The sequence below is a fragment of the Danio aesculapii genome, chromosome 2 (assembly GCF_903798145.1).
Source record: "Danio aesculapii chromosome 2, fDanAes4.1, whole genome shotgun sequence".
NCBI lineage: Eukaryota > Metazoa > Chordata > Actinopteri > Cypriniformes > Danionidae > Danio > Danio aesculapii.
Genome location: NC_079436.1, coordinates 13140991 through 13429348, shown reverse-complemented (window position 1 = coordinate 13429348; position 288358 = coordinate 13140991). Strand labels below are relative to the sequence as shown.

At 36.3% G+C, this 288358-nt stretch overlaps 4 protein-coding genes across 10 annotated transcripts; 2 read left to right on the top strand and 2 right to left on the bottom strand.

Annotated features, from left to right (window-relative positions):
- The first annotated feature begins 50055 nt into the window (after positions 1-50055).
- On the top strand, positions 50056-186535 carry st3gal3b (ST3 beta-galactoside alpha-2,3-sialyltransferase 3b). 6 transcript variants are annotated; one of them, XM_056473184.1, is made up of 13 exons: positions 50056-50187; positions 72836-72984; positions 92769-92840; positions 93218-93265; positions 100943-100985; positions 112379-112471; positions 123558-123652; positions 131751-131814; positions 135846-135941; positions 136041-136227; positions 168145-168291; positions 174683-174829; positions 180860-186535. In XM_056473184.1, the coding sequence occupies exons 2-13, from the start codon at positions 72876-72878 to the stop codon at positions 180947-180949; spliced, it is 1191 nt and encodes a 396-aa protein (XP_056329159.1). In that variant the 5' UTR covers positions 50056-50187; positions 72836-72875; the 3' UTR covers positions 180950-186535. The 6 variants fall into 6 exon arrangements, with proteins under 6 accessions (XP_056329159.1, XP_056329150.1, XP_056329145.1 ...); XM_056473175.1 differs by lacking the exon at positions 50056-50187 and adding an exon at positions 50918-51005; XM_056473170.1 differs by lacking the exon at positions 50056-50187 and adding an exon at positions 51052-51248.
- A 5272-nt stretch (positions 186536-191807) lies between these two features.
- Positions 191808-194028, bottom strand: LOC130234598 (piggyBac transposable element-derived protein 3-like). Its single transcript, XM_056464841.1, has 3 exons — positions 193854-194028; positions 193452-193565; positions 191808-193258 (listed from the first exon to the last, which is right to left on the bottom strand). The coding sequence occupies exons 1-3, from the start codon at positions 193879-193881 to the stop codon at positions 191808-191810; spliced, it is 1593 nt and encodes a 530-aa protein (XP_056320816.1). The 5' UTR covers positions 193882-194028.
- An 18575-nt stretch (positions 194029-212603) lies between these two features.
- Positions 212604-246336, top strand: LOC130235595 (artemin). Of its 2 annotated transcripts, XM_056466120.1 has the most exons (4): positions 212604-212738; positions 244675-244767; positions 244894-245080; positions 245191-246336. In XM_056466120.1, exons 2-4 carry the CDS (start codon positions 244714-244716, stop codon positions 245661-245663), a joined length of 714 nt encoding a protein of 237 aa, XP_056322095.1. In that variant the 5' UTR covers positions 212604-212738; positions 244675-244713; the 3' UTR covers positions 245664-246336. The 2 variants fall into 2 exon arrangements, with proteins under 2 accessions (XP_056322095.1, XP_056322094.1); XM_056466119.1 differs by lacking the exon at positions 212604-212738 and having other exon boundaries at positions 244653-244767.
- A 13473-nt stretch (positions 246337-259809) lies between these two features.
- ptger4c (prostaglandin E receptor 4 (subtype EP4) c) lies at positions 259810-265161 on the bottom strand. The gene is made up of 2 exons (XM_056466118.1): positions 264231-265161; positions 259810-260438 (listed from the first exon to the last, which is right to left on the bottom strand). The coding sequence occupies exons 1-2, from the start codon at positions 265095-265097 to the stop codon at positions 259845-259847; spliced, it is 1461 nt and encodes a 486-aa protein (XP_056322093.1). The 5' UTR covers positions 265098-265161; the 3' UTR covers positions 259810-259844.
- Positions 265162-288358: the final 23197 nt, after the last annotated feature.

The following is a 288358-nucleotide window of genomic DNA, read 5'->3' as shown; positions in this document are numbered from 1 at the left end:
GTCTAGTATATCCAGATGCATCAGAACAATGTAGCTACTACTAGCTACAATGTTTATATATTATACTATATACTATACTACACCTGTCTTATCTGCATCTGAGCTAACTTACCTGAACTCTCTCCATCACTGCTCTTATCAAATGTCCAGTCTGCATCATTGTCATGCTCACTAAAACCCATCTCATCCTCAGTTTCATCTGCAGGAATAGCCATTTCTGTCCTTTTCTTCTTTCACTTACCATAGAACATGGTGGTGTTCGCTAATACACTGTTCCCTGTATTCATAGCTATTCAAAATTAGTATTGCCATTAAAACTAGATTTTATCCATGGTGAAAATGTCATTAACATGACTAATCAACATTATATTACTAGCATTCATGTTGTTATTGTTACAACTTAAATGATCACAGCTGACCTTGCTAGCTAGCTAACCCATTGCAATATTGCATGTTCCACTATTGCACAGTTGCCATTGGGCAGCACATACATTTGATTGATTTACAAAAAACGAATTGGATAAAAAAAAAGAGAGAGAGTTGTGAATATGTGACCATAACTTACTGGAGGTTATGTTTCAGATTTTTTTTGTTGATCTGACATAATTTGATCCTTTGTTTTAATGAAGTTTACATTTGCATTCAGCAACTATTCACAATAAACACCAGTCTGTTAAAAACCGCGCCACAGAAAAACACTGCATATCATGTGACTTAACCAAAGAACATCATTGGATATACTAAGGTCTTCTCTTTAAAAACAAAAAATAAATAAAATCAATGTTGGTCTTAAAGAAAGAGTGGCAGGAAAATGAACATAAAAAATCATGTTTTCATATGGCAACGTCGTGTGGTAGAGAGTTAATTTTAAATAATTAAATAAAATCACACGTACATGAATAGGGGCGTCGTAAGTGGGGTGGTGGGTCCACCCTCCTCCTACCCCCTGCAAAATAAAATTTGCACTATACTGGCCCTCCAGGACTAAGTTTGGACACCCCTGATTTAGAGAAAATGTTAGAAGAAATTTCTCACTTTAAATGTTTGTTTGCATACTCTTCATCTTGAAGAAAATGGATACATCATGAATTAAAGATTTTCCTCATCACTTTGACGCATCTTTCAGATGGACATGCCTTTAATTCGAAAGTGGTGGTGTCTTCTTCTGATGGAACGCTTCAAAATAGAAGGGTATGGCACCTCTGTAACACTTTTGAAAAATTTCATGTGCTGTTTTCCATTTTATATATATATATATATATATATATATATATATATATATATATATATATATATATATATATATATATATATATATATATATATTGGATGTTATCATATGTGTTTTCTGGATAATGTATAATAAAGTATAATGACTATCAGTCATCGTCATCATAAGATAAATAGGAAATATTTGCAATAGTTGTTTCATGCTATATGCAGCTGTAAGGTAATGTAGTGTAGGTAAAAGCTATGCAGTATTTTAGATTAATCTTGTTATTTTTAATCAGCGGTTTGCCTTCTGGACCGATGAGGCCAGAAACTTGCTCCAAGGAAAACTTTAGCCAGTGTACAGGGTGCCAAAAAAGTGTGCTATCTCTGAGGACATCCCACTACACATTCAGGCTGTTGAAGTCCACACAACAGAGGAAAAAAGAATCGTCGACTTTATTGTAAAGGGGTCATTTGATGGTACTTCACCGATCTTCATACTTATCCATCTTTGTCTTTAGTGTAATACGTTTCTCTAAATAATTGTTTTTATACCATTGTTTGCCCATAGGGTGTACTCGACGGGAATCCCTCTAAGTGGTTGCGTAAGCAAGCATCTTTCCAGGTGCCTGTCTACATAGACAGTGAGGAAGAGCAAGATATCCCTTTGCTTATCTTAAAGACGTACTGCACAGGACACCAACAAAACTGAGGTTTACAGATGAAGTGCAGCTTATCTGTGATGTTCTTTTTCCAGAGGTATGCCAGACCAAATAATGCACTTACAAAATCTACTGTATATAAACTGCATGCTGGGTGTTACTCATTTATCGACCCATGTATAATGATATTTGCTTGTTCTCTATTTCAGTGAAGTAGAAGAATTTAATCGAAAAATTGACAAACAATTGAGGAAAGAAGGGAGACCATTCAATAGGTGGGTATTGCTCTTATATAACTAAAATTTTGCAGTTGGCAGTTGGGTGTCCTTTTTGGTTCTCCCAACTGTGCATAAGTTTAAACCAGAAATATATATTACAGTTAAACATGGTAAAATATTTTTTTTTATTACTTATAATAAATATTAATTTAAATTTAATTGCATAACAAATGGTTAAACTTTTGAATTCATATACATGATTTTACATATTCTATAGTATATATATATATATATATATATTGTCTCTCCCTCTCTCATTCACAGGAGCTAAAGGAATGCTGCTTTTTGTGCTGTTGTGGCTGTTGTGTGTGGATGTTTAAATAAATGTACATTCTTGAATAATTCCTCTGTCATATCTCTCCACATCCTTTACAACCTGGTTTTAAATTGCATAACTGCATATGCTGATTACATTTTATTTCAATGTATTTGTCCTGATACTGAGGAATTAGTTGGATCCAAGGGGATTCATCAATATACAGTATTTTTCAAGAAATGTAAGTCTTTAAAGGCACTCAACTTTTTCATTTGTGTAAAGTTAAGAAACATTATTAATTTCTATTTCATCTGTAAATTCATTTGTTTTAATTTAAAGTTGTTACTCACAGCAGGTGTTTCACACTTTAACTTCTGGTACATCAAAAAGCACAATTGGAAAAAAAAAAGTTCCTGAAAGTCTTCGCTATATCATCCAATCAGGTAGGTGAGGCTGGAAATCCAGTCCTGAAAGTGAACTTTTCGCTATATAATCAAATAGACCTTTTTCACAGCGGATTTGAATACCGGAAGCGCCCTCCAAAGCAATGTTTTGCTTATTCTGGTTTCGCTAACAGTCGCAGAAACATGACAGCCTCAGGACATTGGATGACATTTTCATTGTCAACTTTGCCGTTATTTGGACAAGAACACGTTGTTTGCTTGGTTAATGTGTAAAACTGACATAGCCTAAATAAATCAGCATTTAAAAGGAATTTGTGCAGAAAATGTGTCTTACACGAAGCGTTTGCAACGTTAGGTTACAGTAAGGTGCGCAGCCAACAGCATAAGTCATAACTCAAGTCATTCGTTAGCAAAAATAACTACTAAACATCCAGCAGGATTACTTTTATGTTAGTAGTTGTCCGTAAGCTGTGCTAACCCCCTCCTTTCTTTGTATTCAGGGTCAGATACGGGCGAGTTGCTATCGGTCAATGCAAAGAACGAGGAGCCCCATAACGACAGGTTGCTCAATGCTCGTAAGGTTTACTCAAGTCTGGAACCATAATTTAGCTCCAACTCACCGGAAAAAATAAAGATGATTGTTGTTGTGTTCAGTGTTTGAATACGATTCTAATAAAGCACTTCAGTTTTCCACTAATTACTAAATTTTAACATTTTAAAGCAAATATCTTCAAAACAGTCCGTCTGTAGTGTATAGGGTGTGTTTCTGAATCTTCAGGTTAAAGTTAGTTCATGTTTCAGTTCATTTTGTTCATCTGCTTTGAATGTTTTTATTGTGTTATTTGTTTAAAGAACAGCAAATAACATTTTACAACACAAAAAATATACATGCCAGGGGTTAATTATAAATAAAATACAAATATACAAAATGTACATATGTAATAATTAAATAAATACATTATAGAGTTCACAATTTTTAAAGTGGGTAGGCTTCCTTGTTTAAAGAGTCTCTGATGCTGGTAATATACAAGCATATTTCAGTGATCAATACCTTCAAATTTGGTTGCTTATTAGTAAATTAAAGAGTAAAGCCAAAAAGTACATTTTCCCACAATGATGAAAGAGGTTTTGAACACTGAAAATTGTTAATAATTTTTTGCACCTCTTCTTTTTGACTGAGTATGTACAATACCAAAATAAGTGTAAAACCGTCTCCTCGTATTCATTACAAAAATACAATTTTCATCAATTCCACTTTTACATTTCTGTAAATAATGTTTTGCTGGATAAAATCTGTGGAGAACTTTATAGGATATTTCTTTAATTTTGTTTCTAACCTGATATTTCTGTGGTAACAGCGACACTTTTTTCAGCAAATCAAGTCACCCTTTAATAAAGACATCCAATCCAATTGTATATAAGGAACAGTAGTGATTTCTTTTTGGAAAAGAGTTCGAAAAGCTCTGTTATTACTCTTGGTATTTACTGTAAAACAAGTTTTGCCAACATAAGATTTAGTAAAATCAAAAGACGATGGTCTTGAATAATACCACTAAATAACATATGAGTCTCTGAAAAAATTGAACCAATAACAGTTGAAAACTTGCAGGGTTATTGAGATACTGTAAAGAGAAAGGAATTCATTGTAAGAAAAGTATACCAGCTTTATTCTAAAACTAACTAACCTAATTAATTTTGTTGTAAAAAAAATGCATTTGTATTAGTTGTCTATTATTCCAATGTGGGGAAAAATTATGCTTATATATTAATGATCTTGATAGGAGCACTTGTTTGTGGAAGGCAGATGACTGGAGTTTTGTCTATATTATAATTTCACATTAAAATAAAACTAAGACCACCAATACTTGATAAAACATAATGATCTCCACTTTGAAGTGCATACTGCACGTGAGTGTACTCTGGCATATAACTTGAAACGAAGGACATTCATTTCGTCTAAATAATTTCATCCATCAATTGGTGGAAATTGAGGTAAGGATGTCGTTTTTTTTAAGCTGGAGCAGCCGGGAACACTGCAATAAAAGCGACGAGACGACTCTGCTATTCTATCTTACTCCGTTGCATGGGAACCGGATGTTGTGATACGCCATTGCGCTTACCGGAACCAGGAAGTGTGAAAAAGGCCTGTTCGGTAGGTGGTGTTGTTACAAAAATATGGTCCTAGAAATGGAGTTCACTGTGTCATCCAATCCAGTAGGTGGCGCTGCCGAAAAAAAATGCGGTCCTAGAAATGCAGTTCACCGTGTCATCCAATCCAGTAGGTGGCGCTGCTGAAAAAATGCGGTCCTAGAAATGCAGTTTTATAATGTCATCCAATCCAGTAGGCGGCGATGTCACAAAAAACTAGATCCCAAAGATGTGGTCCTAAAAATGCGGTCCTGAAAGTGCAGCCACTCCAGTTGTGCACGATCATACTATTGCCTTCATCAGTCAACGCAGAAAGCCCGCATTGTGAACTTGTCGTGGTCTCATCCAAATGGATTTATCAGTAAGTGTTGAAATGTCTAACTCTGTTAATTAAATGATTGTTATATATTTCTATATAGCATGTGATTCACCAAGTAACGATTGATGACCAACTAAACTTCTCTGACCACATTTCTAGAACTGCTCGATCTTGCAGATTCGCCCTTTATAACATCAGAAAGGTCCGACCCTTCATATCTGAACATGCAGCTCAACTTATTGTTCAAGCTCTTGTTCTCTCCAAACTGGATTATTGTAACTCTCTACTAGCCGGGCTTCCAGCTAATTCTATCAAACCTCTTCAGCTGCTTCAGAACGCAGCAGCACGAGTGGTCTTTGATGAACCCAAAAGAGCACATGTCACTCCGCCACTCACCCGTTTGCACTGGCTGCCAGTTGCTGCTCGCATCAAATTCAAAGCTCTGATGTTTGCTTACAAAGAGACCTCTGGCTTTGCTCCTTCTTATCTGCTCTCACTTCTGCAGATTTATGTGCCCTCCAGAAACTTGCGTTCTGTGAATGAACGTCGCCTCGTAATTCCATCCCTAAGAGGGATGGATAAAAGCGTCTGCTAAATGACTAAATGTAAATGTAAAGTAACTTTAGCTTTTTTTGTCACATTGTTCATTACTAGACGGATTTAGCGCACCATTTTATAAACGAAGTTACCAGAAGGTGTGTGTAAGTTAACGCTAATGCTAATTTTGAGATATTAGAGACTGTTTGTGTTTTTAAAAAGGTAATTTTCTGTTAACTTAGTGTTAACTGTGTTCTATTTCAGCTCAGCATTGAGTTAAAGTGACCACAGAGGTTTAGTGAGCACTGAGGAATAAAGTAAAATTAAGCAAGGTAAGCACTGGCCTTCACTTTATTATGAACCTTATTATCAAACCAAAACAAAAATGATATTGTCTAACACTATTTACTTATTACAACTTATTGGATAGTGTCAAAGAGGCAGAGGAGAAACATCAATCAGCAAGTGTGTATCAGGAAAATGACTGACTATGAATGGATGACTGTCTAGGTTGCAAGTTTTCTAGGTTAAGTATTTCAGCTACAACATACTGTTAAATCACAGTAACCATATTGCCATTAATTGTAACTTCACAGTAAAATATAGTTAATTCTACAAGAGAACACGGTGAAATTACAGAAAGGGGCCTTTCTAGCTACCTTGAAGTCACATATGGCTGTAATTTCACAGTAATTTAGTGTAAAACAAATCACAGTGGCTTACTGTGAAAGTAATACAAATATTATTATTGTTAATTAAGGGTCAAATATTTTAGTGGATAAAAAAAAAAAAAAACTCATGTAAACATTTTGTCTGTCATTTTGTTTTTTAAGGTGAGCGCTGAATTTGAGAGAGAAGCCACTGTGCACCATGGATCTTTACAGCTGCTGAGGAACTTTTGGAGTATGACAGAGAACTGAGACTAAAGGTAGAGTTTCTGACATTTATCATGTTTACAGTTTCTGAGTGTATATCATAACATAATAACAGATTGTTAACATATTTTCTCTTTTATTTATTTATTTTTCTTACTGTTGCTTATTGGTGTTGGACAATGAAGAACCGTCAGGAACCGAACGGCTTGTGATAGCAGTAATGTTGACCTGAATCGGGGCCTTCTTCAAGTGACCGCCTAAAGACACTGGCATCAACATCATCGAAGGTGTTAAAGTTCTTTTAGACCTTATCTTTAACAGACTCAGGCAAACTCTGCTTTCACTCCGCCCAAAGCCCCAGCTGGACTGTTTTGGCCCAAGGTATCCAATCAGGCCCCGGAAGTGACTGTGGAAACGCGACTGGCCCTGGCTCACATTGGCACGCTAACTTAAGGTGCGAGAGTGAAAACGCGGCTCTTGACTACATTCCCAGAGCTTGTGTCCACCTGGGTTTGACCTATGCATATTAACTGTGACAAAGAATGGTGTTTTTACAAGTGACTGTCTAGTGAACACTGGAAGATATTACAGTGTATAGTATTCCCATGAACTGCTGTGTCCTCTTTGGTTCAATGAATTGGCATTATTCTGGCAAATAATACCTTTCATGCATTAAATAACATAAATTTCACTTTAAGTCTATTGTTTTATGTCCAGTTATTTGAAACTGCTGTTTAAAAAAGATCATCAAAGTCCATGTTAAGATGATCAATTTGTTTAAATGTACATGTTTTGTGTATTATATGACATACTGTTTATTATGAGATTGTTGTTAATCTGTTTTGTGGCTCCACACTGCTGAACAGGCTCCACTAATTTGAGCTAAATTGAATAACATTTTTCTCAATCCATTCTTGTTGAATTTAATTAATAATATTGCTTGTAATCCGTTACCTCAATTTTATTATGTAGACATAAAGTATTATTTTATAGAGCTGATGAACAGGCTCCACACATTTTATGTTAAATCTAAATAAAAACATTGAGTAGTTTTCATTAACATTGTGTTGGTTTTTCTGTTCAATTAAATTATTTTTTTTGTTTAAAATTTGCTAATTTCTTTAAGTACGTTTTGTGGTTACTCAATTTAAATGACTAATTTTAAATGAGCTTATTAAATTAATTATTACTCAATCCATATATGTTGAATTTAATTAATAATATATATAAAAGCTTATAGTTTGTCCCTTCTGCATAAGTGGATCAATGTTTTTTTTTTTTTCATGTCACATCATACGTCAGTTTCTTATAAAAATTGTGACCAATCAAATGCTCTCTATCTGACATGTCCCGCCTCCTTCAAGACGCTTCACATTTGATGCGCTTGAGCTCAACCAGTGTCTCTGGTAGAACGATGATAGAGCAAAACCCTATTGGCTGTTTTTTTTTCTCTTCGTTTGAGATTACGCCAAACATCATATAAAAATGCATATTTCAAAACACTTCATGGGACCTTTAGTTCATGTTAGTTACATTTGGCTAAAAATAAAGTGCTTATTTATGCAACAATTATCAAACACATACTAACAAGTAATTAGGGTAGCCATTATTCACACATGTACTCATGTGTACGCATTCATTCATTAATTTTCCTTCGGCTTAATCCCTTTATTCATTAGGGTTCGGCACACTGGAACGAACCCCAGACTTATCCAGCATATGTTTTACACAGCGGATCCAGCTGCAACCCAGTACTGGGAAACATCCATACACACTTATTCACACTCATACACTACGGCCAATTTCAATTCACTTATAGCGCATGTGTTTGGACTGTTGGGTCATTTCAAAGTCACCGAATATCAAGATAACAAGAAACATTGTTTATTTTTTTCTGCTTTTAAAATGGCGCCGGATCATTTGTCTATCAAACACAATGAGTTCTCTCAGAGAAGAAAGCAGCTTGCTGTATTTCTCTGGAAACATTAAATGTGGAAATCCTCTATCATCCCTGATGATTTTGTAAGCATATGCAAAGCAATACATCCAGTGACATTTGGTGGCTATTTGTAAACTAAGCATTACCATCAGGTCTATTGTTGTGTCTTTGCAATACACCAATTCTGTTTTCATTCTTAGTTTTGCTGTCTTTAATCTGCGGGGACTTAAGCAGCTCAGGAGCCTTGTGGCGATCACATGGGGGTCAGAAGACTTAAGCTGCTTTCTCTCTGCATGCCATTAGGACACGTGCAAGGAAACTGATGTGCAGTGCTGGGGTTTAATATAGGAATAATCCGCAGGGCATGATATCATAAACTAAGTCACTTGTAATATGATGCACATTTGTACTACAGTACGTAAAATGTACATGCTGGAGTGCATACTGTTGGACTGTGTTTGGAGTCATTTGGCAAAAATACTATGGTGATTTTAATATTAGAGCACATCCTAAACAAAGTAGAATAATCGTGGATGTCACCAGTGTGTAACAACAGCCCTTGTGGGCTTTAGGCCCTTTGGAATTAACTGAACATGTGACTGACTGGAGTCCTTAGTGCTGTAATTCACCTGCTTACACTGGTGAAGAGTTAGTGGTTATGAGAAGAGGAAACTCCAGATGTGCCCGAGGGACACTTCTCCAAGTTATGTAAGTCTGTTTTGAAACACCTTTTGCTTCTTACGGTGAGATGAAGCTGGATGGAGATTAAGCATTCTCGTGGAAACAAAGTGACTGATGCAATATTTTGGTCGGTGCTGATTGCATATGGACAGTTGACAAATAGGCAGTAAAAATGTTCCCCAAATATCCCCAAATTACTAAATATGTTCATCTGGAATTATTTCACTGAAAAAAAAAAAACAGTTAAACGGGCAATAATATGTTTAGTTACTATTATTTACATAAATTAGCAAACAGTTTTGCTTATTAAAATTGATAGCTATTATAAAGAAATAGAATCAAGTTATCAAATCTCATTAATCTTTTCTTCACTGTATAATTTACACATTCTGATTAAAGAGCAACGTATGAATCTCTCATTCATTTAGATTTTTCATTTGGTTACATTAAAAATGCACACATCTAACATTATAATGAAACATTCCATTGCTATCCTTACTTTTTATGCTCATTTAGGCCAAAATTAGCTGTGTTTAAAAAAAAAAAAACACCAAGATCGACATCTTTAGATGTAATTTTTATTAATTATGTTTACATGTCTGTTCAAACTCGCACTCAAAACCCAGATTTACACTCCGCTTCAAATGGCGTGTACAGAGTTCGTTTGGGAAACAGCATCTATTTATTACCATGGAGCGCGTCAGCTGACAGTCATGCACTGCTAAATGACTGTTTTGAGGATTGCATAGGAGGGGGGATGGCATCTGTAATGTAAAGGAAAGGAATGGCGCCAATTTTATATTTATTTCAAAGTGTTTTCATGCCTAAATAAATTGAAAGCACAGAACAGACTCACATTTAAGAGCAAGGGGTGCCCACTGGTGGTTCAGCTGTATGGGTTGTGTACATTATTGCCACCCTTCATTGAAAGATTGAAAATATGGGAGAAATACCTTTATGAGATGATAGCGGATAGAACTGTAAAATACCGTTTTACCACACCATACCTGCCAACACTCCCATTTTTCCCAGGAGTCTCCCGTATTTCAGACCCATCTCCCTTTTTGTCATTTCTCCTGGAAAACTCCTGTAATTCTATCATGTCCAATACCCTATTGTATATTAGACATGACTCTTTGGACATGTGGGGAAAACAAGAGCACTTTTTTATGTAAGTAAAAGTAAGCATTATTATAAATGTTTAATAAGCAAAAATAAAAAATCTGATTATAACCAAAACTTGTCATGCACCATTAACTGCTACGAATTATGAATAATAATTGTAAATTATTAAAGTTGTATAGGTTATAAATATGCCTTTGGATGAAAAGAACCGTAGTACTGGAGTTCCACAAGGCTGTGTCAGGTGACCTATACTTTTTACAAATGAATGTTCAAGTAAGCATTCACAAAATTTAATTTTGAAATATTCTGATGACACAGTCATACTAAATTTACTTTATGAGCATGACGATATTAGTGGTCTCTACCAGCAGAAATTAGCCGGTTTGTTGATTGGTGTGATAAAAAGAAGTTAAAAATAAATACTTAGAAAACAGAAGAGATGGTATTTAACAAAGTATACTGGTTACCAGTTCTTTTACATGGAAAACACACATGGGTTTGTTCTCATTTACACCAGAGACTGTATTTATTACAGAGGTTATGTCTCTTTGGGGTTAACAAGAAGCTTATTATATTTTAATATTTCTATTTTATAAAGCTGTTCTTGAAAGCATCGTATGGTATCACAGTGTGGTTTGGCAACTTGTACAGTGTAAATCTATGTTGATGCATCTCTTAAAAGACAGGATGGAACATTGCTGGGCACGATAAATATTTCAATCTCCAAGTTTTATGTGAGAATTGTGTCATTTTGTGTTTTCACATTATAAACCGCTTCCCTCTGGTAGGAGATATAGGCCCAATCCCAGTTCTATTTTTGTACCCCTACCCATTCCCCTTCCCCTTAGCCCTTGAAACAGAATGGGAAGGGGAAGGGCTTCAAAATTTATCTCTATGGGACACCACTACAATACTAGCACACGTCATCATGTTGTCACGGATTGGCCAGGCTCTTCCACCAGCATCACGCAACGATCACCTTCACCTGAGTATTAACCACGCACAGCTGCACCCAATCACTCAGACACACTATATAAGCACACACCTTCACTTCACTCATTGTCCGGTCTCGTTCCTACGAAGCGGACTCTGAGTGAACACCTCCTGGTAATCACTAACCCTCGATCTCAGAAATATTGTACTTACCTACTCTCTGTTTCTCCTAGTCTGTCCAGTGTTCCCGGTATCCTGTCTGCCTTGTGTTTATCGTCAGTCTGTCTTCCCCTCAAGCCCTCTGGTGTGTGCATTCGGTCTCCCTCGGTGTCTGTCATCCAATCTGCCTCAAAGGATCCTCAACACAACCAAAATCCAGTCACTTATCATCAGTTCTCCTTGTGTGCTCACTGTTGTAAATAAACACCGTTATTCATCAACTCACCTTGTTTGTCCGTCTGCTTCCCTAACAGAAGACCGGACCAACTACAATCAACAGCATGAGCACTCACGATCCCATTCAGGAGTTGGTGGACTCGCTGAAGAGAGTCTTGTCACCATCTGCTCCACTTCCCGAAGCACCACCAGCACCGAGCACTTCTTCACCGTCCACCCACTCATCCAGTCCCATGGCTCGACCAGCGCCCTACTCTGGCGGGGCGGAGGAGTGCAATGGTTTTCTGTTACAATGTTCTCTGGTATTTACCATGCAACCTGAGTTATATCCCACAGATCGGTCCAAAATTGCGTTCATCATCTCCCTTCTCTCTGGATCGGCTCTTCGGTGGGCAGAAACCATCTGGCAACAGTCTGGGCCGGTAACAAGCTCCATTCAAATGTTCACCAAATATTTTAAGGAGGTTTTTGGTCGCGCAGATGCAGAAGTAGCAGCCGGAGAACAGTTATACCATCTCAAACAGGGAGCCATGTCCACTCAGGATTATGCGCTCCGATTCCGCACTCTGGCTGCTGCTAGTGGATGGAATGAGCGATCTCTCCTCACCACCTACCGGCTCGGATTGGAGCCCAGCCTCCGATTACAACTGGCAGCCCTCGACGATACCATGGGGTTGGAGAAATTCATTCAACATTCTCTCCGCTGTTCTGATCGTCTGAGGGTCTACCAGCATGATCTTCCGCCAGTACCCCAAGCACTCCTCCGTTCGCCAGAGCCAGCCGTCCCTCCAGAACCAGAACCAATGATCGTAGAATCTGGTAGACTCACGATCGCTGAGCGACAGAGGAGGATGACCCGGGGTCTGTGTATGTACTGTGGAGCCGAAGGACATGTCAGACTGGACTGTCCCATTCGTCCAGCACGTCCCTTGGTGAGTGTGTTCAGTTCTCCCATTGAAAAAATGCATCCTCTCACCACCAATGTCCAGTTAACTACCCCTTCTGTATCTGTTTCAGTCACGGCCCTCATCGACTCCGGGTCAGCTGGAAATTTTATCTCATACGCCCTCTGTCGCCACCTCCAGCTTAACACCGAAGCCTCGACGCACGTCTACCAGATTCAACCCATAACCAACAATATCCATTCCCAGGCACGTATCCATCGTAAATGTGAACCTATCAATCTCCAAGTGGGATTGCTCCACAAAGAGGAGATTCAATTTCTGGTTCTGGAGGGTGCATCTATGGATATCATCCTAGGGCGCCCGTGGCTGGTGAAGCACGATCCCATCCTCTCTTGGGGCACAGGAGAAATAAAGAGATGGGGTGAAGACTGCAGATCCAGTTGTTTTCCCGACCTACCCGTTCAACTTCAGAGACCCCTTACCGTCTACGTCACGTCTGTCGAAAGTCCAGTCGATAAACGATCCATCCAGATCCCGAAAATCTACTCCGCATACGAGGACGTATTTTGCCCCAAGAGAGCTTCCCAGCTACCTCCACATCGGCCATGGGACTGCGCAATAGACCTGCTTCCGGATGCTCCTATGCCCAAAGGTAGGATCTACCCGTTGTCCCTTCCGGAAACTAAGGCCATGGAGGAGTATATTCATGAGGCTCTGAGTCAGGGGTATATTCGTCAGTCCACGTCACCCGCGGCCTCAAGTTTCTTCTTCGTGGCCAAGAAGGATGGAGGGTTGCGGCCTTGTATAGACTATCGAGTCCTGAATCAAGGTACAATCAAATTCAGATATCCGCTTCCTCTCGTCCCTGCGGCCCTGGAACAACTCCGATCAGCAAAGATATTCACTAAGTTGGACCTCCGCAGCGCTTACAATCTGGTAAGAATACGCGAGGGGGACGAATGGAAGACGGCGTTTGTGACCCCTACAGGGCACTATGAGTACCTGGTCATGCCCTATGGTCTGGTCAACGCCCCCTCCGTATTCCAAAACTTCATCCATGAAGTCCTCCGGGAGTTCCTCCACCTCTCAGTCATAGTCTACATTGATGATATCTTGATTTACTCCCGGAGTGAGGCTGAACATCGCCACCACGTTGCGGAGGTCCTACAAACCCTCAGAGAGCACCAATTGTACCTCAAGGCAGAGAAATGCTCATTCCACTTACCCTCTGTTCAGTTCCTAGGGTACATCATCGACCAAAATGGGGTTCGCATGGACGAGGGGAAGGTCAAATCCGTTGTTTCCTGGCCAGAACCCACAACCATTAAAGAACTCCAACGATTTCTAGGATTTGCCAATTTCTATCGGCGTTTCATCCACAGGTACAGTCTCATCACCGCTCCGCTGACCAACCTACTCCGAAAACAACCCAAAAAACTCTCCTGGCCTCCCGAAGCCGCCGCAGCCTTCCACAATCTCAAACACTCCTTCACTCAAGCTCCACTCCTGACTCACCCTGATCCTGACCTACCTTTCGTGGTAGAAGTGGATGCGTCGACCACTGGAGTGGGAGCCATTCTGTCTCAATACCACGGTACACCAGCATTACTCCATCCATGCGCCTATTTCTCCAGGAAACTCAGCCCGGCGGAAAGGAACTATGACATCGGGAATCGAGAACTACTAGCGATCAAGCTCGCTCTAGAGGAATGGCGACACTGGCTGGAGGGAGCCAAACATCCATTCCAGGTAATTACTGACCATAAAAATCTACAGTACCTCAAAGAAGCCAAAAGACTCTGTCCTCGTCAGGCCCGGTGGTCTTTGTTCTTCTCCAGATTCCAATTCTCAATCTCTTACCGACCAGGATCAAAGAACGTCCGAGCAGACGCCCTTTCCAGAATTTATGATCAGCCGGAAATCATAGAAACACCAGCCAAGATCCTCCCAGAACAAATTTCTGTTTGTCCCATCACCTGGTCCGCTCCTACAGTCGTCGCCACTCCAGACTCGAGGATTCCGCCGGGCTGTCCCCCCAATCGACGCTTCATCCCTGAAAACCAACGGGTAGATCTTATTCATTCCAGCCATACATCTTTGGGCACAGGGCATCCCGGGGCCAACAACACCCTCTCGCTGCTTTCCCAACGCTTTTGGTGGCCGAACATGGCGAGGGATGTGAGGAGATACGTCCAAGGCTGTAGGGAATGCGCTATGTCAAAGAGTCCTCGCCATCTGCCTGCAGGTAAACTCCATCCCTTGCCCATCCCGAACCGCCCCTGGTCACACCTAGGAGTTGACTTCATGACAGATCTCCCATCATCCGAAGGTAATACTTGTATTTTAGTCATTGTGGATCGATTTTCTAAGTTCTGTCGTTTAATTCCGTTGAAGGGTCTGCCCACAGCCCTAGAGACCGCCGAAAACCTGTTCAACCATGTCTTTCGAAATTTTGGAGTACCAGAAGATATAGTCTCGGACCGAGGACCCCAATTCATCTCCAGACTATGGAAAGCCTTCTTCAGACTCCTAGGTGTGACCGTAAGCCTCTCGTCTGGCTACCACCCACAGACCAACGGCCAGACCGAGAGGAAAATTCAGGAAGTGGGGCGGTTCCTCAGGACCTTCTGTCACGGTCATCAAAACTCCTGGAGCCAGTTTCTGGGCTGGGCGGAATACGCCCAGAATTCACTGCGGCAACCTACCACCAGACTTACGCCATTCCAGTGCGTCCTAGGATTTCAACCTCCACTCTTTCCCTGGGATGGCGAACCATCTGATGTCCCCGCAGTGGATTACTGGTTCCGGGAGAGCGAGAGGGTCTGGGACGACGCTCATCACCATCTCCAGAGGGCAGTACGCAGAGCAAAGGAGGTATCAGATAAAAGGAGGAGTCCAGGTCCCATCTATACTCCAGGGCAGAAAGTCTGGCTCTCCACCCGAGATATCCGCTTGCGACTGCCCTCCCGAAAACTGAGTCCCAGATTTGTTGGTCCCTTCACCATCCTGGAACAGGTCAACCCCGTCACGTTTAAGTTACAGTTACCACCACAATACAGAATCCACCCCACATTCCACGTGTCACTCCTCAAACCCTTTCACGACCCTCTGATTCCCTCCACAGAGCCTGGCCATGAAGAGGAACCTCCTCCCCCACTGATGTTGGAAGAAGGGTCCATCTACAAGGTCAAGGACATCCTGCGGTCCCGACGTCGTGGTGGTCATCTGGAGTACCTTGTCGACTGGGAGGGATATGGTCCAGAGGAAAGGTCTTGGGTCCCCAGATCAGATATATTGGATCCCGCACTTATGGAGGAGTTCCACTCCAATCACCCTGAGTTCCCAGCACCTCGTGGACGTGGTAGACCACCACGGCGTCGGAGGTTTAGGCCCTCAGGAGCGGGCCCTGGGGAGGGGGGTAATGTCACGGATTGGCCAGGCTCTTCCACCAGCATCACGCAACGATCACCTTCACCTGAGTATTAACCACGCACAGCTGCACCCAATCACTCAGACACACTATATAAGCACACACCTTCACTTCACTCATTGTCCGGTCTCGTTCCTACGAAGCGGACTCTGAGTGAACACCTCCTGGTAATCACTAACCCTCGATCTCAGAAATATTGTACTTACCTACTCTCTGTTTCTCCTAGTCTGTCCAGTGTTCCCGGTATCCTGTCTGCCTTGTGTTTATCGTCAGTCTGTCTTCCCCTCAAGCCCTCTGGTGTGTGCATTCGGTCTCCCTCGGTGTCTGTCATCCAATCTGCCTCAAAGGATCCTCAACACAACCAAAATCCAGTCACTTATCATCAGTTCTCCTTGTGTGCTCACTGTTGTAAATAAACACCGTTATTCATCTACTCACCTTGTTTGTCCGTCTGCTTCCCTAACACATGTGTCATCGCGATCTCTTGCTTCATATGAGATCAACATTCATGACTGCTGTAGTTATTTTAGTTGAGTTATTGTTTGGTATTTATCTTCTGGAAATCACTGAAGGCAATGATATCATGTTATCATAATGATATAATGTGGCAATAAGCTTGTAACTGCAGGTTACATGTACTGTGCATTTACACTGACCATATTAATCTATGTAAACACACGAAAACAACATTAACATTATACCAGATACTGTAAAACAGTCATTTCCAGACACTAGACTTTTCTGACAGGGTATTCGAGTGTCATCTAGTGACAGAATATTGTGGGACTGCAATACAGGAGTTATTATTATGGATTATAGATAGTGAAATGAAGTGTTTTTTATTTGATTTGATTTTAGCAGGTTTTTTCATGTCGGTAAAACACAAACGCCGTTATGAATATATTAAAACATATGCTTGTTTGTTGTACAAATATGTAATAATGACAAAATATACTAATTTGTGCATCTCCTGACTTGCATGTGCAGCCGTGTTGCTGTTGTAGCTGGTGTATTCTGGAAAATTGTACCCCTTGGTTTCAAGTGTGGTCCTGAAAAATCTCAGTTTTGAGGGGTATCTAGCCCTTCCCGTTAGCCCTACGCCTTCAAGCTAAAGAGAATTGGGACACCCTACTCCATGTAAAAAATGAGTGGTAGGGGTAAGGAGAAGAGCTAAGGGGAGGCCCAATCACAATTCTATTTTTGTACTCCCCTACACCTTCCCCTTGAAACAGAGTGGAAAGAGGAAGGGCTTCAGATTTTACCCCTAAGAAATGGGCCACCACTACAGCACCTGCACACATGAGATTGACAATTGAGGGCGAGTTATTCCAGTTGTGTTTTTTTTTTGGTATTTATCGTCAGGAAATCACTGAAGGCTAAAGATATCTTGTTATCATAACAATATAATGTAGCAATAAGATCGTAACTGTACTGTGCATTTACACCATGGCCATATTCATCTACGTAAACACATAAAAACATCATTAACATTACAGCAGACACTGTAAAAAGCTCATTCTCAGCCACTAGACTTAGCTAACAGGGTATTCGAGTGTCATCGAGTGACAGATGTGAAAGTATGTCATGGGAATACTATACGGAAGTTATTATTGTGGATTAAACATAGCGAAATTTTGCGATTTTAATTTTAGTGTTTTTTTTTAGCATGGCGGTAAAACATGAACGTGGTTAGGAATGTATAAAACATATACTTGTTTGTTGTAAAAATTCTTAACAGTGACAAAAAAACACTAACTTGTGCATCTACTGACTTCCGTGTGCAGCCAGGTTGCCGTTGTAGCTGGTGTGTTCTGAGATATTTTCTTACTCATTGGTTTTGAGTGTGGTCCTGAAAAATCTCAGTTTCAAGGGATATCTAGCCCTTCCCCTTAGCCCTACGCCTTCAAGTTAAAGAGAATTGGGACACCCCAACCCCTTCACGTGAACAAGCAAAACGAGGAATAGGGGCTATGTGTAGTTTGAACTGATATGAGAAATCCTTTGTACCCGTTTCAGTGGGTTTATACAATAAGAGTTTATTTTAATTATCATTATAACTTTATTATATCATTGTAACGACTGTACTTTGTATTGTTTTTATTGTTTGCTTTTTATGGTATGTCTGCAGCAATATGGTGATGCCCATAACAAATTTCCTGTCAAGTACAATAAAGTTTACTACTGCTACAAATTAAACTGTACAAACAATTGGAAATAACCAAATAAACCATATATTAGTCAATATAAAATATATTTAAAAACATTATGTATGTAAATGTATGCTGACAAATAAAAACAGATGTCAGATAGGACAGAAAGTGTTTTAAGGAAACAGATACATATTGATTGCATATTTTCTCATAGACAACGAGGTAGACACATGGCCACATTCATTTGTGTTATATTAACATTATGTTTCGTTTTTAAATAAAATAGTATTTTCTTTGGGCTCTGGCTGCATTACTCTGAATCCCAATGGAATATGTTTTACTCATCTGTTCACCTTTCTTATTTGCCAGTCCCTAGGCAACGGAAACGAGTTTAAAGATCATGTTCAGATGTGTATTGCTTAGTCATAGTGCTTTGTTACTGTAAGGATGTTCTTAAGCACTGCTGCCTTGTAATGTACACACAAGCATTGCACAGGAACTGAGCTGAAAATAAGGGATTGCTGCAGGCAAGGGTGTATCATTTTTCTTATGTGTCTAAAAACAACTTCTCAACTATAAAGCTCAGATATACAACTTTCATCAATCCTCACACATACGATTTTAAAGGAGACTTTAATAAGGGGTTTAAATACAGCTGTATGTCAACAGTGTGAAAATATAGCCAGCCTCTAATAGTAAAAATTTATTAATTCTATTTTTTTATAATCACAGTTCATAAAAACTGTGACTTTGATTGACGTTCTCCCTTTTTACATGTCATCCAAGTGGAAAAGTCCTTCCTATTATTGACAATCTGTTCCTCATTAGCATAAACAGCCCTGAGTGAGAAGCAGCCATCTGCCGTTAGAGTTTTTGCCCTAATGGGGACACATAAACTGCGTCCCAAACTGCACACTATACACTATCCAATTATGCCCCTACACAATCTTCAGCATAGTATTAGTATGTAGTGTCATCTCAAATGGAACATTAACGTTTTTTTTACTAAGTGGAACAAACCGCTTCCCAGACGATGTTTGACGGTCGCCAAATTAGTGAAATAAATGACCAAACTACCAAATAATACCTGCCATGAGTATAACGGTATTCACCATAGGGAGGTGGTATAATCACTCTCGTACACTGTAAAACCCAAAAAGTTAAGGTAACTCAAACCATTTGAGAAAACCAATTGCAACGAACCATTTAAAGTTCAAAAACTAATCCTAATGAGTTCTGTGAACTTAATCCATTTGAGTAAACTACTGTAAGCAATTTGAGCACAGTAAAACTCAATAAATGAAGAGAACTCAAACCAACCGAGTACTGTAAAACCCAATAAATTAAGGCAAATCAAACCATTTGAGGAAACCGATAGCAACAAACCATTTGAGTTTTAAAAAAAACTAATCTGTATGAGTACTGTGAACTTACTCCATTTAAATTGAAGTAATGAGGAATTTAATTAACTCACTACCTTCAACACCGAGTTCAAAACTATTTTCAAATGAGTAGAATTAACTTTCAGTAAATTTGGAGTTAACTAGACTCATTTCATTTGATAAAGTTGACTGTTGGGTTTTACAGTGTAGGACAATTTTGCTTTCACAATCCAAAATAAATGCAGTAATCCAACATCAGTGCCTGAAAGCTCTGCCTCTTCTGCTACGTGAGCAATGGAGCAGCTGTTGAGTACGTGAAGTGTCCAACATTCCACTTTTGATTTTAAGGGTTAAATAAGTGCATTATCCAGGTATTTAAAGTGCACTTATTCTTTTTAGTTTACTGTTTATACTATTTATACTTCAAAATGGCATGTAATAGTGCATAAGTATGCAATTTGGAATGCACCTCTGAGCGTTTGCAGTACTGGGCAAGCTACTTGAAAAATGTAGAGAGCTATTAGCTACTCTACTTAAAATGTAGCTTTACTACACTAAAAGCTACCCTCTAGGAAATGTAGCAATCTAAGCTAAAAGCTAGTTTGCACAAGTAGCTTAGCTACATCAAAGCTATTTTTGCAATTGTCAGTTTTAAATAGAAGCAACTTAAATCCAAGTCAAGGCTTAGGGTTAGTGTAAGTTGACATGTACTTGCAAAGTTCCTTATAGTCAGTTAAATGTCTGTTTAGCAGCAGTATCAACAGATATTAAGCAGACAGTCTACTAATACTCAAATGGACCATCAAAATAAAGTGTTACTCTATTCATTCATTCATTAATCTTCTTTTCGGCTAAGTATCTTTATTAATCCGGGGTCGTCACAGTGGAATGAACCGCCAACTTGTCCAGCATATCTTTTATGCAGCGGATGCCCTTCCAGCTACAACCCAACACTGGGAAATACCCATACCCACTCTTTCACACTCGTACACTACGGCCAATTTAGCTAATTCAGTTCACCTAGCGCATGTCTTTGGACTGTGGGGGAAACCGGAGCACCCGGAGGAAACCCACTAGAACATGGAAGAACATGCAAACGCCACAGAGAAATGCCAACTGACCCAGCCGGGGCTCGAACCAGTGACCATCTTGCTGTGAGGCAATTGTGCTACCCACTGCACCACCGTGATGCCCACAGTAAACTATATATTGTGACGGTTGGGTTTAGGGTTGGGGTAGACGTTAATAAAATTAAATAAATGGTAAATTTAATTAATAGTATACATAATTCTCGTAATATCCGGCTGCAACCGTATCTGATCTAGCAACAACCCTGTTTCATGACCAAAACAAGACATTTATTCACAAAGTGTTTGTTCGGATGTCAGACTAATGTTAAAACAAAACATGTTACAAAAACTATTATTAATATAAGTACTATTTATTATTAGTGAGAAGAACTCAAAAATTTATTTGAGTACTTCACACTATTGTATATGTTCAAAAACATTATAGTACTTAAAAAAATACTTTAATAATTTATAGTAAGCACAGCATTAAAATTTTACGTTATTGCATCTTAACATGTACTTCTCAAGGTATGTGGAATCCTGCTTCAGAAATAACTCCTCTCCCTCAGTTATCTTTCCATCAAGCAAATTTCTTGTGTAAGCCTAATTAGTTGACGACATCACCGACCGGAGCGAGAGGTGGCAGTAACGCACCAAAAAGTTGTTGACCACTGTAAAACAGGAAGAAGAAGAAATCGTCATTCTCGCCATCATATGGATTTACTTTCATCAGCTAGACACCGGCCTCACAGCTCCGTGAATATCAGTGCCGTCCCCTATTGATTCGAGATCTGTAAATGTAGCTTGTGTGGACCCTACTGCGCTACTTCACTTATAAAATAGCTTCGATGCTGCAAAGCTATTTGATTTAAAAAGTAGCGATGCTACCGTCACACTACTGAAAAATGCAGTTAGGCTACACTGGGTGTTTGTAACTCCACCCTTTTTTGAAAAGAAGGCTGGAAGCTCAATCTCGTCTGAATTTAAAGCAACAGTCACCAAAACAGCACAATTTGGATCAAAGGCTAAAAGGGGCATTTTTAAAGAGTTATTCAACTTCACTTACACACTCTAGAGACATCAAAGACTAATTTTACATCTTGTAGAAAGAGGCATAATAGACCCCCTTTAACTGTTAAACTATCTTAAACTTAAAAAATGGTTAGTAACTGATTTGTTGCATTGGATTTTTTTCAAGACTATCTTCATTCTGAACTGGTGATATATTATTAAAACAAATATTAAAAACAGCAAGCTAAACTGTACCTAGGCTGGTACTGGCAAAGCCCACAGAACATTCTTAAAATCAGTCCAAGAGTGGAGGAATTATTTCCTGGCAATCTGGAAACTATGTGCTGCTCAAAAGCTCATTCAGCAAAGCTTTAGACTGACCACGTTTCTTCAGATTTCATATTAAAATTTCATAATTATATGTCTGAAATAAAGACGTCTGGAAAAATATACAATCTGTAAATCATCTGATTTGTGGAGCTCTGTTTTTACAAACATATTTACGGCATTAAGGATTTCAAATCACAAACCATTCTTTGATGAAGATATAATTATTATTCATTAGAAGTTTGACATGCTAATTTAAGTATATTCATCTATGCAATTTGCATGTTGTTAAATAATTATTGTCTCGTATTAATTCAGGGGGCTAATAATTCTGACTTCAACTGTGTGTGTGTGTGTGTGTGTATATATATATATATATATATATATATATATATATATATATATATATATATATATATTCATTCATTCATTCATTCATTACTTTTTAAGTGAAGTTTTATGAACTATTTTTAAGAGGAGCACATTATTTGACTGATCGTGGTTGTCTCTCATCTGTAGTCATCGATAAACAAATCAGATTAATCTGAGCCTACAATAAATAGCCTGTTATACCTTGCTTCCCTTATCTTCGTTATTGAAGAATTCAGTTTACAGCACCTACATACAGAGAAAGAAATACAGTAAAAAAAAAAATGTATATCTGCATTTTGCTCTGACCACACTGATTGAAAGTGTGGCCAGTGGTGTACACAAACGGAGTACTTAAATTATAATACAGATACACTCTAGATAAATTTTAAAAATGTGTGAAAAATGCATGTGCACACTTTCGAGTAAGACTAATACTTATCAAGGCTCACTTCACTTAATAGTAAAGAATAACATTCAGTACTCCGTTTTCAGTTTTAATTAAGTCAAAGTATTTTTATGTGAGTAAGTCTTAAAAGTAAGAATTATTAAGGAATGTTTATTTAGCATTTTTTTTTAAATAAAACAGATTATTTCCAAATTGGTCATGCACCATTTACATCCACTGCTTATGAATAATAATTAAACTGTGCAAACCATTGAAAATAACCAAAAACACCATATTTTTCGATATCAAATTATACATTAGAAAACATACATACAATTCACACAGGCTCATCAAAATTGAACAATAGAAGATTGAAAAAATGTTGCCTGGTCTGTTGAGTCTCGTTTTCTGCTGCAACATTCAGATGGTAGGGTCAGAATTTGGGGTCAAGAACATGAAAGCATGGATCCATCCTGCCTTGTATCAACGTTTCAGGCTGGTGAGGGCGGTGTAATGATGTGGGGAATATTTTCTTGGCATACTTTGGGCTGATTAGTACCAGTTAAGCATTGTGTCAACGCCACTGCTTACCTTAGTATTGTTGCCATCCCTTTATGACCACAGTGTACCCATCTTCTGATGGCAGATAAAAAAATAAAAAAAACAGTTGATGGAAACGCCAAGATGCGCATAAATTTTGAAAATGCAAATAAAAACATATGCGCATTACTGAGTAGGATAAACTTTGTCGCACATTCAATGTGTGTCAGGATTGCCTTCTGGGGTGCAAGCCATTTATTAAATAAAGAAAAGATTCATGCAGCTTGTCCTAACGCAGCAAATTCCATTATTACTGTTGATATTTGGTGCCAGTTGATCAGGGAGTGATGATTATGTTTTTCTTTTTGACTCGTTGGATGGAAACGCTGCATTATTCGCACATCTTTAATGGGATAATCCAGTTTTCCGTATAAAGTTAATTTGCATTTTTGAATGGAAGCATAGCTAATGAGTTCACTGTGCTCAAAAGTTCTGAAGGCAAAAGGGGGAACTAGTAAGTGTACCTAATAAAGTGGCCGTGTATGTATGTGTATGTATGCATATAGATAGATAGATAGATAGATAGATAGATAGATAGATAGATAGATAGATAGATAGATAGATAGATAGATAGATAGATAGATAGAACATCTTTTAAATAAAATCGTAGAGAGTTAAAAGTTGAAAAGTACTTTCCTTCCACCGATCATTTAATATATTTTTGAATTCATTATTTAACCAGGACTGTGTACAGCATAGGTCTCAAACTCAATTCCTGGAGGGCTGCAGCTCTACATAGTTTTGCTCCAACCCTAACAAAACACAGCTGATCCAACTAATCAAGGTGTTCAAGACTTTTAGAGACTATTAGGCATGTGTCAGTTGGAGCTAAACTATGCAGAGCTGAGGCCCTCCAGGAATTGAGTTTGAGACCATTGGTGTACAGTCAGAGAACTGCCCCAGAATTAGCCACATAGATCAATTTTATCTGCACAATGTTGTTGTAAACAAACACTCCAATCTGTTTGCTTGGATTCTTGGAACGTATGAACTGTTACTCTCCCTTTTGCCTCTCCTCCTGTTTCCTGTGTTATAGATCACTGCCTGTCATCTGCTTTTATTTGCTATCACAGTTGTTTGGTTTATTAGTCTGACTTGTCATTAATTTTCTCTTTGCCTTTATATACTTATTTATTTATTTATCTTCCTCTTTGTGAGTATGTTGTTGCTTGATGCTTTGTTTTGTTGCTTTCTAATGTATCTTGTACTTTTTGTCCAAAAAAAAAAAGCAACAAAGGATTAAGATGGGATTTTCAAGCTATTCAGATTAGCAAATTTTTAGTTTAGTTTGCACTAATTCTGGGTTATCATTAAGGTAGCTCTGCTGCTCCATAATACAAAAGCAACGAATGGCCCGTTTCCACTGAGTGGTATCGTACACTTGGCAATTCGTAACTTTTTGCTTTACTGGTTAATTCGTATGAATTCATACGATCTAATTCGTACAATTTAGTACGATTTGCTCATCCCCCAATGACGGTTGGGTTTAGGGGTGGGGTTAGGTGCCACGCCTCCTTTTTTAAATTGTACAATTTCATACGACTGAACTCGTATGAATTCATACGAATTAGCCACTAAACTGACAAAACCTAAAATACTTACGTTTTCTCATGAGATCAGGCTGGGCATGCGTTTCCACTGCCAAAAGGGTACAATGGTGTGCGTAAAGCTGTACGGGTTGTTCACATATCATATGAGAAGCTCTTCTCACAAAACAGATGCTTTATACACACAAAAACTTTATACAATACAAATGTTCATCACTAACCTTTCTATGAACATGTTTTAATTATAACTGCAGATCAATGGGAAATAGCCTACTGTACAGCCAGCAATTATTTAAAATAAATAAATAAATCAATAAATAAATAAAACATATATGAACACATACAGCCCCTTACAGTCTTTGATACATTTTCATTTACAGAAAAACTGCACACAGTATACATTTAATCCTTATTTGGGTTCATAAACAACATGCAACATGTAACCCAGTCAGTGCAAACCTCTTATCTGTATCTTTAATCTTTACCAGCACATGTTACCTAATGTTAAAAAGTAATTCCGTCATTTCCGTGTTCATAATAGTCCAAAAGGTGATGATAATAGTGAGGCAGTTTGGCAGCTTGTTCATGTTTTAGGTTGCTGAAAGAATCATTTGCTCCTTTGTTTTGGTGCACTTCACTCTCGCACTTGTCTGTTTTTAAAAGGATTGGATTTCAGAAGCACTTCAATAATCACATGCACGTTATTATCATGATCTGATAAAAGGTTCATTATTTAAAATTTAGACACGCAGCGAGTTCATGCGAGAAAGCGATACTGCTTGCACTTTAGACAGCCTGGTAAACAACTATGGGGCATTCTGCTCTTCTTCTTGGCTTCTTGTGGCTGGTCATCAAGACGACGACAAGGTTTGTTTAAGCTCGGGTCGACCATGGTTTGTTATTATATGTATATATTATTACGCTGTAATGTCTCTGCTGTATATATAAAAATGGTGCTTCCTTTGTTTTCATTCTCCTGCTTCCGCGAGTGACGCATCTCTGTAAACCAAAAGCTCTCAGCTGCACGTCTAGCTTCAGTTTTTGGCAGTGCTAGGTACTCTTCCGAAAGGGTACCCAAAAAGTGATACAGTACGGTACCTTTTGACAGTGGAAATGACCATAAAAGCGTACCGTACCGTACCACTCAATGGAAACGGGCCAAAAGATTGATTAAAGTCCAGCTGCCCTACTTAAAACCCAAGATTGGTGCAAATAAACTAAAACTTAAATAGCTAGCCAGCGAATCCAGCTTCATGGTACAGGTTTTTGGTTAAATTTGGAATTTTGACTCAGTATGAAATCAGACTAAATTAAGTTCAATTAGGTGACTACAGAGATTTACTCTTTGCAGGTAAGATAAAAATCCGGCTAAGATTAAGATTTATCAGTTAGTCCCGCTGTCAATACAACTAGTTAATGTGTTTTACGGTCACTCCAACTTGGCACTTTACATTTACTTTCAAACCATTAGAAATATGCCATTTCTAATTAAGTAGATGTACGTTCAAATGTATTAGCAATAATTGTATAAGATAAAATAGATAAGCTATTAGAAAAAATAAAATAATCATATAAATTAAATAAAACGAAAAAGAGAAAAAGTGAAAGCTTAAAGAGTATACAGATTATGATTAGATAGATAAAATACACAAAACAGATCAAATAGAAATATTAAAATATAAAAGGTTAAGTGTTTGCAATTAATCTTCATGATAAATGTCCTGAGTAACGTGAATGTCCACAGGTCACATTTAAGACTAATTAAAACACTGATAATTTGTTAATCATTTCACCTCCTCATTTGTTTCTATTCAGTCTCTGGAGGGAAGAAATTGGAGTTTCCAGATTGGTGGGTGCGAGAGGAGCACTTTAAACTACTTACCTGATTGGCTCGCATCAGGTTTTATCCATATTTGCACAATTTATTCTGTGACTGATCCTGTGGTCTGTTTAAGAATGCCATGAGTATGCACTCATTCCAACTATCTACACACTAGCGGCAGTAATTCACCTACAGCTGACACGTGGGTGACTAATGTTCCTTTTGGAAACTTAATTTTAAAAACTTTGGACATTCTGTACACTAACATTATATGCAGATAGGTGGCTTTTATCTTGATATTGTGGCATGGAGAGGGATGCTATCGAAGTCAGAGCTTTTGTATAAAGTTGTATTGGTAAAGGGGTGGTCCAGAGTGTATTTTAAAGCTTGACACACACACACACACACTCACACAATAAAGTTTTGGTAACGAACATGCACTTGTTTTCCATATTAATTGAAATTTATGTAAATGGCACATATAGGGCCATATAAAGTTTCCTTTAAAAACATAAAACCACTTAGCTAACACGTATTATAATCTCATATATAAATCATATAAATGATGACACTGATGCAGTAGAGACTGTCACAAATACCACTGTAGGACTAAACCAGGAAGTTTACTTGTTATGGAGTTAATTAAACCCTTCTTCAATGATAAATAAGCCACACATAAATGCCGTTACAAAGTTTTCTGTGTACTACTAACACCGACACACACATGAATGATACACTAAACATGTTTTGTTGTTTTTGCAAATCTACTCATGGAAAATGTAACAGGACATATGCTGCTAAATGGAGATCCAGATTTAATGTCCATAAACCTGGACTCTGGTTGCATTTAAAGTATCCTCATTTATAGATGTGTGCTGACACTATGCAACCATATTCCTTATTAAAAACAGCCACTGTTTTAAAAACATTTCATATCTAAATCTCTACTATTTTTGGCAAAGTGCAATTACAGAATGAATAAAATAATGCTAAATTTAGTCCCCTATGCTGTGAAACTGGCACATTGATTTACAATGACAATTAGTTCAAAATGCTATAAAACAAATACAAACCGTACCCTACCATCTACTTCTTCTTGAGGTGCAGCTGGATCACAGATAGGTATAACCAGCATTGCCAGATGTATAATTATTGTATTTGTACATCTACAACGTACGATCATTAATGAAAAAAATCCCATAATGTAGGATAATTTCAGAATTTCATTGTAATCTTAGGGCTTTTATACTTATTGATGTAGCTGCATGTTTTGTCTGCTGTCTATGAGGAGAACATGGAGTTTGGCATGTTGTCTATCTCATCTTACAATTTCTCAGCCAATCAACATGGAGAATGGCTCTCTCACAAGTTAACAGTCCTGCCGTGTGCGGCTGTGCTCAAGTCAGTAGTTTTCAGGTTGAAGACAATGGTTTAGGCAATAAAGTTTAAAAAATTAGTTTGAAAAGGAAGGTGAGAAGAACAGGGAAGTTTGCCCTTTATGTTCTCGTTTCTCCCCATTCAAATGCATCATGTGAACTTGTTTAATCTAATCAAAACATAGCCACGAAATCGGCTCATTAGAGATACTCTGAATTGGCTTGTCCACACCTCAGAGTGTGTTAAAGATTCGGGAGGGTGCACTTCTTTCAAGCCAATCAGCTCTATGTTGAGGTCCATGACGGCATCCAATTTGTACCGCAAAATAAATGCCTCAACATCTGGCAACGCCCAGATATTTGATGACAGCGACTCAGCGGTTTGAATCTTTCCACTAAGGTTATGTATTGTGGTAATTTGCATGGTGTCAAAACGCTATTTGATAGCTCCGTTGGACTCGTTTACAATACTTTTCCTCCAAATGCAATAATTTTGAGGTTCAGGTACGATACTTCGTCATTTCCAATCTGGCAAAACTGGTTGGAACAAATCTTTTTTTCCAGTAAATTCGTTCTCATGGATATGATGTATATGTGCTAATTCTCAGACAATATAATTTACATCTGTCGATCAAAATTGGTGAACACAACCACACTGCTCTGTCCTGGTGCAGTCGGCCTCAAAATCTCTGGAAAAAGATCCTGGATTTCATTTTAGGAAAAAAAACTTGGTGTGAATGGTTTGCATCTGCAGTAAGCACTTATCCAAAAATTACTTTTTAACATGCCTAATACCTCCTCTGACCTAAAATAAACCAGTTTCCCCAAGTTATTCCATTACTAGAACAGTACACCGAGATCAGATTTGAGAACCGGTGAACTGACAACATTACGCATGCATGATTCAGCAGGTGGTAAACAAATCACAAACAGTACATGACAACACATACCATCTGAACCAAACTTGGACAACTGATTAATTTGCAGCGCAAGTTAACCGAGGACTTAAATGAAAGAATCTGCCAAAACTATATTTTATAATAGAAAATTGTAACTGAATTAAAAGAATAAGTGAATCATGCTCATTTGCATTGCAAAACTGAATGGCAAGAAAGTTTGAGATCATGGTTATGTTTTAACTGAATGAAATTATAATTGCTGACTATATATTTTTGATATGTTCATTCCTAACCTGGGAGGATTGTCATTGCAGATAACATCATTATGTTTTAGTGTTAAAGAACCGGTGATCCATTTTTTTTGAGCCGGTTCATTAAAACAAACTATGCGTAAGGTCCCGTTTGTGAAAAACATCAGAACTTCCCATCACTTATTCATACACACATTTCTGTCCAAATTGCTTCCAAAAGTAGATTTTGCATAATAGGTGCCCTTTAACAACTTCTTCTGGAGTTTTAACTGGTGGTTGGTAAATCAACTTAAAGGTGCATTTATGCCACCTACTGGATTGGAGTATGGAACGCAATTTTTTAGATTAGATTAGATTAACTTTATTGTCATTACACATGTACAAGTACAAGGCAACGAAATGCAGTTTTGGTCTAACCAGCGGTGCAGTAGCAGCAAGTGCAGGATATAGGTATAAGTTATAAAGTGCAGTTATAGAAAAACTATGGTAATATTTACAGATGGATGTACTATGAACATTACATACAGATTGTAATAGCTATGAACAGATTTACAATAAATGAATATACTGTATGTACAGGATGCTATTAATAATCAGGAGTGTGCAGATAGATAAACAATTACAAATGTCCATGTGCAGTGGGTATGTACAGTTCAAATAAATGAATCAGTGCAATTATTATGTGCAAACTTTAAATGTGCAAATGTTAAACAGTGCAGTGAGTGTGAGGAGTATAAGTTAGAGGAGTGTGGGGGGTGTATTGGGGGCAAAAGAGTCAGAGAGGGGCAGAGTTCAAAAGGGAGACAGCTCTGGGGGAAAAGCTTTTCCTCAGTCTGCTGGTTTTTGTCCAGGAGAGCCTGAAGCGCCTGCCGGAAGGCAGGAGAGAAAACAGTCTGTGAGCAGGGTGAGAGGTGTCCTTAAGAATACTACGTGCTCGGCACAGACAGTGTTTCTTCTGGATGTCCTCAATGGCTGGCAGTGTAGTCCCTGTGATGGGTTAGGTAGTTTTCACCACCCGCTGCAGTGCCTTACACTCAGCAACAGAGCAGCTTCCATACCAGACTGTGACGCAGTTGGTCAGGATGCTTTCTATTGTGCAACGGTAAAAGTTCACTTGATTGAAATCTAGAGGGATGTAGGAGGGATAGGGAGTGGGACTGGAGGAAGTAGAGGAAAAAACAAAACAAATATCCTATATCCTATCAAACCTATGTCATTCAAATATCTTTAAAAAATCTTTTTATGCCCTATATTCACTGCCAGTGAATATTCACTCTCTTAAATCTCTTTAAGAGAGACGTTAACAATATTCTGCTCTCTTAAGCCTTCAAAAATGTTTTGCGCTCATTACTTGTTTAAACTTGCGTAGATGCTGTCTTTAAGTAGAGCTACCTGGATTGGTTTCAGGTGCTGACGACTGGCAGGTGTGTTGCTGATTGTGGCAGACGTGCCATTTCCATGGCGATGCTGTTCTGGCATCAGGCGGCTCACCACAATATATACTGTAGTAAATATTTGAAGTGACTTCTATAGAAGAAAAAAAAAAACAAATACTGTAGAAGTCAATGTTTAGAGGTTACCAGCTTTCTTTTAAATAATCTTATTTGGTATTTAACAAAAATAATAATAATAGTAATAATAATAATAATAATAATAAAAATAATAATAAATATTTGGAACAATAGGCTACAGCATGATTGTTCATGATTTCTGATTTTTTTTAATGTCTCTCCATTATAATAACCAGTGGGTTTTAATTATGTGTGGTCTATAAAGCAAAAACCTTAAAATTAAAGTTTAAATGTTACAGTATATTGGTCAAGTTCATAACCTTCAGAAGAAACTTTTGACCTGTTGTCCAATGAAATGGATGAATAAAACATCAATTAAAGATGAATGAACCTTTAATTATTTGTATTTGGTCTCATTTATGGAAGCCGTAAGAACAAGGAAAAGTACTTTTACATTGTTAAGAAATTTTTTTCAGCTATTTGGTACTGTGATGAACAACCACTGCTAATACACCAATCTGGATATTCTTAAAAAATTATTAATGGTATTTGAATTGTCCACATTATAAATATTGTGCATGTTCATTAATATATGTAATGATTGAATATCAGCATTTGTCTAGCCTGGAGTAATGATGCTAAAAATGCAGTTGTGAAATCACAAAAATTAATTACATAAAAATTCATTCATAGATTTTCCTTCGGCATAGTCCCTTTATCACGGTTCGCCACAGCAGAATGAACCACCAACTTACCCAGCATATGTTTAATGCAGCGAATGTCCTTTCAGCTACAACCCAGTACTGGGACACATCCATACACACTCATTTACTCTCATACACTGCGGTTAATTTAGTTTATTCAATTCACCCATAACGCATGTCTTTGGACTGTCGGGATATATTCAAATACAAAACAGCAATTTTTAATAGAACAAATATTTTGAAATGTTGCTGTTTTTGCATGTACTTTGGCTCAAATAAGCACAGGCTTGGTGAACAGAAGTAAAAAAAAAACGTAAAAAATCTTACTGTTCTAAATGACCGGTAGTTAGTGTTGTTTTTTTCCACGGTTTATGTTTTGTCTTCCACTGTGCTTCGATTTATTTGTTGTCGTCCGCGCTTTTGTCAACTGTGTTTTTGTTTTCCCTCTTTAACTATATGTATGTCCCACAAAACCAAAAAATAAACAAAATCCCAGCTTAATCCCTTATCTTACTTTTGTGCAATATATTGTCAGATACTTGTATTTCAAATAAGTAAAATGGTAACTCAGTATCACTTTGAGTACTTTTTAACACTTCCAGTAATAAACAAGACTTGCAAAATGCCATCAAAATATCGTATCCAAAATCAATGTTTAGACAACCTATAACCTGAGGCTGAAATGTACAACATGAATGTGGTGGCCTGAATTATTCAGCATACAACAAAAGTGTTTAAATATTTATGGCGGTTTTGTAATGTGGAAGACATTTTTAAGTCACAGCTTCTATATAACGAATTACAGTACAACATTTTAAAAGGTTGACACATTTAGGTTTACTCCTAACATGAATGCTTATTCCACAAATAACAAAGAGTTGAATAACACGTATCGTGTGTCCTTGTTATTCACACTTTTGTTTAAAGAAAAAGGTAACAGATCTCACCACGGTGCAGGCAGTCAAAAGGCCTTTTGGGATCCTCACACTCCACCTCCCAGATCTCAGGAGATTTCCACCATTGCCTGTGTCCTGTCAAACACGCATAAGCTACACAGTATTGCTTTTTATTTATTTAAGGTGCTGTATAAACACTAGATTAATAATTTAAAAAAACATTTAATTAAAAACGTTCATAATCCTCCAGATGTCAAAGACCGGCCAGGTTCTCTCACCTCCCAACACCAACAATCACTTGATTAGTAACTAGACACACCTGTTCCCTGTTTGCATCACTTTCTTCTTTACAGTGTCTGTCTGGTCACGTCTGAGATTCACTTATAGACACAAGGGCTGTTTTCCAATTCCAAGAACGCAGAGAACTCATACAACAAGTTATTGTTTTCCCCTTTTCACAATATATACTATGCATAAAAACATTATAAATATAGGTTGCACAATATTAAAAAAAAAGATTTTAATAGGAATTTCAGCAAATAAACGCCCTTAATGTGTTTATTCCTTTTTAAGATTTTCATGGTAATGTTTATATTCACCGTTTTATTTAGGGAAACTCCTGAGACAAATAAATCTCTGAACTTTAATAATAAACCTATATAAAATGCTGCGCTTCCCACCTCCAGTCGCAATGATTGTTGAGTATTGGAACAGAACTTTGGCAGCTGATGATGACGTTACACGAGAACACAAGACCGCTGAAGAACGTGTATTGAGAAACAGCCAAGGACTACCCTTCTTCCTGAATTCTTTATCTACACTCCATCCATAATCTCCTCACCTACAACACAAAGAACATTGTTTATGTGTCACTGGATATCACTGAATCTTATTTGATTGTATGTATTGCTATACTCTTGAACTGCTCATTTTCACCTTATTCTTTGAGTACGAGCGGATGCAGCCATTTGAATCTCTTTGTCTCGAGACTTCCTGTCTCATTCACTTCCATTCATTTTAAGACGTTAAAAACAGCTTGTTATGCTGCTTGATGTTGCAAACTGATATTTTATTATTCTATTATATTATATACATCCAAACACTTGTTTATAGAGTAAGTAGTTTAACCGTTTTCTGCCATTTATTATTCCTAGTCATTTCTCCCATAGGCAACTGAGTAAGAAGTTCTAAAACAGAGGTGTCCAAACTGTCCTGGAGGGCTAGTGTCCTCCTGAGTTTTGCTCCAACTTCCTTCCACACACCTGCCAGGAAGTTTCTAGTATACCTAATAAGAGTTTGGTTGTCTGGATAAAGCTGCGGTCACATTGGGCTTTGTGTGTGCGAAATTCTGTCGTGCGGCACTGCGAAAAGGGGCGGGATTAAACAAGATGATTAGACATTAAAAAAAGCCAGCGATTGCTCCATGTTTTAAATATCTGTCCAGAGAGGTCCTGTTTTGATCCTCCATTGGTCTCATGCAGTCAAGTGATGCGATGAGTGACTTGACGCATGACCCCGCGTTTCCGGTCTGACGCATTCGCGTGCGTATGAATGGAAGTCTATGGAAGGAAAAGTCAAGTGTGACCGCAATTTTAAGCTACGGTCAAGCTGCGGTCACACTGGGCTTTTCCTCCCATAGACTTCCATTCATACGCATGCGAATGCGTCAGACCGGAAACGCAGGGTCATGCGTCAAGTTTCGCAAGTTGCTGCGGTGCAAAGTTCAAGCTTGGTGAACTCTGACCTGCAAAATCGTATCACTTGACTGCGTGAGACCAATCGAGGATCAAAACAGGACCTCTCTGAACAGAAATTTAAAGCATGGAGCAATTGCTGGCTTTTTTTAATGTCTAATCATCTTGTTTAATCCCGCCCCTTTTCGCAGCGACGTACGACAGAATTTCGGTAGCTCAAACTCTGTTGTGACCGCAGCTTCACACGGGGCTATGTGTGTGCGAAATTCTGTCGTACAGCGCTGCAAAAAGGGGCGGGATTAAACAAGATGATTAGACATTAAAAAAAGCCAGCGATTGCTCCATGTTTTAAATATCTGTCCAGAGAGGTCCTGTTTTGATCCTCGATTGATCTCACACAGTCAAGTGATGCGATTTCGCAGGTTAGAGTTCACCAAGCTTGAACTTTGCACTGCAGCAACATGCGAAACTTGACGCATGACCCCACGTTTCCGGTCTGACGCCTTCGCGTGCGTATGAATGGAAGTCTATGGGAAGAAAAGTCAAGTGTGACCGCAGCTTTAGGTGTGTTTGATTAGGGTTGGATCTCTCCAGGACACTGGCCCTTCAGGACCGAGTTTGGACACTCCTGGTTTAGATTATTAAAGGTGCAATACACTGTAAAAAATGTTGGGTTCCACACAATGCCTTCTTGTTGTCCCAACACAAATAGTTTAACTTAACTCAATAATTTGTACAAATTTAAGTGGACTGAACATAAATCAATTTATTAATTAAATTGTTGTAAAAAAAAAAAACAACTTAAGAATTGTGTTGTTTCAACTCATTTTAAATAAGTAGTTTAAACAAGCAGCAAAAGTCATTTTTCTGAGTGTAGGTCAATGTCTTCAGAAACGTTTATACTGGTTCAAAGTCTCTTCATATCCTGATAGCAATCATTAAATAAAGTGGTCCAAATGTAATTAAATGAGTTTTAATATTCTGTCGAAGGTGTATCATCAAGGAAAGGGTTGCTCCAAATTATAATTCCAATAATCCAACAAACTGTCCTATCTCTAACTATCATCCGTGGCTTTGCATTGCTTGTGCATTTGTGCTTATATATCTGACGGCCATACAGCTCATAACACATGTGCTTATGTTTATTTTTTATTTTATTTTGGAAGGAGTACAATTTACATATGTGGTTTCAACCAATGGTTTCAACAGATGCATTTACTGTAGCCCTGTCAAGTTTTGTGTGGAATGAGTCGCAGAGCATCTCCTGAAGTGGTCTGTGCTATCGGATTTATGTTTGTCTCAAAAGTGTTTCAGAGGGCATTTACTCATATCCTTTTCACACTCAGAAAGCTATACCACCAATAAAAATGCCCCATAGTTTATTCAGTTCATGGCTGTTTCTCAATTCCAAGAACGCAGAGAACGGACTTGCGTTCTTGTGGAGACCGGTCTTGTCACATGACCTTCATGCGTTTTTAATGGAAAATTATTTGAACATTACAGCATTCATGCAATGCAGTCAAGAGATGCGATTTTGCAGGTCAGAATTCCCAAAGCTTGAACTTTGCAACACAGTGAACTGGGAAACTTCATGCACAAACTTGCGTTTCTGGTCTGACTCATTCGCTTACATGAATGGAAGTGTATGGGGAGAAAAGTCCAGTGTGACCACAGGACCTTTAATATGGTGTTGATGGCCATATCACTTCTTTTGCAGCTGACAACTGCTCCAGATAAAATGTCTTGTAAAATATGAGTAACTGCATAAGTCACTCAAATATACTGTAGTAAGAAGTACACATTTAATTTTAAAATACAGCTCAATCATATATTGACAAAATGTTTGATACACCGCCAATTTACAAAGTAGCCTAAAAGATGCTTACAGTGCATCCAGAAAGTATTCATAGTGCTTCACTTTTTCCAGATTTTTTTGTTACAGCCTTATTACAAAATTTATTCAATTCATTTATTTATTTTTTAAATTCTGCACACAATACCACATAATGACAATGTGAATTTTTTATTTTTTTTAATTGTTGCAAATGTATTACAAGTAAAAAACCTGAAAAATCACTTGTACATAATTATTCATAGCTTTTGCTCAATACTTTGTTGATGCACTTTTGGCAGCAATTACAGCTTCAAGTCTTTTTGAATATGATGCCACACAAGCTTGGCACACCTGTCTTCTGGGATTTTTGTCCATTCCTCTTTCCAGTACCTCTTAAGCTCTATCAGGTTGGATGGGAAGCAAGGGTGTACAGCCATTTTCAAATCTCTCCAGAGATGTTCAGTAGGATTTAGATCTGGTCTCTGGCTGAGACATTCATTGTTCTTCTGTAAGGTTCTCCTCTCTCCACAGACGAACACTGGAGCTCAGATAGAGTGACCATCGGGTTATTGATCACCTCCCTGACTAAGGCCCTTCTCCCCCGATCACTCAGCTTAGATGGCCTGCCAGCTCTAGGAAGAGTCCTGGTGGTTCCAAGCATCTTCCACTTACGGATAATGGAGGCCACTGTGCTCGTTGGAGCTTTCAGAGTAGCAGATATTTTTCTGTAACCTTCCCCAGCCTTGTGCTTCGAGACAATCCTGTCTCGGAGATCTACAGACAATTCTTTTGTCTTCATGCTTGGTTTGTGCTTTAACATGCACTGTCAACCCTGGGATCTTATATAGACAGGTGCCTTTTCAAATCATGTCCAATCAACTGAATTTGTCACAGGTGAACTCCAATTAAGCTGCTGAAACATCTCAAGAATGATCAGTGGAAACAGAATGTACCTGAGCTCAATTTAGCGCTTCACGGCAAAGGCTGTGAATACTCATGTACATGTGATTTTTCATTATTTTTTTTTATTTCAAAAAAAATTTTTTTTTACATGGTCATTATGGTGTTATGTGTGTAGAATGAATTTAATCCATTTTGGAATAAGGCTGTAACATAAACATTTTTTGAAAATGTAAAGCGCTATGAATACTTTCCTGATGCGCTTTAAGTACAGTAATTAATTCATATAGGCTACTTCACGACTCTGTTAAGGATTTATTTGTTCACCTCAGGAAAATAAATGTGCAAAAGCAAAGTAAACAGGAGCTTATGAATTACTGTAAAATATTCTTGATTTCTGGATTTAGACTGCTGAATAGACTGTATCTCTGTCTCTTCAAGTTATGCTTGTCATCTGTTTACATCAAATTGAATATAGTATTTTGACTAATGTTTGTTTCATAACACTTTTAGTGCTCAACAATACTGATGCTCATTTGCATAACTGAGAATCTTCAGCATGGATAAAGTGCATGAGTTGTGCATGTTAGATCTATATAATACAATATGATTGGATCAGGTGTGTTGACCTAGAACCTAAACATATCAGATTACATTTGTTTGTTTATTCTTATATGAAGTCATTCTGCAAACACTTTTCTCCAGAACCGTACAGTGTATCTATTACACTGACAATTCCCCTGGATCCACGTTGGTGTAATATGCTGTTCTCAAGGGCAAAATAGTCAACTTGGGATCAAACGAATAACCTGAATTAGTATCCCTGTGTGTGCACTCTCATGAACTCTCATAAAATCTCCTCCACCTAAAAGCCATTTTCCATTGTCATGCCCAATAGTTGTATTTCCACATGAACCTGGTAAGGCATGGCAAATTTTTAGCTATGTGCTGGACTTAAAGAACATTTACAGTATATCCACCCACCGGCCACTTTATTAGGTACACCTGTCCAACTGCTTGTAACACAAATTTCTAATCATCAAATCACATGGCAGCAACTCAATGCATTTAGGCATGTAGACATGGTCAAGACAATCTGCTGCAGGTCAAAATGAGCATCAGAATGGGGAAGAAGGGTGATTTAAGTGACTTCGAACAGGGCATGGTTTTTGGTGCCAAACAGGCTGATCTGAGTATTTCAGAAGAAGACCACATCGGGTGCCACTCCTGTAAGCTAAGACTAGGAAACAGAGGCTACCATTCACACAGGCTCACCAAAATTGGACAATAGAAGACTGGAAAAATGTTGCCTGGTCTGATGAGTCTCGATTTCTGCTGCGACATTTGGATGGTAGGGTCAGAATTTGACATCAACAACATGAAAGCATGGAACCATCCAGCCTTGTTTTCACGATTCAGGCTGGTGGTGGTGGTGGTGGTGTGATGGTGTTGGGGATATTTTCTTGGCCCACTTTGGGCCCATTAGTACCAACTGAACATCGTGTTAACACCACAGCCTATCTGAGTATTGCTGTTGACCATGTCCATCCCTTTATGACCACAGTGTACTCATCTTCTGATGGCTGCTTCCAGCAGCATAATGCGCCATGTCATAATGCACAAATCATCTCAGACTGGTTTCTTGAACATGATAATGAGTACACTGTACTCAAATGGCCTCCACAGTCACCAGAGCTCAATCCAATAAAGCACCTTTGGGATGTGGTGGAACGGGAGATTCGCATCATGGATGTGCAGCTGACAAATCTGGAGCAACTGCGTGATGCTATCATGTCAATAGCCTATGGACCAAAATCCCTGAGGAATATTTCCAGTACTTATTCAGTACTTACAGTATCTATGCCACGAAGGATTAAGGCAGTTCTGAAGGCAAAAGTGGATCCAACTTACTAGTAAGTTGTACCTAATTAAGTGGCCGATGAGTGTATATGCATATTTCTTTCTTTAGTTGGTTGGTTATTTAGTCAACAAAGTCAATATCAGAATAAAGGAGTCCAAAACAGAATTGTCTAATCATCCATATTGCTGTTTTCATTACACTTTCATTACAAAGGCAACAACCGATGCATTACATTCCAGAGAACGCTGTTATCACAAAGTCCCTTTAAGGCAATCATTTCATATGGTCTCTTTGAACGGGGAATTTTCAAGTTCTCCAAAACTGTTTGCCAAGCTTATGATAAAATTTCATATTTGATAGAACTAGTAAAATAGATGTAAAATGGTGATATGATATGTAAAATGGACGCCAAGTGGTTGAACATAGGTAGGTTGCTTCTGTTATGTTTCTTGTTGTTGTTAGGACACTGTGTTACAATGTAACCTGCTCAGCTAATGTTTATGTTTGCAACATTTATATTATTTGGTGGTTAAAAACCACGTAATGCAGATTTTTATAACTTTGGAGTTGGCATTTATTCAGTTGCAGACAAACACATTGAAACAGCCTTCATGAATGAAATGAAATATGACCTGGGATGAATAACTGACTTTAGCATTGTTTTGTTTAAATAATCTGCAAACATATTTAGTATTTTATATTATATATATATATATATATATATATATATATATATATATATATATATATATATATATATATATATATATATATATATATATTTTTTTTTTTTTTTTTAAACATTTAAATCAAACAAAAAACTCCATTTCCTTCAGGTTGCCCAAGCTAATATGCATGTGTACTTGAAGGGAACGTGATCACAACACCTCTTTGTGAAGGCAGCCACTCAAGAAAGTTCTGAGAGGATACCATACCACACCACTTTGATTACGGAGTTTGGTTTAAGTATTTTAGAATGCCAAAATTTTTTTTATGTCCATTAATGCTGTCCCCCTGCACCCATTTTTTTTTTTCAAGCGATCTGACAAAACAAACCAACATTACTTTTTTAATGTGAATGTGTGGATATTTTTTAAACAAAGACAAGATCCACCTTGCTCACTGTGATTTCACTGAAGAAAAGAAACTATCAACATAGCCAAATATATCTACAGTGCATACTGAATATTTCTGTCAGTGAACTTTTGATTAATTTAGCAAATAGCATTTATCATGAACTGCGTTGACTGAATTTATAACACTTAAAAAACTCTGTTAAGTTGTAAAGCAGACACAACTTGAATTAATAATTAACACTGTGATTACACTATGTTATAAAATAATAAAATCTTAAACTGCTTCTTTGATGTCAGTGCAGGTGTTCTTAAATTTTAGCTGTTATGACCACCAGCAGTGTTGCCCTTGCAGGCTGCTGGTGATCATTTCCTGTTATTCACTCAACTACACATCTACTACTGAACTGAACTACAAATCCAGTTATTCCCTGCACTTACACACCTGGCCCAGATACCTCTTGATTTCAAACACACAGCTGACACTTGTGAAGACTGATTACCAGGACTATAAATACACCTCATTCACACACACATTGCTGAGTCTTGTTTGTCTGTAACATTACAAAGCGTACCCTAGTCTAGCCTTGCTGTGGTTTCTGACTATTGTTTTGTTCTATGTTTACATTGTTTTTCCACTTGTATCGAGCTCTTTGCTTGTGACCTTGACTATGCTTTTGGATTACTTTCATGCTACTGTTTGCAAGTGGTGGGCAAAGCGAGGCTTCATGAAACACTGAAAGAATCAAAGCAAATTTGTCGAAGCGTTAAAACGTTTTTAAACATGCCTCTACAGTGAAATCTTGTGGTAATTTTTGTGTATTGTTCAGGAACAGTTTTAACAAAGAAACAGTAAAGCAAATGGAGGTTTTAAAGCCCACATTGTTAAGTAGAAGCTTCAAGTGATTTAGTGAAGTGTCTTGTTTTGGTTGTAAAAAAGTAACATTATTAAAATACATCAAGTCATAATTTCAAAGTATTTGTACAAGTCGGCAGTCAATCGTGGGACAATTGCAGCACAGTTACTCTATGCATATGCATGGTCCACCAGTCTACATGAGCTAGTTAGTCATGTGACCTGGTGTTTCAGAACACTTCAGTCACGTGACCTGGATGTTTCAAATCACCTTAATCATGTGACCCTGGGGTTTTGGATCATGCTTCAGTGCAGTGTTTCGACTTGTGCTTCTGGATCTTGATACTGTGTCAAAACATCAGGTTCACATCAGCCATCCCTACCGGTGACCTTGACTATGCTTTTGGATTACCCTCATGGTACTGTTTGGTCCTGTTTTGACCATTGCCTGCCTGACAAAGTTGTAAATAAACTGCTTTTGGACACTCACCTCTGTTGTACCCCAACTACTTGTTACATTGGCAGAATTGACTCTTCAATGAAAATTAGAATAAATATAAAAGGTATCATATATGAGGGAGAAACATTAACTAAAAAAAATCAAGATATCAAGACAACACATGGGAACATTGATGAACTGGCACAGGCCAACAAACATGAGGAACCTATAAAGGAACCAAATCAAAAAGAAAAACTGGTGAAATTAATTAAGACAAATGGAATAAGAAGATGAGACAAAAGATGGGAAAGCACATGGCACAAAAAGAAACAAACCCATATGTTCACACAGGAGGAGAACACATGGCCAATAAGAACACTTAATAAAGCACATTGACACAAAACATAACATGAAAGCATATGACCATATTTAAACACAAGCCGTGTGCTCACAATATGCACTCAACACCAACAACCAAGATCTTATGCCTGCTACAAAGAAAAGAGAGAATACAAAGACACACGAGATGAGTGCGCGACCTGAGTAAACTAGAGCCAAGCACAACATCCTAGACTTGACAAGAGCAGTGTCTGGACTTTGCACAAAAACAAGACTAAACAAGACCAAAGTTGCTGAGTCCGGACAGAGTTGAAGGAACAATTCTCACTATATTCTATGGCTTATTATCTGACTTTTATTAAGAAATTTGCTACATTTTTGTACATATTCTGTATAGTCTTATTCTAGATACCTAACCTAATACCTAAAACTAACTACTAACTAACAATTAATAAAAATCGTATTGTGAGTTTTAGACAAAAATCATAGTTGATTGTTTGTTAAAACCCATAACTGCACCTTAAAATAAAGTGTTAACAAAATGAAGATATACTGTAAACAGAGTAACTTTAGGTGCTGGTGTTTTTTGTTTTATTTATCTTACATTTTTATTATGAATTATTCACAGACATTTTTGATAGCATCCTCTCCCTGCTCTTGTATGGACCCCCAATGATTCTCTCAACAGCCATGTATGTAGAGTTCCACATCAGAGCTTGTGTCGTGTATAACCAACCAACCACACGTGTTGTCGTGTATAACCAACCTCCACATTGCTTGGCATTTTCCTAAAGATTTCATGTGATAGTCATTTGTATGTATCATTGAGCATCTGTTTCGTCTACCTATAATGTGTCCGGGTAGTCAGAGCTTTTTAGAAGTGTCTTGATCTTTTTCTGACTCTGCTTCTTAAGTCTGGCTTTGCTCATCAAACACATTGAATTATTTGATGAAGTTTGAGCTACAATCTGACAATAAATGTCATCAAAAGGGCCTGCCAGGATATCACAAGTGTGTGACCCTTTTAATCTTTGACAAGAAAGTGTGAGGAATCTCTACTCCAAGGGTTCTGTTTCTTCTTCCAATGATCTGCGTCTTTTAAGTAACTTTGCTGGTGCCTTGTCCAACAATTAGTAGTGGTGGCGACATATCTGACTGTATTGCTGGACTCAAACCAATCAGGCTTCAAAAGTGTCCATTCCACTGTTTCTGCACTACTCTCAGTCACTGAAGCCCTGCGGATTCTAAAATAAATTCCTAAGTTCTGCCTATCCACTCTCTCTTCAATGCTTCCAACTGCTGGTTGGAGTCTTTCAAGGGCTGATTAAAGGGAAGAGGTGTCCAACTCACCTCTGATCACAGACGTACCTCAGGGGTCAATTCTTGGATCTCTTCTCTTCTCAATTTACACCACATTGCTGGAACCCATTATCCAATTACAAGATTTCTCTTATTCCTGTTATGCCCATGACACTCTCATTGCCAAGAGGACATCTTGGCATGGATGAAAAGTCATCACCTGCGCCTTGATCTAGAAAAAAAACAAAGATTGCATTGCAAACACAGCATGGTCATGCAGATTTACAAGAGCTTTTCTTGGATGTACTACTGTAGTGCTCTTGTGGGAGGATCCTTAAACCTATTCAAGTGATTCAGAATCTTCTTATTGCCACTTAACTCCTCAAGTTATTGCTCTTTTGTTTAGGTCTATTCTGAATTGTTTTTCGTTTTGGTTGTGATTTATTTATTTTTCTTTAATAATTTCTTCATTTATATTCTTGTACATTCTCTATGTTGTGGTTTTTGATTTATTTAGTTGTTTTTTTGTTTCGTATTTGTCTTTTTAGGTTTTTTTTGTATACATTTTTTAAATGTATTTGTTTTTTTACGAGCGAGACCCAGCTGGGTGTATTGCATTAGTGTGTGTGTGTATACACTGAGTATTGTGCTACATAGATTTTGCTGTGTATTCATAAGGCTTTTTTGTGTGTGTGTATTCCCTGGTGTGGTGGAAATTTTTTATTTTACTGGATTATTGTTGTGTTTTTTATGTAAATTTTGCATTTAGATGGTGGATAATGAAAAGGATTTTGTACGTTTTTAATTGTTGTATTTCAATAAAGTGTTTTTTTTTTTAAATTTACGTCTCCATGCTCACCCTGCTTTGGTTATGAACCTTGTTGCCTATTTAATATTATTATTCCTGGCGTAACCGGGTGGCGTAGTCGTTTAGGTGTGGACTCCTTTAATAACGTGTACCCCGCCACACATATGTAAAAAATTTCTGTACAGAAACTGTTCATGTTTTGATCTTCGATTGGTCTCACGTGTGTGAGATGTGTGTGATTTCACAGGCCAAAGTTTACAACACTTGAACTTTGCAATGCAGCGAACTGCGAAACTTGTCGCACGAGCTTGTGTTTCCAGTCTGCCACATTCGCGTGCAAATGAATGGAAGTCTATGGGGAGAAAAGTGCAGTGTGACTGCGGTTTATGGGTGTACTTTCCCTAAGCTATCCAAACTATGCCCGGGTGCATTTCCCAGTTCCTAAGTTCCCAAGTGTGAGTGCTCCAAATCACATCCAGGTAGGATTCAGTTGGCCGGCCCTGGCCCGGTTGGAAGAGGTGTGCCAAAGCTCAGTTCACTTGGGCTCTGCAAAGCAGGCCTGAGCTTGAAACTGAAGACACGATGTCACTTATAAGGGACAGTTTCTCATGGATTTATTAATCATTCTAAACTTTTCAATGAATGCAAACTGGCAGTTTATCAAAGATGCAAAATGCTTACTGCATGTCAGCTGCCGCCTTCAGCAAACCTCCTAATGGATGCAGCACGGTGATTTTATGAACATTTTTGAGCGTCAAAAGTGGTGGATCTGTTCAGCAAAAGATTTGACTGTATGTCATTGCATCTCAGATGACTAAAATTAATACTAAACAATATAACTAAAGCAGTCTCCATTGCACTGAGCAAGAGCGCTTCTCTTCAAAACGAAACAGTCACATAATCGATGACATAATCGTGCTCTGGCTCAGAAGATAAAATTGCAATGTGAGTGCAGGTCGAGGGGGAGAGGGGAGGGGGGACAAACGCACCTGGGCACAGTTCAATACAACCGTACCTAGTGTGAGTACACCCTAAGGCACTGTTTACACTCATTTGTGTACTAATAAGTGTTTTGGAAGTGCTGAAGAGGCTGTTTTGGTTTTAAAACTCTGCTGCTCCGTGTCAGTGTGGATGGGTGGAAACAGGATATGGCTGCAGATAGACATCTGATTAGAGCTTTTTCTCAATATTAAGTACACAAGGTTCAGTCTTGCATCCCTTTCTTGTAAGTTCAGACTTCACAAGTTTGATATGGAAAACAAACTCCAGAGGACACGTTAGGTGAATCTTCAAAGGAAAGGGTGTACTTTATAACCTTATTCACATCATCCTGGCTACGCTGTTTCATGTTTTCATTTTATCTCAACAATAAAATGAAACCATGATATAAGGAACTGCCTATCTTCATTTTGATATTAACAACGTAACAGACACCAAAAATGTTCTTGTAGCTACATATTTATATGACCATCATCTTCACTGTATGCAAAATTGAACCTATAACATAACTGCCTCCTTTAATTTTCATTGAAAAATATGAAACATACCCTGTCTCTTTTGCTGAATATCAGTTTTAATAATCAAACACACCATACGTTTATACCAGCCTGATCTCACGAGAAAACGTAAGTATTTTACGTTTTGACAGTTTAGTGGCTAATTCGTACAAATTCGTACGAGTTCAGTTGTACAAAATTGTACGATTTTAAAAAAGAGGCGTGGCACCTAACCCCACCACTAAACCCAACCGTCATTGGCAGATGAGCAAATCGTACTAAATTGTACGAATTAGATCGTACAAATTTGTACGAATTAGCCACTAAATCAAAAAGTTACGAATTGCCGTGAGATTGTGTTGTTTATACAGTATAGGAAATAAAGGTAAGCCATCGCTCAATGTGCAGAATCAGTGTACGTGGTAACATTAATTAATATAACTTACGTTTGCACGCAGCCAAAACACGTTACCTGAGAACAAGTAATAGATTCAAAATACCGAAGAGTCGTTAAATAGAGACAAGAATTAAATATCACGTTTAACAACTATAGTGAGATGAGATCCAGCGAAAGATCCTTCATGAACTGTCTGATGTGTGCTGCTCTCACCTAGGGAGGTGTGCTCGAAGCACCCGCTGACTGCCTGACTGTGTGTCACGTGAAGTGCGTTTTCAGCAGTGTAGTGTGGACGGAGATCTTTTCAGAAACGCTAGTAGGGACGCGGATCATTTTCGTTCTAAAATGCCGTTTTAAAACTAAAACGTATTAGTATAAACAGGGTATATCTAATGATACTCTTAGGCTCTAAATCACTTTGCAGAATCTTTTTCTTCCTCACTGGAGGATTTTCCTCAATCCCACACAAATTACTGATTCACTGGTAACATTCAAAGCACAACTGAATATCTCTTCTGCAAACAATCATCTACATCCAAAAGTAAAAGAAATTTCCTTACTCTCCTTGAACAGTACCTGGTAGCACTTTTTGTGCATATTGCTCCTTTATGATGAGTTGCTTAATGGTCATCTGATTTGTAAGTCACTTTGGACAAAAAGTCCAAAGTTTCTGCTAAATGGAATATACAGTTGAAGTCAGAGTTATTAGCCCGTCTGTTTATTTTTCCCCCAATTTCTGTTTAAAGGAGAAAATATTTTTTAACATAATAAACATAATAACATAATTTAACTAAACATAATAGTTTTAATAACTCATTTCTAATAACGGATTTATTTTTTCTTTACCATGATGACAGTAAATAATATTTGACTAGATATTTTTCAAGACACTTCTATACAGCTTAAAGTGACATTTAAAGGCTTAACTAGGTTAATCAGGTTATTTAGGCAGGTTAGAGTAAATAGGCAAGTTATTGTATAACGATAGTTTGTTCTGTATATATAACTTCAAGGGGCTAATAATTTTGACCTTAAAATGATTTTTAAAAAATTTAAAACTGATTTTATTCTGGCCGAAATAAAACAAAAGTCTTTTTTCAGAAGAAAAAATATTATCAGACATGCTGTGAAAATTTCCTTGGTCTGTTAAACATCCTTTGGTAAATATTTTAAAAAGAAAAAAAATCAAAGGGGGGCTAATAATTCTGACTTCAACTGTAAATGTACTGAGAGTGGGTCTAGAAATTACCTTGCATTGAGGATTCAGTGTAAGTAAAAGTTTATTTAAAGCAGGTTATTCAACCAAGGAAATTGGATGAAGTCCTTCACTTAATCATGAGCTTGTCGACCTTATCTACTGCACATATTCTCACTCATAGTTGCTGGTGGGTTCAGGGTTTGCTTCCATGTTGCCAAAAAAGTAACTGAAGGTCTTCAGCATTTTTGATGAAAGTTTTCTCCATAACCAAATGATTTTCTTCATTTAAATCATTGTCATGTTAATTCAAAACACTGAATCTGGATTATTTACATTCATAGATGCATATATTTTCTCACAGATCACATTTTACAAAATTTTACATTTTACAATGCACAATTTTTTTTGACATAGCTGAAGATATGAGCATGTTTATGAAAAATAGTAGCTTTATTATTTCTAAATTTAGTGTCATGTTCATATTAAGAGGAATAGTTTAAATTGGAGGTTTATATGAGGTATTTATCTCTGCTTCCTGTGTATTACCTGCAGCAGACAGTGCTGCATAGAGATACACTGAGCATGTAGACAGCAGCAGTAGCAGCAAAAAGTATGTATTAATAAATTATTTATATTCCTATTTAGGGTGTTTCCCAGTGATGGGTTGCACCTGGAAGGGCATCTGCTGTGTAAAACATATGCTGGATAAGTTGGCGGTTCATGACCCCTGATTAATAAAAGGACTAAGCTGAAAAGAAAATGAATAAATTTACTATTTACTCTGTTGCTAAGCGTCCTTGTCCACTGCAGTCTTCTATGGGTAACACACTGATTAAACAAGTACCTCATACATCCCTGCTTCAAAACAACTATCACAATAACATTCAAACTGTTTAATTTTACTGTTTAATTTTACTGTTTAATATATGTATATATGATATGGATATGATCAGCTTTATAAACTAGATAAAAATGTCACATTCTGACTAGAAATAATGAACTAAAACCATTTATCATTTTGAAAATAAAAATATTGTTTATTTTAGTAGCAAAGAATGCAATTTAAAAAAGGTCATGACTTGAGTCTAATATGCCTTTGCAAAACTATGAACAACTACGATTTTTTTCCACAGTAACGATTAAATCGTGTTTGATTTGACACTGTATTCTCAAAAAAATATTGTTAATATACTGCGGACATGGTGGCTCAGTGGGTAGCGCTGTCGCCTCACAGCAAGAAGGTCACCGGTTCGAGTCCCAGCTGGACCAGTTGGCATTTCTGTGTGGAGTTTGCATGTTTGCATGAGTCGTGTTGGCATGGGTTTCCTCCAGGTGCTTCAGTTTCCCCCATAGTCCAAAGACATGTGGTGTAGGTGAATTGGGTAAACAAAATTGGCCGTAGTGTATTATTATGGATGTTTCCCAGGTTGCAGGTAGAAAGGCTTGCACTGTGTAAAACATAAGATGGCGGTTGGCGACCCCTGATAAATAAGGGTCTAAGCCAGGAGTGCTTAAACTCGGTCCTGAAGGGCCGGTGTCCTAAATAATTTAGCTCCAACTTCCTTCAGCTTGAGTAGCTGGTTCATGTGTGTTTTATTGGGGTTGGAACTAAAATATGTAGGACACCGGCCCTCCAGGACCGAGTTTGGGCATCCCTAGTCTAAGCTGAAGGAAAATGAATGAATGAATGGATGTTAGTATACTGTAATGGTCAATTGTAATGGAAAATCAGCAGATCTTTCCTAGAATGTAATTCTTTCCATGCATTCGATATGACACTGAAATTGTGACACTAGTAATAAAGCTAAATTAGCTTTAGTCCCTGTTAATTGCCAGCCCTGCCACTAACAAATATTAAAGTACCAATTTGGACATTATAGGTACAACCGGAGCATTCGACAACCAATCATAATCAAGTCAGGTTTTTGGGGGAGGGGGTATTGATCCCTTTAATATATTTGCAATCAACAATTAATCCCAATCAGACAAATGCAAACTCCAGGCCCCACTTTTTACGAATTGTATTGATGTAGTCTAGTCCAGAGTTATCTTTTGGTACACATACTTTGTTGAGGGGCAAAAACATTCCTTCTTTCATTCATTCACAGTGGTGGTTGAATTAATTAAAAACACTAACTGTTTTGTTCTGTTATCTTGGTTATCTCAACATTTATTATACTGTAGGTGATGCATTTGTTTTGCCCCTGTCAACATTAAACTCATTATACCGAAACTTACTGCAATACATTTTTCCTAAAGGGATCATAAATTCTTATCATATTAATATAAATCAGACAACATCTGTTGTCTTGAAAACCAACAGCTGGGTTTAGAGGTATATAATACACAAATTTATGATTTACTCATCATTTACTGACATTGTAAAAGCCAACAGTCAACTTTATCAAATGAAATGAGTGTAGTTAACTCAAAATGTATTGAAAGTTAATTCTCCTCATTTGAAGAGTTTTAAACTGTGTTGAATGAGTTAACTTAACACCTCATTACTTCAACTTAAATGGAGTAAGTTCACAGTAAATATACAGTTCATATATATTAGCTTTTTAACTCAAATGGTTTGTTGCAAACGTTTTTTTCAAGCGGTTTGAGTTGCCTTAATTTATTGGGTTTTACAGTACTCAGTTGGTTTGAGTTCTCTTCATTTATTGGGTTTTACTGTGCTCAAATTGCTTCATTTACTCAAATGGAGTAAGTCCACAGTAATCATGAAGATTAGTTTTTGAACTTAAATGGTTTGTTGCAATCGATTACACTGAACTCACACAAACATTCAGAAGAATGCAGGAGACCGTTAGCCACTGACATCCATAGTAGGAAAACAAATACTATGACTAAGTCTATTGGTTTCTAACATTTTTTTAAAGGTTTCATTTTGTGTTTAAAATAAGAAAGAAAAATTTTGTGAATAAATAATTTTTTATTTTATTTTGGAGTGAAATTTGTGTTTAAAGATAGGAACAAGTTTATAAATACATTACATGTTTTATTTATTTTGCAGTGAATTATCCCTTTAACTGTTAAATGTGTCATGGCCTACTGCTTAAATTAAGAAATAACCAGGGGTGCAGTCATTCTAACACAAATCTGTTATTTAGTCTTCAGATTCAAATTATTCTAACATATCTAAAAATGTCACATTAATGTATTTCTGGATTTATTGTTTCATATTTTAAAAATATATAAATAATACAAATAACATGACCTAATCTATACCACAGTGCAAATAAATTAAAATCAATTAGGTTAAGTAGCCTAAAACTATGGCTGTCTTTCCAGTTAAAAAAAAAAGGTCCAAAACATCTGTAGAGCTGCTCTAAACAAACGTGTAACGAAAACGCTGCCCAATTGCATATATAAAAGACAAACCGAGCTCATCATGAGCACACAATTGCAAAGATATAATGCAATAGCTGACGAGGAGAGACTGCCACGTGGGGAACAGAAAGACGAACCGCCGATGAAAAGATGCATTCATTGGCATGAAACTGCCAGATAACAGTATATATATTCAAAGCACTCATGTGACAAACACTGTTCCAAATATTTGCTGAAGGCACAACAAAAATGAGGTAGGACTATTTCAGTTTGGCGACTTGCTTGACTAAGTTTTTGCGAATCCAGTGATTCTGTTATTATAACCTATAGAAAGGCTATGCACTATTAAAGGTCATATGTCTATTTGTGAATATATATATATATATATATATATATATATATATATATATATATATATATATATATATATATATATATATATATTTTTTTTTTTTTTTTTTTTTTTTTTTTTTTTTTTTTATTCTGGTCTCGCGGCATTAATGTACAATTAGCAACATTAATCTATTATTGAAATATTTTGTTGCATACATGCAGACAAAGAAGAAGAAAAAAGGCCTTTATCTCTATTGGAATCTCTGGTTATGGTATAGTTAAACTATAGTGACCACAAATTAACATTGGTTTTGCTACACTAATCAGATGTTTAATTTTCGTAATGCTGAATGTCAGTACATTTATTAATTAGGTTATTATTATTTTTAAATGTATTAGTAACATTTCTCCTATATAAATGGTCATAAGTAGCCTATTGTATAAGTATTTTGCACTGTAGCATACAATAAGAAAAGTTATTGCTAATATTAAAACCAGGCTCCTCTCTTCTAGCTCGGTTCGGCTTTTCATAGAGAGTTCAATGAGTCGAAAGCTTTGAAAGATTCGGACTGGGTTTGTAAACTTGTTCAGTCGATTCGTTAAAAGGATTCGCTGAGACCTTGAAGCTACATCGCATTTTTGGAATGTGCAGACATCATCAGTGCGTATGATGTCCCCAAAAACGTGTTTAAAATGTCCTCTATGGAGTTTGCTTACTAGAATTTGAGACACGAATGTGGTAAGGAGCATTATTGTACACCTCCCACTTAACACGGCAAGTAGAGGGAGAGAAAGGGAGTTAGAGGAGGGGAGGGTGATTCCCAAATAAACCAACACGCAGCTTCACTCTCGCTGCTTTGAGAAGGTAACAAAGTATCCTCGTAAACTGTATCAAAAAAAGGATGGACGGTAACGGCGGAGGGCAAGAAAAATGTGGTCGATAACACTTTATCCCGAGGGTTTTGACGACTGATGTGGACAGGTAATGTAAAAGCAAACCGGTGGAAATAAGGATTTATCTTTTATGCGTTATACCGGACGGCTGTTTTTACGTTATTTTGTACTGTTCAATCTTAGCGACGAACGAACTCGGTGACGCAAACATCGCATGTTCGATTTTATGAATGTTCTTAAAGGACAATCAAACGCTGTATGCTTGTGAATGAGTTTAGCACGTCTGGACTGTGTTTGTGTGTGGCTGGCTAGCTGAATGAGCGCTTTGCTTTAGGCCCCTGAGCGCATATAATCCCTCATATTTTCCATTATGCATATTTCTGCCATATTTTAAAAACCCAGTTAGCGTTCCAGACTCGGGTTGTGTGGTGTGGTGTGGCTTGTCGAAATGTATCGGTTAGGCTATGTTGTGTTTATCTTGCGAGCAGTCTGCTGGTTTCTGTGTGAAGTAAAGGGGAGGGTAAACCGTTAGCCTGCCTGCGCTCTCAGTCTGAGAAATGCAAACATGAAGTTATCGGGACATCACCTTAACCACAGCCTTGTGTGCATACTAATAGACAGATAAAACATTATCGCACTGTTCTCGTCTGTTGCTGTTGGTGTAAGTCAGTTGTGCTTTGAAGAACGGAATAGATAGATGCAGCGGACGACCGCCATATGGATGTGGAGCATTCCAGTCGGTCAATTTTAAAACCGCCACGTTACATTAAACTAATAGGCTGATTTAAAGATGTACACTGGCTACAAGTGAAAGGAACCGGCAATTAAGTAACATTTGAAACCGTTTAGATGTCTCAGTTTTGGCTAGGTATCAGACCAAGTGAATACTTGTAAATTAATTTGTTCTGCCATGTTAAAGGGATGGTTTACCTCCACATTTGTTGTATTTTCTCTCAGGTCATGAGATTTCGATGTCTTCTTTTTTGTTGAACAATATAAAAGATTTTTAGCCAAACTGGTTTTGGTGAATCATACCAAGCAAGTCAATGTTTATCAGCATCTTGTGAGTCGAAAGACAAACAAACAAACATGCAGTCAAAACAAAATGAATTCGCATGGCATTTTATAAAGCAAAACTATTCGTATGTTCAAGAAACTAAAGACTTTAAAGCATGACTGAAACAAGCGTCCTGTTGTGTTTACCCACTGTAATGGAACAGTCGGCATATATGAGAATTTGAGCCCAAATGTGCTTCATTATGTGACAGGAAGTTCTCAGAGTCCATAGCCTACTGTTTGCCAATGCTGTGGTTTCAAGTCATTCTGCAAGTAATGTTCAATTCCTTGCACAGGGTGGTTGTTATGCTTCATAACACTTCTGTAGTCAGTAACCACAGGTAATAATTTAGTTTATCCTATGTATGGTAAAATATATTTATTTTGACTCTCAAAGTCCTGTTTGCGGCTCACTTGCAGTTTGTGAATCATTAAGGATTACAGTTTCAGCTAAAAATGTTCATTAATGTTCTACTGAAGAAAAAGTCTAAGCTGATAAATGAATGAGTGTTACTATGTGACACTATCTTGTTGTCAGATTTTTGTTGAATATGTTCATGGTTAAATGTGTTAATTTGCCTGTCGTTACTCTGCTGGGACGTCTCGAGGAACTGTCTAATTTGCTGCAATATATTTATTTGTATGCTTTCTTTGTGGTTGTGCATTTTTGTATTATACAGGTAAACATGATCTTTGTATATGTACAGTGCTCAGCATATATAAGTACACCCCTCACAAATCTATCTTTTAAATTCATATTTTTTTTAAATAAGAAGCTATACAATATTATATTTGTGCATATACATTAGATTAGTCACTACTGAAGCCAAATCTGGAGAGTATCTACAAAATAACTTATGATAATGGTCCAAAAACTAGTACACCCAAATTTATATGTGATAGAAAAATATTAAATACAACATTTTAAAAAGAGGAAAAATCAAGAGAAGCAAAAAAAAATGAAAAATGTTGAAATTTTGTAGGTTTTATTTTGCAAAATTTTGTTTGAATTTAATTGTATTATCTTTCAATTTCTAAATATGTTTGGTGACAGAAATATAATTTTAATAAATATATCTGTTTAATAAATATGTTTTGTCTAAATGCACCAAAATACATTGCCTATATTCACTGAGAAATGGATAAAAATATTCATTTTCAAAATGGGTTGTACTCAATTAACTGAGCACTGTACGTGCTTCGTTCACATGACGACAACATTTTTGGTTGCTGCATACCCCCCCCCCCCCCACCCAATTTACGAGTTCACACTTGCATATAATTAGATATATAGTTATGCGTATTTGACATGTTTTCGAAGGATCATGTGAGTGGAGTAATTATGTAAAAAAATCAGCTTTGAAATCACAGGAATAAATCAAATTTAAAATATATTCAAATAGAAATGGCTATTTTAAATGGAGAAAATAGTACTTTGGATCAAACAGATGCAGGCTTGTTCAGCAGAAGAACATTTTTATTATTTCACACTGTTCTAAAACTTTTGACCCGTAGTGTAAATTACCCCCTAGGGTATCCGTGCGGTCTTAAAAAGTCTTAATGTCTTATCTGGCCATTACACTCATACATTCACCAACAATCCATCTCAATTAAACTTTTAACTTTGTATTTAAAAATATAACTTAATTGCTTTCTTTACAGTAACTTTGTTTAAAAGTTCTCTATTTAGTTTCTGCTAATGGTACTGACCTGATCTATATTTTTTATTATTAAATTATTATTATTGTAAATGACAGCTATGTTTTGTTCTAGTCTTGGTAAGGGTTATAGGGTTTGTGAATGGATATATTTGAAAATTAATTGAAAAATATTCAAACTAAATTAATATTATTATGGTATTAAATTTTAATCATTTTTGATAGGGCAAGTGAAAATCTTTTCTAAATGGGATATTCGAAAAAAAATAAAATCCTTACCATTTACCCCTGTATAAGTCTAAAATTTCATTCATAATGGTCTTAATGTTTTAAAGTCTTAAATTTAACTGGGTGAAAGCTGTAGAAACACTGCCCCTTAATTAATTAGCTTAATTACTAAAATCAGTCAGGCCTTGTGGTAGGAAAATTATCTTATTATAAAATTGTAAGGTGCTCCTCTTAAACTTTGATAATAAAACATTATTTGTTTCCATTCACTAGATTGGTTTAGTCAGTTTAAAGTAATGTTGAGAAGAACTAGGTGTGAGGTTTAAAGTCTTAATATTATATCATGATATATGAAAAATAAATGATAATTATTATATATATGTTGATGAATATTTATATATGAAATGGAAAAAAAAAACATTTAATTGATAATTGCAGCTGGCAGGCAGCAGCAGGGTGATTGGACAATATAATAGCCTACTAACAATAAATGAGACGTTCAAAAATATTGGTAAAACTAAATTTATATGCATAAATATTTATTCAAACAAATTAATTAAATTAAAATCATCTTTATTTCTATAGCTCTTTTACAGTGTAGATTGTCAAAGCAGCTTAACATAGTTCTAGTAAATTGAAACCGTGTCCGTTTAGTTTAGTTCAGTTCAGTGTGGTTTAGTTTTTACTGCTGAAAGTCCAAACACTGAAGAGCAAATCCATCGATGCGTAGCTCCACAAGTCCCAAACCAAGCAAGCCAGTGGCGAGAAATAAAACTTCATCAATTGACGAAAGCGAAGGGAAAAAAACCTTGAGAGAAACCAGGCTCAGTTGGACACGATCATTTCTCTTCTCTCCAAGACCGAATGATTAGATGAATGACGAGTTAATACCGTTATGCTTTGATATTTCACACACATAATTATAATGTCTTCCTGAAGGTTAAAGAACATTCATAATTAATGAACAAATTAATATTCTTTAACAGATGTGTAATTCCATGAATTTTTATGTTCAATGTACTTGAATTCAAACATATTAATCACCATGAAGTTCTCATGTTGATCCATCTTTCATTCTGAAGTACACTGACAATGAAACCGAACGGAAAACAACGCCTTATATTAGTCAGATACTAGAATTTGTTACCAATTGATAGAGCATTTTAAAGCCGTGCTTCGTCAGTCGTATGTCAGCTGCTAGACAAACCAGCTGATCTTTGCGGGTTTGAAACGCTCCAGTATCCCTGTGTCTGTAGTTACACTCAAGCCCCGTATACACTAGTACGTTTTAGTTTTAAAACGGCATTTTAGAGTGGAAATGATCGGCGTCCACACTGGCAATTCACCCAGTGTTTTTGAACAACTCTGCGTCTATATTACACCGCTGAAAACTCGCATAACATGACCACACACACGTCCACACTGCCATGCACTGCAGCATATCTACCCAGATGAGAGACTGATCTATTCATCACAGATCAACCGCTGGGTCTAATCTCACTATATTTGTTAAACTTGATATTTAATTCATCTTGTTGTCTATATCTAACAACACATTCCTCGACTTTGGTCTTTTGAATCTATTACTTGTTCTCAGGTAACGTGTTTTGGCTCAAATAAATAATGTAACCGCGTACACTGATTCTGCACATTTGACTGGTTGCTTGCATTTATTTCCTATATTGTATAAACTTATTATAACTTGTACTTTTATAATGGCCATTATTGGTTATTAAAACTGATATTCAGCCAAAGAGAGGGTATGTTTCGTAATTTCTATGAAAATGAAAGGAGCCAGTAATGTAATAGGCTCCGTTTTGTTTTAAATATGCATACAGTGAAGATGATGGGCATATAAATATGTAGGTACATGACGCCTCAACATTTTTGGGGTCTGTTAAGTTGCTAATATCAAAATAAAAATAGGCAGTTCCTCATATCGTGTTTTCATTTTATTGTTAAGATGGTGAAACAACGTAGCCACGGTGATGTGAATGAGGTTAAAAAGTACACTGTTTCCTTCGAAGATTTACCCGACATGTCCTCTGGAGTTTGTTTCATAAATCAAACTTGCGAAGTCTTAACTTACAAGGATTGGATGCAGGACTGACTTGTGTGTAGGCTACTTAATATTGAGGAACAAGCCCCAATCAGAAGCATTTTCAGATGTCTCCGTTTTCCCCCATCCACACTAACATGGAGCAGCAGCGTTTTAGAATGAAAACAGCCTCTTCAGCGTTTTCAAAGCTCCATTTTCGGCGCTCAAACTCGTAGCGTAGTGTGGATGAATGGCGTAACCGTAGCAAAACTTATGCGTTTTAAAACTAAAACGTAGTGTAAACAGGGCCACAGTAAACAGTGAGTTCAGTCAACTGATGACTTTCAAGGTCAGTCACAGTCATTTCTGTTGAGCATGTGAACCCATTGGCAAATCAGTGGTGTTTAAGAACGTGCTCAACAGCGCTCAAATGTCAGCGGGAAATGGACATGTTTAAAATTTCCGTATCGATTGGTACCTAATTACAGTATAGATTTTTGATGTGCTTGGGACACCTGGTGGTCAAAACCTTTTTGCTTTAGTAACTTTACAACCAAATGTAGCGGCGCATCTTTTACAGACTGCGCATTCTGCTTAAACATCAGTGCAGAGCCACCGACAACAGCAAATCACATTGTCATTTCTTTAAAGGTACTGTTTACTAACAAGGTGATCGTGTCAAATACTGGCCTCAAATGTGTAACATGATGGTTTTGGCCATTTTTACAGGTGTAAAGACGGCTTATTTTTGAAAAATTTGTTGTGTGCACATTTAACTTAAAATGCAAGCGTTTCTGACTGTTTTCACTAGACCGTTTTTTATTTAAACGAAGCCCAAGTGGCTGACATGCTTCTTTTGCTCTTGGAGTAGGAGGTGTTTTGCTCAGACTTGAAGAGGGTTGTGTGCGCTAGGCTCCATCTCCCTCACCTGCTGAGGTGCTTTTTCTTGAGCTTTTGTTTTTGCCAACTGTGGGGCTGAAAGGGCTGCCAGAGGTGGTCGAAAAAGTATTCTATCAGATTTGCTCTAGTGTAGAACCAACTGTGGATGAATGCATTCAAACAGCCGTGCAACACAGTCTGCTCTAATAATTACTAACCGGATGGGCTGTTAGTACGTGCTGGCTACTTGGATTTAAACCTGGTTGACGGTTTAAACCATTACCATCCATTATAAATAAAACCATCCATTATATATATATATATATATATATATATATATATATATATATATATATATATATATATATATATATATATATATATATATTATATATAATGGATGCATGCATGCATGTTTAAAATGTAAAACTTTAAAAATTGTATAATTTAAAAATGTAAAAATGTAAAATTAAGCTCATCTGATGTAAAGAATAATATTTTACAGGAAGATTTTATTACTTATTATTAGTTAATGTGTTTACTTGCATGAACTAATAATCTTTTATTAATCATAGCTCAACATTTACTAATGTATTATTAAAATTCTAATTCATTTATTTAGTAAAAATATACTAACATGATTGACTTGTTTTTCTGTTATTGATTAATTAAATTGCTTTACTATTGATCAATTGCTTTAATGCAATCATTCCGTCTACCCCTTTGAAAGCGTCTCTTGCATATTTAGCCAATCATCAGTTATGTGGTTGTCCCTCTCCTACACATCCACACACACCAATCATCATCAGTTATGTGCTCCACCTCCTCCCCCAGAACACACACACACCAGAGCAGGCCAAGGGAGACTAATAGATAGATAGCCTACCCAGTTCGGTGAGCTCAATTGAAAATTATATGTCAACAATGCTGCATTTTATTGTCCGTAACGTTATTAGCATTGTAACATGAGGAATTATAATGTATTTGATTACTTATTACAGAGAACGTAATTCCATTAGTAAGTGTGTTTATTTGCCGTTACTCTGATGCTGTAAATGCACCATAAATTATCGATGTGTCATTGATAATGTAATATGCCATTTTCTTCTTCTTGATGGGTTTATTGACAGTTGACAATTACCACCACCAATTGGGGATCTTAATGCAAAAGAACATTCTCCATTAACTATTTCATGCGTGAGTTTTAAATACTCCAGCTGACCCTCCCGCATGATTTTTTTTTTCTTTTGACCGTTACTTAGATTCCATTGCATTCTAAAGGCAGCGCTTCAAGTTTATCACGTGACCCACCAGCTCCAGTGATCTATATATGTATCATATTTTGTGTCTTATTGCCCGTTTCTGTAAATATCAACAAATGTTCTGATTATATTGTGAAAATACTGATACTCCGATTCTCAAATATTTAATTGAACATATAGTTTGTGTTTTAAGCGCCTTAATAATGATCATATTATTTGTTACATGACGAGTAATAGGCACCGCCGTTGTCGCTAGAAGGGATACAGCTGCGATCGGACTGTAACGAGAAGTATTTATATTATTTATTAAATTAGTAAGGCATTAATTGTACTGAGTTTCCTCAGCTGTATCCTATCTGGACTTCACCATCTCCTGCAGCATGATTCTGACGGTAAGCATAAGATTCTGACTGTATGATAACCTTGGATAAAAAAAATCACAGTATCACGGTATTGTGATTACTGCTCTTAATTTCTTTTTAAATGTCTGAGTAAAAAAAAAACTTTTTTCCCCTTTGAAAACAATATATTTTATTTTTTGAAAGATTTATAATAGTTTGGAGCAGTAAACAAGTCAGGCTAAATAAATGAAATGAATCATTGACTTCTGCTGTCTTCATTAGCTTCAAAAACACAGATTTCTTTACAATTTAAAACAGCATGTTTAGATTTTTTTTTTTCTGCTGGAGATACTGTTGTCCTAAAAAAATGTAAATAAAAATAAAATCTAACACATACCTTGGGAACGGTAGTACAGATAATGTTGGCAGTTTTAAAAGCTTGACTTTTCCAAACCGCGGTATACCTTGAAAACGGTTATTGTCCCATGCCTAGTCAATGTAGCATAACTTTTGTGACACTAAAACAAATAATATTTTTACATTACTGTCAGGGTTGGGTTTAGGGTTGAAGTAGGGGTAGACAATAATAAAATACAATTAACGCATAATTTAATAAATAATATTATACTTCAATTCAATTCAATTCACCTTTATTTGTATAGCGCTTATACAATGTAGATTGTGTCAAAGCAGCTTCACATAAAAGGTCACAGTAAATAGGAACAGTGTAGTTCAGTTTGTAGTGTTTAAGTTCAGTTCAGTTTAGCTCAGTTCAGTGTGGTTTAATAATCACTACTGAGAGTCCAAATATTGAAGAGCAAATCCAACGATGCGCAGCTCTACAGATCCTGAACCATGCAAGCCAGTGGCGATAGCGGAGAGGGAAAAAAAAACTTCACTAAAGGCGGAAGTGAAGAAAAAAAACCTTGAGAGAAACCAGGCTCAGTTGGGCACGACCATTTTAATTTCTCCGCTGGCCAAACGTTTGTGCAGAGCTGTAGTCTCAGTGGCGGAGGCTGGAAGCTGGCCTCAGCGAAGACTCGTCTGTCTCTGTAGCGTCACAGGAATCAGTCTCATGTTCTCCACTCCTCCATGACCATCACAGTAGCTGCTCAGGATTCGGCCAGGTCCAGGATATAAAAAACCTTGGGATCATCTCATCATTGGTCTTGGATCGAGTCAGTGACTCTGCATAGTCTGAGGGCCTCGGGAAGAGTATCCCCAGGTGGAAATGGAGAATAAAGAAAATAATTAGCGTAGCTGATGTTCACAGTGTATATCAACAAGATGCATAACCTGTGTGGGAGCCCCCAAGTGGTGCACTAAGTGTATGCTTTACTGAACAGATAGGTCTTTAATCTAGTTTTGAATTGGGAGAGTGTGTCTGAGCCTCGGACGTTATCAGGAAGGCTATTCCAGAGTTTAGGAGCTATAAATGAGAAGGCTCGACCTCCTTTACTCGACTTTGCTATTCTAGGTACTACCAGGAGCCCTGACTTTTGAGACCTTAAAGAGCGAGTTGGATTGTAGCGAGACAGAAGATTGGTTAGATAAACAGGAGCTAGATTATTTAAAGCTTTATAGGTAAGAAGCAATATTTTAAATTCAATACAAAACTTAACAGGCAGCCAGTGTAAGGAGGATAAAATTGGGGTGATGTGATCAAATTTTCTAGACCTGGTAAGAACTCTGGCAGCTGCATTTTGTACTAGCTGAAGTTTGTTAATAGAGGATGCTGGGCAGCCAGCAAACAGTGCATTACAGTAGTCCAGCCTAGAAGTCATAAAAGCATGGACTAGCTTTTCTGCATCTGAGATGGATAGCATACTTCGTAACTTAGCGATATTTCTCAGATGAAAGAAAGCAGTTTTTGTGACATGGGATATATGATTTTTAAAAGTTAAATTACTGTCTAATATGACACCCAGATCTTTTATAGTAGAGCTAACGCTAACTTTGTATCCCTCTAATTGTAGGTCGAGTTGTGAGATCTGCTGTGTACAGGATTTAGGCCCAATAAGTAATAATTCTGTTTTGTCTGAGTTTAAGAGAAGATAATTGTTGGTCATCCAGTCTTTAACATCTTTAATACACTCAGTTAGCTTGGACAGATTAGACGTCTCGTCAGGTTTAGTTGAAATATATAATTGAGTATCATCTGCATAGCAGTGAAAGCTGATCCCATGTCTTCTAATAATGTCTCCCAGGGGTAGCATGTATATTGTAAACAGCAAAGGGCCTAAAACTGATCCTTGAGGCACCCCGTATTTTACTGGGCTGATTTGTGAAGGCTGTCCATTAATATTCACAAACTGGTAACGGTCAGATAAGTATGACTTAAACCATTGTAGGGCATGTCCCTGGACACCTGTAGACTTTAAGCGATTAATAAGGATACCATGGTCAATGGTGTCAAATGCCGCACTAAGATCGAGTAGAACTAATAGCGAGATGCACCCTTGGTCAGCAGCTAAGAGTAAATCGTTGGTTATTTTCACTAATGCAGTTTCTGTACTGTGATGGGCTCTGAAACCTGACTGAAACACTTCAAAAACATTGTTGGTCTGCAGAAAGGAGCATAATTGAGCAGAAACAACTTTTTCTAGTATTTTAGATATAAATGGAAGATTTGAAATAGGCCTATAATTAGCTAAGTTGCTGGGTTCCAGTTGTGGTTTCTTAATAATAGGTTTAATAACAGCTAACTTGTAAGGATTTGGAACATGGCCTAAGGATAAAGAAGAGTTGATAATGTTAAGAAGAGGTTCTCCTATAACAGGTAGCAATTCTTTCAGTAACTTTGTTGGAATTGGGTCCAATATACACGTAGCTGATTTAGAGCTATTTATAATTTTGTCTAGCTCTTCCTGTTCTATGATTTTAAAGCACTGTAGGTTATTTAGATTCAGAGACGTGTTTACTGGATCTGAAGTATAAGGCGGTGCAGAAAGTTTAATATCTCCTATTTTCTGTCTAAAGCCTTCTATTTTATCACTGAAAAAATTCATGAAGTCATCACTACTAATTTGCGGTGGAACGTTTTGTTCCAAAGATGACCGATTATTTGTTAATTTAGCAATGGTGTTAAATAAGAATCTAGGATTGTTATGATTATTTTCTATCAGTTTGCGGAGGTGCTCAGCCCTGGCAGATTTTAAAGCCCTCCTATAGCTGGACATACTGTCTTTGTATGCAATTCTAAAAACTTCTAAATTAGTTTTTTTCCATTTACGTTCCAGGGCACGGGTTGCTGTTTTGAGAGCGCGGGTTTGACTATTATACCACGGTGTAGATTTATTCTCTCTAGCCTTTTTTAGTTTGATGGGTGCCACAGTATTTAAAGTGCTAGTAAAGATGGCATCCATACTGCTGGTTACTACATCAAGGTCATTTGCGTTTGCGGGTGCATTTCGAAGTAGAGAAAGATCAGGTAAGTTATTTATAAATTCATCTTTAGTGGACGAAACAATAGTTCTACTAGGACGATATATCGGAGCGGATCTGCTAATTTCAGGTAAACACAGCTTATATAGTAAGAGGTAGTGGTCTGTAATATCATCACTTTGTGGTATAATGTCTACATCAATGACCTCAATTCCATAAGACAGAATTAGATCTAGTGTATGCTTTAGGCGATGGGTTGGACCAATAACATTTTGCTTTATTCCTAGTGAGACCAGCAAGTCCGTAAACGCGAGCCCTAATGTGTCGTTAGCGTCATCTATGTGGATGTTAAAGTCTCCTACAATTAGTATTTTATCAGTTTTAACTAGTAAGTCAGAGATAAAATCAGAAAACTCTTTTAGAAAATTGACATAGGGTCCTGGGGGTCTATATATGGTGATTAGAGCGAGAGATAACAAAGGTTTTTGCATAGTGTTTGGAAGGACAACATTAAGCGCTAGTACTTCAAAGGAGCTAAATATAAGTCCGTTTCTCTGATTAACATTAAGAATATCACTAAAGATTGACGCGACTCCACCACCACGACCAGTTTGACGAGCCTCATGTTTATATAAGAATCCTGGAGGAGTTGCCTCATTTAAACTAATATAGTCATTTTGTTTCAGCCAGGTTTCAGTGAGACAGAGTGCATTAAGATTGTTATCTGTTATTATTTCATTTATGATAAGTGCTTTAGGTGCTAGTGACCTGATGTTTAGGAGACCAAGCTTCATGAAATTTGTATTTTCACTTTTTAGTGTTTTTTCTGGTTTAATTCTTAATAGATTATTTCTGGAGCACACAGTACGTTTGTTTCTTGATCTAATAATACGAGGAACAGACACAGTCTCTATGTGGTTAGCTAGGTATGCAATACTGATATTTATTTATACTTCTTGTGAGTATCCTCACCTATGTCCAATCTGGACTTCATCGTCTACTGCAGCTTGGTGAGGTCTAGATGGGATACAGCTGAGGATACTTGCATCACTATAGATTAACTTTTGTGACACTGTAAAACAAATAATATTTTTACATAACTGTAAGGGTTGGGTTTAGGGTTGAAGTAGGGGTAGATGCTAATAAAATACATTTAATGCGTAATTTAATAAATAATATTAATACTTCTCGTTAACTTCCGTTTGCAGCTTTATCTCTTCTAGCAAACGCAGGAGAGATTCGAGCTGCTGAATGTATGTCATGTTTATTCCTTATTTTCTGGCGAAATACATGAAGGTAAGCAACTGTTTATATGGGAGAGGAATAGATAAAATGTTCTAGTTACATAAACAGTGTGTATCTTTCGTGAACAAAGCACATCGTCTAGTTAAATAATTATTATTATATTATTATTATTTGTAATTATTATTACAAATAATTATTATTGCCGTCTCTATAGACATCCGCGTGTATTTTACAAACCTTAAATGATTTGTTTTGCTTGCGGTTATGTGTATTTGAATGTCTGAAACCTAAAATAAATTTGTTTTAAAATAAGTTTTTTATTTTTTTGAAAGTGCGGATAAATTGTAATTTATGACCAGTGTTGCGCACCTCTTTCTGTGCCTCAGCGTGCTTCGTCAGATTTGAATTTTAGCAGTTAATGACTTGCACTCTTAACATTCTAATCACACCGGTGTTATTGTATGTTTCAGGAAACAGCCAAGCATGATCACACTGGTGTGATCGTACATGTGATAGGGTAAAGAAGAGAAAGATGAACATTGCTTTTTTTTAATCATCTAAAAATGTACATAGGTGTTATTGTTGGCAGTATGATTTGACACATGATCCCCAAGGAACACTTTGCTCTTCCAATATTTGTAAAAAGCACTGGTTGGAAGTATGTTTTTGTTACTATTTCCACCACCAGTTAAGAGGGGACCATAAGCAGTCAAGCACCAGAAAGTAAGAGTTTACTGCTCACTATTTTGCAAGTCATCAGAAGTCATATGATGATATAAGTCAGTAGAATGTTATTTACTGAAAATACTCCCACTGCTGTCATATGTGAAACTGTACACAAACACAAATGATACCTGAGCTGTTAATCGAGGAAAGCTATCATGGTTTCAGGAGACAAAGAGATGTTGTGAGTCGCAGGAACTACTTTTATGTCTCATTTGACAGCCGCTGGTCACAATTGACTTTCATTGTATAGGAAAAGAAGCAGTGTGTGAACTCTGCTAAGCCTATCCCTTTACAAAGAAAAAAGCAATTAAGTCCGTTTCAGAACAAAATGAAAAAATGATGACAGAATTTCAGTTATTTACTACGAGCATGAATAGACCGCTGTTTAAATATGAATTCACAAATGTGCATGTGTTCAGTCAATGAGTTGTGTGGTTTCATTTACTGCACTTACTCAAGCACGAGTGATGCTTGTGGGTTTTTTCAGCATCTGCAGTCTCATGAAGACATGAACTCATAAACCTAATCTTTTCACTTCACAAACATTAAATACTAAGACGGAATTATGGCAGTGATAAGCAGCTATTGTATTATAGAGCACACTTATGCGGACTTATAACCCTAGAGTAAACTCTAGAGATGGTTGTGTGTGAAAATCCCAGTTGATCAGCAGTTTCTGAAATACTCAGACCAGCCCGTCTGGCACCAACAACCATGCCACGTTCAAAGTCACTTAAATTACCTTTCTTCTCCATTCTGATACACTGTTTGAACAGCAGCAGATTGTCTTGACCATGTCTACATGCCTAAATGCATTGAGTTGCTGCCATGTGATTGGCTCATTAGAAGTTTGCTTTAACGAGCAGTTGAACAGGTGTACCTATTAAAGTGGCCGGTGAGTGCAAGTAAAAACATTTTATGAAATTAAGTAAAATAAATAACAAACTTATTCGGTCATCAATTAAAACATTTCCTGGGCCATAATTGTCAACATGTAGTGTTAATATATTTTATAAACAAAATATAAAATTGTTACATTAGTTTTGTTGCGTTTCTTGATTGTTATTTATTTAAAATGAGGATTTCAGAAAAATGTAAATGGAAGAAGGGACACTGTATTGGTTATTTTTTTTAATCATCTATAAGTATTCGGTGTCTGTTTTACTATAACTTGTTTGTAATATGCCATCAGCTCAGATCAAATTGAGAGTTGGGGTAAAGCAACGTTATTGTTGTAATTTTTACTTTTGGTTTAATATTTATATTACCCAAAAAGTGTGATATTTCTTTCCTTTCTCCTAAAATGTTCGCTCTATTGTTTACATTTCACATCCATCTTTTTTTATTATTATATCTTTTTGGAGCAGTAAGAGCATGTTTAATTCATCATGTGCTATCTTGTTATTATGTAATAATATTTGTAGAGAGGCATCAAATAACGTGGTAATCAGATTTACGCAGATAGACACTATATATCAAAGACAAAGTAGTTTTGCTGTTGTCAAGGCTGTTTTTAATGGTGAGGCAGTTTATGTAACACACTTATTTGGTCTGTCTTGTAGCTTTTTTCTTTGCTCTTTAATGTTATAGAAATAATATTTCTTGATATTTAGCTAGTAGTAAAAGTTCATTTAGACTTGAGTGTGTTGTGCTTTCCATGTCAGCACATAAATGTTCAGATTTGCTGTGGATAGTTAGCTGTGGAACTAATGTTAATCAGATTCACTCTTGTGAACGCATAAAAATCGCCATCCTAATTTACTCGAGTGCACGCCTCAAATTCTCGCGCCCCCTAGTGGGGCGCTCCCCACAGGTTGAAAACCCTTGCATTAGGCTGCTACTTAAATAAATGTAAATGACATGTAACCAAATACTTTGGATCATTTCATTTTTAAACATGCATGATAAAAAATATAGTTAACTTTTATTTATTTTTTTTAGATGTTTTCAGCAAAAACAGAACTTAATATTGTGAAATATTGCAACTTTAAATAACCGGTTACAACTTTAACATGTTTTAAAATGTAAGTTTATATCTTCCTGACCCCAAACTTTTAAACGAAGGCATACGTGGTCAAATAAAAATTTACAAAAGTAATTTTATATACACTAAAAGCATGCTAATTGCATGTAAAGTGTAATGTTTCCAATAACATTTGTAATCATAAAAAGTCAAAATTTGTGTAAATTGATGTTTTATCATTCAGCATAACACATAATATTAAAAAGTGAAACAGTATTTTTATTCTCACAAGTACCTTTTAAAAGTATGTCAACGATTATGTGATCATCCTAAATGTTCTAATATTGTAAACATAGTAACAACAGATGGTTACGGAATGGAAGTTGCATACTTCCATACTGTATATGCTAAAAACAGTATATGTCAGAATTTATAGAATTCGAAAAACAGTATGCGAGAAGTACCCTTATGACCTACTACATCTGAGATTCTGAAGTGCGCATCCCATGGACACTATGTTATCCCATGGTGCACAAGAGAAAATGGCTTATGTAGTACATCCGAGTTCCATTCATACTACTCCCATTCATACTGTATAAAACAGACTTTTCTGATGGTCGAGTACATTTAAATTCAAATGCAGTAACTACTGAGTAATAGTTAGTTATTTCTAAGTTAAAAGTTTAATAATTGATCCTTTAATAGTCCATCAAATGATTCTTGTTTTTAATATACTGCACCAGACAAGATTTTTTTGATATTTAAACTTGTTATAGCCTACTTAATGTCATGTTGTAAGTCATAATGATTGAACAAAAAGTATGATCATCATTATTGTTTTTGCTCATAACAAAAGAAACAGGAAGCATTTGCATTTATGTATAAAATTAAAAGTCTTATTGGCTTGTTTCTTTATTGTTTTGATTCTTGAAAACCTTTTTGTCTCTGTCTCATATTTGTATCAACTTTATTTATCGTCTGGCAAACTGACTGCTTGCTTAAGGCTGTTTGAGAATTCCCATTCCTGTTCTGGAATTGATGGACTTGATTCCAAAAATGTATTCCTCTCTGTTGCAATTTTTATGACAACAAACATCATTTGTCTGTGTCTATATAATGTGTGCACTAAGTACAAAACTTAAGTGTAGGAAACTTGTCTGAGGCATCAGTGTTTGTGTGTTGTTTGCTATTAAACATGCGGGATCAGAATGAACCAGTGAACGCAAACACCATTAACTTTAATGAAAGTTCACAAACTGCAATACACTTTCACATAGTCTATGGGCTTTATTTGGAAATTTCAGCAATTACATGTACTGTAGCTGTTAGAAATTATATGGTATTGGGCCCACGGTTCATTCGGTTCAGTTTGCTGTGGTTTCAGGGGTCTTGTGCTGTGGCACCAGCAATGTAAGGAAACGCTAGATTCATTCATGACTTAATAATAGCAATAATTAAACTTAAAGTTTATTAACTTAATAATGTTTCTGTTTAGTGCAGTCAGCTGATCTGGGTAAACTAAACTAGATCGCGCTGGTCTTCTGAAAGTAATTCCCAACTTAATCTTGATGGTAAATCTCCTCCCAAAAGGACAGCAACCTCTTTGTTTTCAAGGTTGTGAGCGATTATGTAGTTGCTGTCATGTGATGTGCGTTTGATGGGATGGACTGTACCTCGCGTTCGGTTCTTACAAATTACGAAACACGAGAACATTTGTTTTCAAGTGTAGTTGGTTAAATTTAAAGTACAGATTTCAAGCTTTATGTGGATTTATTTCTCATGTTTGTGAAGCAAGTATTTGCTGAGATTCCAGCGTGTTTGCTGACCCCCCCCAGAGTTTGCAAAACAACTGCAGAAGCCCCTCCCCTAAAGAATTGTCAGTTTATATTGATCAATGATAGGCTCTTATACCTGAAGGCGGAGCTTCATTTGCCATATTGACCATTACACTTTTCTCCATTCAAATGTATATGAATGACGTGTGTGTATTCTTTAGTCTCTGGTGCTCTTTGATTAATAGTGGCATAAATAGTTGCTGTCCCTTTAAGAAGTCATGCATGAATCAACTTTCACTTTCAAATGCAGTTTACACGAATACTGACCCAGATGACATTTCTACACACATTTCTACTCTCTATTTGGTGAGAAAATAGCAACTTGTGCATTCTCTGAGAGATGAGTGGAGTTTATTTGATGGGTCACCACTATGGCTAAAGAGAATTACTAAAGTTACTATGGCAGAGGAGGTGATGACGAATTATTTTTGTTTTTGTTTTGTTTAAACAGTCCCACTGCATGTATTTATTAACAAAATAAAATACAAAGAAACATCTCTTTTGAGTAGTGACCAACAATGCTCGACCAGTGACGTTAATGTGCTTCTTATCTGCTTTCTCACCAATGTGGAGATGCATGTAATATTGAGGCTACTGGTGGGAAGGGTGTACCTCGGTTCGCTATGAGAGTATCGCTGTTAAGCCCCTATTATGCATTAAAAAGGATCATATTTTGGTTTTGGTTTAGTTTTCTGACATGATTGCATGGTCAAAAAGCATTTATTGTCTTATAATATGCATTTATTTTTACCTATTTATCCCAATGACTTCCATATGATTAGTTTGAGATTCATTTGTTTCCAATCCCATACTTAACGCGATGCTAATCTACGCTGATTGGTCCGATGACCCAAACTATTGCGATTTGTCGACTGTGTTCAGTGCGAGACAGAGAGAACCACCCACCATGGTTTATCAACATTGTTGAAGTAGTTAGAGTGCAGAGTGTGTGTGAGCCCAATGCAGGAGTGCATTAAAGCAATGCAGTTTAACATCCAGCTTATTGCACTATTCCTAACCATAACACACATTCAGTATTAATCCACACAGTGGCAAAAGCTGAACTATTTTGAAACCTGACCACCGCACGTGTACGAACAGCTGACGGTGACCATAGCAACGACAAACGGCAGTGGATCGCGAGCTCACAAATGCATTTAAATCCGTAATCAAAGCGGCACGCTTTTAACATGGTTTTAGATGCAATATGAGAATATAAAGAGTTAACCAGAGACAGTGCAAGCCGCATGGAGCGTTTACAAGTAACAAAATACAATTAAATATATAATTTGCAAGCTAGAGAAAACAAGGAGGCAACCATTTTAATCGCACTTAAGTTACTTACACTTGTGAAATAGTGGAAGAAGCTCATCCCTGAACTGTGTACTGTAAAGTACCTGTCAAGCTCTGACAAAGTCCCATACATCAATAGTCTTTTCTGGTCCTTCCTTTAATAAATATCTGATGAATGCACCATTGTAAGCGTGTAGATTGCTGAAGCACTCATCAGAAAAATGACAGGAACACAGCACAAGGCTGAGGCTATAATGCTGAGGTATTTTTGCATAAAAAATTATCTTCAATCACTGACTCTTCACAGCCTCATCTTTGGGTAGGGAAAGTAACACTAACTTTCCCTCACACGTCAGAGCACAGCGTCTTCGCGACATGATTCAACCAGGATTTGCTACAGTGTTCATCTTCATCTTTTTCTTTCCACAGTGTTTGTGAGAGGGGCCGGGGGTTTCAATTTTCCTGGGTCTGTGTGCGCAACAACTGTGGGCGGGGCTTGAATTCTGTATCAACGCCATGCTGACATGGTTAAAGACTCGTTACCCCCACGATTCATTCGAACCACTCTTGAGTCGACTCTTTTATAGATGAAAGGGGCACTTTAAGACTAGGCGATTATGGCCTTTTAAAAAAATCGCCAATCTTTTCACCAAAAAAACGATTTACGAATTAAATCGATTTTTTTTTTCTCCCCACAAAAAATGTGAAGGTTGTTAACCTAAACATATCATAATTCTATAATAATAGGAAATGAAAAATGCTAGAGAAAAAAAAAAAAACTTTCTGTCAAGAACCTTACTAGCTGTCATTTAAAGATCAAGTTGAACAAGATCTAATTACCTTTTTTTTAAAGACCTTTTTTAATAATAATTATAATAATAATATATCTATATTATATATATATATATATATATATATATATATATATATAATATTTTTTAACAATAAATATATTAAACCATTTAATAAAATTACAGTGAAATTAAACTCGCATTTAGACTTTGTTCAAGATTATTTATTTCCTTAATATTTAGTATGTTTTATTTTAACATGAATATATATTCACAGGTTTATTTATTTCATATAAATGGCTCACAATAGGCTAGTGGGTTACGTTTTATTGCTTTAATATTGTGTTGCGCTGCTGCATCTGGTAGACTAACATTAGTGCGCTGAATGAGTTGTCACAATGTAGATATTTGTGGTACCTGTGGTACCTTGAATGGCTTTTTTTCTTTGCTGCTTGGTCACGTAATTTGTCCAGAAACGGTAACGTTAGATTCTAACATTGGATCCATGGCATGGGATGATAACTGCTTTCCAGGTTTACCATAGTTTGGAAAAGTAAAGGTTTTAATACAGCTAAAATGTTCTGTTATACTGTTGCAAGGTGTATATATAGTTTTTTTTAATGTTTTTTTTTTTTTTGCGTTTTAAAGAAATCTGTTTTTGAAACTAATGAAGAGAGCTAAAGTGAAAGATTTATTTGAACTATTTAGCTTGACGTGTTTACAGTTCCAATATATTATAAATGTTTCTTAAAATAATATAAATTGTTCAATTTTTTTTTAACCAGACATTTAAAAAGAAGTTATTTTAGAGCAGTAATCACAATACTGTGATCCCGTGAAACCATGGTATTTTTATCCAAGGTTGTCGTACCTTCAGATGATTTGTGCTTGTGCATCAGTGTTCTTTTCATTTCACAAAGCGCAACATTTCTCTCTGGACAGTTGTTTTCTGTTCGCTGCTGTGTTGTTTGTGTGTTTTAATGGCAAATGCGAGGGGAACTACAGGAACCCAGAGGGGAGCGTCACGTGTTAGAGTGAAAAATGATTTTCATTAAAAACAAATCGATATAAGCTACACACTCGTTAATTGATAAAAACGATTTATCGTCCAGCCCTAGTTCAGTTTGAATTTCGTTACACCCGTAGACATTACACAATGATTATTTTGGTTATTTGAATCAGTTCTTTAAAAAAAATTCTGTCAGGATTTACTCCTCACAATCATGTAGTGGCAAACCCTGAGAGCTTCATTCACCTTCAGAACACAAATGAAGATATTTTGTATGAAATCTGAGAGCTCCCTCATCCTCCATAGACAGCAACGGTCAGAAAGGTACCAAAAAACATATTCAAAACTATTCAGTGAAACAATTTGAATACTGTCAAGCTTGCTGAAGTATTCTCAATGCAAACATAAATTATCAAAATAATTCTGTGTCAGTAGAGGGCTCACGTTCACAAGCACTGCAGTAATGTACACCCCCAATACCTGCGCACAACTTTCTCTATTTGAAACAACGTCAGATGTGTGACAAAGTACGACTCACAAAGAGCACAGCACTCTCATGAACATCCAAACTTTACTGGCACTGAGAAAAAACTGTTGAATAAAGTCGTTATTTTTGTTATATGGTTGTCCAAAAGGATTGTTGTGGCTTCATAATATTCTAATTGAACCACTAAAGGCATATGAACTGAGTTTTGAGCGACGTTTTGATAATTTTCTGGACTTAAGGAATGATCTTGGATCATTGCTGTCTATGGTTTATGAGAGAGCTCTCATAATTTATCTCAAATATCTTAATTTGTGTTTTGAAGACAAACAAATGTCTCATGGGTTTGGAATGACATGAGGGAGTATTTAATAACATAATTTTAATTTTGTGTGATTTAACCCTTTAATGATTGCTTATTTTGAACTGAATAAAGCATCATGGTGGCTCAGTGGTTAGAAGTTAGCACTGCCACCTTACAGCAAAAAGTCACTGATTCGAGTCCTGGCTGGGTCAGTTGGCATTTCTGTGTGTTTGCATGTTCTCCCAATGTTTGCGTTGGTTTCCTCTGGGTGCTCTGGTTTCCCCCACAGTCCAAAGACATGTGCTGTAGGAGATTTTGGGCAAACAAAATTGGCTGTAGTGTACACTACCTGACAAAAGTCTTGTTGTTGATCCCAGTTGTAAGAGCAACAAATAATAACTTCTAGTTGATCACTTGGAAAAGTAGCAGAAGGTAGATTTTTCAGATGAATCATCTGTTGAACTGCATCTAAATCATCACAAGAATTGCAGAAAACTTATTGGAACCCACATGGACCCAAGATTCTCATAGAAATTAGTCAAGTTTGGTGAAGGAAAAGTCTTGGTTTGGGGTTACATTCAGGATGGAGGCATGCAAGAAATCTGCAGAGTGGATGGCAACATCAACAGCCTGAGTTATCAAGACAATTGTGCTGCCCATTACAAAGCAAATCACAGGAGAGGGCAAATTCTTCAGCAGGATTGCGCTTCTCGTTATACATCAGCCTCCACATCAAAGTTTCTGAAAGCAAATGTCAAAGTGCTCCTGGATTGACTAGCCCAGTCACCAGAGATGAACATTATTGAGCATGACTGGGGTAAGATGGAGGAGGCATTAAAGATGAATCCAAAGAATCTTGATGAATTCTGGGAGGCATCTGCTAAAACATATGCTGGAATAGTCGGCGGTTCATTCCGCTGTGGTGACTCCTCATAAATGAGGGAAATGAATGAATGAACTGTAAAAGAAGAGTTGTTTCCCCTTGATGGAATCCATCCCAACCTTTGGAGTCGTCTCCCGATTTTCAACACAGTGAAATCAATTATTATAATTTTTTTTTTTTTAGAGTGGACTCCCAGCCCTTGCTTTGCTTTTAGTGTTTAATAATGTGAGTCTGTCTGCTTGACTGCTTGGTGTAGACATGTGATTCACCCTCCTTTTTTTCTGTCCTGTTTCTAGGTGATGTAAAAATACGGTACCATGTGAATGGTTGAGGAACATGAAGCCTGCACACAAACTACTGTTCGTCGTGTGTCCCATGCTGGTCTTGGGGTTCATCTACTACTCTTCTGGGAAGCTCCATTTACACGTATGGGGCCAGAAGCCACGTGAGTAGTTTCTCCAGCCTCGCATTGCCATCTGTCTGTTAATGTTCTGACCTCTCTGTACGTGGACGCCTTTTGCTCTGTCAATATGTATGTTTGCCACAGTTTGTTTGTTAGACCCTCTGTCAGTTAAATTATTAAGCTTAACTGTCCACTGTTGCGTGCTTTGCCTCACGACTGGTTGTTTAGGGAAGATCACATCGCAAAGTGATTATTCTTCTGTGGGTTCTCAGTATTTGCATACCTTTTTCACATTTTGTTAAGCTTTGGTCAAAATATATGAGGTTTCAATTGTTTGTTGGCAAGAATCTAGCGAAATGGTTAATTTATTTAAGATTAACCATTAAAAAGAATAAAAGATTTTTGAATATCTACTTTTAAATTCCATTCGACGCGTATAGAGGTATGGTCTTGATTTGAATGGCTAAATATTTGTTCAAATGTTTGCATAGACATTGGGTTGTGGACTTCAGTAGCTGGTCTGAGAGATTATTTCTCTCACTGTGGTACAACTCAAATATTTGTGGATAACTGACTGAAGTTCATCTCACTGTTTTATTTGTTTAAGATGGTTAGGTACTTTAATAATTAACTTATTAATTGGGAGATGGAAAAAAGAAAAAAGTTTACATGCAGTGATACTATAAAAGGATTTTTTTTTTCTGTGCTTTTATGAAAACGTTTGCAAATGGATGTAAAAATAATAAAATGTTATTTTAAAAAGAAACGCTAACCATCTGCACATATATGAGGTCTTTTGAAGTGTTCTATTTTTTCAGGTTTAAAGAGCCCCTATTATGGGTTTTTAAAAATGACCTTCCATGCAGTGTGTAACACAGCTCTAAGTGAAGTGAAATATCTAGCTAAGGCTTAAATCTGAAAGTGCACCATGTTTTAAACTGTTGATTCATCTATAAAAGAGTCAACTCATAGTGGTTCGAATGAATCGCCGCTGTAACGAGTCTTTATCTGTGTCTGCGTGACGTTGATACGAAACTCAAGCCCCGCCCATTTGTTGCATGTGCAGACCCGGGAAAATTGAAACCCCTGGCCCTCCCACACACGCTGTAGAAAGACAAAGATGAAGACGAACACTGTAGCAGATCTTGGTTGAATCATGTCGCATAGACTCTGTGCTCTGAAGTGTGAAGGAAAGTTAGTGTTACTTTCCCTACCCAAAGATGAGGCTGTGAAGGGTCAGTGATTGAAGATAATTTTTTATGCAAAAATACCTCAGTATTATAGCCTCAGCCTTGTGCTGTGTTCCTGTCATTTTTCTGACGAGTGCTTCAGCAATCTACACGCTTACAACGAGGAATTCGTTGGCCGTTTGTTAAAGGAAGGACCAGAAAAGACTATTGATGTATTATACTTTTTCAGAGCTTGACAGGAACTTTACAGTACACATTTCATGGATCAGTTTCTTCCCCCCTTTCACAAGTGTAAGTAATTGCGATTAAAATGGTTGCCGCCTTGTTTTCTCTAGCTTGCAAAATATGTATTTAATTGTGTTTTGTTACTTGTAACTGCTGGTACTGTATCTGGTTACTCTTTATATTCTCATATCATGTCTAATACCACATTGAAAAAGCGAAGTGTGCCGCTTTGTTTACGCATTTAAATGCATTTTTGAGCAAACTGTCGTTTGTCGTTGCTATGGCCACCCTGAGCTGTTTCTATACACGTTCATGTTTCAAAATAGTTCAGCTTTTGTAGTGCAATATGCTGGTGTTTAATAGCATTGCTTTAATGTACTCCTGCATTGGGCTCACATATACACTCTGACTACTTCAAAATTGTTTATAAGCTGTGGTGGGCAGTACTCTCTGTCTCGCGCTGAACACCGTCGACCAATCGCAATAGACTGGGTCATCGGACCAATCACCGCAGATTAGCATCGCATTAAGGAGGGGTTTGAAAACAAATAAATTGCTGAACAAATCATATGGAAGTCGTTGGGATAATTAGGTAAATATAGATGCATATTATAAGACAAAAACAGTGTTTTTTGACCTTGCATGGATATCAGCATGTTGTTGGAGACCCCCAAAACCAAACATATGATCCTTTTTAATGCATAATAGGGGCTCCTGAAAAATGTCTAGGTTTTTTTCACATTTTTTTCTTTCTAATAATAATAATAATAATAATACACTTTATTTGTATAGCGCAACTCAAAGCGATTCATAAACAACAAACAAACAATCATTGTTCAAGACTACATTTTAATATTTAAATGTACATTTTAGGCTGCTTTCACACTAGCACTTTTGGTCTGCACCCAGATTCATTTGACGTCAAAGTATGGTACGTTTAGCTGGTGTAAACGTGTCTTCTGAAATAGGGTGCGCACCTGTGAACCCTACCCGAGTCCGCCTGAAAGAGGTGGTCTGGGGTACGGTTCACACGAACTCTGGTTAACTTCTGATCTAAATGCAGTCGTACCAAATAATGGAAGTGAACTGCCAACTCTACAACAAACTTTAGTTTTAATAATGTTCATTTGTGTGTTTGTGTAGGGCTGGGCGGTATATCGAGTTCTGGGGTTATATTGATATGATTCCCCAACATGATGCAGGATTATCCAATATCTTCCATATTGATATGGTTTGAGGCCACATGTGTGCATTCTGCGCGAAACAGGCCGCTCCAAGGCACGCAAGCTCCACTTGCACAAATGAGCGCAGGCGCAAATGAATGTAAATTTACCTTTACATTATACCACATTTAGCTCTGCGTTCTAGTCTGTTTTTGCATATTGAATTCAATTCCGATTATATTCTAATCATTGTATTTATTTATTTATTTATTCTGTATAATTAATTTATTTATTTTAGCCCATTGGAGGACGTGATTTGATTTGTGTGTGTGCCTAGTGTACAAACGGTTGGTGGTTTTAATGATTATTAAAACTTAAAAAAAAAAAGTGAAATAAAAAAAAACATTTTATTTTAAAATCTCGCTGTTAGCTACTCTTTCAACAAATAACAATATAAGAATGATAATTATAATGATGATAATAACACGGAGGGAAACCCCTGTGTTTTGAATTATATTTGCTCAAAAGCTGTTTAATAAAGTTTTAATAAAGGCTTTAACTCTCAAGTAACCATTTATGGGAGAATACCGGATATATATCGTATACCGTCAATCCTCCTAAATATACAGACATATGATTTTTTTCCCCATATGGCCCTATGTCTGTGTGTCACCTACCTTGGCGACAAGCGGTACTGACCCAGTACAAACAGTGATAAATGTCTGCTTGTCTTCACCAAAAACTGCACACATCGTGTGATGTTCTGAACGTTTTTAATGTTTTTTTTGCAGCAGCAGATAGACGCAAGTGGCTCTCTGTATTTTGATTTTGGTAACAAAAGCAAAAGATTCAGTAAAAGCAGAATGATATATGTGTACGTCTCCGTTTTGGTGTTTTGCTTTTATGGCCGTCACCTAGCAACAGTTGTGCACAAAACAGCCGCTTGATAACACAAGCATACCGGGGTTCAGAAGTAAAAAAGACGGTGTGAACACAAACCAGCTGAGAAGATGGCAGGGGGGGACAATCGAACCTGAGTTCAGGTAATTGAACCAAGTGTGAAAGCACCCTTAGTAACCAAAAAGCATGTCCAGTTAATTGATATCATGAATCGTATTTAATTGAACAACAACTATTATTATTTATTTATTTATTTATTTGTTTATTTATTTGTTTGTTTCTAAAGAGCAAACAGATAATTAGAAGGTCATTCGCTTAAAATACTTTATGAATTTAAATATTGTTGTTTTTTTTTTTCTCCATAAAAGCATAACATTAATTTTTGCGTAATAGTCTGCATATTACAAAGTAAAAGAATATTATAAAAGTAATTTAAAATAACATAATGTCATTTTAAAGATTAATGAGCTGATTAAGAATATAAGCTGTTGAAGATTTCTTCCAGATAGCATGTCATTAGATACATTCTAGTATTTCCTGCACACAAATAACAAAAACTGCTCTATGAACCATTTTCTTAAGCAGTTAGTCTCACTCAGTTTTTCTTTGGTATTTTCTAATAATATCAAATGGACATTTAACGAGAATCATTTAAAAAAAAACACTTTTTAATTACACGCTATGAATCATTTAAGCATTAACAAATAGTAAATTCTATATCTAAGTATTAGATGTTAGTTGTTAAAGGTAGAGTAACAAAACAAGTTCTGAAAGAGATCAAACCTCAGCTAGGTAATAAAAAAAGTACCTCAAAAGTAACGTAAAGCATTACTTACCATAAAAAGTAACTAAGTAATGCAACTAGTTACTTTTTGGGGAGTAACTCAAAATTGTGATTCGTTACTTTCTAGAGTAACTTTCCCAAACATTGATTACGACTAAGGATGTAAAATTAGGTGCATTTAATGGATGTTATGAAACTGAAAAGGACAAAAAACAACAACTGTAAATTCTACATGCTGTATTCCAGGCCAGTAGTTGACAAATGTCTATTTGTAAAGAACACTAGGTGTGTGTAACACCGCGTGCCTGCACTGTAAAAAAAATAATCCTGGTTGCCTTAAATTTTTAAGCTGAATCAAATTAACCTTATGAGTCCATTGAACTTATATTATGTTAAACTGACTTATAAAATTAAGTTAGAACTTGTAAAACTTGGTTTTTAGTTCATTGTAACTTATTAAACTATGTTGTCATGACTAATTGTTCATCTAATTTTTACAGTGTGTGGACAGACAGTCCTATAATCTACCACTGTTGTTTTTTGTCAAGTACATTTTTAAAGATCGTTGCATGACACTATTTTACACTTTGAAACATGTTTTCAAACATAAACACACACATGAACAGCCAAAACACATTAAGTTTTGTTTTTAGGTGAAATCTTTGTTGTGTAAATATATACTTTTGTAAGAGATGAAAATCTGTAATGATAAAGTGTAAACAGAGAGAATTAGCATGAGCAAAGTACATTTAAAAGTCAATAACTAAAGCAAAATCTGAACAGCCTGAAAAACACTGATGTTTTATTCAAAACACAGATGACATTAGTACATGTGTGATCTTGCTCTAATGTTTGCTGTAAAAAAGCAAAAAAAAAAATTAAGGAAATAATATGAATTTTTACAGAGCCTCTGGCACATTAAATCTGGCACAAATGTGTGTTAAACAATATGAGTTAATTTCCATTTCAATTCTCTTCCTTCAATTCAAATAATTTCCAGTCAAACATTTCTTGATGAATTAGAATTGTTTTATAACGAGGTTCCTTTATGACACATTATTATATTATATTTTAAGAATGATCATAAAATAAATACAGTTGAAGTCAGAATTATTAGCCCCCCCCCTTTGAACAGTATTCTTTTAAACATTTCCCAAATTATGTTTAACGGAGCAAAGACATTTTCACAGTATGCCTGATCATATTTTTTCTTCCGGAGAAAGTCTTATTTGTTTTATTTCCGCTAGAATAAAAGTAATTTTTGATTTAAAAAAACAAAAACAAAAAAAAACTTTGAAAGTCTACATCGAAAAAAAAAATTATCATTATAGAATAATTGTCTAATAACCCTAACCTGTCTAGTTAACCTAATTAACCTAGTTAAGCCTTTAAATGTCACTTTAAGCTGTATAGAAGTGTCTTGAAAAATACCTAGTCAAATATTATTTACTGAAAAGATAAAATAAATCAGTTATTAGAGATACGTTATTAAGACTATTATGTTTAGAAATGTGTTGGAAAAAAATCTTCTCTCTGCTAAACAGATATTGGGGAAAAATAAACAGGGGGCCTAATAATTCTGACTTCAACTGTATATATATATATATTTGTAAATGCATAAATTATTCATATAGTGTAAATGTGTATATAGAATTTATATACAAAAACTATTATCATGCAAAAGAAGTAGAAAGAGAAAACACATGCTGTCTGGCATCAGATACATTATTTAAAAATTCAAGATGAGAACAAGTGGTTCCCTTGATGCCAGTGCATTATACCATCTTTTATTGTTAGTGTATCAGGGCAGGGATGATATAGTATGCCATTTGTGCAGTGTCTTTAAATTGACTCGCCTTCTATCTCTATAACAATTGAAATGCTTTCGGATAATCTCTTTGTGATTTTGCTTTAGTCAAATCCAATTGTAAAGTGTGTGAGTATTGTGCAAATCCTGATATTGAGTTCTGCTTTTTTTATTGAGTGAATTTATTCAGGGGATCAAGCGGGCATGTGGAAAAACGTTTCTTGCTGTTTTCTGGCAGGGAGGGTGTTTTTAATTCCACAGAGTCAGCAGCGAGATTTAGATTGAAAGATTGAACTGCGCGAGACAGGCTTTGCATGAGACATGTATGTCTTGTGAAATGAGGTTCAAACCAATCTTGTCTGTTCTATCTAGAGGCTCCTTGATTGTGCCGAATGGATTTTTTTGGCTTATCAGATCAGCTGAAGAACTACACATTAGAAGATGTGAAACTGCGATGCCTCGTTACTTTACTACAAAACTCTACTTTCTCTTGGCAAGTTTTTGTGCAGGTTGGGCCATTTATATGGATACACCTCAATAAACTTATTTGGAATTTCACAAGAAAACAATGGTATGCTTGGTTTTAAACTTAACTTTATTCTTTCATGAGTTATTTACAAGCCCCCTCACATATAGTAATGTGCAACAAACAGGACGATAATATCACCAACCATTCCCATTTTATTAAGGTGTGTCCATATAAATGGCCCACCCTGTACATTCTTTTAAAGGGATAATCACCTAAAAATTTAAATTCTATCATTACTTAGTCACCCTTGACTTAAACAAGTTTAATAAAAAATTTGGTAAAAGTTGAAATACTGACTACACTTTTGTACTCAAGTAAAAGTAAAGAAGTACGGCCTGAAATAAGTACTTAAGTAAAAAGTATTCATTACTACTACCTGTTTTAGTTTCACGGTGGTAACTACAGCGCACATCATGTATACATCCATACAAAATAACTTGCATTTCTCTTTTTTTTTTGTATGTTTGTATTTTCAGCTGCAAAATAGCCAAGCAACATCACTCTACAATATTGTCCAACAACACTGCTCAAAAAGTTGCCATGTGTCTCGTCACCTGGACACAAAACTAAAGTTATGGCTGTTAAAAACTACAGCTGCCATGCTCATTCATATACTTTAAAACAGAATTCTGTAGGCTTATAAATTCATAACTAATAAATGTCTTTAATTTAATGGTTCATTTTGTCCAAAACATATTTCAGTTTTTTTTTTGATAAAATAAACAAATGTATTTGACTCCAAATTATTTTTTGCGTCATGTTAAAACTGCTTAATTTTCTTCAAACAGCAACACTTTTGCAGCTCATATGATTTCTGCTTGTTTTTTTGTTTTTGTTTTTAGAGTATTGTGTATATTTTATTTAACGGATAAAGTCATTAATGCTGGAAATACATTTTTGCATCTTTTTTTTTCACATGATAAATTAATCCTTTGCATTATATCTTTATTCATAAACCACCCAGTATAACTACCTTTGATGTTCTAAAATATTTATATAACTATCTAACAAATTTAAATGAAGATTACAGTGTATATACATGTTAAAACTATAAACCGGTATGTATTCTGTATAAGGAAATATGAACTGGTTAAAAACAAAGGAAATAAATCTCAATGCATAACATATTCATTAAGTATTTAATTGCTTTAGTCATAATTGTACAACCGTTGACAAACAATTTTTTTTCTCTCGGTATTAGATTGAAAAATCAGAGAAGTAGCTACAGTACACCATGGTCAGATGTGGACGAAAGACTTTAACCCCATTTCAATGTTTACTTGCTAAAACATGTTTACCTGTGATCCGGTCAACCAAAATGCATCTTATTACCTCGTATAAACAGGACATCAGTCATGAACATGGTTACATCGCTGTAATCCATGTTTGCCATTCCTGCCATTACCATGGTAAGCGCAATAAACAAGCCTACTTAAGGTGTGTGATCAGAGGTTGAAAAAGCCACGCACTGCAGCATAGAAATATATTGACTTAATCAAAAAGGTGTTCCAATTGAGCAATAACAAGAAATATTATAGATCGCACATGAAAATGAAAGTAACGAGCCCAATTTAATATTGTAATGAGTAGAAAGTACAGATATTTGTGTAAAAATATAAGGAGTAAAAGTAACAAGTTGTCAGAAAAAAAGTACTGATACTAGAAAAATCTACTTAAGTACAGCAATGAAGTATTTGTACTTTGTTGCTTCCCATCTCTGGTTTTAATATACACTACCGATCAAAAATTTGGGGTCAGTAGGATTTTCAAATAAGCTTCTCCTGCTCAACAAGGCTGCATTTATTTCATCAAATATAAAGTACAAATTGTAAAATTATAAAATGGTATTGCACTATGAAAGAACTGTTCAAAAGTAGTTTATAATTTCATTTAATAATTAATTTCAGTAATTTTAATAATGAATTTTCAGCTTCAGTCTTCAGAGTCACATGATCCTTTAGAAATCACTGTAATATTAATTATTATTATTAGTAATAAAAGCAATAATTACTGGAGTAATAATTTAATTTGAAACTACACACAATAAGAAAGAAATGTAAAATTTTAATAAATATTTAACAATTAAATTTTTTTACATTTATAAATGGCACCTTGATGAACAGAATAATTTTCTTAAAAAAAAAACATGAAAAAAAAACTGACCCCAAACTTTTGACTAGTTTATTATTATTATTATTATTGTTGTTGTTGTTGTTGTCGTTAATAATAATAATTATTATTTATTTTTATTATTATATATTATGTACAGTTAAGGTCAGCATTATTAGCCCCCTTTTAATTTTTTTTCCTTTTTAAATTTTTCCCAAATGAGGTTTAACAGAGCAAGGAAATGTTCACAGTATGTCTGATAATAATTTTTCTGGAGAAAGTCTTATTTATTTTATTTCAGCAAGAATAAAAGCAGTTTATATTTTTTAATAAACATTTTAAGGTCAAAATTATTAACCCCTTTAAGCCATAAATTTTTTTTGGTAGTCTACAGAACAAACCATCGCTATACAATAACTTGTCTACAAAAAATATCTATTAAAATATTATTTACTGTCATCATGGCAAAGATAAAATAAATCAGTTATTAGAAATGAGTTATTAAAACTATTATGTTTAGAAATGTGCTGAAAAAAATCTTCTCTCCGTTAAACAGAAATTGGGGAAAAAAATAAACGGGGGCTAATAATTCACGAGGATAATAATTTTGACTTAAACTGTATATTTATTTATAATATTATTATATTATTATTTATATAAAATATATTTTGAAGATTGTTTGAAACCTGTAACCATTGACTTCCATAATAGGAAAAACAAATACTTTGAAAGTCAATGGTTGCTGGTTTCAAACATATTTTAAAATATCTTCTTTTGTGTTGAACCAAATAAAAAATTCTTACTGGTTCAAAACTAGTCAAGGGAGATTAAATACATTTTCATTTTCTTGCCTGAACTATCCCTTTAAGATGTGCAAACTAATCTGGTAGTCCAAGAATGTTTGAATTTATTGTTGGAAAAAGTTCAAGTTTAATTCTAGACATCAAGATTAAGGACATACTGAAATGTTGATGTAACGATAAGCAATAATGTGATGTTGTGGTTTTGATGCTAGCACGTTTTATAGTAAATCATTACTGACAAGATGCAAATAACATTGATTTGCATGCAAGTATTTCTTGAGACACAATTGAGTTATGATGTCAATGTTAACGGTTAGGGCTGGGCGATTTGGCCTAAAATTAAAATCTTAATTAATTGAACAATTAAACTTGATAACGATTAATGATGGATTTTTTCATTTATTTATTTAACAAGTTTTGTATAATAAATATGCTCTCATATTACAAGTGAGATATTTCTGAATGAAGGGTGCATTACTTGATTTTAAAATAATAGAAGGAATCACACACTGTCTTCTATGATTATTTATTTAACATCAACGTTGAACAACTGAAATTAAAACACACATTGCCTAAAACAAACAGTCACTTTTTTCTTATAAAAAGTGAAAATAAATAACTTAAACTTTTGGAAACAAAATAAATTATTTTCAATGTAAAATGTTTCATATTAAATGTAGTAAAATAAGCAGTATCTCTTCTTAATAAAATAACTCTGTAAATCCTGTAAAAACTATTTTAAATAGTGTAAATTTGTTAATCTTCTGTTAACTTTAATTTTAATGTAAATAATAATTTTATTGTAATGGAAAATATCTCTGAAATCATTGTCAATGGAATGCAAACTTGTGACGTGTAGTAAAATTTTTTTGAGAGGTGCACAGGTATGCGACCACATGAAGGCAACAGACAAAATCCATGTATTCAATGCAAAGTATAAAGTAGCCTTAACAGTGCGGAGTCACATAACTCCACACACGTTAGGGAAAATAATTGAAAAAAATTTACCTGGAAAATTTGTATCGATTATAGGTTCTGAATGTCAATTTTGATTACACTGTAAAACCCAAAAAGTTAAGGTAACTCAAACCATTTGAGGAAACCGATTGCAACAAACCATTCATGTTCAAAAATTAATCCTAATGAGTACTGTGAACTTAATCTAATTGAGTAAATGAAGCAATTTGAGGAGAGTAAAACCCTATAAATGAAGAGAACTCAAACCAACTGAGTACTGTAAAACCCAATAAGTTAAGGCAAACTTAAATGATTTGAGGAAACCGATTGCTACAAACCATTTGAGTTAAAAACTAAGCTGTTTGAGTACTGTGAACTTACTCCATTTAAGTTGAAGTAATAAGGCATTTAATCAACTCATTACCTTCAACACTGAGTTCAAAACTCTTTTCAAATGAGTAGAAATAACTTGTAGTAACATTTGAGTTAACTACACTCATTTCATTTGATAAAGTTGACTGTTGGGTTTTACAGTGTACTTTTCAATTAATTGCCTAGCCCTATTAATAGTTTAGATTTGACACTGGAAATGAGAGCGATATTAGTGTTAAATGACATTTTAATTAGCAAGCTTTTTTTGTTTGGTACAGTTATTTACATAAAACTGGCTCTTTGTATGTAATGTTACAGAGATATTGGTGTTAAAAGGCAGGTTTTTCATGTTTCACTGGTATATCTATTTGTGTTTTAACTTCATCCACTAGAGGGAGGGAGAGCACCATAGTGCAGAGCCCGGTTTGCTGGGCCACATAATTTCTGTGAACTCTTTAATCAGTCAGACAAAAGTATTAAGCCTTGTTAACCTCTTGTTTCTAAAAAGTTTAAGCAACACAACACTGAACTAATATGAAAAGTCAGTCTCTGTTGTCTGTTTCAACAATCGCAGTTTCAGCATAGACCAGTGATGTTAACTGACAGGATTTGTGAGATAAAAGCAATTATTGGACATTCTTTAGTCCTGTTATGAAAGACACAAAACCACAGCTGATGAACTCAAAGTCTAAACAGTCTTAGTTTAGTTGCCAAAGATAGGATTGATTATTTTAATGTATTTAATGAAACAGGGGTGACATGGTGGCTCAGTGGTTGCCTCACAGCAAGAAGGTCTCTGGTTTGAGTCCTGGCTGGGTCTGTTGGCATTTCTGGTCTCCCCTTGTTTGTGTGGGTTTCCTCCGGGTGCTCTGGTTTTCCCCAGTCCAAAGACATGCGGTATAGGTGTATTGAATAAGCTAAATTGTACATAGTGTACGTGTGTGAATGTGTATGGGTGTTTCCCAGTATTGGATTGCAGCTGGAAGGGCATCCGCTGTGTAAAACATATGCTGGAAAAGTTGGTGGTTCATTCCGCTGTGGTGACCCCAGATTAGTAAAGGGACTAAGCTGAAAAGAAAATGAATGAATGAATGAATTAATTAAATATATAGCCACACACGAAGTCATGTCTCAAAATTCAGTTTGAGTTTTTTTTTATCTAACCCTTTTCCACCAGTTTGTAAACTGCTTTACAGTTACTGTCATTGTTTGGTTATCAGCCAGGGTTGAGCTGTAGGATTAATCATTAAGAGATTGTGGTTTTGACACAAACACCCACTCTGTCCAATCACATCATCGAATACTGTATAGCAGGGGTTCTCAACCTTTTTCACTTTGGGGCACACCTCCATCTCTGAAATTTTTTTTAAACTGATTGTCTAGAGAAAAATATTATTTTAAACCTTTCATTTATTAGCAAAATATTTCTTTTGCTTGTACTATTGTTATCTTATTATTTACAGCATTTTATGAAAAACCCCCGAAACATTATTTATAGAGAGAATTAAATATAGAATATATAATAATATATATTTTATTTATTTTTTAAAACCCACACAGATTAAAAGCTCCTGAATTCTTCAGGTATTTGTTACAACTGCAGAGTATTTAGGCCTTTTCTTTAATAAATGTACCTGACAGGACTACAGGAGATGACAAAAAAGCTGCTGCTTTGAATTGGACTGACTACTTTTCATCTATTGATCACATACATTAAAAATAAAAAGTAAAATACAATAAAAACACTCTAAGTCTGTTGAAACGCATCGATCTGAAGGCAGTTGGGTTTTTAGGATATTATTGGAGTTCGCTGACAGTAGTGAACAGCTGTTCAGTAAAACACCACCGAGTCTTGCCAGATCCTCATGTATGGGGCGCGCATCCGTTATGAAACAGTCGCATTGTAATTTGGAAAACTATGCTAATATTTTAAAGGGCACATAGGTTACCCCTTTTTTCATATTTAATATAAGTCTTTTGTGTCCCCAGAATGTGTCTGTAAAGTTTCAGCTCAAAACACCCATCAGATTATTTATTATAGCTGTTTGAAGTGTCTGTTTTATAGCTGGGAAAAAGTTGTTGCCGTTTTTTTTGTACTGGCCCTTTAAGGCTAGTCCTCCCCGCCCACCGTTCCCACGTGCCTGTCAGCAGTCGCCGCCCTCAGCTGCCTCAGGAAGCAGATCTCTCGTAACGTTTGTGAGAAATACTACAGTAAGAACTTTAACAGTCAGTATTTGATGCACTTTTTATGGAGTTGCAACAATGATTGACATACAATGTCATTACAAAGTTCACGCACACACACAGCGAGGATACACACACATAGCGCAGACACACACTCACGCACACACAAACACACACACAGAGACACAGCGCATTAAGCTTTGCACTCGTTTTCGTTTTGCACGCATATGTGACATGATACTGGTAATATCCACTGCTGTATGGATATCTGTTATGGTAATGTTTAAAATAAACCTGATTTAATGTCCACAAACCGTGATTGAAACGTCTTCCTTTATAATTGTTCTGGCAGGCGGCTGTGCTGATTAAGTGAATCTGAAGTAAATAGCTGTAATTCATTACACACATGCTCTGTTTTAAAACATTTTAAACATGTGAAACTCACTCTTGATCACGTTTGATGATGATGGTTGATGATCCTAGCGAACTGAACACACCTTTTATTCCTGGTTGCTTTGCGCACGTCTGATCTTGTTGATATGATTATACACGCGACTACCGGACATGTAAATGCGCGCAGCTGTCAATCAATATTGGTGGGCGGGGGACCGCACTCCTACGTCAAGTTGCGGTCGATCTGCAAACAGCTCCAATTGGTCCACCGTTTTTGTTGTTAAATTTGAAAAAAAAAAAAGGTTTATTTCACCCCAATATGACAGTTTATATACTATACTTACACACATTTCCGTCCAAACAGCTTGTAAAGTAGATTTTTCACCATAGGTGCCCTTTAAAGAGTTCACACAAAGAGAGCATGCATAATTTGTGAATCAACAGAAATGTGCGACTCTGATACAAGTCACAGACGTGAGGCACACGCGAACTGGTTATAACTGTAATCATCATTACCTTTATATTTGCGTTACGGTTTGCTTTACGTTATACAGCTGAGCATGTAGTCCTAGTTGACGTGCAGCGGTTGGAAGTGCAGCCACGGTTAAGTCTGTTATTTACAGTGAGGCCCTTTTTGCACCGAGTCCAAAGTAATCAATAACAGAAAACGGGAAAGGCCAATAAACCAATAATTTTTAAATAAAACATTTAATAATGAAATCAAATAATTAAAGTACAATAACTTCCTTTTAAGCTATCCACCTGCAGGATCGCTGAGGTCCACTAGTGGGTTGTGGCCCACCGGTTGAGAACCCCTGCTGTATAGTATTCCTTATCGAATACTGTAAAGTTTTGCCCAAACATAATAAACTCATCAATCATGATCTTTGATTTGAGATAAACTGAGACACTTTTTTTATCCAGAATTATGCAGCTTTAAGCAGGATACAAGTACCTGAAAGTAATGAACACTCCAAAAATTTTTTTTACTGCTGCTTCAAAGTACTTATTTAAAATAAGCTGAATCAATACAATTCTTGAGTCTTTTTTTATTGGGACAACTTAACTGTTTTATATTCAGTCCACTTAAATTTGTAAAAACAATTAAGGTGACTAAATCGATTTGTGTTCGGACAACATGAAAGATTGAGGAACCCACACTGTAAAAAGCGATTAGTTGTTGGTTGTCCTTGTTGGTTCTTGGATTAATGCTCGTCGTAGCTGAAGAAAGTGTCTAAAATCTTCTGACACCGCCATAACTTCATCGATGGGAACATTTGATTGCAACAGCCATTAATCAGATGTCTGTGAACATGTCAAACCAATGATCAAAGATCACAGATTTTAGGCTGGGATTATAGGAGTCTTTAGGGATTTCCCAAAGTTGTCTGAAATAATAAAATCTTTGCTAAAATTGCACTGTGTAGCAGGGCTTAATGGAGTCAACATCATTATCATATGCATCAATGCAACCAATGCCCACAGACAACCAAAACTGGTGACTAGCAGCAATAAAGACGCTACTGGTGTGAGTGTGGCTTAAGAATTAAGACAGTTTTGAAGGTAAATGTGGGTCAAACACTGTTTTAGTAGCAGCTTTTAGTGCCTAATGAAGTTTATTGAACACTCCAAAGTTTTTACAAATGAAATGAATAAATAAGATCTCAGATTGTGTTAGCAGCATTTACACCTCGCCTCTAAAATGATACATTCAGATTGAGTTCAATTTTCTGCATTTTTAATATCCAAAATGCGAGAAAACCAGGGCTAGTGGAAAAGCAGCTTTAGTCCACACACACACCACCACAGCAGGATGTTTATCATGTCAAACGTTAACACTAAAGTACTTTAGCACGCTCTTGGAAAACGGGTCAGTCTTGGTGCAGACAAGTCAGAACGGTCCCCGTGTTTCTGATCTGCAAAGGGGCCCGAAATGTGTAAATAGTGCAAATATGATGGATGTTCTACTTGATAAGAGAGAAGAAAGTGTTTTCACTCCCTGTGGAAAAGAGTCTGCGCTGTGGACCTGTGATGAGGCAAATAACTATTTGGTTGCTGCAATTATTTTGAAGTTTTATTGATTGATGGTTTCTTATTGGCTCTCAGAATCGCAGCTGAGGAAATGGATTTGGCAGGTTTCTTACTTCGTTCTCCTCCCCATGTACAGTCTCATAGATTATTTAGCATTCAGCAAGCAAGTTATTCTCGGTTTGTTCAATTCGTGTTTGCCTTCGGTATCTTGAACCTCTGTGGAAAAAAAAAGTTAGATAAATTATAAACGGCACATTTCGACAGCTGCGCCCAGTTTATTTTGGAAAATTTAGTGAACCTGGGATGGGTTTCTTTGAACCTAACCAGTGTTATGAAAGCCACTTTAGGACATGTTGTAAAGACAAATCACAATAAATGGCTCTGAAAAGTGTATGAGGGAAGGAAACGCAACCCTATTTTGATGATAAATGACAAAGAGAGGGCAAGAACCCAACACACTGTTGATTTGATTGCCATAGAGTTACCCAAACACATAATTACCAAATGGTACGATGTGAAAACATTTGTAAATTTAAAAAATGTGATTTTTGCCTGGATGCTCCTTATAAAGCCTCTCTAGCTGTAAATACATTTTGCTTTATTTTGAAAGCTGTCTGCCAGGAGGTCTCAAAGTTCAGTGAGTTTGACTTCATCTTCGTAGAGTCTGTGCAGCCTGAAGACTTGTTTTATTTTACAGATGCTCCTCAGGTATCTTGTGTATTTAATTCATAAAGAGTCTGCAGGAAGTACTCAGATCCAGGTTCTTTTCTGAACTATCACACCATGTCTGCATTGGTCATAAGCTTTAACATGGTAAAAATTATATTACAGTAGGGGAATTTGTATTTATTAAGGTTATTTTTGTTAAAGTCTTTCAAAACAAAAGTGGTCAAAGGCTTCGTTTTGCGTTGTGATGCTTAAAATAAAATGGCATCTCAAACGAGAAAAACTCATTTGATTTTGTATATTAATGTTTGTGGTGTGCCGTTTATTGTTCATATGTGAGTGACAGGTTTTTGACTTATCTTCTCACTAGTAAATGCATCATTAGATCGGGAGTGTGTTTCCCAATGAACAACATAACTCGCGGCTGAACTATCATAGTACGATGCATGGTTTGGGAAAAGAGGTTGCATGGTTGCTTTGTCATAGATTATCATTTGAACCACGTTAGTTTTAACATAAAATGTCCATAATGACGCTGTAAATGGAGCGGAGTAAAAACTTCTTTAAAGAAAAACCCCACAATGCTTTATGCAAATTATATACACACACAAATGAAGACTTAAAATGAAGATCACTAAAACTAAACTGTAAAAAATACCTTGAAAGAAAATTACACCTAAGAGAGATGACTTTAATGTCTTTTTTTTCTAAATAATTCCAAGTTAACATTTTGGAACGTTCGAAAGGATTACAGCATAGGGGGGATAACTAGGAATAGAAGATAACCAGGAACTACGCTTGTAACAACAGCTCTAGAGGTGTAGTTGCAAGCGTACAAGTTTGCGATGCAGTTTGCAAATGTTTGTTGGAATATTGATTTTGGAAACGCCAAATCAACTAACTGTTTGTAACGATGGAACTTGCAAACTCAGTTGGCTAACGATGGTTTTCAGAAACGCACCCCAAAGTGAGGAAAGCTGTTTTGACTAAAGATTTATGGGCACATTTATTGTTTACCTTTTAAAAATTATATGCATAAATAATTATTTTTATAAATATTGGAATACTGCAGTATAAATGGTCAGTTTTATTTCAGACTTTGCCTTGACCCCTGGCTTCTCATTTTTTTCTGAAAATATACAGAGTTAGGGCTGGACGATTTATCAAAAAGAAACCAAAATCGAAATCCATAAACTATAACCGAAATAATTTCCCCATGTCACTTAGTTATTGTTTTTAATCCTGTTAATACTATCTTTTTTAAAAACATACTACATCTCGTGTGAACAAACTGAGTTTCACAGACTCAGTAAGAGCATTTTTCATACATATGTGCAGCACTTTGATATGGCATAAACTCACTTTTTATCTATTCACTCATAAAAGTGTGCTGCATGTAAATAAATTTTTTATAATTTTTTTTTTTTGCTGGTTTATCTGATATTAGACTGGAATAGTGACGATTCAAAGGCTAGCTCTCCAGCAAAGCTGTTAGAGAGAACGTAAATGATGTAATTGTGTAATGGTTTGCAAGCAGGAACGTAAATCATTACATTTAAAATAAAATAAATGTTAAATAATCGTAATTAAAGAGCCCCTATTATGGGTTTTTGAAAATGACCTTAAATGCAGTGTGTAACTCAGCACTAAGTGAATGAAAACATCCAGCTGAGGTTTAAATCTGAAAGTGTACTGTTTTTAAAACTATTGTTTCTTTAACAAAATAGTCATGTTGGGTTCAGAAAGTTTGCCTGAACGAATCGACACTGCTACGGTACATCACCAAATATAAAGTACCGGGTCCGGTAAAACATGAAATATATATATATGTGTGTGTGTGTGTGTGTGTGTGTGTGTGTGTGTGTGTGTGTGTGTGTGTGTGTGTGTGTGTGTGTGTGTGTGTGTGTGTGTGTGTGTGTGTGTGTGTGTGTGTGTGTGTGTGTGTGTGTGTGTGTGTGTGTGTGTGTGTGTGTGTGTGTGTGTGTGTGTGTATGTATGTATGTATGTATGTATGTATGTATGTATGTATGTATGTATGTATGTATGTATGTATGTATGTATGTATGTATGTATGTATGTATGTATATACACACACACACACACACACACACACACACACACACACACACACACACACACACACACACACACACACATATATATATATATATATGTACATATATATATATATACACACACATACATATATATATATACACACACATACATATATGTATATATGTATGTATGTATGTATGTATATATATATATATATGTATGTGTGTGTATATATATATGTGTATATATGTGTGTGTGTGTGTGTATATATATATATATATATATATATATATATATATATATATATATATATATATATATATATATTAGGGGTGGGCGGTACTCCGGTGTCATAGTCATCACCGGTGTGACATTGCGCCACGACATGAATCAATTATGTGCCTTGAACAGCTGCATTTACATCAATAATAGCTAATTGTAAATAATAAGGCATTAAATTTTCTTCAAACGTTCAGTTGTGGTCTGAATACCTGTCCTTATACTACAGGGCTCGAAATTGCAACTATTTTGGTCGCATGTGCGCCCGAAATTTAATCTGCGCCCTCATAATATATTTGGGAGCATTTGATTTTCTCTATAAACTTGCTGAATCGCTCTACGCTGCCGCTGTATTGGTTCATATTGGCTGTCAATCACTCAACGCTTCCCGCTGTCAGATGACAGGGAGCTTTTGTTACCGCAGGAAATGCAAACGGCTGAAGAATGAAAAGTACACCGGTTTGCAAACCTCACTTAAAGTTATAATAATAATAATAATAATAATAATAATAATAATAATAATGGCGCAGATGACAGCGATCATGACATGAGGTAAATGTTGATCCACCAGCTGAGATCAATCGAGGGTTTTCGGAGAAGGTGCCCGAATCTTGTTGCGTTGCTTTCACTGCGTGTTCAGCGCAAATGTCCGCTAAATGTAAAATCTAATACTGTACACATCATCGCCAAAGAAACTCGTCTTTACTAAGTTTACACTGAAACTACGGCTCATAACAAAGAGCAGTATTGCGCCGGTGGTCATCGCGAGAATCCTGCTCTGTCTGCTCATAAATTGGTGCCGCTTTATTCCACAAACAGAGAAAAAGCTCATAACAGGACGGAGCATTTAAAATGACACAAACCGAAACCAAAACTTAAAGAGTGATAGAAGTGAGACTTTTTTTTTGTCCGTTCTTCCTTGAAATGTATATTATTTTGCTATTTAAAGTAATACCATGATATTGTACCATCACCGTTCAAAAGATGAAAAATATCGTAATAATAATTTTAGGTCATATCGCCCACCCCTATATATATATATATATATATATTTGTGTGTGTGTGTTTATATATATGTATAGTTTTTTTTTTTTTTTTTTTACGAAAGCATAGTATCAAATGTACAGATGATTGATCCATGCTTGTGAATATTGTGAGAATTGCTGCACTGACACAATAAAGACATGCTGTTAAGTGTTCCAGAAGTATTGTAATTACCGACAATGGTGTTTGCATTGAACTAGGCACAGTTTGCTAATGTGTGTTTTTGGTGTGTGCCCGTTCAAACCATTTACCTTCATTACCAAATGCAGTGTGACTGTGCACAATTTAGTAATTTAGCAGGTCTGCTAATTACAACTACTTTTGTTTCACAGATAAAGATGTGGAGTCCACAGTAAATGTCAGTAAAGTCACTAGTGTTACTGTCAGATCCACAGTGACAAAAGGTAGAAACTCTCCACCGCTCCTTTTTGTTATGCCGATTATTGGGAACTGGGGAAATAATCAATGGGCTCGCCGGTGGGCACTAACACATTTAACACCCGATCTGGGATCGGTTTTGTTTTTTGGTTGTATTTTTTTAAGTAATCAAAATTTTCCTGTACAGGCACCAGTGCTATCAGCTGGGAATAACGGTGATGGGCGCCCTGCAATTTCTTTAACCTCATGCAGTTTCTGGAACTAATGCAAACTTTCTAGCTACTGCTGTTTTGGAATAGGTTGGGGATTGAGGGTTTGGCCTGAGGGGTCATTCAGCATTTCCAGAAGATTGTGTCCAGAAGGACAAAAGCAGCGGGCCTAACTTGATGGTCTTGTGTTTCAGAGCCGGTGGCGGAAGGCGCAGTCTCCGTGGGACGAATAGTAGGCTCAGGTACAGCCTCACTGCAAAGAGTGCACTCTGGTCAACATCAAACCCCACAGCTGTTATTATGGGAGATCTGGTTGTTTTGGGATAATATCTTCCCATTCATTACACATGGAAAGGCCCTTTTACATCAAAGAATATGTATCTTGTTTTCCAAAAAATATATATATTTAGCATAACAAAGATATATAATAATAATAATAATAATAATAATAATAATGATTCTTGAACACAAAATGGGCATTCAAGAATGTTTTCTGAAGGATCATGTGGAGCTGAACACTAAAGTAATGACCACTGAAAGGTCAGCTTTGCCATCAATTACATTTATCTTAAAATAAAAATAGAAATGTATTATATTATGTGGTAGGAATAATAATAATAATAATTTAAACGTATTGATTTTTTTTGTCAAATCATTTTTAAATCATGGAAAGGAATCCGCTGCATAAAACTTATTCCAGAGAAGTTGGTGGTTCATACCACTGTGACGATTTCTAAAAAATCAGTGACTACGCCAAAGGGAAATAACTGAATGAATGGTCAAATAAATGAATTAAGGCATTAAAATGCATTAAAGAGACTCCTTTTAAAAGATCAAACCTTTTAAATGGTCGTGTACATGTGATAAACTCCAGTTTTTGTATGTGGTGCATGGTGTGAAAGGGACTTAAGAGGGTAATTTCAGGAAATCCCCCAATCTCATTTAAAAAAGTTCCATGGCCGTGATCACTACAGACAGTAAATTACATTAATTTACAGTTGATATTGTCATTCTTTGTGCCAAAAATAAGCCTTTCCATAACATATTTGAACTTGAAGAGGCCAATGTGTGCATAAAGTTTTCATGGATATTTTTGGATCCTATCATTGTTTATTAAAAATATGGTTATTTTATAAATATATAGATTAATTGTAATAATTTTTTTCTTTCAAATCTAGTGTATGTAGCTTTTGGCAGTCTGTACTGCAGCTTTAACTAAAAACTCCCTTCAGGATACATTTCTTTTTTTGATAGAAACCTAGCCAACACAGAAGAAAGAACTGAAAATAATAATAATAATAATAATAATAATATGAAATAATTTGAAACAAAATTGTTACTGCATTAACAAATCCACTTATTTTCAAGTGAGGCAGGTTTGAACAGACATTGGCTTTGTTCACATGCCATGGACAGTTTTTGTCTCCTGTGGGAATAAAAGCTTCAACTCCATTTTGATTATTCGGCATTTTCAAACTGCACAAAATGCTGTTTCCTACTGGCCTTTTTAAAAAATTCAATCCTACATTAATTATTTGTTTTAAAAAATCTGCCTAAATATTTATTCATTCTGACAATTCAATGTTATTGCACATGCGCAAAACTGTCCAATTTGAATCTTTGATCCAATTGAGTGTTTATTAGGACTATGACGATAAGCACATTACAGCAGTGATGAGATGTGACCACATTTTTGAGGTCATCTCCATCATCACTGCACCTTTTATTTCTTTTTTTTTTTTTTTGCAGGTGAAAGCTACAAGAGAGCATGATGTGGTACATTAACTGTAAATAATAATCATTGGACCTCATTCATCAACCACTCTTACAAACAAATCTGCAACAGCAATGCCACAGACAAGAGTTTGCGATGTTTATTTTGTTTTATTAGATTTTTTTTTCTTTCATAAAATTAAAATGTTAAATTAATACGAAATGGCAGCTTTGACAACAGATACGCATCATGCACTATTACACTTCTGTTAATGGGGAAGAAAAATAATTTAAAAAATATATAGCTTAAATAAGTTTACTAAGGCACAGTGTTTTGTTTTTTGGGAGCGTTGTTTATTGTAAAAACACAATAATTTTGAATGTTGTCATGCACGAGTCTGTAGGACAAAAACAGCTTCATTTAGTCTAAAATAAATTTTTTCACAGAGCCTTGTGCGATTGTGATGATGTTTTACTAGATCACAAGTAAGGCTGGGTCGATAAATGATGATATTATATCGAATCGCAATAAAATTTTGACTTTTTTTTTTTACTTTGTTGATCTAAGAACCAAACACATAGCAGAAATGTGCAATAATAAGAATCTAAAAGTGTATTGATATCAGATTTTCCACCACCGAGATGTAGAGATTCAAGATGTAACAAATTTTCAATATGTATCGAATTCGATACATTCGAGATGTATCAAATTTTTGGCTGAAAATATTATGCCATTTAACGGACCCTCTAATTTTTGTGGCTTCAGTCATTGTTTGGGTACTCTTTTAAATCTGGAAGCATTAACAGCTTATGTTGAAATATATATCGTTATTATTCAATAAGTAAAATAATTATCGAGACTGCATTTTTGCCATAGCCTCCAGTAGCCTACATACAGTATACAACCATTTGCATAGCGAAAAAGACATTGCTTACATTTTTGTAAAAAACAATAGTAATTAACAAGGTTTTGCATATCTCTTCGCATCCCAACTTTTTTTTTTGCATACCATGACAAGATGTCATCCCAATTTCTGGGATATTGTGGACCCTTTCCTAGTTTGGTAAAACTAGCACGTTTTCAATTAAGAAGACATGGGAGTCACCAAGAAAGCAGGTGCAAACAGTCCTGATGCTTAAGAATGTGTTGTAAACATGGCGTAGACTGTGTAGGAAGTTTCTTTAGAATAAATGAACTAAAATTCATAAAAAGAGATTGGTGAATGAGGCCCATTTTGTCGTTTACTGACATTGTTCAAGGGTTTCTGGAGAAAAAACAAATCTGCTTATAAAAGCTTATGCCAAGGGAACTGATATAATTTACCACCAAACTGTGGTTTATTGCTTCTCTGCTGTGATAAGACATAATCCCATATGTCACAGCCCTATTGTTTACATGTTGTATTGATTGGATTACCAAATTTTAATAGTTAAACTTTCATTCCTGCCATTAAAGGTGTTTACACGAAGGCTTTTCAGTTGACTTGAGCTTTTGGTCTGATTGCTAACAGATTATTTGGTTGCATATAAAAGAGCCAGTGAGGTCTCAGAAAAATTTTTTTGAAAATAAAAAGTTATATATAAGTTATATAATGAAAACACACTGTTTTTTTAAAAAAACCAATTTAAATCTTTGAAATAATTTAATCAATAGCATTTACAATTTTTTTTATTATAACAATAACTGCAACACATCGAGTACATCGTTCAAATGCTACGAACATAAAATAACTTTCTAATGCTGGGTTCAGATTACAAAGACTTTTTGTGTGTTATGATAGTCATTTCATGCAAATTATGCAATTTTGCCTCCTAAATTCTTGGGTCATGGACAGTGCTTCCAAAATAGTCATTGTTGCCATCAAGAAACAAGAGCGTAAGCAGACGATGACTTATGAGGTGATGTGTGTTGTATTGTATATCTGGCCTTCAAGAATTCCACATAAAAGAACGATTTTCTCTATCGTATAATTTCACATAGCGGCACCAAAACTGTGCTTCTTCAATAAGCCTTTTATAAAGCACAGAAGAGCTTTTGTGTCACTAATCTTGAAGCATCTTGAAGGGTGTTTCTTCTGTTGAAGACAAAAAAAATAATTGAAAAATGTTTGTGACTAAAGTCTTTGGTTACAGAGTTTAAGCTTTCTTCAAGTTATTGTCTTTTGTGTTCAACAGAAGAAAGAAACTCATAATGGTTTGGAATCGCTTGATGGTCAAATAATGAGTAAATTTACATATTTAGGTGAACTGTCCCTTTAAACAAAGTGTTCACTGTAAGATTGAAACTTAATGACTTTACATGTATGTGTTCTGAACAGAATGCACAGGACAGTCTTAATTCTTTCACGGTTTTTTTTTTTTTTTTTTTTTTTTTTTAACATGACTGAATCAAATGCACATCAATAAATCAAACACACAATATATTATTTCACTGATTTCGAATTAAGTATTCCTGGACTCCAGACTCCTGGAAAGGCAGCGGGTTGTGACACAATAATTGTTTTACGTGAATTTCATACACGTAAGAGGCCAAAATTGAAATTGAAAAAATTTAAAAGCCCTATCTCGCAGTGCCAAAATGTGGCGCCATCTCTCATCTACCAAGATGCCCTGATTGATAAAATAGTGTACATCAGGGGTTCTCAAACTCAGTCCTGGAGGACCGGTGTCCTGCAGATTTTAGCTCCAACTTGCCTCAACACACCTGACTGGAACTAAACTTTGCAGGACACTGACCCGCCAGGACTGAGATTGAGAACCTCTAGTGTACACCCTACATCAAAGAAATCATTCCTAAACCATGGTAATATTGTGTAAACTGAACCCAGCCCTCGCTTTCATATTTTTTTCAACCATCGATTTTTGTAAAGAACTTGTAGTTCGTTTAAGTCACAGGCATTTGCAGACTGTCAGCATCACAATTAGAACCAGCTTACACTCACCAGTCCTTAATAGAGATGCTTAGGCCATGTCCACAAGAACACAGGTATTTTCAAAATCGCACTTTATTTTGTATGCGGTTTCGCTGTTTTAGTATCGGGTATCGAGTATCAGGTGACTGAAATCGTAACTTTCTGAATATTCCAGTAAAGATTTTCAAAAACTCCAGGTACAATGTGGTGTGGACACTACAAACACAGTTTTACACTCTTTTTTTTCCATTCTGGTTGGCCAACACAGCTTGGTTTACACCAAATGCAGAAGACACGAATGAGGCAAATTCCACACATTTTAAGCCTCATTCACACAACGAGCGACTCAATGGCAAATCGATAAGTGACCATTCATTTCAATGGAGAGTGAGCAACTTCCAGTAACCTCCATCTATGCGAGCGACATCGACCCTTGGCGACCAGGTGGGCGTGTCTAGAGACAAAGTTGAGAGTCCTTCAACTTTATGCAAATGAAGAGTGACTTTCTTAAACAACAGCCAATATGAGCACCAGTAGAGTCACATGATCCTCTCTCAGTTCGCTCAGAGGCCGGTTGTACTTTCCGTGCTGTAGACCTACACAGACCTGCATTTGCAGCAGATCGCCACCCTGAGCGCCAGGCGGCTTCAAAGTCGCTGCTAGTGCAAATGAGGCATTATGCGTTGTTTACACTGCGGGGTGGTAATCTGCCTCTGTTCTCACATTTGCTTGGAATTGTATGCAGTTTACTCACAAAAATACTTAATTTCCCATGGGTCTACACAATATATCATTTGAGCATTGATAACGCAATGTGTGTATCTGTAATAGTCACATTGCACGATTAGATTATTTTAACATTATAAAATAAAGATGATGATTGTTTCTAAATCATTTCTACAATGTTCTTTTTAGCTTGATTATTCAATTTCTGTACTTGATTACTGTTAGTGAAATTATATTCAAATCTCAATATATGACGCAGCAATATAAAATATAGCAATGTCCAATTTTTTTTCCAATGTCACGCATCCCTAATTTCCCTTTTGGTGTGAACCTAGCATCAAAGTGTCATTATCGCCGCCTGTTGGTATGACCTGCCCTTAACATTTACCACAGTGCGTTTTCCATGTAAACAGAGAATAAAAACAAAGCAAGGAAAACTCACTTTGTGGTTTATCCAATAACCCCCCCTGCCCCCCGCCGCTCTTCACTTCGCGATCAAACACCCCCCACCCACTCTTGACTTTGCGATCACAACAACCCCGCCTCCCTCTTCACTTTGCAATCAAAAACCCATACCCCCCCTCCCCCCGTTCTTCACGACCTAAAGCCTGGTTCATACTTCTGCGCTGAATGATCGGCATGACCCATGACGCATGCCTTGCGCGTTGCCGTGCATTTAATCTTCTGCGTGCTGTAAGTGTTGCTCTGCAGTAACTCTTCCGAAACGCTAGCTTAATAAGGTTTTTATGTTCCTTTGTGTTGAGTTTCTTTGCTGGTTTTTTATTTTTTCCGAACGCTACCTTAATATACAAGTGGTTCAAACTCGCTCATTTTGAGGCAGGAACCGGCGGATGTGCAACAACTTTAATCATAAGGTGAACACAAAACAACAGTTTCCATCTAGAGCTCCTTCACACGACACAATATTTGTCAACACTCAATCCATCGGGCTCGCGCGGCTCTCACTCCCACCCACACTCATCACCGATACCAAGCCGACCAATCACAGAGCTTGCGCTACGCGTCGTTGTGACATGTAGTGAAATTTTTTTGAGAGGTGTGCACTGCAAGGGCTATGCGACCACACGCAGGCTGCGCCGGAGCATGTGCATGCACTTGATGCAGAAGTATAAATCAGCCTTAGCGCCCACCATAAATATAGTGTCGTCCCAATAGAACACTAACTTTTTTTACTAAGTGGAAATTCAAGCCGTTTCGCAGATGACGTTTGACGGTCACCAAATAAATGACCAAACCACCAAATAATACCTGCTATGAGATTAACTCTCGAAGGAGAATTTTGCTTTCACAATTCAAAATAAAATCCAACATCAGTGCCTGAAAGCTCCGTCCCTTCTGCTATGTGAGCAAAGCTGCGACAGTTTTTAATAGCTAAATAAGTGCATCATCAAGGTATTTAAAGTGCACTTATTCTTTTTGGAATAAAACGAATATTTCAGTGTGAACGCACTACTTACACTATATATTCTACAAAATGATGTAGAATTGTGTGTGTGTGTGTGTGTGTGTGTGTGTGTGTGTGTGTGTGTGTGTGTGTGTGTGTGTGTGTGTGTGTGTGTGTGTGTGTGTGTGTGTTTAATTCCACTTTAAACTACATAATCAGACATGGTCCAACATATGAAAGGTTTCAGGGTTTCCTTGCTGGTGAGGGCTTACCGCTATGGAGAACAAGACTGTACACCATAGACCCAGTTGGAGCATCTATAGAAAATTGCAGGCTGCTGTGAATAATAGCATCTGCTAAACCTTTCCTTTTAGTTTCAGCAGTGGTCACCTTTTTTTAACCAGTTCCTCCTCTCCATTCTGCAGCATCTGCCGGGAGACTTGAGCATCCGCGGAGTTCTCAAACTCTCCTTTTCCATGCCTTAGTGCCATACGATTAGCAATGCTGACGCTGAGAATGCCACAAGTGTTGCTAATGAGAATGTGTAGCTGCTGAATTACTGTTTACCTGTTCATCAGTGCTTTATTTTTTTCAATCTGCTTGGTAATTATTTGGCCTTTCTGTTAAATGTTCGTTTGTTTCTAGCTGTGCTGCATTGCTCACGCTGTCACCGTAAGCATGCGTAAAGTCTGTTTTTATTGTTTAGAAGAAACGAAGTAGCCTTACATGTTTTGGTTTACAGCTTTTTCATTTATTTTTCCTCCTCCCACTCACCCTTTCTGTTTTTTTTCCTCTCTTCTTTTTCAAGGCTTAGCTTCATTGACACCTCATAGACACCTATGGTCTAATGAAGCCTGCATAGGTGGAAAGCTGCTTTTTAACCTGATTTCCCAGCTGAACTGTGGAATGTTTTGGCTGGTCTAATCTAATGTTTGCTGCTGCTTCTATTTAGACTAAAATCTTTTAGTTGTAACCGTGACATCTGTATGACTGTTAACTTAAATATTAACATCTTCAATGTTCTCAAAATTCACCACAGTTGCATTTTGACATGATGATGGCATAACAAGTGAGGATCTACACTTTTTTTGTTTGTTTGTTTGTTTGTTTGCTTGGCTTGTGATTGTCTGAGTTGATGGTAATTGTTCTATTTCTTTTCACAGTGTTTGACAAGCAAGGGTTCATGCTGAATCTGGACACAAAGCTGTAAGTATTCTCTGGATTATTTTTAACAAATGGAGAGAAATGTTATTGATGTTATTAATTTTGATCACAGTTTATGCTATGTTTATTCTGTTTATAACCACACTATTTAGGCTATTCACCACATTTGTTTTACTAATCTCATTGCATTCTTTTTTATATATTGTTTTATTATTGTTGTCGGAGAATATAGTATTTTTACCAAAATTTTGTACACTTCTGTTTTTAAATATGAGGTCAGAAAGATTTTTAAAAATGTTTTTGATGAAAGTGTCTTATGCTTTTAGAATTGTATTAGTTTGATTTGATTTAAATACATTTACATTACAAACATTAATCAGATTCAAATTGAATCAATGCAAAATCAGTTTGAATCTAATTGATTTGAATCACACATTTGATTTCAAATACAAACATTTTTAAATGATTTTAAATGATTTGTATTAGTTAATTTTAATTATTTATTTGGTAACACTTTATTACACTCTATGAATCATCTATTAAACATTAGAAAGTAGTGAATTCATTATTTAAGCATTAACTCTACATTAATAGACATTAACTCTACATTAGTGAGCAGTTTATAACTGCATATACATATGCAAATGCTGTAATCTTAACTTATTAGCACATTTAAAGTCTGCTTAATAATTGTACTCTCATACTTTGTTACTGGTTAATTTTTCATGACTAAATTCAGTATTGCATTATTTACAAACTATTTGTATTTAAGAGTAGTTGGATGTTTTTTAGATCATTCAGATTGAGTTAGTAAATGATTAAACAAACTATTCAAATCAACATTTATATTTTATTGTTCAGGCATATACTAATAGTTAATTTTTGCTTTATTAACTCAACTTCATGCAGTTTTGTGACCTAATCTAAAGTGACTATTCATGCTTTATAAATCCCTTATACTGTAAATGACAATTACAGGCTCAGTATCAAATGAACAATAAACCTTTTCAATCGTATCTAAAAAGTAAAATGACTGTAAAGTTTAAACATTGCCGAATAACAGGAGTGTCAGAATATAACAGAAAATTGGATAAAGCAACAACAATAATTAAACAATATATTATGAGACAACATTTCAAAGTTATTTATTAATGTTTAAAACTGCACAGTAATTTTATTTTAGTTAAGAGTGCAAAGATTTATTTTTAATTTGAAGCAGTTTGATTTGTGTATCTTAAAATAAATAGACATGAATAATTTATTCATTCTTTTTCATTTATTTTCTTTTTTCTGTTTAGAATAATACTGAGCCTTTAATTGTTATTAAAAAGGGATTTATAAAGCATAAATAGTCCTCACTAGATTAGTTCACAAATCTGGATGAAGTTAAGTTAATAAAGCATTTATTAACATACAAATTAGCTATTAATATATGCCTGAATAATAAGATAAATGTTAATTTGAATAGTTTATTAATCATTTACTAACACATTTTAAATAATCTTTAAAAACCAGCAACTTCTCTCAAATAACTGGTTTGTAAATGATGCAATACTTAATTTAGTAATGAAAAAATAATAATTTACAAAATTTGAAATCAACACAATCAAGCACATTATATACAGTGTTTCCTCTATTAATTTTTCCAGCTGTGGCGGCAGGTCTTTTAAACAATCTTTAACTTCATCTTAACTGAAAGCTACGTCATGTATGCTGGCTTCATGCGTCACGCACCTCTCAGTCAATCAGTCTGTCAGCATGTCACTTTAAACGGTTAAACAAATAACGCACAGCACTACTATGATTACAGAAAAGCTTGCGCTGTTATAATTCACTTACCTTTTGATGCGTTTTGGTGCGAGCTATAACCCCCTATTAAAAAAAAACAACCACAGCAATGACTGAATGTTCTGAATGAGAAGCTGTAATGTAGCCGTGGCGGGATGAATTTTGGTGCTCCCCCATGGAAGAATTAATGTACTGGAAACCATGATATATGTGCTTATAAGTCAAGAGAGCATTTGTAGCTGTATTTAAAAAACTGCTTACTAAAAATTCTGTTAATTTAGAGTTAATGCTTAACAGATAATGAAAAAAATATTTTCAAATGCTTAAAAGCTGATTAATACTGTGTAGTTATTATAACGTGTTACCATTTATTTATTCATTTATTAATTGATTTATTGATTGAATGATTTAAATAATAATAATAATGAAAAAGTTATTTTGTGACCTTGGCCTGGAACCCATTAGCTAAAAACATGGGTTTAAATCATAGATTTTTGTTAATGCCAAAAATCATAAAGTTAATTAAAGATAATGTTCCATAAAGATATTTTACACATTTCGTGTCATAAATGTATCAAGATTAGTAATGTGCATTGCTTAGTACTTAATTTGTAAACCTTTTCTTAATATTGAAATTTTTAGCCTTCAGATTTTTAAATAGTGTGTCTTGGCCACTAGCAATAGACGTGGGCATAACCAGGGTTGGGCAAAAGTACATTGAAATGTATCTAAAAATGAAACATCTATAAACTACTAAATACAGCAGCCACAACGTGTATCAAAATAAAATACAGTATTATGTAATTTAAAAATACTACAAAATACTTTTACGAAGGAGCATGACATTTCTTTGCAAATCTAGACTTAGTGAATCTTAACTTATTAGCACATTTAAAGTCTGCTTAATAATTGTACTCTCATACTTTGTTACTGGTTAATTTTTCATGACTAAATTCAGTATTGCATTATTTACAAACTATTTGTATTTAAGAGTAGTTGGATGTTTTTTAGATCATTCAGATTGAGTTAGTAAATGATTAAACAAACTATTCAAATCAACATTTATATTTTATTGTTCAGGCATATACTAATAGTTAATTTTTGCTTTATTAACTCAACTTCATGCAGTTTTGTGACCTAATCTAAAGTGACTATTCATGCTTTATAAATCCCTTATACTGTAAATGACAATTACAGGCTCAGTATCAAATGAACAATAAACCTTTTCAATCGTATCTAAAAAGTAAAATGACTGTAAAGTTTAAACATTGCCGAATAACAGGAGTGTCAGAATATAACAGAAAATTGGATAAAGCAACAACAATAATTAAACAATATATTATGAGACAACATTTCAAAGTTATTTATTAATGTTTAAAACTGCACAGTAATTTTATTTTAGTTAAGAGTGCAAAGATTTATTTTTAATTTGAAGCAGTTTGATTTGTGTATCTTAAAATAAATAGACATGAATAATTTATTCATTCTTTTTCATTTATTTTCTTTTTTCTGTTTAGAATAATACTGAGCCTTTAATTGTTATTAAAAAGGGATTTATAAAGCATAAATAGTCCTCACTAGATTAGTTCACAAATCTGGATGAAGTTAAGTTAATAAAGCATTTATTAACATACAAATTAGCTATTAATATATGCCTGAATAATAAGATAAATGTTAATTTGAATAGTTTATTAATCATTTACTAACACATTTTAAATAATCTTTAAAAACCAGCAACTTCTCTCAAATAACTGGTTTGTAAATGATGCAATACTTAATTTAGTAATGAAAAAATAATAATTTACAAAATTTGAAATCAACACAATCAAGCACATTATATACAGTGTTTCCTCTATTAATTTTTCCAGCTGTGGCGGCAGGTCTTTTAAACAATCTTTAACTTCATCTTAACTGAAAGCTACGTCATGTATGCTGGCTTCATGCGTCACGCACCTCTCAGTCAATCAGTCTGTCAGCATGTCACTTTAAACGGTTAAACAAATAACGCACAGCACTACTATGATTACAGAAAAGCTTGCGCTGTTATAATTCACTTACCTTTTGATGCGTTTTGGTGCGAGCTATAACCCCCTATTAAAAAAAAACAACCACAGCAATGACTGAATGTTCTGAATGAGAAGCTGTAATGTAGCCGTGGCGGGATGAATTTTGGTGCTCCCCCATGGAAGAATTAATGTACTGGAAACCATGATATATGTGCTTATAAGTCAAGAGAGCATTTGTAGCTGTATTTAAAAAACTGCTTACTAAAAATTCTGTTAATTTAGAGTTAATGCTTAACAGATAATGAAAAAAATATTTTCAAATGCTTAAAAGCTGATTAATACTGTGTAGTTATTATAACGTGTTACCATTTATTTATTCATTTATTAATTGATTTATTGATTGAATGATTTAAATAATAATAATAATGAAAAAGTTATTTTGTGACCTTGGCCTGGAACCCATTAGCTAAAAACATGGGTTTAAATCATAGATTTTTGTTAATGCCAAAAATCATAAAGTTAATTAAAGATAATGTTCCATAAAGATATTTTACACATTTCCTGTCATAAATGTATCAAGATTAGTAATGTGCATTGCTTAGTACTTAATTTGTAAACCTTTTCTTAATATTGAAATTTTTAGCCTTCAGATTTTTAAATAGTGTGTCTTGGCCACTAGCAATAGACGTGGGCATAACCAGGGTTGGGCAAAAGTACATTGAAATGTATCTAAAAATGAAACATCTATAAACTACTAAATACAGCAGCCACAACGTGTATCAAAATAAAATACAGTATTATGTAATTTAAAAATACTACAAAATACTTTTACGAAGGAGCATGACATTTCTTTGCAAATCTAGACTTAGTGAAGTAAACAATGTTTGATAGCAAATGTGTCCAGTAAAATTGACATTATCTCTGTAAATTGATTATTCAACCTCTTAATATTTTAAAAGGCTGTTAAATGTAAGTTCATTTTTTTTTGTTCACAGAATTTTTCAAAAATCTATATATATTTTTTTGCTTGAAGAGTATTGAACTCTTCAATACTCAATGTAAAAACTGTATAAGTATGTGTTTTTGATTATTAAATATTTGTGTTTTATGTTGTGACAATTTAGGGCTTACATCTTTACTCTTTGGACCTATACTGATCAAATACTGGACGTATTTTTATGTTGTTTGTTTTAACGACAAACATTTGGCATCAGCTATCCATCCAAAACTACTATTATTTGTACAGTATACTCTTTCTCCCAAGATTTTTTTCAATTCTTCTTTAAATGGAAGAGTCATTAACATCCAAAGCACCAATCAGAGGGTGCATTCATATGGTGTCTTAATGTATATTTCTTACAAAGTATTTTACAGTATTTAAAAATACAAGACACTAAATTAATTTGATACGAAATATTAAGCCATTTTTATAAACCCTATTCATAAACCCATAAACAAATGACAAAATACTATTTTTATTTAAAATACATATTTGAAATACATTTAACTTAAATGCTGCCCATTTTTGCACATAACATGCATCAATAGAAAGTTTATTTCAGCTTACACATTATGTAAAAGTCTTGGTTAAAAAAAAATACACTTATTCCTGTTCTCGCATATATGTAGTTACAGATACTTAAATTTTTTAGGCCATTACCATAATCTTGCTAATTAAATAATATTCTGAGAATTATTAATAATTCTGAAAAGCTCAATTTAAAAATAATAATAATAATAATAACAATAGTAATAATAATAAAATAAATAAATAAATCTTACCCTTTAAAAAAGTAAAAATGTCCTTTTCAATGGATCAAGTTATTGTAACCTTCACGGTGAAATATAAAGAAAATCTCGGATGCTAAGGTTAAAGCATTAAAAGCTTTTGACTCCATTCAGTGCCATTAGTGTCTTGAAATCCATTCCAGCAACCTCGTGTGATGTATTATAGGTCTGTGTGTGGTAGGTATATGTTTACATTTCATCTTTGAAGCGGCCAAACTCTCAGACTCTCACCTCGCCCTAATTTCTCAGTGTTGAGCATCAGAGAAGACACGTCTGTCCACACCACGCGCACGTACAATAAGCAAAGCCTTCGACAGGTTTAGATTTCATTGACGCTGTGAGCAAAAACTGTCTGTGTGGTGCACTTCATTATTCAGCTGGCCTCAATCCACCATCCGCTCTGTTGCTTAAAGACTCAGAGCTGTCACGACAACAAAATACGACACGGTCCCATTGGGCCAACTACTTTATCAACATGAAGGCTGTGGCAAATAAGTGTCTTGTGGCTTTTATTCTAACTGTTGAAAAGCCATTTAGGGTATAGGACATTGTGAGTTGATGTTGAAAACTTTGCTGTAAACTCTGATAGCAGATCTTTTGAATGTATTTATATAATATCTGACTGATTTTAACATTGAGACTAGACAGTATTCCATAGTACTCACATTTGCTGATGTTGTTTAACTGGCGTGCTGTTTTAATGCTAAACCATAAAGTAGCATTTGTTTTCACACTTAAATTGTATTAGGTTAGTATTTTTTTCTATTAAATGCTATTATTCATTAGCTTTATCTATTTTATTAAGGCACTTTAACATATTTTGTGTACATTTACTGGCCTCTCAGACCTGACCTGCGTCCTCCCCACCTGTTTATTTGAACTGCTTTCGGTGTGAGCTGCAGGTTATTAATGATGCTGCTCACTTTAGGTGGTAGGAGCCTTTCTGCTCCTTCAATCCATTTTAAGCTGCACTTTACTTCTTTTGGAAATCGACTCAATTTACAAGTCCTGTAGAGTTAAACAGTTTAGAGTTACCATTTTTCAATCCATTCGGACGATCTCCAGGTCTGGTGGGTGCACTTTTAGATTAGTTTAGCGTAAATAATGTAATCAGATTAGACCGTTAGCATCTCGGTTAATAAAAGACTTTTAATAAAAATCCAAAACCAAACAAAAAGTGCTCAGGGCTACCTTAAATAATGTGTCTGTGCTCTTTGGGCAAGGGATTCATCGGAATAAACAGCAAAAATTAGTCCAAGGCACTCGAAAAAAACGTGGAACAATTATTTAGCATCTCATGCGTTAATGTTTGCAGTACAGTTTCCTAATCATTACTCTAAAATGAGAGGATAGTTGAAGAGTTTAGATGCAAAACCCTTTAAATCCATCAGACTTTGTAAATTTTTAATTTATTTAATAATTTTTTGTAAATGAGCATTTTCTATCAGGCTCCTATAATTAGGTTCAGTCAATTTCATAGATAATAAAAAGGTTATTAGCTAGTAAATAATTTTTTTTTTTTTCAAAAATGTCACTTTAGACAGTTGTTTGGTTTTTAACAAGGAAGATTTTCTTTTGCGTCAACCAGCTAAATCCACTTGTGCTTTTTTTGCAAAAACCTCTAAATCCACCTATTGGGACAAGACAGTGAATTAGTTGAAAAATCACCAAAGATGCTATTAGAAATTATTTTATCAAACATAAAACACATTACAATAACCACCTAAAATTCAAAATACATAAATGTGTCAAGTAAGTGGCGGTTAATTTTGTTTTGATAACCTCTGATAAACCAGAGACTAAGGAGAAAAAAAAATGAATGAATGAAATCTGTCAAGTAAGTGCATTAATCAATAACATTAAAACTGACATTAAATTAACAATCTGTTGTCATTTCTGATATTTAAGATTTAGATTTAATTGCAAACGTTGTAAACTTAACTTGGTAGAATCGAATAATGTAGTGTAAAAATGTTGTAAAACATCAATATCTGTGCATTGTCAATTAATATAAAAAGCTTATCAGACGTACAGATAATATGAAGTAATATAAATAATGTATAGTTTTACACATTATATTTATAAAAAAAAAAAAAAAGCTCACATTAGCATATAAAACACAAGGTAGGCCTGCTGGACAAAAAGGAGATGTCTCTCAGATAGAATGTCTCTTAGAAGCTGTCATTCATTAATTCTCACCATACTGAAGGTCTTGGTCTTTTTTTCATCTCTTGTTTATCCTCATAGCACCCATGCGGGATAAAAGAACGGCATTTAAGTTGTAATTCAAGTTAAGTTGTAAATTCAAAGTAGCTTCGCTGCGCAATAAAATCGTTAGGAAAGCATGTTACACTTCCGACTGTACATTGTGTTTTCTTTTTCTTATAATGCATAGAGTTTTGAGGTATGGGATGTTTTCATTTGCCATTCACTAACAGTCGAAGAGGCTCATCAAGTTCATCAAACTCCATCTTTTAAAATCTAAATCTGAAGTGGAATAAAACAGTCTCCTCATAATAGCCAGAGTGCTGCTACATTGAAAACGTATGATTTGATTTGCGCCTTCTGATAGGTTCTCGGGACATAGTGGCTTTTGCTGTTAAAGGCAAGTAGATTTTAGAGGCTTTTGCAAACAAACTGTTATTTCTGAATGCGCTGACACTGCGAAATAGCAACTCTTATTTTTACGTCAGTCTTAACACGCGGTGTAACTACAGAAAAGTCAAACTTTATATAGGAAAATTATCAAAACTCTTTATTATTATTATTATTATTAGTAGTAGTAGTATTAGTATTATTATTATTTTTTGAGTGAGCTAATGGTCTGATCCAATTCAATGGTTTATGCTAAGCTAAGCTAAAAGTGTTCTTTCCAGACCACGAGATCGGCTGAATGTATTCACAAATGTGTAAAATGTGGTAAACTCTACTGGAGGGCTATTCAATTGGTGACCTGCAGACCGAACCCGGCCCCTGAGGCAATTTGTTCCGGCCCTCCAAATAGTGTCATCATCAAAAATAAATTTAGTTCAGTCGAAAAGCGGCCGCTATAGTTATGTAGTAATGCACCTCTGTTCAATACAGCACGAGCTGCAGGTGAAGGTTGCGCAAAGAGTGAGTCACCTGACAATAAGCGAGTGGCACGAGCAGCCGAAAACATTTGGATATGTTTGCTGCAACTAACAAAGTTATGACAACTGTGTGCTAGTTTAAAAATCCGAGGTTGTACAGGGTGTCCACGGGTCTTAAAAAGTATTAAAAGTTGATAAAACAATTATAAGAAAATAAAGGCCCTTAAAAGGTATAAAAAGTCTTAATCCCACTTTTACGAGGTCTTAAATTTTGTTCAAGCGTCGTCTAAAGTGTTTTACTCCAAAAAAGCATAAATATATTTATTTTCCTCTTAATATTAACAACAGCATGCACTATCCATGCGGTTGGATTGGGCCGGTGTGTCCGGCCAAGCTCTCCCTCCTCGGGTGATGTCATGTAATTTGGGACAAACACGGGAAGGTGATGTGACGCATTGTAGCATGTAGCGAAACCATAAAACGAAACAGACGGCAAAATGGGAAAATGTAAGTTTGTGTACTCCTGGTTGGAGAAAGATAAGTTTAAACAGTGACTGAAGTCTGTCGCTGAAAACATCCACGTAATTTATTCTTTCAAGCGTTGTTTCTTCCAAGCTTATCCGAGTTCTGTTGCATGGTTGTGCTCCATTGATTTGTTTAACTACAATTTTTTTATTAACAACTGTTTATTAAGTTAAAAGTTTGATACTGATTAGAACTTGAAGTGGCGATGAGGTCTTAAAATATTCTGAGAATGTCTTTAAAAAAAGTCTTAAAAAGGTATTGAAATTACCATTAGGATTCCTGCATATAGCCTGTTATACATCAAGGTTAATACGCACGCACACTGGATTAATTATAGCCACAGGCCATTCACATAGCATGTCTTTTCCGTGCACAAGTTTGTTATTTCCAATGTAAGAATATATGCCAATATATGTAACTGTGATGCGGTTCAAAACATAACATATGAGTTTGAATGTAGAAGAAGCCTACTTGAGCAATGCACTGCTTTTGTTGTGCTTTGAAATACAACATTTGAATATATTTGAAAAAAAAAGCCTGTTGTACAGTGTACTGATATTATGTAGTTTCAAATACAAAATATTAACATTTTAATTTAGAAAAATCCAACATGGGTGTCTTAAGGACCAAAAATACAACATATTTGTTAATTGCTGTTGTGTCACCACTTATAGTCATGACTCTACGGCCCTTTATTTGGGATGCTTTTCATGAACTGGCCTCTATGACAAACTAGTTGAATAGCCCTGCTTTACAAGCTGCTTTTATCCGCTGGGTCCTAAAAAGTCTTAAAATGTCTTCAATTTCAAAAACAAAATTTTAGGCCTTAAGTAATTTTCACTGAAATATTGTGTTGCAAGTCTTCAATAATTTTAAACAAGTTCTAATTTTCTCATGTCTATGTAAAGCTACCCAATTGGGCCAACATGCATCAAATCACTAACATTCCATCTCAATAAAAGTTTTACTAAAACTTTATTAACAATTTATTATAAATATGGTTTATCTTCTTTACAATAACATGTTTTTGTATGTTTTAATTGGGCCATCAGAAAAAAATCCTTCGTATTTAACCTTGTGTAAGCCTGAAATAAAATTTATAATGGTCTTAAAAAGGTCTTAAAATGTCTTAAATTTGACATGATGAAACCTGTAGAACCCCTGACTATACACTCTCAGAAATAAAGGTACAGGAGCTGTCACTGGGGCAGTACCTTTCTTAAAAGATACATATTTGTACCCAAAGAGTCCACAGTGGTACTTCAAAGGTGCATTTTAGTGCCCAAATGTACCTAAAAAGTACCTTTGAGGTACCATTATGGACCCTTCAGGGACAAACTTTAGAAAAAGTACTGCCCCAATGACAGCTCCTGTACCTTTATTTCTGAGAGTGTAGGTATCTTAAAAAATAGCCTTTTCAAAAAAGCGGAGTGCTCCTTTAAATGGATTACTACAATCATATAATATATATATTGTTACATATAACATATATAACTGAACTTTAATAAAAGGAAAATAAATAAATAACTCAGTAAGGCACTAAACACTAAAGTTGGGGCACTCAACATTAAAATACTTTGTTTTAAAAGCATATCCACGAGACTCTAAACATTACACGTAAAGCAGAGGGCTAAGCTAAATGGCATAACTCTCTCTAATGCATTGTTAGCATGGAGTAAACTTCTGTCACGCATAACCAGATGTTTATTCATCTAGAAAAGTAGACAACTTTATAGCTTGAATAACAAACACTTTTTATGGAATAATTAATCCAAGTGCTCCACATTTCTGCTTTTAAACAACCCGGAACGTTGGCGCTGTTTAGTTCAAATGTGTGTAACCAAATTTTGCCCCGTTTTTTCTTGGAGAAAAAAAAACTGAGCGGTCAGTCAAAATAGCTTTCTGTGGTATCTTCGTGCCACAAATGCATGCCTTCAGAAAGTCAGCTGTTTTGGGGCTTGGGAAATTCTTTTAGATCCAAAGTATGAAGTAAACATGCTCGCTGTTTGTGCTGCCAGCAAAATCTATTGCATTCCTGTCGTTTGACTGTTTCATTTATATTATACATCAGCAATAAATTAAGTTTCTTCAAGTAATCCATCACATCCTGCTTTAGACGTCATCAACCAAGTGCTAGGCTAGAAAAAAACAATATACCTCAGATTCAGATAGTGAAAACCTGTAGATTTGAACATTTACACTCCTGTCTATTTAAAACAAATGCCTTCTCTTTCCTCTCCTCTCTAACTGTCTACAGGCCTCTGGATCTGGCGTACAAGTATGGAAACCTCAGTGAAGGAGTCTGCAAACCTGGCTATGCAGCTGCCAAAATGACTGCTATCTATCCAAAGTATGTACACATTTCTTTATAACATGTAATACACAGGGCTTAAGGGCGTGATGGTGGGTAGTATGATCGCCTCGCAGCAAGAAGGTCACTGGTTCGAGCACTGGCTGGGTCCGTTGGCATTTCTGTGTGGAGTTCGCATGCTCTCCCCGTGTTCGTGTGGGTTTCCTCCAGGTGTTCTGGCTTCCCCACAGTCCAAAAACATGCGCTATAGGTGAATTGGGAAAGCTAAATTAATTGGCCGTAGTGTATGTGTGTGAATGTAAAGGCCCGTGCACACCAGATATTTTTTTTTGCTCGCGTTTTACGTTGACGTTTAACGCCTTGTGACTAAATAAAGGTCGGCAATGTGATCGTGAGCCTCGGACATTATCAGGAAGGCTATTTCAGAGTTTAGGAGCCATAAATGAGAAGGCTTGATCTCCTTTACTCGAGTTTGCTATTCTAGGTACTACCAGAAGCCCTGAGTTTTGAGATCTTAAAGAGCAAGTTATATTGTAGCGATACAAAAAGTTGGTTTAAATTCAATACAAAACTTAACAGGCAGCCAGTGTAGGGAGGATAAAATTGGGGTGATACGATCATGTTTTCTAGACCTGGTAAGAACTCTGGCAGCTGCATTCTGTACTAATTGAAGTTTATTAATAGAGGATGCTGGGCAGCCAGCAAACAGTGCATTACAGTAATCCAGCCTTGAAGTCATAAAAGCATGGACTAGTTTTTCTGCATCCGAGATGGATAGCATACTTCGTAACTTAGCAAGATTTCTCAGATGAAAGAAAGCAGTTTTTGTGACATGGGATATACAATTTTCAAAAGTTAAATTGCTGTCTAATATGACACCCAGATCTTTTATAGTAGAGCTAATGCTAACTTTGTATCCCTCTAGTTGCAGATTAAGTTGCGAGATCTTCTGTGTACAGGATTTAGGCCCAATAAGTAATAATTCTGTTTTGTCTGAGTTTAAGAGAAGAAAATTGTTGGTCATCCAGTCTTTAACATCTTCAATACACTCAGTTAACTTAGACAGTTTAGATGTCTCATCAGGTTTAGTTTAAATATATAATTGAGTATCATCTGCATAGCAGTGAAAGCTGATCCCATGTCTTCTTATAATGTCTCCCAGGGGTAGCATGTATATTGTAAACAGCAAAGGGCCTAAAACTGATCCTTGAGGCACCCCATACTTTACTGGGCTGACTTGTGAAGGCTGTCCATTAATATTCACAAACTGGTAACGGTCAGCCAAGTATGACTTAAACCATTGCAGAACCTGTCCCTGGACAGCTGTAGACTTTAAGCGATTTATGAGGATATTGTGGTCAATGGTGTTAAATGCCGCCTTAAGATCAAGTAAAACTAATAGCGAGATGCACCCTTGATCATCAGCTAAGAAAAGATCACTGGTTATTTTCACTAATGCAGTTATGTCTCAAAACGCTGTCGCAAATGAAAAGCGTCCCGACATGTACGAGCCTTAAGAGTGTATGGGTGTTTCCCAGTGTTGGGTTGCGGCTGGAAGGGCATCCGCTGCATAAAGCATGTGCTGGATAAGTTGGCAGTTCATTCCGCTGTGGCAACCCCTGATTAATAAAGGGACTAAGCTGAAAAGAATATGAATGAATGAACACAGGACTTAACAATAAGTAAGAGCCACTGTCTGGCAACTGAAATAGTTTGGTTTTCTGTCTCAGATACGTTGTTTTTGGCTTTCTGCTTCAAATTATTGATGTTCTTAAATTTCAGTCACACAAAAGTTTCATCTTTGCTTGTTTTCTGTTGAAACGGATTTGTAGATTCAGAAAAATGTACCGATTCATAGATTCATTTTCACACACTTTTTGGAATATTGCATTAAAAATGCTAAATGGAAACTAGGGCTGTGCGATTAATCGAAATCGTATCACAATCACGATTTGAAACATTGCGATAAACTTATCACAAGAGGCTACGATATTGAGTATATATGTATTATTTCCCCAACCCACGGCAAATGTGTGACTGTCGTCTGTGTGTGACAGTCTTACTAACCAATTAAGTGAGCACACTTTCATTCTGCCCAATCAAAACTTTTCAATCTGTCACTTTAGTTTGCTGAGTGTTCTGTATGTATTTGTAATTATTATTTTTTTGTTTTTATAATAAGCTACATTCTCACTGATTTGAGTTGAACTAATTTACCGAAAGGTAAGGTCATTTTATTTGTGCTTGCTGTTTGCTCCAGAGAAAAATTTGTTTATTTTCTGAATGTTTAAAAACTATTTTGAATAAATATTGAAGTTAATATATTTTTATTTCCTTTTTTTAAAGTAACACTCACTGCGTTTCAGCAGTAAGAAGCTATGACACAGATTATTAAACTGAAGCTTGACTACAAAATTAAATCGCAAATCAAATCGAAATCACAAATATCTGTCAAAAAAATAAATAAAAATATCGCAATTCGATATTTTACCCAAGTCGCACAGCCCTATTGGAAACGGCAAAATGCACATAAGTTTTGAAATTACAGAGAAGGAATACTTTTTTTTTTTTTTCTACAATGGGAAAAGCAAATACTGAACAAATTCCAACATGTGCATCAAAAACAGTTGTTCTTTTATTTGGACAGTATTAATGGATGACATTTATTTTTAAATTGTATAATTTAGTGTCTTTGTTCAAATAAAATCCAAAAATCTATAATACACTGACTTTTCCTAAATGTGTGAATATCGCTTTCTAATATTTGATATTTTATTAAAATTACAAAGCACAAAATATTTCCCAGTACTGGGTTGCAGCTGGAAGGGCATCCGCTGTGTAAAACATATGGCGGATAAGTTGGTGGTTCATTCCGCTGTGGCGACCTCTAATAAGTAAAGGGACTAAGACGAAGGAAAATGAATAATGAATGAAAACATAAAAGAGTTCAGAGTATTTCTACCTTGAAAACACATGACCGCATGCATTTCACTTATTTCCATACCTTTGAATGTGCGTGCCTCTGTTGCCTAACCAATTCCTGCTGACATAAACATAACTTTCTGACAGCAAAAGCATAACTTTACTTCGTACAATAGTGTCTGAATAATGGGCGACACGGTGTGCAGTGAGTAGCGCTGTCACCTCACAGCAAGAAGGTCGCTGGTTCAGTTGTCATTTTTGTGTGGCATGTTCTCCCCGTGTTGGTGTGAGTTTCCCCTTCGTTGCATCATTATAGAAACAACGTAGAATATTATAATAAGCAAAAATCTGTTTGCAACATCAAGCAGCGTAACAAGCTGTTTTTAACGTCTAAAAATCGATTTAAAGTAAATGATAAGTAAATTAAAGTAAATGATACATGACGCTAATCTGCTTCTATTGATCAGTGAATTTGATGCGCAAATGAAGTGGACTTGATGCACAATTTAAGCGAGAAAACTTAAAATGTTCAAGCGTCTATTTACGCGTAAATAGCAGCATTAGTCTTATACAATATACGATATGCAAACAAAAAACTTTTTTTGTTATATTGATGCCTTGACTGTTTGGTTCATAAATTGTTTATTGATAAACTTATAAATTACAAAATCTAGATATTAAAATCTGTTTAATAAAAATGTGGGTAATAAGGTCGCTGAATCAAGCTCCAGCTGGGTCAGTTGACGTTTCTGTGTGGAGTTTGCATGTTTTCCCTGTGTTGTGTCGTGGGTTTCCTCCAAGTCCAAAGACATGCGCTATAGGTGAATTGAAAAAGCTAAATTAAGCGTATATGTGGGAATGAGTGTGTATGGGTGTTTCCCAGTACTGCCTTGCAGCTGGAAGGGCATCAGCTGCGTGAAACATGTGCTGGATCGCTTGGTGGTTCATTCCGCTTTGGCGACCCCTGATAAATAAGGGCACTAAGCTGAAGGAAAATAAATGAATGAATGAAAAATGTGGGTATTAGTGTTTTGGTTAAACAGTTTGGTGCTTCACTAATTTAATGTTGACATGTTAACTCTTTAAGGTGGTGATGTTGACATTTTGAGATAATTTTCAAATCAATCATATTTGAACTAAATTTTGGTTTTCTTTCACAACAAAATATATGAATTTATCAAAATAATGCCTGGCTGAAAACCTACTACTTAAGCCCTGATACATGCACTGAGATCCACCAGAGTTTCAAATGAGTCGCCGCATTGTAAGATGCGATTTGTGTTTTGAGAAAAGGTATTTCACATTTGAAAAGAAGGATAACTAAAGATGGCAGATGGGATGGAAGTTTGGTCGGAAGAACACAAAAGAAGCTTCGGCTGAATGATGTGTTTTTTATCTTCCTTTTTATTCTTATCCCTTCAGCTTTTCTAAACCTGTTTTTGATCTATAAACTTTGCACTGTTGAGCTTCTCCGTCGTTTACAGAATTAAATACGATCTCCATGAATGGACGACAGCTTTGTTAAAGATTTAGCCTCGATTTTTCGATTTTCCATTGAGAGACACTATGTCACTTCACAACTACGAACCCCCGAGGCCAGTCTCGTAATATCTCCAACTGAACAGAAAGCTGCTCTTTTGATCCTTTAAGCCCTTATTAATTTGTGACCTACCACAACAAACAACCACTTCCGCATGTTCACCATCTCCACAATGCGCCTGTTGTAACAGCTCTGTTTGGATGTGGACAGTGATTCTGTCTTTGGCGGCTGACAGCAATAAAAGTCCTGTAAAGCAGCCACTGTGGAAGAGCCAATGAGTCAACATCTTCTGTTTGACTAAATCCGTGACCCTCGATGATGTCATACAGCACTCGGCGACCCTCGATGATGTCACAGGCCTTTGATAGAACTTTTCCGTCTGTGCTGGCATCCGTATCCCATTGTTCCCTCGTCTTCAGTGTAATTCTCCGGCTGGCTATTGTTAGCGTAAGTCATTTTTCCACTCCAGCATGCCCAACGATGATAAACATTAAGCATCACGGTTGGGGTTTGTTCATGGATATTTCTTTCATCGCCATACCATTGTTTAGAAATCGCTTTTCCACCAATCAAGCAAGATTATTTTGGAAAGGATTTTAAGCAGCTATCGCAAAACAGCAACTATCACACAATAGCAACAGCAATATTTAGTCCAAATCAGATGGTTGATTTAAACAAAAACTGACTAAACAGAACTAATAATGTCAGGAAATAACCTTTTAAAGAAGAGCGAGTGGAGATCTTTTGACAACAAGAATGACGAGTTGCAGAAGATGCATCTGTGGTGTTTCTCAATGCGATGAATGTATTGGTGACTGGAACTTTTTAACAGTTCCCCTAATTAACGGGATATGTGTTAACAGCGTCTAGAATGTGTCTCTAATTAACACATGTGATTGATCATTGTTCTCAGGGTCTGTGTTTATTTTTGGGGGTCAGGAGGCTTTGCTGCCACATAATTACAACACAAATATTTGAGTTTTTTTTTTTATAGCGTGATAAATAATTTATAATGATGTTTGGGGTACGTTGATTCAGTTTAGATGGTTCCAGAATCACGTTGAACTAAAAAGCAGACCAAACGTTTAATGTTATTTCTGAATGTATAAAACCTGAAATAATTAGTATTGTAATGGAAAAGTTATTGCAATTAATAATTCAAATTTCATGTTAAGCAAAATATTTTTGCTCTAAAATCAAAGCCATAAATCTGAAAAAGTTATGTTTTATATTTGAGTTTGATATTTCAAACAAAATGAGCTTTCAGTAGGATTTAGTCTTGGTGCAATTGCTTCTGCTAGATTAAACTAGTTCTACATTTAGTGCTAGTGTGGTCTGTTTTGACTGAACAACGTTTTTGGGGCTTTACAAGTTTAGAACTGAAGAATGACTTGAAAAGTCATTTAAAATATTTGTAAAATTTGAGTTTTTTTTTATTGACAAAAATATTCTTAATGCAGTTCTCGTCAAGGTTATTATATTTAACAAAAACGAACGAAAAAACGGAAACTTGAATTGAAAAAACAGTTTCGTTAACTGAAATAAAAATAAAAATGAGTTTAAAAAAAAAACTAGAACTAACTGAAACTGCATTGTGTACATACAAAACTAACTGAAACGAGCTAAAATTATAGTGAAAATGTCATTCGTTTTTGTCTTTGTAAATTTGTTTAATACATAAGCCTACTGCCTTTTAGAAGTAAATCTGTTTACTTTGCGCTGCCAGGTGTTTGACCCATATGCACTTCAGAGTCTGATACTATTGGCCAGATCAAGCAGGTTTTCCTTCAGACAGCAGCATGGTGACATCATTAAATACAGAGACTTAAAATTATTAATTTAACCAATTTTTGTCATAAAATGTTTTTTTTTTCTCTATTAGTGATCGCGATGATTCGTGAACAAATAGTTCTTTTTAACCAGCTCTTCTAAGTGAACCAGTTGAACTAATTTACCAAATCGAACTGAAGCATTTGAAACAATTTGCGTCTCCAGTAACTTTAACACTTATCAACAAACAACTTAATTTTTACATGCCTGATAACCCCCTCTGACTTGAAATAAACCAATATATATTGCAGTGTTTCCTCTAGGATTTTTTCCAGCTTTTGGGCTGGAAACAGTCAGCATCATCTGGCAACACTTAGCAAATCTTCTTGTGCGCTCTCAAATAAACGCTGCTGAAGTGTGATTTAGTGCGTTTATGTAACGAGTATGTCTCCAACATTTATTAGATTTGCTAGGAATATTTATGAATGTCTCCAATAGACCTACAGAGCGGTATTAATGCGTGATGAAGTAAAGTGAAACCGCTATACGTCGTGTTTGCTGGCCTCACGCATCACACACCTGTCAGTCAGCCAGTCAGTCAGTCAGCACGTAACCTTAAAGGGTTAAACAAATGACGCAGAGCACTATGGTCGGTTACAGAAAAGTTTACGTGGTTATAATTCACTTAGTTTTTAATACGTTTTGGTGCTATTATCACCCGCTATTAAAAAAATAAAATGTTTTGAATGAGAAGCTGTAATTTAGCCGTGGAGGGATGAATTTTGGCGTGGTGGCCCGCCATGGAAGAATGAATGTAGCGGAAACCATGTATTGAGTTATTCAGTTATTAGAACAGTACACTGAAATCAGATTTGAGAAGCGGTGAACCAATAACATTGCGCATGGGTGATTCAGTGAACCAAATACAAACAGTATTTCACCACCTGCTGTGACTGAACTAAATTTGATCAACTGCAGAGTGGGTAAACTGAGGGCTTAAACGAGATGGTCTGGCGAAACGCAAGTTTATTCAATCATGGAAAGTCATTTAAATAAGTAAATAAAGCTTTATTTGTGTTAAACGTAATTGTAAGTAACTTTTCAGATCATGGTGATGTTTTAACTGACTGAAATTATGACTGCTGACAAAACTTGAGAGGAAAAGATCCCACAATAGATCTGAACTTCCTATCACTACTGTGTATCTAACCTCAGAAGCAGCCTTGCATACATATTTTACTTAAGGCTGCCATCTTGTGGGCTGTTGTATTTGAATTTGTGTTCTTGTGTCCAAAAAAAGTAGCTTATCTTTGGTTGAGTTTTTATTATAGAATATTTATTATGCACCTAACAAATATCCTAATTTACAAAAAAATAAATAAATAAATAAATAAAAAGCTAAAACAAATACTGAAACTATACTAAAACTAAGCAATTTCAAAATATAAACTAGCAAATCTCCTAAAAACTAAAACTAACTGAATTTGAAAAAGTCTAAACGAAATAAAAACTAAAACTAATGAAAAATCCAATACAATTATAACCTTGGTTCTCGCTGGATGGGAAGGTTGAAAAAGCTCAATAATTGGTTGTTGGAAAAAATATAGGGACTGTTCCTTGAAAGCCCACTCAGCATAGTTAGAAAATGGTCATTTGGGCAATCACTTTTCCTCATTTTACTTTATTAGGGCGTCCCAGCATGTGTAGGAAACCACCTGAAGCCATGTGATCCCACCCTCTGTTAGTTTAGTCATTGGCTAACCCTTGAAATCCAATTTATTTTCAACACCTCTACTCCTTTCCCAAAATTGTTTGTATTGGACTCTTAAATCAAATGTCTTGGGTGAACTTGAGTGGGCGGTTATAAAAATACAGCCCCCAGTGAGAGATAGCCATGAGGAAATGAGCACATTGTGCACAGGCCTCCTGTTCAGGACCCCTTTATGACAGGCAGACCCCTGTCTGTCTTTAGGCCTGAAGCGCTCGCGCCCAGTTATTTATAATGCAAGTTAATCCACACCCCACAAGCTAATTAATCACAGTTTGTTTTGGCAAGGTCTGCTTTTATCAGGTGATTATAAGAGGAGGATCCTGTGTAGCAGCTTTATTCTTGACATTGTTGGACATCTCAAGTGATTAGTATGTGAATTAGACACACTTTTTATCGGAGTCTCCTAAACAGTCGCCAATACTGAGCCCATTCATTTCCTCATCTCATTTCCTGCTCTTGCACTCTGACATTTTCTTTAACTGACATCTTTGTCCTCACTTTCCCTATTTTATACATTGTGCATTTGGCTGGTTTAGAAGAAACTACAGTCTTTCTTCACTGAAACGTTGTTAAAAAAAACCCTATAAAGGGTAAAAATCTGTTAATAATTATTCACCCACCTGTTGTTCAAGTCCCCTGAGGTCTTCATTCATCTTTGAAACACAAATTAAGATAAATTAATTAAGATTAAATCTTCCATTGAATTGGGAGGATCATAAAAACAGACACACATCATGTGGCCACACTTACGAATTCAGAAAATGTATTTTTGAAGCAATCAGAGATCATAGACAGCAGTGGTTCCAAGACGTTCAAAGTCTAGAAAAGGAACCAAAAACATTGTCAAATGTTCCATGCGACTTTGGTAGTTCAAATGTAATCATACAAAGCTAAAAAAAAAACAAAAAAAAACACTTTTAATTAAATACAACTCTATTCGCTCATATCTTCTCTTCCATATCTGGTTGTATTTTATTTTTTTAACATAATTGTTATTGGAGCTTCAGATGAACCTATAAAGTCACGTTTAATGTTCTGACAATTTTTTTCGTTTTGGTTATGACCGTTGCTGTCTTTTGAGGGTCAGAGAACTCTCATATTTCATCTACAACGGGGGTCTCAAACTCAAATTGGTGGGGGGCCATATCAGTGACTGACAATTCACATGGGCTGTTTTATCATTCAAGCACAAGGGGGATAAAAAGTGGAAACCTGATGTAATTGATGCACTCAGACATACTTTCCTAAATATAGTCAAAGGTCTTCCTTTTTGTTTCTTGTGCATATTGAAGGGGTAGTTTAAATTGCTATGAAAATACTACAATGTAATAATAGGCTCAATAATAATAATTATGTCCCAATGAATTGATGCTTAAGCAAAAGTTTAAAAGATAGCATAAGACTTTAGTCACTTTACTGGCAATTGTTCTTCTCAATATCATTTATTTTTGTAAAACTACAACAATGAGGGGGAAAGTATGTATATATTTACATTTACTTTAACACGTTCAATTTAGTCAGCAGTAAAATTTGACTAATGCACATTTTTTATACAAATTTTACCACCTAATTTTATGCATATGAGGAAAATCTATAGGAGACTATCGAATATTAGCAAAATGATCATATTACACCAGCAGCCTAAGAGGTGAAGTTTGAACCATGAAGAGGTGTTTGTACAACAAAATACAGGTGGTATAAAACTAATTATGATCAAATGACCCTTGAATATTTAGCTTACAGACATATATTTCAACGTCGAATCAGCCCCAGAATTAATCTGCATGTGCATTACTCTTAACCGCATGCTGAGAGAAACCGAAAGTAACCCAGATATATAGTACAATACTTTGAAGTCCCAGTAGGTGGGGGGTCAAAACCACAAGTGGCTATATGCCACTGCACAACAATTATTGTGATTCAAAAATATATGTTTTGGCGGGACAAATCTCGTTATACGGGCCAGCAGTTTGAGACCCCTAATCTAAAATATCTTTATTTGTGTTCCAAAGATGATCAAAGGTTTCAGGGGATTGGAACAACATTAAGGTCAGAAATTAATAACAGATTTTTCATTTTGTGGTGAATTAACCTTTTTGTGTATTTTGAAGGTGGTAAACTTGCACCGCATAGTGCATTGAAAAGGTTTTTAGGAAAGGCGTTCTGTTGCTTTTTTTATCCCAACTGCAGGACCTGCATTTTAAATGACCCATGTGTTCTCTGTACTGACCCATGATTAGTCTTCAGTTTTCAAAAGGGGCCTAATTGTTTACAAGCTCTCCTTGTTAGTGGCCCCCGATCCCCAACCAGTCTACTGCAGTTTTCTAACTTAATCATAAAACGCCTGTGAAAGAAGGGAAAAAAACTTGAAAAATGATCCAATATCCTCATGTTTGTAAATGAATAATGAGTCTGTTGAGTTTGGAGGGTCATAAAAACAGACACGCATCGTGTGGCCACACTTACGGAAGCAGAAAAGAGGCAGTGTTAACTTGGAGTGTTCGTGGAAAAGTCTTCTGCCCTCTTAGACTTGCTCTGTCTGTATTAAATAAAATCATTAGATGACCTCTGAAAGGGATCTAGTATAAAAAAATGTTGGCTTCTGAAAGTTCCCACTGCCTACCGGCACCTTTGAGCCACTCTGTGCTCCACTTCCTGGAGATTTGCTCATTTGTATTGCTTTAAATGTTGTTGAAAAGGTCTTTGGTAGCAGGCAGAGTAGATAAGAAATGACAGTGAGGATCTGAGGGTCAGAGGCACAGGCATTCATCGTAGCATTTGCACATCTAGCCTTAAGACTGGAGTGTGCTGGGAAATGGCCTGCGGGGTAGGGTATCCCCTGACTCCTCTGGAGAAGGAGATGGATTGGTGCTGGTTTAGCCACACGGTTTTCAACTTTAACCACAGGTCAAAGCAGAGACGAAGTGAGACCTCTCACAGACAAAAGACCCTTATGACCCCGTCAGGCTCCTGATGTCCAGGAGAGGAATGTGTTGTTAGGCTATATATTATTCTGATGTGGAATTATTAGCTTATTGATACGAAGGTGTTTACAGTGCGAAATGTGCTCTTAGATAAACTCTCAGTAATAAATTAATATTCTTTTCATTCTGTTTTCGCAGGTTTAGTAAGCCAGCTTCTATGTTTTTGGACCGAAACTTTAAGAGGCTTGCAAAAGTGATCAACTATTTACCTCCATTTGGATTCAGAACACAAGGTATGTGTCTGTTTTCAAATTAAGTTGTGGAAGACTTTGACTTTTAGGAAAAATGTTATACAGATAATGTATTGGTTTGCAATTCATTGGTTTGATTCAGGTCCTGTTTACACCATGTTTTAAGGCTAATTTTGGTAGATCAAATCATAAGTAGATGAAAAAACCTTTCTGTTTACCCCTGTTTTTTAGTCTGTCTCTATTGACAACTTTTCAGATTTATCTGTATGTATTTATTTAGATGTTTTTTTCTGTGGACTGGTGTATGCAAGGGTTTTAGCATTTCAAGTTGATAAGCAAGTTTTTCTTTCTTTCAGTAGTTTTTTTTTCCACTGTGATTTAGTTGAAAATCTATTCAAATATGTGACAATTCAAACTGGTTGAAATGTTGAATGAACGCGAGACAAGTTTTGAACAGAGAGGGCGCTGTGTTTACAGGGGCAATCTCACTTTACCTGCACATTGTCTTCACAGCGAAAGTGTGAAGATGTTTTTCAGACTGAAAGAAAAAGTTGTTCTGTTACAGAACCAGGTATTAGATTATTTTTACCCTCTCCTTTTCAAATTAGTTCATGCATATTTTATTAATTTGCTAATTGAATATTTAAAAATGTTCAAGATTATCTCTTAAGTATGTTACACTGATACTTATACTAATTAATTATACAAGTAATATTAATTATTCACCTTTATAATCATGTTCAACTTCTGTCTTTATCCTACTTTATAATTAGTAAATTTATAATCGGTGTTTTATGCCAGTGGCCAGTCCCCTGGAGCAGAGGGCCCACTGACAACCTCTGTACAGGCTGCTCTCTGGTATAGGAAAGGCTTTCCTCTCCACACCAGCCATCTCTTATGCCAGAAAACAGAGTTATGCTGATATTTCTGTTTTAAAAATGTAAAATCCCAACACAGTCATAGTTTTAGTTTGTTTATATTAATGAATCTTCTATAGTTTCTATAATTTTTTTATCTATTTGTTTTTAAAATAGCTATTTAGTTATGTTAACGAGGTTTACGTTCGAAATGTTTACGTTTGAAATATTTATATTATTTTCTAATTAATTAAATAATGTAATGTGGAACTCCGAATAGGCATCTCATTTCGGAGTCTGCTACTGTACACTGAAGGTTGCATTTCATTCACATACACATGACAAATTGACAGATTTAGATTACAAAACGAAAACACTGACTGAGTCCTTTTTAAGAACCAGCATAGGCTGTTTTTTTCCAATCATATGTTTTTTTTTTCTAATTAATGTCAAATTTTTTGTCAAATTAAATATCAGGATACCTTAAGTCGACTGCTCCATGGAAAATATGCCTTTAATTAATGCTCCGCTGTTATTATTATATCACAAAACCTTTTTACATTTTTAATAAAAATCATTATTTTGAAGATTATGTCTTGAGCGTCTGGTTTTACCTTCTGAGCTTCTGTGCTTTTTTTTTTTTTTTTTTTCGCTCACTTGCGTTTCAAGTGCGCATGCTGCGTGTGATGAAAGACAATGACAACTTGCGCATATATATATATATGATATTGCATTTATTTGCAAACATGCTGTAAATTGAAAGCTATACTGATGTGGCTACTGAGAACGTGCGTGTCGCGCAATACTGCAGCTGCAAAGGACTTTTCATTAAAAAAAAAAAAACGTTTTTGTGATTTACGCAAAAGCCACCAGGTGGCGCAAGGAACAACCACTTTTCCATTGACTTAGTTGTGTTTGTGCATGTTTAGATGCGTGTATTTGTGTGTGAGAGAACGGGCAAAAGAGCGCTCTATACAGCTTCGTCTCGCGGCTGGGTGTCTCTTTCTTTATTTTGGAGATAATGAATACATACATGTGAATACAACAGAAATACATAGACATAAAACTTTACAATTTACGTGTCTGCTTTTGTAGGCTCAACACAATTTCATAGATCTAGATAAAATAGCCTAAGATATATTGAAATCATTTAAAGGTATACAAATATCGGATATAGTAAAAACATTAAATAAATCACCATAAAACAAACAAAAGCTATAACAATTTAGGAATATACAATATAAAATAAATTAAACCATTGTCAGCTATTTTAAACTTTAATTTTACAAAACCCTATCTTAAATAAAGATTTTAGATATTTTAGCCTATTTGATGTGTTTATGATGCAGATCCAGGAGGCAATCAGAATCAGCGCTGGTTTGGCATTAATTTTGTCTGTGTCAAACTGCACTATTCTTCTTCCATTTTGCATCTTTGGCAAATATGTCTGTAGGCACATGTGGTTGCGTGTTACCGTCCCGCGAGTTAACAAAAATATGTTGCAGTTGCACATCAAGGGGCCGATCACAGAACGCGCTTTTCCGGTCCAAAAACGCGAGGCACATCACACTGCCTTTTTATGTTGACAAGAAAATAAGAAGCCCGGTGCTCTTTTTTTTTATTTATTTTTTAATTTTTTATATAATAATTAATAATATTGTGAAATTTAAGATATGTAAAGTAATACAGTTCTGGATAACTTGAAACAGTGAGCACTAGTCTCTCCTCCATCAGTTCTCCGTAGTCGTCTTAACACAAACCCTGCTGCTCTGGGACGAGCACGCAAAACACTCGTGGCCGTTAGTAAACCATTCAAAAGATGCCCCTCTCAATGCAAAAAATGTGTGTTCGCTGTGATCTGACCCTTATGCAGCCAAACATAAATATATACAAAGTAGTTTTAATCGTTTAACTGATACCATTAATCAGTTACAAACGCACCCTTTTGGTTAACTGCTTATCGCTTATTTTGGTCATCCCTAGTGTAAATCAGAATTTAATCAAATCAAGAAATCAACTTCAGCCTGTGTGGGATTAAAAATAGCATTAATGAAAAGTCTGATAACACACACACACACACACACACACACACACACACACACACACACACGCACACACACAAAAAGAACTCCAGTCTCTCCAGTAGTGTGTGAAATTGAATCACTGTTTTGTGTGTGTATGTGTACGTGGCCAAATGCATTGCACAGTATGGCAGACATTTCTGCGATGTGAGGGTTTATTCCATTCAGCAGAGAACAAGAACTTCATTCTACTGAGCTTTGTGAACGTATCAAAGAGAACGAGACCTCTGGAAGAGACTTGCAGATAAGGCAACGGTTCCTTGAAACCAATTGGTTGTTAATGTAATCCACCATTGTCTGCTTTTCCCTCCATATGAAAAGATGATTACATCTTAGATTTCAGCACATTGTCAAATGTTCCAGCACTTGAGGGCGACGGGGCACATAAGGGTACCTTCAATGTAACCTTTGTGTTGGGTTTGAGGGCTGCCGTGTCCACACACATGAAGACTTTCAAAAGAACGAGTCCCATGTTTACATTACACCTGGTATTTGTTTGCAGCACGGTTCGTGAGCCTAGCGTGACTTGCTTTTAACTTTTATTCATTTGGTTAGGTGATACGTGTGGTTTCTGAATAGAACTTGACAAAGGTCTCCGAGTCGCGGGACAGACGGGCTTAAAAATAAAAGGTCTTGTTTTCTGCACTACCAATTCTGATATAAGCGGTCCCTGCGGCCACCTACGACTTTGTGATTTCTGCTCTTGATTATGTGGTCCTCGGGTGGAAAACATTCAGTCAAGGCATTACACATGGCCGTGCCGACCGTAGGGTAATCCCAACATCCTTTAGAGAAGGGAGAACTAAAATACCTCAAAGGAGAATAAACCATTAAGGCTGTTTTGACTGTAAGTTTGGCTTTTTAAGTGCCTTACAGTATTAAGTAGCCTCTTAAATGTCTCTAGTGACTCAGGATGAAGTGTCACACTTAGCTACTTTGCTGAAGTTTCTCTAATACTCGCATGGTTTAAATATTTTATGCTCATGTTTGATTGGTTTTTAAACAAAAAAAGCCTCTTGACAAACGTGACATGAAAGAAATGTGTCATTATGCGACTCTAAAGTCTTACTCCAGATGTTTTTTGTCATATATTAGCTTCTTGCAGTATTTGCGTCACACCATTCTACTTTATTTTAGTGCTTGATTTTTTTATTTTTTTTTCCTTGCCAAAACAGTGCATGTTAAAGAGGAGGGTCTCGTTTGTTTTAACTGCCAAGAGTGATACTTGGCTGAAATGTTTATGGCGTTTATCTTAAAACAATTGGAACCTAATGCTCGTCCATTTCTTTGCAAGACGCTGTTATATATATTTTTTCATTTCTTATTTCAGTGTGGTCTCGCTGCTGTTTATGCAGTTCGTGGTGATGCTTGATGTGAGCCGTCAGCGCTTTGTCCAAACAATGACGGCTACTCCCTGATGCTTTTTAATCATTAAGGTCGCCGTTTAGGGTCAGCAGAGATTTCAAGCCCTTACGTTAGCTTTCGCACTACAGACCCTTTTCATATTTTAATATTAAGAATAGAAAAGTAAAGCTATATATGTCTTTACATCACATTGTAAAACAAAACTCTTATGCATGGTGTTTCTAATGCAGCATTTACACTCAGAAAATCACGTTTTCTGTTTGTTCAAACTACTTATTTAAAAGAAGCTGAAATGACACAATTCATGAGGTTTATTTGGGACACTAAACCCAAACCCATATATTTGGGATTTATTTGTTTTATGTTCAATCCACTTAAATTTGTAAAAACTAGTTAAGTAACTTGATTTCGTTATGTTGTCCCAAAACAAATTGATTGTGGAACCCAGCATTTTTTTAGTGTATGGGCAGGACAGTACAATTGACATTGTTCTTTTTTCTTCCCATTAAAAGGCATGATAACTTTTAAAAATTATTTTTATTAATTTGAGCAAATTAAAATGCAAAAAATATATTTGTACTCTCCCATTCACTGCTCTCTTAGGGTCCACACCCAGGTTCGTTTGACCTCAGAGTACGGTACATTTAGCTAGTGTGAATGTGTCTTCTGAACTCGGGTGTGCACCCGTGAACTGTGCGTACTTTGGTACGGTTCACTTCTGATATAAATGCAAATATCGAAACTGAACCGCCAACTATACAACAAACTTGAGTTTTCATAACATTCATTCGTGTGTGTGTGTATATCTGTGTATCACCTACCTTGACGACAAGCGGTACTGACCCAGTGCAAACAGTGATAATGTCTGCTTGTCTCCACCAAAAACGACTTCTGCAGACATTGCGTGACGTTCTCAACATTTTACATATTTTTTGCGGCAGATATACGCAAGTGGCTCTCTGTATTTTGGTTTTGGTAACAAAAGCATTAGATTCAGTAAAAACAGAATGACTGTGATATGCGGACGTCTCCATTTTGGTGCTTTGCTTTCATGGCCGTTATCTGGCAACGGCTGTACACAAAACAGCAGCTTGATGAAGCAAGCTTACCGGGGTTCAGAAGGAAAAAAAGACTGTGTGAACACAATTAAGCCGAGAAGGTGGCAAGGGGGGACAAGCGAGCCTGGGTTTGGTCCAGGCAATTGCGCCAAGTGTGGAAGCACCCTTAGTGGTGCTTAGCCAGTGGTCATCTCAGCCAGCACCCTTAGCCAGTGGTCCTCAACCATCAAGCTGTGTACCGATACTGGTCCATGGATCACTTGTTACTGGGCCACACAAGAAATCATTAATTATTTCCGTTTTATTTATTATCTGTGCAATCTTTTATTTTGAAAAAAAGTACGTATTCTCTCACTTCACATCTCAGCCACCTGAGCGACCAAATTTAACTCAAAAGCAGCAAAATGAGTAAGAACGTATTTGGAAAGTTTCTTTGCTAAGGGGAAAATGCCCAGTGAAGGACCCATGAACTGCCAAGGAATGAATCCGCAACCCATTTTTCAACAAATCAGATGAATCCAGCATGTCTGTTCAAGAAAATCAACAGCTGGAGATCGCAAATGACGGCAGGCTTTTAGGGGCCATTCGCATGTCACGTCTTTTCTAGAGTTCGTGCAAGTATGTTATTTCCAGTGAAGGTGCGCAGCTTGCACGCGCAAATGGCGTGACGCGCTCGCGCCTTCCAGGCGCTGTCAGTTCAATGAATACTGTGAGAAGCGAACTGCGAGCGACATGACAAGAACTGACCATTAAACTTGTATGGAATATACACATTTCGGTAAACTAATTATCTCAGACAAACACAGAACAGCCAAACACTGCAGTGCTTTGTCATTTTTTTTCATAAATAAAGCTCGAATCAGAGTGACAGCTTGCTTTAAATGTTTGGTCGCCTAACAACCTATGAACCTCCTACCACCCAACAACCCTCTGGTAAAATTTCAAGCATTGACCAGTCCGCGGTGGTAAAAAGGTTTAGGACCACTGCACTAGGCTATCTGAACCATGCCCAGGCACATTTGACCACCTGGTTTGTTTGACAAGTGTGAGTGCTCCCAATCATACTCGGACATGAATCTGGTGCGGTACGGTTGGGATTTGGCGCAGTACACTTGTAGAATGAGTGCAAAGCGCACCTGGGCACGAAACTGAAGATTATTTTGTTAATAATTTTTACTTTCCAATGAACGCAAACTGTTATAGTTTATTAAAGATGCAAGCCCCTGGCTGCACGACAGCTGCACCTTCAGCAAACCTCCTAATACATGCAGCACAATGACTTGCATGAACATTTATGAGCATCAAAAGTGGTGGATCTGTTCAGCAAAAGATTTGACCGTGTCACCGCATACCAAATGACTTAAAATAATACTAAACAATATAACTAAAGAAATCTCCATTGTATGGAGAGAGAGAGAGCACTTCTTCTCTGTTAAACTAAACAGTCACATTGTTAATGACGTAAGCGTGCTCAAGACAACCGTGCCTAGTGTGAGTACACCCTTAGTTTACCAAACAATGGCGACTTCTGCTGCTGAGAAACTCAAAAATGTGAAAAGGGTCTATTTAACCTTATTCTTCATGTCCGAGCGGGCACAGATTCCATTGGAATCTTTTTGGCTCAAGACTTTGTGTCATTCACTTTTAATGATTTTTAGACATTAAAAACGGGTCATGCTGCTTGATGTTGCAAACTGATATTTTCTTATTACTTGGTCTACTTGTGTATAATCATTAACACACTTGCTTGTAGAGCAAGTAGTTTGAGCGTTTTCTGCCGTTTATTATTCCAAGTCATCTCTCCCATAGGAAACTGTGTTGGAAGTTCAAAATCAATTGCAAAAAACAAGCGTACTTCTGCATTGAAGAATAAAGTCAATACCCACTGTAGAAAGTGAATTGGTTTATAGAAGGTCCTCATATTGTAACCACAACCATTCCCTTCAAACCCGAACCAAACCACAAGACTTACATTGGTACATTCTATTATGTTTGCCTCTCAATAACATGGCATCCGTGCTAATAAAAAAGATAATCTCACATGCAAGCTCTTTGTTGTCAGAAACAGTAATGGTAGTCATTAGGGCAGATGCTTTCAAACCACCGGACGAGGAAAAAAAAGGAAGAATTATGTACAGATGTAGATTTGGCACCTCACACGTAATGCAAAATGCCTAGCAGACCTCCCAAACTGTTCCCTCCATGTTATGCCTTTTTGGTTTTTGGGGGGGAAACCTAGTTAAGGTCAAAAAGATATATTTGGGGAAATAGCTGTATACAAATGGGCTAATTGAATTGTCACTGCATCTTTGGCCTTTCATAGGATGCTAAGTAATGCTTTAGAAAAATCAATTGCTTATGCAACCTTACTAGGAAATCCGGTGTCTTCACAGATATCAGTAACGACATTTATGTGTGGCAAGGCTGCCACGAATTCCTTCAAGGGTATCGGAGGAATGATCACTATGACTAAACAGCTCTGTAAATTTAGATCATGAGGTGACAAACTGTGAGCGCTACATTGAAGTCTTTGGCACAGGAATTTTACTTGTTTGCAAATGACATTCCACTTTTACACAGACTGCTTTTTCTAAAGTGTCAGTAACCTATTTTCAGCTGCTAATTCAACTTGCAGGAATACAATCATGCTTCTTTATCAGACCACCAGGAGTGTGCTTAATTGATTTGAAGAAAATCATCAGATTTTCAGATTAGAGCCGTGACAGTCCTCAGATGTTTATGTTTCATTCCTTTGTTCATCTTTTATCTGTCTCTACAGAAAGAATCATAGATGTTATATTATCCGCCACAAAGAATTATGGACTGGGTCCAGAATTGGATAGGTAAGACTTTTGAAATGCATTGCTTTTAATTCATTTGGGTAAAGGTCTTACACCATATTTGAACCAGGTGTGATATGTCCACCTTGACATTTTGTTTATCCAAAATCATGTTTTCTATTTTTGTATTATATATGTATGTTGTAGATTTTTATATTCATCGTAATTATTAAGTCTCTTAGGCTAGCCAAATCTGCATTTATCAAAAATACTGTGAAATCTGTAAAATTTTAAGAAGCTTTTTTATAAGTTAATGTGGTTTAGATTTTTTTTTTCCATGTGATGGAATTTTTTTTTTTATGAACATCAAGAGCCCTGTCATACACCCCGTGCAATTAGGGTTGGGTATCATTTGGGTGCTACCGATGCTAAATTGATACTTTTAAAATGGTACCGGTGCCTGAACCGACAAAATTATTTGACAAAAAATATTTTAATCATTATAATTGAACAATATAAATATATATTTATAATAAGTTTAAAGTAAACATCAATTCATATATTAAACATTTGAATAGCATTAAAATATTTCTTTTGATCATTTGTTTGTTAGCATGAATGCAAGATTTACATTAGCTTACTACTAACCAATGGAAAGGCTGTCATCAAAATTAGGGAACACCTTTTTTCTGGGTGTGGGGCTTGTGACTACTTTTACATGGACATCAGTGGTCTAAAGATTTGCCTTAATCTGAATAAGAAAATAATATGATTCAGGTGTTTACATGTGTTGCTTTTTGAATGTTACATTCATGATTCCCAGTTACATGTTATAGCACATAGATCCATTAACGTCATTGTTTTCTCCACAGTTTGTGTCTGTGGTTCTTTTGGATTTCAAAAATCACTGTTTACGTGGTAGACTCTTAATCAGAGTATTGTCTTAATCATATTTTAAAAAGAATATTGGTGTCCATGTAAACATACTCACTGAAAGTGCCAGATGATATCACAAGCTGTCAAAGACAGTCCATTCCTCACGTTTATTCCATGAGCCTTCACATTTCATAAGTTTGAAGTGTTTCCCCTCTTACACGCAACTTTTGTAAAGCATCTGCTGCATGTTGGTGTGTCAGAATCCTTGCTTGTAAAATATAGTCATATTTTAGAATGTATGGTTTAAGCAAATTGGATGAATGCCATCATGTGTGTTGGAGTCGCTCACCGCATGTGTCGTACTGTGCGCTTTGCCTTCTTTAAGCAACAAGAACAAACGCCTGACATTGCTGACATCCGTATGCCTCGAATCTGTTTAGAAGTAAATATTTAGAGATGGTGTGACACAACACGAACTTATGTGTGCGTTTGATGCACACCTTGATGCTTCTTAAGGGCGTCACACACCGGATGCGCAGCTCAAAGCCACGGCACGGCGCGCACATGACAGTTGATAGTATTACACACCAGACGATCACATTCGTGTGTTATTTAAAATGAAACTATTCAGATGGCGCTCTGTGTCACGGCAGAAATATGAACAGTGTCCTGAGTCGTGGCTGAGCACTGCGGACAGCCGTCGACTTGTGAATTCTAAAATGCATGGCGACCGGCTTTACGTTTTTGTCACTGAAGCAGTGGCACCGGAATTATGCACCGAAATTCATATGCTGATTCGGTGCGGTGCATACCAGTTCCAAAGGGGTTTCGGTACCCAACCCTACGTGCAATATGGCGCAGGATGTGTTTGGTGTGATTTGTTGTTATTTTAGACCAGTGCAACCCTATTTTTCGTGTTTTGCACCACGTTGTTGAAATAATAAATCCATTTGTGCTACTTTGTGGACTCATGGGTGTGCTGGTCTATAAGGGAGGAGTGTTAAGGCACATTGTTGGCGTGTTGCTATTCTGAGAAACTGAAAAAGACTGCGCCATTGACTAACTAAAAGCAGGTCTAAAATCCAGCGCAGAGCGTGTTAGTTATGCGTCTATGCAGATTCAAATACTCAATACACACCGGATGTACAGCAATACACAAATATCTTTACACATGAAAAAAATAAAGGATTAAAACGTTACATAAAATATTATTTTCTACATGAATATAAAAAAACACTGCCTCAATGCCTCCTTCATGTCCGGGGGGCTTTTTTTAGTTTATTAATGACAATTTGCATTTTTATTATGATGTTATTATTATTAGCAGTATTATTTATTATATGCATATTTATATGTGTTTTAATAAAAACAAGTTTAGATTTGTCTGGAGACGTCTGCATCACCATATGGGGCATACGAATAGGACGCATGTTTGGATGTAATTCAGTTTTTTTGACCACATTTCGTTATTATGGTTTATTTATTTATTTGGTGGAAATTAAAGTTTAATTTAGAAATAGTTTTGAAACAATCTTTGCGCTTACACTAAATTAAATATGTAGGCTAATAGATGTCTTCAGTGGAGTGCGTACAACACCGTTTTCTTATCCACAAAAGTAAAGGAGTAAAGAGTAAAAGTAAGATAAAGAGAAAGAGGCCGAATGGAGGAGGCTCGTTCTTTATCCTCGCGCTCCTCTTACAAAGTCCACCATGTAAATAGAAAATGCGACATGGTGCTATGCAACTGACTCTTTAAGAGAATGGGGGATGAGACTCTGATTGGTTTAATGCATGTAATGCTCAAAACACACCCATACCTCATTAAGAGAATAAGCACAACTTTGCGCCTAGATTGTTAAAATAGAGCCACAACACTGAAATCTGTTTGTTTTGCTTATTATACTTGTAAAAGTTTTAAATGCTGGTTTTATGGTGATCATGGCAACACTATAAGATTAAAAATGTTTTTTTTTATTATTACATTATTATTTTACCCAGTTTAGTTTGGCATTTTGGTAACACTTTCTATAATGCTTATGCTTTTAATGAATTAAAACTTATTTATAGTCATTCTATAAATGTAGCTATAAAGATTCTCTATTATAATGACAGTTATATCTGTTTATAATACTTTTATTAATGCGTATTAGTGCTGCATTTCATAAGTGTTTAAGTATCTAATTAGTCAGTCATGATTATATTTATAAAAATGCAGTCTGCAGTCTGTTAAAACCTTGCTAAAGTTACAGACTCCTTAGTATGTTAACAGATTTTGTTCTGTCAAATAAATGAATGGTTTTATATTGTTGATATGCCTTATAAATACTTATTATGGGTCTACATAATAGTTGCTAACTTTTATATATGCATCATTGAGAGCTTAATAAAAATAACTTTTACTGCCTGTTCAAACTACTTAAAATGAGTTGCATGACAACACAATTCTTTAGTTATTTGGGGGACAACTTAATTGTTTTCTGTTCAATCCACTTAAATTTTTAAAAAACTATTAAGTTAACTTACATGTAGGAATTGTGTGTAACCCAGCATTTTTTTTTACAGTGTATTAAGTATTAATAACACTGTTGATATTATTATTATTGCTATGACTGTCATTATAATACAGTATAATGTTTCTTGTGTCTTTATAGATGCATTTATAGAATGATTAAAAATAATTATAAACCAAAATATAATTCATTCAACGGATGAGCTTCATAGAGAGTGTTATCAAAATGTTCTCTAAAAAAAATCCGGAATCCTTCAAAGAATCCAGCCTCAGAATTGAGACATAGCCATCATCAGAATCAGAAGTGCTTCACACACACAAGGAATTTGTTTTGGCTACAGAAGCTTCCAGTGTACATAAAGTGACAAGTGACAACACAAAATAATAACAAAACAAAAAAATAAAATAATAATAAAAAATGATGAACATTAAACAGATGCGGTTAGTGAAGAAACCTGGATGTTGAGTTGTACGTACAGATTGTTATAAATATACAGGTTATAAGGTGCTGTGTACAAGTGCGAATGTAGAGAGTATTGCATTGTATATTGATATAAGGTGCTGTGTACAAGTGCGTATGAGAAAGTATTGCACATATTTATTGCAATCATCAGGTTAGACTCACATTAGGCCAAATGAGTGAGGTTATATTGCTTTATTGCAGTTTTTGTAGTAATACCACTTGTCTTCTTGCTTGTTCTCTTTACAGTTTGACTTGTAAAAGATGTATCATAGTGGGTAATGGTGGTATCCTTAGCAACAAGTCTTTAGGATTCCGCATTGACGAATATGATGTTGTGGTAAGGTAAGTGGCACCCGTTTTAATAACCAAATCAATAAACTAAACAAACTAGAGACGCATGCAGCTGGGTTTGCATTGATTATTGGTTTGTTCATTCTGTAGACTCAACGAAGCCCCAGTGAGCGGTTATACTAGAGACGTAGGTAGTAAGACCACCATGAGGATTACCTACCCTGAGGGGGCCATCCAGAAGCCCGAGCGATACGAGAAAGATTCGCTCTTTGTCTTCTCTGCTTTCAAACCTCTCGACTTTAAATGGCTGAGACAGATGGTCTACAAAGAGAAACTGGTAAGACTGTGTTATAGTATTTGTCTTCGGTTTTTTTATTTAATTATTATTTCATTTTATTTAGTTTGTTTTATTTTATCACAAAAAAGCAATCAGTTTTTTTTTTTTTTGGGGGGGGGTTTAGCTTAAAATATGATGTTATGACTATTTATGAAATCTATAAATGTATAAAATGACAATTCCTTGTGTCCAATTGCATCTACAATGCAAGAATAGTATAATATACAGTGTTTCCCCTACCATTAATTTAGGGGTGCGCCCCACCCTCCCGACGGCTTTCCCCGCCCCCCTTGAAGTCAAGTTAATGTTATTTTCTATATAGCGCCAGATCACAACTTTTAATAAACAAGCTAAATAGCTAAATATGTAATATCTTATTTACACAACCGCATGTCATTTCTGTCTCTACATGGTCACGCGATTACAAATGTCTGCTCTCTGAATCGCGCATTGGTGGAGTTTACAGCCACTCTCAGCTGTATGAGAAAGAGATTGCGTGCGCCACACCTGACAGGACCGAAGACGCACGTGCACTCCCGTATATTATGAATGTTTATTGGCGTGAGTGATGCTCTGTTGCAAATGCAGCCGTTGTATTTCAGTGTTTTAAGCTGCTGTGACGGAAGCAGAGCGATTGCCGCTATCTAGTATCTCGTCCAATCTTATGACCCTCCCGGTAGCTCCGCGAGTCTCCTGCAAATTTATACCGGCTCCATGACCCCCAAAAATGTGTTAATATACCCGAAATCTTGGTGAGGCGAGTGAATGAGAAAGAGAACAGATCGCGAGAGGCACAGTGATGGTCTTAATATTACATTTCATAGGTTAAATGAATAGAGCAGTAAAGATATGGCAAGTGAAAATTGTTCCGTCTCTCTCTCTCCCTCATTGAGTGATCTGCTGTCAATAGTTAGAGACGAGCAAAATATTTAAAAGATCTTGCATGTATTTAGGCCTTTTTACATATAACTACTGAAAGTTCTGTCTTTTTGACAATATGGAAAAAGTTACTAAAAACTTGGCTGGAATTATTAGATAAATAAAACTTGACTATTTGACTAACATGAATATTTAATAATATAACTTCTTGTAATATACTTAATGCAATAAACAGTGCATAGGCCTATTTCCTTTTAGTAAAGGAGTATTAGATTTCTTGGTGTGCATTGCTTATGCATCAAACATACACTCCAAACTTGTTCTTGATTGAGATATGTTGAACTCCTCTTTCATCATTTGCGATGTTTCCAGATTGCATTGTTTGTAATTTCATTCATTCATTTTATTTTATTTTGTTTGTAATTTTTCTTATCAATGTTTATATCAGTGTTATATTATTTTCTGTGGCGGCTCATTCCGCTGTGGCAACCCCTGCTAAATAAGGGACTAAGTCAAATTAATGAATGGTTGAATTATTTTCTGTAAAGCTGCTTCTGGCCATGACACATTCACAACTACAGTAAATTGTTATAAGAGACGTGTTTAAAGGATTATATGCAGCATCCTTAATTTATTCTCTTAGGTAAGGCAAGATCTTTTCTTAAGGGTCATATTTAGAGGGAAAATGTGCCTAATGCATTATAAAGCTTGAAGCATTAGAATTGGTACTCGTTATCAGCCGATTCACCATGACAAGGAATCGGTACTCTCAGTACTATCGGTTGTAAAAATCCTGATCGGAGCATCCCTAGGTTTGACCCAACTTGGCTGTCACAGTGACAATACTCTCCCTGGCTGTACAAGACTGATCTTAGTAATCAAGTCAGCAAATACACCTTTAGGAAAAAGAAGTATACTTAAGTAAAGGTCAAGTATAAAAGTATACTTATATCAATATCTATCTCCCAGAGGCCTAGAAAAATACACAAAAGCTGCACACTTTGTGGATAAAAAACTAAATGTTAAATTTAAGCCTAATGCTTGTGCAGTTCAAATAATTGTTCAGTCATTTATTGCTGTCATTAAAAGAAACAGATTAACATTATGATGACTCCTTGTGTTAGTCCACCCCCCCCAAAAAAAAAAAAAAAAAAAAAAAAAAAAACATGTAAACCTGTACTGTAAACCTAGGGGAAACACTGATATATAATATCAATAGAATAGTACAGATATTTTCAAAGCATTATAAACACACTTTAAAAATATTTCTAACATAATTTATTAAAATCACTAAAAACAAGAGTTATGAATAATTCAAAATGACCACATGCATTTCGGAGTCTGCTACTGACTTTAAATATGCGTGCCTCTGTTGCCTAGCAAATTCCTGCTAACAAACCAATAACTTTCTGTTGTCAAAAATATACTTTACTTCATATTTGTGTTTCAAAACAGCATCTTCAGTGATGCGAAAAAGCCTTTTCCCTGTTGGTGAAAGTGAAAATGTGAGGCGCGAACAAGTCGTCTAGTAGCCTAACTACACATTTATAGGGTGTATTACCAAAAATATATTTTTAGGGTGATGACTTAACATGATGACAGACATTAAAAGCTTAAATTTAGTATCTTAATTTAAACTTTCAATGCAAGTATAACATGACAATATACAATAGACTGCGCTATAATATTTGTCTTTACATTTTTAGTTGTGTTTTAGTTTTTAATTTAATTATTATTTCATTTCGTTTAGTTTCGTTTCGTTTCATTTTATTCCAAAATGCATTCAAAAACAATATTAAAAAACTAATAATATTTTTTTTTTATAATGGAGTGGAACCTAAAGGTTTAAGACCATTAAAATCCACTTTGCTCTGAAAGAGAGACAACCATTTTTGTAACTAGTTTTGACTTATTTTTATATTCTGAATGGATGGAAAAATTCAACATCAACAACAACAAAAAGAATAATATAATGGGTAAATGGCAATATCACTATTAAAACATGGTAACTTTTTAACGGGGGTTAGCTGAAAACATAACGTTATGACTATTTATAAAATCTATAAATGTATAAAATGACAATTTTGTTTCCAATTGCACCCAGAATGCAAGAATAGTACAATATATAACTTCAATATAAGAGTATAGATATTTTCAAAGCATTATTAACACTAGAACTACCAAGGCGGTTTGCAATTCAATTCATTAACTTTAGTTGAAATAAAACACTCTTTCCTAAATATTTCTATCTAACATAGTAATTTATTAAAATTATTAAACACAAAAGAGTTATTTCAAAATGGCCGCATCCATTTTAATGTCTGCCTCTGTTGGCTAGCAACTTCCTGTAATTATTGTTATTATTAATTAACTAATTATTATTGCGTTTCATTTGCTTTAATTTTGTTTAATTTTATCCCAAAAATGCTTTCATAAAACAAAATTCAAAAAACAAATAATATTTTTTATGATGGAACTTAAAGGTTTGAGGCTCTGAAAGAGAGACGACCTTTTTTTTTAAACTAGTTTTGACTCATTTTTGGATTCTGAATGGATGGAACATTTCTACAAAAAAACTAATAATATACAATAATGCACAAAAGAGCTATGACTATTTCTACCTAGAACTACCATAGCAGTCAAAATGACCACATGCATTTCAGTGTCTGCTTCTTCCCTGTGACTTTAAGTATGTTTGCCTCTGTTATCTCGCAACTTCCTGTCAAAGGTTGTCAAAAGCATAACTTTACTTCATATTTGGCTTTTTAAAACTGCATATTCAGTTCCGCAAAAAAAATTCCCTCCTGCTTGTGAAAGTGAAAATGTTAGGCGCGGACGTTCACCGGTGGTCAAGTAGCTTAAATATACATTTATAGGTTGTATTACCAAAATATATAATATTTTCAGGGTGATGCTTTTAAAATGACGACAGACATTCAAAGCTTAAATTAAAAATCTCAACAGAAGCTTTAAATATATATATGACGTGATAATATGACGTCTTATATTAGAACAATCAGAATGGCCGCTATGGGAATTCAATTTAATAATTGCGTTTTTAAGTGGATCTCCAAATTCAGCTTAATTGGAGGTAGAAGCATGCCAGTTTCTTTCCAGCACTGCCTGCTCTCTTTGTTAATTTAGTATGTAATTTCAGCCCCTTAAATACTTAATCATTGATCAGTTCAGCAAAATGCTAATATTACCCTTTAACAAGTAGTCTTTGGTTAAAGGGTTTTGAATAGCCATGGTCATTGAAGAAAAGGCTTTTATTGTTCAAGGACCTTCTTCTCTTTTTATTTAGCGTATGGTAAAACATTGTCCTTCCAGGTTTGACTGACATCTAGTGAATTAGCCTCTTGATCAGGAGGGTCGGCCCATCTGAATGAGCTCTCTCTTATCTCGCACACTTTTAATGACTCTGCCTCCATCCCATTTCTTATCACACAACGAGCAAGCAAAAGCACTCTGTTCTCCTCTGGAGTCGGCTATTCAAGGACAGCTTTTTTCATTTCCAGTCATCTGTCATGTAATCGTGGTCAAGGCGTTTGGTCAGCGTGTGTGGTTTTCCCTCCTTTTTGAACGTACTCGGCTGCACACCTGCTTGTTTTCTCCCGTTGTCAAGTGAGAATCTGTTGGCTATGTGCCGCAGGAGTTTCCAGCCAACACAGCTGCTGGGTTTTCAGGAGACCAGGAGTTTTTTTTACAGGGTGACATTTGTCAATGGGCAAGAGACTCTGCAGAGGAAGAAAAATAGAGAGCTGTTTGATTACTCCTCCCCTCCCCTCAGGCCTCTGGAAACAGCCAAATTTGTCTGAACATCTGATCGCAACAAGCTGGACAGTGGAAAGCGCTCAGATAATTGATCTGCCCTCTGGCTTCTGATACATCAGCTTTGATCTCATGGAAGGAAGAATTTCCGTCACTAAATGAGAGGTCAGGAAAGCTCCAGTGTGTCTGCCATGATTTTAGAAACAACGCTCAGAGAAATGGGGACTGCTAATGAAACCACGGTATTGAGTAACCAAATAGCCTTTTTTATTTAACAAGAAGAGAAAATGTAACTCTCATGCTATAGTGGAATCTAATGAATAGTAGATTAGATATACATGTATGTATATCGGCCACTTTATTAGGCACACCTTACTAGTACTGGGTTGGACCCCCTTTTACCTTCAGAACTGCCCTAATTGTTCTTGTTCCTAATTGTTCTAAACTAGTCTGAGATGATTTGTGCTGCATCAGAAGATGGGTACACTGTGGTCATAGAGGAATGGACATGGTCAGCAACAACATTCAGGTAGGCTGTGGTGTTGACACGATGCTCAATTGGTACTAATGCCAAGAAAATATTCCCAACACCATTACACCACCACCACCAGCCTGAACTATTGATACAAGGCAGAATGGGTCCATGTTTTAATGTTGTTGATGCCATTCTCCTCTGACCTCTGACATCAACAAGACGTTTGCACCCACAGAACTGCCACTCACTGGATATTTTCTCTTTTTCTGACCTGTAAATTCTAGAGATGGTTGTGCGTGAAAATCCCAGTAGATCAGCAGTTTCTGAAATATTCAGACCAGCCCGTCTGGCACCATCAACCATGCCACGTTCAAAGTCACTTAAATCACCTTTCTTCCCCATTCTGATGCTCAGTTTGAACTGCAGCAGATCGTCTTGACCATGTCTTTATGCCTAAATGCAGTGAGTTGCTGCCATGTGATTGGCTGATTAGAAATTTGCGTTAACGAGCAGTTGGACAGGTGTACCTAATAATGTGGCCAGTGAGTTTTTTCTCTTTCTCTCTCTCTCTCTCTCTCTCTCTCTCTGTCAGACAAACACAGTTGTGGTAGCTAAAAACATATATAATAATAGTTGTAAAAATGTATTCTGGCTCATCCATGTTGTATAATGGTGTTGGATTGTGGCTTTTAATTTGAAGCTTCCAAAAGAGTCGAAATTCATCGTACAACTTATGCCGAGTTCAGACTGCATGATTTTAGCCCCGATTTGGCTCGCCGACTGGTTTTGAGAAATCGCCGACAAATGCCTGAAATCACAGGCAAATCGGTGCTTGTGCACATGAGTAACAATCACACAGTGTGAACTATCAAAGACATGATCTGAGATAATCACCGATAAGTAGCCGACACCCGTGAGTTATTTGGCGTGCTAAATATCTGGAGCTGTCACCGATTCAAATCATGCTGTGTGAAATGTGTTCTGAATGAAAATAACAACGGCGATCACCTATAGCCAATGAGAGAGCTGCATCCACTAGCATGGGTACCTGCAGGGCAGCGAGCGGTTAGGGGAGATGTTAAAAGCGCTCATTATCATTTTATTTGGACCCAATAAGTGGAGGAAAAACTATTGGAAATTTGCCAGGAGCATCAGTGTCTGATTGACGTGTCATCTAAGCAATACCACAACCGGGTCAAAAAAGAAAAAAGTTGAGGAGAAATTGATAATTCCCTTTAAACCCACGAACAAAATAAGTAACATTTTCTACCCCATTAAAGGCTTCTTTCTCATTATGTAGTTATAACAAAATATATACTACATGACCTCACGTTGTTTCCATGTCTCTTCTCGCGTGTTTGGTTTTGATACGTAGTTTGGACAAAGTTGTCGGTGATTCTTCCTACTTTAAAATCATGCAGTGTGAGACCTGTTGCCGATCCATCTTGCAGTGTAAACAGCACGACGGAACGCTAACCCAGATAGTCATGCAGTGTGAAAACATCCGTGACACGACTACTTTAAAAATAATGCAGTCTGAACTCGGCATAACCAATACGCCTTCAAGGTCATTCATCGTCAATTACGAAGCAGATTGATGTATTTTTGTAACACAAATATGGTCTATTTTTTTATCACTCACTTCCAATAGTGATTGAATCCACATTAGCTCAGGAAAATAATACAATGTGTCTCTCGGGAACAACTCACCACATGGTTTGTTTAGAACAGAAGATGGCGACAAACTAGCAAATTAGTTGACTTATAGTTACTCTATAACGCTATCTAGTATATTACTCTTACAATGCCATGTAAAAGAGTCTACCTGTCTTAAACCATGCAGTAGTCATCACTTTTTAAGTCTACCTAAATAGGCTTGTTGGGTTGTAAAATGAATCAATATGGTATATGATAATTTGACAAAGCAATCATAGTAAATATGTAAGGCAATGGGCCGTTGAATTATCCCAAAAAATGGACATCTATGGTGGTAATTTGACCATAATGCAACAGAAAGTGGATTAGATAATGCACTAATGAATAAAGTATTACACTTCTACTGCAGAGATTAAGCTTTGTGAGTCTCCTAACAATGTATGGTTTATTAACTGTACAAAGTGAGTAACTAAATTATCTTTTTCACCAACAGAAACTTTCAATTCATTCATTTTCCGTTAGCCTAGTAGCTTTATTCATCAGGGGTCGCCACATCGGAATGAACCGCCAACTTATCCAGCATATGTTTTACACAGCAGATGCTTTTCTAGATGCAACCCAGTACTTGGAAACACCCATACACTCTCACATTCACACACATACATTGCGGCCAATTTAGTTTACTCAATTCACATATAGCGCATGTCTTTGGACACAGGAAGACCTTGTAAACTCCACACAGTAATGCCAACTGGTCCAGCCGGTACTCAAACCAGCGACCTTCTTGCTGTGAGGTGACAGTGCTAACCACTGAGCCACCGTGCCACCTAGAACAGAAACGTTACTACTGATACATAGCATTTAGTATCAGGGCAGCACTGACAAAAAGTATTTGTTTTCATGTTAGTGTTCGATTGCATACTCTGACCACAAGTGAGTTTGGATTGAATAATCATTAATAGAATATATTATTAATAATTGCAATCAATTGATCATTGATTAATCATTAGCATCTCTAGTCTGGAAAAGTTTTGTATTTACATAAATAAAAAAGGGTTTCTGAAGTGCTGGAGTTACATCAACCAGACTAATCCTGAAATTTTGGGAACATTTCCAGAATTTTGTTTGAGTTTTTGTATGAAGGAGACTTAACATTACCTGAATTCATATGGCTCGCATAGGAGAGGCGTTGTTTTAATTTAAGTGGTCCCAATAGAATGGTTTGATTTTGTCTGAAGTAGAAAAAAAAACATTAGTCTTACGATAAAGGAGGGACGCAAGCCATATCTATAAACAGAGAATATTGCAGAGACCACCCAGAATTCCTTAGCAACCATATAGCAAATGTCATAAACCACTAAGAATGCCTTAGCAACTGCATAAAAGCCTCTGGCAGCAGTTTTTGTTCAGGCAAGCTGCTCTCGGATTTTCTTCAGAAAATGTAAAAATGCAGTCCCTGATTGTTTTTCTTGCTCCGGCAGACAGCCACAGCTGTAAAAGATGTTTATATCCAGCTAGTCTACGTGACCTCCCGTGTATGTATTAAGTTGTAAGAGTATCATGTTTAAAGTGGCTTTTTAACCGATTGTCACTTGACAAATGAAGCCTATCACTATTGTGAATTCTTACGCATGAAAAACGACTGACTTGTATTCTTCTCTCTTGATCAACGTCAGGCTACGAGAGCCCCTCGCATTCCCTCGCTCCCTTCTCAAACAGTTTAACTTGGCCTGTGTTTATTTTTAACTGGCGAGTCAAAGGCATGGTATTTTAGGGCCCGCTAAAAAAAAAAATCTGACTAAGCGTTTATCTAGTTTGCGCGCTCTATACGTGCCGCAGATGTTTCTTTGAGTGGTCTCTAAACAATAACAGCCATTCATCGGCATACTTTTTTGTCGAATAAATTTCATTTGGTCATTAAATAGACTTACGATAATCACTAATTCCAGGAATAATTTTCTGATAAGCATAAACATACAAAAACAAAACAAACACCCAACCTTAGCCTGTAAGTATACAGTACAGTGATGATCAACACAACCTTTTAGTTACCATGCATTGCTTTGGGCAAAAGAATTTCCCATTACGTGACAGAAGAAAGGGCTCCAAATCTTCTGAAATTGTCCAGTGTTGCTTTTTAAAATATATCTGATTCATTCCAAGTGCAGAATACATATCAATTCTTCAAGCCATAGTTTAGCAGTTGGAGGATTAACATTTTTCCAGTAAATTAATAATAGCTTTTTAGGCTGTTATCCAGCATTATGTTAGGAATTATGTTGTGCACTGCTCATTGAATTTGTATGATAAGAATGTCCTAATATAATAAGCACTGGGTCAGGATCTACAGTGTCCAGTGAACCGTTTGAGGCATAGTCTAGTGTTGATTGATTGTTTATCAATATAAGCTATTCTGCCAAATCTCTCGTTCCCATTCTATGATCAACTGTGTAGTGGGGGCAGTAGCTGCAAATAACCTGTCATAAATTAGAGTTAATTGACGTTTGTCTCCCCTGAACTGTGTGAGACAATCATCAGCAGAACATTGTAAAAATCTGCCATTTTTTTTTCTTTGAAAGGTTATATTTCTGTTGTAATTGAATAAAGGAACCTAAAACCCCTTCCATTTAAGGCTTCTTAACTGTGCATATACCCAATTCCTTCCATTGATTAAAAGTTGTATCCAATCTTGAAGGAAGAAATGATGAGTTATTTGCAACTGGGATTAAGAGAGAAAGTGATTTTATCTTAAGATATTCTCCTGTCTCCAAAAATGTAACCGATTATTTATAACAACACTATTAACTGCTGTTTGGTCTACTATCACTGGAAATAATAACATTGCTCCAAGATCGTAAGGATGGCAGTAATCTCGCTCTATCTGAAGCCAGTGGGGCGACTGTTCCAACCATAGTGTAAATATTTGTACGTGTGTAGCCCAGTAGTAAAGGTGCAAATCCAGAATGGCTAAACCCCCCTCTTGTTTGGGTTTACAAAGAAGATATTTTAAAATTCTGTGACTTTTTAGTTCCACAGAAATGGAAGAATAATCGAGTCCAAATGTTTGAAGAAGGACTTAAAATAGTATTGGAATATTACGAAATAAATATAATATTAGAGGAAGAAATATCACTTTTAGCACATTTATTCTGCCAATTAGATAGATTGGGAGAGTTTTCCAATAGTCTAATTCTTTAGTTTAGACAATAAGGGGTTAAATTTAGCTTTCAAAAGCAGAGAGTATACACATGTATTTATCACAATGCTTAATCGCACATAATCTTATCAAACACTGTGTACCTAACAACAGTATACAGTTCGTCTGATGTTTAAAAAACAAATATGTTCCCTCTGGTCCTCTTCCAAGTCATATTACATATCTTCACAAATATTATCGCAGATTTTTTTGCATTGTTCCTTAAATGTGGTTGCTTGTTCTGTAAATAGTGTATATAATATTGGGATAGTAAGGAATTTGACGCCCTTTTAGTTGTAAAACCTTTTGACCTTCTTTCATTTTTGATCAGGTAATGTAGAGGTTTAAAATAAAGGAATTTATGTTTGTTATTTTTGCCTTGTCAGCTCCCGGATTCGAACCCCAATAAAACTTAGATTTCATATTTTCTTTGTCTTGCTTTTCATGTTGTGCACCAACCCTTGACGGTGCTAAACAAGAAATTGGGGGCTCGTCTGGGATTTTAACCCAATCGAGATTCATACCCCTAGACCAATAAAAATCCTGTTCAATATAGATGCTGCTACTTTGCCAGAATAGAAACACTTTCCTTTGATGACAGAAACCTGGTGGCGAAATGGAAAACATTTTGTTTGTTCAAGTAGTGACAACATAGATTGAGATCCATTGTGTGGCGATGTCTTTCATTTGGAGATGAACGCACAATAGCATGTGCGACTGTGTGGGCAGTTGTGTAGGCTTTAGAAAAGCACGTAGTCTTTAAACTTCAGTCTAATTCTCAACTAGCACCGACGACTCACTCTCTTCATGTCAAACAGTCACACCGATGTAACTTTGAACAGTGGCTGCACTCGGCTTTGAACTATTTTTCTCTCTTCTGTGCTTTTGTGCGCTGTGGACTCTCACTGGTTGAAGGAATGCCAGTCTTTTGAGTTCGTATTGACAAACTGTAGACGGATGCTTTACCTTTATAGAAAAAAAAGCTTGCTGGAGTTCACTTGAATATCCTGCAATAAGGCATGAGCACTCTTCACACATGCACATTGGAAAGCAGTGAGCTGCTTTTATTGCAGAATTATACAGTTTTTTGTTTTATAATTTTCTTTTTGGAATTACAAGCATGCAAGTTTATCCCATCAAGATTAGCCATGTGTAGTTAAAGTCAACATAATATTTGCCTATTTATTGTCATAATGCATTGTGCGAAAAAAAATTAGGAGGACAAAGAAGATTTCAATAAAAATGCTTATTCAGCATAGCAGTCTCAAAGTACAGTATTGAAGTCAGAATGAACCCTGAACATTCTTAAACTCAAACCTTTTATACGGTTTTAGATTTTGCCTTTAGACTTGCCTTTAGATGTTAATGAAGTTGCTCCTTGGCAATTGACCCAGCTGTGCTCTCTATCTCTGTTAATGCAGTTTCCACACTATTCATGAGATGGTTCTCTGTGCACCACACCCATCTTCATTCTACACTTGTTACCATTTGGTCAAGATGCAGAGACAACAAACTGTTGACTTCTCTTTTCTATAATAATTCTGCCTTTTTGGGACATGAGCATCAACACACCAATAAGACTGGAAGCTGGATCGAGGAAGACTCATTTCTTACAGCACATTATTAGTTATATAGAGTGCTGCAGGCATGAGATTTAGAGCATTAGACTTTTTACTCCTCTTTCAAAAGTTGGTTCCTTTACGGGTTGGCAGAGACATAGAACCAAAAACTTCATGACACCAAACATGTTAATCCTGGCACACACCAAGTCCAAAGAACAAGCGGTCACAAAACTGACTGTGTTGTCGCTTTGTGTTGGCTGCATCATGTCCCATAGGAACCAAAAAGCTGCACATGAACACATCCAAGAAATGGCAAGCGACTGAAATAAGAACTTCTGTTCTGCAGCTGTGAGCGGGATGTATCTTTCTATAGTCTATTTTGCCATTTCACAAAGATAAACCAGAACTAATGCTGCACATACAAACCTAAACAAGGCAGAGTTGAAATACCATTTTTACCAAAAACTGACTGTTGTCGCCTTATGGTGGCTGCATCTTGTCCCATTGAAACCAAGAAGCTGCACATGAACACATCCAAAGAATGGTGGTCGACTGAAATAAGAACTTCTGTTCTGCAGCTGTGCGTGAGGATATATCTTTCTCTAGTCTTTATTGTCATTCCACAAAGATAAACCAAAAGCAGTGCTGCACATACAACCGGTGAACAGAATCCAAATGTCATTTTCACAGTACTTCACACTTGCCACTTAGCAAAATAATCTTGTTTTTCCCTTTGACATAAGATTATTTTGCTTACCCCATTGGCAGATTATTTAGCTTGTTTTAAGGAAAATCTCACTTAATATTGGCATATTATTTCTTAAAACAAGACGATGTGTTTTGCTTGTCCAGAAAATACTTAGTGATATAAGAATTTTTAGATATTTGTACTAGAAACAAGGCAATAAATCGAAGTAGGAAATCAATTTTTACAGTGCAGGTAGTGTATGTCGAATTGTTAACACAGGACAGATCAACTCGGTCTGGCTTCTCTGACCTGCTGAACAATTTACAGAACTTTCTGCTCACCGGATATATTTCTTTACCAGACAAATCTTTAAACCTTATAGATGTTTTTGTGTAAAATAAAACGCCTGTAGATGAGGCACTATACCATGCCTGCATGCAAGTGACTTGGTGACATTGAGCGTCTGTCAGGCTAGTTTGCATATTTGCAACACTAGTTCTACTTTTCTTTTGTGGAATGACAGACTACTGTTACCTGCATCCTCTCATTTTATCTTGCATGTTCTCGTTTCAAGCAGCTGCCATATGTTTGGTGTTCACATGCAGTTTTTTGGTCTAGGCATGACCAGACATATAGCCATACTAGGCGACATCACAGCTCTATCTTTGACATCGACTTTGTGTATCCCAGGCTTAATAAATTATTAATATTAATACTATTAATACTAATTAATAAAATTGTTTCTCTTGTCATTGAGTTGGTTTGAAGCTCTACCATTCTTTTTGCACTGGCCACTCAACAGAACTCAGATTTGTTCTGGCTTCTCCAGAAATGTGCTCTTTTCTCTTGCTTTCACCTGTTTTAGTCATTCAAAATGGATTAACGCCTCAGAGGTCACTGAAGTAAAAACCTGTGAAGGAGCCTAATTTGAAAATTGGCAAAGGGCCAGCCGTCATGTGCGATAAGAGCATGCTGAATTAACGAGTCCCGGAGGTCGCAGAGGAGCACGCGGCTCCCACGATAATTATTTTCATTCAGAATACCGTTGACTAGGTAATCCTCAGGCTTCTGTCCTCTGAACGTATTTACCCATCACTTTCTTCTTCCATACGTTTTAATCCCTTATTATTTCAGCCTTACATGGTAAGATGAGGCAAAAGTGTGTCACTTCTCCTTCAGGCTCCTGCTTTGGTTTTTATTGAAGTTACATTCCTAGTGTCGGGGTGTTGCATGTCCTTGTTTAATGGTTATATTTTGTGGTTTAGTCTGTAGTAGCTTTATTTGTATGGTAAAATGCAAGTCCTGGAGTACACTGTGTGTACATGACTTTATCTCTGTTGACGCCTGTAGAGAGCGTGCCTTTGTTTACTCAAGAAACCTTCAGGAAAGATTACTCATGGCACATTTGCAAGCTCTTAAAGGGATAGTTCAGGCACAGAAATAAAGTTGGTCATCGTTTACTCATCCAGTGGAATTTAAAAACAATCCTTGCCAATCTTTGACTACAATGAAAGCAGAGAGGACAAAAAAGGCATTAAGTAGTAATAATTAGGCCCACACTGAATCTGCGTGTGCAGAAATCTGCAGATTTCCACAGATTTTTTGCCAATCATGGAGTCTATTTATTAACTTGTGTTAAATTAATTTCAGTAACATTATTGACCAATATGAAAATGTTCATATGATTTATTTACAATATAATCTGTAAAGTAATATTTTCTGTCTTTAAGTAGATCTATTATATGAAAGACCTGCTTTTTTACCAAATAAGGGGATCTAAATGGATTTGCATTGTAAAAAATAAGTAATTAAATTACTTATTTAATTAAATAATAAGTTAAAACCGTATCATTTTTATTTCATATATTAAGTATTTAGTTACGATACTCCCAAAATCATTCCACATATATCCGCAGGTTTTGTACAAAATTCTGCGCAGAAATAGCTAAATATGTACGCAGATTCTGTATGACCCTGGTAATATAATATGGAAATTATTTTGTCAAATAGCCATTTAATATATTTGATTCAGAAACACTCTGAATATTTGTTGATATCACCTCCCTTTTATTAAAACATATTGGTGACTAATTTATAAACGAGTCATTATATGTGATCTGTGCAATGAATCAGTTGATTCAATTAACAAAACTTCTCTAAATGAGTCATTCTTTGATTGACAGACCACTTGAAGAAGATAATGTTTGGCAATACTGATAAATAATGAAAAATATTCTGGGTATAATCACCCGCTTTGAATGTTATCGCTCAATTGAATGGGCGTTATGAGTGGTTATCAGCTGAGAGAAATGGGCCAGTAGGGGCCCTCTGTGCCTAGTGGTAGGCTCAGAAGGCTGTTATCATCCATCTTCATGGTTAATCAGTAATACTAATAGAGAAGACTGTAGATCCAGATCTGTTTTTACATTACTGTGACGGTTGGGGTAGGGGTGGACGTTAATCAAAAACAATTAATGAGAAATTTAATAAATAATATAAATAATTTTTGTGGTTAATGACCTATACTAATAGAAAAGACTCCAGATCCAGATCTGTTTTTACAAATCTGTGAAGGTTGGGTTTAGGGTTGGGGTAGGGGTAGACATTAATAAAATACAATTAAGGGAAAATTTAAAAATTAATATAAATAATTCTTGTTAATTTCCAGCCACAGCTGATTAATCATGTGAATGGATAATAACATTCTTTTGAGCCTACCAGTAGGTGCAGAAGGCCCATATCTATCAGCTCATAACGCCCATTCAATCGAGTGATAACATTCGAATCAGCTGGTGTTATATTGATTTTGAAACAATGCAAGTGGAAACAGCTTTCTTTATTTGTCAGTTTTCTTTCATGGCTTTTGATTTGTTTTCAGCACTTAGATCTCTTTGTGGATTGATTCAGAGTCAGCATTTTCCTGCCCTTTGTAGTGCTGTTTCTGTAGTAACCTGTCTGTTTTTAGAGTTTGATGCAGGTGTCCTCTCTCCTTTTGACCCAAATGAGGCAGCAAGCTAGAGGTTGACAAGCGAACATGTGGATGTTTGCTTCTAAACATGCCAACAGATAGCCTTTATTCTTTCAAGTTAGCCAAATAGTCACTTGTGATTATCTGGCGTACTTTTGAGTTTTATTTATTTATTTTTTTAAGTGCTAGTGACGTGTTAAGGGTAGTTTTAGTCTTGGATGACTGAATAGAATACAATAAAAGGGATAGAATAAAAGGGAAAGGGATGAAAGCAAGCAAGCAGTCACAGATGTTACACAAACACAGATGTTACATCATCTTACATCAGCATTCCAGTATGAATATAACAACATACAGTAAATGAGTGCCTGAATGAAGTGATCAGCGAGATTTTCAAAAGTATAAGATGCTGTCGTACTTTTTGCTTTGCCCGCGGGCCCTTCTTTGGGCACCTCTGATCTATAGTAATATACATTAACCGTGTTTCCATTGTCGCACCTAAAGGGAGGAGAGCCAGGGCCAGTCGCGCTTCCATAGTCATGTCCAGGGCTTTCTCTGGGCCAGCAGCCGGCATTTTTAACCTGCCGAAGACCATGGCCAAAGCGAGCCGGCTGGGGCTTCATGGCGGAGTAAAAGCAGAAACTGAGTTTACAAGATGGTGTGCACTGCAATTAAACTAGTTTTCCTATTACACAAGAGTACATGTGCCAAAAAATAAATAAATAAGAGAAAGAAAAAGCATAGCTACTGGTCAGTTTAAGATATTATATTAAAACACATTATAGGCTTGGGGTCTTTTGCTTAAGATCACCCTTATGTTTCTCTTTTAAATTTAAGGCTGTTGCATAAAATAATACTTAAAGTAGTTTTAATTTAATAAGTGATATTTCTTTGCCGCGTCCACCTTGGGGTTTCAATATTGCGTAATAATCTGTACACCATATTAAAGACACAGCCTCCAGTAATTTTGTGTGTGTTTGTGCATGAAACATGCACGTTTAGATGCATGTGTGTGTGTGTGTGTGAGCGAGAACGGCTCTGTCGTTACTGCGAGTGGCTTTTTTCTTTCTTTCTTTTTCTTTCTTTCTTTCTTTTTTCTTTTTTTCTTTATTTCTTTCTCTTTCTCTTTCTTTTTCTTTCTTTCTTTCTTTCTTTCTTTCTCTTTCTTTCTTTTTCTTTTTCTTTCTTTCTTTCTTTCTTTCCTTCCTTCCTTCCTTCCTTCTTTCTTTCTTTCTTTCTTTCTTCTTTCTTTCTTTCTTTCTTTCTTTCTTTCTTTCTTTCTTTCTTTCTTTCTTTCTTTCTTTCTTTCTTTCTTTCTTTCTTTCTTTCTTTCCTTCCTTCCTTCCTTCCTTCCTTCCTTCCTTCCTTCCTTCCTTCCTTCCTTCCTTCCTTCCTTCCTTCCTTCCTTCCTTCCTTCCTTCCTTCCTTCCTTCCTTCCTTCCTTCCTTCCTTCCTTCCTTCCTTCCTTCCTTCCTTCCTTCCTTCCTTCCTTCCTTCCTTCCTTCCTTCCTTCCTTCCTTCCTTCCTTCCTTCCTTCCTTCCTTCCTTCCTTCCTTCCTTTCCTTCCTTCCTTCCTTCCTTCCTTCCTTCCTTCCTTCCTTCCTTCCTTCCTTCCTTCCTTCCTTCCTTCCTTCCTTCCTTCCTTCCTTCCTTCCTTCCTTCCTTCCTTCCTTCCTTCCTTCCTTCCTTCCTTCCTTCCTTCCTTCCTTCCTTCCTTCCTTCCTTCCTTCCTTCCTATATTTTGGAGATAATACAATATATGAATACAACAGAAAGGCATAAAACTTACACATTACGTGTCCACTTTAGTAGTGTCATAGATCTAGATAAAATAAGCTATAGGCTACTGAAATCATTTAAAGAATTACAAATATCGGATATCATGAAAACAAATTAAATAAACCTTTATAAAACAAACAAAAGCTATAACAATGTAGGTATATACAATACAAATAAATGAAATCGTTTTAAGTCATTTTACAAATCTAAAAAAGAGACTTTAGATATTTTCTAAAAACAATAATCAACAACAAGGGAGTTTTGAAATATTGTTTCTAAAGTATTTGGATATGATGATATTAATCAAATCTTGCAAACAGAACATTTTGGGTGAGCAAAACCATCAGAAACTACCTTTTCAATTCCTTTCTGTCATCCAGTCCTGTACTGCTCTATAAACCACTTGGGAAGAACTGCACGTAAAAAATGTATCCTCGAACAAATGATTGTTTTTATATGACATGGTAAAATGTAAAAAATAAATTTTAAATGTAGAGCTTTATCAGACGGATATTTAATATTTTAAATCGTAATTATCCTATGGGGAGAATCAGTCTAGCTATACCGTTCTGCTGAAACAAGGATGTTATAAAAAACATTTTATAATGTTAGAGTTATAGAGTTATTAATGGATAAATTCTGTGGTTTTATATTATGGATGTTACGCTGGGTTATGTTAAAGTATGCAAGTAAACAAATATAATGAATGAAAATACAAAATCCTATGTGTATAGACATAATAATGTAATGCTGTACAGTAATGTGTAATTTGTTTGTTTCAGTTGCTTCCATTTTAACCGTTTCGTGAAGATGCGATGTGTGAGGTGTGTGACGTTTGAATCGTGGGGCATTCTGGGGGCGGGGTTTGCATGCTGCGCTGCAAGTTATTGGCCTGACAGTGGAAACGCGACATGATCACGACCTCACTGCTCAACCTCCCGGGTGATTGGCCCAGCCCGATAAAAGCCCTGGCTCACACTGGCCCGACAGTTGAATTGTGGCTACTTTATATATAATTTGTATTTAATAAATTTATTATCAAATTATACAAATTTTATTTTCCTTTTAAATTTCTTTATATCTGTTTGACCTGTTGCACTGCGAAAGCTTCTGTCAAGAAAACAAGTAACCATGCAAATAAATATGAGAGGCAATATAGCTCTTTCTGATTCTGAAAAAAAAAAAAAAATTCCGGTCAGCTTAGTCAAGGTCTTAATACTGAATATGTTGTGTACATTTTAAAATAAACATGGCCTGTCTGGGGTGCTGAATTGCAGAAATTGCAGAAATTCACTATGATTGGATGGTGTTTCTTAACACCTGATCTATTTATTTTTTACTACTGTCATTATTAGAGCTGTGGCAAAAAAATCTAATTTGGATCACTTCTGAGATTTTCAAAATGCATTACAATTAGGGCTGCACAATATATAATTTCAGCATTGATTTCGCAATGTGATCATTCACAATAGTCACATCGCGAGCATACGCAATGTTGAATCTGGATTAATATTTATCATTTCGCAAGTGTTTTTTGAGGCCTATGACTGTGAGGGTTTTAAAAGCATTCAGGCACAAGAAACTGTACCGAACTTTGACAAATTGATAATGATGAATTCTATTGAATTGTTTATAAAACTAAGACTATGCAGTATTATTTTACATTTGATTATTCAATTACTATATACCTTAATACAGTTCGACTCCTCTGAAAACAATAAAATGCTGTTTTTTTTTTCATTTGTATCTTTTTCTTTATGGAAATAATCTATGCTTGTAGGTTTTTTGTTATACTTCATACAAATGCTCTTCCCTACAGAATCATCCCAATCAAACTAAAATTCTAAATTCTTTCTAACCAATTATTCAACTCATCTAGTGAAATTGTATTCATGTCACAATATATATCGCAAAATAAAATAATATCGCAAAGTTTATTTTTGTTCCAATATCGTGGAACCCTAATAACAATTCTTTCTTGAATTGATTCTGATATTATTTTTTAACAAACAGATTGTGATCTTGGTTCATTTTTAACTAGGGATGTCCCAAAAAAAATTTTTTTTCCCTCGAGTCTGACTGATTTGATTTTGAGTATCTACCGATACTGAAACCTAATCCGATAGTTCTACATAATACATAAAAAAAAAAGAATAAAGAAGAGCGAAAAAACGGATCCAAGATATTTCTTATTTTTTTATTTAATTCATCTTATTTTAACATTCAACAACTCTGTTAGCACTTCTGTGAGGTTGCTTGAAAAGTCAAGTAATAAATAACATAAATTCTTCACTATAGTGCAACAGTAAATATATTTAAAAAATCGAATATAAAAACAAATAGCACCTCTAATACCACAAGTTTACATACTCACAGTTTGCTATGGTAATGTTGTTATCCTCAACTTCATAATAGTTTAAGACCGCAGACATTCTCATGCTTTCTGCTTCAAGCTGCTTACTTTGCCTATATTTAACCAATAGCATCTCTGCAACAAAGTGATGTCATGCCGCACGGGTTGCTGTTTCTTTGTGAAGTCAAGATAAAGGTCTAACTCTGTGTCTACTCATGTGTCTAACTATAGATGTGTTTAAAAAAAATCAGAATACGTAACGTCTTATTCCGATCGAGTCTGAATCCGCGTGATCACGCCCAATTTCCGATCACGTGATCGGATCTGAACATCCCTAATTTTAACCATATCTATATTGAGTTATTAAATATGAGCATGTATCTAATTGGCTTCTTTTTGACATATTTTGCCTTCAAACACTTTTTGGTTGCCTTCTAACAGTCTTTTTTCCCCACCGATGCCTGAGTGATGTCAGTTGACCTGTTTGCGGCCATATAAAGTGTAAATGTGCAAAGTCCATACATTGGATGACCCAACTGTGTTCAGAAAGGACAGCTCTCATGTCAGACAAAGGTCAAAACCAGGACAAAGACGACAAAAATGAGCAAATAGTTCAGATTCCTGCGAAACAAAAGAAGTGTCATCTGAGTATGCTATAGAGTTTGGATTCCTGACCCGGTCAAGAGCAGCTGAATCGAGATTTCATGAACCTGACCTGCTCTGGATGAGTGCTTCACGAAATGTGCTAATTTCGGCTGGGGCCCTCAGAGTAAACCTTCAGTGCTTTATATACAAACTGAAGTTCGTATGAATCATACAGCGCTCAGGGGTGTAATGCTTCGCCAGCGCAGGTTTACACTTATCAGGCTTGGGCTCTAACAGTGGTGGTATAAATTTGCATGTTGAAATGTCACAGCCAGATTCGTCATCCAGCCTGATATGTTTATAGGCATTCAGAGCATGGCAACTAGAGCAGCAAGAACAACATCTGTCCGACAGCGAGCCTGAGCCTCTAGAATTGCAGCTCAGTCGGCTAGAGCACACACCATAAAAACAGATCATTTCACTTTAACGGTGTACCTCCCAAGTTTATTGACCTTTTAAATATAACCCTAAAGATAAACAGGAAACTTTTTTTTTCCAAAATAGCCCATGTATTCCTAAGCACGCATGGGGTATCTGGAAAGATGCAGAGAAAAGATTGTGACTATTTTTGAGAACATTTACATTTGCATAATACAAAGAAGCCCTTGGCTATTTTTTTCTTATTTTGAGCACCTGTGGAATGGTCTATTCACAACCTGTTGGTCCTCCATGACCAGATAAGATTTCCTTGGACATCATTTTTGAAGGGAAGTCCTGGTTCAGGGGTTTCTCATCGAATCGGACCATGTCAGGTGTAAACCTGATCAAAGCAATACTTTTTTTTTTCTTTACTCGTCTGCAAGGAGTGAGCATTGAGTTACATGGATACAGTTTCATATCCTTAAGGAATGCAGAAGTTGTTTAAAAAGCTTGCATGTACTTGTATGTTTATTCTTAGTCATTTTTCATGCTGTGTTTTTGTAAAGTAAACTATCAAAAACGATTTCCATCAACTGAAATTAAATATACATTTTAAGTGAAAACTAATAATACGAAAGAGAAGGGGTGTAACGAGACACTCAGCTCACAATACAATGTGTATCACAATATAATGTTCATGATTCCATATGCATCACGGTATTTGGAATAAAAATTGAAAATTAAACTGAAATGCAAATAAAACATTTATACCAAAAATTACTAGAGAACAATTTTAAATGCATTTCTTTTCTTTAAACTTATTTAAACTCAACCTTCTTTAAGAAAATAAATTAAATAGGCCTGTCTCTGCAAAATAAAATAATTTTTTTTTTTTTTTTTTTATAAAATACTATTGAAATGACAGAAACAATTAAGGGACAACTTAAAGAACTATAGGTGCAAAAATAAAAAAATTAAATATATTCAAGTGAATTTAACAGTAAGAGCTTAGGTCTTTGCTTGGTCACATGCAGGTTTTTTTTAACTACATTTTCAGGTAGTCAGCTGAGAGTTTTTTTTTTTATGAATTGCTGTCTTCATGTTGGCCATAGTTGTGGAATCCTTCTCGTTGTGTTTCATGCTCTGTACTATCATAGATTTTAAGGGCATGATGATTGACAGGGTGGACGTCTTTTTATCAGACAGGACAGTCGTGGCCTTTTCAGCAGTTTAAGCAGGTTTATTATTTCTTCGGCGTCACTGATGTCGCCGCTATCAAGTTGATGTGAATTTTTGCGTACCTCTGTGCTCAAAAGAGTTGCCATTATTGCAGATTGTTGCTTGATGTAGCGCTCCAGCATATCCATTGAGCTGTTCCATCGTGTAGTAACATCCATGATAAGCTTGTGTGATGCAATCTTAAGCGTCTTTTGCTTTGTCACGAGCACAGCTGTTGCAGTGGCTTTTCTCATTCGATCAAGCAATCGACTAACAGGGGAACTTTCAAACCTGCTTGCGATGCAAGATTAATTGTATGAGCAAAACACTTAATGTGAGGCGTCAATCCGGCTTCTCTTACTGCTACGTCCATGTTGCGCATGTTGTCAGTAATGTCAGCAATGCCGTGATTAGCCCTTTCAAATCCCCACTCATGAATAGCTGCTTTTAAAACTTCAGCTATGTTTGACCCAGTATGCATGTCAAAAAGTGGTCGAGTCTGAAGTAATGACTGTAAAATCGAAATATTGCAAGAAGTTCACACTGCACGACTTTCAAAGTAGTGGCATCACAGACGTTTCCACACTACATGACTATCCGGGGTAGATTTCCGTCACTGCTGTGTTTACACTGCAAGATGCATCTGCAACAAGGGTTTTTGCACTGCATGACTTCCTTACAATAGCAAGAATCGCCGACAACTTTGTCTCCCTCTGCAAACTATGTCTCACAACCAAACATATACGAGAAGTGACATGAAAACAACGTGAGGTGTACTACATGACCTCATATATTTTGTTAGTAACTACATAGCGAGAAAGAAGCCTTTAGTGGGGTAGAAAATGTACATATTTTGCTCACATGGCATTTGAAGAGAATTAGCAAATTTGCTTCAACTTTTTTTCTTTTTCGATCTGGTTGTGTATTGCTCAGATGACATGTCAAACAGACACAGGTGCTCCTGCCAAATTTCCACTAGTTTTTCCTCCATTTCTTGGGTCCAAATAAACCAAAATGAAGCCCTTTTAAAGAGGCCCTATTATGCATTAAAAAGGTCATATTTTGGTTTTGGGGGTCTCCAACAACAGTCTGACTGGTCAAAAAAACACTTTCATTTTACCTAATTATCCCAACGACTCCTATACAATTAATTTAGTGATTCATTTGTTCCCAAACCCCTCCTTAGCGCTATGCTAGTCTGTGCTGATTGGTCCGATGAATCAGTCCATTGCGATTGATTGACTGCTTTCTGCTTGAGGCAGAGAGAAATGGCCACCATGGCTTATCAGCAATTTTGAAGTAGTCAGAGTGTATGTGTGAGCCCAACGCAGGAGTGCATTAAAGCAATGCTGTTAAACACCAACATATTGCACTGTTCCTAACCATGACACACATTCAGTATTAATCTACACAGTGGCAAAAGCTGAACTATTTTGAAACCTGACCACCACGTGTGTAGTTGAAGCTGATGGTGGCCATAGTAACGACAAACGGCAGTGGATCGCGAGCACACAAACACATTTAAATCCATTAACAAAGCGGCACGCATCGCGCTTTTAACATGGTTTCAGATGTGATATAAGAATAAAAAGAGTTATCTTGATACAGTACAAGCCGCATGGAGTGGTTACAAGCACTACTAGTTACTACTGGTTACTACTAGTGGTTACAAGTTACTTACACTTGTGAAATGGAGGAAGAAACTGATCCATGAACTGTGTACTGTAAAGTTCTTGTCAAGCTCTGACAAAGTCCCATACATCAATAGTCTTTTCTGGTCCTTCCTTTAATAAATATCTGATGAATGCACCATTGTAAGTGTGTAGATTGCTGAAGCACTCATCAGAAAAATGACAGGAACACAGCACAAAGCTGAGGCTATAATGCTGAGGTATTTTTGCAAAAATAAACTTCAATCACTGACTCTTCACAGCCTCATCTTTGGGTAGGGAAAATAACACTAACTTTCCCTCACACTTCAGATCACAATGTCTTTGCGACATGATTCAAACAGGGTCTGCTTCTGTGTTTGTGGGCGGGGCCAGGGGTTTCAATTTCCCTGGGTCTGTGCATGCAACAAATGGGTGGGGCTTGAGTTCTCTATTGACGTATTGCTGACACGGCTAAAGATTCGTTGCTAAGACGTTTCATGGAAGGTCATTTTCAAAAACCCATAATAGGGGCTCTTTAACTTCTCCCTCAACCTCCCACTGGCCTGCAGATACCCATAACAGTGGATGCTGCTCTCTCATTGGCTGTAGGTAATCGTCAATGTTACTTTCAATCAAAATACGTTTCACACGGCATGATTTTGAATCGCCGACAGGTTCATATATTTAGCATGCCAAATATCTGTCGGGTGTCGGCAACAGTTTTTAAAATGACAGTGTGAATATAAAGTGAACCATGACTTAATGCATTTACTACAAGTGTGAACACATCTTGTGTTATGATCACTAAAAAGAAAGAAAATATCTTCGTGTGAAATTTGATGTTATTACTTCTGCACTGCATATCAGTGCTAATATTTGTAGGCATTATCAAAACCTTCCTCTAGTGTTTTCTGGGAAGATTTTTCCAACCGCACATCTGCAGCCAGGAGCAGGTTTTCCCACCGCTGAACATTCACCCTGACCTCTCATTTCCAGCGTCTGATGGAAAGAGAGGCCGCCGATGTGGCCCGTGATTTTTATGGAGTGATTTAACACTCGCCGGCCATGCTGGAAGCTTGTTAAGGGGCGTGCTAGAACTCCATTGGGGAATTGAGAGGCCTCTCTCACCTGCTGCTTTATTGGATGGATCAGTTACAGGGGCCGTCCTGTTTGACGAGAGTGTGGCAGTTGTTAAAGTTGCTGCACTGTAGGCGACTTGTGGTTTTGAGGGCTTGGAGAGGTGATCAATCTGGGTATCTCTCACTCTCTTTTTCGTTCTCTGCACTCCTGGCTGTGATTCCCTGGAATGCCAATGAGAGGTCTGGAGTAAAGCCAGGCAGAACCAATGTAGAAGATGTCAACAATGGAGCTATGTTTAGAATGACCTTGTCTAACTTTGGTGGGATTGTAACGCAAACCAGAATCGGGCTGGTGCAGTGCTTTGAAAACAGTTGCTAATAAGAAAATCTACAAAAGGTTAAATTGTCAAATAATTCATGATAATATTGAAGAAGTTCTTGAATGTAGCAAGTTGTGGTGGTGTTGGAGGCCTGGCTGTTAGCTCTGGGGTTTTCGGTTACCCCTTATTTGTCCTATTATGTTCTGGCAGACCATCTGCATATTCCTATTAAGTGCTTCACAGCCTTTATGTTGGTGAAAAATTGCGTCCATTTAAAGGAAAGGATTACAATGCATAGACGTGCAATAAAAAGAAAAAGATCTTAAGAGCCCTGTTGCAAGACAATTTTGTGAATGTATCCATAAAATGTCAACTTTTCTCTTTCTGAAAATTGAAAAGATTGAGCACAATTGGAGTGGCAACATTGATTATTTAAGGAAGAAGTCGGAGGCTTTTTTTTGTTTGTTTTTTTGAGTTTCTTTGAACTGTTTTATTTATTTATTTTTATTTATTTGTATTGTTTGATTGTGTTGATCTGAAGTTGATTCATGTCAACTGATTACCACTTGTGTAGTTGGTTCCTGCTGATTTATTGGGGTGATGATTTGAACCTAGTTTATCAGCTGTTTCTAATCTGTAATTAGATGCTCTAAGAGTGCATAGAAAGCATTAAATTAATTTATTAATTATTGACCCCAAACCTTTAAACGGCATTGTGTGTCTGATGTTCTATCATGTAGTATGTAAACGGTACTTGTATTCATCCTGAACCATTACAGTACTGGGATCATAGTTCAGTTCATGCACTTCGTCGACAAATACATTTGGTCCAGATTTGTCAGTCCAGTTACTTGATTTAGGCAAAAAGACCAAAGCAGTGCAACAACTTTGCAGCCATATACAAAGATTGCACCTTTGCATCTAAAAACGTGAGCACACAGAAAAGGTTCCGCAAATGTTGCGTTATGTGATCCCAACTTGCTACTCTAAACAGAAGCGCTAATTGCTTTCCCTGCCTTCAAGTACTTCTGATTGGTCTATTGCTCTGAAATTGACATTAATGAGCACTGCTGCATGTAAAAGTTAAGATATCTTTATCTCGACACTATAAAACAAATGCTAGGTGCAGTCTGTCCCTTCTGACCTCACGAATTCCCACATCCGCCATTCAAACGTATATCACATGACAACAACCACTTGTCATTTTGAAGATTTGCCATTAACAACAAGTTACTTCAGAGAACCAGTTCGACAAAACATTGAGAGTATTATAATGTGTAGCACGTAAGTTTATTGGTAATTACAATACATAGTTTGATTGACAAGATGATGTCTGAAAGCGTCCTCCAAAAATGGCCATAAAAGATGTTTGTGTCGTGATGTCATTCCCTTTAGATATGCATGTTCATTATATCGGGAAACCTTAAAAAAAGGCTTTTTTTTGTTTGATTCAAACGTTTACATACTAAATTTAATTTGTTAGACATTTGCTAAATTTAATTGGTGATTCCAAATATGACATTTTATCATAAGCTCTGCAAACAGTTTTAAAGAATTTGATGTGTTGCTGTTTGTTGTTATATTGGATGAGACATAACATTAAGTGAGTTTCTACTGGTGCTGGGTGAAAATAAGAGAAATCACAACAAACTGATGTGTGAAACAAAAATAACTAATAAATAAATAAATTTATTAAAGATGATATTAAACAATAAATATATGAATTTGGGAATGTAATTTAAATGAGCGAAAAACAGGAGTGTTGCCAAAACAAAGTAATAAATATAACAAAACAATCTTAACTAAACCCCAACCTACTAATGAAATAATGTAGAAACAAACTCGTAATCTTCAGCGTATGCGATGCTTAACTAAACTTCTCGAAATATTCAAACTAACAATAGAAAGAATACGAACATGAAAGAACAGGCTTGTTGACACAAGCGAGGAGTTTGGTGCTTAATCTGGTGGTCCTCTCGATCAGCGCAAGCAAACACCTTTTAAATGGGTCAGACCAGCACCTGATTGGTGCTCCGAGTGGCGTCATGATGATGAGTGATGGCCTTCTCGACCAATGATCGCACACCTGGGCAGGACAGAATACACAATGGGAAAGAGAAGAGAAAGCTAAAGCGAAAACAAACATAAAACATACGTGGAACATGACCTGGTGTTTTTTTAAAACTAATGGCGGTGAATGAATGAAATGCAAACCGGTGAGCAGTCTGACAAAAAAAGTGCCCTTCTGAATCCAATCGGCAGGATTCCCTTCTGGATCTTTCACTTACTTTGAAGACTACTGACTACATTTACATGGAAATTAGTAATAGTTATTTGCCTTAATCTGAATAAGACAGTGATATAATTACATGAAGTGCTTTTTGAATATTGCGTCACCAGGCTATTCACGTTTCCTGCAGAGTCTCATGTAATTTGGGGTGTTTCATCTTCAAATTCAACTGCAGTTCGGCAGTTTAACTTTCACTTATGAACATTTCATTCATGCCCCGTGACAAACTGGAGTATTTGACGCTAATATGAAGGACTGGTGGAAGATTGTTGTTTTTATTGATACTGCAAGTCGAATTTAAAGAAAAAAACTTCGCATTTCGTGATGCATGTGTGTGCGGTCCTTTACTGACAGCCGCGTGTGTGAATCTTGTCACAAAATGCCGCTAAAAGTCCTACATGACGGTAATAGTTTGATTGTGGTGTTTACTTCAATAATGCCTCTAATATATGCATACTCCACGTCTTAATTAAAGTTTGTCCTAAAAGTTTGAAAACCCCTGCACTAGAGGATTATTGTCAGTAAACACAGTCACAGGTAAGCTGCTTGATCTCACATACAGATAAAAAAAATGCTAAGACATTAGTAATTAGTAATTTCATTATTCAAAGTGATAGACAATTGCATGCCTGAGAAGCATTTCAGAGATGGCCACTCAGTGAAATGACTTGCCTTTAAAGGAACTTTGTAATTAGCGGCAGTTTTTACTTGGCTAACTTGTTCGTCTCCAAGCCATTGTATAACCGGTAAACATGTAATGTTTTATTGTCCCACTAAACACAAGAGTGTTTGTCTGGGATGTTTAATAGCTGCTTATAAAAGTCACAGTCCTCAACAAACCTATGAGACTATTAGTTCCACCAGTCTTCAGTAATTTACATCTAATAATATTGTGAACGAATAGACAAGCAAATCAGAACAGTATCTTGCGGTGTTTGAAAGGAGCTTTACATAGAATCTAAATGATTTTGATGACAGATTGATAGTAGTCTTGATGCCATTTATTTTTACATCAAGCCAGGAATGTTATTGTTTTTTTCCACAGCAGCTCAGTTATGTAAGTCACAAGAGTAACTCCTACAGTATTAAGTCTGCCCTTTAAGAAGGAAACAGTCTTACCATCTCTGAGATGCCTGACCAGTGGAAGGAATGTGGAGACTTTACAGAGACTTCCTTACTTGTTCTAAGCGCATTTAAAAGTATCAATCAGAGACTTCCTGTTTTATTTCTTCTTCAAACAACTGATCACTCTTACACCAAACAGGACTGCCGCTGAATGCCAGCACATCTCCTGTCTGTTTACTTGTACTCTATTTTAGATCCTTTCATAATCTGCAAGGAGGCATACAGTACTTTAGCTTGGCAAGATGAATTCGGTATATTCTTCTCATTGTACTGGAAACACATTGGGAATCCAGGGGTCTTTAAAAAGTCTGTGTGAAATCAAAATGTACAATGTTTATTTTGCCAGCGCACACTGTTATCCTTTAGGTAAACAATTAATCTGTGGAATTTAAGCCAAACAAAATTAGTTTGTATTGGTAATCTTTAAAGAAAGTCTGATCATTTTGCTTCTGTGTTCGTAGTGGTAGTCCTTCTCTGTTTACATCAGTTTGAGGGCTTCAGACAAAATATTTTTAACCACACCCCTCTTACCGTTAGTTTGCTATGAGGAAATTATAGCCAAAAAGGAAATCCCCACCCCTACTCACCATTCTGTTTCATTTTGCATGTATATATTGGATTATATAATAATAAAAAAAATATAAAAACCAAAAAAAATAAATAAACAAATAATAAATTAAAATAATAAATACATGAAAATAATAATAAAATAAAACCCAATTACACACAACTTAATGCGAGGCAGATGTCTACAATTATGCATTATAATTGTCAAGAGCTAGCAAGGGTGATCAGTCTAGATCCAGTTGGAGAGTTTTAACATAAGATAAAAAGGGCTTCCAAATTTTAACAAATGTTCTGTTATGCCTTTAAAGGGATTATCTAATCTTCTCTAGTTTCACAAAATACAAAACATCTTTCAGCCACTGTACATGCGAGTGTTGCTTGGGGCTCTTCCAGTTTAATAAAAGTACACGTGTAGCAAGTAAAGTAAGGCCACAGAAGTGGGTAATGTATAATTATCAGGAAAGGGCTGGGCATGTCCAGACTCCAGAACATATAGGTTAAAGTGCCTAAACCTGAATGACACCTATCACACTCCTGATCAATAGTTGGGTCGATCCGTGCGAGCCTACATTTCGACCAGTGTACTCTGTGAACCACGTTAGACTGAATGAGGCAGTGACGTGCGCATATAGATGAGTAATGAACTCTGTCCAGAGCTGTATCTTGATCTATTTCAATATTAAGGTCCGCAGACCAGCTGCCGGTGAGACTGTCAACTGGAAAAGACTATAAATTGGCAAAAATACTGATCAGCTTAGAGATTAAGCCTTTACTGCTTACTTCAAGAAATAAAATATTGTCCAAGAAAGCTTTTTAAAATAACCTTTAAATATTAAAATCTGAAAGTTCATTCCATAATATCTTTAATTAAATTTATAGACATATAAAGTGTTTAATATTTTACATGGTTTAAGAAAATTGTTAAAACTTCATGGAGGCGTTAAAAAAAGAATCATGAAATGGCTAATTGTGATTAAATTATAACGTTCAAAATGTTATGAATGAGTTTCTTAATATGAGTGATATGCATGTAAAAGTAAAATCAGAATACTCATTTTACAGGCTTCTTGCAGTTCACAATCAATGGATACTCCACATTTATATTAAGCACCTGCATATGTCAATCAAAAACTTATGAGTATGTTAACTTGGGGTTTTTAATCATATTTGCTTACTGCCATTCTGACAAAGTCTGGTGATATAAAGTCCTGACTTTAAATCATACCCAAGGAATTATGCTACTAACATTATATTTGAATAGTTCGTAGGTTGGAGTTGGGTTCAGGGAAAGTAAGGACAATATTATTCCTTGCATTACATCCCACAACATCAAAATTTATCCTGTTAGCGCAATCTGATACGTAGCATATTTAATTTTCAAGATGTGCTGCCATCTTTTTCGAATGAGAGGTTGGATAAATTAGCAGAATACTTGGTGAAATCTAAATTTACCAACTTTTACTCATAATTCTATTCTTGAGGTGAACAATTTCTGAGTGCAAGTTAATCCAGAGAAAGCTTGGACAGAATACGCATTCAATTCAATTTATCTTTATTTCTATATTGCTTTTTAGCGCAAAGTGGATTGAGTCAAAGCAGCTTAACACAGAAGTTCTAGTAAATTGAAACCGTGTCAGTCTAGTTTTCAGAGTTGAAGTTCAGTTTAGTTCAGTTCAGTGTGGTTTAATTTCCACTGCTGAAAGTCCAAACACTGAAGAGCATATGCAGAGATATGTGCAGCTCCTCAAGTCCCAAACCAAGCAAGCCAGTGGTGACAGGGGCGAGGGACAAACTTCACCAATTGACGAAAGTGAAGGGAAAAAACTCTTAAGAAACCAGGCTCAGTTGGGTACAACCATTTTTCCTCTGGCCAAACTTCTTCTCCATAGCTGCAGTCTAGGCGCCGGATGTTTGGAAATGCTGGGCGTCCATTGTGGAGAAGCTGCAGGTGTGAGTAGATAAATGGCAGGTGTACAGTCTGGCCCACAGGATCAATGCAGAGACTCATCCATCAGTGAGTTCTTTCAGGAATCAGTCTCATGCTCTCCACTCCTCAATGACCGCCACAGCATCTGCTAAAGATACGGCCTGGTCCAGGATTATGGATACGTCTAGAAGGTCTCTATGGTTGACATCATCTCTTCGTATGTGTTGTCCTTGAGGTCCTCGGTGGTTTGCATAATCTTTTCACAGGTCTTAGATCATATCAATCTCTAGAGGCCTCTGGATGAGTATTCCCAGCTGGAAATAAAGAACAATACGCTTAACCACTCCTCTCCAACTGTTGTTGCTGTGAGCGAGAGATAGAGATTAGGAGCAATTAAAATAAAACCCCACCCTGTATTCAGTATTTTGTTTCAGCCAGAAGTACCTCACAGCTCTGACATCAGCAAAACATCCACTTCAGGCACACTTAGAAATAGGCCATTTGCTTAATTCATGAGTTTTTACAACAGTTAAGTTGTTTTAATCATTTTCGCACTCCTATCAAGAATAGGACTCCTTCAGTCCCCATTAGTTTTGTCTTTACTTTGTCATTACGTCTTTTTTCTATGTTATTTTGTGCCTTTTGTGTCTTAAACTTAAAATAAAACAAAAACTACATACAGTATACAAACCCAGATTTTATTGTTGTTGTGGAGTTTTTCCCTGTTTACACCTGCTTGTGGTTGCAGCATTCCCCAGAATTTTTGCTTCTGTTCAGCAAAACCCTACTGTTGACAGAAGAGATGATGTTTTCTTGCCATGGCTTGTTGTGGGCGCGGGGCCCTCCAAAACTGCTTCAAAGCCATGCGTCCGACTCAATAGCTGCGCCTATTGTTGGACTATATCAAAGGCAGAGTCTGCTTATTTGAACAGGTGACTCCCATTAAGTCCGCTGACCTGGCTGGCTGTTTGCCAGCAGTGCTGCCGTGGCTTCGCTGAGCTCGTCTAGTCGGGACGCTAATACTTGATGATCTCAGTGCCAGGTCGCAGATTGAATAATTGCTGAGCTATGGCACTCTGCAAGTCTCCTGAGTAATTGTTATGGGAGAAGCTGGGGGCCGCGGCTCCCTGAGCGCTCGTGGAGGTCAGGATTTCATTTGTCCGTTTCCTGTGGGCTTGTCCAACCTGGATGGCCTGCTTCACTTTTAATGAAAACTGTCTACGCTAGCGCCATCAGTATGCAGTGATGGCACCTATAGGCTTTGTGCCTGAACTCATGATTATGGAAGAGATGGTTTCTTCACATCTGTTGTAAGATGATATAAAAATGTTTCATGATGTGAAAATTGGATGTGTAGGCACATTTGTCTATATAATGATTTTCTTTATTCTTTTTTATCTTCTGTAGCAAGGAACAGAGGGATTCTGGAAGTCTGTAGCGCGATACGTTCCCCGGGAACCCTCAGAAATACGAATCCTGAACCCTTACTTTATACAAGAGGCTGCCTTCCAGTTTATTGGCCTTCCACAGAACAATGGCCTCATGGGTAAAGGGGTAAGCAACATTCTTGTTCTGTTTCAGTGCTTTTCATAATGTTGTTTTTATTAAATACATTAAATGCAAGCTAGTTTGTCTCTGCTAGAACCAGTAGCTCTTCAAAAGGAACTGCTGAACCAAGAGAAACTCTTGCTTTATTGAACCAAAACGGCAAGCAATAATTTTTGTCAATCTTATGTTAATAGGGGTCACAGGAAGCCTTGGACACGTGTTTCCTCAATTAGCCTGTAATTACCATAAAGATCACTACAGGTCAAAGGTAGCTTGACTTATCCAGTGGGTTTGGAGAGTGTATGCTGTGCTTTTTGTCCAAACACGGACAAAGCTGTTTTAACATTAGTTTTAAAAGTCTCAAATCTGAAAAAAACAGTATTTTGAGTTGGCCTAAAATAATAACAAAGACTACCAAAAAGAGCTGAAGAAAATAATGAATAATAAAAGGCTGTTATATCAGTCATTTCAATTTTTATTTTCAACCAATGTTTTTCAAAATGATTAACTTCATATTTAATAATTAATTTATATTTAATTTCATTATTTTATCTTTAAAAAAGTTTTATCTGTCAGATATAGTTGACACACAGATTAAAACATTAGTTTGTTTTGCAGTATTTAACAATAAATAAACTAAAAAAAGACAGTTCATGCCCAATCCATGTCATTAATCATCATTTACCCAGTGTAGGTCTAATGATGTGAGACCTTCTTTCCTTTTCTTACCACTAAAGGAGAAATGAAAAAACAAATTCAATATTCTTTATATAATGAAAGTGAATACTGACCAGCATTAAACTTTTTAGGTCACAAAAATATTAAACAAATATTTAATTTATGTGTTGTAAATTCCTAGTGTTCTAGAGGTATACAGTGTACACTACCTGATAAAAGTATTGTCTTCAACCCCATTGTAAGAGCAATAAATAATAACTTCTAGTTGATCATTTGGAAAAGTGGCAGAAGGTAGATTTTTCAGATGAATCATCTGTTGAGCTGCATCCCATTCATCACAAATACTGAAGAAGTCCTATTGTAACCTGCATGGACCCAATATTTTCATAGAAATCAGTCAAGTTTGGTGAAGGAAAAATCATGGTTTAGGGTTACATTCAGGTTGGGGGCGTGCGAGAGATCTGCAGAGTGGATGGCAACATCAACAGCCTGAGGTATCAAGACATTTGTGCTGCCCATTACATTACAAACCACAGGAGAGTGCAGGATAGCACTCTTTCTCATACTTCAGTTTACACATCAAAGTTCCTTATTGTCCTAATTAAATCATTAAGAATCAAGGCATGATCATATTTTATTTTGGTGAAATAAGTGTAATCTAGAGGCTTTGCCCTTCATATAAGCCACTTCTAATACCAAATGATTAACTAGAAGTCAAGTTATTATTTGTTGTTCCTAAAACTTGGACAGGCAACTTGGACTAGTCTTTTGTCAGGTAGTAAAATTTGGTCAAAATGATTATACAAAAATCCTCACAGTTTTTCAAAAATCCTCATAGAATTTTTGCGTTCTTTGCTTATGTTCAGTCTAACAGTGAAAAGTAACACACCATTCAATAATGTTCCACGGGGTAAGCAAATACATTGTCCAAGTTGATGATCCAAGTACTGAGCCTTGTGGTGGTCATGCTCATAAGACTATTATCACGTTGTATATATTAAAATGCAAAAAACAAACTTGATTTTCTAATTTCAATATATTTATTTATCTTTTGAATAATTTACAGAATTTAAAAGAAGCTAAATAATGCAGTAACAAAAAAAAATCTGTGAAAAAACTATTTGTAAGTAGTTTCTTTCAATCAAACTGATTTAACACTGAATCTGCCCTAATTTGAATTATCACCTTATACAAATTACGGGAAAGATCATGCAAACCTTTGGCTTCAATAGGGTAGGAGCAGTGTATATAATTTCACATGCTAAATTCCACCATTGAATTGCATCATGAATGTTCCATGCTTATGAAACTCCACCCCATAAGCAAACATTTTATTCAGACGTGTGTATTGTAGCCCATGGAGAGCACAGGGAATCAGCACTGTCATAAAAGAAGCGCTTGTGTGACTTTCCTCAACCCTTAAATAATGGCCTACAGCAATGACTACTCGCCTACTAGGAGCCTATAAACAACATGCTTTCATTCCAGTCCCAGGAAATTGGACTTGAGAAAGTAGATAAATGCCACACTAGTATCATAGCCTGATGAAGCTCTCAGCTATCTCATCATGGCATGAGTAGAGACAAGGGTCTGTGTGTTTGAGCTTGGCCACCTCCTGAAAACTCAGACCTCCTGTGAATGCTGGAACATGTGCAGTGCACGTGGAGCTAAGCCAATGGCCCCTAAGGTTTGGGTAGGCAGGGGGGCAGCGCACAAGGGAAGCCGTCCCATACGGTATTGATCAAGGTGGGATACATTTTGACACAGCCTTCCCCTTTGAGCACTCCAAACACCCACCTGCTTAGGGCTACATACTTGGACACAGTCTTAATATTGATCGTGCACTGAAAAATATGGTTTGTTGGATTTACTACTTTTTTTTTTAAGGTTAAGTGGTTGCAAACTATTTATATTGGCTGAATTTAAACAAACGAATGCAGTTGAACATTACTACATTTAATTTGATTGTTTAAATTCAGCTCATATTATTTTTTTGCAACCATTTACCACAAATGTAGTCATCTGAATAAATATTTTTTTCAGTGTGTATTAGTGATGCTCATTTTGGTTAATTTTGCCAACCGACAACCACCGCTTGTTAACCGAATATTACCGGATAACTGGTCAGATTAATATTAAATTATTATTTAATAAAAAAAATAAATAATTGACATGTCTATTTTGCTTGACACATAAATACTGATTTATTTTAACATGCAAAGAACAACATACAGAACATCAGAACCTATTTGTTGAGTTTATGACGCAAATCCAGGACAGAGCCAATCACCATCAGCGCTGGTTTGGCATCAACTCGTTTGTGTCAAACTGTGACCAGAAATATCCTTCTTTCATTTTACTTCTTCGGCAAAATACGCCTGTAGGCACGTGTGGTTGTACATGTTACCATCCCGTGTACATGTTACCATCCCATCTTTTTTTGTCACTAGGAAATGACTGAATCAGCTGCGTATTGTGTGCAGGTGTTGCTGTTGATTTTGTTATAGTTTTAACATTTAATAATATTGTGATATTCAAGATTTGTAAAGTCATACAGCTCTGAATAACCTGAAACAGCGACCACTAGTCTCTCCTCTATCTATAAAAGTAGATTTTATTTCAACTGCGAGCACGCAATGGCAAAAACCTAAGCCGCGCAGAGTGCATAAGCAGTTCAAAAGATGCCTCTCAACGCAAAAAGCGCGTTCAGTGTACTTTAAAGATATATAAAATAATTGTTTTAATCATTTAACTGATACTGTTAATCTGTTAAAAACGCACCTTTTGGGTTACGGTTAATCGGTTATTTTGAGCATCCCTGGTGTGTATGTTTGTATTTGTGTTATGCCCCAATCACACGGGGCGTCAGCGTCAACGCTTCCCATTCACTTTGAATGGGTGACGTCAAGCATTGCCAAACTGAATTGTGGGTCCGTCGGCGCTGCTTCAGTAGTTGGGAGTTTCTCCGACAGCCGATTGCAGACTTACTTCATCGGCTGATGCTGCAATGAAGATGGCGTCAGCCCCAACTTCAGACACACCCTCTGTCAAGCATTGATGATGTAGCCCCGTGTGAATCGGGCGTTAGGGCTCCACAATATATCGTTTTAGCCTAGACATCGCAATGTACACATCTGCAATAGTTACATCGTAGGACACGCAATGTCAAGATAGGTGAGCAGACACTACAATGTGAAATATATAGTTAAAGTCAGAATTATTAGCTAATTATTTTCTTCCAAAATGATGTTTAACAGAGCAAGGAAATTTTCACAGGATGTCTGATTATATAAAAAAAATTATATATATATATATATATATATATATATATATATATATATATATATATATATATATATATATTATTATTATTATTATTTTTAATATTATTTTTATTTTTTTCTGGACAAACAAGAAATGGAAAGAAATCTTTCTTTTTTTTTCTTATTTGCTTTATTTTGGCTAGAATAAAAGCAGTTTAAATTTTTTTTAAACCATTTTAAGATCAAAATTATTAGCCCCTTTAAGCTATATTTTTTCCAATAGTCTACAGAACAAACCATCGTTATACAATAACTTGCCTAATTACCCTAACCTGTCTTGAAAAATATCTAGTAAAATATTATTTACTGTCATCATGGCAAAGATAAAATATCAAAAATCAATTATTAGAAAAAAATCAATTATTAGAATTGAGTTATTAAAACTATTGTGTTTAGAAATGTGTTGAAAAAAATCTCTCTGTTAAATAGAAGTTAGGGGAAAAAATTAACAGGGGGGCTAATAATTCAGGGGGGGTAATAATTCCGGGGGGGCTAATAATTCTGATTTTAACTGTATGTAATTTTAAAAATAATTGCAATTTTTAGCCATTGTTAAAGTTCTTGACTTCCTATACTTTTCTGTTAACATAATGTGCAATTATTTATAAAGCACATGTTAATACACCAAAAGTTGACCACAGTGTTGTACACAAACAATACAAATGTAAAAATATAGGTCAAATGAAATTTATTTTCCCTGTTCTTACCTACAATAAAAGCTTAATTAACTTGAAGTAATAACATTCCTTTTTGTTATTACATAACATTCATGTAATAGCATTCCAAGTGAGTTTAAAGCATGCAGGTACAATCAGATTGTTGCATTTATTTATTCAATGTCTGTGTCCGACTACTAATACCTACCAAAAAATATCTAAAGCACGATTAGTTTTTCTCTTTTGTATTATTTTTTTGTATTTCTATAGTTTATAATATTTTTTGCAGATGCACTAAACTACAAAATCACTGCAATCCGGTAAAACAGATTTCAAATCGCAATATACTGTACACTGCATAAAAGCAAAATATTGCAATACATGTTTTTCAATATCGTGGAGCTCTAGTTTGTGTGCGTGTGTGAATCAGACTCCAGGCCACTGCGAGCTAATGATTTAGAATGGTTGACTCCTCCAGGGAGATGAGGAAGTGAAGGTCTACCTTCTGAAATCGGCATGTCAAGGGTGGGGGTCTGTTTAAGCAAATTGTTAATCACAAGCAGCTCAAGACGAGTTAACAACTGCGGACCAGAACTAAGCCAGGAGTCCTTCAGGCACAATGCCATCTAGACTTTGAGGAAGCGAATGGTCTAGAGCAGACCGCAGACAGCGACGTTACATTAATCCAGAAATAGCATGGGCGTCATAGTCATTCACAGATTGTTTGTGGTTTTACACATGCTGGCTTCAATTACTTTTTTATTATTCATAATCTTTGTGTCTCAATGGATAGTATGTATTAAATTTAAACATGCACTCATGTAATTTTAGATTTTTATATGTATATTTTTGCATTATATACTATGGAATGTGAAAAATATTTTTATTGATTTGTTTTTTTCATGTTTCATAGTCAAAAAAAAAAAAAAAACTTGCATTATTGCAAGTAGGGTTGTGTATCATTTGGCGTTATTTTGATACGGGTGCTAAAACAGCACCTAACTTGATACTTTTGAGCCACAAAATTATGGTGAAAACTTTTTATCCGACAAAAAAAAAGTGTTTTAATCATTTTAATTGAACAAAATAATCAAAGTTTAAAGTATACATCAATTCATATTTTATATATTTAAATTGTATTAATATATTGATTGGGTTACACTGGTTTGTTCCTTTTCTTGAAAGCCCAGATTTGATCATCATATTTTGTGTTAAGAGTTTGAGGTTTACTGTATCATTATTATTGACACCTTACAGATGTTGATCTACCTTTACCATTGCACACACTTTGTAACATTTTACGTCTCTTTAAGAGTCTCTTATGTTTATTTTATTATAAAGAGATCAGATATTTTGTTTAAATGTTTTTGTTTTCAACTATTTGCCTTAGTAATGTTGGTAAATTAAAATAAAGTGGTTAAAAATCCTAATACTCCTAAATGGATTGTTAAAAAATATTCAGTATTTATCGATATCAATGGATATGAAACATGATATGATGATAATTTTTTAACTCCTTTATTTTAAAAAGGGTGACATGTTTCTGCTAAATATTAAAGGAAATAAACACAACAGAGTCATGTATCTGTACTGGTGCAAAGCTAGATTCTTATATAATGTTAGCACCTTATTAAGAATTAAAAAGGTAATGAAGTGTTTTCTTTTTTTTTTGGTCTGTGATTGTATGACCAGATGACTTTCTTTATGAATGATTGTTTTGCACTCTTTGTTGATTTCTAGAACATTCCAACGTTGGGCACCGTTGCCATAACAATGGCCCTGCATAACTGTGATGAGGTCGCTGTTGCTGGATTTGGCTATGACATGAACACCCCACATGCACCCTTGCACTACTACGAATCAGTCAAAATGTCTGCCATTAAAGAGGTAAGCATTTTTGTTTGTTTCCTCAATTAAAAAAATCCCCAAATATTTTTTTTTTTCTTTTTAAATAGACGACATTTTTACAGTAAACAACCCTGAGCTCATTTCTGGAAAATTACAATGATGCCATTGGTAGGTTGTCCTGGGGTCCAGATGAGTCCACATGAAGATAACTTTGTTGTTATGTTTAGTAAATTCCTCTCTGTTTGCCAGGACTATAAAAGTGTGCTCATAAAACAGAGCTGTTAACCCGCAGTTAGCTCCTGACTGCTCTGCCACCCATCCTTGTCAAATCACAGTCAGGCAGCGCTCATGCAGAACACAGTCTCTTCCTGATTCTGTAGGATTAAGACCTGCGCTCTATGTAAAGCCAATGGGATTTAATCTTTTGGCTCGTAGAGTAAGTAATTGACCCATAGTAAAACAGTATATAGTATTTGTCTTTGTAGGACTTGACAGTCTCCATCCCAGCTGTGATCTGAGGGATTTCTTCCAACAGTAAATTTACTCTTGTGGCCTTCACTAGTGAGTGCCAGGATTTGTAATCGGTTGTTTCATCAGCTTTTTGGGCAAAATGTCATATTTGCATGAAATAACTTGAACATTCTGTGACTCTCTACACATTAAAAGGAACAGTAATAGTGTTAGTTTAATATATATATTTTTTATCAGATAATTAAAATTAATAAAATATGCTTTTAAAATTCATTAAGTTGATCAAAAGTGACAGTTAAAGTCCTAACAACATGTGATGCGACAACAATTGCAGCAACAAGCAATTTGTCTGTCTGCACTAGACACAACATGACAGAAATATTTAAATACCGCACACATTAAAGACTTATGAACTGGAATCCCAGCTGAATAGTTGTTAGTTCTGACTATCTGCTGGTGCTTTCCGTATAGGCATGAGATAACAGTTTTCAAGGTATAGCGCGGTTTGGAAAAGTCAAGGTTTTAAAACCGCCAACATTTTCTGCTATTCCGTTCCTATTGTATACATAAGGTTATTGTTATTTTTATTAATTAATTAATTTATTTATTTTAAGACAACAGTATCTCCAGCAGAAAAGATATCCAAAATTGCCGTTTTAAATGGTAAAGAAATCTGTGTTTTTGAATCAAATGAAAAGAGCAGAAGTCAATGATTCGTTTTAAGTATTCAGCCTGACATGTTTACTGTTACAAATATTTGAAATGTTTCTCAAAATAAAATATGTTGTGTTTAAAGTTTTTGTTTTTTACCCAGACATTTAAAAAGAATCTATTTTAGAGTAGTAATCACAATACTGTGAAACTGTGATATTTTTATCAAGGTTATCACACCATTAGAATCTTATATCGGCCCATGCCTATTTCTGCATGGACAAAATGTCCTATTGGTATTCAAACTCACATTGGCGTTTAACATTAAAAAAAGCACATAATTGGCACCTGAGGTGATCATTGTCATTGTAGTTTATGCTATTCAGCCACGACGTCACAGAAACCATTCCTAAAATAGAAACTATGCATGTCGCTTTAGCGGGTGCTTGGGACAAATACTCCTTTTAACATGGAAAATAAAGCTTTTATCATGTTTAGTAGTGTTGTTTTTCAGGTAGTTAAGATGTGGCGTTAGTTAATTCAATTGTTTATTTTTTATTGATTTACTCTTATGCTGCGTTCACACCAGACGAAGATGAAGAGTCAAGCTCAAGTGATTTACAATCTTAAGTCAATGCAAAGATGCAAATAGACATCCTGCGGTGCGTTTGGTGCAAAAGAGATGGCACGAATTATGCAATTCACGCAGATAATGTGGCACGAGTTAATCGTTTTGCGTGCTTAACCTGCGTATTATGCATTTCACGCCAAAATCACTATGCAAAGTTGTTCATCATATCCATCAGAATTTGCTATATAATGTCATCAAACAAAGCTGTTTTAGCTGAGGTTAGCACTTCTGCTGGATAGTAATGTTAACTAATTTTTTCCTTGTTATTTTGTCCTTCTCTAGGACAAAAACAGTCACATGAATGCTAAATTTTAAAATAAAAGTGAAACCATCAAGATAAAGACTGGCCTCCTCGTATGCTTAATAAATAGGGCTGTTTTAATACATTTTGGGTCTGTTTTGCTCATTTTTGGTTAATCATGTCAGAATTTACTGGTATTTTAGAATGGATGTGAGAGTGGTCCTTTCCGGAAATATTATGGACATTGTGTGAACAGCATAAATTAAAATTTACCGGTGAAGTCGTTCCAGAAATGTTCCGGATATTTACCGGTATCACTGTGTGAAAGGGGCTACTGACTATAATTTAGATAAACGTTAAATAAAATTTAGAGTCCAAAAAAAGCCATATAAAACCAAAACAAAATGAATACCCAACTTCAATTAAGACTTTAATGTATTGCCACAGTAAATATTATTTTTTTTCAGCTTTATACATTAGATGCATTTTATTTATCACCAGAGTTTGACAAAAAAATTCTTTTAAATTTAGAAAATTAATCTACGTTGTGAAATTTTCCCATAATTATTGCAGAACATTTCTATTTCAATCAGAAGCTTTTTTTTTTTACATTTAATCAATCAAAATATACCAAAATATAAAGCAGCATAGTTATTTTGAAGACATAATAATAATTTAAAATGTTTAAAATATCATATTTCATGTTCTGAAGGATAATGTGCCACTGAAAACTGTAGCTTTGCCATCACAGTTGTTCTGAAATTATTATTAGTATCTTTTTAAAGAATTTATTTTTCTTTTTTAAATCTCCCAAGTACAGAGGCATAAGGAAGAGATTGTTTCAGATCGTCTTACCCTGAGGCAGTTCGTCCAGAGGAGACTCTTAACCCAGCATGTGTTTTGGCCTGTGCCCTTTTCTCTCTGATGGAGAGTGAAACTTTACTCCTGGATCTGCTTGGTTTTCTGTGAATGTGATCTGTCACCAGGGCTGACCAGGCTGAAGCAGACAGACCAGAGACTCTGTTGAGAGGCTTTTGGCCCAGTATCTCGACCCCAGCTGGTCCAGAACCTCGTGTCAGGGCCAGTTGTGAGGTCCCACCCGCTCGGACCGAGAGCCTCTCACAGGAACCCAAAGCTCTGATTTCATCCAGTTTTACCAGGCCTGCAGTTCGAAGAACAATGGGATATTAAAGGAAACCTGGAGAGGATGGGTTTCACAGGAGTCAGTACAACTCCAGTTCTCTGATCCCAAAACACTCTTTATTCCTCTCCTGTGACTCAGAGCTCTGTTATTGTTGTAATAAAAGATGTGCTAGTAGATGTGAAGTCCTATGAATGTAAGAATTACTGTTTTTATTTGAACCATGATGGTTATTGACCTTAGCACTTCGCTCGGCCACAAATCCGTGAAAAAAATCCTACATGTTCAGATAGATTTAAATACTGTTTTACAGAAATTATCTCAAAAGACAAAGTCCACATCTTTTATTAGAAATTAATGAAAATAAAATTAAAATAAAACTAACAGACTGAAACAAACATCTAATATTGTTTTAATATATCTGTTAGCTAGTGTGCTCCAAAGCAGTGACAAAATTCGCTTTTATAAGATATAAACTGATATAAACATATAAAGCTTGTAGTTTTTCACCTCCAGCTAAATTAATCAACTTTTTTTATGTCAGCTTATACTGCAGTTTCTCTTCAAATCTTGACCAATCAAATGCTCTCTAGTATCCGACATGTCCCGCCCCCTTCAAGGCGCTTCTCATTTGCTTTTCATTTGATGCGCTTGAGCTCAACTAGTCTCCCTGGCAGAGCTGTGATAAAAGCAAAACACTATTGGCTGTTTTTTTTTTTTAAGAGGAGGAGCTAATCTATATCCTACTCCCATAATTTTTGTCAAACATCGAATAGAAAATGCACATTTCAGAACACTTCACGGGACATTTGAGAACATGAAGTCTCAACTTTAAACAATGCATCAACTTCAGTACATTTTTAATAGTATCATGTCGCTGTTTAGAATGTTATGGTGAATGCAATGTAGAAACATTAGGACTGTTGACGGTTGTCATCAGCTACTGTATGATTGTGTTCAGATTAGGCTTTTCTACTGTTACCTGATTATATGTTATTTGAATCATGTTGCTGCATAAAAACTACACTCCTAACTTCTTTTATAAATTCATATTCATAATACTGTCTGATAAAGAGCCAATGTGCTTGAAACGTTACACGCTTTGTGTTAGCCTTTTTAATTTCATAAATTGCTATGTTTTTGGAGCTTTGGTGTTGCCCCTAGGGGTGTTCGGTTCCAATTTTGGAGTCGACTCCGATTCTCAACTGCTAATTTTGGAATCGACTCCATTTACATTCACTTAAAATAGTGCAAGGATTAAACATGCTGTATCATATCACGCTTTACACAATGCTACTGCGTCAATTGCAGCTTTACATTGTGCAGTTCTCCTCTGGTCAGACAAAACCGCAGTAAATCATCTGCAGTCAAAAAAAAAATTAGCAACCATGTTTGATACTTGAATACTGTACATACCGAGTGAACGAAATAATCTGGTACAGCGGACTGTCAAACAAGACCCAAATCAATTCTGTTCAATTCTTTTCTTTTTCTTTTTTTGACGCTCCCACCGATCAATAAACAAAATAGCTTTTTCATTTGATTTAATAACCAATTAAATATTAAACCCCATACATGAAATAATTAACTTTATTCATACATTAACAAACCTTAAAAAAATAAATAAAAGCAGCATGACAGAGCTGTGCCTTAAAGCATATCATATTGCTCTCTCTCCTAAATGTGTTTCTTTAAAGTGCACTTTTAAATAGCTCATTACTTTACTTTTAAACATCACTGTTTGTTTTGTGCAATTTGTTCATTGTAATAAAATAAGGGTGTGTAAATGGGACGGCATAGTCTACATCAGAAGAAAAGGATTGAGTCAGACCTAGCTTTTGAATACTTAGCCTTGGCTGTTTTTATTTAAAAATCCTCTTTTGGAAACTAATTTCGTTTCGTATAATTCTGATGTATTTCTGTAGTTATTTACAAAATAAACTGAAGAATGAATTAGAGGTGAAATTAAGTGCGTTAGGGCCAAAACAAAACCACAACCACATGTAATGTCAGATTCTGTGACAATAAATACATCTTGGCTTCTTTTGTCATTATTATTAGTGTTTAATTAATTAATTAATTTATTTATTTATTCATGAAATAGGTGTAGGTTAAATAAATAATTTACTTGAGCACATAGCAGCAGTCAATAGCCTAACATAACATCATAATTTTACCTGCAGTGCAAAATTAAGACATCGATCACACATCTATAGCTATATATATATATATATATATATATATATGCTATACTTCATTTATAACACTGCAAAGCTTGACCTCGCAGGCAAATCCAAACCAAAATGCTTTAAAACCAAAATGCAAAAGGTGTACATGCTTTATAGGAATTTGAAAGTGAAAGCAAGCTTCATTCCACAGCACTATTTATAATAGCCTAGAATATTTGTGGTCGCGAAATTCAAAAGCAAAAGCTTAAAATGTATGAACATGCATTCGAAGCCTGTCCTGGAGTCGATTCATGTCCTGGAGTCGATTCTGGTACTTTTGCAGTCGACTCTCCATCCCTAGTTGCCGCCTTTTTGGTTATATTTTTGCCGTTTTAGCTGTTCGGCTGAGCTCTCATTTAGATGGATGTGCATGCTTTTTTGCACTTTTGTTTTTTTTTTAATAAATTCATATAAAATAAAATCGGTTTTCTTATGAGATCAAAAATAAACAAATCTTATATAGTAAATATTTCCATATTTATTATAAATATTACCTCTTTTCGCAGTGTTTACTGGTGCTATTGCAGTCAGTTCCTTAACAAAATCAAGTTCTGTCCCACTTTTTTCTTCTTCAATAATCTGCTCCTCTCAGATATACAATGCAAGGCTTTCTCTTCATGCTTTAATGCTTTGTTGACATATTTGCATCTACTCTGTAAATGAGCAAAATTGCCTGTGTTTAATTCTGTTCATGTCTCTCCTACAGTCATGGACTCACAACATCTCAAAGGAAAAGGAATTTCTCCGAAAGTTGGTGAAGGCCAACATCATCACAGATTTAACCAATGGGATTTGAACCTCCCAAGGTGGGTGCCTTTCTAGGAGGACTCGGGACGTCCTGGGAGCCGCTGAACCAGACAACAGTGAGAAGCGAGAATTCAGAAGTGGGAGCGATGGCTCAGTTAAGATGCACACGTGCCTTCTAAACCGACAGGCTTCCTCTGAGCGGGATGTTGAAGGCTTCTTGAATGTCTCAGGAGAAAATCCTTGATGGAGTGTTGGAGGAAGGAAGACATCAGACTTTGAAGTGACCGCCACAAACAGCGCTTGAGGAACAAGTCGCAACAGTAACTGATTGTGCCAAATGTACCTCTATCAGAGGAGATGCCCCCTCCTCTCCTGCCTGAATGTATTAACGGTGTAAATATCAAAGATTTTTACAGTGCATTTTATCAGACTGCTACGGCCCCTGGGGTCCTGCCTTCACACGCGGTTCTCCGTCCAGTGCACTCAGTGCGTATCCTTGCCCCAGTGTGTGGAAGGGCAGAGGCAGGTCTTTTGATTCAGCCCTTCACCTGAGCACAGGAGGCTCTTTATCTCCTGAATGTGAGCTTATTATGTTAAAGCTTCTTTTGTAGGGGAAAAGGAGCTCAGTCTCTAAGTTATTTATTTTGGTGCACAAATGAAGGCCTTTGTTTTGTGTGTGTGCGTGCGTGCGTGTGTGTTTTTTTGAAGCCCCATTTCCAAAATGACTCTTGTTTTCAATACCCATCACCACACTTTCCTTTAGGAGTACCTATTAGGGATGCACTGATGCCCTTTTCAATTCCAAGACTTGAATTTCTGATATTGGCCGCTACCTCACTTCGTTAATAATTGATAGGGCAGTTGATTTAAAAAGTGATGTGTAATGTAGTAATATATGTAGTAATGTTTCGCTATTCTAGGCTTACCGGGCAATGAAGGATACGACAGATGAATAATACACTATTTAAATACAAGTATTGTTTCGGTTTATTCTAATATCTAAGAATGGCAGTATTAAAAACCCAAACAAATGACAATTTACGAAATAAAACGCCCTTTTTCTTTTCTTTCTTTTTGATGTGTCTGTAAATGGACCAAGATAATCACATTTACACATATTGTGAACCCTGTGTTCTTTTTTAAGCTGCTTAACATCCCTGTAATGCCAGTTCCAAAATAGTCCACTACAAACATTACTGCCGCTGCTACAGTTGATATAAGATGAGATCAATACATGAGCCGCGGTCACACTACACTTATCACCGTAAATAATTACAATTATACGCATGCGAATGTGGCAGACCAGAAACGCAAGTACAGTTGAAGTCAGGATTATTAGCCCCCCTTTGAATTGTTTTTTCTTTTTAAAATATTTCCCAAATAATGTTTAACAGAACAAGGAAATTTTCACAGTATGTCTGATAATATTTTTTCTTTTGGAGAAAGTCTTCTTTGTTTCATTTTCTGCTAGAATAAAAGCAGTTTTTGATTTGTTTAAAAACATTTGAAGGTCAATATTATTAGCCCCTTAAGCGATATTTTTTCAATAGTCTACAGAACAAACCATCCTTATACAATAACTTGCCTAATGACGCTAACCTGCCTAGTTAACCTAATTACCCTAGTTAAGCCTTTAAATGTCACTTTAAGCTGTATAGAAGTGTCTTGAAAAATATCTAGTCAAATATTATTTACTGTCATCATGACAACGATAAAATAAGTCAGTTATTAGAAATGAGTTATTGAAACTATTATGTTTAGAAATAGGTTGAAAGAAATCTTCTGTCCATTAAACAGAAATTGGGGAAAAAATAAACAGAAAAATAAATGGGGGGCTAATAATTCTGACTTCAACTGTATGTGCCACAACATTCGCATTTCAATGTGGTTGAAAGTTCAAGCTTGGTGAACTCTGACCTGCGAAATCGCATCAAATGATTGCATTAGACCAGGGATTCTCAACCATGTTCTTGGAGGACCACCAGCTCTGCACATTTTCCATGGCTGTTTTTTAATTCCAAGAATGCAGAGAACGAACTTTTGTTCTCGTGGAGAGCGGTATTGGCAAGTGACCTCAGAAGAAAGAACTTGGGAGACCACGAGAATGCACAACACGTCCTGTGAGAAATGAGATGCTGCGTTCTTCCTGATGGTCACGTGACCTTCATGTATTTTTAACTTAAATTTATATAAACAGTGATTTATTGATCCAAAAACATGCAGTGTTGGTGGACCTCCAGGAACGTGGTTGAGAAACCGTGCTAAACCAATAGATGATCAAAACATAACCGTTTAATCCCGCTTCTGTTTGCAGCGCCGTACAACAGCATGTTGCAAGCACAAACTCTACTGTGACTGCGGCATACTGTAAGATGGTTAGTCCAATTCAACAGTTCTGGGTGCAGCCTTCATGTGGCCTTTTAAAGGGACATTTCAGCCAAAAATGACATTTCTGTCATTTACTCACTCTTGTTGCAAACCCTAAGGAATTTCGTTATTCTGTTAAACACTTTCATCCGCTTTTCAAGAGTTCACACTTAGATAATGCACGACTATGATAGCAGGTTTGGCATGCTTTCCCGGGAGAGAACCCTGAGCTCGGAGATAGATGAGCCTAAGGTTCCCGCCTGGTCAATGAGCATTAGGAGGGATACGAGATCAGGAGTTTCTCGAGTGCCCCCTTTTGCTATGTATGCGTTAAGTGCTTGTGACTGTATTACGATTCACTTATGTACATGTTTTTAGACTGTGGGAGGAAACCGGAGGACCCGGAGAAAACCCACACAAACACAAGGAGAACATGCAAACATCACGCAGGGAGTGCCGACTGGGTCAATTAGAACTTGAACCTGTGGCCTTCTTACTGCGAGGCAGCAGTGCTAACCACTGAGCCACCGTGTTGCCCGATCATGAAAAAGGAGGAGGAAGAAAGGAAGGATGGGGGGCGGGGGTTTCCAAAAACGAAGATAAGGAATGAAGTTTAGGCAGGATATTTATAGTAGTTTTAGAATGATCTGATAGGCTAGCTAATGGTTAGCAATGAGGATCAGCTGTAGTCAATCATATCACATGCTTCTCTCGAAATTAGTTTGTAAAACTTCACTTAAAGTTATGTCGTATTGGTGACATATGGAATACTGTTTCCGCGTCCAAGCCGCTACTCATTTGAATTAAGAAAATACTCGTTTATGACCTCAATAGACACCAGTATTTTAACAATTTGTTTAAAAATAATCACTCTCTGGCCATCAGATATTAGGCATGGAAATATACAGTTAGGTCCATAAATATTTGGACATCGACACAATTCTAACATTTTTGGCTCTCTACACCAACACAATGGATTTGAAATGAATTTAACAAGATCTGCTTTAACTGCAGCTTTAATTTGAGAGTATTTACATCCAAATCAGGGTAACGGTGTAGGAATTACAACAGTTTGCACATGTGCCTCCCACTTGTTAAGGGTCCAAAAATAATTGGAGAATTGGCTTCTAAGCTGTTCCATGGCATGATATTCCCCCATTATCCCAATTACAATGAGCAGTGAAGACCATGGAAACAACTGTGGTGGATGACCAAGGAATTCTTTCCTGGCGAAGAAAGCACCCTTCACAACAGTTGGCCAGATCAATAACACTATCCAGGAAGTAGGTGTATGTGTGTCAGAGTCAACAATCAAGAGAAGACTTCACCAGAGTGAATACAGAGGGTTCACCACAACATGTAAACCGTTGGTGAGCCTTAAAAACAGGAAGGCCAGATTAGAGTTCTAAAAAAGCCTTCACAGTGCTGGAACAACATCCTATGGACTGATGAGATCAAGATCAACTTGTGGCAGAGTGATGAGAAGAGAAGAGTTTGGGGAAGGAAAGAAACTGCTCACGGTCCTAATCAGTGAAGCATAGTGCTAAAGCATATTGCTAATTGAGACATGGTGTGGGCATGACCCACATACTGCAAATACTGCATACTGCATTACTGCAAAAGCAACCAAAGAGTTTTTGAAGGAAATTAAGTGAAAATGTTATGCAATGGCCAAGTCAATCACCTGAACTTAATTCAATTGAGCATGCATTTTACTTGCTGAAGGGAAAATGCCCCAAGTACAAGGAAGAACTGAAGACAGTTGCTTGTAGAGGCCTGGCAGAGCATCACCAAGAATGAAACCCAACATCTGGTGATGTCAATGTGTTCCAGATTTCAGGCTGTAATTCACTGCAAAGGATTTGCAACCAAGTATTAAAAAGTGAAAGTTTGATTTATGATTATTATTCTGTCCAGTTACTTTTGGACCCTTAACAAGTGGGAAGCACGTATGCAAACTGTTGGAATTACTACACCGTTCATCTGATTTGGATGTAAATGCTCTAAAATTAAAGCTGACAGTCTGCAGTTAAAGCAGATCTTGTTCGTTTCATTTCACATCCATTGTGTTGGTGTATAGAGTCACAAATGCTAGAATTGTGTCTGTGTCCAAATATTTATGGAGATAACTGTATATATTGCGAAGGTGATTTTCGAATGTATGAGAATGCTTTGTAAACGTTTATTGATACCTTTTGTCGAGTCTCCCCATAAAGTTTGATATAGCTTTTGGATCAACAGATTCTTCTTTAAAATATCTTCTTTTGTGTTGAGAAGACAGAACTTATAAAGGTTTGGAAGCACTTGATTGTAAGTAGTCAATTCTCATTTTTGGGTCGACATTCATTTTAATATTCCAGTCTGTGTCCCTCAAAGCACCAAGAACCACAACATTCAGAAACCGCAATAAACTTCAGAGAAATAATCCACATAATACTGTATGTCCAACATTGGGAATCTGAGAAGTCGATGTTGTCCATTGAGATTGCACACACAAACATAGTCTAGCTCTTTTATATACAGTAGGCTGCAGGATATTGAGGCTGTCCAGTGGCTTTAATAAACGTATGATAAAAACTAGCATGTTTTTGTTTTACTTGACGTTGGATTACACACAGTATCAGATCATTCCCTTCTGACTGACACCTGACCAAAAATGACTATGGTTGCTGAAACAATCCAGGTATCGAATCAGTGCATCCCTAGTATCTATTCAGACAGGCCTCAAAATCACCCAACATTATGGTACACTGCCATCCTGTATTCTGCCACTACCCTCAAAAGGCAGCATGTTGAAACCAGTACACTAAGAATTTCATTTTTTAGTCAATACATTTCAAGATTAGAGCTGTCACATTTATTTACAAAATATATTTTGTATTGTACTACTAAAAATTTTTTAAAGGCCATTTTAAGGATTACTTGTTTCAGTGCATTATAGATTTTGCTGCAGCAGACTGAAAGCCACCATTGCACTATAGCCAACAGAGTTCATAATGCTCCACCACACAGCAGACATGTTCACTACACCTGGTACTCGCCTCATTCTGACTGCCTGAAACATATCAGAAGAGTTCTTTGCCCTCGTAGAATGAAGCATTTTTACTGTGCAGTATGACACCAATCAGCATTATTATGATGATCGTTTGGAGTTAGAAGGAAATAAGAAAGTATTGTTTCTTTTATTATATATAAATATATATAATATAAATATATCTTCAAGTTGTAATAAAATAAATGTGTTGGGCAGTTTTCGCCCTAAATTGAATTTCACGATTTTGTGTCTTTATTTGTATCTTGTGTTTGTATCTTTGTGTCTTGGATTTATCCTGCTGTGCTATTTTAAAAGACATTGAAACAAAAAAGTTTTATAGCTAGTTTGGTGGAAAAAGGCATGGTTTAGACACTTTTAAAACAAGCCAAATTCAGGATTATAACTCTAGTTTGATGAGCATTATGCTGGGTTCTGGAAATATTAAAATATCTGGCTAATTTTGGTGTGGTCCGTTGGATGTAGGGTATATAATATCAAGGACACTTAAAGAGATGGCTCACCCAAAAATAAAAAAATCTGTCATTAATTACTCAAAAATTTTAAAAAAATTAACTAAAAAGTCATTAGTCATAGCTATTTTCACAAATAGTAACTTTGGTGTTAAAAATATGCATAAAATAGCTTTTTTAATTTTGTGATTCATGTTTTTATTTTTTCTGCTTTATTTATGCTTTTGCATTTTATTATGGGACCCTGATCATTCTTTTATCAACTTTTAACCTTAAAAAAGTGACTTTTTATGACATTTAATTATTGAAAGTGATATAGTCTATGGGTTGGTGTATATATTACATATTATATATGTAATATACCTTATATTTCCAAAAAACTTTTGGAGAAAAAAACATTATAACGCAATTTATCAATGAGTGTGGTTTATGACCTTTTTACATGTAATAAACAGCCATTTTCTGTTTTTTTTTTAAAAAATGTATCTTTCTATATATTGGTTCTAATACACTATATTATTTCAAACTACTAAAATGTCAATTAAAATCACTTTATTAAACCATAAAGTTGAATTTTCAACATCAGAATTCGACAGAGCAGAGATCAAGCTCCCAAACTGCAATTCACATCCATAAATAAATAAAAAATGCTTGTGAATCACAACATAACATACTGTATATTGAATAAAATAGACAGAAAATAAATTAATTCAATTTAAAAAATCATCAAATTATTTTTAATAATATATATATATATATATATATATATATATATATATATATATATATATATATTTCTTATTTTGAAATAAGTACAGGCATATCCAAAGTAATACGTCAGCAACACGACCCTCTTAAACAGCACAGTACGCTTATGAATGTGCACCCTATACTGACACTGAGAAGAAACTGTTGAATAAAGTAGTTTTATGTGCATTATATTCTCATAGCTTGGTAATATTCTGATTGAATCACCGAAGGCATGTGGTCTGTTGAGTATGTTTTCTGTTATAAACAGAAAAAATAGGATATTTTATCCTTTTTAGGTTGTAAAACAAAAGAGAAATTAAGAAATTACACAAAGCAAAAGCATTCGTGGAGCTTTGTCAACAATACCAAAAATATATTCTAATACATAGATGTCAAAGTCAGTTCCTGAAGGGCCACAGCTCTGTACAGTTTAGTTCCAACCCTAGTTAAACAGACCTGATCAAACTAATTGAGTATTTTAGGCTTGTTTGATACCTGCAGATAGGTGTTTTGTAGCAAGGTTAAAACTAAACTCTTTAGGGCTGTGGCCCTCCAGGAATTGAGTTTGACACCCCTGGTCTGATATGTTTCTTACCCATGACACAAGAATTAAAGGGATTGTTCACTAAAGATTGAAAATGTACTTACTATTTACTAACACTCAAGTGGATCCAAACCTTTATAAAGTTTTTTTTATCTTTTTAACACAAGATATTCTGAAGAAAGCCAAAACCTGTAACATTTGGCTTCCATAGTAAATAAAGAACACGATGGAAGTCAATGGTTACAGGTTTATGGGTTTCTTCAAAATATCTTGTGTTCAGCACAAAAAAAAAAACTCATTAAGGTTTTAAGTGAAATGAAGTGAGAGAATTTTCTTTTGGGGGGAAACTATTCCTTTAGGGAAATAAAAATCACATAATCTGACAAGGTGAGATCAATACAGACAAAAGTAATCTGTGTAATATGAACTTTTTCAATCGTAAAATGCAAGTACTGATGCTGAAAATTCAGCCTTGACATCACTGGAATAAATTTACATTTAAAATATTTTCATTACTCAATAAACCATGTTAAAACTTTTAGATAATGCAGTTAAAGGGGTAGTTCACCCAAAAGTAGGTCTCTTGATGAAAGCCAAAAACTTGTGTAACCCACCAGTCTTACTGCGCCCAACACGGTCTGAGCTGGGATCAAACCGTCAATTCTTTGCATGGGAGTCGGTTGCTCTAACAAGGAGTCCAAAGACCGTGGCCTCTAGTGTCAGCGACTAGAGCACCTTTAGAGGTCAGAGAAGTAAGGTTTACCTGCATAGCACTTTGCTGGCTGGCCTGTTACATTCACCCCCCTAAATCTCACTCGCATCCCGGACAAGCCCCCAAATGTAACCCACTGGTCCGGCTGCACCTAACCCAGTCTGAGCTGGAATTGAACTGGCAGTTCTTTGCATGGAAGTCAGTTTCTCTAACAAGGAGGCTAAAGACCATGACCTCTAATGTCTGTCGTTAGGGCACTTTTAGACGTCAGAGTGAGATTACCTGCATAGCACTTTGCTAGCTGGTCTAGGCTAAACTTGTAACCACTATTTCTTTCTCATACTGCGGAAGCCAATAGTAACTTGTTTTCAGCCGTCTTCAAAATATCTTCTTTTGTGTTCAGCATAATAAAGGAACTCATAAATAGCATCAAAGTTTCATTTTTGGATGCACTATTCCTTTAACAAAGCTCAATTTTGACTTTATTACTAAATGATGGATGTCATTTATATCCTAAATTGACCATGAGTAAATCTGCTGATCATGGAAGCTAGTTGTGCCTTATAGAAATAGCTGAATAAACACAGATCTCAGAGTTTCTGCTTAGACAACCTACTTTCTCATTAATGAGCTATAATACGTATGAACACACAAATAAATAAAACCATGCATGGAATATTAAAGCAAATATTGTGATTGTTAGTAAGTAACTGTTTCCAAAGGTCAGTGATAGATCACTGCTGTGATTCAGAGTCTAAACAGAAGTGATTCATCACTGTAGTATTTAGAGTAGACTTTCCTCTAATAACGAATGGGATTTTCCAGGAAGGGAAGTCGATGTCCAGGACTCGACAGAGCATCCTGAAGCAGCTGCACTCACAATGACCTGCTGCTGAAGTCGATTCTGTTTCTGCTAGAATATATGAAGAGTTCAGATGCAAAAACCTCTAGCCATCTAAGATGTCCTCCTAAATTGAGCATTTTTTTCTCAGCCTCCTGTGTTTATGTTCAGTTATTTCACTTGAAGGGCAATGAAAAGAACTTATCCATCACTATAAAAAAGTCAAATTACTGAGCCTACATACAGGAGTCCGAGAAAAATGCTAATTTTAGAAGAGAATATCAAACGGCATTAAGAGGTTTGTGCATCTAAACTCTTCATATGAAACCAACAGTGTCATGGAAAATACCTGCTGGCTTGGCTTTGACAGTTAAGTATATTATATTTAGTTATGTACACTCTCAGAAAAAAAGGTACATGGTGGTACAAATGATGTTCCTTAAGGCAGTGTTTCCCAACCCTGTTCCTGAAGGCACACCAACAGTCCACATTTTCAACCTCTCCCTAATCAAACACACCTGAATCAACTTATCATAACATCAGAAGAGACTCCAACACCTGAAGTTAATGGGTCAGAACAGGGAGACATCCAAAATATGTACTGTTGGTGTGCCTCCAGGAACAGGGTTGGGAAACACTGCCTTAAGGAACAGTTTTGTACCTTTGTAAAAATTGTACCTTATATAGTACAGAAAAGACCTCTGTTCTGTTCTGTATACTGTTCTGTACCTTTTATGGTACAACTGAAATGAAGGTACTTAAGAGTTGGATAACTGCTTTTTTTACAATACCTATGATAATAAATATTACTGGAAAGACTATTACTAAATATTACTGAATAATTTCCATATTAAAACATGAATCATCATCTAAAAGCATATGTTTAAAGAAACTCATAAACATTAAATAATAAGTTCTATAACACAATAATACAAAACTGGTAAAACAAAGCAATAGGTATTGTAAACTAAACATTTAAGATGTTTGGTAAGCATTTTTGACATTAAGGTACAAAGTGTCTAGTCACAGTAGTGGTACCTTCATTGATCAGGGGTGCATTTCTGAAAACCATCGTTAGCTAACTAAGGTCACAAGTGGTGTCGTTACAAACATGTTGATTTGGCATTTCCCAAATCCATCGTTCCAACAAACATTCGCAAACTGCGTCGCAAACTTCTATGCTTGTGACTACAGCTCTGTAGCTGTAGTTAGAAACATAGGTCATCTGCTCAGGATACGGCCTGGTCCAGGATTATGGAGACCTTGGCATCATCACTTTGGAGGTCTTAGATCACATAAATAACACAGCACAATCTTTAGAGGCCTCAGGATGAGTATCCCCAGGTGGAAATAGAGAATAAAGAAAATAATTAGCGTAGCTGTTGTTCATAGTTTATTTAAATGAGATATTAAATATCAATGCAAAAATGAGTGCTATAAATGAAAATAGTAGTCATATTAACCCCTTCAGACCTGAATTATGTTCCAAATTTCAGAAAAATATAAAAGTATATTTTCAAAGTTCTTGAGGCTCCCATTAATGAGATCAAATTATTATTTTTTTAATTCATCACTCTTTAGGGGTATTTTTTTTTTGTCCATTGTAGTGGACATCAGGTCCAAACAGTTGTACTTCCCTAACATTATACCATCATAAAATAAAAAAAAAACCACACAAAAAAGTTAGTATACACTTGAAGTTTATTTTCAAGGTCACAAACATCAACAATGTAACATTTTCACTTTAATTTCTTGGTTTTTATTTTTAGATTGCACATTGTTTATAACAAACTAAACATCTTTAGAATCAATCAATTCAGTCATGTTAGACATGCACCCATTTTCTCTTTTTATGTCACAAACTAAACAGTATAACATTTCAACTTCAATTTTAGGGTTTTTACTTCCTAAATTGCACATTTGTTTACGAACTGAACATCTGCGATTAAATCAAGTGGTCATGTTAGAGTCATTTTCGGTGTGCCTCTTTGAAACAATTTCTCTGTGACACAAAGCAATAGTGCACCTTGCACTTATCACAGAAGACATGTGTTTTTCCAGAACAACCTGGCAGTTTGCATCTTGTTGCTTCTTTTTTCCCATCATAATTTGGCATGTGGTCCACCATATCTTTTTGGACTTCAGGAACTGGCCCACGTTCCATTGCACCTCTTTTTTCTCTAGTTTCTCTAATTGCTTGGTCTTCCTCGTTTTCTTGAAACATGCGGCTTCCCAGCACACACAAGCACTTCAGCCACATTCATTTTGAAATCAAGAAGATCCATGATTTTCTGTGGCTGAGTTCCCTTGCTTTCATGGTCTCTGCGATACTCAAGCCAACTGTTCACCACAGCAAAATCAAAGGCATGAAAAATCATGCGCAGTGGCCATTTGCGAGATCTGATATCAATCCTGTAAAGGCTGATTAGTTGATCAAGCTTGTCCACCATTCCCATGGCCTTGTTGTATTTCTTCACAACCTCTGGACACTTGACCTTCAGATACTGCTTCTCTTTTTGATCCCACCTCTGAACTTCATCTTCTTCTCCAACACCAACAAAGTTGGAAGCCAGCACAACAGAGCGATTATCAAACCACTTCACCAGAACAATCTTTCCATCTCTACTTCGAACTTGATCATGGTTTCCCCGCTCTTTCTTTGACATTTCCTTGTCTGTCTTTAGTGGAGGATTTGCAAAACGACAAATCCTTGCTGTTCCAGCAGCATGGATTTTCTTTTCTGCAAGAACTTCAAGAACATTGTAAGTGGTGAAGTAATTGTCAAAATAGATCTTATGGTTGGGAGCCTTGATTCTCTGGCACAAGTGCGTGACAACAGAAGCGCCATGGCCTAAAACCTTTTTGCTTTGCTCAGAAAGCTCTGTTGTGGCACCTTGGTAGATGAGGAAATCATAAGCAAGCCCACTTTTGCCACAAAGGAAATACAACTTCACTCCCCATGGTGTAGGTTTCCCTTTGACATACTGGAGCACAGAGAGTTTTCCCCTGAAAGGCACAATCTGCTCATCAACACAAAGCTCTTCCTCCAGTTGTAGCTGCAGACAGCGTTTCCTTATGGACTCATAGAGTGGCCTGACCTTAAAGAACACATCAGTGTCTTCCGGAGGCCTCTCATAGTTGTTCACAACATGCAGGTTGGAGCGGAGCTGAAAAAAACGATCTCGAGACATGGTATCCTTGAAAATTCCAATACTGATTCTGGAGGACCAGTACATTCTCACTCTGGGAATACCAAGCACGCCCATCGCCATATGTAGGCCAACAAGGACTTCAATCTCAGAAGCTGAAGCATGTTTGTAACCCTTGACTGCCTTTTGTTCCGCATATATATTGGTCATTGTGCTCATCAGTTCAAACATCTCACTTGGAACATACTGCTTGAAGTAGCCATATGGTGTTAGTGGCTCAGGAGGGTCAGTGGAAGGACTTTCCCATGTAGTCTGTACTGGGGTAAAGGGGGTCTGACGCCAATGAATATCACTTTTCTTTGTGACATTACAAAGTAATGGTTCTACATCTGCATCATGATCTTCTCTGTCTTCTTGATCCTGACTTTCCTCTGCCTCAACCTCAATTTCTCCCCCTACCTCTGGTAACAGTGGCTCATCTCTGTCTTGCCCTGAAATTGTTAGCAGAAACTGCCCCTTACAAAACAACATAAATGTTTTATATTCTAATTCATATTGATACAATATTATAAAACCATATATGCAGATAAATGGTATAGCAGAATTCAATTAATTGAGGAGCATTTCATTGTAATAAAAGCCTTAACTAATTAATTAACTAACTATCCCTAATCCTACACGTACCAACTGTTGGAGATCTATCAACTGTATCTCCATCTTCCTCATCACTCAACATATTGTCCACATCTGAGACATTTCCATCTGCTATACATTCAAGGACTTCAAGAACTGTGTACTCTGCATATGAAATAGTTTCAACAAAAAATTAGTGCATTGATATACATTTTGAATATAAAAAAGCTCGATCAGCATTGCTGGAGATTTAATTTTAATAACAGACCTTTGAACCCACTGTCCATCGTAATGGACAAACATATTTGAAAAAATCCTGATCTAAAGCTTGCAATTCTACAATCGATTTGTAACTTTAATTAGTAAGTTAAATCCCTCTTTTTTACATACAATCTATGAAATATCTGCAAACATATCAATACATCTGAATAAAACCATGTAAATGTGGCTTACTTCTGTGTTTGGAATGAAGTGCTGCCATGCTGCTTTTTAGTTCAGTGGATTTTTTTCAAATTACATCATGCAGAGCCTTACTGCCATTTGATTGGATGAAAAATGTCCACTTTCATGGACTGTAGGCTTAAAATTTGGTGAAATGCTCCGGAAGTGAAAAAAACATGGGATGTCATGTGATGTCCATTGTAATGGACGCAGGGTCTGAAGGGGTTAACAAACATAGAAACAAATATGTAAAGCATATGAGTATTTCGAACAAAATGTATGGTGTATTAAGACAGGAGGAGTGTGTCCTACGGGTGGTAATTATAAATGTGCTTACAAGTCAAGAAAACAGCAAATGGCACGAGAGGGGTCTGGATGCAGACCTGGTGCAGTGCAATCTGAGCTGCATCCAATGTTTTTTAATGGGCTCACCTAACCCCACCCCTCACAGTGATGTCACTCGCTCCATTTGAGTGCATTGTGTCTGACATTGCATCGCTGAGTGATGCAATCTCAGCTTGCATCATAAATGCTGCATCCAGATACTATGAATGGCACTCGCGAGAGAAATTTGATATCTGAAAAAGCACAGCGGCCTCAGGCGGATTCGCAAAAACAAAAACTGCAAAAAAAAAAAAGTTCGGAGATAATTAAACCCAGGGCTCTCGCCTGGTCAATGAGCATGTAAGAGGGTACGAGATCAGGTAGTTCTCAATAGCTCCCCTTGGTAAAAGAGGAAAAGGTGGAGATTAGGGGGTAATGCCTGGCTATTTATGTGAGTTTGGAATCATCCGATTGGCTTACTAATGATTACAGAAGAGAGACTAGCTGCGATCAATCATATCACATGCTCTTCTCGAAATTAGCTTGTGAAAGTTTTTATGCTAATCAATTCATTTTAAAAATATTTTTAAATCACATATCACATATTTTGAGAGCAAATATGCAAAATTGTATCTGGATTGCAAAACCTTCTGTCTTATGTTTTATGACTATATTTATGCCAATAGCCAAATTGAATAGGTCAAAATGATTGATTTTTCTATTTTACCAAAAATCATTAAAATATTAAGTAAAGATGCTCCATGAAGATATTTTAGAAATGTCCCACTGTATGTTGACTCATTTTTTATTAATAATTTGCATTGGAAACCACTTAATTTAGATGACTTTAAAGACATTTTTTCAGCATTTAGACATATTTAAGATTTTAAAATAGTTAAATATTGTTCGACATAAATGTAAGGCATATTCATTCAGGTGAATCTCAATTTCATAAAATTGACTTGTTTTATGGTCCAGGGTCACATACTGTTTTATTTGAGTCTGAATTTCAGAAGATCCTGATAGACCTGTCAATGAGAGAGAACAGCAAGGACCTTCCCTCACCCTACCACAGAGAGACTGTGTGAAAGTGAAGTAAGGCATAATATTGCTTTATTTTATCCTCTCTTTTGCTCTGTTTCTTTTAATGCTCTGGTGTAATTTTGAGAAGGATCTCATTTCCCTCTCTAGCTTCAGGACGTGCTCTCAGCTGAGCTTCAGGCAGGAGGAGCACCGCAGTGCAGCTGCTGGATGTTATAACAGTATTCTGATATGGTGACACTCAGGCCCTTTAAAGTGACTGTGGTAATGTATGTCTTGCTGTAAATACAGGCCAGTAATATAACTTTCAATGTTTTGGCACAAAAGTGCCGCTATGTATTTTGGCAGTTCGTTTTGAGATGACATAACAGTCCCTTTGCAACCGCAAAACCTTGAGCACAATACAAGCTCTCACACTTGCTCTTGGAGAACTTTTGATTTCTTCCATGTAAATTCAGCTGATTCCTCCTAGATAAGCAATCCAACACACGAGTCTCTGGTTGATGCCTCATAAATTCAGAAAGGTGAGAGAAAGGGCCCATAAATTGTCCATCAAGCACAGAACATCCCAGGCGATGGGCGATTATGTTGACTGAAGGGTCTGTTCGCTTAACGTGACACATGAGACTGCTGAATATTACTGGAAGCTTTCAGTGTGAAAATGTTCAGAGTCAAGTAAATGCTAGTTGGAGTAATATGGGGACCTTCTCTCAACTTTTTTCTGTTTTTCTTCTAAAGCAGGTTTCTTGCACCTGCTAGACTAAGCCGGTCATCTAGAGCCAAACGTCTATGCTGATGTTCTAACTGTCTTTTTATATGACAACTGAGACTTTATATCTTACAGTATGAATATAAATCTCTCAGTTTTTCTGTAGGAGTGAATGGTATAGGTTCATTTGAGCAAATGTGTAAGATCTACACATAAATTAAGCTGCTTGTGACCCTATGTTGGTTCTGTCATCAGTTACTTCCACTTGTTCAGAGCTTGAACAGATTCTTTCTTCTGTTTTTGAAAAATTTGAAGAATGAAGAAGAATATTTTGAGGAAACTGGTAGCCACTGAATTGCATAGTATTTTTCTCTTACCATGGTCACACTACATATTAAGTCAATGGCTACTAGTTTCCAGCATTCTTCAAAAAATGTTCTTGTGTGTCCAACACAAAATATATGATTTGACATGGCGGTGATAAAGGGGGTAGCATGGGATAACAGATATTTTTGGCAGATCACCATTGAACTAGTAATGTCAAATTTACAGCCGAAAAATAAATGAAGCATGGTAATACAAAATTATCAACAAAAAAATGTAATATTCAGCCATGATCCACCAGCACGTATATTTAAAATAATCATTATGTTCCACTTTTGTCAATGTTGTTTCAAAGATTAATGCTAAAGGCACAATAACTTTACCAAACAGTCTGCATTAATGTGGTAATCACTAAAATATGGGGGTTTAATAATGTTAGCATTCTGAAACTTGGAATGAAAATGTAGCAAAGTAAACATTTGTTTGTTTTAGATGAATAAACAAATGTTTTTGCGTGGTATTCTTATATTTTTACTTTCATTGGTAACGTCCACGAACAGCTTCATACACTGTAAAAAAAATGCTGCATTCGATTTGTGTTTGGACATGAAAGAATTAAGTTAACTTATTAGTTTTTACACATTTAAGTGGATTGAACATAAAACATTTACAGTAAGTTGTTCAAGAAAACTCAAGAATTGTGTTGCTTTATCTAATTTTATTAGTAGTTTTATTAGTAATTAGTCTAAATTTTAATTTTATTTAGTAGTTTGAACAAACAGCAAACATAGTCTTTTGAGGGTAATTACAGTAAATTATTTTATCCTTACTCGGATGAGAATATGAGAATATTAAATATAAAAAAGTTGATTTTCCATCATGAAAACAAATAAAAAATTGGGGTTTTGAAGTTACAGCTAATAATGTGACTAAATCTCACATTGGCTTACAGTTGAGACATAATTTAAAGAGTCGCAAAACACATTTTTTGAGATGTTGACAGTCATATTTGTGTCCCACACTGCTAAAAACACTATTGGGACACATATATTTCCCCCCAAAAAGTGAAAACTGGTTGTTTTTGCGTTATTTCAAGCAAATTCATTCGTCCGGTTTAAAAAGAAATTTTGAAGCTACGTCACGGCAATTAGACCCTTGTGTGTATTCCAGCATGTAGACTAGATGTCTGTTCTGTTTGGCGAGTACAACGTGACGTCTTTGAGCTTTCACCATTAACTCATGAGAAAGACTTCCAAGTCTTTCCAGGCTGCCATTCAGCACTCTCTATTGTGTATGGGATGCAACATTAATATGTATGATAGCTTTGAAGACTTTTTTTACCTGTTACAGTGTTCAGAAGGCATAGAGATGCCACGTTGTGTTGCCAACCGTAAGACATGGGTCGTCAGTGTTGCGTTTATAAATGTGCTGCAATGAAGTAACATTGCCTTTAAAGGGCCTTAAAACCCCCCATCTCAGCAGGGTGTTTTCACACCTCTAGTTTGAAAAAAGTCAGAAAAGTGGGTGAGTCCAGCTTTGTTTAGGTGGGAGTGACGGGGGAGGATCAGTTTGATTTTTACAGAGACAAAACAAACACACAGACGCAGGGGAGAAAGACAGTGACTGTGTTTACATGGACATCAGTAACCGAATTACTTGCCAAATTCTTAATTTATCGACTTTAACTGCAGTTTGGCACTTTCACTTTCATTCAGGAACACTTCATGCATGCCCCCCTGTGACAAACAAGATATTGGATGCGAGGAACTGCTGGAAGAGTCTAGTTTTAATGGAATGTTTGATACCGCAAGGCGGTATGGGAGAAAAAAAAACCCATCCGCATTTCTCTGTAACTTAGATGCGCTCGGTAGGTAGTTTCAGAAAGCTGTGTGTGTATAGACTATCCTGTCAAAAAATGCGGCAAAAATCATACACGATGGTTATAGTTTGATTAAGGTGTTTACATTCAGAGAGCAGCATTTACAGCAGATCTTTCAGCCCATAATATTGTAGTGATATTAACGTACTGTAAACTTAGTAACTAAATCATTTTGACCTAAGGTATGTCTTTAAAAACTGAAAGAGTACTGCTGACGATACTAACTAACTTTGCCTCGGATCAAACATTAAAAAAGAACACTGATCACACACACTTACCAAATCTGTAGACACGGGACAATCAACACCAACTGGAACCGCGTCTTTTTAAAAAAAGGTGAGTGGCAAATCTGAATTTCACCATTTCCAGATGCGAAAAGCTCTCGGGTTAAAATGTTCCTTACAAACATATTTCTGTCGCGTGCACTGTAATCCACATGTGAGTCCAGCTGCGCTCATTGAAAACAAAACCTTCATTGCAGCACATTTATTAACACATCACTGACGACTCATGTCTCTGAACAATTCTTCTTCGTCCACTTGTTTTAATTACGGTTGGCAACAAAATGTAGCTTCTCTCTGCCATCTGAACACTGTAACAGGTAAAAACAAAGTAGTCTTCAAAGCTATCATGCATATTAATGAAGTTGCAACGATTAGTCACAATAGAGCATGCTGATTGGCGGTCTGGAAAGACTTGGAAGTCTTTCTCATGAATTAATGCTGAAAGCTCAGATATGTCACATTGTACTCGCTTGTACAGACATCCAGTTTACACGCTGGAATACACACAAGGATCTAATCGTCGTGATGTTGCTTTAAAACTTCTTTATAAACCAGAAGAGAATCAACGATTTTTTTTGAGAAATAAATGTGTCACAATAGTGTTTTTAGCAGCGTGGGACACATATATGACTGACAACATCTCAACAAATGTGTTTTTGTGTTTCATGACCCTTTAACACAGTATATCCTACAATTATTACTATCACAAAATATTTTTTCTGTAATAATATTAGTTTATTTCTTGATGTTGTAACTAAGGCTTAATCCCATCTCTATCCCTTTTACTTATACTTCACCCTAGCCCTCCTTTTCATGTGTTTATTTAAAGTGGAAGAGATGTCTTGACTCTCTTTTGATTAGCGGTGTAGCAGTAGAAGGAAGTGTCAGATTCTTCCAGCCATACAAATGAAGATTTTTGGGACTACAAACTGTGAATACAGTTTTACGCTTCTTGCAGCCGGAAGTAACAGGGATGCCTGAGGAAACTCTGAGGCTGACATGTTTTTTTCCAGCTGAAAACTAACAACAATTTCTGTCCAAATACAGCGCAAACCAACTTTCAGAGAGAGAGTACCATGTTAAACAGTACTGTGCTTGTGCTTTCTGGAATGATAACCGCACCATATAAGACATTTGCAGCATATTCTGTGGCGTTTGAGCTAGCGATGACATACGATAATGTGTGTAGTTGTACCAATTCGTAGACCATTATTTTAATCCCCAATCTGTCTAAAAAGTCTTAAGGGAACAGTGGTAGGTGCAGGGGTGTAAAAAAAAACTACAGTCTTTGGGCCTAAGCCTTAGTAGTTTCTAAGTAATTTTATAAATAATATAATAAATTACTGACACATTGCACTGTGTTGGTAAAGGGATGGTAAACAAGATCCACAAAAACTTTCTTCCAGACTCCCAGACAGAGCAGCTGCTAAAATTCCATTACAAAGCAACAAACAGATATTTGAAGTCCCACAAGGTGTCCCAAGTCATACCAAGGTGTAGGATCCTCCAGAGACTTGCAGTTGAGCATAAACCTACTTTTGGGCCACCCTTAACCAATGCTTACAGTTGCAATGGGCTCAGACATATATCAAGACAAATTTTCAAACTTGTTTACTAATGAGTGTTGTGCAACCCTGGATGGTCCAGGTGGATGGAGTAGTCTGTGGATGTCCCACCATGTTTAAACAACGTGTCAGCAAGACGTTGGCGGAGTCATGTTTTGGGCTATAATCAAGTGGAGTGAGCAGGTAAGTCCCCATAGGGGTCCCTGAAGGTCTTAAATTACCTTGGCAAAGTATAAAGAGTTTCTGATTGATCACTTTCTTCTATGGTACAAAAAACAATGGTACTGTACATGGTACAAAACCAATTTCCAATTTGCCATGTCTCAAAAATACTTGAAAAATGTGTTGCATCTCAAATCTATAACTATCTCTCTAGTAACAATTTGTTTGAGCTCTTCCAGTCTGGCTTTCATCCCAACCATGGCACTGAGACTGCTCTTGTCAGGATTACTAATGATTTACTACTGGCAGCAGACTCTGGTTTACTAACAATTCTTATTCTTCTGGACTTGAGTGCAGCCTTTGACACGGTGTCGCACAAGGTTCTTTTAAATAAGCTTGCCTCACTAGGGATCTCTGGCGCCCCTCTTTTATGGTTTAATTCATATCTCGCAGAACGTACTCAGTTTGTCTAAATTAAAGATTTTAAGTCAAGATCTTAGTCACTACTGGTGTCCCACAAGGTTCCGTACTGGGTCCACTTCTGTTCATCATATATCTATTGCCTCTCGATCACATTTTTAGAAAATACAACATACAATTTCACTGCTATGCTGACGACACTCAACTCTACCTGTCCACTAAGCCTTCCAGTTCTTTTTCTCCTTCTGCTTTGAGCAGATGTTTAGCTAAAATAAAAATCTGGCTTTCAGCTAACTTTTTAAAAAGTTAAAAGTGTTTGGGATAAAGCTGATATTTCACAATAGACATTGATAATAGCACAATTCTTCCCTCTGTGCAGTTAAAGAGTTAGGGTGTCGTCTTGGATAGCACACTCTCATTTGAAGGTCACATCAATAATATTACGCGTACTGCATATCTCCACCAGCGTAATATCACTCGTCTACGCCCTTCTCTCACAACCAATAACACAGTAATTCTGTTTTAAAATGATGCTGCTCTGTCTCTGTGAATGGGGGAAAACCTAAACATCTGAAAATGTAGACATGGCTGCAGACCTTCGCCTCTCTGATTGGGGCTTTTTGCTGAATATTAAGTACACAATGTTCAGTCTTGCATCCTCTCCTCAGACTTTGCAGGTTTGATATGAAAAACAAAGTCCCAAGGACATGTTGGGTACATCTTCAAAGGAAACAGTGTACTTTATAATGTCATTCACATCACCATGGCTATATTGTTTCTTATCAATAAAATGAAAGCATGACATAAGGAACTGCCTATTTTCATTTTGATATTAACAACTTAACAGACACCAAAACTGTTTTTGTAGCTACATATTTATATTACCGTCATCTTCACTGTATGCATATTTATAACAAAACGGAGCCATTAGCATAACTGCCTCATTTCATTTTCTTTGAAATATCCTGCCTCTTTTTCTGAATATCAGTTTTAATAATCAATAATGGCCATTATAAAGGTATAACATACAATAAGTTTATACATTATAGGAAATAAAGGCAAGCAATCAGTCAAAATGCAGAATCAGTGTATGTGGTTACTATTTATACTTAATATATTAACTTATCTTTGTTATCTTTGTTTTAACTTGTTATCCTGAGAACAAGTAATAGATTCAAAAGACTTCGTTAGATAGAGACAAGATGAATTAAATATCACGTTTAACAACTATAGTGAGATCAGAAGATCCTTGATGAACTGTCCGACTTGCGCTGTTCTCACCTGGGGAGGTGTGCTCAAAGCACCCGCTGACTGCCTGGGGCTCAGACGTGAACATACGCTTCAGAGCATGACAGAGTGTGTGTGTGGTCACATAATGTGCGTTTTCTGTGGTATAGTGTGGACGGAGATCTTTTCAGAAAGGCTAGATGAAATGCCAGTGTGGATGTGGATCATTTTCGCTCTAAAATGCCGTAGCGGGAGGCAGTTACCATCAAAAGAGCTGCTCTGGGAGGCTATTCTGGCATCCTTCAAAGAAATTCAAACAAAAACTATTCAAAAACTCACAAGTTTTAATGGATGCAAGAATAGTGAAGGTGATATCAAAGAAGGGATCCTATGTTAATATGTAACTTTTGGTTAAATAGCTTTTGATTTCAGTAAATATGCCCTAATGCTGCAAATTCAACATATGACAATTTTCGTTTTTTTACAACCAATAAAATATTTTGATATTCTGTTGTGCGTTGGAACAGTGCATTTTGTGGGGTTTTTTTTTTTTGTTTTTTGTTTTTTATATAAATCCTGTGACTTGGAAATAATACTGAGTGTATCAACTAATTAGGAAAGTCAGGAAAAACTATAATTTGCTAATTGCTAATAAGTTAATTGGAAATGCTGAGCAGCACAGCTCCTGGTCAATTTTAAACATTCAATCATGTCAATAAAGTTAGGCAGTTGTTGGCTTGAATTTGGTCGGTCGATTTATCTGAAGTTGATCAATCACGAGGATAACATCACTGAACAAACCATGTTTTCCTCTGTCCAGGTAATGCCATTGAATTTCATGCGATTGCTTTAGAATTTGCCAGGTCATAAAATTATGTCGTATATCACTGCGTCAAAACAATTTTTACATAAGCTCACTACTGACATGTATGTGGCCTTGAGAATTCACACTGTGTATGCCACCTTAGGACAAGATCTAAGAATATGAATCACTACACAGTAAAACCCAATAAGTTAAGTTAACTCAAACTGTTTGAGGAAACCGATTGCAGCAAAACATTTAAATTTTGAAACAAAATGGTTTGAGTACTGTAAACTTATATATTGTATCACAACCACATATATATTTTGTGTTGATATCATCAAACTTTTAGAGTATTAGTAACTTAAACATTTTAACTTCAGTCATCAAATCACTATAACTTAAACAAATTAAGTCCAAACAACTATACAGTATAGCAACTCAAATGGTTTGGTATTCCTTCTAACATTAGAGTTAACACATTCGATTAGAGTTCTGCTTAATAAAATCAGTTTATGAGTTACCATAACTCTTTTGAATTGAGTCAAAGTAACTTTTTAAAAATTTTAAGTTAAACTAACTTATTTCAGTTAGTGATTTTCATTGTTAGGTTTTACAGTGTAATAATGTGACTTTAAATCTTGCCATTGTAAATAAATCTCATCCTTTTGACTATTACCAATAATGTGACTATAACAATATTGTAACTATATAATCACATGAGGTTATGATTGCTAACAAGGTGTTCTTTTATTCTGCCATTGTAGCTAAATTTCACATTGGGACTCATGAATGACACTTTATAACTTATGATTTTGACTCATAGTTGTGACTTCATAGAGTATCTGGCAATATTGTATATATAATGTTTTGTTAAAACCTAATTGTGTGACTTTGATACTTTAATAATTAACTTGCAATATGACTTCACTTGCAGTTTTGGTTTTAAATCTCTAAACTATATCTTACATATTGGCACATATTAACTGAGACTTTATACATCTTTATATCTCAATATGACTTTTTCAATAGAGGCGACTAATAATGTGTCTTTAAATCTCCCACGATCCCACTTGCACTTTATATCTAACTACAAATTCCTCCATCTTTCTGTCTTAGTAGGGGAGGTTATTAGTTTGTCTGAGCGAATGTGTCACAGTGGAGAAGATCTGAACATAAACCAAACTGCTTGTGAAAGACTTGTAACTGACCTACACATCTGGAACCATGTTTCTTGTACCTCGCTCTTGAGAATTAGCTGGATAACTTGGCGTAAGCTTGATGGTTCATGCCAAAGGAAGGTTTCACTGCCAGTCTAATAACTTAAGGATACCCAGACGTGCACGTGATGATCAACATTTTGTTAACTGGTGGATTAGCTGAGCGTACGTTTTCTCCCAGATTTTATGTGAATGTTTGAGGGAAAAATGATCTTGTGTTTACAGCATAATTAGAATAATCATGTGTGGTTAAGAAAATAGATGGGCTTTATAGTCAGAAAATGTTAAAGGAAGAGAGGTCCATGTGTGCCACTGTTGTGTTGCTCTATTTGTTTTTCTGCGTGTGAGCTTGTTCTGTTAGATGTGGCTGCAAACAGCTCAGTCTTTTACCCTCACTTTCTTCATGACATTTACAACCTCCTATTGGGTACAGCATGTTCTTATTTTGAGGGTTTAACACAAATGTACATAAATGAATACCAGGGGAGGTGGAGCCCATCCTGACCGTAGTAGACATGCAAAACACATTTATTTTAGTTGAAACAACCAGAACTGTTCTTGTAATAATAATAATAAAAATGTATTGTTATTTTTAAATCTCTGCCTTTTTCAAATAATCCAACAACTTTTACAATATCTCAGTTGAGATGCTCAGTTGAATCTTACATTCACTCTAAACAATTCTGGGCTGTTGTACTGCTGATCTGGGATCTTCATGCACAACCATCTCTAGGGTTTACAGAGAATGGTCTAAAAAAGAGAAAACATCCTGTGAGTGGCAGTTCTATGGGCACAAATGCCTTGTTGATGTCAGAGGTCAGAGGAGAATGGCCAGACTGGTTCGAGCTGATAAAAAGGCAACAGTAACTCAAATAACCACTCGTTACAACCGAGGTATGCAGAGGAGCATCTTTGAATGCACAAGACCTTCCAACCTTGAGGCGGATGGGCTACAGCAGCAGAAGACTACACCGGGTGCCACTCCTGTCAACTAGAACAGCAAACTAAGGCTACTATTTGCACAGGCTCACAAAAATTCGACAATAGACAATTGGAAAAACATTGCCTGGTCTGATGAGTCTTGATTTCTGCTGCGACATTCAGATGGTAGGGTCAGAATTTGGTGTAATGGTGTGGGGGATATTTTCTTGGCACACTTTGAGCCTATTAGTACCAATTGAGTATCGTGTAAACACCACAGTCTACCTGAGTACTGTTGCTGACCATGTCCATCTCATTATGACCACAGAGTACCCATCTTCTGATGGCTACTTTCAGCAGGATAACGCACCATGTCATAAAGCGCAAATCATCTCAGACTGGTTACTTGAACATGCCAATGAGTTCACTGCGCTCAAATGGCCTCCATAGTCACCAGAGCTCAATCCAATAGAGCACCTTAGGGATGTGGTGGAACAGGAGATTCGCATCATGGATGTGCAGCTGACAAAAACTATGATGCTATGATGCTATCATGTCACTCTAGACCAAAATCTCTGAGGAATATTTCCAGTGCGTTGTTGGATCTGTGCCATAAAGGATTAAGGCAGTTGTGAAGGCAAAAGGAGGTCCAACCCAGTACTAGTAATGTGTACCTAAAAAAGTGGCCAGTGAGTGTACCTGTCTGTATAACTTGTGTATGACCAAACTGTGACTTTTTAACTTATAATGGGAAAAAAAATTCCACAAGTGTGACTTAAATAAAAATGTGCAAATAACATACTGTGACTTTATAAGCAATAATATGATTGTAAAACCCACAATTCTAACCTAATTAATAATAAATAAATATTAAAGGGATAATTAATCAAAAAATGTATATATTGTCAATTACTCACCCTCATGCTGTTCCAGATCTGAAAAATCCATGTACCATTAGTGCTTTCATATTCAGAAGAGAAATTAAGATATTTTTTATGAAATCCAAGAGCTCTGGATTACAGAGCTCTAGAGCTCAGCAGGGGTCCTGAAATGTTCAAAGTCTAGAAAGGTACCAAGAGTTTCATTAAAACAGTCCATGTGTTATAGTGGTTCAATTGTAATTTTATGAAGCCACAACAATCATTTTGTGTTTATAAATGTACGTAAAATACTTAATATATATTATTACGTATAAGTATGCAAGTATATTACATAATATACTTATACGTTATATAGTAGTAGTAAGTAGTAATGTGACTTTGTAGCTCACAATATGACTATGGATCTCAGTCTAAAAGTTTGGTTAGGAAAAATCTGTTATTAATTACCCACCCTCATGTTGTTTCAAGCCTGTGAGAGGTTTGTTCATCTTTAAAAAACAAATTAAGATATTTTAGATTAAATTTAGATTAGAGAGCTCCTCCATAGAAAGCAACAGTTGCAAGACATTCAAAGGCATTAACATTTTAACAGTTTTTCTCTCTTGCTTAAACACTCGTGTAATTTCTAGCTTTCTTTAGCATGTCCAGAAGTCCAACCATTTGTGCGATGGAATCTTCCTCTGCCTTTTAAGTGCTACCGTGGGTGCCTTTGATGGTGCAGAATGTTTTGTCGACATTATGGGGTTTGTTGGGGAGAAAACTTGCAAACATACAGTACAACACTTCAGAGTCACACTGCTAGCGATCAAAGATTTATGTAGATTTGGCAAGCTGAACGCATCATGTTCTACACATATGACACAGCATCGAGGAGATAGATTGACAATGATCTACAGCCAATCAGGACACAAAGCGCTGTAAAAAAAAAAGCATGTCAAATCGTACTAAAAAAAGTCAGTGAAAGGTGAACCGCGTTATGGCAAGGGACCACTGTATTGTAATTGTCACTAATTGTGGCTCGGTTCATTTGGTCCGGACCAAGGGCAACAAATGATACATTGTAGCATTTTTCTGTCGTTGTGGGTCCTTTTCAGACCACACTGATTGCTTTGGTTCGAACCAGCTGAAAAGGACCAAAATGCACTCATGTGACAAAATCCACATCACTATTGGCCAGATGGTATTTATTGTATTTCCTAAACTGCTTTTCAATTGGTCAGAGTTTACATGAGGGAAAATGCCAATAGAACTCCTGCAAGTAAACAAACCCGCAGACACAAAATGTCGCTCCACTGGCTAATTGTATCCTTGGTCATAGTATATTATATAGTTTGTAAACATCACTTTAAACAAACATGTCTAAAACATGTGACATGGTCATCTTCCGGAAATACTACAGACGATCCATCAGGTAATGTTTTTCCCCCTCTCTCTCTGTTTAAAACTGTTAGTAAAGCGCTGTCAATAAGTATTTTTCCTTCATACCCCATAAAATGGGACAGCGTATCGGACTACGGCAGCTGGATTAGTCCAAAAGGCGCAATACTTTTTGCAGTTGGGTCTGTTTTAGTTCGGATCATATTCTCACCACAAACGAACCGCTCCAGGGTTCGTTTGAAAGCGTACCGGGTCCGCTTTTTTGGTCCGCTTTTGGTGCACACTCGAGTGGGATTGCTACATTCACACCTGCCCAAACGAACCACACCAAGAGGGAAAATGAACTATAGTGCGATTCAACCGAACTAAATAAGGCAGGTGTAAAAGCACCCTGAATCTTACAATGGCAGCTTTATTACGGTTTATGTGACTTTTTGTAACAATTGTAACTAATTTCTCAACTTTTTGTTACGGAACCATAAACAAGTGTTAATGTGGATGGCATCTTTTCACTGGTGTTGAGACAAAGATGAACCTGAATTTAAAAGCTGGAGCTTTGAGGGCAAACAGCCTGCTAAGAGCATTGATGCAGTTGGGAGGGAATGCATGACAAGTGTCAGTTGTGTTTGTCATAGCTCAGTCATCCTTGATAGTGTTTGAGCGGTTTGTTTACTGGGTGCCTGTATCTGTTGTTCATGTGCTCATCGGCTTAGCCGTGAGTACACACAGGACGTGTTCTTCAACCCTGCACAATAGTGCACATTCATATTCATCACTCAAGTAGACAGCCACATATTATATCAGGGAAGGTGTGCTTTCAGTCATATTGTAATTCATTTTTTTTAGCTATGTCTCTTTTTAAAGCACACTTATGAATTTGTCTATATGGTCCCAATATACTATATAATATATTGGGTCTGTGTGTAATACCTTAGGTGATCAGGATCTGAGACCAACCCATCAACCAGTAATCAGTCTGCGGCATTTTGCATGTGTTTTGTAACTTTTTGTAAAAATAGGATACAAGCAGGAAATAAGGTGGTTAAAATACACATGACCACAGCCGTAAAAAGCAGAGCTTAGTTTCATTTTCAACAGTGGTGATAACGAAACTCGTAAGAATGCAATACATATGCATCAGTCATTGCCTTGGTAAATGTAAGTGTAACGTAAACCATGATATGGATGATGATCCGATTTTTGGGACTCCTTATTTTTGGAGATTTACTTCAATACCAATCTATAGCAAATACATAGCATTCTTTCACCTATAGCTATAGAGAATCTGGCTGCCTGGCAGCAGAGTGGCAACGTTATGGGTCCGCATTGGGTTTGGTCATTTTAAAGTGTATCGCGGGTCTGAACGGGTTCAAGTCTCATTTTTCAATAACTTACAGGTCCGAGTTGGGTCTGTGCATCACATTTAAAGATCTCTTTGCTTCAGGTTGTAATTTTTGGACCTGTGAAGACCTCTAATAGGGACACAATGTTTGGTTTCAATCTGTCAAAGCTTTGCAGATTTATAGCGGCAGATGCTCATATACAGCCTTGGATGCAGTTTGGCATCATGTCACCAAACATGACACGAAATCAAAGACTTTTTTTGCTGACATGGGCTGAAGATAATCTGGTCCAATTTTCACAAAAAAAAATAAAAAATAAAAAATTGTCTACAGAAGTCCTCAATATGCTGACAGGAATTTAATTCATTCATTTTCTTTTCAGCTTAGTCCCTTTATTAATCAGTGGTTGCCACAGCGGAATGAACCACCAACTTATGCAACCCATTACAACACCCATACACCTATTCACACACATACACATACAATTTAGCCTACCCAAGTCACATACTGTATAGCGAATGTCTTTGAATTGTGGGGGAAACCGGAGCCCCCAGAGAAAACCCACGCGACCACGGTGAGAACATGCAAACTCCACACAGAAATGACAACTGGCCCAGCCGAGGTTCAAACCAGCAACCTTCTTGCTGTGAGGTGACAGCGCTGCCTACTGCGCCACCCGACAGGAATTTCATCCAGTTATATTTAATTGATACTGATGACCAAGGAATCTATTTAAAGCTGTTTTTTAGAAGTTTCAACTTGTTGCTGTGGCTGATAATTTTGTCCTCATGGTTCAGAAGTTATTCCCAAGAACATGAGTACAACTTTACACATTTAAGACAATTGTTAGTGCTAGAGGGATTGAGTTAGAAGCCCCAAAATTACTATGGTTAATGTTTACACTACCAAAATTTCCATCCAAATATGTGAATTGAATGTATACCATAACAGGAATATCACATAAAACATTTGCGAATAAAGCATAGTTTCCACCCAGTCAGTCAAAGAGAACAAAATTGTTACGTCTTGATAAACTGGCGCCAAATATCAAAAAGAAAAATGGATTTTGCTGTGGTAGGAGAGGCCACTGTGAGCTCTTTTTCAAAAAAGATAACTGTTTTTTAGAGACATAAGACTACTCATTGGGAGCGCAGCCACTCAAGACAATTCTGAAAGGTAATAACATCGAACAACCCTGATAACGATTTAATTTAGGCTGTTCCATCATGGCCCGGTTAACTATTATGGTGTATAGTTTGGTTTCGTGTGCCTGTTAAAAACAAAATCACATGACTTATTTTGATGCTGGAATTTATTTGGTAAATGTGTTTCCATCATAGTTTAGAGACATTTTTTTCTTATCAGATAGAAAGTTTATACTTCTCAGTTATGAGCATAACCTTTTCATGCTCATTTTAACGTTTATGCACATTTTGCCACTTCCATCAAGAATTTTTTTATGTGAAATGCACCTAAAAATAGGTGGATGAAACATAGCTACTGTTTTCTATAAGTATGCCAAATATATTAATAATTAATGAAATAATGCACATATAGAAATAATGGACAATAAAAAATTGTATTTCATTTGTCATTTAACAAAATCTTAGTTCACACCCATAGTTATTTTACTTGAGTAGTGCATTCTGTTCTATACACAACCATATAAATAAAAACAGGCACCTGTGCATCTTTTCTTTCATCAAGATAGGCTGACATTTGGTGTCTTCCAGCTGTTTAATAGCCAGTAATCAGTTCTTAAAACATTGTAAGTAGTAAATCTTTACTCTATAAAGAGCATAAGTGAAACAGCAGCTGAGCACTGCCTCAGGACATTAGAAAGCCTGAAATGTTCTAGCTTGGAAAATACCTAGGGTGCACCTGGTGAAACCCTGTGTGGGACATGCTGTGGTGCTCCTGAAAGGAAACTTCAAAAAATCTTGACGGTTACATACTAAGCGATGTTATCTTTTTAAATAAAAATTGCCATCCATTGTGACTCAAGCAGGGGTTACCTGAGGAGAAAACCCCGGTTACAACGAGAGATTTCCCAATCAGTCTTTTTGAACTTGAACTTTAACATTGTTTATGGATCACCAGTGATGATTCACATTCCTTCATCCCTCACTCGGTTGCGTGTGTTGTTGGTTTGGTCTATAAATAGAGCGCAGGAGAGCCTCCCAGAATTTGTTTTAGTGTTTTGTTAAAGCCGAAAACGAGAAAGGCCCTGTTTGGCCAGTCTTTGTGCTTTGAGCCTGATGTTTGTAGTGGAAGGAGTGCCAAAGTTAGTGCATGTCTGTAGGCGTAGGGAACTCCGCTGAAGATTACATGGATGTTATAGGGGAGGTGAGAGTGGGCGAAGGGGTTTTGCAAAGGCCTGGTAGATTTTCATCTAAACAGACGTGTCTGCCCTATGAAGCCTTTTTAAAATTTAGTTTCATTTAAATAAGTATATGTTTGAGTATAAAACCATAAAATGTGATTGAAATCATAATACATAGAGATATCTGACATTGACGGGTGTGTTTGTATACTTTTTGTTCTGTTCCCCACGTTCATTTGGTCCAGACCTACAGTAGAAGAATACATTTAGTCCTGGTTCACTGTCATTTTTAAAACTCAATCTGAAAAAATCTTCAAAACTTACCGTACATCCAACACAAGGCCGTATACTGAAATGGGTTTACACATATGATTCATTCATCAGTTGAAAATTTGTGAAAAGCCCATAAAATGTGTTAAGGAATAGATGTTTGTTTAATGCACACAACCGTGGCCCAGTTGGAAGTGTTCACATTTACTCAAATGAACTGCAATAACAGCAATCGCAACAGTTAATTTGAATGAAATATACCCAAACTACACCTGCCATGTGTAAATTCACCCTAAATGAAACATTAAAAGTAGAATTTAAAAGAATTTTATCACTTTAAACAGTGCTCAGAAATGTTACCAGTTTGAGTTCATGCAGAAATCGATGACCTCAGCTTAATGACCAGGAATATATTTGTAGTACAGAAAAGTAGCATTCTATAATCGTTTATTAATCATAAATGTTCAGTTTATGTGGGAGATTCGTAAAAGTGAATGGTGACTGATGATATCAATCAGCCTAACGTCTTTTTTGTTACACCAAATAAAGGAAGCCTAATATGGGTCTGAATGAAACATGAGGGTGGTAAAAAATACATATTTTCAGCTGTGTCCTTCAGTACTTATTTCACTTCTTGAATGCAGTTAAGTATTTTAAAGTATTATTAAATATATTTTGTGTAAATATAATTGCTTCAGCGAGAATAAAAATCCTACAGGCCTTACATGGGTTTGTGAATACTTGTTTTACCTAATCTAATTTCCACCGTTGTATACAAATGAGTTTCCAACTTCTTTATTAAAAAAGTTTTGTGTCTGACCCTCGAAGAGCAGTAAAGTCTTACCAAATGAAAAAGTTCTGTCATGTTTTTTCAATAAACCATAAAAATGAATATAAGCTGCTTCTGGACATTATAAAGGCCAACATTAAATTGTGTTCAAGTTAGCCTATTCGTCTGCTCACGTAATGACATAGGCCTAATTCGTAATAGGCTATTAATCGCTCAATAAAGCTAAATACCATACTTGATTACATTTGACGTTGGATTTGTAGTTACAGAAAAAGGTCATTCATATTCAAAATTTTGGTCTCATAAGCATATTGTTAGTAAAGCTCTTGATGAATGATGAATGTGTTCGCTCACAGCCCACATTCGCTGTCTCACTACGGGACCATGAATCACTACAACAACAACTGTGATTAAAATCACATTAAAGCTGGTTCAAATCAGCATTTGAAGTGGTTTATTAAGCAAATTTCATGAATGGAACAGTTTTGAACTTTTCTTACTTATTTTCAAGTGTATGCCAAGGTATTTTAAACTTACCTTTTTGTTTGTGTTGAAATGTGTAGCCTATATATGCTACTTCTGTGCTATACAAATTAGGATGGCTGTTGATGAATTTTGGAAATAGCAGCCTTAAACCATGTCGGCTAGATTTTAGACACATAAACTTCAAACATTGACGCTAGTGATTATTGTTAGTGATAGTATTTCAATAATTAGCATGATTTTTTTATTACCGTGACTGTTCATGGTCATTGGTGTTGACTTTATTCCCCTCAGGACGAGGTGCTTCACAAGAAGAAGAGAGAGAGGCTTGGCCACGGAGGGAGGCGCTTCTCCGTCCTCCTCGCCTTTGAAGAGTTTGTTCTCTGGCTTTTAGAAAAGGACATGCCCGTGAGAAAGTCAGTTGCTCGAAAATGATGTTGCGTTAAAGAAGCGCGTGTGGATTTTACCCGCGAAGACACGCTCATCTGCCTGCGAGAAGCGCGAGGCTGTACGGATTTGGCGCGCCTCAAGCACTCCATCTCTGAACGCACGGTAACTTCAGCTTGATATCTCTCTTTTTTAGTTGATAAGTGTCGTTGTCAGCGGCTTTGGGTCTGATTCAGACTTCTTTAATATGTCCCCTCAGGCAATAAACATTAGACGGCTGCTGTGTATTTGAAACTTTTCCTTGCCGGGTGTCATCAGGTGTGGTCTGAGGCATCCTGTCAATCACTCTGTTTTCATTGTCTGTTCATTTCACGCAAATAAACTTGGTTTAATTGATCGATTTTACTTTTGGAGATTCAAACAAGACTGTGCGTATAGATCTAAAATATTAAATTTTTGTATTAATTTTAATGTTGGAGGTGACTGGGATGATTTTCGCATCACTGTTATAGTGCAAGTTGTGAAAGTTAAGAATTAATTGGGTTTTTATTTATGAAAGACTTTTCAACTTTATTTTTTAAGTTCACCATAATGGTCTTTTTATTAGATTCAAAAGTTTCATCTTGTCTCATCAAAATATTTTACAACTGACTCAATATGGCTCAGTGGTTTCATGAAGAACATTTACAGAACCACCAGCATATGAAAATCAATAAAAAAAAAAGATTCTTCCATGGCTCACTTTGGGGAAAAAGTATCATATTTTTTATTACATTTTTATTTTGAAGTGTGCATTTTATCATGGAATACCAGATACATGTTTGCTAAATATTACCATTTGTCTCTAACAAAAAAAGAAAAGAAAAAAAAAAAAAAACAGTCCCTGTTGGGTCAGCTTAACAGTTTTAAATGACCTATTAAAGAAAAAGAATAAATGTATATTATTTACATACATTTCAAAAAAGCTTATGAATTTCACATGTGAGTCGATTTATTCAAATTGTTTCAGATTCGACCGAAGGATTCAATTTCACTTTTTTCTGCGCTTATTTCCATTTTCAGAGCTGTCATTCTGGAATCTTTGCTTTCAGATCAGCCCTGGAATACCGCCGCACCTACCTAAATGACATATCCATGTGTGTTTTTGCATAGCTTACATGCTTTGTTTTTTAACTTTGTCTCACAATAATATAGACCAGTGTTTTTAATTTGGTGTCCAGACGGAAATGTCTTCTTTATCTGACACACCCAATTGAGTCAACTAATGAGCTGATGATATAAATCAGGTGTTTTTAATAAAGGACACATTCAGTATGCAGTGCTGAGGTCCTCCAGAACCTTGATTGAGAACCACTGACATGCAGAGCCAAAAGAGCAACGCATTTTCATTTATTCTCACAAATGAGATTTTTTCCTTCCATTTCTTCAGTCAATCCTGTGTTTGCTGACCTGGCTCTCACCTCACTTCTTCATGTCATATAATGCTTTCTCGAACCTACGGTGTTGATGTGGCACCTCCCGCCTTGTGTTTTCAAGTGCACATTCCCGAACTGTAGCGCAGCATGGAGGGAACGTTTAAATGAAGACACATTTGCACATAATATAGAGGTTGGCCTCAGGAGGACCTATCAAAAAGATAAGCACAATAAGCTGGGTTCAATGAGACAGAAATGTACAGGCGTGTGTGAAGAAGAATGCATTAGTGCTTTTGAGAAGAATGCTGAGATATCTCACAGCGTCCTGCAACTTCACCGCAGGGTCCACATCCTTTGGCCTTAGCTGACCTGAGCTCATTCTCTTTAAGGGTCAGTGGAAATGTCTGGGCTCCATCTAAATGGGGCTCTGTGTCCGTTTCTAGAAAATTCATCATGGTGCCAGCCATTGTGCAAATAGTTCGGTGGCTTTTAGGGGCATCAGCTTTTGAAATGGAATTTTAGGAAGTTTAGTCTGTTAAAATGTGTCTCAAGCAAGCCGTAGGGGCGAGCGGGGCACAAAGTAACACTTTTTGGTTTTGGCCAAATAATGAACAAAGTAATGAGGTTAGACAAACCATTTGTTTTTTACCAACAACACACAAGCCTCTCCTACAAATGAGCACTGGTTGTATGATCGCCGGACCTGTGGTTTCTGTGCAGTATTTCCAAAAATGCCAGGAGTAAAAATGTTACTATTTACTCCACCAGTGGGGCAAGTTGTAACAGACAGAGGGTTAGTTGTAACACATGCTTAAAAAGCCAGATTTCACACAGTTAATTTAATTTCTGTTTACTTTAAATAGTAGTTATATTTCCTCATTATTTAGCTCAAAATTTGTTTTTTTATTCTACATAGCACGGTATATTTATTTATTTATTGGATATAAATATATTTTACTTTGTGCCCCGCGCGCCCCTATTGCTGTTTAGAACCCCTAGTGTTGTGTCAACTCAACTCAGTCAACGACAACACTTGTGTGTTACATTTCAAATCAATAATAAAGTTTAATATTTTTTAATCTTTAAAAAGGTATGTGCCTAATGAGATCATTCAGAGCTCAGCGTAATTGAGTACACCCCGTTTTGAAAATAATTTTCCCATTTTTGAGAATTATTGAACAGATATATTTGTTAAAATAATATTTTAGTCACCAAATATATTTAGAAATTGAAAGATAATACAATTAAATTCAAGTAAAATATTGCAAAAATAAATTACAACCTACAAAATTTCCACTAAATTTTTTCATCTTTTTTTAAATTTGTATTTAAGATTTTTCTATAAAATAAATTTGGGTGTACTAGTTTTTGGACCGTTATGGTAAGTTATTTTGTTAGATAAGCTCCAGATTTGGCTTCAGTACTGACTAATATAATGTATATGCACAAATATAATATTGTATAGCTTCCTATTAAAAATATGAATTTAAAAGATAGATTTGTGAGGAGTGTACTTATATATGTTGAGCGCTGTATGTCGTTTTAAAGGGATATTTCACCCAAAAATTGAAATTCTGTTATTATTTACTGATCCTTTACTTGTTTCACACCTTTATTGAATTGATTTTCTATTGTAAAACACAACAGATATAATTTGTATTTGTTTTTCCTACTATAAAAAAATCAATGCTTTTGAGTTTTCAGCATTCTTCAAAATATCTTCTTTTGTGTTCAACAGAAGAAACTGATAAAGGTTTAAAACACCACTTGAGGGTGAGCAAAAAGTGAGTAAATTTTAATTTTTGAATGAACTATCCCTTTAAGACTACAAATTTCTCCATAATTGAAACTCTGGTGCCAGCAGGTCCTGCGTTGCGTTGCCCTAGGCTGTCATTGATATAATTATACTTACCTAACATTGCAGATCATCCACTTTCCCTCTTACAAAATGTACTGAACGTCCTCCTCCCCCTTGTGGTTACCAAAAAACCATATGCAAAAGACACCCATTTTGATATATAGCTCATTCTCTGCAGACTTTTCAGCACTAACTTTTTATACACAGAAATTTGTTTTGACAGCTTGTTCATTTATGTTGATTGTGGCACGTAGAAAATCAGATCTTGTGATTTGTTTAAATGTTGACCCTCAGACTCACTATTGCTTATGCAATAAAACCAAATTTCTAAACACACAGAAAAGTTTTACCAAGCCTGACCCTTGGTTTTCGCTTAATTGCTGGTATTTTATGCCAGATGAAATGCACGCACGCTCAAGACTTCATTCATGACACTGATGAGGGATATTACCTTTTTCTCTTTATCCAAACATCTCTTACCAAACTTTTGATAGCGAAGAATGTTAAGTGGACTTATTGTACACCCATGTTTGTGGCTGGAAGCAGTCTTTAATACAATAAGCTGTATTCTTCTGAAATTGCCAGGTCAGATGCATTAATCATGGTGGCGTCGGTGCCTTTGAAAAAGCGGGCCAGGTCATTACTCGAAGCCTGTCTGGGGCTCAACTGGGCGACATGGAAACGCTTTGGATGTCGTTAGTTCATCCAGACACACTAATAGCTGCTTTTTCCCCCTCCCTGAGCTTAATTTGAACAAATGAGACGTGAGCTACAGTATAAAGGCCTGTGAGGATGGACTGGCCTCTGTGCCTTAGCGCTGCCCTGGTTCAAATAATTACCTGTGGATTCATTTCGAAAGTTCGGGTCATTCTTCACCCGGGTTGTTAGTTTAAGAGAGTTGACCGAGTGCGTAGGGTAGTTAAAGGCTAGCATACTAGCTGGTTTGCATATGATACCTGATTCCAATGATGAAGCTTCTTTCTTTTCAGCCACCAACTCTTATCTCAGGGGTAACTGTTCTGGCTTCCTTTTATAGAGTATTCAGTTGCTTAGTGTGTCTTTCTCTTTCTCTCTCCCTCTTTAGAGGTCGCTGTGACTGCTCAGGCTAAGCCTCAGGAGTGAAATACTATCTTCACCATTACCCTCTCTTCCCTAATTTATTCCCATTTAAGGACTTGTTCATCCAAGTGTTCTCGCTCTGTTGGTTCCCTTTTAAATGTATTTAATCTGGCTGTATTTGGTTATCAAAGCAAAAGCCAAGACGTTTTAACGAAGAGAAGGCAAAGCTGTTGTTCAGGGTGGGATTCAAACAGGAAACGGCATTAGCTACTGCAGAGTTTATGCATCTGGACTACAAAGTTTCTATACTATTAATCTGACAGATTACATTCATGACTGTTCACTGTCGGCTCTGATCGTCTTCTCTGTGTTGGAAGTCTTTATAATGTCTCCTTTGTATAAAATCAGTCTGATAACAGTGTTTTGTTTCCCAGAAATGGGTTGTGACTGGAAGGGCGTCCGCTGTGTAAAAACATGCTGAATAAGTTGGTGGTTCATTCCGCTGTGGCGACCCCGGATTAATAAAGGGTTTAAGCCTAAAAGAACAGTGTTTTGCCGGGTGAATGATATAGTGTGAATGAGTGTATCTAGTCGATTCGAGTTCATTTATATAAAGCACATTTAAAAGCAATTATGTTCAACAAAGTACTGTAAAAACTAAGTAATACCAAGTTGGAGTTAGAAAATTAAAGAAAATAAACCACAAAAACAACAAATAAACAATGGAAGAGATTGTACACATTACAGTATAGAGCATACAAATGAACGAAATGCCAAAATACAAGTATGTCTTCAGCTTTGATTTAAATACTATTATGAACAGGGCAGATCTAATGTCCTGAGGTAATCTATATACCATAGTCTAGGGCTTGGCGATTAATCAAATTGAAATTGTGAACACAATTGAACAAAGCTGTGATTTCTGTGCACATCCTGTCAGGGAAGCGTGAAGCGTTTGTAGTAAATGTCTACTGAAGGCCAGAGGGTGCTCTTGCGGAAACCCACAAACTCATTGATTCACTGTGACTTATGCCTCATTTCCACTGAGTGGTACAGTACTGTACGGTATGATTCAGTACGGGTCACCTTTATCAGGTTTGTGTCTCCACTGACAAACGATACCAATGGTATCCTTTTGGTAGGCGTGGTGTTCGACAGAAAGCTGCAGTCGATGTCATTTTCGCTTGAAGTTCACATATCATATGAGAAACACATCTTACTAGACAAATGCTTTAAATACATAAATACTTGTGTTTAAATAAATGTTAATTACCAACCTTTCTATGAACAGGATTTGATTATAGCTGCAGATCAATGATAATGCGAAATAGTCTATTGTAACGTCTGTGATTATATAAAATAAAAAAATTAATAAAACATTTATGAACACATACAGAGCCTGAAAGTCTCTGAAAGGTTACCAATTACAAATAAAAAATACAGTACAAATCTCTCATCTTTGTTCTTCACCGGCACATGTAACGTTAACATCTTGTTAAAAAAAAGTAATTCCATCATTCCAAGTTCATTCATTCATTTTCGGCTTAGTCGCCACAGCGGAATTAACCGCAAACTTATCCAGCACATGTTTTACGCAGCGGATACCCTTCCAGCCGCAACCCATCTCTGGGAAACATCCATACACACACTCATACACTACGGACAATTTAGCTTACCCAATTCACCTGTACCGCATGTCTTTGGACTGTGGGGGAAACTGGAGCACCTGGAGGAAACCCACGTGAACACAGGGAGAACATGCAAACTCCACACAGAAACGCCAACTGACCCAGCCGAGGCTCGAACCAGTGACCTTCTTGCTGTGAGGTGACAGCACTACCTAATGCGCCACTGCGTCGCCCTATTCCAAGTTCATAATAGTCCAAAATTCGATGATAATAATTAAATATGGCAGGTTGTTTATGTTTTAGGTTGCTGAAAGAATAATTTGCTCCTTTGCTTTTCCGGCTTCTCCTTTGTTTTTTCATGCTTCACTCTGGCGTTTGTCAGTTTCTGAAAGGATATCAGAAGCACTTCAATAATCACGCGCACATTATTATTAAGAGCTCAAGTTCATTAATCATCTAGCTCCGCTTTATGTACCCTTTTGTTGTGCTAGGTACCCTTTGGAAAGGGAACCCAAAAAGTGCTATGATACGGTTCGCGTTCTGGTACCTTTTGACAACCTTTTTGCGGTACCATACCACTCAGTGAAAATGGGCCATTATAGACATTGTAGAGTTTCAAACTCTCAACTGTAGTTAAGATGAGCTTGGAGTAAAAACATGTTATTATATGTTGTAATTTCATTTACCACAGCCATAGTTCATTGAGAAGCAGTGCTAACAGCTGTCATTATTGCAGAATGATTATCACAATGTCATTATCGACCAATTAAACTGAATAGAAGTAAGTAATGTGTATTTATATAGCGCGTTTATTGTGTACACCACCACCAGTGTGCAGCATCCACTTGGATTATGCGACAGCAGCCACATGACAATGGCGCCAGTGCGCTCACCACACACTAGATATTGGTGGAGTGGACAGACAGTGATAGAGCTAATTCGGTGGATGTGGAAAGCCATAATAGGTAAGGGCCGATGGAGGGAATTTTGCCAGGACACCGGGGTTACACCCCTACTCTTTATCAAAAGCACCATGGCATCTTTAAAGACCACAGAGAGTCAGGACCTCGGATTAACGTCTCATTCGAAAGACAATGCTCACAGACAGTATAGTGTCCCCTTCACTATAATGGGGCATTAAGACTCACCCAAACCCCACTGGTCTCACTAACACCACTTCCAACAGCAACCTAGTTTTCCCATGTGGTCTCCCATCCAGGTACTGACCAGGCTCAGCTTCAGTGAGTAAACAATATTGGGCTGCAGGGTGATATGTCTGTGTCCTATTTAGTAGAATTTAAACCCATTTTTTTGAGTAACAATAACAGTGTACATAGTACAACTTCAGTGTACTATGCATCTGTGCAGTAAACTGTGCTCCATCTACAGTAAATGCATGAGTTTACTAGAAGCGGCTTTACTGACAAAATGCACATGAAAATCATCTTGATTATATCGCATTCTCATTGAGGCATGAGAATCCAGCCTGATCTCACGAGAAAACGTAACTATTTTACGTTTTGTCAGGTGAGTGGCTAATTTGTACAAATTCGTACGAGTTTAGTCGTACGAAACTGTACCATTTTAAAAAGGAGGCGTGGCACCTAACCCCACCCCTAAACCCAACCGTCATTGGGGGATGAGCAAATCGTACTAAATCGTACGAATTAGATCATACGAATTCATACGAATTAGCCACTAAATCAAAAAGTTACGATTGCCGTGATATTGTGTTGGTAAATCGCACTAAAATGTATGAATGGGACTGTACAATTTAATACAAATTAGCCACTAAATCAAAAGGTTATAAACAGTCGTGAGATTATGTTGGACTTGTTGATAACTGAAAAGCTCATTTAGATAAAATGAGGTAATATAGATTAAGAGAAACATAACTAGTGTATGTTTGAGTGGAGTATTTAAATGAATGACACATATCATTCAAAGAAAATGAATAAATCATTTAACATACCTGACCAATAGTATTTCAAGAGTTCACACTTAGCTGATGATTCATCAATAGCTTGTTTGGCATGCTGTCCCGGGAGAGAGCCCCGAGCTCAAGGGATCCTCGAGCCCGGGGCTTCCTCCCATTTGCAGAGCGAGAGGGGAGCCTGAGCTCGGTGGATCTCAGAACTCCCCGTCTGCAGTAGCTAAGGGAACCCGTGAGGAAAAAGCAAGGGGCTAGACAAATGTTTCATTGTTATGCATGATGTATATTTTTTGGATGGGAGGAAACCGGAGAACCCGGGGAAAACCCACGCGGACACGGGGAGAACATACAAACTCCTCACAGAAACACCTACCGACCTGGCAGGACCAGGGTTGGCAGTGTTCTTGCTGTGGGGCTAACAGTGCTAACCACTGGGCCTCCGTGCCGCCCGATCTAAAGTTAAGGAGGAGAATGGGGAGGAAGAGGGGTTTCTTCCAAACGAAGATAAGGTGGACTGAAAACTGTGGTTATTTATAGTAGCTTATGGCTCATATGATTGGACGATACTGATTAGCTTAATACGAGACCGGCTGTGATAAATCATAAGCACGTGATCCTCTCGAAATTAGTTTATTAATAAACCTCACTTAGTAGTTTTTTTAAGCATAGTTATATTTAGTATTACAAAATGTATTGATCTATTAAAGTCATAATGAACTTTTTGTTTATTATTTAAAAAAATTATTATGTTCAAATTTAAATTGAAGATGATGTGAAAGTGACAAATGTCTAACAGATGTTGTGAATTGTATCTCTCTGCAGTTAAATCTTAAATTTAAAAATGAAACCCACATTTGCTTTGTTCTTATTGATTCACTTTTAAATGGGATGAAAATTGTAAATAAGATATTAAAAAGAATTCGGCCAGTACTGATAAGCTGATAATTGTTATGGCTGATTATAAATAAACAATAGTCAATTCCTAAGGGCCCGATTCTGTGCCCAACCTCAGTATGATCAAAATAAGTTTCCTGTTATACATGAACACTGTAACAACATTATACTATATACCTAATATAACATGGGACCAAATATTGTAAAAATTTAATCTTAAAAAAACAATGCCACAAATGACAACATTCTAATTTACTGGATAATTGAAAATTGATATTGATTTTGACATATGCTGAAGTTTTAAATTGAAACAGAAAAATGTTTTACCCTTTAATTTTCACAGAAAAAAGAAAAGTTATTTGGATGAATTATTTTCCTATCACCACTCTAAGCTATTATTTTTTTTATTATTTAATTCAATGACAACCTATAGACCAAAAGGTTCAAGCAGTCACGATGCATATTAAACGTTTAAAGGTGAACTTATTATGCTTTATTTTTAAAGTGATTTAATTAGTGAACATTTACTAAGTGAAGATGTTAACTATGAGATTAAGAATAAGGTTTGGTTTATGGTTATTGCAAGTAATTATGCTTAATATATTGCTATTACTTTAGTAAGTCCATGAAATCTAACAAGGATGCAACAACTTGTTACTTATTAAAATAGCACAATTAACACAATATCATGCATATCTCTTTCAAAAAAAAAAAACAGTGCTTAATTAAAATAATATCTTTTTGCCATCAAGAACAAAACTATTTTGACAGATTTGAAATGCAATTTGAGTGCACAAGTGTTTTTATTAAAAGACTGAATGATTTAAATATGTTCGAAGTCATGAATAACAAATTAGCAAACCTTTCTGAAGTTGAATAATGATAATATTATCCATAAAAGAACGAGATTAACTTGAGCCATTTGTATAGTGATATATGTGTGCGCTCGTGCATGCTGGTAGGTGCCTGAGTGAGCTGTTTGTGTGGTCCAGGCCTGAGCCTCAGTTGAGGATCGGCTGATGAAGGGACGGCTCCCGTGCTACGACTGACAGGCTCGTGATGCAGCCGCGTGGTTTGGAATGCAAACAGTGGCCACTGCATTTGCGTAGCAAAAATAAAGCTGCCAACCAACCTGCCTCTTTTGTCAAGGCTCACAGCCTCTAACTCCAACACTGCTGATATCTTTGCTGATGTACCGTGAATTCAGGAATTTAGTGCCGTAAGAAGTCAAAAGGGAACGACCCAGGACGTGCGTACATCACTTATGTTGATTTGACCGCGTCAGTATTCTGTTGACAAATTCATCCCATTAAAAGGTCTTTTAAGATGAAACTGATTACAAGAAAGTATCTGAACCTCTCATAACTGAGTAAACTTTAAAAAATAAAAGATACAATATGTTTTTTTAAGAGTGAGGTTTCCCAACCTTTTATTGAACAAGTCTTTGGCTCTTTAACACTGTCAGTAAATAATTGTTCTAAACAGCAACAAATTTGGGTTCTTTAGCTTGTAACAATAGCAGAATCTTTTTGGTGCTAATCAGAACCCTTTTCAATAGGTTACACAAAGAGTCATGCTTTAAAAGTGCTATATATGGCACCTTAAAATATAGTTTATTATATATTTTGGATAAATATTAGCATTGATATTAGTAATAAAAGTATTTATTTTATGAATATTATGATTTTTTATATTAATATATTATTTAATAATGCACTGTATTAATAGTGGGGCAACTTGGTGGCTCAGTGGTTAGAACTTTCGCCTCACAGCAAGAAGGTCGCTGGTTCGAGTCCCAGCTGGGTCAGTTGACATTTCTGTGTGGAGTTTTCATGTTCTCCCCATGTTCTCGTGGGTTTCTTTCTGGTGCTTCGGTTTCTCCCAAAGTCTAAACTAAATTGGCTGTACTAAATGTGTGTAAATGAGTGTGTATGGATGTTTCCCAGTACTGGGTTCCAGCTGAAAGGTCATCTGCTGTGTAAAACATATGTTGAATAAATATGGAGCCAGATTAGTTTAAAAAATAATACATTTACAATTCACAATTACAAAATGTAATTCTTAAATTCAAAACAATTCGGAAATGCACAAATCCAATTCGTAAATTCAAAACACAATTCATAAATGCAAGACACAAATCGTAAATTTTGTTAATAAAATTTCATAATTATATTTTCTATAATGTAAATATGAATATGAATTGTGCTGTGCATGGATGAGTTTTAATTTTGCAAACGTATTGTTTTTGAGACTGATCTGGCTCTATATACTGTAAGTTGGTGGTTCTGCTGTGGAGACTCCTGAAGATAAATAGATTCATAAAGAAGAAGAAAAAAGAAATATGTATTTGAAGTTCAAAGTTGAATTTGAAGTTCATATATATCTCTTCTATTTATGCACATGAGTTTATGATGGTCAAAAAATATCAGAAGTGGGCAGTGTGTGATAGAGTTACAGTGTTAAAAAGAACACTGAAGTCATGGGATATTTTTTGCATTGTGTATGTGACTTAAACAATTATTTTACTTAAACAGTGAAAAAGGAGCATCATCTACTGAACAGTGCTGATCAGACATGTTCTATTTAAAAAACTTTGTGGGAAACAAGATACATTTAGAAAATACAGACATTTTAAGAAAGAATGACTCGACCTGTTGAGAGAGTGTTGACAGTCTGTGTAGCTGATGGTGGAGCTCCAGAAAACCAGTAATGAGCTGCAGGTGCTTTGTCAGTTACAGATTTGACAAATAATAAGGCGGGAAATAAAGAACCCTGATCTAACTTAAAGGACAAATTCAGGGTTATTCATTTCTTTTATTTAATGAAAAAGGGTTATTCAGGACAATACAGTTATAGAAGTGGAACTTTTACTATGTGCAAAAAACCTTTAAAAAACTTTTTTTTTCAGAGTGTACAAGACTAATAAACATGGAGACTCACCACAATCAACACAACACTGAGTTAATTTTTGCATTAAATTAAATGGCTTTTTTAACTTAGCAGCTGGGTTTGTTCACATTTGATCCAGTATTAAGTTAATACAACCCAGCATTTTTTTAAAGTGCAGATTACAGCATGTGACTTGTCACCAAAATTCTAGATAAAACCTGTAAAACATGTAAGCTATAGTTTAAATCAGTCCCTTTCTTTACATGACTTTGAGATTACAGTAAAAAAAATGTAATCAAAAACAAAATCATTTGTTTTAAGCATCATAAAAAATGTGTAACCCAGTGTTGTGAACCAGGGGTCACCAAACTTGTTCTTAGAGAGCTGGTGTCCTGCAGAGTTTAGCTCTAAACATAATCAAAAACACCTGAACAAGCTAATCAAGGTCTTACTAGGTATACTTGAAACAGATATTTTCTTACTATGGGGGAGATAGAAATGCCTGTATTACTGACGCAGTGGGAAGAAGGTCGCTGGTTCGAGCCCCAGCTGGGTCAGTTTGCATTTCAGTGTGGAGTTTGCATGTTCTCCCTGTGTTCATGTGGGTTTCCTCTGGTTTCCCCTTCAAGTCCAAAGACATGCGCTATTGGTGAATTGCTAAATTTTCCGTTGTGTATGTCCTGGGGCCTCATGTATCAACTGCCAGATTTCACGCTCACGTTTGGATTTACTAACGATGAAATTAATGTGAGAATGTGCGTTGGTCCACGCCAACTTCATGTCTAGCGTACGTGCATTTCTTGTGCGTGTTTGTTTTGTTTCCATTGGCGACTCCTAGAGGCAATTGTGTTAAATTGCACACTACAAAGTATCTTTGAGCCGTGCAATGCCAGCTGTATTGGACGGGATCATCCTCATGTCTAGCAGGTATATAAGGTTTCCATACCATACAGTTGACCAGCCAAACATCCCTGCTGAAAAAAACAGCTTAAACTTGCCTAGGCTGGTTAGCTGGTTTTAGCTGGATGACCAGCCTGGTTTTTGAGGGGTTTTGACCATTTCCAGGCTGGATTCCAGCCATTTACAGCCTGGTCTTAGCTGGTCAGGCTGGAAGATGACCAGCTAAAACCAGCTGTGTCCAGCTTAAACCAGGCTGGTCAAGGTGGTTTTAGCTGGTTTTAGCTGGTCAACTTGCAAATAACACCACTAATCTCCGGTCTACCACCGACAGGAGCACCTCCAATTCACATTCTGTTCAAAGTTTCTCTTTTTGCTTGCTTTTGCCATTGCTTTTTCATTTGGTTTTGCCAAAGTAGAGTCATTACCATATTTATTAGGGGGAGGAGGCAGGGAGGGGTTTTGCACTCATGCACGTGCGCTCAGTTTCACGTTAATTTGGATGTACAAAGAGAATATGCGTGGGATTCAGCGTACGCACTGTTTCATCCATCTGAATTTTTTACTGCATATGCACATTTACAGCTTTGTGCGTATGCAATGTTTTAGTATGAATTCAATGCAAGTCTTCGTACCTGAAGCCCCTGGTCCTCCAGGTTAGGGGTTGAGCTAGGAATATCGCCTCCTAATAAATAAGCTGTTACGAAACACCACCCTGGTGCAGCCAAATAACAACTTCGATATTAAAAAATTACCCTGGGAGTAAGAGTAAGTATGATGCTAACTTGGTCACATGAAACATATCTTAGCCAATCAAATGCCTTTTAGTGTTCTTCCCTGTATGCTGCCATAGAAGCAAAGTTAGCATTAAGCCCTACTTACACTGTGAGTTTTCAGCCACGATTTTGTCATCTGAGACAAATTTGGGAAATTCCTGAAATCCTAGGCTAAAATCCGTGATCTTTGACCGTTGATTTGACATCTGCTTAAAGCCAGTTGTGATCAGATTTTTCCTCTGAAAAGTTCTGGCAGTGTCAGAAATTTTAGACACTTTCCTGCATTGTGACAACAGCTGCGATGAGCATCAATCCAAGATCTAATAGTAATAGTAATCTAATATCTAATCCATGCAACAATTCAAATGACCACGATGTCAAAACTGTTTTTTTATTCCTGGACAACTGACATCGTACAGTCTGACATGCTACAATCGTTTAGGACAGGGGTGTCAAACTCAGATCTCGGAGGGCCGCAGCCCTGCACAGTTTAGTTCTAAACCTGCTTTAACACACTTACCTGTAGTTTTCAAACAAGCCTGAAGGACCTAATTAGTTTGATCAGGTGTGTTTAATTAGGGTTGGAACTAAACTGTGCAGAGCTGCGCCCTCCAGTTTGACACCTGTAGTTTAGGATTGTAAAAAATAAACTACACAGTGTGAGCCGGCCTTTAGCCTATATGGTTTTTAGGCTAATGATTTCAGGCTTGCCTTCAATAGGCTTTGCTAGAAACATCAAGGCAGGTGTGTTGAGGCAAGTTGATGCTAAACTCTGCTGGGACACCAATACTGTCCAGGACCGAGATTGGTGACTCCTGTTGTAACCCAAATTTATTGTAACCTAATGTTCCCAAATGGGTCAAATAGGGACAAACCCAACAATTGGGTTAAAATGTATAATTTAAATTTAAATGGAAAAATAATGATGATGGGGTCACACTGGCTTTTTCTCCCATAGACTTCCATTCATATGCACGCGAATGTGTCAGACCGGAAAGACAAGCTTGTGCGACAAGTTTTGCAGTACGCTGCATTGCAAAGTTCAAGCTTGGTAAACTCTGGCCTGCAAAATCGCATCACTTGACTGTGTGAGACCAACCGACGATCAAAACATGACAGAAATTTAAAATATGGACCAATCTCTCGCTTTTTTAAATGTCTAATCATCTTGTTTAATCCCGCCCCGTTTCACAGCGCTGTATGACAGAATTTCGCATGCTCAAACTCTAGTGTGTCCGCAGCTTTTAGTGTGTTGGAGCAGGGTTGGAAATAAATTATGCAATGCTGCGGCCCTCCTGGAACTGAGATTGACACCCCTGTTCTATACTCTAAAAAATGCTGGTTTGTCGTAACCAAATATTGGGTAAAACATGAACAAACCCAACATTGTTTTTTTTTCCCTTTAAATTTAAATCATACATTTTAACTCAACAGTTGGGTTTGTCCATATTTCACCCATTGGGATTATTGGGTTACATAGTTTGACACCCCGTTGTAGAATGAAAGAGAAGCTGAAGCTGAGAACCTGTAAAAACCTACAGAGTGTTTAGACAAAACTCAGTCTAGGTATTCATAAATCGTTTAGAAAGTGTTTGCTGTTCACACACTGGCAATTTTACTTTAAAATCTTACATATTTCCCTTTTCAAAACCTTAAGACTTTCAGAAGGATGCCATAAATGTTAAAAGTTTTTTTTTTTAATTTGTTGCTTAAAAGTGGAAATGTTCATTTAGATAATTCAAATCTACTTCACAACAAGAAATAAATGTTGTTTTTAAAAAAAAAAACAAAAAAAAAAAACAACAACAACTATTCACTGAAAGATTATTTGGAGAACCAAAAAAATAATAATTCTGTGGCATCAATGCAAAACATTTTTAAAGTACCAGAATTGTGGGATATTTTGAGGCACTCATATTTGGTTTGTGTTCAGGTTTGTACTTTCATTATAGCACACACAGTCTGAAACTATGAGTAATGCTGTACAACAATAGGAAGAGTCTGCCTTTCTGGAAACAGCAAGTGTGTGTAATTTGACATTTCTTCTAAGAGAGAAACTGAAAGCAGCAAAAACCTGAATGATGGATCTTTGCAATTAAAGGAAGTTGTTTTTGCTATCATGTTCACTCAAAGACATGAATGGTGGTCCGAAAACCACATGTGTTCACAATCCAATAATCAGCATGTTTTTTCCCCTTGGATCCTGTAACAAAAGAGTAAAGGGTTTCAAACAGGTAATGCTGGTTTTCTTGGCAGCGTACGCTCTCTCTTCACCTCCCCAGTGGCTGGACTCTGACAGTAATGAGAACTTACCTTTTGCCAGAGAAGGATTATTGAATTATACGCTTGAATGTCACGCACTCAGACATGCTGTGCTTGAACTCAGGTTCTGGAGCATGAGCACATTAAAATGTGATAAAACCAGTATCTGGGATATCTGTAAATAGCCAAAATGCAGTCTGTTGTAACAAGTCCAACACGCTATGTATATGGGGTATATGTAGTAAGTACTGTTGGAAGGAAAGACCTATGAACCTGAAAGGGCATGTACGCTGCTTGCTCTTTGCATGTGCCAATTCTGGATTGGAGATTGAAGCAGAAGTTGTTTAGTGAGCCGGAGGGAACATGGATAGATATATTACACACACCTCATGGCTGAAGTTCACACCCCCCTGGATAAAAGCATGTCTGGCAATGATCAAGCAGGCCAGCCTGGTGAAGTGTACCTTGCATCTCTGCTTTCACCAGGTGTCTTTTATTGGCTGGCTGATTTAGTGTGGCCTATCGCACAGCGCTGTGTCTTATCATTGATGACAGGTAGAGCTGGCACATCAAAAACCTCTAATGGATCTCTCTGAGATAGAGGAGGGACAGTGAAATAATGCATGGCTCTCGCTTCTACTTCATAAGTCCAGTCTAGATGGCTTGACTTACAAGTAAACATAATATGTCAGGTTTCACTTTTATTACAAGACACTGCAGGTAAATAGGGTATATATTTTCACATTTTCATATATTCGGTAAAAAATTTCACAGATATTTTCCCAATTCATTATTAATGGCTTAGTTTACCCAAAAAATTAAATCATGTTATTAATTATTCACCCCCTTGTAATTTCAATCCCCTGAGACAAATTAAGAAAAATTAAGAAACACAAATGAAGTTATTTTAGATGAAATCCAGGAGCTCTCTCATCTTCCATAGACAGCAACAGTCCTGAGATGTTTTGTCAAAACATACATTCAGTGATTCAACTATAATCATACTGTACATATCTCCAAGAACAATTTTGTACACCATAAAAAGCCATGTCTACCACGACAAGTCAGGGAACTTGTTTCCTATGGGCAGTGTATTTACTATTAGAGTCAGCAGTGCAAATCTTAAGCATTGTATTGCCAATAGTAAACTAGATGTTTTGACCATTTTTTTTCTTTTGCTGCACACAAGTGTTCTTGGAGCTATGTACGATTCAACCCAGGCTCATTCTAAAAAGTACCGCTATATTCTGGAGATCGCAAAATGCGTCCTAGGAGGTACGCTTTTTTGCAGTTTTTGCTTTCGCAAATCCATCAGAGGCCGCTCTGTATGCTTTTTGGGATCTCAAATTTCTTGCGAGTGCCATTCATGCCTGCTGTTCTCGTGTAAATCCACCAGAGGCTGCTTTTGACTGGCTGACTGGCTGATCGACTGACCTACCTTCTTCTTTCACTAACATAACCAATAGTGCTTTCAAAAGCACCGATTTACCTGAATGTTACTGTACCATTTCTCTCTATGGGGGATATGAGAGCTTTCGGATTTAATCTAAAATATCTTAATTTGACATGAGGGGGAGTAATTAATGGCAGAATTTTTATTTTTAAGCAAACCAGTACTTTAATGGTTCCAAAAGCAGCTTAAATGCAATAGAAGGAACATTTTGCTTTCCCATAAAACCAACAATATATTTTCCACTTTTTAACAAAAACATATAAAGGATTAGCGAGGTTTTGTGGATTTTCTTCGGTTCTTTTCTTCAGTTCTTCGATTTTAAAGTTTTCATCAATACCAATAAAGGACATTTATTGATTAATCCATCAGAGTACATTAAGACAATAGTTTTTAGGAAGTTCTGTTAAAATATTAAAGTATTGATAAATATGCATGAATTTTAAGTTTTAAAGGTTTTTACCATTTTGGAATGCTGGTGTTTCTTATCTTTCCATGAATGAGAAATTACTACATGCCGGGGAATACAATTTTTATTGTGTTATTTTTAAGACAAATTAAATAGCCTACTGTATGAACAAACCCCACTGTAAAAACCTAAAATAGAAATAAAACTACATTTTGGTGTAGTGTACATAACTGTTACATGATGTGGAGATTTCTGACTATTAAAAAATAACAATATTGAGAAAGAGACAATTTTAAGATTGTACGTTTTTAAAGTATTGTACATACTACAGATGCAAACAGATAAAGTGTACTTAAAAGCTGTACACTTATTTACTTTATTATCATTCATGGAAGGGCTTTGCGATTAATAGAAATCAAATCACAATTGCTTGTTGTGATTAGCTAATTGCAAGAGTCTGCGATATGAAATGCATATTATTTAATTTCCCCCACCCAGAGAAATGCGTAACTGCCTTCTGTGTGTGACACTAGCCAATTACTAGCCAACTGAGTGAGCACACTTTCGTTCTGCCCAATCAGAATTGTGCAACCGAACTTTGCGGAAAGCCCACTATAAAACAAACAATCAGGAAAGTGAGAACGAGTGGGAAGATGGTGTCTGAAGCGTTAAAAGCATTAATAGACAAATTAATATCAAAGAAAAAGAGCACGAGGAAATACAACAACCAGCACCTAAAAAAGCACCACAGAGGAGTGTCTTGCTAAAAAGTCAACTAAAAGTATCGTCAGTGACACTCAACCTAGTAACAAGCAATAGCAAGGTACAATTTCAGAGTTGTTTGCATGGTGCCTTTTAATGCAGTGTCCAAAAAGGGATTTAAAAACCTCATCTAAATCTTGAATGGGCGATACACACTTCCAACTGTCTTCCATATTTCTTCCACTCCAGACATATTTTACAGTACTACAGCTGTACTGTACATTGAATGTTGTGATATTTTGTGTAGCATCTGTGATAATTACTTCCTTTTTAGACAATATAAAGTACAGAGAGGCTCTTATCAGCCATGTTAGTTTACTGAGTGTTCTGTATTTTTAGCGACTGAGCATCGGAACGGTGCGTAGGGGCTATTGGAATTGCTCCGTTTCTTCTTCTTCTTCTTCTCTAGAATGAATCACGATTTTGAGGGTCTAAACAGGCTATAAAACTCACAAAACTTTGCACACAACCCTGAATTGGTGAATATGTACGTTTGATAAAGTTTCGGAAGTTGGTGTGGCAAAATGGCTTGACAGCGCCACCTATGCACTTTTGATGGAGTGGTTCCTGAGCTACATTTCACGCACATGTATGAAAATTGGCACACACATCAAACATGCCAATACCTACAAAAAGTCTCTTGGAGCGAAATTTCAAACCCAACAGGAAGTCGGAAATTTTTTACTTTCTCTGATGAAAAAGTGCAGTTTTTGGCCTTTCCAGACATATTTTAACAAACTCCTCCTAGAGATTTCATCAGATCAACGCCAAAATATGGTTTTGTCATCGAAAGGCCTTGGGAATGTTAAATTGCGAAGATCTAGAGTTTTCGTCAAAGGGCGTGTCCCTGGCTGCCTCACAAACTTTGATGCTTTCCCATGTTTGATAACAGTCTAGACCAGAACCAACACAATTTCGCGGCAATTCGTAACTTTTTGATTTAGTGGCTAATTCGTATGAATGCATACGATCTATGAATTCTATTCAATTCTATTCATACGTACAATTTAGTATGATTTGCTCATCCCCCAGTGACGGTTGGGTTTAGGGGTAGGGTTAGGTGCCACGCCTCCTTTTAAAATTGCACAATTTTATACGACTGAACTCGTACGAATTCGTACGAATTAGCCACTAAACTGACAAAACGTAAAATACTTAAGTTTTCTCGTGAGATCAGGCTGACCTGAACACATTTACATGCCAATATCCAGTTACAGTCATAGCACCACCTGCTGGCAAAAGGAAATGATGTGTTTAACAGTGTAACAAACTCCTCCTACAAATTTCTATGAGATCGAACCCAAGTTTTGTTAGTATAATCCAAAGCCCTTTGTAATGTGAAATTGTGAAGATCTACAGTTTTCGTCGAAGGGTGTGTCCGTGGCAGACTGACTAAATTTAGTGTATCGCCATGGAGGAGGAAGTACTTATAACTCAGCCAAACAATGTTTGATCTGCCTGAAAATTCACAGGTTCAATGAGATTCCTCTCCTGAAGATATCTACATGCCAATATTGAGTCACAGTCATAGCGCCACCTGCTGACAGAAGGAACTTTGGCATAAACCTGTGATTTTCTCAGGATTACATATCAGCTAAAATTATTATTGTCCACTGTTCTCTGTCATTCTAAAACCATATGGCAGTGGTGAGCCAGGGTGCGAGTTCCCTTTCATCGCTGCTTGCAGCTTTAATTATTATTATTTTTTGTTTGTATGATAAATTACACTTTCTCCCTAATTTGAGTTGAAATTGTTTACAGAAAGGTAAGAACATTTTATTTGTGCTTACTGTTTGCTCTAGAGAAAAATGAGCATTTAATTTATGAATATTTAAAAACAATTTTGAATGAATGTAAGTTAGTAAGTTAATATCTTTTCTGTTCCTTTTTTTAACTACTCACTGCAATTTAGTAGTAAGAAGCTACAATCCAGATTATTGAACTGAAGCTTAATTACAAAATGAAATCGCAAATCAAATCGAAATCACAATATCTGTCAAAAAAATAGCAATTAAATAATTTGCCCAAATCGCACAGCCCTAATTCGTGGTTTAGTGATTCGAAAAGAATCTTTTTTTGATTGCACACGATCTTATTTATGCTGTAAGGTTATTAAAATGTCCTTTGAGAAAACCAAAATGGAAAATAAATACCTAAAATTGCTCCAACATTTTGGAGTCTTTCTATTTTAAAAGTATGTGAAGCCTATGAGAATTTTGAAGTTAATAACATTTTATTACAATTACCAGTGCAATAAAAACGGATGTGGAAGGCAGACGCTATAAAATCAAAACAGGTATATAAAACCCTGTAGTCGCTGCAGTGCCTTAAACATCACAACTAACAATTCATCTTCTTTTATTTTTTCATTGTATAGATTTTCCATTGCACATCACTTGAGTCATGCACAAACTCTATTTGCATCTGCTAGTTTGCATCCATGATAGTCACAATGACGCCACTGTGATTCTCCCATATTCTTTACCAGTGGCATGTATGTGCCCGAGGGCAGGTTGTTGTGTGTTTGAAGCATGTCTTTAATCAATGAGACTCCCAGCACGGAGGCCGTCAGCGGCGCTCTGGAGATCCTCAAGAGGAGTCCTGTCCTTCAGCTTGCGTGATGCAGGACACACAGAGCAACTGGCCAACAAAGACACTGCTCAGGGCACTTTGTAAACACAACCAGGTGCACATCTATCAGAGAGACTGTGAAGGAAGATGTCTGCATATTGTTTGGTTTGGGTTTGCGACTGTGGGTTTCCTCTTGAACCACACTTTCTTGACTTTTGGCCTAAGTTTTTGTGCTCTCAGGAAGATGTGGGTTTCCCTAACCAAATCTGAAACCAAATCGAGAGGGTTCTTGCATCTCATTTGTGTTGATGTAAATTTGCAGCCTTTAGGTAAATTTTAGTCTGCTTAAGCGATGTTAATTATCTTCACTGATTTCATATTTGTGGAAATGTTGTTATTTTTTACGCAGTAGATTGTTTCAGCGGTTTGTCCAAAAAATGTTTGTATTTGAATTAATTAACATGTTATTTTTAATTCATTTCCATTGGACTATTGTGTTTGTTAGTTAGTTATTAATTCATCAGGATAAACGTACATAAATATACATATAGATATACAGATCAGTGAATCAAATCACCAAATAAATATTAACATCCTCAGGAAAAACAAGTACAGTCCAAAATAAAATATGACAGCTAAGTTTGTTTAAACACCTTAAATGATGCAATGGAACGAATGTTAACAGGTAAATTATTCCAATCTACTGGACTCTTAAACATAAAAGCTCTTTTACCAATGGATTTTTTAAAATGAGGGACAAAAACAGAGTGTCTTACTTAATAATTTAAGGGAAAAAAATACAAAATATTGTTGTAAATAATAAGGATACTTAAAATGAATACATTTAAATATAAATTGAAGCCAGTAAATATGTCACATTGTGTGCAAAGATGACCACTGCAGTAGATCATACATTACACAATGATGTGTTACATTAGAAACATTAATAGCATGACCAGATTTCACCTAAAACTTAAAAGTTTACTCACTTTGCTCACCCTTAAGGTTTTACGCGTCAATGATGTTTCTTTCTTCTGTTGAAAACAAAAGAAGTGTTTTGAAGAAAGCGTAAAACTTGTAACCACTGACTTCCATAGAAAAAAAAAAACAATTACTATGGAAGTAAATGGTTACAGTTTTCCAGCTTTCTTCAAAATATGTTTATTTGTGTTCAACAGAAGAAACTGATTTGGTACAAGTAAAGTTTAAGTAAATCATGACAGAACTTTCTGTTCTGCTTGAACTGTCACATTAAGGACAGTAATTCTATTAAGTGAATTAATGTAGCATAAATTCTGCACTAATGATTCTTAAGAGTGTACTTTTAGGTGTCAATCAACCCCACACAGTTGCCAATTCAGTGTGGAGCCTAAATCAGTGTAGCTTTAAAAGGCACAGTATATAATTTTGCAGCTAGAAGGTGTGTATTCAAAACACAAGTAGTTTGATGACGCCGTCGCTGAGTGTGGAATTTGTGAGAGTTGTCGTCGTTATTACACCCTACAGGTCTCCTACTGAAATCATGTTCACGAATGAGCTGGTTGTATGAAGCAGAGTAAAGCTGTAGAAGCGAAACAAGAGAGCTGAAGCAAAACAGCAGAGCTTTTATTATGCCACAGTCGACTGCATCTAGTTTTTTTGGTTGTGATTATGAGGAAGAATCAGCGCTGTTTTATCATACTAAGTACATTTTAGGGTTCTGTTATAATGCTGCTTGGTGCAGTCTGATAAAACACACAACATATTAAAGCAAATAATTTCACCATGTCTCTGTTTTCTACTAAATCAAACTGGAAATCGAGGGTGTGTGACATCTTTAGCAAGGTAACACAAGACACGGTCTGTCTTAAAAAATTTTATTTCTCAGTATTTAAAAATTCTTTGAAACATTTGTTATAATGTACACTCAGTGTCAGCAAAATATATAACATTGTTGATTTTAATAAACAAATTGGACATATTGTGCCTTTAATACAAATTATATTTTACATAAGTACTTTAGAAAAATCTAGGACATATGTTCCATTTTGCTTGTTTGCTATTGTTATTTAATATTTAGTTAAAGGCTCAAATTAAATTGTGTTTATCAATCAAATAGTATTACCGTAAAAGCAGCTAGAAATGATTTATATGTATTAGTAATTGTAATCATAATTTCTGTTAATTTCTTAGAAGTACTAAACAAATGGAACCATTCAAATTTTGTAATTATTGAAACAGTTCATTAATTAAATTCGTTAAGAACCCCATGTCTGCTACAGTACTCATGCAAACCTCACTACACACTAGGTTTGGTAACATCCATTAATTGCATCAATCTGAAGAAATTCGCTCTGATTTTAGATTCACAAAGTTGTTTATATGTATATAAACTGTGTAATTGTATTCACAAATTCATTTGAATTTGCAGTGCATTGCATGCATTACTAAACATTAGCGTATATATAGTGAACAGTATACAGCTTTCAGAACTAGAGAATTCCACAAAGATGTCACTGGAAAATGTTACTAATTGACATTTTGGTGAATTTTCAGCTAATTTGTATACATTTTTAGTCTCATCTGAAAGGATTTGTACAATCCCAAAGCCAAACAGCTTATATAATTTAGCCACTAATATAAATATTTACTTCTGTAAATTAAAAAAAAAATGCTTTTCTTAGATTTTTTGTCTTGTTTCTAGTCAAAATATCTCAAAATTGACAGGCACAAAATATTGTCTTATTTTAAGAAATAATATGCCAAAACTAAGTGAGTTTTTGCTTAAAACAAGCAAAATAATCTGCCAATGGGGTTAGCATAATAATCTGGTTTTCCCTTTGACATAAGGTTATTTTGCTTTTCCCATTGGCAGATTATAATGCTGTTTTAAGGAAAAAACTTACTTAATTTTGACATTGTTTTCTTAAAACCTGTATTTCTTGTCAAGAAAATGCTTCTTGATTAAGAATTTTTAGATATTTGGACTAGAAACAAGTAAGTTTTAAGTGTTACAAGCAATCAAAAGCATTTTTGCAGTGTAGCACTGAAGCTGCTATTATTATTGGCATTTTTGCTTATTTTACATGCAATTAGCTTGTGCTTCATCCCACTCCTTTTTGACCATGTTGAAATATATTTTGTATGATTTTTTTTGTTCGAAATACATAAATCAAATCAAATAATATATGCAAATACATGCAAATTACATGTATGACGTATATAGTCTGCAATGCAGTGGCGCAGTGGGAAGCACAATCGCCTCACAGCAAGAAGGTTGCTGGTTCGAGGCTCGGCTGGGTCAGTTGGCATTCCTGTGTGGAGTTTGCATGTTCTCCCTGTGTGCTCCGGTTGGGTTGCAGTTGGAAGGGCATCCGCTGTGTAAAACATATGCTGGATATGTTGGTGGTTCATTCTACTGTGGCGACCCCGGATTAATAAAGGGACTTACATAATAATGATTGGATTTCACATCTATAAAATGTCATAAATTGAAATATTCAGTCTTTTCTTTTGACCAAGTCTTTTCTAAAGACCAAGCAATAGGCACATCTGTAAGATGTAAAACATATGTAAACATATGCTTTGTGACAGTGCGTATGTGAATAATGTATGTTTAATTCTGATTGAGTCAAATCCAGAAATTTGCATGCTTTTTGCCTAGATGTACAGGTCAACACCACCTATTCCAATCCAAGCAAAATGTCATCTGGATTGATGTGTTTACATGAAAGCTTATGAATCAGACTGAGTATTATATGAATACTGTGAATTCAGACATACAGTCTTTCACTGCATAGTATGGAAGAATGCAATTTTAGATGCAGCCAACCTGAATCATCGGATTTTCACCCAATTTAGCACTTGTCAAGTGCTTAGAACAGTTTTGATACGCCTGATTTGAAATATCCTTTGCATCTGTTGCATAATATACAGTTGAAGTCAGAATTATTAGCCCCCTTTGAATGTTTTTTTCTTTTTTAAATATTTCCCAAATTATGTTTAACAGAACAAGGAAATGTTCACAGTATGTCTGATAATATTTTTTCTTCTGGAGAAAGTCTTATTTGTTTTATTTCGGCTAGGATAAAAGCAGTTTTTAATTTTTTAAGAACCATTTTAAGGTCAAAATTATTAGCTCCTTAAAGCAATATTTTTTTTTTTCGATCTACAGAACAAACCATCATTATACAATAACTTGCCTAATTACCCTAACCTGCCTAGTAAACCTAATTAACCTAGTTAAGCCTTTAAATGTCACTTAAAGCTGTATAGAAGTGTCTTGAAAAATATTGTCATCATGGCAAGGATAAAACAAATAATTTATTAAAAATGAGTTATTAATGCTATTTTGCTTAGAAATGTGTTGAAAAAATCTTGCTCCGTTAAACAAAAAATGGGGAAAAAAATAATTCAGGAGGGCTAATAATTCTGACTTCATCTGTATATCTTATATGATTCTGGACCACAAAGCCAGTCATGTTGCCCCTAAAAATCACCACAGAGGATTGTCTTGCTTGTAAAGCATGGTATCTTTAACTAGTATCATATTTAACCAGTCATGTTGGTGAAAACTGAACATTTCTAGTCAAACCATCCTTCTGCAATCGAATACCAAAAATGGAAATAAGGGCAATATTAATAGCTAATAATGTGGGAGAGCTTTGCTATTATGTGATTGTATTGTTTTGCAATATGGAGCAATTAAGTGTTGATGTTAAATCAAAAGTAATTCACAAATACTTGAAAATGAAATGTTTTAATGACAATAATACCCAATGGTTACAACTGAATTAGTTACAAATAACTGTATAAAATGATCAAATCTGAACAAATCATTTTAGATTTATTACAAGTAACTTCATCTAAGAAGTGAACATGCTTTTCAATCCCACTGCTGTTAAGCATTTTGGGAGACACAAACTTCTGTGCTTTTAGCATAGCTTTTAAATCAGCAATGGTGACTTTTTAACTTCTGCATTTTTCAGCCAGGGCTAACTGTTCAGCTAGTAAATTATCAAGCTGTAACTGGAGATCTAGAATTTTTGCCTCTGACTTTTCAGCCTCTGATTTTTGAACATCAAATCCTTCACGTTTAGCTTTTATAATTGAAGGTATTTCTGACATCACGTTACGCAGTCCTGAGTAACACATGTAATTTATAATGTTGACTCTGAGTCTGTTAACTCAAGTCCTTCTTTGCTGAGTTTACACAGTGTAGGTTTGACTTTTTGGTCCATAAAGCTAACAATGCATCACTTTCTTTAGAAATGAACCCTTCCATCGTTGAGGAGGTAATCTATTGAACTATTGAAACAAATTATAGTCTTGTAATTTCTGTTTCATGCAATTTAAGCAAATAGAGGAACAATAAAAGCAAACTTACCCACTCTTGTGGTTAGAAGACCAGTTTTAATCCATTCACCAGGTCCGCTGTATAAAATCCAGCTAAGACTGGTTAAAGTAAATTTCAGAAAAATCACTGCAAAGGATCCCAGGTTTCGGCACGACTGTAAAGAATGGTGTTTTTAACTACAGCGGTTCAAACTGTAATTTTGCCGAATGACTGAAAAGTTATCAGTATGATGGTGAAAACTGTATACTTCTAGTCAAACCATCGTTCTGCAATCTTATACCAAAATCGAAAATAAAGGCAGTTTTAATAGCTAAGAATGTGGGAGAGCGTTGCTATTATGTGATTGTAAAATATTGAAATGTGATTGTAAAATATTGAAATATAGAGCAATTGATGTTTAATCAAAATTAATTCACAAATACTTGAAAATGAAATGTTTGATGGCAATAATTATCTATGGTTACAACTGAATTAGTTAAAAAAAATAACTGAATAAAATGTTAAAACATGAAATGCTAAAAACATATGTGTTAACTGTACCCATCTTAAATGTGCATGGGTATATATATATATATATATATATATATATATATATATATATATATATATATATGTATATATATATATATATATATATATATATATATATATATATATATATATATATATATATATATATATATTTTTTTTTTTTTTTTTTTTTTTTTTTTTTTTTTTTTTTTTGGCAAAGGCCAAAAATACCTTGTATAAGTCAAAATGATCCATTTTTCTTTTATGCCATAAATCATTATACCTTGTTATACCAAAACACAATCATTGATTAGAAATGTGCATTACTAGAACCTAATTTAAACAAATTTAAAGGTGATTTTCTCAGTATTTAGATTTTTTTGATAGCTGTATATTGGCCAAATACTGTCCTATCACAACACTGTAAAAAATCCTGGTTGCCTTAAATTTTCAAGCTGAATCAAATTAACCTTATGAGTCCATTGAACTTATATTATGTTAAACTGACTTAAAACATCTTGTGTAACTTATAAAATGAAGTTAGAACATGATCAGCTCAGTTTAATAAGTTAATCAGTGGAAAGCTTATGTATTTAACTTTAGGTGATGTATAAATCACAAATTTAAAAATAAAAAAAGAGATGCTTATGACTGGTTTTGTGGTCCAGAGGCACATTATGGGAGAGGTCATTCACTTAAGATGAATATTTAGAGGTTGAAAGTATATCAATGGCAAAGTATGAGGTATATGTCAAGCATGAGTAGTGATATCTGCCTTACAAATAACTAACAATTTGCATGTGTGGTGTGAATCTGATGCATCGTAGATCACCTTCATAGCAAATCTGATGGTAACGGCCTGCTGTGTGTTTGAGAGGCAGGTAGTGCTCTTATCATAACCTCTGGCCTGTGCTCCAGCATGTCAGCTCAGCTTACAGGAAGCAGTGAGGTGGGGGGTCGACAGGCAACCAGAGGCCAAGGGGCTTGTTTAGAAACTGACAGCGTGAAATGAGCCGCACAGACCCCGAGTGCAGGCCAACCTATTAGCCAGATTGCACTTGCGTATTCCACAATGGATAGATTTGCGAATTCTTGCGTCGGAGCTGATCTCGTTTCTCCGTAGGTGTCTGATATTGATTTGCTTGTTACGGTCAGTCTGCTTTTTCTGCATTCGGTTTATAAATTCAGCTGGATAGAAGCTGAAGAGTGAAGGAGGGAAGCCGGCCAGACTGTAAGAATGATTGTTGTGGTCAGGAACACAGATGTGTGCGCTCACAGAGTCACAGCCATAACACTCATACACACGCACGCAAACCATTTATAAACAAACAATCACATATGCAGCTCAGGGCGTATGCTTTTATGTCGCTTATGATCAAAGCAATTATGACAGTTTAGATGAAGTGCCACATATTTAAGGCGATTCGGAGATGTATACAATTACAATTAGAAAATCATCAGAATACAATAAATCCTCGCACATAAACAACTCTTCGGTTTTAATGCAACACATGCAGAGAGTAGAAGGCACATTTCAATGGGAATCCATGCTGTAAAGCCTCTTGACAGCATGTCCACATTCATCTCTGGTCATATGTAGTCTTTCTCAGCTCTAGCCGGCCTCTGGAGAGGCTATAAATATGTCCTGAAGCTGTTGAAATCAGGTTCATATTTATTTGGCTGGATTTAGAAGACATAAATTTTACATTTCCCTTAAGCAGCCAATAAACCAAGATGACTGAAGATCTTAAGATAAAGCATTAGATGTATTTGATGCTCCTGGGGAGCACATGAGATACTACTTTTTTATTTTATTGACTGAAGATTTATATCATTTAAGAGTATTTAAGTCCAAAGGTGAGCTGTAAGTGGCAACCTACTGCTTGAGAAACGCTTAACAGAAGATTCTGACTCTTAAAACTTCACACTGACCTTTCCTTAACATTATGAGAGTCATCACAAAATGATCCAATATGTAAAGAATAGCTACAGAGTGATCTGAAATTAGGTTACGTCTCACAAGTAGTTCCATAAAGCAGGCTTAATGGGTTAGTTTCACTTCAAAATGAAATATCTGTCATCATCTACCCTCATGTCATTCCCAGCCAGCATAGCTTGCTTTCTTGCGTTAAACACCAAATAAGATAAACTGAAAGTGAGAGCAGGGACAGTCAAAGTCACCATCAATTTTAACAGAATGAAAAAGATACGATTTTGTATTTTTATTATTTGTCTTAATCATTTTTACATCATCTTTGCTGTCATCTACTGCTCTCATGAGGTTAATCTTTTAAAACATTCACAGTTGAATAAATCTTCTCTTTAGTTAGTATCAAAGAATTATTCCTTTGGTACAGTTCATCAATTCGGTTGTGTAGTTTTTTTATTTATTTAGACCAGGGGTGCCCAATCTTTATCCAAAAAACAAATATCACTGAGAGCTATGGGCCAAAGGTATTTATACCAAACTACATTACATTAAAGTTCATTCATTCATTTTCTTTTTGGCTTAGTCCCTTTATTAATCTGGGGTCACCACAGGGGAATGAACCACCAACTTATCCAGCATATGTTTAACGCAGCGGATGCCCTTTCAGCTGCAACCCATCACTGGGAAACCACCACACACACTCATTCACTCACATATACTAATATAGCTTACCCAATATAGCTTACCCAATTCACCTGTAGCCCATGTCTTTAGACTTGTGGGGGAAACCAGAGGACCCAGAGGAAACTCACGCGAACACGGAGAGAACATGCAAACTCCACACAGAAATGACCTTCTTGCTGTGAGGCAGTTGTGCTACCCTCTGCGCTACCGTGACGCCCTACATTAAAGTTACCATGGGTTATTTCCTAATTTATTTCAGAATATTTCAAAATAAATAAAAAATGATACTTTAAATTGTATTATCTAATGCAGTATAACTTTTTAAAATAAAATAAAAACAAACAATTACATTTATAACATAGTGGAGTTCAAGGCTGAATACACTGGTCATGAAGAAACTGCCTTTGACTTGATTTGCTTGCCAAATTCTATGCAATGGTGTGTGACTATATATATATATATATATATATATATATATATATATATATATATATATATATATATATATATATATATATATATATATATATATATATAAACATTTAGACAAAATCTGATTAATATACACCATTTAATTGAACCATTTAATTTTTTTGGCTTTTAACAATAACAATAAAACAAAAAACAAAGGGTTACATTACAATTTGATCTCTACAGTCATCCCCATCATTCTTCCTCTCTTCTCAAATGGGATGGTGGGCCAAACAAACCATGGGCCAACTAGTTTGAGCATCTCTGTTTTAGACAAATTTCTGTTCTTTTTTATTTTACTTTTGGTTTCTTTAAAAGAGGAGAGAGGAGCTCTGCAATAATCAACACACTGAATAATCTACACCTATATTCACCTTAAACACACACATTAGTCCCCTTTTTATTTTTTTTCCCCAATTTCTGTTAAACGGAGAGAAGATTTTTTTCAACTAATTTCTGAACACAATAGTTTTAATAACTCATTTTTAATAACAGATTTTTTTATCGTTGTCATGATGACAGTAAATTATATTTTACTAGAAATTTTCCAAGACACTTCTATACAGCTTAAAGTGACATTTAAAGGCTTAACTAGGTTAATTAGGTTAACTAGGCAAGTTAGAGTAATTAGGCAAGTTATTGTATAATGATGATTTGTTCTGTAGACTATCAAGAAATATATAGCTTAAAGTGGCTAATAATTTTGACCTAAAATGTTTTTTTTAAAAAAGAAAAACTGCTTTTATCCTAGCCAAAATAAAACAAATAAGACTTTCTCCAGAAAAAAAAGTATTATCAGACATACTGTGAAAATTTCCTTGCTCCGTTATACATCATTTTGGAAAATTAAAAAAAAGAACAAAAAATTAAAAGGGGGGCTAATAATTTTGACTTCAACTGTATGTATATATATATATATATATATATATATATATATATATATATATATATATATATATAGATATATATATATGATGTTATGTGAGAACTTCCTGACCTGGGAGCTACAGTATACATGTCGTATATACAGATTATTGAAGGTTTAAAGCAATGTGTTTGCTACTTTTGTACTATTTGTCTTAAGTAAAATCACTGTCTATTTAGACAATCTCCTTTTCCTTTTCTTCAATTTGTTCAAAATAATGAACACTTTCTCTCATTGCGTGATTTATTGTGACTAATTTTAATTCAACAATTTGTTTTTTTTTAAGTGAATTAATTAAACTAAAAAGTAACTTATTTTGTACTTATTTGTATTATTATTACTAAGTACTTATTTTAAAGTAATGTTACTTTTATTACGTAACTTACGTTACTTGTAATGCGTTATTGAATTCAGTTCATCTTTATTTAAATAGAGCTTTTACAATGTGGATCATGTCAAAGCAGCTTAGCATAGAAGTTCTAGTACTGTAAATTGAAACTGTCAGTCCATTACCCCAACACTGTTTGTGACACTCACAGATCTTGCAAAAACTGTACAATAGTTCCTCAGAACAGTTTGCAGTTTAAAAACTGGCTTTCAAATGAACTCTTCAGGCATTTCACACCACCAGCAACATGTTGTGTCAAACAACACCCTGTAACCATGTTAAAATTAAAGCACATCCTCTTGCGGCTAACTGCTTTATTGCCAGTTAATTCTCGTAAAGTGGGCTTAAGTGTGCCATCAGTTCAGTTCTTCCTGAAGCGGATCTCTCAGAGCTGAGCGCAAGAAAGGAATCCAGTCAACTCTGTAAAACGGGAACAATATAACACTATGCCAAAACATAAGCAGAGCACATCCCTTTTCCCCTAGCAAATAATTGGTCTGTCCTCATCAATCATTTTTGGGATGCTGTGTTTGACGGAGTCCTGCTGTTTGAATGGTGTTAACTGAGACACTCTGCCCTGTTCCTGACCCTGATATAAATCAGAGCCCCTAGCACAGGTTACACAGTCACACACTGCAATGAGTCAATAAACATCTGCATCGCTCAGAGCTCTTATCAACCTCTCTGTGGCTTGCAGCACAAAACTTCTTCTACTCGTTGCAATCTAACCACGTCAAGAATGCTTTTGACAGCGTTTGCTTCCAGGCTGTTTATTTGACGGACAACTGCTCTTTTAACATTGTAGCTTTGTCCGCAGGCAAGTCAGCACCAGCCATGCTCAGAGATCACACCGGTCTCATTCTATAACAACAATAAGCATGGTTTCTAAAGGCATTATGACCGTGATGAATGGGACAGCTTTGATTGTACGTTTGTATGCGTGTGTATGTGTCACCCGCATGTTGCTCTCTCCAGTTTACATTACCTACCTTGGCATGAACATGCATAACTGTAGGTCGCTGTATAATAAAGCCATTCCTTGTTCTCTCATGCAGGTGGGAGTTTGGTGGTGGCCGAGGAGTCAGATCGGAGCAATGCCTTCCATGCCATCAGTCACCAGCGAGCCATGTCAAAGGAGACGCTGGCAGGTGTGTACTGTGTAAACGGGCGAATTCTTTGCTCGGACATCTACTGAATCAAGTAACCAGGCGATGCTCTAATTACTCTGTAAACCATCCTTTCATTTACCATCCACCTTTGCTTTGTTTGCTCAGGTGCTTGTATGGGTTGTGATGTCTCTGCTGCCCCTAGTGGCAGGGGGCAGGTCACGTTTTCGAGCAGAATCAGAAGCTGCGGTGGGATTTGGTGCCGCAGGAGTTGAGGATCCACCCTTGGAGGCTTTTCCAGATGTTGAAGAAGAGCTCGAGGAGGGCAGTGACTCCCCGTGGCATGGTCTCTTTGGTGAGTTAAATGTCTGGGAATGATTTCTACAGCAAATAAATCGACAATGAATTATTCAAGTCTGAGCAGGTGATAAACATCTCTTCTGTCCGTTTCCGCCTCTTCCGCAGAGCCATCTGTTCTCATTGAGGACGACCAGCAGCCAGCACGATGGGAACGTTCTCCTCGCTCACCGGATACCTCGGACATACAGACCAAAGGTGCACGCAAGAAAAAGAAGAAAAAAGAGAAGGAGGAAAAGAAGAAGAAAGATAAAAGCAGTAGAGGAAGGCACAGCAGTCGGGACTGCCGTGTTGAGAAACGTGAGATGCGTGTACGGGACCTTGATATGGGTTTTGAATCGGATGAGATCATCCTCTTTAAGTTCTGCGTGGGCTCCTGCCAGAGGTCTCGGGGGAACTATGACTTAGCTCTACGTGCTTTGCTGGCCAACGGTAGTCTGCCTAAGCGCACCGCCAGGAAGGTAAGCGCGCACCCTTGCTGCCGCCCCACAGGCTATGAACCGGTCTCCTTTATGGATGCTACCACAACCTGGAGAACCATCAAGTCACTCTCCGCATCAGACTGTGAATGCGTGGGATGAGGCGTGCTGAAAGAGTGGAGGGGGAGCATGACCTGAAAAAATGGTGCAACGGTCAACAAGGGGAACGGAGGAACCGGGAAGCCTCCTGGGCCATGGCTGCAGAACAAGGTCGGGCTGGGTTGGCCGTGGTGTTATGCTGTGAGGGATTTTGGTTTTGGCTGTGAGTGATTCACAACAGCCTGCACATACAAACTTTCATCACACCAAACCTCAAAAGAAAGCTTAAATGGAGTCAGAATACGCGAAAGACTCAATGTGGAGAAAGTTTGAGGATGGAAGAATGGCAACGTTGGATCGTCCATCTGAATGGCTCTATAAACAAAAACTACATGTTATAACTCGACACGCATTTGCTTACCAGGAGTTTCATCAGACTTGGATAAAGCATGAAATCCTTTTTCATTTGTCAGCCATTTGTTGATCCTGGATGTCAGTGCCCATTTTCCTGGCCTTCGGTCTGGCATGTTATTTGTTTCAGCCAGACTAGCAACATTTGGATCGTTCATTATTATCAGCACATTATTGCTGCAATTACAATGTAATTGCACAAACATATGTGGAGTATTATTAAAAGTTTAGCCCACAGAAAACACAAAGGCCAGTTAGTATTACCTTTCAGCTGGAAGGTTGAACTTAGTTGCTGTAGGATTTTCATTTCTCAGGTTTTTTAAAGGACTGATATATATAAACTATTTTTCTATCTTACATTTTTAATCCTTTTTAATATCATAAAGTAAAGGGTTTTAAAAGGGTTAGTGTTCAACAAGGCCAGTTTTTATATAGAAATGAGAATATAAAGTGAATATAAATAAATATTGTTAAATATACTTAACCACAGGGACTGTCTAGTCCAGTTGAAAATCCAGTAGTTTTCCCCCCAATGTATTTATGCTGGTACATCAAATATTAATAGATAAACTACAAATAATTTGATGCCGGTCTAAAGGCTGCATAAAAGGTGCATAAAATACAAGTTCTTTGTTCATATATTATGTTTTCACTAAAATGATGAATCTGCCATAGTTATGGCCTTACAGCAGGGGTGTCAAAACTCCTTCAGAGTTTAGCTTCAACTTCCTTTAACACACATGCCTGGATGTTTCTAGTACACCTAGGCTGTTTCTTTATTCCAAGAATGCAGGGAACGTATTTGCGTTTTTGTGAAGACTGGTCTTGCTAGGTCACCTAGGAAAAATGAACTCAGAAGATCCGCGAGGACAGAGAATGCGTCCTGTGAGAAATGAGATGCTGCGTCCTTCCTGATGGTCACGTGACCTTCACGCGTGTTTAACTGAAAAATTATTTAAACATTACAGCATTCACACAATGATTTATTGCTTTTACCCTTTTCACAATAAATACTATGCGTGAAGACCTTACAAATATACATTGCACAATACAAATAAAACAGATTTGATACAAATTTAAGCAAATAAACACTTAATGTGTACACAAGGGAATGTGTACTTTCACTGTTTCATTTAGGGAAACTCCTAAGGTAAATAAGTTATATCACTGAACCTTAATAATAAATCTACATAATATGCTGCGCTTCCCACCTCCAGTCGCAATGGCTTCTGGGACTTCAAAAGCGAGTTCGGTACTCAAGTCTGCATCGATGCATCCTTGATACCAAGAACACATCCGGGAACTTTCACGTGTCCTCTGTTCTTGCGGTCTTGAGTTTTGGAACTGAACTTGGCTGTTGATGATGACGTTGCACTAGAACACGAGGACACAAGACCGCTGAAGAATGTAAATTGAGAAACTGCAACTGAAAGAGCTTGATTAGCTTGATCAGGTGTGCTTAATTGGGATTACTAAAATATGCAGGACGCCGCCCCTCCAGGACCGAGTTTGGACACCCCTGCCTTACAGGGTTTTCCCCCCATCTACAGCAACAATAACAAAAATAGCATAATGTGATGTCTACCAGATTGTGCTCATTAATGTTCTCTTTTATCAACACAGATGATGACCACAATGCATTTGCCATTGTTTATCTTATTGTTACCAAATGGATGCTATGCATCCTGTATCATTTACTGTACACCTAACAGATATCATATTTATTTTTGCATTTAAATTATTTATTTATTACTATGTCCACACAAGTGTCTTGTGATAATATTTATTGTTCATACCTTGGCCTGTGCTCTGCAATCTGTCATCTCACGATGAACTAGTGTGAATAACAACAAGGTTTTTATAGGAGTAAAGGTCAGTAATTGTGGTGAAAAATTAGCTATTTAATCCAATGATTTCATTGAATATGAAAGGCCTTTTGGATAACTTAGTCATCATGTGACAAGGGAATTCTTCGGGTGCTTTTTCTGAGTTCTCCAAGGGTTATAAAACTCATAGAGCACTTACTGGGAAGTTTCATATTCAATTTATGAAAAGGAAATTAAAATAGTTTTCTTCCAAAACACCAAGAATGAGGGGGAGATGGATTGTGTTTCGACTAGTCCATCTGTCTGCCCAATTTGCTGACCTTAAGAACCTTGATGTTGTATTCAGTTTCAATATTAAAAGCTGCTCCATGAGGACATTTAAAAACATTGCTGATAACAATAAATTGCTTTGCTTCAGTATTTAACGTTTTATTTATCATCTGTTTTTGGCAAAGTTACTCTTTATTTTTGTACTTTGTATTTTCTGTATAGGAATAAAGCTCTTTATATATAAACATTGCAAATTATTATCATCCTTTACTGACAGTATGTGCAACAAGAAACACAAAATGTCAAATCTTTCTGCAAGTTTGCTTTACTATGCATTCTTTGTTTAAAAAAAAACATATTAATGAAAATGATAGCTCTGTGTGTTATGTTCATCTGCACCACAGCCATTGACCTCGTGTCTCAGTTCAGCTAATGGCAATCATCAGGTAGTCAGGTAGACTGCTTGGAGACATGTATGTACATTATAGCACCATTAGGCCCTAGGTGAACCTCTCATCTGCTAAAGTGCAAAGAACGTTTCCATCTGTTGTCGAGCTGCTAATGAGCGCACCCCTCGCAGACCAGCCTGGCACTGGCTTAGGGGCCTCGATCTGTGCGGTGAGTCTGCACCTCTCACACCGTGGGTGAACTTAATTAACAGGAGATTGGAACCTCTTCTGAAATGTTAAGGGATAGCTGCACTGCTTGGTCCAGATGGCGGCAACAGTGTGGTCACAATGGGTTAGAACGAACTCGTCTTTGAGCCTCATATAAGGAATACTTAATGATGGGCCGCTGAATTATTATGAAATAATATGAAATTATTTATGAAAGTCATAATAAATTCATACAACTTTTTTATATTTTGCATAGAAGACAGCTTGATGTTGACCATGAAAGGGGTCACAAATTATACTGTCAGGTCCAAAAATGTTAACAGAAGTTACAAAGAAGTAATCCACACATCATAATTAAGAGTCTTGTGTGAAAAACAGACTAGCAATGTGGCTTTTGTGAGATGCTATTTGGGAGTGAAGCGAAGTAAGAGTCAAAATCCATCCTCAAAGTGGTTTTGTACTAAGGAATTTTAGACCACAACAACATTTCAGAAATTTTACAATGTGACCTGTGCTGGAATGCTGCTGATGATTATAATGCTAGAATTCATTAAGTAAATGTGTTTCCATGTGTGCTTCCATTATGCTATACTCCAAAATGAGCATAAAAATAGGTGAATGGAAACACATTTGTATAAATTACAGATGTGCATGTGGAAAGTATTCATAGCGCTTCACTTTTTCCACATTTTTTTATGTTACAGCTTTATTCCCAAATGGATTAAATTCATTTATTTCCTCAAAATTCTACACACAATACTCCATAATGACAATGTGAAAAAATAGTTTTTGAAATTGTTGCAAATTTATTAAAAATAAAAAACCTGAAAAATCACATGTACAGAAGTATTCACACCCTTTGCCATGAAGCTCTAAATTGAGCTCAGGTACATTCTGTTTCCATTGATCATTCTTGAGATGTTTCAGCAGCTTAATTGGAGTTCACTTGTGGTAAATTCAGTTGATTGGACATGATTTGAAAAGGCACCTGTCTATATATATATAAGGTCCCAGGGTAATAGTACATGTCAAAGCGCAAACCAAACATGAAGACAAAGGAATTGTCTGTAGACCTCCGAGACAGGATTGTCTCAATGCACAAGACTGGGGAAGGTTACAAAAAAATTTCAGCTGCTCTGAAAGTTCCAATCAGCACAGTGGCCTCCATCATCCGTAAGAGGAAGATGTTTGGAACCACATGGACCTAGAGCTTCCTACAGCTGGCCGGCCATCTAAGCTAAGTGATCGGGGGAGAAGGGCCTTAGTCAGGGAGGTGATCAATAACCTGATGGTCACTCTGTCTGAGCTCCTGTGTTCTTTTGTGGAGAGAGGAGAACCTTACAGAAATACAACCATCTGTGCAGCAATCCACCAATCAGGCCTGTATGGTAGAGTGGCCAGACAGAAGCCACTCCCCGCCTGGAATTTTTCAAAAAGCATCTGAAGGACTCTCAGACCAAAAGAAAAAATTCTCCGGTCTGATAAGACTAAAACTGAAGTCTTTAGAGTGCATGCCAGGCATTAGGTTTGGAGAAAACCAGGCATCACTCATCACCAGGCTAATACCATCTCCACAGTGAAGCATGGTGGTGGCAGCATCATGCTGTGAGGAGATTTTTCAGCAGCAGAAACTGGAAGACTAGTCAGGATAGAGGGAAAGATGAATGCAGCAATGTACAGAGACATCCTGAATGAAAACCTGCTTCAGAGTGCTCTTGACCTCAGACTGGGCGACGGTTTATCTTCCAGCAGAACAATGACCCAAATCACACTGCCAAAATATCAATGGAGTGGCTTCACAACAACTCGGTGAATGTCCTCAAGTGGCCCAGCCAGAGCCCAGATCTAAATCCCATTGAACATCTCTGGAGAAATCTGAAAATGGTTGTACGACATCGCTCCTCATCCAACCTGATAGAGCTTGAGAGGTACTGTAAACAGGAATGGGCAAAAATTCCAAGCTTGTGGCATCATATAAAAAAAATAGTTAAGGCTGTAATTGCTGCCAAATGTGCATCAACAAAGTATTGAGCAAAAGCTATCAATACTTATGTACAAGTGATTTTTCAGGTTTTTTATTTTTATTAAATTTGCAACAATTTCAAGAAATCTTTTTCCACATTGTAATTATGGGGTGTTGTGTGTAGAATTTTGAGAAAATAAATTAATTTAATCCATTTTGGAATAAGGCAGTAACATAAATAAATGTGGAAAAAGTGAAGTGATATTAATACTTTTCCGGATGCACTGCACACATGAAAAAAGGCATAGGCTATATCATGTTAAATAAATAATTAGGCCTAATTGTCAACATTACTCACCTACATGGTATTTAAAAACTGCTATCAAACAAATGAAAATGAACGGAGACCAGTTTGATTTCACAACCACACTTAAAATAGACATGTTGAGACCAAGATCTCCATTTGTGTAATAATGAAACACTGGGACTGGTGTGATCTGGCTAGGCGATGTCCTTTAATGTCACTGAGGTAAGAAACAAGGAAAAGTTGGTTTTATATCCACACATTCAGACTTTTTCCATAATAATATAATTTCAGAAAAGTATTTTTTGCTAATTCTCGTTCTCATAAAATCATATTAGCAACAAATGACTATCGAAGTACAACATTGATCACAATAAAAAAAAATGTGCTAATGTTGATTCAAGCACACTTACATGTGATTTCAGACCGTATATTATAAGTGGTAAACAAATGGGAGCATGTCACAAGTTGTCACTGAACTAATGTGCGAATATAAAACCAACTTTACCTCAATGAGGTAAGATGACTGTATAATGGAATTGAACTTTAAGATGACACAAAGACATATTCATATTCACGCTGGTGCTCCTATTCCAACTGTGTACATATATAAAAATTAATCAGTCAGCATTGGTTGACTTGAGACGTGATTGTGAATCGTTCTGATCGACTTTACCTCACTGACTCGGAAACTCGATCACCGGTCACCGCTGATGAAGATGATTGGTGTGGTGTACACGTTGATGCTGGTATTTCTTTGTTTTTGTCACGTTAAGTTTTAGGTGCTGTTTTTAGCAATTTTGAGGATGGACAGCATTAAGAAAGAAAGAATATTCGTGACAGGAGCTAAGATTCTACAGATATGTTGTAGGTAACAGCTAGTAGCCTATCTTGAGTTGTTTTTCTAGACGTTTAGAAGATGAAATATGTTTTTAATCCTTTACTCGAAGCGTGCTTTTTAAAAACTGTGCTGACATCTGCTGGTCAATATAAGACACGACATATTAGTCAACTGCGATATGTACAGTAGGTAGGGGGGAGTGGGGACAGTTGCAACACCTTTTGCATTTCCTTCAGTTTTTTGGAAACCCAAAATGTTTATATAATATACCCACATCTATTGAAACCCACATTGCTATACTATGTGTACATGTGAAAAAATATGCAGAATTTAAACTTGAACAGACAAAGTCAAACTTTGCAACTGACCCCGAGCAGGGGGACGGTTGCAACAACCTGAAGGGACAGTTGCATTAGAATGTAATAATAATAAAGAATTCTAAAACATCAGGTTGGATTTTATTTTTTATTTATTTATTTTTGTGTAAACAGACTAAATGTAAGTTGGTAAAACTGGTAAATATGTTAAAGTGGCCATATAAATACAGACTATTAAAAGAACAATCAACGGCCAATTATCAGACAAAATATATTTTTGACTTAAAATCTAGACTAAACCTTTACTAAACTACTTCTTAGAACTTTTTTCCAAATTAAATTACATTGAAACTGCTAAAAATAAAATTGTACATTGTTATTATGGCAAGCTTTTGAACGAATGTTGTCATTGGGGACAGATGCAACAGCATGTTGCAACTCTGTCAACCCTAATTAAACTGTCTATGCTAGGGAGATACAATAGCTTTAATGCTTGATGGATATACTGATTTAAATTGAATGAATAATGTTTCACAAAAACAGATTAGACAGCATGAGAATTTTTCTAAACATTAAAAAATGTTTTTTTTAATCTAAAAATCGAGTTGTACACTGAAGGAATGGTCACATATGGCTGATTTCTTTCAAATTGAAGAAGTGCCTAACTGAGAAAATATCTTATAATTGAATATCATCACTCTAGCTCATTCCTGAATGGAGGAATAAGTCTTGTTGCAACCGTCCCCACTTCCCCCTACTTATAATTTTATTGTGTAGGTCTAATGTTCAGAAGAAATGTTCTCAGTGCATAAAAAAAAAGTTTAAAAACAATCAGAAAAAAAAATTATGTGGTTGATTCAAAAGTTTAGAACTCCCATACTATATTTAAAATAATAAAACGAATACTGTACTCTAACATTCACATACCTGAGAAAAAACAGTCCTCTAATATTTATTAAATAAATAAATAAAATTCCTATATTCGCTTACGTTTTCCAAAATTATAAACTGTAACATTCCTCTGAAATTTGCAAGTCCGTGAGAAAATATAAAATAAAAAAATTATAACATCGAGAGAACAATTAAATGTAACGTTTGAATATTGTTCTCAAATTTGGAATGATCCTTAAACACCCACATAAACAAGAAACTAAGTTCTTAAAACAAAATTAAATCTTATGAGAAATTTTAATAAAATAAAATAAATGTCATGAGAACATTCATAATGTTTTTAAAAAATTATAGAATGGATTATTACAAAAAAAAACTTAGTGTAGTGAAAACATTCAAACATAATATTCTCATGGTGTTTTCAAATATATAATGGGCTGCTTTTTAAATGTTCATATTGAAAATTGTTCTTAATATAGAACATTCTTAAATGGTAAGTGGAAAATGGGAATTGAACATTGTACATTTTCCTAAGTGTGGAATGTTTCTCAAATGTTCACATAATCAAGAAGAAATTTAAAAGGAAAAAATAACATTTTGTTTTCAAAACTTAATGAGAATAATGATAAAAAATAAATAAGACTTTATTTTGAGAGTCCCTATTGAACATTCTGTTGACTAAAAGTTCCATTGCAACTACATGCCAATTAATTCTCATTTGAGTATTAGTAGACTGTCTGCATAATATCTGCTGATACTGCTCCTTAAACATATTTAACTGACTATCACAAACCCTAACCTCAACCTGACAGTCTACTTATAATCTAATGTAAATTTGTTGGCATGTACTGTAGATGCAATGTAACTTAAATTCAACAAAATGTGGACCGTCAAAATAAAGTGATACCAAAAAATATAATATTTTTTTAGCCACATAAAATAAGACCAGGTCTATAACATACTATATCTGTGAGTTATTATCAGCTGGGCATTCATCACATATTTAGAATTTAGATTAGCAAAACGACTTAAATGACATAATAAGACTTTACAAACAACGCATACATAATAAACTCCTAAAATCAGCTTCTACTTCTATTACTGTACACTCACAGAAGTAAAGGTATGGGAGCTGTCCATGGGGCAGTACTTTTTCAAGAGGAACTAATTTGTAACCAAACAATCCATTGATACCTCAAAGTTATAAAATATCCAAATGTATCTTTGAGGTGCTAGTATGGACCCTTTATACAAATATGTGTCTTTATAAATGGTACTGCCCTAATGACAGCCCCGTACATTTATTTCTGACAGTGTAATAGCCAGAAATAACAATAGCCAATACTCTACATATAAACAACAACTTTAAGGAAAAACAATCATTTCGGTGACCTCTGTGACATTTAACAGTAAGTGTTCTTCATGTCTCATTCAGCAAGACAGTCATTTCACATCCTGCCAGATACAGTAGCCAAGAGAAACATGTTTGACTAGACAGCAGCAGAAAAATCAATACACATATTGACTGCAAGGCTTCCATTTGTGTTAATGAAGGGTCATAAAAATATACCATCATGCTTCAAAAAGCCGCAAAAAAGTTCCATAGAAGCAGTTCACACAGCTATCTCCTCCAAGCATCAGAGTGACACTTACATAATTTACATCAGAGGCATGTAAAAGCAAAATGCAAGAATATTATTAAATATTTTAATCCCTAAAATAAATTATTCCTTTTGCCTTACTTTACTCACATTCGTGTTGTCATAAATCTTGAAGTCAATTGGGGAAAAAGAAGAAGAAGAGGGGGGAAAAGCTAATCTTGCATATTCCCATGTAATGAAAGTGATTGTGACGTGTTTTACCACACAGCTCTCAGATCAATAGACAAGACCTCCATTTGTGTGTTAATGAAGGCCTGGGATCGGTGTGATCTGTAAGGTAAGGTATAATTTTCCTCCAAAATCGTTAAAGCACAAAATGACACAGTAGTGTCACTGTAATTCCACAAAGAATCAATGTGGCACAGTAATTTAGCCCTACACTGCCACCTGTTGGCTATTGCTGGCACATAATCACTGTAAACGATCTAAATAAGTTTTAAGTTTGTATTTTTCCCCCACGATACTCTTGAGGGTTCCACCTGATTTGACAGTTGCAAAATGGTGGACGGCTTACGTGTATTACAAACTAATAATGAATAAATACAGTAAGGGCACCCTTAAGAAAATTGATTACAACTTATTACAAATACAGTGCACAAAAAAATTATTTTATATTAACCATGTTTAACAAAAAATTGTATTTAGAATATATAAATAAGGAATAGTAGCATTTTGGTTAAAACCATATTTATATATGGGTTATATCCCTGCTGAAAAATCCAGCTTAAACCAGCCTAGGCTGGTTGGCTGGTTTTAGCTGGTTGACCAGCCTGGTTTTAGAGGGGTTTTTGCCATTTCCAGGCTGGTTTCCAGCCATTTCCAGCCTGGTCTTAGCTGGTCAAGCTGGAAAATGACCAGCTAAATCCAGCTAAAACCAGCTTGACCAGCCTGGTTTAAGCTGGACATAGCTGGTTTTGGCTGGGCTTCCAGCCTGGCAAGGTGGTCAAGCTGGTTTTAGCTGGTCATTTTCCAGCCTGACCAGCTAAGACCAAGCTGGAAATGGCTGGAAACCAGCCTGAAAGTGGCCAAACCCCCTCTAAAACCAGGCTGGTCAACCAGCTAAAACCAGCCAACCAGCCTAGGCTGGTTTAAGCAGTTTTTTTTTTTCAGTAGGGATTTGATTTTGTTTAGTATTTGTAAATTTCCTTCGGCTTAATCCCTTTGTTCATCAGGGGTCACCACTGCAGAATGAACAGCCAACTTATCCAGCATATGTTTTACAGCGGATGCCCTTCCAGCTGCAACCCAGTAATGGAAAACAGCCACAGTCATACACTACGGCCAATCTAGCCTATTCAATTCACCTGCACTGCATGTCTTTGGACTGTGGGGCAAACTGGAGCACATGAAGGAAACTCATGCGAACACCAGGAGAATATGCAAACTCAGCTGGGACTCGAACCACCGACCTTCTTGCTTTGAGGCAACAGTGCTTTTCAATAGTTCACACTTTGATATTGCTTGACAATAGCAGGTTTGGCATGCTGTCTCGGGAGAGGACCCTGAGCTTGTGGATAATTGAGCCCAGGGCTCCCGCCTGGTCGATGAGCATGTGAAGGGGTATGAGATCAGGAATTTCTCGAGAGGTCCCCTTGGTAAAGGAGGAAAGGAGGAGATGGGGTGGATGGGGGGATTCTTCAAAAAAACGAAGATGAGGGAGTAATGCTAGTCGGGTTATAGTGAGTTCTGAATGATCTGATTGGCTCATTAATGATTACAGATGAGAGATTAGCTGCGATCAATCATATCATGTGCTCATCTCGAAATTAGTTTGTGAAACTTCACCTAAACGTTTTGTATAACTAATTTATGGACCTGGTGCAGTTGCAAGCAGAGCTGCATGCAATGCCTTTAATGTCCATACCTAATTCTACCTCTCACAGTGACGCCCCTAAAGCTCCATTGATTGCATTGTGTCTGATATTGCAAGTCTGAAATATGCAGGCTCAGCTTGCAAATCCAAGTCTGCATCCAGATACTATTGAATTTATGAGCATTATGTGACAGATACTAAATAAATCCTTTTAATGATCTTCTTAACTTATAAGTATTAACATTTTGCATATTTTGTAAGGTGTATGCAAACCTATAAATCATTTAAGTCGTGCAACTGCCAGTTTCTATAATCTGTGACACTAATATTCAAATGAATCTCTTTGGTTATCTAAATAATTTTCAGATGTAATTATAATTTACCACTTATGTAAAATGTAAAGACAAGGTTGGAACGTATTACAGTATAGAGTATTAGAGTATAACAGAAGAGTGTGCTATATGAAGTAAATACAGTGTGATCTTTATGGATAGCTCTGCCTCAGCTTTTTAACACCCACATTGAGTTTTTCCCCAGCTTCCTGACAAAATGTACTGATTTTAAAGGAAAAACTGCTGCATGCTAATGGATTTAAATATTTAATGTGCATGTTGGCGTGATATGAGGCCGCCACTCTGTTTACAGTAGGTAGCGTCCTTTGAACAAAGCAAGGGCTTTGTATTTCATTGTAAATTACACAGTATTTAACTGTAATTTGAACTGTATTAACCAGTATGTTACTGTATTTTAAAGCTACATTGTGGGAAATTATCCTATAGGTGCCAATAATATACAGTATTTTCAATTAACTGTAAATCGAAAAACAGTACATAATAAATCCTGACCAAAGGTATTCATTTCTGCTTGGAGGAAGAAGAAACCCAGGACACTGGGTGACATCTGAAAAGGTGTATGCAAATACTCTTATGCTTCTTAACATACTTTATATTCTTGGTTTAGTTAATGAAAACAAATAAAAACAATTGGTAATATGCTTTAAATAATAATAGTAAGGGTGGCACGGTGGCTCAGTGGTTAGCACCGTCGTCTCACAACAAGAAGGTTTCTGGTTTGAGTCCAGGCTGGACCATTTGGCATTTCTGTGTGGAGTTTGCACGTTCTCCTCGTGATCATGTGGGTTTCCTCTGGGTGCTCCAGTTTCCCCCACAGTCCAAAGACATGTGGTATAGGTAAATTGGATTAACTAAATTGCCCGTTGTGTTTGAGTGTGTGTGAATGAGAGCATGGGAGTTTCAAAGTGCTGGGTCACGGTTGGAAGGGCATCCGCTGCGTAAAACATGTGCCGGAATAGTTGCCGGTTCATTCCACTGTGGCAACCCCTGATAATCAGGAACTAAGCCGAAGGAGAATAAATAAATGACCGAAAAATTATAGTAAAAATAATAGCCTATGCCAGGGCCAGACAGAATCTGTTGCCCTTTTTATAAAAAAAAATTCTATGCATAATTTTGTTTAAATAAAAGTCTTCAGATTTATGTGGAATCATCAATTTGAGAGTGTAGGGTCTGAAAATCTAACACATAAAACAATATATATATATATATATATATATATATATATATATGTTATGTAAGGTTTACAATCAAAATCCAATTACAATTCAAATAATACATCCATAAATAATACAGTTTTTAATAATAATAAAAAAAACATTTTAAGGTATTTAATATTAATAATATTAACATTAGGCATCCGCTGTGTAAACATGCTGGATAAGTTGGCGGTTCATTCTATTGTGGCGACCCCAGATTAATAAAGGGACTAAGCCGAAAAAGAAAATGAATGAATGAATATTAAGATTAATATTATTAGCACCTTAAAAATATATATATATTTTTTTGATTGTCTATAGAACAAACCACTGTTATACAATGACTTGCATAATTACCCTAATTTGCCAAAATAACCTAGTTAAGCCTTCAAATGTCACTAAGCTGAATACTAGTAAATGAAAAATATCTAGTAAAATTTTATTTACTGTCATCATGACAAAGATAAAATAAATCAGCTATTAGAAATGAGTTACTGAAACTATGTTTAGAAATGTGTTGAAAAATTTTTTTCTTCGTAAAACAGAAATTACATACAGGGGAAAAATATACAGGGTGGCTAATTAATCTGGATGGCTAATAATGCTGACTTCAACTCTATACATACAATAGGTTGATGGCTTTAACTATCAAAACATTAATATAAATACATGCATGAGTAATTTAGGATAATATATAAAAATAAATATTGTATAATAATTTATATATGGTATAATTTATTGTGCTTTAATTTAGTCATACTCAGATAAATCAAAGTAATTTTAATATTAACAAATATTTATAAAGTAACTAAATCTTCAAAAGATGCATGGCTTATATGTACATGTAGATCATTTGAGGGTGAAATTCTGTTACATGAAATTCATTTTTGTTATTGTAACTGAAAGCAAGGGCCATAGATTAGCTCTTGCCAAGAGTTTTGTGCTTTTAAAACCACGAATAAAGTACTTAATAATATAAAATAAACACTTAATAATACAAATAACAATCCCGTCCCATGCTGCAAAATTCAGATAATTTACATGTTTTTATTGCAGTCTGGCTTTGAGGAGGAATGAATGTAGAGATATTTAGAGAGGTGCGTGACACAATTTAACTGTTTTATCCTGATTATTGTTTTTCATAATCATGGAGACCAAAATAGAAACCGAATTTTGACTCAATTCAGTCTTGGTTAATAGTATTATGGTGAACTCATAGCAAACTTGACTTTATGCACAAGTAGGTTGCTAATGGTTTATGAAGCATTATTTCATTTTGAAGTCGATTAAATTATTGGTAGGGACATTTCAGTAATTGGTGGATGTTGGTGGGGACATGTCCCGTCCGTCCATGCCAATTCTACGCCCTTGACCTGACTATAAATACATTTTCCAGCTGCATTTCTTTTTTTAAGAATTCAAGGATTTTAGGATTGCTGAAGTAAACATTTATAGGTCAGTTGTACTCTTGGATGTGATAAAAATAAAGTGCACCTTTAATAAATTATTCACAGTTTTACAAGTAAAACCCAGCATGCAACATGGCACAGCAGTGAAGAAAAAGCATCAAATCCTTTACCACACATCAAACACATTCATGTCAAAACATAGACATTACAAGTGCCTCCTTTTATGGTTTAATCCTAAAATCGGATCATTCCAGTTCAAAATTAAGTAAATTCACAGAATTATTTGTGAATGTAAACTAAAGCAGAAATGAGAAAAGTCTCTTTTTTTCTCACAGTGCTTCACATAATGAATCTAAATTGACATCCAGGTCATTGTCTCATGCACTTTTCTGATAGGCAAGAACTAGGTGTACTGAAAGTGCAGGTCACTATTTCAGCTTTATTCTCTAATATTTGTGTGGCTGGCAATGCCATAACAGTCTTGACGATGACTTTGGGACTTGATGTTGCTTCATCTTCATCAAAACCCATCACAGTGTTTTGCTCGACGCTGAAAGGATGAAATTGAGCGAGAGCTGTATCAAAGTCCCACGCCTGACGAAGGGTTAAGTCCACATAAGATTTAGTGTTCATGCAGGTCTGTTTACCCACGTCATTTCTACAGATGGCCGTGCGTAGTGACGCATAACTTGTGCAGTTGCTTTGTACCAACGATGGAGGTGAGTGTTGACCATCCGTCCAACCCAAAACACGACTGTGATCTCCTTTCCTGTGTCTGATGGTACGCTTTAGTCTTGCACTGCCTTTTGTTAACAAATTTTTCCTGCACAGAATATAAACCCATGGATCCAGGATGGGGTTGAAGGAGGCGAATCGTATAGCCAGGAGATCACTGCGATAGTCTGGACTTTTGCCTGAGGAAATATAAGCAGGATCGTACAGCTGGTTGACGAAGATGCGCACCTGTGAATTAAACAGAAATATCGTTCAAAGGTCACAAAAAGGTCACGACACTTTGAAATCAATAAAGATTTACGGTCGGTTAGTGCTATGCAAACTCTACAGTGACTAATCTAAACACCCCTAACTGCACTGTAAAAAATCCTGGTTGCCTTAAATTTTCAAGCTGAATCAAATTAACCTTATTGGCCCTATCATACACCCATGCAATAAGGCGCAAGACGTGTTTCCCAGATGTGTTGCTATTTTCAGATCAACGCAACCTTTTTTTCACGTTTTCCGCCACGTTGTTTAAATAGCAAATCTATTTGCGCCACTTTGTGGACTCATGGGAGTTCCTGACTAGAAAAGAGGTGTGTTATGGCGTATTGTTGGCACGTTGCTATTTTGCGGATCTAAAATAGACTTTGCAATAGACCAGCTGAAAGCAAGTCTAAAGTCCAACGCAGAGTACATTAGTTGTGCACCTTAAACACTTACACATTGCTTAAAACAAACAGGATGTACAGCAATACGTAAATATCTTTACGAATGAAAAAGAATTAAAGGATTAAAAATATTTTTTAAATGATTATTTTCTACATAAATATAAAAACCACTGCCTTAATGCCTTCTTCATCTTGGGGGGCTTTTTTAGTTTATTCATGACAATTTGCTTTTGTATATTATTATTATTATTAGTATTATTTATTAAATGCATATTTATATTTGTTTTAATAAAAACAAGCTTAGATTTGGCCACCTGTTTTGAACCATATGAGCTATAGCATGGTTATTTCGTTATTATTGTTCGTTTATTCATTTGCTGGAAATTAGAGCTGAATTTAGGAATAGTTTTGTAACAAATCTTTGCGCTTAACAAATGACATTAATTATGTAGGCTAATGGATGTCTGTGCGTACAACACGTTTCCTTATCCACGAAAGAGAGAAGGTGAACGTAAAAGTAAAGGCCAATTGGAGGAGGCTCATTCTTTATTATCGCGCTGCAGATGCTCTGTTAAACTATTTTCTTGCTAGTGAAGTGTTCAGTTTTTCCCCTTACAAAGTCCGCCATGTAAATAGCAAATGCACCATGGCGTGACGCAACTCTGATTGGTTTATTCTCAAAACACACCCATAACTCATTAAGAGAATAAGCTCAACCCTATTAGATCATGCACCGTGGCGCAGAGCGTGTTTTTCCGTCCTTAAAATAGCAAAAGTGCATTCGGACACAACCTTAATGCTTTTGCACCCTGTGCTTCAGACTTTGCACCTAGGTCAATAAAATAGAGCCCTATGAGTTCATTGAACTTATTATTATATTACACTGACTTAAAACAGCTTGGTTAACTTAGAAAATAAGTTAGAACATGATTAACTTAGTTACAATGATCTAAAAACATATGCAGTCAGGACTAATTGTTCATATAATTTTTTACAGTGTGGCTATACTGCATTAATAAGCTCAACAGAGACGTGTGAGTTGGGGAGACTCGGTACTGTCAAAATAAAAAAGGTGAAAAATAGAATGCAATGTGAAGAGCTTATGCTGTGAAGTGACACTCTCATTCATTTTCACGTCACAGCAAAAGCTGTTACAGTGGCAGAGATAAATCTGACAGATCTAAAATAGTACAGATATAAACACTGATTAAAAACACAGCTCAGTGATTCAAGAAAAGGTGAAACAGCTTTGAAAATGGACGATGAAGTTATGCAAAATAGACCACTTGATTTCTGTTTTGACAAATGTAATGTTTGTTTTATTCTGCAAACTAAATTTCTTCTTAATTTCACATAAGAAAAACCATTTAGAGCACTGAAATGATAAGTGGTTAAAGTTTTAAAAAACATGCCATCCCAGCAGGCACCGGACGACACACACAGGTAAAATCTACATTGGACTCCAACGTCAGACTAACTTTAAATTTTGGTTGTATATGAAAATTGGGTTGACATCAGAATCCAACATCAGTTTGAGGTCAGACTTCAATGTCAAGATGAATTTTAGTTAGTTCATAATACAACATAAAATTAACCAAAGATCAACAGCTAATGTTAGCTTTTGGCATTGTATTAACATCACATTATGACATTAAAGTGACGATGAATTTTAGTTTGATAATTACACAACATAAAATCAACCAAATATTAATTAGACAACATAAAACCGAACACAGATGAATGTCTATTGGTTAGATTTTGACGTTGTATGTATGTCATGTCATGACGTTAAAATGATGTTGGATTATAGTTAGTTAATGCCACAGCCTAAAACCAACCAAATATTAATGCCAGATGACGTCGGTATTAGATTTCAGCTGACATCAGTATTAGACAACAAATTGACGTTAAATTTTGGTCACTTGAGTTCGCAACCAAAATAGAACTAAACATCAACGTCAGGATGTTGTGTGTCTGTTGGGATGTTTTAAGACATGTAGGCTACATATTCATTTTTAGACAAGTTTGGTCGATCACAACAAATAAAAACATTTGCTTTCACGTCCAGCAAATGACATATTTTGTTTTGAAATCACATATTGAATACAATAAATGTAGAGAATCTGTCAGAAATTGTGTTTGTTTGAGGTCTAGGATTCCACCAATTCCAATACTCAACTAATAATGACCACACTAATGAAGGCAGTAATTGATTTCCAGACAGGCTATTAAACTAAACTGATGTTGAGGTTGATTCGGAAAAGAATTATCACGGTCATAAACAACTGTTTATGACCCAGCTTAAGCTCCATTTTATATGCATGTGTTTACTAGAAGCGGCTTTACTGACAAAATGCACATGAAATTCACCTTGATTAAATCACACAGCCCTATCGTAATCAGCCCACTCTGACAAAGAAATGTAACTATTCTACATACTGTCAGATAAGTGGCTAATTTGTACAAATTTACATGATTTAATTTGAATTAAGATTTTCAAAAGGAGGTAAACCCCACCCCTAAACCTACTTCTCATTGGGGGATGAGTAAATCACACTAAAATGTACAAATGGGCCTGTACAATTTAATACAAATTAGCCACTAAATCAAAAGGTTAGGAACTGTCGTGAGATTATGTTGGACTGAAAAGCGTGTTCAGATAAAATTAGGTAATATAGATTAAGAGAAGCATGACTAGTGTACGTTTTAGAGATTTTTTAAAGAGAGTCGGGTATTTGAAAGAATGACACATATTCAAAGAAAATGAATAAATTATTTAACATAGCTGACCAACAGTATTTAATAGTTTTTTAAAAAACATAGTAATATTTTGTATCATACAATTCCCTTTCATTTGAAAGCTACATTGATGTATTGATCTGTTTCTGTCAGGAGGAACTTTGTGTTTGTTCATTATAATTTAAATTTAAATTGAAGATGATGAAAAAAAAATCACACTTCTAACAGATGTTGTGAGTTGTGTCTCTGCAATAAAACTTAAATTAAAAAAAAGAAACCCACATTTGCTTTGTCCTTTTAGATTAACTTTTAAATATAAACGGTGACACAGTGGCTCAGTGGTTAGCACTGTTGCCTCACAGCGAGAAGGTTGCTGGTTCGATTCCCGGCTGGTGCTCCGGTTTCCTCCACAGTCCAAAGCCCTATTTGTGAGAATGAGAGTGTATGGGTTGCAGCTAGAAGGGCATCCGCTGTGTAAAACATACGCTGGATTAAATTGGCGGTTCATCTTGCTGTGGCGACCTCTGATGAATAAAGGAACTAAGCCGAATGTATAACCCAGCATGACTATGGGATTATTAATCTAAACTATAGCTCAATCATAACGAAGAACATGCAGAACACTCACCACTAAAGGGATGGAGCATATCAGGAATACAATAGTCATTAATATCAACAGCCAGAACATCTGGATCTCCGCTGCAGATGTTAACCTGAATCCGCGCCTGGACCCTGCATGTCCGGGTACCTCTGCTCTCACCATGCGACTCATTTTACTCATCCCGACGAGTGAACGACACACAGCGAAATTGCACAGGACTGTAACGGCGATCAACAGCAGCATGAAACCTCCGTACAGAAACGTGTACGAGGCGCTGACCGAGTCCATGGCACGCCAGTCCAAGAAGCACCAAGTTCCCGGAAAGTGTCTCTTGTGCTTTCCGAATCCAAAACTGGGCATGATGCACAGCACAATATTGGCCAGATAGGTCGCCATCAGCGCGAACCGAGCCATAGCCCGGTCCACGTGTTGAGAGTAAAAGTACGCGTGGTTTATGGCTAAATATCTCTCCACGGACATTGCGCACAGTATAGACATCCCAGCAGACCCGAAGAACAGCATGGAGAAGGAGAAGAAATGGCACAGGAGCGCACCGCCCGGCCACCTGCCCGCGATATAAGTGGCGATGACCACCGGACTGGTGAAGCAGGTGCCCAGCAGGTCTGTGATGGCCATCCCGCACACCAGAGTGTAGAAGGTGGTCTCCTTCTGCTCCTTCTTGGAGATGCAAAGCACCACGATGGCCACGAGGTTTCCGAGAACTCCGACGCCAAACATAGTGGCCGAAGTGACGAGAGAGCGAAAGTCCAGACTTAAAGCACGAGAGGAACTGTTGGAGAAATTGACAAAAACTTCGGACACATTCAGCAGTGAGTCGTTCATGTCAGATAGGTTGACAAGTGGCTCCGCAAAGTCTACACTTCGTTTTTCCATTTGGGCAGAGAGCGGTGGACGAAATTTTTGAGGCTGAGTCTCTGGTTTACTTCTTAAGTTCGCTCCATTGGCCTTGGTTGGACTCGTAGGACTCATAGGTGGCAGTGCTTTTATAGAAATCCTCAGCTCCACTTCCCAGAGTGTGATGTCAGCGATGAGGAGTGACGTCACTTGGAGCCATCCCGATTTAGCACTCTGTAAACGCAGGTGTGTGGTTTATTATTGTAACAAGTTCGGTTCAAGGAGGAATTGCAGTAGTGGCACATGTTTTGCATATTTAAGTGCATCATCATGTAATATCTTTGTCTGTGATTTGTGTGTGTGTGTGTGTGTGTGTGTGTGTGTGCGTGCGTGCGTGTGCGTGTGTGTGTGTGCGTGCGTGTGTGTGTGTGTGGACAATAATAGTATAAGTTATGTGTCCTGATTGCATATTTGTTTTTTGTGAGTGATTAGCTCAATAACTGAGCTTTCAACCGAAATGATGAATTAGCCAAATAAAGATTATTCTCTGGAGATTCACCATAGGTTTCTTTATAGATTCGGCTACATAAAACCAGTCTTATGCCATTAAGGAGAGAAGAATATTCATATCCACTGCAAAAACTACAAAGCAGCAGTGTCTCGAACTTCGAAACAGGGTCTTTTCCATTAGCATTTGCATCATTGTATTAATTTCCAGTGATACATTTTATGTTAAATAATTACATGTAACCATTACCTAAATCAATCAGAATGTATTAAACTGTTAACAATAAAATGTCAATAAGATAAATTACTGAAATGTGTATTGAATAATACATATACAATTGAAGTCAGAATAATTAGCCCCCCTGAATTATTAGCCCCCCTATTGATTTTTTCCCCAATTTCTGTTTAACGCCGAGATTTTTTCAACACATTTCTAAACATAATATTTTTTAAACCTCATTTATAATAACGGATATATTTTATCTTTGCCATGATGACAGTAAATAATATTATACTAGATATTTTTCAAGATAATTCTATACATTTAAAGGTTTAACTAATTGGGTTAACTAGGCAGGTTAGAGTAATTAGGCAAGTTATTGTATAATGATGGTTTGTTCTGTAGAGTATCGAAAAAATATATAGCTTAAAGGGGCTAATAATTTTGACCTTAAAATGTTTTTTTAAAAAATGCTTTTATTCTAGCCAAAATAAAACAAATAGGACTTTCTCCAGAAAAAGAAAATATATTATCAGACCTACTGTGAAAGTTTCTTTGCTTCGTTAGACATCATTTGGGAAATATTTAAAAAAGAAAAAAAAACTTCAAAGGGGGAGGGGGGTATTGTTGGGGGGGCTGGGTGGGTAATAATACTGACTTCAACTGTATATGAAGAGTTCAGATGCAAAAACCTTGAAATGCCATTTGGTATTTTCTTCTAAAATTAGCATTTTTTTCTCTGACTGCTGTATGTAGGCTCAAAAATTTTACTTTTACAGTGATGGATAGTGATGGATTCTTTTCATTGCCTTTAAAGTTAAATACTTTATGAGGCTGAAAAAACACTCAATTTAGGAGAAAATTTCAGATGGCATTTAGAGGTTTTTGCATCTTAACTCTTCATATATATATAACTCAAAAGAAAGTACTGCATTATTAGAGGGGAAATGATTAATATTGGACAAATTTGACTTAATAGTCAGGTGAGGTGGCAAATTTTGTCTCCCCACTATATTATTATCCCACAAAAGATTGATATCAGGCTTTCAATCTTACAGATGCAATGAACACAATTAATACATACTGTGAAAAAACTCCAAAACATTATTGTTGTTTAGAAAGTATTCTATTAAGTTGTGAGGTTCATCCAGTTTTGTTCTATTCTCTAATTATTTACACATATATTTATTTCAATCAGCGCTGTTTATTTGAATTTAATTAGTGTTTGTTATTTATTATTTTTTAATTGTTCTAAATGTATTTTATTACAAATTTGTTTTTATCTCAATAAAACAAAATAATTTCTTAATATTTCATTTTAATTAAATATTTAATAAAATGAAAATTAAGTTCTATCTCACTACATTGATTATCTAAATATATTTCTGTATAAGATCATTTATTTAAACATGTATTTACATATTTTACATCAATACAAATATATAGTCTATTTCTGTATATATTGTTGCTGTTTTAAATCTTAAAAAAATGAGTTCTTAACTATATAGATTAAACAGGTTATTTATAAGATTTCTGGCTCCCTGTAGACACCCATTTGAAATTCCCTAGGCAATCAGCAAACAGTCACAATGAGGGGGGTATTCATTTGACAAGAGGTCCAAATTAGGCACAACACCTGCTACACAAACGAACAATATAGCTCCAGTGTTGCCAACTGATTCCCAAATAAATCAATCAGTTTGCAAAAATATACTTTTACTTTTTTAAAACTAATGTTTGCGGTGGTTAATAATCTAAATGCACATGATTGGCTATAAGCTCAACAGAGAATGTGTGATTATAGAAGAAAATCACATAAAATGAAATGTGTGCAGATCTTAATGTAATTTGCTATTATAATAATAATTAATATTATTATTATTAATAATAATAATAATAATAATAATAATAATTGCAGGACTCCCAGTTCATCAAGATTTATTGGATTCATCTACAAAGCCTCCTCTATCATCTTACCTCAGACATGCTCAACAATGTTCATGATTGGTGACTGGGCTGGCCAATCCTGGAGCACCTTGACCTTCTTTGCTTTCAGGAACTTTGATGTGAAGGCTGATGAATGAGAAGGACGCTATCCTGCTAAAGAATTTGCCCTCTCCTGGGGTTTGTAATGTAATGGGCAACAAAAATATCTTGATACCTCAGGCTGTTGATGTTACCATCCACACTGCAGATCTCTCGCATGCCCCAATACTGAATGTAACCCCAAACCATGATTTTTCCTTCACCAAACTTGACTGATTTCTATGAGAATCTTGGGTCCAAGCGGGTTCCAATAGATCTTCTGTTCTGGTCTGCAGTTCAACAGATCATTCATCAGAAAAGTCTACCTTCTGCCACTTTTCCAAATGAATTCCAAAGTTATTATTTGTTGCTCTTACAACTGGGATGAATATTTCATGTTTTAACTAAACAAAACAAGTATTTTTAACTAAACCTTACAAAAACATTTCTCTGTCTGAGCAATTCAAATGAAAAGATGAAAAAATTAGATGAACAATATGTATGCATGGTCATTTATAATTATTGCATGCCATAGAGTAAAATCTTAAAGTCACCAATAAACTGACAACTGATTTTTTTGTCTTCTCTGGGTCTTTATTTGTCAGACAGGACTATTGTTTGTTTCTCCCACCTCTATTGTTTTCTTTTGTCTTCTTAACGTTATGAATCTCGTGTGCGACAACGGTGTCGTGTCTGACAAGGCCAGTTTTTGCATCATTCATCACTGCACCTGCAAAAACCAACAAGGGTTTATGCTGTATTAAATCAGATGGCATTGTTTAAGTAAAGAAAACACGTTAGTCACGAATAAAGTCTTCTCGCATAATCAATTGTAATTTCATTCAGCAAATTATTTGCAAATTTCAGAAAGCTGTACAAGTCTCTCGCATGCTGACATATAAGCAGTGGAAGGTATTGATCTCCGTGTTTGGACTCTGAAAATCTTTGCGTCCATCTCCTAATCCATGTGGGAGCATTAAGCGCAGGGGAAGGTTATGAATCAGCAGCGATCTATATGCTGCTGTACTTATGGGAGAGGATAAGATGACAGCATCAACACAGCATCTCGTTAAAGCTATCCGTCTGTCCACCACAGGTATCCGAGAGCCGCTGTGAACTTAGGGCTCCCGGTCTAATTTGAGGTAATGAAAGAATACATCATCCTTAGGGAGTTTAAAGAGCAATGCTAGCATCCGGCGGCTCTGCTCAGTCTCTGTCTGTGTAAGTAGATTGTGCTGTGATGCAGGCGGTGGTCAGTCAGTGTGTGAGCGTTTGACACCGCAGGGCTTTCATATTTTCTTACTATTATAACCTTTTGGCCAAACACGCCAACACTCTCACACCCACATCACGCGCGGATGGGACTTGGGAGGGACTTATGTCCTATCGTTTAGAGTTTGACTGGCTGAGTGTGTGGAAACTGTATACACAGATATCTGCTTTATAGGCTGACACATACTATAAACGTCTATGGTGAATCATTTATACTGTAGCACAAACAGTGGCACATAAATCAGCCTTGCTCATTTGCCATTTGGTGTGAAATCATTAGAGTTCGATCTTAGGACCATCAAAATCACAAATACCTGACTGAAAAAAGAAATCGTATGATATTTGAGTCATTACTGTCTATTGTTCTAAATAATGCTTAATGGAAACGCCAAGATGTGCATACATTTTGAAAATCCTCATGGAAAAAGTGGTTAGTTTAAGTAAAAATTCACATCAATTACTACTGGCTTATAACTAGGGCCAGACAGCATCTGCTGACATTTTTTTTTAGATTTATGTGGAATGATTTTGGGAGTATCATAACTAAAAACGTAATACAAAAAATGAAAAATATAATAACTTTTACTTACTGTTTACAATGCAAATCCAATTAGATCCATTTATTTGGTAAACAAAGCAAGTCTCTGATACAATAAATCTACTACAAGACATATAATTGTAAATAAATCAAATGAAAATTTTCTTAGTAGTCAATAATATTACTGAAATGACTGTAAAAACTGAATAACTATAACATACACATTTACACAAGTACATAAATAAACTCGTGGATGGGTTAAAATTCTGTGGAAATCTGCGGATTTCTTTGCACGCAGATTCCATGTGGGACTACTTATAACCAATTTATTTTGAAGATATTAACTGTTTCACTTATAACATGTGATCTTATTTCACATACCCAATCCTACATACTAACAATTAATAAGCTTAATTGGTAGTTTATTAAGCTAAAATTCTTAGTTAATGGTATGTTGTTATTAATGTGATTTGTACGTTAAAATAAAGTGTAAACAAAAACATAAGTGCACAACTGAGTAGGATAAACTTTTCATTCGATAAAAAAAAAAATGGGCATAATCTACGAAACATATTATGTGAATAAGTATGCGCATCAAAAATGTCATGTGTTTTTTTGTTATTAGAGATCGTGTGATAATACAATTGGTGTGATGGACAAACAAATAAACTGGATGGCTGGCCCCCGAAAACCACAACTGTTGGACTATTCTATTGATTGTTTTAGTGCAGAAGGTTTAAACTGGTTGACAGAGAGAGTGTGCACAGAGTAAACAGAGTTCAAATTAAGCAAAGCTACCCAAGGGGCGTTGAGATGTAAATACTCTAAGAAAAGTTATTTCTCTAGCTATAATCTACGAAACATATTATGTGAATAAGTATGCGCATCAAAAATGTCATGTGTTTTTTTGTTATTAGAGATCGTGTGATAATACAATTGGTGTGATGGACAAACAAATAGACCGACTTTTGTTTTGGTCATTCTGAAATTCTGATGTTGGTCAAACTGGATGGCTGGCCCCGGAAAACCACAACTGTTGGACTATTCTATTGATTGTTTTAGTGCAGAAGCTTTAAACTGATTGACAGAGAGAGTGTGCACAGAGTAAACAGAGTTCAAATGAAGCAAAGCTACCCAAGGGGTGTTGAGATGTAAATACTCTAAGAAAAGTTATTACTCTAGCTAGATAAACTGTTTAGATGCTGGTGCAAATTACAACCTTGCAACTACAACAGGAATAACAAAAACTGAAGCCTGATGTACATTTTCATTAGCTGTACTTTAAATGTGTTGAATGTTGGCTTAGAATGAATCAGTATAGTTTACTGGTTATGTATTTCAGGGGTCCACAACCACCGGGCTGCGGACTGGTAATGTACCACACACGAAATCAGTAGTTATTTCTGTTTTATTCTGTTTTACAATCTTTTATTTTGAAAAATCACTGAATTCTCTCGTCTTCATTTCGGTAACTTATGCACCAAAATTTAACCCACAAGCAGCAAAATGATTAAGAATTAGATATCTTTGGAAAGTTTCTTTGCGAAGAGGAAACGGCACAGTGAAGGACACATGCCAAGAAATGGAACTGCAATCCATGTGTCAACAAATCAGGTAAATCCAGGATGTCTGTGTAAGAAGATCAACTGCTGGAGATCGTAAATGACGGCGGCCTTAAGGGCCGTTCACATATTGTGTCTTTTCTTCGTTATTTCCAATGGAGGCACGTGGCTTGCACACGCATGTTGGAAGCGATGCACGCAAACAGTGTGATGCGCTCAATAGTATCTGAACTGGATGCAGCCTTTATGGTGCAAGCTGAGATTGCATCACTCAGCGACGCAATGTCAGACACAATGCACTCAAATGGAGCAAGTAACGTCACTGTGAGGGGTAGGGTTAGGGGTGGGGTTAGGTGAGCCCATTAAAAAGCATTGTATGCAGCTCAGATTCCACTGCGCCAGGTCTGCATCCAGACCCCTCTCGATGCGCTTGCACTTTCCAGGCACAACGATTTAAAAAAACATCTCTTTTTAGAATGCCGCGAGCACACCACGAGTCAAATGACAAGGACTGACCGATCAGCTTCATACTTTGTATGGAATATACCTATTTCTAAGACAAAGAACACCCAAACACTGCAGAGCTTTTTAATTTTCTTCATAAGTAAAACTTGTGTCATGGCTGCAGCAATGTTTTGTCAGCTTGTCATCCTCTGAGAAAACTGTTGATGGTCGCCTAGCAATCTACATACAAACATGGGCCCCGGGCAGCAGTAAATTTGTCAAGCGTTGACCAATCCGCTGTGATAAAAAGGTTGGGGACGACTGATGTATTTATATATTTTGTTTATATGTGGTGTTACTGCTTGCACAGTGCATAATGATGATGGGTACACAATAAATATATATTTTTTAAATATCTTATAAGATTTTCAAAATAGTAGAACTTGGAGAACACAAACAAGACAAAAAAACCCTAAGATTTAATCTTTTTGCTCCTATAGTGTGTAGTGTGCAACAAAGACCATATACCAACAGATAGGGATTTAGTGCCACACCTCCTTTTAAAAAAAGGTACATTTTGTACTAATAAGGCACTAAACTGACAAAACGTAAAATAGTTAAGTTTCCTTACAGACAATTTTTTTAAAAAAGTGCTCATGCCACAAATTGACAAGCTGATTCTCCATCTCTGCGGTCCAAATCCATTTCACTTTGTCCTACGGCTTGACTGTGTTTCTGTCAGCTTGCTTTCTGATTAGGTATTGTTAAGTTTCACTTGATAATCTCCTGCTCGTATGCATGTTTGTCCTTGGGGTTCCACCACACGCCAGGATTTATGATTATAAATATTACTTGTTGCAATAGGAGTGCCATCAACATTCTTCTGAGCAGATTAAGTCAATCTTAAGACACCTCATTCCACAATAATATCTGATAAGATAGTCTTTAGATTTACGGGACAGGATTATTGAAAGGGGAGAAATTCAAATATTCTCAAATTAGCTCAAATATTTTGTGATGTGTATCCAGGATAAGCTCCTCCAACTAGCAGTGTGACTTTAGTCAAAAGATACTGGTCAGAAAAATGCTTGTATTTGTGTATTTAATTTGTTGTAAAGAGTTTGTGAATTAAAATTTCATATTCAGAAAAAAACACATACATAAAATATATATTTTCAGCCTTTTTCAGAGTCAGCACATGCCCCTCTGTGCAAAGTTCTGTGTATAGCCCTGGTGTCCGTTAAGAAGTTTTTTAAATGCTCTTAATGAAATCTCTTACCTGATGGAATTTTCAAGGAACACACTTGAGCCTTTAAGGTACCCAACAAGGTGCACTGTTTAGGTTCTAATATTTACCTTAAAGGTACAACCTTTAAAGGGAAATATTCACCCGAAAAATGAAAGTTTTGTCATTATTTACTCCTCCACTTTAAGGTATACCACAAGGTACATATTTAGGTTCTACTTTATAGCTTTAAGGTACAAATGTGTACCTCTATTCACTTTATTCAAATTCACCCATAAATAGAATTTCTGTCATTATTTACTCAGCCTCCACTTATCCCAAACCTGTTAGACTTTCTTTCTTCTGTTAAGCACAAAAGATATGTTAAAGAAAGCTGGAAATCTCTAACAGTTGACTTCCATAGTAGGAAAAACAAATACTATGGAAGTCAATGGTTACAGGTTTCCAGCTTTCTTCAAGATATATTTGTTTGTGTTTAACAGAAGAAATAAACCACTATGTAAATGGAGTAAATGTTCATTTTTGGGTGAACTATCCCTTTAAAAGTACCAATGTAGGCAACATAAGCTCATTCTGGAAATGTAGCCCTATATACAATTCTGGAGATGGCGAATTACTGTATGTAGCCAGAAGTACGTATAGCTGCATTTCTTCTTTAAAATAAGCACTTCGGGGCAGTATGATGCCGTGCCTTTTTGCGCTGACCGTTCACCTCCGTATGGATGGCTTTTCTGCTATTACCAGTTTGTCCTGTGGCTTGTCACATATTAGAGGATTTGAGACGCAGTCTGGAGTTGACCGTGACAATGGGGTTCAAGTCCAGCGAAGAACAGTTACAGAAAGCAGGTAAGAAAAAAACAAAAGCCAAAAAATAAAACCAACAAGTAAAATGTAAAAACATGGTAAAAATTAGACTGCCGCGAGGGCTTTTTTTTCCTGGATTGCTTTTGAAAACACTATCGGTTGGGTTTAGGGAAGTGGGTGGGTGCTGTTCAATCAGTGCCTTTTTCAGACAGTCAGTCAGTCAGTCAGTCGGTCAGTCGACAGCAGCCTCAGGTGATTTTACGTGAGAACAGCAGGCGTGAATGGCACCCGCGAGAGAAATTTGAAATCTCAAAAAGTGTAAATAGTGGCCTCTGACGGATTCGCAAAAAATGGGAAAAAAACGTAGCTCTTGGGACGTATTTGACGCTCTCCAGAAATGTATATAGTGGTACGTAATCAGAATGAGTCTGGGTTGCATGTGGACCTGTTAGGTATACAAGATGGTACCTTTGAAAATATACTACTCCAGTAACAGCATTTGTACCTTTATTTCTGAAAGTCTACAAGCAGCAGCACCATTTCAGTAAAGTAAGACACAACACAATTATGCTCTCCCCTTATGAAACACCTTTTCAAATAACAATTCTCCCTAACCCCATAGACAATAAAAAATACTGATATGTAAATGCTAGCCAGAACTAGAGATAGCCAGAGATAACATGAAAAAGTCACTTTCCACAGATTTAGGAAACTCTAAAAACAAACAAACAGTTATTTACAAATATATTATCCCCAAGAGCTGGGAAATTTACTTGATTATGATATATTTCACAAAATAGGTATTATTATTATTATTATTATATATGCAAGTAACATACAATATTAAATAAAATGAATAATTATTACTAAATATTACAAATAAAAAGGCAAACAAAAGTTGCATTCATTAACTATTTAAGGATTTGGTTTAAGTATCTTCCTCACTAATAGTCCTTTATGTATTCATAGCTACCTGGTGAGGACGCTGACATGGACACACTGGTGTGCATAAATTTTGTTTATTATTGTCTTTAAAACTTGTCTTTTCTTTTAGAAAAGTAATGCTGAAGAAACGTATTTGTATATCATTTGCTTGTTTTTACACGCTATTTAAAATATGTGGCTAGGAAATGACTACATTTGTATTTTAATGGCGCAAATAAAAATCTTTTACACTGGCCATTAGAAAAACTCTTAGCATTTTGCTCTGAATTATTATAATTTTTTTGCCCTGTATAAGTCTGAAATTTCATTCATAGTGGCCTTAAAAAGGTCTTAAATTTGACTTTGTGAGACCGGCAGAAACCCTGTATTATGCATAGATACTTATGAGTTATCATAATAAATGTTATTATATTTTTAAAAAGCACATAAAGATGTAAAACGGCAGTTAATGAGTAATTTTTGGCCACACCAAATAATTATTGTAATAAATATAAACTATTTTTACACTGAAATGTCAGCGAGTGTGTTCTGTAAATCCTGACAAACATCTTTAATATTCTTTATTTTTTAATAGTTTTTATTTTTGGCTCAGGAACAGTCTGTCAAGCAAATGATTATTTTTAAAGCTATCCTTTGAGTTGCCTCCTTGCTGTGATGAAAGTCTCTTGAGAGGAAAAAAAGGTGGTTAATCACTTAAGCAAAGGAATGCCGATAGAAAATCTATTACATAAATGGAGAACGTTTTAACAAATTACAAGATTAGCTGTTGCTATAGAAATATCACGCAGCCGAGCCCGCTTGCATCATGTCTTTGTTACCATCTAGTTGTTTTGACCCGCAGAGAAACAAGACTGAAATGAAGATGACCTCTGACATGAGTCATGACAAGTATTTCTGTAGGGCAATTTCCTTCCTATAATGGAAAGCAAATTGACATGAAATGCGTCCTGAATTTTTCATACACTGCATTAGGTCGTGGCTATGCATTTCCTCCATAAACAGTGAAGGCAAAACTATAAGCACTCTTGTGAAATTTGATTATTTTTCAAATATTTCCCAAGTAATGTATAGATGATCATTGTATTTCCTATATTCTGAAGAAAGTCTTATTTCTTTTAGTTTAGTTGAAATAAAAGCAGTTTATCATTTAATTATTTATCAATTTTATTAGCCCTCTTAAGAACTTTTTCTTCTTTTTCCGATTGCCTTCAGTGCAAACCACTATGGCCCAATAATCAATCAAACTTCCTAAGTTAACCTAATTAACCAAGCTGTTTTAAATTGCACTTTAGGCTGAATACTAATGTCCTACAAAAGAACTAGTAGAATATTATATGCTGTCATCATGGCAAAGACAAAAGAAATTAATTAGGTAAGTTATTAAAACTCATTATTAAACGTGTTTAAAAACAACAGCTCTCTGTTAAACATCACTTAAAGGGACAGCTCACCCAAAAATTCTAATTCTGTCATCTTTTACTTATCGTTCACGTGTTTCAATCCTGTTTTCAAGAGTTCACACTTAGCTGATGATTGATAATAAAGTGTGTTTGGCATGCTGTCCTGGGTGAGAACCATGAGCTCAGAAGATCCTCGAGCCTGGGGCTCCCTCCCGTTTCATTGGAAGAGAGGGGAGTCTAAGCTCAGGTAGGTCTCTAGAGCTCTCCCAAATTTGTTTGTTTGGCATTTTCCTTGATTATTAGGGGTTTCCACAGCGGAATGAACAGCTAACTATACAAGCATAGGTTTATGGAATGAATGTTCAGTCCTAAAACACTCATATACTGTGCCAATCTGATTTTTCCTCTGTGCTGATGTGCTTTCATTTTCTTCATCTCTGTTGAGTTATATGTTCTCATTAATCATATAAATTTATGTTTTGTAATGTATTTTGTTTACTTATTTTTTAGATCATACTACCTACTGTTGTAATGCTAAAAATGTGCGAGAGTTCGTTGTGCGCAAGTGTTAACAACGGGACTTTTATTTTGACTAGTTGAAATGTTGGACATAGTTCTGACTGCTTTTGTTGTGATTTTCTCTCTCTCCCTTGGGGCACTGATGTTGTGGCAGTGCGTTGAGATGTAAACGAACAAATAAACAATACCAAGAAGTTATATCTGGATTATTCTTTAATGGATGGATGACAACAACATATTGCACATAGACATGACAGATAGAAATGAAAACTCTACAGGTTATGGGCCCAGGCGCGCCAATGCTACAGGAGGAAGATGGCAGAGGCTAGTTTTCGACGGAGACGAAAACAACTACGAACTATGGGAAGTAAAATTTCTTGGCCATTTGAGAATAATGGGTTTAAAAGAAACAATACTGTCTACCGGGGATATAGACGAGGAAACTAATGAGGAGTGCTACGCTGAACTAATTCAATTTCTCGATGATAAAAGCCTGTCACTGGTGATGCGAGAGGCGACTGATGACGGCAGGAAAGCTCTGCAAATACTTCGAAATCACTATGCTAGTCAGGGTAAACCTAGAATTATCGCCCTATACACTGAACTAACTTCGTTAAAGAAGGAATCTGACGAGACGATAACAGACTACGTTATCCGAGCTGAGAAAGCGGTGACTTCGCTAAGAAACGCAAAAGAAGTAATAAGTGATGGTCTGATAATTGCTATGATCCTAAAGGGCCTGCCAGATTCCTACAAACATTTCGCTATTCATATTACACAGAGTAGTGAAGAATTGACTTTTATCCAGTTCAAAAGCAAACTAAGAAGCTATGAAGAGACAGAAAAATTTGATGATAAACCCAAATCTGACAATGTGATGAAAGTGCACATAGCATCTGTGACCTGCTACGGATGTGGAAATCGCGGTCATATTGCGCGCGATTGCCGCCAAAAAGGCGTAACTAAGTGGTGCAACTACCATAGAAGTTCAACACACAGTGATGAGACATGCCGCCGGAGAAAGGACGGACACAAAGATGAAGCAAAACAGGCTGCAGAAAAACAAGAGGAGCATGAGAGAGAACAAACATTTGTGTTTAAAGTCAGTCAAACATTTCTACCAGACAATATTACGAAAAAGGGACTAATGGTAGACTGTGGAGCAACATCCCACATATTAACAGAGAAGAACGATTTCACGAGATTTGACGAGAATTTCGACCCAAAATCGCACTATATGGAGCTAGCGGATGGAGCCAGGATGAACAACGTAGCATTAAAGCGGGGCGACACAGAGGTGCTACTGCTGGACGTGGAAGGGAAATGCATCAGGATCACTTTAAAGAAGGCATTGTTCATACCATCATACCCACAGAGCATTATCTCCGTTCAAGCTGCTACAACAGATGGGGCCAAGGTGATCTTCCAGGAAGGACAGAATGAACTGATAAGCAAGGATGGAGCTACGTTCCGCATAGAAGAGCACCGGAGACTGTACTATCTAAAAACGGTAAATAACAACAAACAGTGTGTTGATGCATCAGTTACTGATATGATGTCCAAGGACAAAGTGAGTCTAACTTGTGATGTTAAAACATGGCATGAGATCATGGGACATTGTAATTTTAGTGATGTGTTGAAATTACCTGAAGTGGTTGAGGGTATGAAAATCACAGGAAATACCAAATTAGACTGTAATGTTTGTACTGAGGGAAAGTTTATCAACAACAGAAATAGGAAAACTGACACAAAAGCTGGTGAGGCCCTAGAGTTGGTACACACTGACTTAGCAGGTCCCATTGAACCAACTTCTCAAGATGGATATAAGTATGCAGTTTCATTCACAGATGATTTTTCAGGGGCAGTGTCTGTTTACTTCCTTAAGAACAAGAGTGACACTACTCTAGCGACAGAGAAGTTCCTTGCAGACAGTGCACCATACGGTAGAGTCAAATGCATAAGATCAGACAATGGCACAGAATACACAAGCAATGCATTTCAATCACTTTTACGAAAAAAGGGTAAAAGACATGATACGTCATCTCCCTACTCTCCGCATCAAAATGGTACAGCTGAGAGACAATGGCGAACCATTTTTGAAATGGGAAGGTGTCTGCTAATAGAAAAGGGATTACCAAAAGTTCTGTGGCCTTATGCTGTCCAAACTGCAACTCACATCCGAAACAGATGCTATAATGACAGAATTAAGAATACTCCATACTTCATGTTGACAGGAAGAAAGCCAGACCTTTCTAAAATGTGGGTTTTTGGATCAGAATGCTATGCGTACAAACACAATCATAAGAAATTGGATCCTAGATGTGAGAAGGGAATATTTGTGGGGTATAGTAAAAATAGCCCAGCTTATCTGGTATACAATCCACAGACAGAAAAGGTGTCAAAACATAGATTGGTGAAATTCATTATGAAGAGCAGTGCTGAACAACAGACACAAACCGATGAAGAATACTTAGAAATACAATAGAGATAGGACACAGGATAGTGGGAACAGTGGTGATGCCCCACAAAGTGAGGAAAGCACAGAGAACAAGGTCCTAGGTAGAAACATGGAGAGTATTAATACAGAAAATACAGAGGTGTCAGAACATGATGAAACTACAGAAAAAGTAGACACAGAAGACAACAAAAACAGCACAGGTCCAACAGCCACGGCTAGTCAAAAATATTACCACTCAAAAAGAGAAAAGAGAGCCCCAAAGTATTTACAAGATTATCTGACATACTCCAAAGATGACAAAACCAATGTGAGTGTTGATTATTGTTACAGGGCAGTGTGTGGAGTCCCCCAAACCTATAAAGAGGCCCTTATGTCACCCGAGGCTCTCGGATGGGAGCATGCTATGAGGGAAGAGATGGACTCACTTAAAGAAAATGACGCATTTGAATTGACAACTCTACCAGAGGGCAGAAAGACAGTAAGGGGAAGATGGGTATATGCCCTTAAAGAAAATGCAGAAACAGGAAAAATTTTCAAGGCTAGGTATGTTGCAAAGGGATACAACCAAACTGAAGGCATAGACTACCATGAGACATTTGCTCCCACAGCAAATCTCACCTCAGTACGGGCATTAATGCAGATAGCTGCTCAGAACAATTTCTCAGTTCATCAGATGGACGTCAAAACAGCATACTTACATGCTCCAATAGAGGAAGACATATACTTAGAACAACCAGAGGGTTTTGAAGAAACATCTGACATAGGAGACAAGTTAGTATGCAAGTTAAAGAAATCCCTGTATGGTCTAAAGCAGTCTGGAAGAAACTGGTACAAAATATTAAATGATCATTTGGAACAAAACAACTTTGAGAGAAATCAGTCTGATCACTGTGTGTATAGAAAGCAGATTGAAAATGAAACAATCATAGTGATCATCTGGGTAGATGATTTGATAATTGCAACAAGCAATGACGATCAGCTCAACAGTTTTAAAGAAATAATGAAGTCCAAATTTAACATGAAGGATTTGGGGAAAATATCTTATTTTTGGGGGATTCAGTTTGAACAAAAAGGAGGAGAAATTAAAATGAATCAGAAAAGGTACATCCTCAAAATGCTTGAAAGGTTCGGAATGTCAAACTGTAAACCAAAAGCTACCCCAAGTGAGTTAAAAGTGGAGTGTAATATGAATGAGGAAGAAATCAACAACGAAATTGATAACCCCAAAGAATACCGCGAACTTGTTGGAAGCTTGATCTATGCAATGACCTGTACCAGACCAGACATTAGCTGGATAGTCAGTAAGCTGTCACAAACCCTTGCAAAACCTAAAACACATGACTTAGTAGCTGCTAAACATGTCTTGAGATACCTAAAAGGTACAGCTGACTACGAGCTGTGTTACAAGAAAACAGACAAGACTTTAAGTCTAATAGCATTCAGTGATTCTGACTGGGCATCTTCTGTGGAAGATAAGACGTAGCACTTCCGGATACTGTTTCAGCCTGACAGAACAAGGCCCTGCTATCTCCTGGAAGTCTAAGAAACAGCCGACAGTGGCATTGTCGACCTGCGAAGCTGAATACGTTGGTCTAGCAAACACTACTCAAGAAAGCATGTACCTAACTCAACTGTTAAATGGCATGGACAGTAGTGTTTACACTTGCACCACAATGTATGGTGATAATCAGGGGGCCATTGCACTGAGTAGAAATCCAGTGAATAGATCTAGGTCTAAACACATTGATGTGAAATATCACTTTATTCGTGATGCTGTCAGTAAGGGAAGAATACATATTGTGTACTGCCCAACAGAAAACATGGTGGCAGATATTTTGACAAAATCTGTCTCAAAAATTAAAATTCTAAAGTTCAAAGGATTTCTGTTTGGGAACTAAATATTTGTGATGACACTGTACATGACGTAAGATGATGAGAACAAGTGGGGGTGTTGAGTTATATGTTCTCATTAATCATATAAATTTATGTTTTGTAATGTATTTTGTTTACTTATTTTTTAGATCATACTACCTACTGTTGTAATGCTAAAAATGTGCGAGAGTTCGTTGTGCGCAAGTGTTAACAACGGGACTTTTATTTTGACTAGTTGAAATGTTGGACATAGTTCTGACTGCTTTTGTTGTGATTTTCTCTCTCTCCCTTGGGGCACTGATGTTATAGCAGTGCGTTGAGATGTAAACGAACAAATAAACAATACCAAGAAGTTATATCTGGATTATTCTTTAATAGATGGATGACAACAACATATTGCACATAGACATGACGGATAGAAATGAAAACTCTACAATCTCACTAGCATCAAGTTCAGGTGAGGAAGTGTTTAAGTAACCCTGGCAGGAAAATCTACCTTTAGAGTTCAAATAAAATATTTTAATATTAAAAAAAAGGAAACATGCTTTGATCCTATCAATGGCGTAAAGAATGCCCTTAAATAATGTAGCCTTTTACAGCAAGCATCAGTATTTCTTGAGAATAAGAGAAGAATAAGAATGAAAAGAATAAGAGTTACAGCCCCTGTGCTGTAGCATTCATTAACAAAAAGTTGTAAGTATAATACACAGCATAATACACTTAACTATAGTATAGTTAAAAAAAACATATTATTTACTATAAATTTCTATAGTATTTGTTTCATGTTGGCTTTCAATGCAGTACAAATTGTTTTGGATAAAATGTCTTCCAAAATTAGTTACAGTAAAGAGATAGAAATTGTTACAACAGATTTTAATCTCTTTATTAAAATGTTGCTTTATTCATCAAAAAAAAAAGGACAATAATTATGAAGCAGCACAATGATTTTCAACATTAAAAGTAACTGATCACTAAATCAGCTTTACCATCACAGGAGTAAATTACAGGAAAAAAACGTTCTCTTAGATTAAAACAATATTTCACGATGTTACCGTTTGTTTATTGTGTTTTTGATCAAATTGATGGAACTACAGTGAACATAAAGAGATCACAAATGAAAATATACGCACTATTTACTCTCCCTTGAGTGGTTCCAAACCTTTATGCGTTTCTTTATTCTGTTGAGCACAAAAGATTATATTTCGAAGAAAGCTCAATACCTGCTAGCATTAACTTCTATGGTAGGAAAAACAAATATGAAGGTCATTAGTTACAGGTTTCCAGCTTTCTTTAAAATATCTTCATTGGTGTTCAACAGAAGAAAAAGTAAGTGTAAGTAAATGACTTGTTTTGGTTGAACAATGCCTTTAATAACACTTTTTCAAGAAAAGTAAACAAAAAACATTGAGCTAAATTGTTTTAAGAGTTAGTGATTCTTCCAGCTGTTTTGCACATTAGCTAAACGGCTCATGTGAGCTTTGATCAGTTTAAATTAGATTGAATAAAGTCTATTGAAGACCTCCATCACTACAGTATGTGTGCTAAAATACACTACACTTGTTTAACTTAAACACTGCAGACTCTAGTGGTCAATAATCTTGATGTACTTCTCTAATGACAGAGCTTTAATATCCCTGCTGAGCTATTTCTTCATGAACTGTGGCATCCATTTCTAAATGTCAGTCAGTGCCTGAAGTTTGTCCAAATAAATGTTGGTGCAAATGTGTGAATGTGATTCCAGTTTGGTTCCAGTGATTAATTCCTGGAAGTCAATTTCTAATTAAACATGAAAGGACATCTCCTTTGGATATTGACTTTAGTAATAAAATCGTTTTCTGTTTGTTTGCCATCATAGTTTTGGCCATTTTTGCATGTTTGTTTTGTTTTGTTAAAGCCAAGCTATAAACATTTTAGGTTTAGCTATAAAATGTATTGTTATTTGGTATATTACTAGTCAAATGGGTTTTATTTTATGAAAAATGCAGATTTATGCAGAACTAAGTCAGCTGAGAGAGGCTAATGCGCCACAATTTAAGAAAACGCATGTAATTACAAAAAATACCAGCACAACACAAATAAATAAAGAAAATGCACTGCAATTTCTCAAAACACATGCAAATAACATGGAACACAGCGGAACGTCTTGAGGGGACCCAAAAATGTGACAAATCCGGATTTGCTAATTGCTGTGACTATTGCTCAGGGACCTGCAACTTCCCTCTTTAAAAGGCGAGTTTGTTTATTAACATCCTTGATTCCCTTGTCTTTTGTATTTTATTAGTCTAAATACCCATAACCTAAATAGTTGGAGCTGTCACAATTTGAATTTGTTTTGACATAATTCATGTATGTACACTCTGTATGTATATATATATATATATATATATATATATATATATATATATATATATATATATTTGAGAAAATGTTCATTTATATTTAGGCAGAATTTTTATAAAAGCTGATTTTTTATTATTTTTGGTGGGAAATGTCATTCTGACCATTAATCGTTCTAAAGAGTAAGAAAATGGGCCAATAAATGCTTATGAATTTGCAGAGCACAGTAGGAGAGCAAGCCAGGCTTTTATCGCTGAAGAAGCCAAACATTCAGCTGTTAGCTGGAGACCCAGCTATTGAGGTGGGGAGACATGGCATTTTCATACCCTTTTTCAAGGAGCATGGGTTACGTCCATAATCAGGATGTTCAGCTCCTGGGTGGGGAGTGCTCACCCCTGGAAGCGGTGTGTCCCAAGGAAAAGCTGAAAATAAGAGATTAACTCTTACCATCCTCCCAGGATCCTGCAAAAAGGCTCGAGGTGCAAGAGAAAGGAGCATGTCCTCTGATGCCCTCGGAGCCTGTGGCGAAGTCGACTAAAGGCTGATTTATACTTCTGCGTCAAGCAAACGCATATACTACGGCGCAGCCTATACATGGACGCATAGTCCCTCGCCATGGCCATCTGCACCGCTGACGCGCACGTCTCAAAAAATGTAGCGCGTACACGTAGCGCAAGCTCTGTTATTGGTCAGCTTGGTAGCGCTGACAAGTGTGGGCAGAGGTGAGAGCCGTGCAAGCGTGATGCAGCGGGTGTTTACATCTCCGGATGGAGACTACAGTTTTGTGTTTACCTTATGATTAAAGTTGTTGCAGGTCCACCAGTTCCCGCCTCTAAATGAGACAATTTGATCCACTTGTACATTAAGTAAGCATTCCAAAAAAACAAAACACCAGCGAAGGAACTCGACACAGAGAAACATAGACACCTACTGCCAGCTAGTGTTTCGGAAGTATAAATACACACCTACGTGCAAGGCTTGCGCCGTAGGTCACGCCGATCACTTGACGGAGAAGCATAAACCAGGCTTAAGGTTGTGAGTTGGAAGGCAGCGTGTCCCATGCTGGCAGTGCTTCGGCTTCACACCTGGAGAGAGGAGAAACTGCTCTTTCTTAGGTACCAACGGCTGCGTGCAGTAAATTAGTAGTAAAAAAACTGATTAATACATGTTGTACAAGTAATTAGTTCATGTTAGTACTAACCCCCACCCCTTTACTTCCAGCACTTCTTTGCACTCTCACGTGGCTCCTCAGTCTCCAACCTGAAAACTCCTGTTTTAGTCAAACTGCATAAAGATATGTGTAAATATGTGATAAAGTGAAAACAGCTTGAACCCAAATCTCAATTCATTTGCAAACTGATGATGTGCTCATGACGGGTTTGACGTTCTCTGTGTGACGTGTAAAAGGAGCACCTGCTCATCCCATCATAACTTGACGTTAAAGTGCTGTAATGATCTAGTGACCTGTCAGAGCATTCGCCTCTGGAGCGCAGATACAATTTTCTCTTTCGTCATCTTCCTTCATGCAGCCCATTAAGCCTCTCTCCGTTTTTCCTTCTCACACCGTTGTCTCTCTCTCTCTTTCTATTCTCTCCGATCCTCCAGTTCAGATGCAACAAGCATGGTTAAAATAAACCATCTTTGTTTCAAGCTGAGATGTCATTAGGCAACAAGAGGATATGAAAGAGAAAATAAGCTGCTTAATGTTTCCCAGCAGAACCCGTGTGTTGTGTGTTGCGAGAGATGTGCGACAGAGGTGCTATGACGCACTGAGTTTCATTCTGGCTGAGGTGAGAAACACGACTCTTTGCTTTTTTTAGAAGCTCTGGAAATGTTTTAATTAAAAAATGGCCGGAGAAATGGGCAGAGGTTTTCAAGTGCCTGATTGCCGTCGGCTCACATCACATGTACTGTAGCCACACAATACTTCTTTCTTGCAAAGTAAATTGTGACACCACTTACACAGCAAATCTCAGGCTCAGCAGTCACATATAGTGACAACTGGCTGGATATCTGATGCACCCAAAATCAGAAACACTTCTGGAGTTTTAAAGTAGTCGCCTGATTAGATGAACTCTACAAGATTTATGTACAGTTTGTGTGTGCTATCTATAAAGTTACCAGTAATCATAATTGAATTATTTTAGCTGTTAGGCTCAATTTATACATCAGCGTGATCACTGTTACTACCCTGCACTTAGTTGAAGCCGGTGTGAGCATTTATACTTTTGCATGTTTTCATTCACTCATTTATGCATTTTCTTTTTAGCTTAGTACCTTATTTATCAGGGGTCGCCACAGTGGAATGAACCACCAACTATTCCAGCATATGTTTTACACAGCGGATGCCCTTCCAGCTACAACCCAGTACTGGGAAACACCCATACACATTCATTCTCTCACACACACACACATTTTTTGAATTTAGTTCATTCAATTCATCTATACCGCATGTGTTTGGACTATGGGGGAAACCGGAGCACCTGGAGGAAACCCACGCCAACATGGGGAGAACATGCAAACTCCACACAGAAACACCAACTGACCCAACTGGGACTTGAACCACTGTCCTTCTTGCTGTGAGGAGACAGTGCTAACCACTGAGCCCCCGTGCTGCCTCATGTTAACTCACAGTGCATTACCTAATGTTAACACAACTTTGTTTTTAATAACCATTATTAAATATTGAACTATGATTCGAAGAATTTGATGCGATGAAGTATTATTAATTATTATCTTAGTAAATACATTACATGAAAACTTATTGTAAGATGTGACTAAAAAAGAACAACCCAGTGCTTGGTTTGTCCTTATTTGACAGTGTGTTTTGGCAACACAGCATCGTTCATAAATTGTACACCCAGAGTGTTGAGACAGAATTCTGGCTGGCTGAGCTGTGATGCAGACAAATACTATTAGCCGTTGGTTATTCAATATGTTCCACGCTGACTGTTAAAATGATGTCAACACATCAAACAAAGCTGTGCATTCCACAATACTTCAGTGGGCCTTAAATGATTCACCTGGAAGCAAAGCTGATGGCAAACCCCCTCATATGGAAGAAGAAAGGCATTTGTTAATGTTATGAATAATTGATGCCAGCTCATTGAATTATGTAAGGAATAATGGATGATGAGCTTTACCCCATGGCTGCATCGCTACCTCAGGCGTGCATTATTTTCTAATAATTCAACGTACCAGAATAAATAATTTTGCTCAAACTTTACCACACCTAAAAACATATGCTCATATGTTGAATTTTAGGATATTTGTCAGTTTGTGGTGGGCTAGTTTCCTACAGATCTAATCCAAAATTTTTGTTTTTGATCAGATTTTTGAAATAACATTTAGCGTAGTGGTATAACTACTGGTGTATGGGGTGTAACTGTAATGCTGTTTTGATCTGCCATTAACTACATTAGCCACATTTCCACTGCCACTTCCGGGGCCTAATCGGGACAAAGCGGGCTTCCTCGGGGCCAGCGGCCAGCCTTTTTCGGTCCACCAAATACCTTGGGCCAAAAGCCACATTTTCCTTTTAAATGTAAGGGTGTTGCATAAAATAATAAAGTTTTAATTTAATAAGTGATATTTCTATGCTGCATGCTCCTTGATGTTTCAATAACAATAAATGAATACAACAGTCGTGGAAACGCGACATGATTTCGGCCTCACTGCTCATGCTCCCAAGCTACTGGCATGGCCCAGCCCGGCCCGATAAAAGCCCTGGCTCGCACTGGCCCAAAAGTGGAAATACGGCTTAAGCTATGGTCACACTGGGGTTTGTGTGTGCGAAATTCTGTCGTACGGCGCTGCGAAAAGGGGCGGGATTAAACAAGATGATTAGACATTAAAAAAAGCCAACGATTGTTCAATATTTTAAATTTCTGTCCAGGGAGGTCGTGTTTTGATCCTCGATTGGTCTCACGCAGTCAAGTGATCCGATTTCGCAGGTCAGAGTTCACCAAGCTTGAACTTTGCACCACAGCAACATGCGAACCTTGACGCATGACCCCGAGTTTCTGACGCATTCGCGTGCGTATGAATGGAAGTCTATGGGAAGAAAAGTCAAGTGTGACCGCAGCTTTATGTGTGCACCACTGAAAATCACAAACCTATCAGTAAGCCCCTCTCATTAAACACAGATGAGCAAATAGCAGATGAGGATCAGCTGAGCTCGGAACTCAGATATCTTTAAGTCACGTCACCATAGAAAACTACTAGAAGATCATTGGATTAAGATTTCACTGGAAGAAACTTGCAAGGGTTTATACAATAAAAATGGTAAAGAGACATCCATAGTAAGAACAAATTAGCAAAGACGTATACAAGGACACTGAAGCATTTCAAAGCCATGTCCATCAGTTGATCTATCAGTAGATTGCTCACATGTCAGCTTTCAAATGTCCCTGTATCCGTGTTTGCACTTGGTGAACAGTGGTGAAGAGTCACAGTCATGTCTGTTGAGCACTTGAACACAAGGGCCAATCAGCAGTTGTTTAAAGGGTCACCAAACACCAAAAGACATTTTTTGAGATGTTGACAGTCATATATTGGCCTCACGTTGCTAAAAACACTATTAGGACATATATTTCACTAAAAAGTGAAAATATATATTTTTTTTTGCATTGTTTTGAGCAAATTCATTCTTCCTGTTTGAAAATAAATTTTGAAGTGGTGTCACAGCAATGAGATCATTGTGTAAATTCTAGCGTGGAGATTGGATGTCTGTGTCGGCCGGGACAAAGTGACGTCACTGAGTTCAGCATTAATTCATGAGAGACTTGGGTTGAACCAATTAGCACGCTCTATTGTGAATGAGATGCCACTTCATTCAACTTGCATGATAGCTTCGAAGACTCTTTTTACCTGTTTCAGTGTTTAGAGAGAAGCCAAGTTGGGTTGTAGTTAAAACAAGTGGAAGAAGAAGAAGAATTGTTTGGAGACATGGGCGATCGGTGTTCTGTTTTTAAATGTGCCGAAACAATATTGTGCTGGATTACATGTGTGGATTACAGGGGTCTGCTAACATGCGACAAAAATATGTTTGTAAAAACTTTTTAGCCGAGAGCTTTTTGAACATGGAAATTGTGAAATCCGCATTTGCCACTCTTCTTTTAAAAGAAGACATGGTCCCAGTTTGGTGATCCA

Bases quoted from the DNA above. Each gene is read 5' to 3' on its own strand.
- st3gal3b (XM_056473184.1), top strand. From the start codon at position 72,876: ATGAAGCCTGCACACAAACTACTGTTCGTCGTGTGTCCCATGCTGGTC. The intron at 92,841-93,217 runs GTAGAAACTCTC...CTTGTGTTTCAG, and splicing joins CAGATCCACAGTGACAAAAG to AGCCGGTGGCGGAAGGCGCA. The intron at 131,815-135,845 runs GTAAGACTTTTG...TTCTCTTTACAG, and splicing joins CTGGGTCCAGAATTGGATAG to TTTGACTTGTAAAAGATGTA.
- LOC130234598 (XM_056464841.1), bottom strand. From the start codon at position 193,881: ATGGCAGCACTTCATTCCAAACACAGAA. The intron at 193,566-193,853 runs GTAAGCCACATT...TTTCATATGCAG, and splicing joins ACTTCATTCCAAACACAGAA to AGTACACAGTTCTTGAAGTC. The intron at 193,259-193,451 runs GTACGTGTAGGA...TAACAATTTCAG, and splicing joins TGATAGATCTCCAACAGTTG to GGCAAGACAGAGATGAGCCA.
- LOC130235595 (XM_056466119.1), top strand. From the start codon at position 244,669: ATGCAGGTGGGAGTTTGGTGGTGGCCGAGGAGTCAGATCGGAGCAATG. The intron at 244,768-244,893 runs GTGTGTACTGTG...TTGTTTGCTCAG, and splicing joins GTCAAAGGAGACGCTGGCAG to GTGCTTGTATGGGTTGTGAT. The intron at 245,081-245,190 runs GTGAGTTAAATG...CCTCTTCCGCAG, and splicing joins CCCGTGGCATGGTCTCTTTG to AGCCATCTGTTCTCATTGAG.
- ptger4c (XM_056466118.1), bottom strand. From the start codon at position 265,097: ATGGAAAAACGAAGTGTAGACTTTGCGGAGCCACTTGTCAACCTATCT. The intron at 260,439-264,230 runs GTGAGTGTTCTG...TTTAATTCACAG, and splicing joins TATGCTCCATCCCTTTAGTG to GTGCGCATCTTCGTCAACCA.